At 40.1% G+C, this 288,358-nt stretch overlaps 1 protein-coding gene across 1 annotated transcript; it reads right to left on the minus strand.

The window, feature by feature from the left end:
• Positions 1-15,833: 15,833 nt before the first annotated feature.
• Positions 15,834-163,122, minus strand: LOC136876089 (esterase E4). The gene is made up of 10 exons (XM_067149744.2): positions 162,841-163,122; positions 78,000-78,143; positions 71,686-71,845; positions 67,116-67,301; positions 51,130-51,317; positions 46,369-46,546; positions 43,751-43,929; positions 41,148-41,298; positions 17,841-17,973; positions 15,834-16,075 (listed from the first exon to the last, which is right to left on the minus strand). The coding sequence occupies exons 1-10, from the start codon at positions 163,045-163,047 to the stop codon at positions 15,880-15,882; spliced, it is 1,722 nt and encodes a 573-aa protein (XP_067005845.2). The 5' UTR covers positions 163,048-163,122; the 3' UTR covers positions 15,834-15,879.
• Between the last annotated feature and the right edge of the window lie 125,236 nt (positions 163,123-288,358).

Genomic DNA, 288,358 nt, shown 5'->3' on the forward strand with positions numbered 1-288,358 from the left:
TGTCCCCTCAGTCGCCCTTGCTTAACGTTTACCTCGAATGAATTATGTTCAACATCAGCAAGTACTAATGCTAGAACACAAACGAAATGAGCTAACACTACAAAGTTCGAATTGCACATGTTGATGACAGAATTCTGAGAGAGGCTACCAGTCCAGCTCGGAGCGAGGCTGTACGGAGAATAAGACTTCGCTACGGTTGCGGTAGCGTGTTGGGGTCAGCAAATTTCGATAATTACTCAAGGACAGTTTGAAAGAGAGGCTAGGTCCTGATAACTTAAACATACACTTAAGAGTGTGTTTATCTAACAGTTACAGCCTACAGACTGCTGTGTCATCCAAGATCAAGGTGGAGGGTTACCAGTTAAAACCCAGCCAATTGATTTAGTGGTTGGCGTAATAGGTTTTAGTGCACATGATCATCGCGAATACAAGACCAAGGGGTGAACATTACACACACACAAAAAAAATCTATAGTGCGCACAGTGAAAGAACCCTCTCAAATCAAATAAAAAATATGACGGCCCAGCAATCTGTTGTTGCTCCTTCATTCATCTCGTAAGGCTAGTGATACCCATAATTTTTTGCACCAGCTCTAGCCCATAGTCTCAGATAGTGATGGGTCGAGCTAGCTCTTTTGAAGGAGCTAGCTCATTTGCTCCCGCTCCTATAGATCTATTTTCCAGAGTTGGTGTTTGGCGTTGGAGCTGATGGAAATTCTCATGTCCCTGATTTCAATGCTTCCAATAATTGAAGCCAGTTGTTGCAAATTCAGATGTCCCTCCAAAACGTTTACAAGGAGCACAAAAATAGAACGTTAGCTGCAGGAATAAAACCAGATATTCATGTTTCATAATGTCTCCATTCAAAAGCTTTCTTTCAAACAGTACTTTGGTCACAAATCGCTAATTGTATGGATACATTCGCGCAGGATTACAGAAATTGTCCTAATTCTGTTTCATTCCACTTTTAGCATAATAGTCTCTAGTAACATTATTCATACGGTAAACCAAAAATAAGGGTAACCGTTTGGTTCTCTTGCTAATAGATCGTCTTCACGATTTTCACTTACAGTTCCAACGGCAGACCAATGGAAACGCAACTAAAACTGGGCGTACACTCATCAAAGTTTTCTGTGCCGGTACCGTAAATCATTTTTATTTTCGTCATTGACCAAGCGAGTTGCCGTGCGGTTAGGGGTACGCAGCTGTGAGCTTGTATTCGGGAGATAGTGGGTTCGAATCCCACCTTCGGCAGCCCTGAAGATCATTTTCTGTGGTTTTCCATTTTCACACCAGGCAAATGCTGGGGCTGTACCTCAATTAAGGGCACGGCCGACTTCCTCCCCACTCCTAGCCCTTTCCTATCCCTTCGTCACCCTAAGACCTATCCGTGTCGGTGCGACGTAAAGCCAATTGTAAAAATAAATAGCCCTATATTTTCGTCATTGCATGAGGGGAAGTTATTTGAGTTAATGTTTGGATCATGTGGAAAAGCAAGTCTAACTTTGGTCTTTGAGAGAACAATTCACTTTCCTTCTTCTTCCCTTCTGCTGAAAATGAAATCCTACAACCTGTTTTCCAGTCAGTGACCGAGTCAGGGATGTAACGAATGAAGCATATATAGACTAATAGTACGATGGGGTCGCCACTCCCAAAGTGATTTATTAATGACTGATAGATACTATGACATGAGAATGGAGAGTATTGCTGGAATGAAAGATGACAGGGAAAACAGGAGTACCCGGAGAAAAGCCTGTCCCGCCTCCGCTTTGTCCAGCACAAATCTCACATGGAGTGACCGGGATTTGAACCACGGTATCCAGCGGTGAGAGGCCGACGCGCTGCCGTCTGAGCCACGGAGGCGCTTCTTCTCTGCTAATATGCGATAATTTACTTCACTTACCGTACCGTAATCGTTTTCGACCATTCATATTATGTAGGCTAGAAGGCTACCTAACACGAACACTACCGGTATTTAATAAAACTCTCACAAAATGAACAAAACTGGCCTTCACATCCACGCACTTCTCCGGAATTCTTGGTATTAGCGGCCTTCACACGCACAATCTTTCCCATACGCCTAGGGGCGTACGAGCTTTAATGAGGTAAAGAGGTGCAAGTAATCACGAGCGACCGGACTTCCCAAAACAAAATGGAAGCACATTCTTGAGCGAGTGAAAGCGCGTCAACATGCATGCGCGAGCAGGGGCGTACGCAGAAATTATTAACATTTCAGGACTTCTATAAAATAATGTTGTGTGCATATTGTAAAATTAGAAACATTCAATTAAAACTTTCGAAATTAACGCAGTTACCGGTATGTAATGAAATGTCGTATGGCTTTTAGTGCCGGGATATCCCAGGACGGGTTCGGCTCGCCAGGTGCAGGTCTTTCTATTTGACTCCCGTAGGCAACCTGCGCGTCGTGATGAGGATGAAATGATGATGAAGACAACACATACACCCAGTCCCCGTGCCATTGGAATTAACCAATTAAGGTTAAAATCCCCGACCCGGCCGGGAATCGAACCCGGGACACTTTTGTATTCATGTTGATAGTTACAATAGCAGGAGGCTCCTGTTTTTTTTTTTTTTTTTTTTGCCAGCTCATGGATTATATTTTCTAAGGTCAAATGTTATTCTTTGCGTATACGGTACGGTATACAACAGAGCTAACCTATGCGATCTTTCCTGGGCAGTCATATTCTGCACATAACCTTTTAAATACTTCAGGGATGAAAAAGCGTTCTGATGTAGCAGTGGTTACTAGAAATACAGCAAACAGTTTCTGTACTTGATGTATTGTTGGGAAAATATCGTCGTCGCAAAATGTTCCATGCGGAAATGAAGTCCATTGGTTCAGGATGATTTCTTTTAGGAGAAAAACTTCTTTTCCACATTTTGAGCTCACTGGAAAATGCTATTTTTACCCACGTTGATATCATAATGGCATGAACAGCAATATTTATTTCTTCATACGATGCCTTCTCAGTTGACTGAGGGATAATTATTTCCATGTTCTTCAGGATATACGAGGGCAGATCAGAAAATAAGTTGCACTTCCCAGTTATGGCCATTTATTATAACACCTATTCGGCCGTAGCCGTGTTGAAACACCGGATCCCGTGAGATCTCCGAAGTTAAGCGACATTGGGCATGGTCAGGAGCTGGATGGGTTGCCACGCGCTGTTGGTGGGGGGTAAGGGAATGAAGGAGCGGAAAGGAACTGGCCACCCCATCGCACGTAAACTCCGGCTCAGGAACACCTTTGCGGAGGTTCGGACCTGCCTTCGGGCAGAATAACCCTTACCTTACCTATACAACAGCAACACGACTATAACGACATTCACTGTAACGTCACTTTTCCACATAGTTTCCAAGAGACTCCAAACATTTCTGCGAACGCACAAACAACTTGTCGATGCCGGATGCATAGACATTTCCTCCAGCGTTCTGCAACCACTCGGAGACAGCGGCCTTCACCTCCTCATCGGTCTGGAAACGTCGACCACCGAGCTCCGTTTTGAGCTTACCGAACGGATGAAAGTCACATGGCGCTAGGTCGGGATTGTAGGGTGGATGTTACCAGACCTCCCACTTGAAACGCTGCAGCAGTTCTCTCGTTTGGCGGGCCGTGTGAGGTGTTGCGTTATCGTGCAACAAAATCACACCGGCGTTCAATTTCTCCCGGTGCTTCTCTTTAATCGCTTTACGCAACCGGTGCAACGTTTGACAATACGACGCCGCGTTGATCGTCGTTCCTTTCGGCATGAATTCCACGTGCAGCAAACCCGCCATGTCAAAGAACACTGTCGCCATAACCTTACCGGCTGAAGGTTGAACCTTGGCCTTCTTTTGTTGTGGTGATGAGGGGTGCACCCATTCCATTGATGTTCGCTTCGTTTCGCGGGTGAAGTGGTGAACCCACGTTTCGTCGCCTGTGACGATTCGCCGCAGAAACACGTTGCCGTCTGCGACATAGGGTTGAAAAAATGCCAGGGAGGATTGAAAACGTTGTCCCTTGTGCTAATCGGTGAGAAGACGTGGGACCCATCTTTGACACCGCTTACGATATCCAAGATCCTCGTGAACAATGGCGAACACACTGCCATACGACATGTTCAGCTGCGTTGCGATTTCTCTCAGTCTAGTGCGCCGGTTCTGTCTAATGATCGCATTCACACTGTTGACCTTTGCACGGGTCCTGGACGTTGCGCGCCTGCTTTCGCGATGGCTGTCCGTGATATCCGTGCGTCCGGCTTCGAATTGCTGACACCACTTTACGATACCTTGCCGGGAAATGGCCCGCTCCCTATACACAGCACTAATTTCACGATGAATGCCCGTGCAATTCTTCCTTTTGGCCCATAGGAATCGGATTGTCGCACGCACCTCATATTTGGACTGAACGTCCAGTTGACGCGCCATTGCATTTGGCCGCTATTCACACAATACTAGACGAGACACCACAGCGATCTGCCTAACAGACGTGTGGGCAGTGTCTGTCCCTTTCTCCGCTGTGCCCACGTTTGCGAAACACAGCGCGCTGCTGCGGCGCGTTAATGCAACTAACCTTTTGATCCACCTACGTATTTGTGTTACAAAAATTGATGATGGGGAAGAAAACTGATATCCTGTAATACTCCTCCAGGTCATTAGTATCATAGTTAGCTCGATGTAGGGAGATCAGTCGTAAAACCACGAGCAGCATACACGGGAACAAATTTAAGGAAATCTCCCGAATGATGAATGGTTTTCACTGCCGCCGGCGTCATTTCTAAAACGCTAAAGTGCTTTAATATTGCCGTCATGCGAACGTTGATTTCTTTCCAAAGAAATGCGATCGTAATCTCTATGATCTTCTCTGTCACAAAAGAGTACAGTTTTTAAAATTGGATTTTTTCCGGCTTTCCTCTCTTTTGAGTTTGAGTATTCCTGCCTCTATTTGGTCAATAACACAACTATATTTGTCTGCAAAAGCAGAGAGAAAATTTTGAACAATAATACAGTACACTGACAGAACATATTGAACACACATTGATTAAAGTGTTTGTGTTTCGTCTGAGGTATTACATTACTCTGTGTTTCATGTTGTATGTTTTGGTTATTACATATCACAGGCTTTGCATTGCTCTGGGTTTTGTGATGTACATTTTGGTTATTGAATATTCCTTTCTCTTTCTTTCTTTCTTTCTTAATCCATTTCTCTCCAGGGTTGCTTTTTCCCCTTAGACTCAGTGAGAGATCCCACCTCTACTGCATGAAGGGCAGTGTCTTGGAGCGTGAGACTTTGGGCCCGGGGATACAACTGGGGAGAAGGACCAGTACCTTGCCCAGGCAGCCTCACCTGCTGTGCTGAACAGGGGCCTTGTGGGGAATGGGAAGATGGGAAGGGATAGACAAGGAAGAGGGATGGAAGCGGCTGTGGCCTTAAGTTAGGTATAATCCCAGCATTTGCCTAGAGGAGACGTGGGAAACCATGGAAAACCACTTCGAGGATGGCTGAGAATGACTCGAACCCCCTCTACTCAATTGACCTCCCGAAGCTGAGTGGACCGCATTCCAGCCCTTTTCAAATTTCGTGGGAGGGCCGGGAGTCGAACGCAGGCGTCCAGGGGTGGTAGCCAATCACACTAACCACTACACCACAAAAGCAGACTTACTCAATATTGCAGGCTTTCTTTGTGTTTTGAAGGTATTTTCACAAAAATAAGGTTGAATGGGGTAACAACACCAAATAAATCATAATTTCATTGTTACTCTGTAATGAGCCACCGGAGACGACGGGTCCCTTGTACCAATATACTCAGAAGGTATCCCTGTACAATTTCCAAAAGTTTGTCGGTGGAATTCGCCTTCACCCTGTATACATGCCTTCAGGTCTGATAATATGATCATTTGTCTTGAATGATCCTTTTCATGGAAACTATCTGTTATTTATTTATTTAATCATATGGTGATTATAACTACAAATTTATAAGTCTAGGTCCAAGTGTTTCAGCCACTCTACAGCACTTTCTGAAAGATGGAACAGGTCGCTGGGGCTTCCGGAGTAGGCATGAAGAGGGCAGCGCAGGATGACATGGTCCATGGTCTGCTCCTCTTCATTGCATTCACACATTGGAGAAACCATCCAACCCCACTTATAGCGTAAGAAATTGTAGCAAACGTGCCCAGTTCTCAGTCTGTTGAGGCGACACCATAGTTTTCTTGGGGGGTCGAATCCCTTCATTTTCAGGGTTGGATTTAGGTCATAAGCATTTGGTCCAGATGTTGAAATTGACCACTCATCCCGCCAGCTCTCGTTTAGATTAAATTATCCCTCAAGAGTCGGCCAGCGAGTATACTTGCTGGTCTCCTAGATCGAAGTTGTCGTGGCGATGGGTAACAAAATTGAACTGGTAATGAGGGAGATGACCAGATCATCTTTGCTTCTCTCAGCAGAGCTTTCTTTTTCCTCAGGTGGGGTGTTGGGATATGACTAAGTACAGGCAACCAGTGGCGAGGTGTTGACTTTACAGTACCAGTTATGCAGCGCATGGTATCATTCAACTTAGTATCCACTTTATGCAAATGTGCACTTTCCAGCTATACTGGGGCACAGTATTCCGCTGCAGAGCAGACAAGACTGATACCCGTTAATCGTAAGCTGTCAGCAGAGTCTCCCCAGGAACTGCCACAAAGCTTGTGTAGGATGTTATTCCTTGAAGCGATTTTGTGAGAGAGCTTGGTGAGATGTTCTTTGTAGCTCAGAGTTCTGTCCAGTGTGACTCCTAGATATTTCGGGAACGGGTTGTACTTTAGTTTTTCACCAAGGAATAAGACAGATGGCTCATAGTTTGCGAGTCGGTTGCTGAGATGAAAACATGAAACCTCGGTCTTGAAGCACTAGGGATCAAACGCCAAGACTTGAAGAAAGTTGCCATTTTGACCAAGTCTGCTGAAGGAATGCCTTCTCCATCCTCAAAATTTCTGCTTGGAGCTACCAATGCAATGTCGTCTGCACAGATGAACTTAGTAGCTGTGGTTGGTGGTAAGTCATGGGTGTATAGGTTGAAGAGAACTGGGGCCAATACTGATCCCTGTGGCAGACCGTTACTTAATTTTCTTTTGCGACTTTTAGAATCACCTAGGAATACTACAAACTCTCTCTCACAGAGCATGTTGGAAATTAGGCTTGCAATTTCCAAGCAGGGAATTACTCCCAGCACTTTAATAATTAGTCCATGTTGCCAGACAGTATCATATGCACTTGTCAGATCAATAAAGACAGCTGTTGATTTTAACTTCTTTTGGAAGCCTGCCTTGATGTGAGTGGTAAGAGACAAAACTTGATCAGTGCAGCTACGATTTCTTCTGAAACCAGCTTGCTCTGGGGGAATTACAGCGTCAATGAGTAGTGCTATCCTAGTGAGGAGGACTCACTCCAAGAGTTTATAAGTGCAACTGAGAAGCGCTATTGGGCGGTAGTTTTCAGGTCTCTGCTCCGACTTTCCAGGTTTAAGAAGGGCAATCACCTTTGACCGTTTGAACTGCTTCAGCAGGTTATTAGTCTGAAGGATGTAAGTAAAAAGAGAAGTGATCCATTTTATGCTATGTGGACCCATATTTTGAAGGAATTTGTTGAAGATATTATCAGGGCCAGCAGCCTTACCGGTTTTCAGCATTTTGATAGCAGCTTCAACTTCCTGAATAGAGAATGGTCTAGACAGTTCCTCATTCTTCTTTGTTCCATGTTTGAGCTCAGTGAGCTTACATTTCACAGTTTTCGTATGGCATTTATCTCTCTTGGCTCGGGTGACTTCAACCATTCTATTTGCAATGGCATCTGGGCTCAAGTTAGTGCACTGCTTTTTAGAATAATGTTTTCCAGTAAGTCGATTTAAGACTCTCCCAGCTTTTATGCTCGATTTTGCAAAGTCCATATCTTTCACTATTGCTTCCCACTTTTCTCTCCTATTCTTGTCTAATGACCGTAGAAACTGTGAACCTATTTCATGGCTGCCTGTTGTTTGATATTCTTCATACAGGGCCTCACTTTCTGGATTCCAACCGGGCACATAATATTTTCTGAAACCTCTCGGAATGTTCGATTTGGCAGCTGAAACGACTAAGCTGACGAAGTCATCATAGTTACTAGCAGTTGGTTCTAGATTTGTATCACACAGCTTCTGATCAAGATCTTCAAAGAATTTATCCCAGTTTGCACGACTAAAATTCCACCTGGGTAAAGGTACTGAGGTCACCAGTGGTATCTTCATACCTGCTTCCAACAGGACTGCTCGATGCTGGCTGTTTGGGAAACTCGACAGTATTGTACGTGTAATACTGAGAGGTTGATCAAAGCAATCCTTGGACACAAATGTCAGGTCGGGGTTGTAGTCTCTTCTCCAGCGAGCAGAATTGAAAGTGCCCTTGTCTTTCGCATCAAAAACAAGGTGCAAATCGGATATTTCAGCCCACTGAGTTAATGCCTCTCCATCTTCATCAACTGTGTCATATCGCCAGTTAGTATGATGGCTGTTAAAATCAACAGTGTAAATGCAGGGATGGCTGAAGGTTGGCAAAATGCTAGGAGGCCATCTAATACTAGGAGGCTTATACACGTTAACAACTGTTACGTTATTTACTATAGAGAAAATGAAATCCTTTACACTTGACTGAACAACCCGAACTCCTGTAAGACTGGATTTGGCATAGGTGGCAATTCCATACTGCTGATGGTGGTTAGCGTCGATAAGGGTATAGCCCAATATTCGTCCTCTTCTATCAAAGTCCTGTTCATCTGTTGTGTGCGTCTCCTGAATGTTGACGATATCAATGTCAAGGTTATTCAGCTGTTTTCTAAGATATTCACACTTGGCACGTCCGCAAGATTGTACCTATTGATTGCCCTGCACATGTCCCCCGGGTGGTGCTAAGAAAGCAACAACAACCTAAGGTGATTGAATTGAACGATATTATGTATCAAACTATCTGTTACCATATTTACATAAAAGTATTAATAGTCCAGAACGGGAGTTAACCCAAGAACGAATCAGATACATGCACACACATACCAGTATCTTTATACCATGATATTTTCCATTCTGTTCAAATTATTACACTATTCGATGTGTCATAAAAGAAATAGTTTATATAAATCTTTAAAATACCTCACACTATTCATTACTATTTCAAATACCTGGTCCCTGAACCATAGGAACTAACCAATGAAGCTTTGAATACCTGATCCAGTCGGTAATTGAACCCAGAGGCCCATTGGGCCAAAGGCCTGCATGCTAACCATTTAGCCATGGAAACGGACAGTGCCAAAGTAAAATGCAGGAAGTACGTATGTTGACTGCAAGTAGATTATAAAGAAGTGGGTGTAACGTGGTTAGTTGATCAGCAGACAAAGTATAGATGAGGGATAACACAGCACATGCGCATGGTGTCCCGATTCAAATTTCGAGTTAAGATTATGAGGCACGGATTGCATCGCTTTCTCAGAATGTCTCGAAAGCTTTGCCTCACATGACCAGTCACTAATTTCAGGCTCCCGATGGGAATCGATATCTATATCATATTGAAAATCTTTCGATTTCATATCTCATCCAAATCTTATTGATATTTTTAAAACTACTGGTGTTGATTTTAGTGAGCTATACTGGAACCAAGCAGCAGAGTTTAAAATAGAGGGAACCACAACTGAGAATATAGCTGTATGGAGAGACATTTAACAGGGCTGCATCCTGCCCCTCTCCTTTTTAATATCTACTCTGAAGCTTTGTTCAGAGAAGTTGCCAAGGATGTTTTAACATAGGTGTCAGGATCAATGGCAATGTCATTAATTAACCTTGGTCATTAATAACATCCCCACTTTGCTGAGATATGGTTGTGTTAGATGGTAGCCTTTTATTGGGAAATACAGCTAATGATAATGGAATCAGGCTTATAAATTTTGCATTCTCGAGAAATATGATAGTGGGAAGTACAACTTTTAATCACAAGGACATACATAAAACAACATGGAAGTCTCCAGATAGAAGTATTTTTAACCAAACTGACCACCCCCAAATAGATACAAGACACTTCTTTAACTTGATGGATGTTAGAAGTTATAGGAGGGCCAATATTTACTCTGACCACTACCTTGTGGTAGCAACAAGTAGAAGCCGAATAAGTAATGAAAGAAAGGTACATGGATCCAATGCAAAAAAATTCTACAGTACTTGGCTGAAGGAGCCCCAAACTGCTTTGAGATATGCTAACTTGCTCAATGAGGCCCTGACCGATTTGTCTAATAGTGAGAGTATTGATGAAATCCTGGAAAAAGCTTAAAGATGCGCTATTAAAAACTGCAAATGGAGTTTTAGGAAGGGAAGAGTAAGTTTGGCACAACAATTGGTTTGATAAAGTGTGTGCACGAGCAACATCCTTAAAAAATGAATAATACAAGAGAATGCAACAGAGGAACCACATCTGAAAAGCAGTGGAAGAGTATAGAATTTCCAGAAAAAAAGAAAAGAGATTGCACAAGAAGAAAAAGAGACAGTATGAAAAGAAAGAATTGAAAGAAAGGGAATGGTTGAAAGGGATGAATGATGCGAGAGCTTTCTATCAGAAGTTAAATAAAAATCGTAAGGATTTCCAGCCTTGAACAAATTTGTGTAGAGATAAAGATGGGATAATATTGGTCAGTGAGGAAGCAATACTAGAAAGATGGGCCCAATATTTTGATGAACTGTTGAATGTAAGTCCAGCTGATGACCAAGAAACCTTACCTCGTGTAAATTCAAGAAAATTAGAAATAGAAGTATCGATACCTTCTGCTGAAGAAGTTGAGCTTGCCATTAAAAGAATAACAAAGCCCTGGGAATGGATTTAATACAATCAGAGCTTGTGAAAAATGCTGAAAAATAATTTGTCAAACACTTTCACAAACTAGTGGCCAAGATATGGGTAGCTGAAACCATCCCTGATGAATGGAATGTCAGTATCATCTGCCCGATACATAAGAAAGCTGATATGATGTGTTCCAACTATAGAGGTATCTGCCTATTATCCATTGCTTATTAAAATATTTTCCAATATTCTCTTTAGCAGATTGGTGCCTTATGTGGAAAATGCAGTTGGTGACTATCAGTATGGATTTCGCAAGGAAGATCTACTATTGATCAGATCTTCACAATCTGCCAGATACTTGAAAAATGTAAAGAATTTGGAATTAATATGCACCATCTCTTTATTGACTTCAGATCAGCCTATGACAGCATTGACAGAAGTAATCTCTATGTAGCACATTGATCGCTCTTGTTAAAGCCACTACGGAAAATACTCGGAAGATCCAGAATATGTTATCAAGTGCTGTAACAACCAAGAACAAAGTTAGGCAAGGAGATTCATTAGAATGCCTTTTGTTCAATATAGCTTTGGAGAAAGTTGTTAGAGATGTATCAATACAAGGGGAAACATTTTATATAAGTCCGTTCAAATTTTGGCATATGCAGATGATATTGATTTAATTGCAAGAACACCAAGAGCATTGAGAGAAGCTTTCACAAGCCTTGTAAAATCAGCAAGAAAGATGAATTTACAGATTAATGAAGAAAAAAATTAGTACATGCCCATAACCAAGAAAGACTACCCTAGTGGATCTACAGTCATAGAAAATGGGTCATATAAGCTTGATGTTGTGTGTACAGTTACCTACCTTGGATCAGAAGTTAATTCCAAGAACAATGGTAGTTCTGAAATCCAAAAACGTATACTGTCTGGTAGTAAGTGCTATCATGGCTGCAGAAAACATCTGAAGTCTAAGCTGCTCTTCAGGAAAACTGAAGTCCTAATGTATTAAGATATGGTGCTGAGACCTGGACACACTCAAAATCTGATGAAAGACAGCTCAGTATACTTGAAAGAAGGATTTTGAGGCAAATTTTTGAGCCAGTGAGAGAAAACGGTGTTCTGAGAAGAAGATATAATCATGAATTGTATAATTTATATAACATGCCAAGCATTGTTAACTGCATAAAGATCAGAAGGTTGGAGCGGGCTGGACATGTGCTGCGTGCTAATGACAGAATGGTAAAGAAGATATTTTTAATGCAGTTCCAGAAGAAATCAGGAAAGTTGGAAGACCAAAGTTAAGGTGAGAAGAACAGGGTGAGAGACGATGTAAAGATAATTAGAATCAAGATTGGAGGAGCCCTGAACTTAACAGGAAAGAATGGGGTAAACTTCTTCAGAAGGCCAAGGCTCACAAAGGGCTGTCGCGTCAGTAATGATGATCATGATGAGATTCGACAAATACCTGTAGCTTTATACTTAATCCCACACAGAATCTGATGTGCACCATATTATTACCAACTTCTGGATGTTTTTTTCCACATAACTTGTCTTGATCGAGTAACTGATTGGTGAAACATTCCCTTGTTCCTTCGATGGAACCACTCAGCATGAATGCTTTCACTATTAAAATTCTTTCTTATGACAAATACAGCATACAATTATTTTGACTGCTCCACCATACGCTGACCACTTTCATAGAGTACCACCACACACTGGGCACAGGGAAGATGACAAACAAGGGTTTCCGAGGACAAAGAGCAAACCATGCAGGGGACGTGAATAAGTCATCCACAGTAGCATTTTAAATGCACTGTTTGATATATTCAGCTTTCTAAGAAACATTACAAGAAAAACAGAATCCGAGAACACCATGCATCAGCCAAAAGAATACAGATGTGGACAGGTGAGAGACTGTCTTGCTGGGCTTTTATGACATTACCTGGTGCAGGTCTGATGTTGGGTGAAATGAAAGATATCGTCGTTGCCGGGACAAAACCTCCTATGTGATAATATTTTTGGAGATATACTGACCCGCAGCACATACATTATTAAAACCGAGAATGCCTTGATAATATTCATACAATATTGCACCTTAGATGACAGAACCTTACCGGCCAAAGTTCTAAGCTAAAATATTTCACATAGGAGGTTTTGTCCCGGCAGCGACGATATGGTACACAGTTGTACTTACAAGTGGCTGACGATAAACTTCGGTATGAGAAGAAAGTCAATTGGCAATTTTCATGTGAAATATCTGCATGATTTACATCAGACATTAGAGGCAAGTCTCATAAATAATGTTTCTCCTTTTTAATTTATTTTCTGTATATTTATTCATTCCTAATTCTGGCTTTCATTTCCAGATTTACTTCCTTGCCTGAGGTCCTGAGTCAACATAAAGACATCATATTATCACAAGAAGATCATAGCTTTAATTTTTGTTGTTATATATATTTTAGTGCTATAATTATTCCAACAACATTGTCTTTGTATTATATATGTTCTAGTTATCACATAATCTGTTTAATTTTATTTGGCTGAAGATGGCCACTAAGTGTCTGAAACTAGTCCCAAGACTTACGTAAGTCTGCGTTTCTGCAGGGGACAAGGAAAGATAATGTGTTAGCGAGAAAATGTACTATTGAATACATAAATAAAAACTACCCAACACGAATTTATAAACATATGATATGATTTTTCCGACATGCGTGCGTTTTACGTTGTGTATGTACAGGTACAGTGAAAGATATAGGCTATCTACCATTTCTAAAGATGCGATGAGAGTATTAAAAGGCATGAAAAAGAGAAGAGAACAAATATCAAAACCTTTTCCACTGGAGCTTATTAAATAAAAACTGTATTAAAAGGTTTTAGTGCCTGACAACAAATATAAAAACATTTGCAGTGGGTCCACATAAAAGTATCAGCGCCTTATTGAAGATCATAAACTCAGCCATGTGCTAGAGAAATGACTGACAGTCATCTTGAATGCGACAACACTTTGATTGACTCTAGTCGAAACTTGACGATGGGAGTTTCAACATATGCGCCACCGCTGAAAGATGCAGATGCCTGTCCACTTCCTTGATTTATCTTCATAAATAAACGATTTCATATCTTTTTCAGTATCTATAACGAGGCTACCACAAGACAAATATGCACCACGCTAGTCAACTTCACACTAATATGTTCCTAATCCGTATGTAATCTACTACACGACAAATATTTGCTACCCTTCACTGCATCACTCAGCACAGAATACATTTCTAACTTCTGAATTGAATGTGAAATACAAGCATAAACAGGCTTTCTGGGTTATTCAACAATATCGATGAAAACCTGAGAGAAAATCTGAACTTTCCTGAGGCTAATGGCTTGCTTCCCGAAGCTATAATTTACTCTTTTAAGTTCCGGACTTCAAGGCCATTAACCGTTTTTGTGTAACTTTCCCTGACCTGCCTCCTGTGGCGAGGGCTCTAATCTGTGTTGAAAATCACTTTCCTTTCACAAGAGACGATAAAGAACAATTTCAGAGCTGGGAAGAATGTGATCGTACTGAGAGGTAATAATTATATTTTGTGACGTGATAAATGAGGTGTTATTAAATAGATTTCATGCGATGTGAATTGGGACTTTGAATTTACGATGTGCTATGCGAGAAATTGCCTTAATGAGGAATGTGCACTACGAGGTTACACCGTATTTTCTCGCGTTTGATTAAATTTCAGAAAGGCTATTCCTGAGTATTTATAGCAAAAATGTTATCATTACTCCAATGGTGATTGAAATATGATTTCATGATACGTATGAGGTTAAGTTAGGTTAGGTGACTCTGTTTGAATCAGAATACTGAAAAGTTTGCCACAGAAGCCACTGGAGTGATACTACTCCAATTCTTCAGAATGAAATTGAATATCCACGTTCATGTTGTCTCAGAATTAGAAAAATATCTTTCGAGTGAGCTGCAGTTTGGAAATCTGCAAAAACGCAAGTTTTGAACAAACAGATTGCCATTATGTACCAATTACAATGTGTGTGGGGTTTTCCCCAATTTTTACAAAAAAAATTTATATAATGACAATCTGCTATAGCGAGTTAATTTTCCCCTGTTACGAATTCTCACTACAACAGACTTCTACTGCATTAAAAACTAATTGACTTTATCTTCATAGATATGATGTTTGTGATATTATTTATTGTGAACTAACTAAACTGCTGTGGTTTAGTTAAGAGGGTGGGAGAAGAGATGGTACCGAGAAAGATGTTAGAAATGGAACTGAAGGGAAGGAGACCTTATGTTTCGATACATTTGGTAATTTTCACAATTTTGTACACTATGTAACTTCTGCCCTAATTGCCCTAAGTCTACCGCATTGGTACCATTATGTCTGGCATAAGATTCTCTATTCAGCATTATACACATCACAGGTCAGTCATGAATCAAATTAAGAAATTCTCACATTCTTGTCCGTACATAACTTCATCCCTAAGGATCGCTGGATAACCATTGTGGTATCTTCATCTTAGGCTCAGAGAGATATTTCCAAGGTCCGCCACATGAGGGGCCAGAGTGAATATTTAAGATGGTCAAATCACCCAATTATCAAACACTTCATTGCTGATTTTCAATGTTCACAGTCACTTATTCACAAATTGTACTCATATTTGTAGCTTTCTCTACCTGTGAACAAAATGGGACCAGAATCTTTTAAATCAGTCGACATGTTGAGTCGCTACGGTGCTCCGAAGTGTACAAGTGCACGTAATTGTGTGTTCAAAGCACAAGGCCCTACACATGCTATATTTATCATTGTAGCATTTAGCTGAGGCCTTGAATTACTTAACAATATCAAGATGTCAAGCATCTTTTCTAATATACCAAAAACAGCCTGTGATAAACAGACTGATTTTTGTAACGCTGTCTTTCCATGCAGGCCTGCAGAGTGAGACAGTCACGTCAAAATGTTGCATGTTGCATAGATGAAAAATAAATTTAACTGGTTTAAATGGGAGAAATTTTATTAAAAAAATAAATACTACAACTATTTTAGAGTTCATCCTTTTGAACAAATTGTAGATAATCAGGATGTATTGGCAGAGAATCCCAGAACTGAACTCGCTCTGTGAAGAGACCGTGCCCCATGTTAGATGACTTGGAGCTAATGTTGAGATACTCCATGATTGGAGATGTAACAGGCTTCCAGAGACCAGGGTAAACTGGACTGTCCTCTGGAGTTGGGTTCCTGAATGATAAAACAAAGAAATATGTAATTAAGCGATACAACCTTGGTACAAAAGTTACACAATGCTAGTCCGCTGAATGTAGCCTGGTTCACATAAAATGAATCATTAATTCAATTTCAGAAAAACTTAAGTAAGACACAACTGTGATATGATTGGTATCGACTTTTCCTTAATAATCAAAACACTTTCAGATGACCCATAAAATAAAATCACCATAAATAAATCCATTAAACAAGGCTGTATTTGTCACCTACTTCATCTGGTAGGGGCTGATGACCTTCGATGTTAGGCCCCTTAAAACAACAGGCATCATCATCATCATCATCATCATCACTTCATCTGGTCCTTAGAATAATGACCAGACCCAGCTTTGCACACAAGCAAAGGGAAGCAGTTGAAAAGAGCTGAAAGCTCTAAATACCTAGCAAGTGTAGTTAAAGAAAATGGAGGAAAGAGGATGGAAATCAATGGAAGAGGAAGGTGTGGAACAGAATGTACCACAGAGATGTACAAGACTTATTTTGTGCCAATTTCGATGTATGGATCAGAAACATGGGCGATAAAGGAGAGGATAAAAGTAGAATACAGGCAGTGAAAATGAAGTTTCAAAGGTATCAAGTAGGTTTCACAAGAACGGACAGAGTAAGAAATGAGAGAATATGGAAAATGGTAAATGAGGTACCCTACAGGAAAAAAGAGAACAATCAAGGCTGCAGTGGTATGGACATGTTAAGAGGATGGGAGAAGAGATGATACCAAGAAAGATGTTAGAAATGGAGTTGAAGGGAAGGAGACCTAGAGAAAGACTGAGGGACAGATGACTGAAAGGTGTAAAGAAGAGCATCGAGGCAAGAGGAGAGGCTTATATTCCAAGCAGTCCCGTGGTGGTGGTTTGTTCTTTTCAACTCAAATACAGGCTATGGCTGTCTTGCTGCATGCCTTCATCAGAACAAATTACCATTCATTATGTCCGGCTCCATGGCTTAATGGTTAGCACGCTTGCCTTTGGTCACAGGGGTCCTGGGTTCTATTCCTAGCAGGGTCGGGAATTTTAAACACCATTGGTTAATTTCTCTGGCATGGGGACTGGGGGTGTGTGTCGTCTTCATCATCATTTCATCATCATCATCATGACACGCAGGTCGCCTACGGGAGTCAAATCGAAAAACTTGCATCTGGCGAGCCAAACATGTACTCGAGACACTCCCAGCACTAAAAGCCATACACCACTTCATTTCATTTCACCATACATTATGTATACAGCAGAACTCAATAATGGATCAAGACAACCTCCTTGTGTGCTCAACTAAAAATTGGACTATACTTGCCAACACCTGAATAACTTGCAAAGACTGAATTGGGATGGTAGAAGATTAATGGGATGAATCCAAAAATCTACTATCATAAATAATAATAATAATAATAATAATAATAATAATAATAATAATAATAATAATAATAATAATAATAATAATAATAATAATAATAATAATAATAATAATAATAATAATATTTGCTTTATGTCCCTCCGACTACTTTAACGGGTTTTGGAGATGCCAAGGTGCCAGAATTTAGCCCCACAGGAGTTCCTTTACGTGCCAATAAATCTACCGGCACCGAGGCTGACTTATTTGAGCAACTGCAAATACCACTGGACTGACCCAGGATCAAACCTGCCAAGTTGGGGTCAGAAGGCCAGTGCCTCAACTGTGTGAGCCACTCAGCATGGCAATCTACTATCAGTTGATAATGACAACAACTTACCCAGTACGAGCAAAATTGGTCCAGAGAGTGGTGAGGATTTCTACCATTCTCAAATCATCCTCTGATCTGGTTATTCCAGGAAAGAATTTGTCCATTGGGAATAGGTACTGCAAGTCATCAGCATGACACACTCCTGAAAAGGAAGAAAATTTTCATGTTTTCTGTCAAACGAGGGGAGAATATCTATTAAGAGGGAAGGAATACTTTGGCACCATCAACCGTGGATTATTCCCAACTTCATAACCGAGGTCGACGAGAAAGACAGGCCACGGCGCGCATGTCACATGTTGAATGTTACATGACTATAATACCAATGTAAATGGTCCGTTATTGGACATTATAAATTTTCCAGCTAGCTCATTCTTGGTTGCCAGCGTTTCGCCCTCGTGTGCTAGGGTGGGCTCATCAGTTGGTACCTAGCACACCTACCAATACGCTGGCTAGTGCATACCGTGGAGGCCACTGCGTAGGCTAACTGGAGCCACCAGCAGTGCCAATGCACTAAGAGACTTTGTCTCATCACTAAAAATTGATGCCTGCTTGGCCATCAGATGATATAGATGTTGATTCCCATAGGGAATCTGAAATATTTGTCCTGAATGAGCAAATTTATAATACCAATGTAAATGGTCCGTTATTGGACATTATAAATTTTCCAGCTAGCTCATTCTTGGTTGCCAGCGTTTCGCCCTCGTGTGCTAGGGTGGGCTCATCAGTTGGTACCTAGCACACCTACCAATACGCTGGCTAGTGCATACCGTGGAGGCCACTGCGTAGGCTAACTGGAGCCACCAGCAGTGCCAATGCACTAAGAGACTTTGTCTCATCACTAAAAATTGATGCCTGCTTGGCCATCAGATGATATAGATGTTGATTCCCATAGGGAATTTATAATGTCCAATAACGGACCATTTACATTGGTATTATAAATTTGCTCATTCAGGACAAATATTTCAGATTCCCTATGGGAATCAACATCTATATCATCTGATGGCCAAGCAGGCATCAATTTTTAGTGATGAGACAAAGTCTCTTAGTGCATTGGCACTGCTGGTGGCTCCAGTTAGCCTACGCAGTGGCCTCCACGGTATGCACTAGCCAGCGTATTGGTAGGTGTGCTAGGTACCAACTGATGAGCCCACCCTAGCACACGAGGGCGAAACGCTGGCAACCAAGAATGAGCTAGCTGGAAAATTTATAATGTCCAATAACGGACCATTTACATTGGTATTATAAATTTGCTCATTCAGGACAAATATTTCAGATTCCCTATGGGAATCAACATCTATATCATGTTACATGACTGCCAGTCTGCTTAGAGAATCCACCCCCAGGACCACAATACTATAGTTTCTCACGTCAGTCACGTGACTTTCAATGTGCGGCGTGTGTGCCATGGCCTGTCTTTCTTGTCGGCCTCGTTCATAACACTCCCCTCATACTTTGATAAATCCACCCCCTAGTTATACTCTTCTACTTACAAAAAGACAGGAACATGAATAGAACCCATAAGATAAATACAATAATAGGTCAGCACTGATAGAGTGATAGAAGGAATACCTCAAGTGACACACATATAGTAATTAACCCAACTGTTAGATTCAAGACAGATGCGACACAGCCTTTAGAAGTCAACAAAGGAAAAAGCAATGCACAATCTCTGCATACCGTATTATCTTAATAAATAACACCTAGAAAATTCTTTAAATTGTAGGGTTTATTTATTTATTTATTTATTTATTTATTTATTTATTTATTTATTTATTATGGCTTCTTTCATGTGGTGAAGTTAGGGCACACGGCCCTCTCTTACACTTAACCACAATACAACAAATAATATTAAGGTTGCCTATTACTAAATTATACTAATTACACTACTTATACTATTTCCTAAATTAAGCTTAAGTTACACACCCGCACAATATGCAGCTTATTAGCTCGTTACTTCAGTCCTCTTTTCTATCTCACACAGACACTTGCACACACACTTACAATGTACACACTTATCAACTACCCTTACGTTTACATTATATAAAACTAACAGAAACAATTTTTAATTTTACAATTACCAATCACACGCACACAATACACACCAATACACACTTCAATCGGTAACTCTCAACAGGAAGTCTCGGCAAGATATTTTAAATTTGCGGAAGGAGTCAATGCCCCTGACACTTACTGGCAGGGAATTCCAAAGCCTGGAACCGGTTACAATGAAAGATTTATTAAAACAGAAGAGTGGTGAAGAGGAATAGCTAAAGTGGAGCCCGAGCGAGTGTTATGATTATGGAAGGAAGAGAGGAAGTGAAGTTTAGATGAAATATACTGGGGGGAGTTACTATGCAGGAGTTTGTGTATTAAGACAAGTATATGATATTCACGTCTCTTATCAGGTTTTAACCAGTGCAGTGCTTGATAATAAGGAGTAATATGCACATCATACCTTAGGTTAAAAATGAATCTAAGGCAACAATTCATAATACGCTGCAGTTTCCTAGTTTGTTCTTTAGTAGCGTCTACCAAGATAACATCACAGTAGTCAAGGATAGGAAGAATTAGTGTCTGTGTTAATCTTTGCCGCATGTTTAGTGGTATAATATCTTTATTTAATTTCAGTGGGTGTAGAATAGCAAACACCTTCTGACTTACGTTTTTGATATGTTCTGTCCAATTTAGAGTTTCAGTCATAGTCACCCCAAGATTTCTCACTGTTTTACTGTACAGAATTGTGCTATTATTTATTTGTAAAGGAGAAATGATCGAATCATTGATCTTGTGTAGGAGCTTCTGGGAACCGACAATGATAGCTTGCGATTTTGATGGATTTATGAGAAGTCTGTTTACGAGAGCATATTCACCAAGTTTTTTCATGTCATCATTTATGCATTTTACTGTGTTTGGTAATTCGCTTAAGCTGCAATGGTAATAAATTTGGAGATCATCAGCATATAGGTAATAATTACACGTTTTTAGAGAAGATGAAATGTCATTGATATACAATGTAAAAAGCAATGGTCCTAAAATACTACCTTGTGGAGTGCCAACTTTCCTTGTACGCCATTCTGAATTTCTTTCATGAGTTATCACACGCTGCCTCCGATCTTTCAAATATGACATAAAAAACTTCAGTACTAAAGGGTCAAACAAGTAAGATTCCATTTTCTTAATTAGTAGCTGTAAGTCTATTGTATCAAATGCACCACTGAAATCCAATAGCGTTAGTACTGTAAGTTGTCGTCGTTCCATAGCTAGTCTGATGTCTTCTGTCACTTTAAGGAGAGCCGTGGCAGTGCTGTACCCTTTCTTAAAGCCTGATTGTAATGGGTCAAGGAGAGAATAGTTATTTAAATATTTCAATACTTGCTCGTACACTAGTCTTTCCAAAGTCTTAGAAAGCGCTGGAAGAATAGAAACTGGGCGATAGTCAGAGGTCAGTTTAGGATCGTTTATCTTGGGCACTGGGATGACATTAGCTTGTTTCCAGAGTGCAGGGAAAGTTCCATTTCTAAGACAGTAATTGAATATATGTGTGATAATCGGGAGGATAGTGCCTATTATATTATGTATGAAATGTATAGGGATGTCATCTACTCCTACTGTTTTAGATTTAAGAGAGTACAGTACTTTTTTAATTTGGTTGCTAGTGACCTCTTGGAATGAAAATTTAGGACAGTTAAGTGGAGGGATGGCTGGTTGATTCATATTTAATTCTGCCTGATTGATTGGTTTAAACGCGATTCGTTCTTCAGAGAAATATGTAATAAGCTCGTCTAGGGGAACAGTTAGTTCACGTTGCTGTTGTTGGCCTTTTACAATATCAAGAGCGTAGTTCTTTCCAAGAATTCCTGGCATTCAGTTTACCTGAAAGACAGTTTAAGTACTTAAATTTCTGATTTCTTGCTTAATTCTGTTCCTAAGTACCCGATACTTTTCAAAATCTGATTCATTACGGGTACGTTTGTACCGTCGGAACCATGAATCACGGCGAGCCATCAAATTCTTAATTTCATCATTTAACCATGGGCACTTTCACTTTCACTTGTCGTTTGGGAGTTTGTTTGTCATATAGACTAGTAATGAGGGAATTTAGTTTGTCTATTTTCGCGTCAATATCGTCTAGTAGTAGAATATCATTCCAGGGTAGGTTGTAGGCGTCATACTTCAGTTGATCTAAATGAATATCTCTTATATTCCTACAAGTGGTGAACTTAGGTTTGTATTTGGGTATGCGAAGAGAATAGGATAAATAAACTAGGACCGGGCGAGTTGGCCGTGCGCATAGAGGTGCGTGGCTGTGAACTTGCATCCGGGAGATAGCAGGTTTGAATCCCACTATCGGCAGCCCTGAAGATGGTTTTCCGTGGTTTCCCATTTTCACACCAGGCAAATGCTGGGGCTGTACCTTAATTAAGGCCACGGCCGCTTCCTCCCAACTCCTAGGCCTTTCCTATCCCATCGTCGCCATAAGACCTATCTGTGTCGGTGCGACGTAAAACCCCTAGCAAAAAAAAAATAAATAAATAAATAAACTAGGTCGTGTGTTGAGATCGATGGAACAGGAATTTGGCCATGATTTAAGGCTTTCTGGGGATTGTTTGTTATGATTAGATCGATTAGTGAGTGTGAAGTGTGATTATTGCTATATATATGGTTGGTAGGATTTAATGGGAGAATCGTAAGGTTACAGGAAAAGAGTATATCAAGTAGTTTGTCCTTCTGAGCTGATTCTTTCAGTAAGTTTATATTTAAGTCTCCTAATAGTACGATATGTTCGTAAGTTGGTACTAGGTTGAATAAACACGCTTCCAACTCCATCATGTTCACTATATCTGGAGGTTTATAAACTACGGCGAAGAGGACTTTCGTCCCTTTAACGGTGATCTCCATGAACATGAACTCTGGTCCCGGTTGAGTAGCATTTTGTGATGTGCATATTACTCTACCTCTCAAGTCATTTCTGAAATAAAGGGCTACACCGCCACCGCCATCCCAGTGGACGAGTTCGTAATTATTAATATTTACCATGGCGGAAGTGATAGTAGGCCTTAGCCAAGTTTCACTAATACAAAAAACATGTACGTCATTGTTGTTAATAATTGTACGTATTTCATCTATGTGAGCAGAGAGAGAGAGAGAGAGAGAGAGAGAGAGAGAGAGTTCACATGGCAACATTGCAAACCATGTGGCATGGAGGAGAGAGCCTGTCTCAACAAGACACTTGTTGCAACAGGGGGTTTCGGACCGGAGCCAGACTCAGGTAGCGGGCATTGAGCTAACATCACAAGGGGATTATGTTGTTTAACTTAGATTGACAGAAACAATGGGTACTCACCGCTGCCTTCCGTTGAAAGAGACTGTTGACCGTTGCACACACACATTCACACTCACATTTCAAAAAAATATACACATAACTAACACTATTTGAGGCAAATTTGAAACTCATGGTAAACAAGAGCCCTGTTACATATTTTAAAACTAGCCCTATTATAACACATTCACTCTGTCATTGATTCTGTGCTCCGCAACGTTGCCTGATGAGAACGTTTAGGTCCCTAGGAGTGATCAGAGTGGTTTTCTTGCCGTCTGGTGTAATTACAGTCACACGTCCATCCTGTGTATACTTATTCCGCAGTCCAAATGCATCCAATTAATTAACACGTTGAGTGCCAGACCGATTTTCATAGGCTTGCCGTCTAGTGCCGTGAGCTAATAACATCGAGTTACTCCCTGGTGCCAAAACGTTCATAGGCTTAACCAAGCAAATGATCGCTTCTATGACGATGTATTTATGATATATTAGGTTAACTTATTATGTATCTTAGGTAAAATATTGCGACCCCATATGGGGTCGTATTGGTCATTATGAACTGTACACGTACACGCGCCCCCATATGGGGTCGTACTTATACAGTAGTTACTGTCCCGACGCTCGGTCATACTTACATTTTCCTTTGCGGGGACGCGTTATATGCTGTTGATTATGATAGATATGTTATCTTGTTCATACTGGAGCCGTTAAAAAGTTCGACCTCCGATTTAAGGTCAGGAAATGTTTGTAAATGACGATCTTCCGATTTTAGGTTAGGAAATTTTCGAATAGAATATAGTTATATAAAGTAGTGAAAATCATGTGAATTTGGTAAATTAGGATGTAACAGAATAATATTATAAGAAGAATTAGTAGTTACGGAATACTGAATTATACAATTTATTGGTATAACTTTCAATTTGACTAAGAGAAGCTGGCAGCGCTGGTTGTGCACATGGGAAACCAGTGACTATATCGTTGAAGACGGTCATAATTGATGCAGCAGCTGGCTTGGAAACCTGGAGTACAGTGGGGAAGTGTGTGCTGAAGACTGTAATTCATGAATGTGGTTGAACGTGCGAGATCGATATTTGCTGTATACTGGGTTCAAAATCACTGTAACTATATACTTCGTCTACATCATCATTGTCCGACTTGTTCGATATATCGTCCAGACAGTCTGCACTAAGTCTTTTACTGCTCGATTTACTCGTAACGACTTAAAAAAGAAAAGGAAACTCACAGCACTGCACACTTACATAAACAACCCGTGCGTGAGATAGACAATGACTTTGTCACCCTACAAAGCACTCTTGACGTACCCATATGGGGTCGCGCCAAAACAGGAATTGAGAAATGGAAGGTGGACTATGCACGTACTTTAAATAGACGACCAGCAGATGGCAGGAAGAGACTTTATACATCTTCGAAACACATACTTACTGCGCACCCAAATGGGTTCGCACAGTTCTTGATTTAGAACGAACGTACGACCCCATATGGGGACGTGAAGTTCAAAAACTTAGCTACTCTCACGTACCCATATGGGGTCGTATGGCACTCAACGTGTTAATGAAGAAAAGGTTCCACCTAATCGATACTCTCTCTTTTATTTAGAACTAGCAAGATACCCGTGCTTCGCTACGGTATTATACTGAAATTTATAATTGAATGTTTATTGTTTTAGATATGTAATCCGCCGAAATTCGTGATCCGACTCGTTTTCTGCGAGAGAATCCGCCAAAATTCGCGATCTGACTCGTTTTCTAATAGATTACGGCAAGTTTCCTCCCATTTTTCAATCTTTCTTTCCAGCAATCGATTTCGTACTTCCCGGGCTAGGTCCAGGTATTCCACCCAGTTAGTTGGGTCCCTAAATCTTTGCCATCTTTTCCTATAAGCATTTTTAATATGGATCAAATCCTTCAGGGGATCTGTCGTGGTGTCGTCTTGGGTGCCTTGGCGGTAGCCTACTGAACTCGCGGCCGGACTGCATTCTTAGTCATTAGCCGTCCAGGACCCGTTTCCAGCGTGGTCCGCACATGTGACGACGGTCCAGAACATGTTCTGGACCCCACATCAATATGCAAGACCGCTACTTGGCGGTAAATTACATCTGCTGCCATTGTCATTGTTGACAATGTGACCAGCACCATTGTCGCACGCAGGCAAGTGTGCGGGATTTCTGGCGATACGAATGACATACCTCCGTGTATTATTGACCTTATTATAGAGGTGAACAATTTGACGGTCAATATCATTCCTATCGTTTATTTCAAAGGTGTTTAAATTTTTATTTATATGCCAGGAGAATCTACTGTAATCTAAGAACGTTCTCTGAAGGAAAAGATGGCTGTTGAAAAAGAACCCAGGAAAGATTAAAAATGATCGGTTTATGATCAGAATAAGTGCATCGAAAGTCTACAGCCTGTTTCCTATCATTCGACAGGATCAGGGATGGAATGAATAAAGCCCCATCTAGCGGCGACAATATGAATTGTGCCGGCTGCCGAAGCTCCCCTCTGGGGCAATGATCGATGAGTGACAAATGAAATGAAATATTGGACAGTGTTGCTGGAATGAATGATGACAGTGAAAGCCGGAGTATCCGGAGAAAAGCCTGTCCCGCCTCCATTTTGTCCAGCACGAATGTCACATGGAGTAACCGGGATTTGAAACACGGAACCCAGCTGTGAGAGGCCGGCGCGCTGCCGCCTGAGCAGCGGAGGCTCCTTATAAGTACATTATGAACAGTAAAATCAATTGGTCTCACCGCCTTTTACACCCCACTGCCGTTAAGTTTATTTAACCCCACCCCCCAAAAAATTAAAAGAAGGTGTGTTTCTTTATGTTTAAAGGAGATTCCAAACACCAATGTTCACGTTTATTACCTTCAGTTTTGAGATATAAGTATCCCCTTAAAAATAATTCACTTTTTTAACTTCCTTTCACACTCCCCCCCCCCGCCACAAAGTGATATTAAGGCAAAAAATACTTGTTCCTTTAATAGTAAAGGATCTTATAAATACCAATTATCACCACTCTAACCTCTTTAGTTTTTGATTTATGTGTCCTCAAGAAAGGAATTAAGTTCCTTTTCACTCCCGCCCCCCCCAAGATTGTTCCCCCCCCCACGAAACGCGCTTTTCTTTGTTTTTAAAGGAGATCAAAATACCAATTTTCGCGTCTGTAACAACTTTAGTTTTGAGATATCAGTAGCCTAATTAAAAGAATTCAACACCATTTTCAGTCACTTTTACCCCCCCCTCCCACTACCTAAGTGGTATTTCCGAAAACTAAAAATACACATTTCTTTATTTTTATTAGAATTAAAAAATTACCATTTTTCACTTCTGTAACATGTTAAGTTTTTTGAGATATACTGTAGAAATTCTCATTTTAAAATTTCACCCCTTTTTAGTTCCCCTTAAGTGGAGTTTCCAAAGACAAATCACCTATGTTTCTTTACACTTACAGGAGATTCCAAATACCCACTTTTTACGTCTGTGACATTTTACGCTTCTCAGATATTCTGTAGATTTAGTCTTTCAAAAAATTCACCCCAATTTGCCACCCTGTTTAACCGCCATTAATTGAATTTTCCAAAAGCAAAAATATACATGTTTCTTTATTTTTAAAGGAGATCCCATTTACAAATTTTCAGTTCTGTAATATCTTAAGTTTCTGAGATATATGTATCCTCATTAAAGGCATTCAACCCATTATTCACCCTTTTACACCCCTCCTATTGGGATTTAGAGAAAACAAAGAAATACGTGTTCCTTTATTTTTAAGGGACATTCTAAACACCAATTTTTACATCTGTAAACGTTTAAAGTTTTAAGATGTAGACACACTCATTTTAAAAATTCACCCCCCTTTTCACCCCCCATTATTTGGATTTTCCAAAAACGAAAAAATAGCTGTTTCTTTATTTTTAAAGTAGATCCCAAATACCAATTTTCAAGTCTGTAATATATTCAGTTTCTAAGATATAAGTATTCTCTTTAAAGGCATTCAACCCATTTTTCACCCCTTTTCACTCCTCCTATTGGGATTTTCCGAAAACAAAAAAATACGTGTTCCTTTATTTTTAATGAAGATTCTAAATACCAATTTTTACATCTCTAAACTTTAAAACTTTTGAGATATAGATGCACTCATTTTAAAAATTCACCCCCCTTTCACCCTCGCATTAATTGGATTTTCCAAAAACAAAAAATATATGTGTTTCTTTATTTTTGACAGCGATTGAAAGTACCAATTTTGAGGTCTGTAATATCTTCAGTTTCTGAGATACAGGTAGCGGTATCCTGATTAAAGGCATTCAACCCATTTTTCACCCTTTTTCACCCCTCCTATTGGGATTGTCTGAAAACAAAAAAATACGTATTTCCTTATTTTTAAAGAAGATTCTAAATACCAATTTTCACATCTGTAAACTTTTAAAGTTTTGAGATATAGACACACTCATTTTAAAATTTCACCCCCCTTTTCACCCCCTTAGCGACGGAATATCCAAAAATCCTCTTTTAGCGAGCACCTACATTATAATATGAATATATCCCCAAAATTTCATTTCTTTATGTCCAGTAGTTTTGGCTTGGCGATGATGAATCAGTCAGTCAGTCAGTCAGTCAGGACAAGCTACTTTATATATATAGATTTAGAATTTAAATTAAATAAATGAGCAGAGAAACCCCTTATTCGAATACTTATTAAGATACATGGAGTTACTAGAAGGCCCACGCCCAGTGAACGCACTAAGCAATCACGAGGCCGATACGTCACGGACAGTAGCCACCTCCCCGCCCGAAACAGTAAATGACGACACGTCCTTGCTACCCCCCTCCCTCCTAACCAAGTTAGCTCACAAACCACAGTACACCGCTACAACACAAGGTCGAAGACAGCTGAAACAAACCTACTCCCGCAGCACGGGAAGTTTTTTTGCTAGTGGCTTTACGTCGCACCGACACAGATAGGTCTTATGGCGACAATGGGATAGGAAAGGCCTAGGAGTTGGAAGGAAGCGGCCGTGGCCTTAATTAAGGTACAGCCCCAGCATTTGCCTGGTGTGAACATGGGAAACCACGGAAAACCATCTTCAGGGCTGCCGATAGTGGGATTCGAACCTACTATCTCCCGGATGCAAGCTCACAGCCGCGCGCCTCTACGCGCATGGCCAACTCGCCCGATAGGCATGGGAAGTAAAGTAAACAAACAGGACAAGGGTAAGTTCATATTTCCATACCTTCTATCACTAATAACCTCCCTAGCCATTACGTTTCTAGACGACCAAAACTAATTAACGTAATCTTTTTATGCCGGTTACAGGTCGTTATACAGACGATCCAATTTTTAACAAGTCTTTTAAACACCATACAGCAGACTTCATTCATCAACAAGCCACACCTTTCCACCTAATTAGAGACAGGTGACGGGAAGAAAACCAAATGCTGTTTTAAGAAGACAAACATTTTACAAACAACTCAACAGGAGTATTTTACCAAAGATTCTATAAGTTTTCAGTAGCGAGTGCTTTTAATGAAAGAACTCACAAGATTTATAGTGAAGCTAAGTCTTTTTAGCCCAATAAGTGTTTTTTAATATTAAGTTTAGTGTCCTATTAACAACCGCCTTCAATGCACCCTCCCCTTTCAACCGCCCCCCCCCCCACCTACATGCGTTCTACTAACATCTGCTTTTTAATGTTTTTATGTTTAATGTGAATCACGATATCCAATTGTAAACAGCTGATGATGAATGCAATGCATTCGAAACATGTACTGTGATTATTTTTAATGTCTTTTTATATAGCCTAAGGCTAAATAAAAGAGAAAGTATCGATTAGGTGGAACCTTTTCTTCATTAATTAATTGGATTACATTATCGATACGGATAGTCTGTAAAAAGTCAAAATGCGTCGCGTGCCTTATTCAAAATCCCTTTTCTTGTTGCCATGAGGGATTCCGTGACCATGATGTTTGTGCCCTTCAGTAGTTGCTTCGCTCGCCAGACTTGGTCCCGCTGATGGTATCGCAGAAACTTCACAATTATTGGCCCGTTCCCAGTGGCCACTACGTTGGCAGTCGTCCTGTGCTGGCCACCCAATCTATGACATCTATCGACACTGTCCATGCCAATATCTACCTTGAGTCTGTTCTTAATGACGTCTATAACAGCCCCATAGGTGTCCTCTTCAGATGATTCCTTAACCCCGTGTATCAGTAGGCAATTTCGCCTACTGTACTGGGCTGCTTCATCAGCCATCTCCTCTTGTTTATCCATCCTTTGATGGATCTCCACAATGGCCTGCTTCATGTCAATCTCAGCACCCATGGAATCTCTGAAGTTCTTAAAGTCGGAGCTTAGACTGGTGAGCAGCTCCTGGGGGTTAGCGGCACTGCTGTATGCACTGCGGTCAGAAACCGTCATGGCTTCCTCCAAGCGAGCTTGAGATTCAGCCGTGCGGTTCTCGTACTCTGACAACCTCTTCTCGACGTCCTTGAGAGTCATTTTGACCGTTTTAAATCAAAACATGAACTTAGTGATGACAGCTGAACACACACAAGGAATCCCAGCTGCTAGTTATCTTGATAAGGCAGATAAGTGCGGAGCAAGTTTACACGTGACTCTAGCGTATTTCCCTGGTTATTACATTATAATTCCAAAGTCCCAGTCCATGTCCTATTAAATGCACACGATGCATCAGCGGCAACTGGCCTGGCTGAGGATTTGGTAGAGAACTTAATTTCACAGCCCTAGCATGTCGGCCTACAGCTTCAGGGAGCATCAGTCTCAAGCCAGTCTTTGATGTGGGCGTGTTTGTTTGGATCACGCAACAGTAGCTTGTGTGATGTGTTGATGCTTAATTTTACGATCATAAGTGCAGTGTGTAACAACATACATAAAGTAGGCCTACTGTACGTATGTAAACAGCTGACATGTTGGTGCTTAATTTATGTCCTAAATACACACTAAAGAAACCTGGATCACAGATTTACGTCACTCTTCAGTACGTTCGTAATATTCCCACCATAAGAACTTTAAATTAGCTTTCTCGGCCACATTGCGTGCACGATGCACCAGCGACAACTGGCCTGGATGAGGATTTGGTAGAGAACTTAATTTCACGGCCCTAGCGTGTCGGCCTACAGCTGCAGGAAGCGTCAGTCGCAAATGAAGAGGCGTTTTATTTAAAGTCATCATCAGCCAAATAGGGTCCATGCGACTCCCTTGCCAGTTCCTCTTTAACTCAACTCCGCAGCACACACAACCAGCCATAAAAAGGTGAGTCTCTTCATAAAGCTTTACTTTCTTGCCCCATTTCCACTATCCTAGTTTAACTTGTTTTTATCTTTCATACTACAGGCCTGGATTGGATCGAGAATATTTTAACTTCAACACACAGTTCCGGTCACAAGATCCACTCGCTCCAGCACAATACGACATAACATCGTATTTACGAAGATGGTTTTTATATGTATTATCTACTGACTTAGTATTGTTTTTATGCTCACAGAGTAGCATCATCCACTTCTTTCAATGTATTTAACATTACCGTGGGAAGTTTACCTACAATGCATTAATGCCTGTAACATCTTGCTTAGGACTAAACACCCACTCAGCGTTGCTTCGAGGGATTCTCACGCGGAGAGTCGGGAATGCATAGAACGTCTAAAAGTAACAAACGCTGATACCCAGAAAATAACCACCAAGAACGGCTTGTACGATACTAAGAAGATCCATCAGGAGTTACGAGAATGTGAATTCACCTCTTGGTGTTCACTGCCACCAAAAAGGACTCGGAGTACAACTTTACAAAGAGTACACACCAGCAAACTCTTGGGTGCAAGATCATACCGGACTGTCTAGTAACGAGTGGAGAGGGGCCATAAAGATGACTGCTAATGTTTCTGCGGTGCGCTCGGTGCCAGGCAGATCACTGGACAACAACCTCTGTCGGCGTTGCCACGGAGAGAAAGAAACTCTTGGTCATGTCCTGGGATTCTGCACACGCGGGGAGCTCCTAAGAAACATGCAACACTTTTATTGCCGAAAAACTGAGAAAGAAGGGATTCAATGTACAGGAGGAGGTACACGGACTGGCCATAAATGGTAGTTCGCAGAGAATTGACATCATAGCGTTTAAAGACAACAGCTCTCAAGGATTCATATTAGATCCGACTGTCAGGTTCGAGCACCATAGCGGTCAGCCAAAGGAGGTTAATCTAGAAAACATTAACAAATACAAACCCACTATCCCTTACTACAAATCTAAATGCCACCTTCAGGAAATCAAAATAATAGGGATAATGGTCGGAGCTCACAGTACCATACCTCGTCACTTCGTCGCCACATGGAAGCGCTTCCAACTCCCAATGAAGCTCATCCCCGAAATTGTGACCCTCGTCCTCCGAGGCTCCATCAATATCCTGAGACACCACCTCTACAGCTACAGCTCTGAAATGCCACACTAATTATACTGTTCCTTTATAATTTTCAGTTTTCTTTAATTAATGGATCTGTACAAAAATTTGATATGTTTTACCTTGTCCTTAGCGGCAGCCTGTAAATGTTCCTAAATAAATGGAAGTGTGTGTGTACATTTCTCTACATATGTTGGCTGCCAATGCTGTATAAAGCACCCAAATCTAAAAATTTTAAGACTGTCAAAGACTTCAAACTTATTTTCTGTGAAGCTTCTCAGCTTCAGTTTTTTATTTCATTTGTGACTAACAAGTTGTCAAACTTGTACTAATTACAAATTCAAACCTGGACATTTGTATTTTAACTTGTTATAGACCGTCAATGAGGGTGTTTTAACTTTAATGTCTATCTTTGTATAATGACCCTATTTGGCTGATGTCCATGGATGTTGAAACCAATACCATTTAATAAATGAGGTTGTAACTTTAATCAACAACATATCATGTATTGAAAAGGTGGATCTTGTACAATTTAACTTATTGTTTTGAGGTGTTTTATGTCACAAATATAAAGATGGCAAGATCATCTAATAAGCTGTATACTTAGACATGATGGGTTATTGAGGAAAATAATAGAGGGTTCAATACAGGGAAAAAATTTACAGACGACGATCAAGATTAGATGCTTGTTTAAAGGAGCCTAACATCGAAGGCCATCGGCCCATCAAGATTAGAGTACATGACGCAAATATTAGATGACATGAGATGTGACTCCTACTACAAACTGAAAAGGAAAGCAGAGAAACATGAAGAATGGAGAGCTGCTGCCAACCAACTTCATGGCTTATGAACAGAGAGAGAGAGGCATAGCCCTAGTGTAGGCACTCCACTCACTCCGCTTGCTGTACACGGAAGCTCCGCGGCCAGTGATACTCTATTTTTTGTTCGCGGGATTGCCGATAGAAGTGTCCTTTACGATCTGCCAGCGATCTCCGAATTGTTGCCAACTGTTAAGGAAATGTCCAGCGGACTGTTGCGAAATTTGTTTTAGGTTACAACCACTAAATTACTTTGACAGAGCTTGGCCTGGATTTACAATGATAGGTTACAGCTACTAAATTACTTTTTTTCCCTGCCGTGCGGCAGCTTGGCCTGGATTTGGAAAGATAGGTTACAGCTACTAAATTACATATTTTTCTTGGTTTGTTTCTTGCTGCGTTTTTATGCTGTGCGGGTTGGTAATGGAACCAGCGAGTTACGAATTATGGTAATGACGTCATGTTGGCCAATGGCCATACTAGTAGCTGGCCGGCTAAAGGTCGATGGCGCGTGAAAACTTTCGTTCTGTTATAAAATTAAACATACATTTTTGGGTAGGTAGGTTGGTCCCTGGCATTGGTAATTAACACATCTCTCTTCTAAAAGGATTTTAAGGATTTTAAGGTACAATTCATATATATATTTCTTCGCGAAGTTATGTGTTATATACTGGAGTGCCTAGGGTAGGGCACCACCCAGTTAAGGAGAAGAAGAAAGCTAGACAGTTTACATATGATGAAAAGTTAAAGTTTATTGAGAAAGCGGATGCTAATCCACACAAGAAACATGTGCAAATCGCCCAGATGTTGGATATTCCTACAATAACTTTCAACATAATTGTAAGCGACGTGTATAGTTCATGTCCCTAAAAAAGTTTTTTCCTTGATGTTCTGTTATGTTGGTATTCTTACAATGTATTATGTCACTATTTATTTCACTAATTATAATTAAAAACACTTGTTTCTTTGTTTTCATCATAATTATTTTTCGATCAAACCTAACCTTAAATTTTACAGTGTACAGTGAAACCTCGGAATGCAAGTTACTTGGTCTTCGAGTGTTTTGCAAGACAAGAAAAATTTTAAATAAATTGTTACTTGATAAGCGAGTGTGGTTCCACAATACGAGCGTCACGTGTGCCTACGTTTTCTCCTCCCCTGTTCGTTTGTTGAATAGATGAACGAGGTCGCCTATGAATCAGCAAGTCATTTTGAACTTCAAGAAGCTATACACCAAAGCACTATTTCAGCGTTGCTTTGAAGTAACTGAAGGAACAAAGTTTACCATCCGAGAGTTTAGGAGAAAGCATTTCTCCATCGTGAACTGCCTGAAGACCATCGATAAAGTCTGGGATGGAGTCACCAAGAGAAATCTCACTTCCGCTTGTGGAAAGCTGTGGCCTGACTGTGGTCTTGGACGTGACTTTGAGGGGATTGTTGGTGAAAAAGAGCCGCCGATTGTCAATGAAATTGTATCCTTAGGGAAGACTATGGGGTTTGAGGTGAATGACGTGAACATTCGAGAGCTGTTGGAAGAACATAGGCAGGAACTATCTACCAACAAACTGATGGACCTGCATTGCGAACAGCAGGAGGAGGTTATGGAGGAGATCTTGCGCGGGGAAGAGGAGGAGGGAAAGTCAATGGAATCTCTCACTTAAACTGAGATTCGGAATAGGTGTAAAATGTGGGAAACGGTGCAATATTTTGTAGAAAAACATCACCAGAATAAGGCTGTAGCAGTACGAGCGATGAATCACTTCAATGACAATGCAATGTCACATTTTTATGAAATCCTCAAATAGAGGCAAAAGCAACAGTCATTGGACATGTTCCTCATTGAAGTTGGACAAAAAGAAAACAATTCCAGTGAGCCAACAGATAGCAGTGATTCCGTTAGTAAAATTCGTGCTACACAGTAACTCTTCTCGTGTCATCTCTGCCTCCCTCACACCAACAATGATTCTATTGTAAGGTAAAGTGCAGTTTAATTTATTTTTAGTTATATTTTGTTTCATGAATGGTATGCGAATATATATTTTTGTGTTGTGGACGAATCATCCGCGTTTTAGTTATTTCTTATGGGAAAACTTGCTTTGATATACGAGCACTTTGGATTACAAGCATGTTGCCGGAACGAATTATGCTCGCAATCCAAGGTTCCACTGTAATTGTTATTCATCTTTTAGCACGTTCCCTCTTTAGGACGTTCTTGTTCTTCGATACCCACAAAAACATCCTAACCAGGTTTGGCTGTATGTCCTTCATCCACTTCTACAACAGACAAGGAATCAACTAACATGTCATCCACACCATCACCCTCACAGCACTAAAGGGATCAATCAGGATACTGAGACATCATCTACAGCACAGCACTATCGGCACTTGAAACCATATACATAATACACTGTTGAGTCAGCTAGCTGGTGATACTTGACCAACCAGGGCATACTGGTGCTTTGCTTAGATAATGTTAATGTTAACATGTTGGCTGCCAAAGCGGTACATTGTACCGCTGAGTGAGTGTCTCATGGGACCACAGCGGTACAAAGTACCGCTGACAGGTTTTGCTATATGATTTTCCCTGCTGGGCCGGTGGACCGCTGAGCTGTTGAATTCGCTATGCTAGCGTCCCACTATGGCCTCGGAGCAAATCCTGGCGTGCATGGTTTCCAAAATATAGTCTTTATTTTTTATTAATCCAACCTCCTTTTATTGGCAATATGTGAGTATTTGTCCAATCAGTTTAGCCATGCGCTTAGCTGTGCTGGGTTAGTTAACTGGCAAACTCAAGAGTTTGGAGATTGGGTTTGAATCCTACTGTTGGGAAACCTGGTTATGGTTTTCTGTGATTTTCCATTTTCACCCCAAGCTTATGCCTACCTAATCAATAGGCCACACTGATTCCTTCCAAATTTTTGCACCCATACCTGAGCTAATTTCTTTGCATATCACAATGAATATAGCATAAACATGAGCTTATTTGCATTTTCTAAATTGACAACATAGCAACATTTTACATTATAATCGAGCATTTGTCAAGGAGTAAATACGAAATCAATATATTTCAAATTTAATTTGGTGAAGAGTTTTCTTGTGTTGCAAAACGTAATAGATCAGTTTGACACACTACTTACCAGAATTCTCATACTGAAGAGCTAGCGTCATTATCTTCCGAGTTCGAGAAGAAAACGGTTTCATTTTTATAACTAACCTCTCCGTTCACTGGTAAAATAACTTAGAAATATCTCGCAAGTATTTCACACACACCCTACTGTAAAACAATGAGTGCCTTGCGATTGTAGTCCTAAGCGCTAATAAACAAATCGTGGCACGCTCTGTTATCTATAATGTGTACTATCAAGCAATGCAAGCTTCTAGTACCGCTAGACTGTACCGCTCTTGCCGTCTAGGCAAAACCATGCAGTGAACTTTCCTGTGGGGTCAAGGCAGTACCTCGGGGTGCTGGGAATATTTATTGTATTTCGTACGTACATTGAACACTTAAGTGAAATATCACTTCGATTTTTGCTTTACTGCTTATTTACTACATACATGAAAGAAAAAATGCTTTGGCCACCAGGACATTTCTGTCCTGGCAGTCAACATTTTAAACCAGTGTTTCTTGACAAGGTGAACAGATTTCGTGTCTTTTGTGTTTTACAATAAAAGTTCAAAGTGAGCAAATTTCTTAACCTAATATTTTCTGCATCACCAGACTTCACTCAACTGCATTTCAACTTATTTATTTTCATCTTGTGCTCCTTCCCCAAGACTCTGTCCATACCATTCAGCAATTCCTCCAGATCTTCTGCAAATTAAAAAAAAATATCATCAGCAAATCTCGGGGTTTTGATTTCCTCTTCTTGGATTGCGATTCCCTTTCCAAATTCTAATTCGATTTCCTTTACCGCCTGTTCTATATAAACATTGAAGAGGAGGGAGGGGACAAACGGCAGCCTTGCCTCACTCCTTTCTGGATTGCTGCTTCTTTTTTGAAGCCCTCCATTCTTACCACTGCAGACTAATATTTATACAGATTGAAGGTAATTCTTCTTTCTCGATATCTGATTCTGATCACATTCAGAATCTCAAATAGGTTGGTCCAATCAACATTATCAAATGTCTTTTCTAGATCTATGAACATCATTATACATAGGCTTGCCCTTAATTCGGTCCTCTAAGATCAGACGTAACATCAGGATTGCTTCACGTGTTCTACATTCCTTCTGAAGCCAAATTCATCTTCTCCAAATTCAGTTCCAACTTATCTTTCCATTCTTCTGTAAATAATGCACATTCAAATTTTGTGAGCATGAGGTTGTAATCTAATAGTGTGGTAGTTTTCACATTTGTCAGCATTGGCTTTCTTGGGAATAGGTACAACATTCTGGCAAAAATCGGATGTCACTTCTCCTGTATCACACATCTTACACACTAAATGGAATAAACTCCCCATGCTTGTTTCTCCTAAGGCAGTCGGTAATTCTGAGGGTATGTCATCAATTCCAGGTGCATTGTTTCTGTTTAGATCTCTCAAAGCTCTGTCAAAATCTGACCTCAAAATTGGATCTCCCACTTCATCAGTATCAACAGCCCCTTCTTGCTCCAGAACTATATCATCTCCTTCGTTACCTTGATACAACTGTTGGATATGTTACTTATTTCCCTAGAAGAAGTTTTCCATCTGACCTCTTAATATTCTTATACCTAGTTTTAATTTCTGCAAAGGTTTCCTTGCCCTTCAGCTTTTTCATTTAGTCCTTGTGCAACATATTCATTGAATCAATCCCTCACACTCTTTCCTTTCAGTTTGTCTACATTCCTTCCTTCCTTTCTTCAGTGGCATTTCATGACCAACAAGTTGTGGTCAGAATTCATGTCTGTTCCTGGGAAAGCCTTGAAATCCTACACCTGGTTTCTGAATCTCTGCCCAAACATAATGTCTATTTGATACCTTCCAGTGTCTCCAGGTCTCGTCACATATACAGCCGTTGTTCGTGGTGTCTGAAACAAGTATTAGCAAAGACCAAATTATGATCGGAGCAGAATTCAACCAGCCGACTTCCTCTTTCATTCCTTTGTCCCAGTCGGAAATCTCATACTGCAGTACCTCCTTGCCCTATCACAGCATTCCAGTCTCCCATCACAATTAGATTCCCATCACCTTTTACATATTGAATTAAATCTTCTGTCTGTTCAAGTATTCTTTTATTTTCTTCATTATCCGCTTAACTAGTAGGCATATAGACCTGCATTATTGTGGTGGCCATTGGCTTGGTGTCTATCTTGACGACAATAATCCTTTTACTATGCTAATCATAGAAGCTTACCCACTACCCTATTTTCTTATTCATTATTAAACCAATTTCTCCATTTCACCCCCGTTTGATTTTGTGTTCTTCAGGGCTGCCAAGAATGGGATTAGAACCCACATCTCCCGGATGCAAAGCTCACAGCGCGCGCCCCTAACCACACAGCCAACTCTCCTGGTACATCTAACTTTAGTCTATCCATTTCCCTTTTCAGATTCTCTAATCTACCACAATGATTCAAACTTTTAACATTCCACACTCCAACTTTCAGAATATCAGTATCCATCTTCCTGATAATTGCTTCCCCTTGTGAACTCCCCACCTAAAGATCCAAATTGGGTAAATATTTTACCTCTGGAATATTTTACCTGGCAGGAAGCCATCATCAATACATCATTCATTCATACAGAGAGAGCTGCATGAGCTTGGGAGTTAATTACAGCTGCAGTTTCCCATTGCTTTCAGCCATGTAGCAGTATCAACACAGCTAAGCCATGTTAAGTATTATTACAAGGCCATATCAGTCAATCATCTAGACTGCCATCCTTGCAAATTCTGAAAGGCTGCTAACTCCCTTTCAATGAACCATTTGTTAGTCTGGTCTCTCGACAGATACCCATAGGATAAGGTTGCACCCACAGCTCAACTATCTGTTTCACTGGGACGCACAAGCCTCCCCACCGTGGTAAGGTCAGATGGTTCACAGGGGAGAAGAAGTATTCTATGGTTTCATATTTTCAGACCAGACATACGCTGAGGCTGTCCCTTCATTCAAATCATGGACTCTACCATACTAGTCCTAGCTCTTTCCTACCCCAGCATCACAGAAAACCTGCCTGTGCTCATACAATGTTAATGAGCTGAGGGAAAAAATGGGCCAACTCTTCTGATGCAATATGCAAACTATCTCTGCTGTATAATCTTTACACTAAGTCCTGGCAGCCAATATACCACTGATGACTGTTCATCATCTAAACTTTAAACCAGCAGCGGCAATTAGAGGGGGGGCACCCCCACTTTGTGAAAAAACATTACATTTTTATTCCATTGTAGCCAGCTGAAACTAGGAATTCTTTTAAAAAACAATTTGTAAAAGCCCTGTTGTCTTATCAGCTAATTCTTTATTTTCTTGAATTAATACAAAATTATTAGCGGAAATACTCACAAAATATTGTTTGTCGAGGCTGACTGATTCGTAGAGCACCACAACAAGTAGTGGAGACTTTGCATGTGCTGTGAGGAAGGGTAGCAGGAGTATATTAATTTTGCCAAGATCATGGACTGAGGTATGATTCACCCGCTTGCCACGCGCATTCATCACTCTGGCAGTCTCTTTAGTGTCTGTTAATTTCTTAGTGTGTAGTCAAATACTAAATGATTTTTAATAGTATAATCACACCACACTTCTATTTAATTGTAAATATCGTTCCATTGGTGAAAGTTTTATTGTATAGTATTGGATCAAAATCTCAAAAAGGTACTATTACCGCACTTGAGTTGGTAGACTGTTAACCTTTACTTCTCTGTCGAAATTTGCTCAGAGAGCATACGAAATAATTACCATGATATAGATGTTGATTCCCTATGGGAATCTGATGGCCAAGCAGGCATCAATTTTTGGTAAGGAGACAAGGTCTCTCATAGTGCATTGGCCTCAAGTAGCCTACACAGTGGCATCCACAGTATGCACTAGCCATGCATCTTGGTGGGTGTGCTAAGTACCAACTGATGAGCCCAACTTAGCACATGGGGATGAAATGCTAGCAACCAGGATTGAGTTAGCTGGAAAATTTATAATGTCCAATAACGGACCATTTATATTGGTAAAATAATTACCACCTTGTAGCTTTCTTCTATGTCCTACAAACCCGGGTACTTTTTGTTGTCTGTACACCCCCCACCCTCTTCTAACTCCCAATTGCCGCTACTGCTTAACCACTTGACGTACTTTGACGGATCTCTCTGTCCTGGCTCTCGACTGCACTCCGGTACAAAGACGGATCTCTCCGTCCGCACGTAGTGTTTATTTCCGTACCCGCTCCAAGCCGGTTTCCTTTGTGAAAGTATTTGATATTAGTAAGGTAACCTCTTGACGGATGGAATCACTGTTTTATTCCATTGATGTATTCAATAAGCACGCCTGTGCAGTTATTCCGCGGAAAGAATAACCTGTATCTTAGCAACCTCATCGTAAGCGAAATCATGGCTGCCTCCATGTTGAGTGACGAAGCAATTACATGGGAAGTTTTAGAAGAGAATGACATTGATATAGAAATAAGCAACGAAGAATTTAGTAGATATGGGAAGTAGTGAAAGTAGTTCGTGTGATAGAAACTTTAGCACTGGTAGGAGTGAACAAAGTGCTGTTTTGCCGTCAAATATGTCTCTGAATTTTAGGCCTACAACTGATGCCGCACCAGCGGCTTCTAGTCATGTTTTACGCGATAGGGTATGGAACTGGGAGCACATAAGTAATACTCCAGAGTATCATTCATGCATCGCAACTGGTGAAATAGTGTTTTCCAAAGGCACCTAAGACAATGCCCGAACGAACTACAAGTTGTGAACGAATTTCTAACAGCAGACTTTTCGGGAACACGTAACCAATGAGGTAAATGCTTATGCAAGTAAATGCCCTGTATCGGCTTCCAAGGGTTTAAATAGGGTAATGTCATTTGGAAAGGAACACTGGTTTCCTGTATCTGTGGATGAAATGAAGGCCAGATTACCTTGAAGTGATAATGTATGATGGAAAAAAGACGTTCAGACCCAATCTTGTTGTTGGCTACAACTATGGAAAGGGTGGTGTTGATTCCCATGACCAGAGACTCGCATCATTCCCCCTTGATGAGGAAGTATGTAAAAGGATACACAAAATATACTTCTGAATTCCAACATCATTCATCCCCTCCTCAACCCTGAAATGAAGCGAGTAGTCTTTGCCACCTTCCGGATCAATTTGGCCGAACAGCTGTTGGCAAGTGTGACCTTGCCTGACTATCCAAAATAAGGCACCCAAGCCCTGGGGATACACCACTGAGACTTCAAGAGAGGCACTGGAGACACTTTCCGACCAAAATACCCCCAACAACGAAGAAGGTTATCCCATCACGGAGATGCAAAGTCTGTGTGACACGGGGTCTGAGGAAGGAATCTTCATTTGAATGCCACCGGTGCAAGGTGGCGATGCACGAATATGACTGTTTTATGATCTACCATATTCATAAAGACTTCACAAAATACATCTGACAGTAGTTTGGATATTTCCTCTCATTACGTTGCTGGAAAGCATGCTTTTTCAGTGTCGATGATAATATCATGTAATGTAATGAAAATAAATGGTACACCAAGGCATAAATAAGTTCAGTTAAATGGTATGTGAATGGGTTAAAAGCTTCTATCCTGAAGGAAACTGCCCGCTGAATTCTTACCATAATCTCTGGTTTTATCTCCAAAGACAGAAGAGTAGCTTGCTGTTCCTCTGTAGCTGAACAGGTAGTAGTAGACTGGAACAGTACTCGAGAATGCAATTCTTCTCATAGCTTGGTCAGCACAATGAAGAAACTCACAGTCGGTATAGAGCTGAAATGACAGAAAATTTAAGAGCATTTTACAATAGGCATCTGAAGAAGATGTGGTAGAAGAAGAAACAGGAAATTATTTTTCCTTTTCTTAAAGCAGTGGTCTTGTTATAATACTACACTAATGTCCAAAAGTTAAGCGTAAGTTACGAGTAAGCAGGGCAACAAGAAATAGACCACAAATTGCATGACATATACACCTACCAACTTACTTGTTCGCTCTGTAGAGGAAAGGAGTGTTCCCTTCTTTGACTGGCGGTGTAACCGCAAGGTAAACACAGCCAGTGCCTGCACCCCATATTCCCTCAGTCGTGTTTGCCCTGTTATAGTGTGCGGAGTGTAGCCTCATGGTAAACGTGACAACATAATGGCACAACACCGCCATTTGCACCCCGTTTTGCAGGGTAGAATACTCGGCCGCCTGAAGCAGGCCAGACACAAAACAAAGTTGTCGTATCCTTGAATGTGCCACAAAGTGTCATTTCCAGGCTTTGGAGACTATTTCGTGACACAGGAGATGTTAGTCGTAGGCCAGTACCAGGTCGACCAAGGGTAACCATCCCACAGCAGGACCGATATCTGGCCTTAACCGCCCGACAAAATTGGAGTGCACCAGCAAGACAATTGTCGGCGGAGCTTGCAACCGTCTCAGGGGTTGCCGTTTCCTAGCAAACTGTGTACCAGAGGCTCTGAACAGTTGCCCGACGTCCAGCGGTTTGCGTCCCGCTCACTCCAGCACAGAGACGGGCCTGTTTACTGTGGAGCTGTCAACGTCGAAACTGGACCATGAATGAATGGAGGCATGTGCTCTTCACAGATGAATCCCACTTCAGTTTGCAGAACGATTCCCGTCGCACATTAATCTGGAGAAAACTGGATAGCCGATACAACCACAGGAACATCGTGGAATGGGACCAGTATGGTGGTGATGGTGTCAAGATGTGAGGCGGCATCATGTTGAATGTGTGTAGCTTGGGAGCACGTTGTGTACAAATCAAATCAACAACAGCAATAATCGTTACATCCATACACAACTGTGAAGGGAAGGAGCCTCTACTCTAGTCAAAAGCCACATAGCATAATTCAATACAGGACGTTATGATTTACCTTCCAACACAAACAGCACAGATTTTATGTGTGCATGCTTTAGAAATCTACATTTTCTGCTCAAATCTCAACTGAGTTAACACAATCTCATATATTGCTTTTCAGCATTGACAAGTGTTTTTATGTTTCATATATATATGGTGACACAAAACTCACACTTGAGAACCTTACATCTTAAAGTGTAATCTATACCTACAATGCAGGCCATTGAATTTTAATACATTTTTCATCTCTATAGTCATCATTAAGTGTTCATAATATTGTCTATTTATCAAGACTTCAGGGACAGAACTAATTGGTTTAAAAATATTAAGGCAAGTTAACACTGGGCAAGAAGATTCTATCACAGTGTACAACTGAAAGTTCAGGAAACAAGGAAGTGCAACCCACAAGCCCAATATTCCATAAGACTAACAAATTGTGATCAATGCACTTGCTCTTTCTGTGTTACCATACATGTTTTACAAAGCTACCACCTAATTTTAGAAAAACTCACGCCTATGAACAATCCAAACTTTTATGAATGTGTTTTTTTATATATGTTATCATGAAAAAACAGTGAATACCAAGCTTTCAATTCAACAATTGCCCCCAATCATGAGAATAATTTGACATGTTATCGTCGTATGACATTCTTTGTTAGTTCTAGTAATGTTTTATGATTGCATGATATGTGATTGTGTGACCAGTTGAAGATGACCTAGAAAGGTCAAAACCGGTCCTGTAGCTTTAATTTAATAACGTAAGTATTGATTAGGTGGAAGTCTTCTTCTCATTGTATTTGTGTATAATATCAATACAGAGATGAAACTTGTAGATTTCGATAGCAGTTCTTTGATAGCTGTCATGGCTGAGAAGCGAAAGAAAGTGCTTTTTACTTTAAAACAAAAGCTTGAATTAATTGAAAAGTTTAAGAAAGGAGAATCAGTAAAGAAATTAACGAATGATGATGGGATTGGTGTTCAGACAGTTAGAAACATTAAAAAGCAGCAGTGTATATTTTTTTGTACATAAATTGTTTTACCAATAATTATCATTGAAAGTAATTTTTATATTGGCCTACTTTATTGATAAAAGTGGTTGTAGAATATGTTAATTGTTTGACATTATTGGATTTTCAAACAGTATTGTACGTTCTGTATTATTAAAAGTTTTGTTGTGCATTAAAATTCACAATATCGCATCATCCGCGTTTCAGTTATCTGTGCGAATATGTCCGGTGATTAGCCCGGATAATCGAGAGTTTGCTGTAATTCAAACAGGAATGTATTCACCATTTCAAACATAATGTAACTCACAAAAAAGACTACAGTAATATGAGAACATGAAACCAACCCTTAACTTACATCAACCACACCTTTCACAGCATTCTCGTCAATGGGACGATCTCCAAAGTAGAACTCTCGTGTGCGTCTGTTGACTTCCTGAACATTTGGTGAAGTCATGCCCCAGTACAGTGATATAGGAGCAACTCTGTCATACTCTTCATTAAAATCTCTCAGCAAGGAAGAGTAATTGTAAAGAACTGTGAAAAGAATAAATGTGTGAATAAACATAAATGAATCACTCACAAAATAGCTAGAATTAAAATTGCAGTGTAATACATGGTTTTAGGAGTCTATGAGTGGTGTAACAGTCAAGTATGAATAGTGAGGGAAGTGCAATGTCAATAAATATTAATAATGTGCGTATGTCTAACCCTTGGTCTTGTTTCTTGGTACAGGGTCAGAGATGAGGCGAGATGAATAACCCCATTTTTTTTAGGTTATCCTTTGATTTACCAACTCCACTTCTCAAATGATTCAGTGCCTTCCAGGTTGTCCATTCCAAATGATGATGATGAAGAAATGAATGAATGATAATAAATGAAATTAGGAAAGGAGGTGAAAAGAATTGCCTATGGCTTATGAATAGGTGAAAGTGAAGTGGAAGTGAAAATCTGAAACCACAGAAAAACAATCTCAGGACAGCCAATGGCTCAAACCCACGCATCTCTCCAATACAGAGCTTGGCATGTGCAGACACACCGTTCGGTAATAAATATTAATAATACTAAACATCATTATCATTGTATGGCATCGGCTACTGCATTGAAGACCACCTCAAGTGATGACCTCCAGCTGACCTGCCTACCAATAAAAATGTTTGACTGTACTGTTATCTAGCAATGAAAGTAGACTTGTAAAAGAATGATACTATGGCTGAGTAAATTTAATTCTCTCTGGTGACAGTGTGTGCCACCAGAGATCTTTACTATGCCAACAACTACGACATGGAGTGCCAAACATTTTTTACTACCTTTAACCTCTTCACTGGGAAGAAAATGAATTATTTAATCACACATAATACCTTGATGTGGATGAGAAAGTAACTAATCTTGCCCATTGTGTGTATATGTGAACATGGGGAATGAACTGTTTTGATGAAATTGTTTTTATTTCATGACTCACACCATACAAATAAGTCAGTCTTTTGTTAGATTTCTTTGAGGTACTGTATACTGCAATGAGACTAATTATGACATTAACACTTGGTTACACGTGCCAGTGGGGAATCGCTGCCAGATAGGAAATGTTGCGATTTCATTAGTTGTGACATGTGGAGCCATGGCACTTTCGGACATCGCGTGTGCACACAATTTGTGCAGGGTGAGAATGTAGTTAGTTCGTTGCAAGATCTCTCTAAGAGTGGATTAATTTTTTTCATTGTTTGGAGCAGGGATTCACCAGCTGCACGTGTAACAGTGCTAGCATTGTTGTATTCTCTACTTTGTTAAGTGTGCATTTATTGTTTCCATTGACAGACAGACTGTCATTTTGAACTTTTAGCACAGTGATTTTGTCCTGTTTTTAATTATAACACACTGCTGCAGTTTTAGACTAAGAGGTCCACAACCTCGCCATAATCACTTATTTCTTGTTACCATCATGTCTTATTTGTTTTCATTCTTTTCTTCATTAGTATTTAACCCTTTTTTAGCACCAATTATGTAAATAACTTTAACCTTTTTTCACTGCAGATGTCCTAAACGAGTTGATTATTACTTCATCTAATGATAGAAATATGTATATGTTGAATTTTTTAATTCCGTCATGTTCTCTTTGTTTTTTTCTTTCCTTCATTATGTTTTAACACATTTTTTAGCATCTATTATGTACACAACTTTAACCCTTTTTTCAACTTTATTTTTACCTCTCTGTGTATGAAGAATCCATTCCTGAAATTTTGCTGATGAGTTTTGATACACTCTCTATAGAACATAGCCAGCAAATGACAGTCAGTCTGGAATGAATCAGCAGAGAGTGAACGCATGCGGTTACAAGATGGTTGCGAGGAGTAAGTATGTCAGATGGCTACGCAGAGGTCAGTGTGGGTTGTTACAATTGAAGTGAACAGCTCTAGCAAGACACTGCTCTGAGAGAGGCCGTGAGGAGAGGAGGAATCTGATATGCCAGAAGACTGTGTGTTCGAGCACAAACTGTGTCAAGGTGAAATCCCATACATAAGTGAACTTGCAAACAACTGTAAGTAGCAGATAGTAAAACAGACTTCCTCTCTGAATAGAAAGAACCCTGATAATCCACCACAATACTTTCAAAGTACAAATGGTCCAAAAATTAGGAGATACCCCACCAAGCTTCCTCTATGATTAAGAAGTCCAATTGGGTATCGGTATGTTGACATGTTTCATTAACCCCCATGTTCCTAGCTGTTAGCTCACAGCTGCTGGTCTGCACTGTGTTAGGGTGCATCACACATTCGCTCAGTAAAGTGTATGATCGGTGCTGTAGTTAAGTAAAGGAATCCCACCTACACAATCCTCTCAATCAGCATTGTTACATGAATATGTAAACATGTTTGGCAGTAATATTTTTCAGGGGGAATGGCAAAATCTTTATTTTCATATTATGGAATACAGTGATTAAAGAAAACACATCTTATAAACAGAATGGTCAGTACTCACCAGCTGCCTTCAATGCACCATCGTCTGAAGTAATTCCATTCATCCAAGGGATGTGGAACTTCTCTCCCAGATTAATCATGAACTCCATTGGATCAGCAATAATGAATGCTTCCTCGCCGTCACCGACAGCTTTCTCAATCACAGGACGGAATGGAATATGTGGATCTACATCCCATTCCTATACAAGAGGACAGATGTATGATGTAAATAAGTGATGATAGTTACATCTTCATCTGCAGGGGTGAAAACAAGATGTTTTATGTTTTTAGGGCCAACGACCTAGATGTTAGGCCCCTTTAAACAAAAAACATCATCATCACATCTAAAGTTTTAAGTGTTAATAACAACTGACTAATAATTATTTATTATTTAGAAAATGATAATACAGAGATACTGAGAGATCACAAGATCGGAATATTGATTAAAAATTCAAATTCAGACTGCAAATCTGCTGGATGGCTTCATTGGATGTGAGATTTTCTATCAAATTGCCCTGTAAATCATTTAAATGCAATATGGTGAACTGTTTGTAACTGTAATCTATTAGTTTCATGGTCCGTATTGATAGTTCAAGTACAAGTATGAAGGATGAGTTCTCCACCTAATCAATATTTTATTTTGCATAGTGTCAATTATTTACATATAGAAACAGTACCGGTTTTGACCCATAAATAGGTCATCTTCAGCTGCTAGAGAACTTACTTAATAGTGACTGTACAGAATAAACACTACTAAAATTAAAATTAAACAAGAATGCCATTAAATAAACATGATACCACTATTCTAAAATTACTTAATGTTAACATATATACATATGGTACAGTTTTGGGGGTTAAGGGTGTTATTTTCAAATATTACATATATTGAGGCTGGAATCGGATACAGTTCTTAGAGTTGATCAAGAATCACTGGTATTCAGAAGTCAGGTTATCTGTGTTAAAGCCACTATTATGTCCAATGGTTTATGAGATCTTTGAAGTGCATTGTTGTGCCGAAAATATTCAGGGGTGTCGTGTTCCTTAGAATAAGTGGTTCAGCGACCAGAATACGGACACATAGCTTATACCCAGTCTATATCACTGCTGAAAAATATGTTAGTAAGTGCCACTATTCTAAAAAATACTTAAAATATATGTACATATGGTACAGTTATGGGGTTGAAGGGTTTTACACTGGCCCCACGATTACCACATATTACAAAAGTTCCGTTTGCTGAGGTTGAAATTGGATACAATTCTTAGGGTTTATGGAGAATCATTGACATACTGGTGTCAGGCTCAGATATCCAATGTTAAATGCCAGTACCATGTCCAACGGTTATACAAGGTGCATTGTTGGGCCGCAAATATGCGGGGACGTCATATTCATTAGAATAAGAGGTTTAATAACCTGTTTACAGATACATAGCTCTTACTCAGTCTATATCAATGATAAAAAACAAGCTAGTTTATATTAGACTTCCTTATTGAGGTTTACGTTGCTGTGCGTGACATACTGAAATCAGTGAAAGCTAGTTGTGGGTGCTCCTCTCTTCATACTTGCGTTCCCTCATGTAAATTTTTAGAAAATCTGAGAAAGCTTTCTCATAAACCATTGGACATAATAGTGGCTTTAACACAGATAACCTGACATCTGAATACCAGTGATTCTTGATCAACTCTAAGAACTGTATCCGATTCCAGCCTCAATATATGTAATATTTGAAAATAACACCCTTAACCCCAAAACTGTACCATATGTATATATGTTAACATTAAGTAATTTTAGAATAGTGGTATCATGTTTATTTAATGGCATTCTTGTTTAATTTTAATTTTAGTAGTGTTTATTCTGTACAGTCACTATTAAGTAAGTTCTCTAGCAGCTGAAGATGACCTATTTACTGGTCGAAACCGGTACTGTTTCTATGTAAATAATTGACACTATGTAAAATAAAGTATTGATTAGATGGAGAACTCATCCTTCATACTTGTGTTTGTAACTGTGTAACTTTTTTGATGATAATAATAAATATCATGAATAAAAATATATAAATAAAATTACTCAAAAACTTAATAAAATTAATAAGGATAATTAACCGAAATGTCCGTAGTATGGGCACCAGAGTTCACCAGAATGGATCCCTCGAATTTAGATAAGAGCATGATAAACTGTATATCCCAGGGCGTGTACATAATGCTGCGTACTGGTACATCTGCTGCAGGCCTTACCTAACCTCCTGAAAACGACTAATTAGGTAGGAACTGCACCTAGGTTCATCAATAACACTGATTCTAAAATAGCTAACTATATTCTTAACAAATTCTGTGCATGAGCACCTCATCAACATACAACATTATACATATAATACACACATAAAATATTGCTGGAAGACTCCATATTTACAACAATAATGAAAATCGTGGGAAAACGAAAGCGAGAACTAAGCTACCATTTGTAGATAGTCCGATGAACAATGTACATGTATGAAGATAAATACCCTTAACTGTCTCTATATCAATTCGACTTACCGATTCTCATAATCGGCAGTTATCACATCACACAGATACTGTACCTTGTACTACTGTGTTCACATATTTTTAACACTTGTTGTAAAGATATATACACACGTTTGTCGATCCTCAACATAAATTTATGGAAAGTCTGAGATAGCTTTCACCAACATATAATGCTAGGCCGCCACAAGTGCTACCATACTTAATGCGCAAGCACTCTCCACAATCAGTCACTTTCCACGAACAGAACAAGACTACGCTCCACGAACGTTTGAAGTCCAGTCCATTGCAGCCGTGTCACTCCAGTACCGTGTATCAGCACCACTTCCTTCCCGTACAGTGCGTCAGTTGTAGTTGTAGTTATCTTCCTTCTCGTTCCTTTACAATCACCTCTACAATCACCCGTACAATGTTTTTCATAATGTCTCTGGTTGCCGCCGTATGATCAACCTTTATAGACATCAACATCCCCCTCCTCTCAGATGATACCTCTGGATTGGTGCTTGCCAGCCAATCATGGGTGGTCCTTTTCTCAAGCCCAAGCCCTGAACTACTTCTTCCTCCCAAGACAATAACAAACTCTGGGGTATATTCCATGAGTCACCAAATTTTCCTAATACAACAACAAGCTCATCTCATCAGGCTGGGATATATACATGACGCATGAATTTCCCGACACAAGTACATCACAACAAACACTGGGGTAGCCATATGACTCATTCAAATTACCAGAGTTATTAAAGCAATGTTTTCCCACTCATGCAAAACAAATTACTCATACCTACATATGTGGATATCTTCCAGCTTACCAATATAAATGGCAAAATATACAAATGAAATAATAATAATAATAATAATAATAATAATAATAATAATAATAATAATAATAATAATAAAAATCAAATACTGACAATATATCTCTAACTTCTACATATAATTCTGGGGTGTGATATATGTACTATCACAACTGCTCGCGACAGTCACAGTTCGATGAAGTCCGCCATCTCCATTTGGTAAGTGAAGCCTCGCATTCTCCACTGACAAATGTAGGCTATGTGCTGGCATTGCGTTTCACCTTCCCCCTTCCTACCATCATATATCACGTCATTCATTTCATCTCATTAACTTCTCTGATGAGGTTGACGTCAGGACATTTCACTTTATACCTGACCCTGTAGAGGAACAGGACAGGTGTTGGGTGGACATACATTTTGCTGCTTGACTGTGCTTAAAAATCTGGGTTTTAATAATAATTGTTATTACAGTATTTACATACCCCACCAACTACTTTTACAGTTCTTCAAGATGCCAAAGTGCTGACAATTTAGTTCTACAAGATTTCTTTTATGTGTCAAGTAAATCTACCGAAGCTGGCATATTCAAGCACCTTCAGATATCATCGGACTATGTCTTGTTTAAACCCACCAGTTTGGACTCAGTAAGCACCTTCACGTATGAGCCACTTAGCCCAACAAGGCGAGATTAAAGCAAATAGATCTATTTTGCAAAAAATCATGACAAGTTGTTCCCCTTTGAAAGAGAGTGCATAAATTAATGCAAGAAGATCATGCCTCTACATATATGCAAAGCAACCACAGGACCTCAAAAAATGTCAGACTTCTCACCTCATCTTTCTGGTTAAACACTCAGACACCATGTTTTCCTGACATAAACAGTTCTATATTTAAAAGGCCCATGGAGGCTCCTAATTTTCACCTCTCACGACTCTACCCTTATCTGGAATTTAAATTACTATTACAATTAATTTTTCTAAACATATGTTTCGGCCTCAAAGGACCACAGTTAAAATTTGTCAGCCTTTCTGGATTTCCAATATTCCACCTTGATAGAGAATGTAGTTCTTCACTTCAATGACCACAATGCAATAAGTAAGATTCTATTAGAATAAAATTTATTGTAGCCACCTATTCAATACAACTCACCGTTTGTGGTGATTAAATTCTAAGTATACACTACACAGGTACATGTTTCGCCCTGTTTTTGCGCATCTTCAGCCTATCACCACAAACGGTGTATTGTATTGAATACGTGGCTACAATAAATTTTATTCTAATAGAATCTTACTTATTGTTTCTTCAATACAGAACAAACATGAGATTAGTTACTTGTGACCACACAATGCACTCCTTCCAGAAAATCCTTTATCCCATGTACCCACATTTTTTACTTGCTTTTTTTCTTGAACTAGTGTCTCAGAGGCAGCAATGGTGGATTCTGATTATCAGTCACCAGCAGGTGTACTTACCATGAACAATTTATCCTGTGTTATGATGTCTTCTACTTTCTGTTTCCTGAGACAGTCAATGAGATCAGCACTTTCAGTGGGACAGCCCAGTGCCTTAGCTAATGTGTGAGCATGGTGAACTGTCGACCCAGCTCTGGACCATGGGCATAATGCTGTACCACTCTGGGAGATGGCTTTATGGAACAGACCTGTGTAAGAAGTTAGTTCTGTATTACCTATGAAGAATACCTTCCCTTAAAACAGCTGTTATTCTAAGGCACAAGCTGAAATGTGACAATTTTGCCAAGTTAAAAAAAGTAGTCCAATTCTAACATGATGAATAGAGAGCACTGTGGTACTGACAAGTAATTTCATAGGAATGTTGTAATTACTTGAAATATGTATCCACAGATATTCAATTAGACATTAAAGAGGTTGATGGGCCTCTTGTGTGTTAGTTATTGTAGCAAAATAGGTTAATATACCAACCCAGAGAATAAGGATTTGAGTTTGAGTGAGAAAGCAGCAATTTTTTTTTCCCTTCCTAAGAACAGATTAGCTGGGGGTTTATAAATTACTCATCTTCATCCAATGAAATGTGAAAAAAAAAAATTCAAATGGCTAATTGTCACAGTTGAAAGTGATTATCATCATAGGTAATAAATTTCATATTGATCCATACTGAAGAGCAATACAGTGAAAAACAAAAGCTAAAGGTTTCCACCTGTTCAATACTATTTGTGTAACCTTAAAATAACAACAAACATATATACTGTATGTCACTTTTTTAAGATTACAACAAATAGTATTGAATAGGTGGAAACCTTTACCTTTCCTCTAATGATTATTATACATAGAAATTACTTGGTGAATTTGCAATATTTAAACACACAAAGAAGTTGCAGACATTCTTCATTTAAAAGAAAATCTTTCTCGTATTAACTTAGGCGGAAATGCTGAGCAGGGAAAAAAACCTCTAACATCCACAGTCCATGAAATCCTTCATTTCAATCTTTACAATATGTAGTGGAAAGGGTACAAGCAAGTGTACAAATAAAATTCATTAGGCTCCCTTTTCCTCAGTATCTGGCTTGTTCTCCATCCTCCATAAGGTCTCTTTTCTTCATTTAAAAAGCTTGATTCACACGTCATTTTCAAAATCAATATTACAGTAGGACCACAATTAATCTGGCAGAGGCCTCATAGTCTGGCACGCATCAGAAATAGCTTTTTCCCCGTGTTTTGAGGGATTTAGCACTTGGCACAGTTGACAGTACATTCGGATGACTTGGGGAGATTTCGGAACCGTTCGGCATTTCGTCAGTCACTACTGTCTGCCTCACTGTGCGAGTATGCTATCGGCAGCATCACCCAGTCGCCATCTTGGCTTCATTATTGTATCACTACAATTCTTCGTTCACCATTTTTTTTAAATAGTTATTTAATAAATTTATTGTACTGTGTCAAAGTTTGGCTGTGTGTACAATTGTCAAATATACTACAGCACAGTGAAAAGTTTGTATGTACAGTGAATATGTTTTCTAAACTGAACATCTCATGTGCTGAGTCTTCACAAGCCTTAAACACCTTCGTGAAATTTGCAGAAAGGAGCCAGCAATACAACATTTCTGATATTATGCATCTCCACATTATACTTTTTTTTTTTTAATAACCTCAATCCAAGAAACAGTTAAATATCCCTACAATGTTTCAGGGGGCTCAGAAGAAAATTCAAGCTATCCCATTAGTCCGACATGTTCCACATCCTCAACATCATCAGACACCTATGCTAGACCTATAAACAATGATTCAGTTTGAACTGTACCAAATTCTTTGTACAATTTTTATTTTATTAAAATTAACTTGTTCTTGTCTTTTTCAAAGCCATGATCCTTTTTAATTTTATAATAGGTGTACAACAATTATTTATATTGAACTTTCCTAAACTTTGAAACTTAAACTGTTTTAACTGTACAGTACAGTATTTGATTTTTAATTCAATTTTGTTCTTACAGTACTGCATACTTTTAATCTTTTTGTACTGCAATATCTTCCGTTGTGTTTAATAAATAACAATTACAGTATTTAATTTTTTTAACATGCTACACAGCGGCCTCCAGAGTGTGCACTAGCCATGCGCCTTAGTTGGTGCGCTATTTACCAACTGATGAGCCCAAATTAGCACACTGGGGTGAAACACTGACAACCAGGAATGAGTTAGTTAGGAAATTTATAATGTCCCATAACAGACGAACTATATTGCTATTATAAATTTACTCATTCGGGACAAATACAGGGTGTGCACAAATGATTCGAGCGGTTTTGTCAATTATTTCTAGCCATATTATTAGAGATATGGTGATGGTGTTTGATGTTGTAAGGCAAGTATCCCTCAAGTTTTGTCTGAATAGCCCTCCATACATTATGCTTCCCCCAAACCCCATGAGAGCGCAACAGTTGCAACATCCGACAGACATGATGCGTCTTCTACCGCAAAGATGGCGACTAACAATGAAAAAGCGTATGCTGTTCTGGAATTTCATTCCAGCCAATCTGTGACAACCGTGCGACGAAACTTTGTTCTAAAGTATCGGAAAGATCCACCCAGTGCCAACTCCATTCGCCGATGGTGTCTACAGTTCACAACCACGGGATGTCTGTGCAAGGGAAAATCAACAGGCTGGCCTAGCGAGCCTGAAGAAACGGTTGAGCGTGTGCGATGCAGTTTTGAATGTAGCCGGCAAAAGTCAACTCATCGAGCGAGCAGGGAAATTAACATGCCTCGTTCGACTGTTTGGAAAGTCGTAAGGAAAAGATTGCAGTTGCGCCCTTACCACTTGCATCTGCTCCAAGCATTGTCGCCGGCTGACAAAGTGAACTGTTTTGTGTTTTGTACAAGTTTTCAGGATCGTATGGAAGATGATGCATTTTGTGACAAACCTGTCTTCAGTGATAAGGCAGCATTTTTTCTGAGTGGTAAAGTTAACAGGCACAATATACGAATTTGGGGGACTGAAAATCCCAGTACCTGTGTGCAGTATGTTCGTGACTCTCCCAAGCTCAATGTTTTCTGTGCCATCTCGAAATTTAAAGTTAACAGTTCCTTCTTCTTCTTCACTGAAAAATCCATTACAGGACACATCTACCTGGATATGCTGGAGAATTGGCTCATGCCACAGTTGGACACCGATAGCATGAACTTCATCTACCAACAGAATGGTGCTCCACCTCATTTCAATGTTGATGTTAGTGATTTTCTGAAGAGCAGACTTCCAGAAAGATGGATCGGTTGTATTGGGAATGAAGATCACGCCCTCATGTCACGGCCTCCTCGCTTTCCTGACTTCACCCCTTGCGACTTCTTCGTGTGGGGTTATATGAAAGATGCAGTTTTTATGCCACCATTACCGGCTGATCTAACAGAAGTGTGGGCCCACATCATCAACACCTTTGGTCAAATCGACAGCAACATGCTACGTCGGGTGTGGGACAAACTTGACTATAGAGTTGGTGTGTGTATAGTCACTCATGGAGCACATATCGAGCACTTGTAGGCTCATAAAATAACATTGTGAGTTTTTCTGTCTGTCTATATAATTGTGTAATGTTACAACAAATAATAAAAAGCAGGAATTTTTTGAAATTGCTCAAATTTCAGGTTCCCTATGGGAATCAACATCTATATCATATTTAATTTTTTACGTTAAAACTGCAATTTTCATTTATATCCCCTTGTTTAAACCAAGTTTTTAAAAATTGGCATGCTGGATTATTGCGGTCCTACCGTATTACAAAATTCCACGATTAAAAATCAAATTTGTATAAGAACCAAAATAGCACTTTATCAGGCCTACTTCTTACCAATAACAGCCTTGAAACTTGCATCATGAATAGTAGAGATAAAAGCAGGCCTCAAACTGCAGAATAAAGGTCCTAAGGTCACTGCTCCAGAAAACGAGATGAGAGAAGATCCAAAATAAAATGATCCATTAAGAAATCCAAGTGAAACAGACTCTCAATGAAATCGGTACTACATCAAGGTTTGGACAGGTAAAGAGAAGGACCAAAACAGAGTAAATAGCAAGAGACCTAAAGACTGACCAGGGAAATGAAGAATTGTTCAAATAAAACAAACATGGAAAGAAGAGAAGTGGAATGGTGAAAAGTCCAAGAGGAGCAAATGCACTTGAAAATGAGTAAATGTTCCTGTTGTGTACCACCGTCAACTGGTCAGCTGTTCATATTTCAACATAACTTCAGCTGCCGTATTCTGATTAATAAATTCCACAAGAGTCTACTCTGATGCCAAACATCTGGAATGTGGGTTAGGATATTCTTATCTGAACTTAATTTAGGCAGAAACAAGCTTGTTGGGGGCTGAGCAGAAGAAGAAGACCAACAACAAACACCACCACCACCACCACCACCACCACCACCACCACCAATAATAATAATAATAATAATAATAATAATAATAATAATAATAATAATAATAATAATAATAATAATAATAATAATAATAATAATAATAATAATAACATACATACATACATTATAGACTGTCATGCCTTTCAGCGTTCAGTCTGCAAGCCTCTGAGAATTTACTAAACGTCGCCACAATCCTCGATTTGCAACTAGTGTTGTGGCCTCATTTAGTTCTATACCTCTTATCTTTAAATCGTTAGAAACGGAGTCTAACCATCGTCGTCTTGGTCTCCCTCTACTTCTCTTACCCTCCATAACAGAATCCATTATTCTCCTAGGTAACCTATCCTCCTCCATTCGCCTCACATGACCCCACCACCGAAGCCGGTTTATGCGTACAGATTTATCCATCGAGTTCATTCCTAAATTAGCCTTTATCTCCTCATTCCGAGTACCCTCCTGCCATTGTTCCCACCTGTTTGTACCAGCAATCATTCTCGCTACTTTCATGTCTGTTACTTCTAACTTATGAATAAGATATCCTGAGTCTACCCAGCTTTCGCTCCCGTAAAGCAAAGTTGGTCTGAAAACAGACCGATGTAAAGATAGTTTCATCTGGGAGCTGACTTCCTTCTTACAGAATACTGCTGATCGCAACTGCGAGCTCACTGCATTAGCTTTACTACACCTTGATTCAATCTCACTTACTATATTACCATCCTGGGAGAACACACAACCTAAATACTTGAAATTATCGACCTGTTCTAGCTTTGTATCACCAATCTGACATTCATTTCTGTTGAATTTTTTTAGTAGGTTATTATTTATCACTACAAATAATGTCTTGCAAAATACTCCATCATTCAGTTTCAAACTTTATTTCATCAAATCATTGTCATGCATTTACTCCCTAATACACAAAAAGATGATCAAGCAACACTTCCCATCTCCTTGCTGCTGAACAGAGTTATTGCCTACAGCATTTCCCCTCACCCATCTACATAGCAGCCAATACCGGAGCAAGGACACTGGCTTCAGACCAAACAATGACAATGGAGATAACACATGATTAGCAGCTTTGATCGATCAATCGATCAATCAATCAATCAATCAATCAATCAATCAATCAATCAATCAATCCTGATCTGCATTTAAGGCAGTCACCTAGGTGGCAGATTCCCCATCTGTTGTTTTCCTAGCCTTTTCTTAAATGATTTCAAAGAAATTGGAAATTTATTGAACATCTCCCTTGGTAAGTTATTTCAGTTCCTAACTCCTCTTCCTATAAATTAATATTTGCCCTAATTTGTCCTCTTGAATTCCAAATTTATCTTCATATTGTGGTTTTTCCTACTTTTAAAGACGCCACTCAAACTTATTCGTCTACTAATGTCATTCCACGCCATCTCTCCGCTGACAGCTTGGAACATACCACTTAATTGGAATAATAACAATAAGTTAAATTATAAATTTATAAGTATAAGTACGTATTGTATTGATTAGGTGGTCAAATTAATAAATTAATGTATTGTTATTATTCTAATCAAATATCATCAATACGGATCAAAAATGATATTTATCACGTGTAACATACCACTTAGTCGAGCAGCTCGTCTTCTTTCTCCCGATTCTTCCCAGCCCAAACTTTGCAACATTTTTGTAACGCTACTCTTTTGTCGGAAATCACCCAGAACAAATTGAGCTGCTTTTCTTTGGATTTTTTTCCAGTTCTTGAATCAGGTAATCCTAGTGAGGGTCCCATACACTGGAACCATACTCTAATTGGGGTCTTACCAGAGACTTATATGCCCTCTCCTTTACATCCTTACTACAACCCCTAAACACCCTCATAACCATGTGCAGAGATCTGTACCCTTTATTTACAATCCCATTTATGTGATTACCCCAATGAAATCTTTCCTTATATGAAGATCTCGATACTTACAATGATCCCCAAAAGGAACTTTCACCCCATCAATGCAGTAATTAAAACTGAGAGGACTTTTCCTATTTGTGAAACTCACAACCTGACTTTTAACCCCGTTTATCAACATACCATTGCCTGCTGTCCATCTCACAACATTATCGAGATGACGTTTCAGTTTATTACCCTATACAGAATAACATCATCTGCAAAAAGCCTTACCTCTGATTCCAGTTATTTACTCATATCATTTATATATATAAGAAAACATAAAGTCTCAATAATACTGCCCTGAGGAATTCCCCTCTTATATATTACAGGGTCAGATAAAGCTTCACCTACTCTAATTCTCTGAGATCTATTTTCTAAAAATATAGCAACCCATTCAATCACTCTTTTGTCTAGTCCAATTGCACTCATTTTTGCCTGTAGTCTCCCATGATCCACCCTATCAAATACTTTAGACAGGTCAATCGCAATACAGTCCATCTGACCTGAATCCAAGAGAACTGCCATATCTTGCTGGAATCCTACAAGATGAGCTTCAGTGGAATAATCTTTCTCTAAATGGCGGATAGTGTATAGTCACGAAATACTAGGCTCGTGGTTTGTGCGGCATTAGGAGGTGAATTTTAGCAGTTTGACAGTCGCAAGTGTGATACATTACTCGAACTAGTACAGTTATTCACGTCAGTGTGTTCGTGAAGTGTTCAGTGAAATCTGAAGCAAAATATCTACAAAAACAACCATGCCTCCCAAAGTTAAAGAGGTGCCAATGGAAGCCATTGTGAAGCAAGCAGTGCAGGAAGCGCTGAGCAGTAAGGAGACTCTCAACACGCTTCCCATAAGGGAATTAAAAAGAGAGCTGCAAATTAAAACAGACAGTTTAGAGCAGTACCAAAGAAGACAGTGCTTGCATGTATTTGGTGTGGAAGAAACTGCAGGAGAAAACACGGACACTATTGTCATTGATATTGCTCGTGAAATTGGGGTGGAACTCTCAGTGGACGAAATAGACAGATCGCATAGGGTTGGGAAAAGTCAAACTGGCCGTCCAAGACCCATAATTGTGAAGTTTGTTTCGTACCGGAAAAGAAATGCGATGTTTATAAACAAAAAGAAACTCAAGGGCACAAATAAAACAATTAGAGAGGACCTAACCCCAGAGAGACTGCGGCTTCTACAGGATGCTATAAGCAAGTTCAGTGTGCAGAACGTGTGGTCGAAGGATGGCATAATTTATGTTAAGCAGGGAACTCGTAAAATACCTGTGTCAAACCGCGAAGATCTCGATCGCATTCGCTAACCATGAGCCGACATTCTGTAAACTAAATACTGCTGTATAGAACTTTAATCAGAATTTCAACTGTAGCTATAGCCTACATTTTTATCATTAATTTCAATTTTTAGTTTCTTAATTTTATCTAGTGTAGTTTTTTCTTTTATATATACAGTTAAATTTTAAGTTGGCAGCAACAAGTAACCAGGAAACAAATGCCTCTAGTTTCAGCCTCTCCAACCCACAGTCCCAAGCAGGTCACTACCTGGGTTTCTCAGCCCCCACCCTAAGTACCGCTAATCACCTTCAAGACATTCTTTCGCCTTACCCTACCTCCTTACAAATAGCTCATGTAAACACTCAGAGCATTCTCCCACATTTCCCGGAATTCTCTGAAATATTCTCAACCTGCAACCTACATGCCGTACTATTCTCCGAGTCGTGGTTGCGTCAGTCTATCCCTTCATCTCTTGTTAGTATGAATGGTTATTCATTAGTTAGGAATGACAGGAGCGGTAAGCTCGGTGGAGGAGTCGGTATGTATATACGGGATGATGGGAAATATAAGGTGATATTAAAATCCCCCAGTGAGTTCTCCAATAGCCCTGAATTCTTGTTCGTTGAGCTCATAGTTCGTGGGACGAAGTGCTTGCTTGGTGTGGTGTATTGTCCACCGAAGACTGGTAACATTACAAATCTAGAGGAAGTCCTACATGATCTAACACCCAGGTATGAGCATTTGATTTTAATGGGAGACTATAATACAGACTTGACAAACAAATCTACCAAAACAAAACGATTGACTGAGATGTTTTCATCCATTAATTTGACAATACTACCCCTTAACCCTACACACCATGTTGCCAACTCACGTACGCTCCTCGATCTAATAATTACTAATAATACCAACCGAATCCTAATTCATGGACAAATGCCCGTTCCCGGTCTTTCCCGACATGACATGGTTTACGCTGCATATTCCTTGAAGTGTCCTAAATTCAAGCCGAAATTAATTACATATAGAGATTTTAAACACTTTAATGAAGACGCATTTTTTGACGATGCTCTTAACACATCATGGCACAATATTCAGTTCATAAATGACATTGACGGAAAAGTAAATCATTTTAACGAAATGCTTCTGACTCTGTATGACAGACATGCACCACTACGCACTATTAGGGTAAAGAGACCTTCAAACCCATGGCTGTCCCAAGAAATACGTGACCAGATGAAAATAAGAGACGCAGCCTATAATTATTACGTGAAATATCCTACATCTGACAATTTCGGAAAGTATAAAAAACTCCGAAACAGAACAACACAGTTAATTAGAAATGCTAAAATACGTCACTCTTATGATATTTTGAACACTCAAAATTCTAGTCAGATTTGGAAATCTCTTCGCGAAATGGGATTATGCAAAAACAAGACAAATGACAACAATTGTAATGTACCACTAGCTGACCTAAACTCATACTTTAGCTCACGATTCTCTCATACTGATGATCAGACCAAAGCAGCAGTAATTAACAGAATATCCTCAAAAACAAGACATAATGGCGAGCAGTTCTACTTTTCTCATGTTACCCCCAGTGACGTTAGGGAAGTCTTCAGTGAAATAAAGTCAGGGTCCACTGGTCATGATGGAATCAACCTGTCTCTTTTAAAAAGAATCATTGACATCATACTTCCAACGGTCACACATATCATTAATAACTCACTCATGACTGGAGCATTTCCTTCGAATTGGAAACATGCAATCATCCGACCTTTCCCTAAAAACAACAACCCCAACAGTCCCGAAGACTATCGTCCTGTAAGTATCCTTCCTATATTAGGAAAATTGTTGGAGAAAATAGTACATAAACAAATGACTGAATATCTTATCCAGTACAACTTACTTGACAAATATCAATCGGGATTCAGACAAAACCACAGTACTGTCACTGCATTAAAGTGACAAATGACATGCAACTAGCTATAGATAAAGGACAAATTACTATACTTGTTCTCTTGGACTTAAGCAAAGCCTTCGATTGTGTAGATAGAGACATATTACTCGCTAAACTTAAGGCGCTGAAATTTTCTTATAGCACTTTAACCTGGGTACACTCCTATCTTAGTGATCGCCAGCAGCGCGTATCAGTGAGAAACGATACATCTTCGTGGCAAACCACTAAGATGGGCGTGGCTCAGGGAGGAGTATTGTCACCACTTTTGTTCTCACTGTACATGAACGACTTATCTGAGACACTGACCAATTGTAAATATCACCTGTATGCAGATGATATACAGTTATATATTCACACAAAGCCTAATGACTTAAACAATTCAATCACTAAGTTAAACGAAGACCTAGCAAATGTTAATGACTGGACTAGCAGACATGGCCTGAAAGTGAACCCATCAAAATCACAGGCCATCATAATTGGCACGTATAAATCTCATGCTAAAATACAAAACACGTGTATACCCAGTGTTATGCTCAGTGGAATACCAGTAACATTTAGCGATCATGTAAAGAACATTGGAGTAGTATTCGATAAATATTTAAGTTGGTCGGAACACATCACAAAAATTTGTCAAAGAGTATTCTAGTCATTACATTCTGCAAAAAGGATGAGGGACTTCCTTCCAAGAAACACAAGAAAATTATTAGTACAGAGTCTAATATTTCCAATATTTGACTACGGAGATGTAGTTTATAATAGTATAAGCAAAACACTTTCATGTCGACTACAGCGAGCCTACAATGCTTGTGCTCGATTCGTATTAAATATCCCAATCCAAACTCATATTAGCCCTTTCCTCTCTCAGCTGTCGTGGCTAAGATTGACTGAACGACGTAAATACCATGCTGTTTCCCTTCTCCACAGTATTCTGCAAACAAACAAACCAGACTATCTTAGAACAGACTTTAAATACCTCTCCCCTTCCGATAGAGCTCCCTCAAGGTCATCTACACATTCCCTCTTGTCCATTCCCATTCACCACAGTAACTCGTACAACAACTCATTCATACCTGCTACCATACGTTCCTGGAACTCAATCCCAGCTGAAATTAGAGGCATAGGCAATCCAAAGTTATTTAAAAGGAAATGTTTAATGTGGTACACAAATATGTAAAAAGTAGATTTTACTAATGTAAGAATTTAATAATTAGCTCTTAATTATCAATAAGGATACAAAATTATAGAGGTTAAGTAAATTAATTTTAGTGATTTTTAGAAATATATGTAAAAATGATTTTATGTACATTATTCTGTAAATTGTATAAAGCTGTTGTATAATATGGTTTGGCATAATAGCAGGCTTCATAGCCTGAGCCCCGCCGTATAAGAAAGGCAATAAACTAAACTGAACTAAAACCGAACTGCCTTCTATCAAACCAGTTATTAATTTCATAAACATGTCTAATATAATTAGAAAGAATGCCTTCCCAAAGCTTACATGCAACACATGTCAAACTTACTGGCCTGTAATTTTCAGCTTTATGTCTATCAACCTTTCCTTTATACACAGGGGCTACTATAGCAACTCTCCATTCATTTGGTATAGCTCCTTCAAACAAACAATAATCAAATAAGTACTTCAGATATGGTACTATATCCCAACCTATTGCCTTTAGTATATCACCAGAAATCTTATAAATTCCAGCCATTTTTCTAGTTTTCAACTTTTGTACACTGACTGACAGAGCAAATGCAACACCAAGAAGGAGTGGTCAGAACTTTATGCCAATTGCAAGGTAGACTGACGTCACTGAGGTATGCTCATGATGTGAAATGCGCCGCTGTGCTGCGCACGTAGCGAACGATAAATGGGACACGGCGTTGGCGAATGGCCCACTTCGTACCATGATTTCTCAGCCGACAGTCATTGTAGAACGTGTTGTCGTGTGCCACAGGACACGTGTATAGCTAAGAATGCCAGGCCGCCGTCAACGGAGGCATTTCCAGCAGACAGACGACTTTACGAGGGGTATGGTGATCGGGCTGAGAAGGGCAGGTTGGTCGTTTCGTCAAATCGCAGCCGATACCCATAGGGATGTGTCCACGGTGCAGCGCCTGTGGCGAAGATGGTTGGCGCAGGGACATGTGGCACGTGCGAAGGGTCCAGGCGCAGCCCGAGTGACGTCAGCACGCGAGGATCGGCGCATCCGCCGCCAAGCGGTGGCAGCCCCGCACGCCACGTCAACCGCCATTCTTCAGCATGTGCAAGACACCCTGGCTGTTCCAATATCGACCAGAACAATTTCCCGTCGATTGGTTGAAGGAGGCCTGCACTCCCGGCGTCCGCTCAGAAGACTACCATTGACTCCACAGCATAGACGTGCACGCCTGGCATGGTGCCGGGCTAGAGCGACTTGGATGAGGGAATGGCGGAACGTCGTGTTCTCCGGTGAGTCACGCTTCTGTTCTGTCAGTGGTAGTCACCGCAGACGAGTGTGGCGTCGGCGTGGAGAAAGGTCAAATCCGGCAGTAACTGTGGAGAGCCCTACCGCTAGACAACGCGGCATCATGGTTTGGGGCGCTATTGCGTATGATTCCACGTCACCTCTAGTGCATATTCAAGACACGTTAAATGTCCACCGCTATGTGCAGCATGTGCTGCGGCCGGTGGCACTCCCGTACCTTCAGGGGCTGCCCAATGCTCTATTTCAGCAGGATAATGCCCGCCCACACACTGCTCGCATCTCCCAACAGGCTCTACGAGGTGTACAGATGCTTCCGTGGCCAGCGTACTCTCCGGATCTCTCACCAATCGAACACGTGTGGGATCTCATTGGACGCCGTTTGCAAACTCTGCCCCAGCCTCGTACGGACGACCAACTGTGGCAAATGGTTGACAGAGAATGGAGAACCATCCCTCAGGACAACATCCGCACTCTTATTGACTCTGTACCTCGACGTGTTTCTGCGTGCATCGCCGCTCGCGGTGGTCCTACATCCTACTGAGTCGATGCCGTGCGCATTGTGTAACCTGCATATCGGTTTGAAATAAACATCAATTATTCGTCCGTGCCGTCTCTGTTTTTTCCCCAACTTTCATCCCTTTCGAACCACTCCTTCTTAGTGTTGCATTTGCTCTGTCAGTCAGTGTATCTTATTGTAAATGTCATTATCATATGTAAATTTTAATACTTCTTTAGCATTAGACTCCTCCCCTCTCTGGACATTATCCTTGTAACCAACAATCTTTACATACTGCTGACTGAATACTTCTGCCTTTTGAAGATCCTCACATACACACTCCCCTTGTTCATTAATTATTCCTGGAATGTCCTTCTTGGAACCTGTTTCTGCCTTAAAATTTCGAATAGTCCTACTTTTAAGACCTTTACTTTCTAAAACATTTATTTTTAACTATGACAAAAACAGCTTCATGATCACTAATGCCATCTATACACATTAATGAGCCACCATCCTGAACTCAAATCAAATAAGAAGAAGACTGCCACATTAGCATGTCAACTAACTACCAACACCACAAAATCACAACATGAGTTCACACACACTTGGCTAACGACTTTCACTAGCAGGCTTCTAGAAACGTATGACACAACATGTTTTCTCGTATCTTCTCGCGTCTCCAATAACCTATGTACAAATGAATAGAACATTCTATAAAATTCTAGTGACAAAGATGTGTTGTTCTGGAATTTTACCCTGTGTTGCATAACATTACGTGGGATTTATACACGATATTTGCAGGTAATTATTTATAACAGGTAATAATAAATGAATTACTATTAATTATGTATTCTTACATTAAATAAAGACTTATTAATATACATACAGCAGACATATCGTGACATAACCTCACATGTTTTGTTACTCAAGACAGATCATACAACACACAAATAATAAATGATACGACCATGATTTATACCAAATTAAGTCTGTACTTAACTACATAGATAATAATAATGATAATAATAATAGATGTAAAAAACTTCGTAGCCACAGCTCACAAGTCATAGTAATAATATGGATAGTAATAATAATAATAATAATATTAATTTAAAAAAATAACACCTACTAATCGAGTTCAATATTTTCACTATCTACTCATGGGTTTAGCGAATTGTTTCCAAGTTATACTAGTCTATTACACACTTGCATCATATTGTACATTTCTGAAACATAGAAAATAAACAAAAGTTGTGTAGATTAGCTTGAGGCCTTCAAAATGTGGTGTTTCCATAGGATTATTAAAGTTTTGTGGATAGAAAAAAGTGGCAAATGAAATGTGGAAAAGGGGACTTTTACATCATGAAGGAAAAGTAAACCATGAGATTGCTTACAATGTACATAACATTTATCTATATATAATGTGTATGTTTCACAAAACTCAAGCTCTTAAACCAGACGGAGTTAAAAGGTGCGGTCTCTACCAAAATCTTTCAAATCGTCTCAGTAGTACAGGAAAAATCTTGCATTTCTTGACAAGTCAACGGAAATATATTTACTTTATGTAATCCATTTAATTACAAAGCTGCACCAAGATTTGGATCAACCTTGATGGATAGATTGTTGCTAGGTGACAGCAACTTACTCTGTATCACGATAGTTCGGTAAGAAAGGCTGCATATAGGAGGATGAGAACAGGCTGGCATGTTTTATGAAGTAACTTGCTGAGAGATTCATGTAACTAGGCAACTCATTGCTGAGGAATCTGTTATTTTGCACCAGATGGAAAAACAAGGAATGTCATTTATCCACTTGCGTTGCAATGAACATCATGCAAATAAGTCACCATTTATGTAAACATATAGAAATAGTTTGATCAAATTAATAGACATGGCAATCTAAAAAAGTGAACATACTTACAGTAATAATTTGTTTTGTAAGTGAAATTAATAGTAAATGTAATAAGAAATATATAAATAACAAAAACAATAAAAAATAATGAAGAAAAATGTTAACAAATTGCATAAAGTACAATTAATTTAAAAAATTTGCTATTTGTTTTACGTCGCACCGACACAGATAGGTCTTAGGGTGACAATGGAATAGGAAAGGCCTAGGAAGTGGAAGAAAGTGGCCGTGGCCAGTAGGGCTTGAACCCACTATCTCCCGATTACTGGATACTGGCCGCACTTAAACGATTGCAGCTATCGAGCTTGGTTAATTAAAAATTATTGAGATGTAGCAGTGCATGTTGGGTATCAACTAGTTACAATAATTCTATACAAATAAGTTCCTCTTTTGTCAGATGTATTTGAGTTTCTTTCTTCTGAATTGATTTAGCTTGCTACTTTAACTCCTCACTAATGATGTCTATAAACGTCAATGGTTTTATCAGCTGACGGACTGATACATCCTCAACAAGTGATTTTTTTTTTTGCTCGAGTACCGATACAAGTATCACGCTGCGAGTGCTGAAGTATAATGTTACGCAATTTAGAGCAACTTCAAACTGGAAACTCATTGGTTGATTAACTCTACCACTACCACTATTGTCACATCATACATCATACATGACCCCCTTCAGATCGAACTGGAGACCTTAGTTTTGTGAAATTCAAAAACCTGGCACACAAACTTTTTTAACAAAGGGGAAGGACAAATTGTCGTACAAAATTCCCTGTACTTGCAGCAAGGAATACATTGGCCAAATATGCTGGTCCATTGGAACTCGCATCAAGGAACACCAAAGAAATACCCATCTCAACCAGCCAGACAAGACAGCAATAGCTGAGCACACCTTATCGTCGAGTCACGATGACGTGTCCAAGATGTTCGAGCTCTTATCCACACTAAACACTACAGGTCTAGGATTATACGAGAAGCTGTGGAAATATGTAAAAATCCTAACAATTTCAACAGGGATACTGGCTATCAACTAAGTAATGCATGGTTGCCAGCCATTAAGGATTTACATAGGTAGTTCTCTTCCCTGTCCTTTCTATATTGTTATTTTGTTTTGGTTTTTCCAAATTTGTACGTTCGTCATCACCTGTTGGTTCATTCCAAGCTGTGTGTGATGTGTTAATGTCATACTTTCATACGTGTGTAACATCTCATTTGAGCTTGTGTTATCGTCAGCTCCCACTTGGAGAGCTGTGCCAGCATATAGCGAGCCACCTGATGACGAACGAACATACCACTACAATTCTCCAACGGCAAAATATTCTTAAATTCAAACCCTCATTATTGTAGAAGTTTTCCTTGTGGACAGTAGAGACTTTCTTCTGAAGATGCAGAGCAAAGTTCTCTGCGAAACATAAAGAGATTCTTTCACATTGTTTTTTGAAATGGCATAAGCCTAAAAGCTCATATCATATCTACAAGGATCAATCTATTTACTGAAATATATGTACTACGACATTTTCCAAACACACGGCCACTCAAAATGAATCTGGTATCTCACCTTTACTCATGGGTGACATCATATGGTAGTGTACACTAGCTCCTCCAGCACTTTCTCCAAATATTGTTACACTGTTAGGGTTACCCCCAAACACTGCAATATTCTCCTGAACCCAGCGAAGTGCAGCCACTTGATCCTTCAGGCCATTATTGCCAGGACAAACAGCATCTCCTGTACTCAAGAACCCTGTCAACAGAACATAGGCAAGAAAGTTACTGAAAGCACAGTATATTCAGAAAACTACAATTACGATATTAAAGAATAAAGCTATTGGAACTTTAGAAGAGACAAGGATTTATTTGATTATGTATGCTTCACTGTAAAATCATGTATACAGTAGAAAGACAGGAGCATACATACAAAAACATATCCACAATATCAAGTCATCCAATTATCTTAACATATCATCGTGCAGGTTAAAGAAAACTCACAAATGTCATAGTGTCTTATGTATATTCTTTTATAATAAATTATGCCAAGAATTCCATCAGCTACCATTAAATCTTTTCAAACAGTATCTTTATAAATAATTATTGGTAAATACATGGTACCGGTACTCCATTGCCAAGTATATTGAGTTGACTGGAGTGTCCACAACTAATTTTAAGCATTGTTTTATAGGTGTCAATCATGACATATGGCTGTGTATAATCTAACGTATTAGTTTAATTCAACAGGCTTGCCATAATGACACAGAATAACATACATCATATTTCAATGTGAATGCCACAGAATGTTTTATTACACCAATGAAGGTTTTGTCCTGTAATTTTTTTGTGAGTTTGTACTGTTCTCTCCTGTCAACGAAAACTTCTGCGATTGTACCTCATTCACCAATAAAGAGACGAGTCACTTGGATGCTCTGTAGATTGTACTTGTCTAGAAAATATGTTATGGCTGGCTCTACTCACCTCTCTTCTATTTATATAATGGGAATCAATCGAGGGATGTTCCACCATTCAACACCATTCGGTTTCGATTTCCCTGGTTCATTTCTCTTTATTGATCTCACCTAGTTGCACAGGTGACTCTTGAAATCAAACTGTTGGATCAATAATTTCTGCCACAGATTTTGATCTGTTGATTGTAATAATGTCAATACTTCCTTTTAAACTTCCCTTGAAGAGTGCAGACAATCATCTTGCAGATGCTGTTATGTCGCTTGATTCTCAGAACTTTCCTCTCGGATACTTACCCAGTACATGTGGAAGGATTTCGTACTCAATACAGCAGTGTCTGCAGTGACCTCCATCAGGTCAGTATTTTCATCATTTCAGTATGATGGCGACTTTGAATGTAATTATAGTTTCTGAGAGCACAGACATGTGGCTGGTTAGGACTTGTTAGTCTGTTATTTTTATTGAGCTGTTTTAGGAACACTTCCCAGGAAGCTCAATGGATTTGATAATATTATAATCACTTCGCAAGTACCACAGAAAATTCAGGACTACTGTAAACACTGGAGCGACTCTTAATTTATCTCATGACATGCAATCTTCTTCCTGTTTTTCTTCAGTGTTTGTCCTTTCTGATGGTGGGGTCCGCTACAGTCTCGTGACAAGCAATACTAATACAATTAATTTTAAGCAACTTAGCTACTCAGTCAATCATTCTTTTGTCTTTTCGAATAGCCCACATTTTCATCGTAGTCTCCCAGGATCTACCCTATCAAAAGCATGGATAGGTCAATTGCAAGACTGGCCATTTGATCTCCTGAATGTAAAATATCTGCTGTATCCTGCCGGAATCATCTATGTTGAGCCTCTTTGGAATAACTTCTCCTAAACCTGAACCACCTTTGATCAAACCAACCAGTTAGTAATTTTGCAAATGTGTCTAAAGTAATTAGAAAGAATGTTTTCTATGTATGACCTCATATGTTGATTATTTATTCCTTTCCACCACATAAACCCTACATTCTGTTTTGTACACATAAGAGTGCACAGATGTTACACCACCAATTCTTATTTTTCTTTTCCTTCTTCAATTTTCCTCCACATTTGTGGGGTCGCAGGTGTGAATGGTGTCGCACATGTGGATTTAGCCATGTTTTCGGGCGGATGCCCTTCTTGATGCCAAAGCTATATGGAGGAATGTAATTACTATTGCGTGTTTCTGTGGTGGTTGGTAGTGCAGTGTGTTGTCTGAATATGAAGAGGAAAGTGTTAGGACAAACACAAACGCCCAGTCCCAGGGCCAGAAGAATTAATCAAACGCGATTAAAATCCCCGACCCAGCCAGGAATCGAACCCGGGACCCTCTGAACCGAAGGCCTCAACGCTGACCATTCAGCCAATGAATGTTATACCACCAATTAATTCACTGAATTTTATTTTCCTTATTATAAAGTACACTATCCCTTTATCAAATAAGACCATGTGTAAGCATGATAACCAAACTACATTTTTTCATGCTTGCTAGGAACAGATATAAATACAGGCATAAACTACTTTTGTATTCTGCAGTTCTCCATTTGGTTATAATATTCCATTCACATGAACAAATATACTCATTCTGCTTATTTAATGTTACCACGTTTAAGACTCAAAGCAATTTCATGCTCTTCTGCTCCCAACACAGGTTTTCCCATCATTCGCTATAATGAAGGTTGCTTGTCACAAAGAACAAATGGTAGTAGATTCATTTACACTTCAATGGATAAAGAGAACTTCTTCCACATTGAAACACTTCCTGAACACTTCTGTATTTTAGACATTTGCAAACAGTATAAACTGCTCTCACAACATTAATCACCATACAGGTGTCCGGCTCCACGGCTAAATGGTTAGCGTGCTGGCCTTTGGTCACAGGGGTCCCGGGTTCGATTCCCGGCAGAGTCAGAAATTTTAATCATAATCGATTAATTTCCCTGACACGAGGACGGGGTGTATGTGCCGTCTTCATCACTTCATCCTCATCACGATGTGCAGGTCACCTACGGACGTCAAATCAAAAGCCCTGCACCTGGCGAGCTGAAGTCCTCGGACACCTCCCGGCACTAAAAGCCATACGCCATTTCATTTACCATACTACCACGTGGTTACAGACAGCGAGAACTGTTGAAACTAAACCAAAGTTACACATTGCAGGCAAGGAGTAGACCAGAGAACATACTAAAGAAAAACCTTAAATATTATTGTTGTATAAAATGACGAGTTAAAAAGTCGTATGTCTAATAATGAAAACCAGGGATTTCTGACAACAATTATTAAATCTAGGGACAATAAGCCAAATTCAGGGAATGTCACCAGAAAATGGGGACATCCGGTAGAGAATGATGAAGACTTCAAGGAATTTCTTCAGAAAACAAAATTCAATGGTGCAACATACATGTGGGGTTCAGGTAGTGGAAAGGAACAAACAGTACTTCAAGGATTTACATATCACAAATGGAATTAGAATAATATAAATGGATTTAGAATGGTTGGAGGAGATTGGATCTTTGGAACATCAAGTTTAAAGAATGTAAGTTAAATGTGAGCAAGAGCAAGGAAAGTTAGCAGGACAAATACACCTTGTACCCTCACCCCCCCACCCCCACCAGACAGAGGGAGAGAGAGAGATGTGTATGAATACCTTGAAATATCTGGGGAGTACAATATCAAATGATGGAAGTGCCAAGAATGAAGTGTTGAACAGGGTGCAGAAAGGATCCAACTTATTCCATCAAGTACAGAACATAATATGGGACAAGGGAGTTCCTCAGAGGTCTAAACAGACCCTGTTTAAGACTTATCTCCCACCCATCATGATGTACAGTCTGGAGAGTTGCATCATACATAAATGAGAAGTACTGTAAGTCAACTGCAAGCTTGTAAAATGAAGTTCCTTAGATCAGCTGTACAGAAGACAGGGAAGGACAGAATTAGGAATGATCAGATACGAAGAGACCTGCAGGTCAACCTGACCATGGAAGAAAGGCTGAGTGTTGCAAGGCTGAAGTGGCTAGAACACATTAAGTGGATGCAGGTGACTCAAACACCAAGGAAGTATTTTGAAAAGATCCTTCCGGGACGAAGACCAAGTGTACAACCTAGAAAAAGGTGCTTAGATCAGATAAGAGAAGACCTAGAAAAGAGAGGAGAAACATGGGATGCCCTAGAGAGAAAAGGAGCATACCAGAACCGTAATTAATGGAATCACATTGTTCTTAAACATCGTATCCAGCTGCTGGAAGGAATTCATGATGATGATGATGGCAGTGGTGGTGGTGGTGGAATCACTATAGCCCTACATACAGTATGTAGACTTGGAATGTTACATAACATAAAATTAAAATGCTCCCAGATGTACAGTACATAAATGAAATTAGAATGATCCCAGGATTTCCACTACATAAATGTTCTATTTACACAACATTAATAAACTGATTATTCCCAGAATTTTATTCTCATGTATAAGAGATTTTCTGGCCTCAGTATATTATGAAGATCATGGAAATAAAGATTAACTCAACTCATTCCTTACACTCTGAAAGCAGCTGCTTTTGTACCTTCTGTTTCCAATCATAGAAAAGCTGACAAGTATGTCTATGTCAGGTGATGTTAAAGAAACAAAAAATATACTTTACCCAAAGGTCCAAGACGAAAGTTGAGTGTTACAAGGACGATATTATGGTCCAGTAGGAACTGTGGTCCATAGAACTTGCTGATTCCTGCTCCAGTCATCCAGCCTCCTCCGTGAAACCAAACCATGACATCAAAATTTGGGTTATCACCACCACTGGGAAGCTAAAAGTTGTTAAGGAATATTAACTGTTGCATAACAAATATGTATTGAAAACATGCTACATCAAACTTAGAAATCAGTAAAAAACAAAAGAGCAAGCGAATTGAGGCTTGTTTTATGAATATGGTTTCTTTTATTTGATTTCACATTAATTTTGATAGAAAAGATATTTGTTTACATTGTAGTACAGCAAGTGAAAAAGCAGTTTTGCCCAATACAGGCTGTCTGAAAAATTTCATCCTACAAGCATACGCTGTGATACAGGGGATCAGAGCCATTAAAATTAATAGAGGAACCAACTGCACCGTTATGAGCTTTGGCTCAGGTGTCTCTTTTGAAATAAACACATAGTGTGAGATTTAAGTCCACTGAAAAACTCAGGGGGTTATTTCCGACTGAAAATGGAGCAATAAAGTTCATATCACCTTCTGCCCCGAAATGTATAGTTTCCGAGGTAGATGGCACTAATAACTTTCCCTCATAACTTGCTGTGTGTGTTTTGAGTGTTGCAGATAGTGTGATTTAAGCAACATAGAAGCACAATGGTCCGGTATTCATTCCAAGAACAATCCGAGATGGTGATCATGTATGGCCAAGCAGATGGAAACAATCGAGAGGCAGCAGAGGTGTACCGAGCCACATACCCTGACAGACAGCACCACCCATATCACACAACATTTGGAGCCATTTTTCGACATTTGTGCGAGCACGAGTCCTTTGTGAAAGAAGAACATGCAGGGCGACCACAGACTGCGTACACTAGATGTGGAGGAACATGTTCTTCATTATTTTGAGAACAAACCTGGTACAAACTCTAGGCAAGTGGCCTGCCAACATGGTGTACGTGAAAGGACGGTTATCTCTACCTTACATAAAAACCGCTATTATCCCTATCACCTTCAACGTGTGCAGGGATGATTACCTGCAGATTTTCCTCCATAGGAAAGATTCTGTTGCTGGTTTCTGCAAGAGACCATCATCATTACGAGATTTCTGTCTTCAATCCTCTTCACTGACAAAGCAACCTTTGGTAGAGATGGCATAATTAAAATTCTTAATCGTCATCTGTGGGCTACTGAAAATCCTCACGGAATGGTTCAAGCATTTCATCAGCAGCAGTTTCTCATCAGTGGTTGGGCAGGGATAATTGGCGGCTGCCTACTTGAAGCAGTTCTTATTCACAACACCTGAACAGAGAAACAAAAATCATTGCCTCCATTGCTGGAGAATTTGCCTTTGGCAATACGACAATGTGGCTGCAGCATGATGAAGCGAAAGCCCACTTGCGCATTACTGTTTGCTGATACCTCAACTACAACTTCCCCAGACGCTGGATAGGACCTGGAGGCCCACGTTGCATGGCCTGCTCTATCATCGGACTTAAATCCTGTGGATTTTTACTTGTGGAGGCATCTGAAAGGCACTGTGTACACTGAACCTGTTCCTGATGCTGAGACCCTTAAAAAGCATATCCGCATAGCCTGTGACACTATTCGGACACAGGCCAGAACATTGGAATGAGTGAGGCAATCCATAATGCGATGTGTGAACGTGTACATTGCATTCCATGGAGGCCACATTGAACATCTGATGTGACATGGATGGGATTCAGTCCATGTATTGTGTGCCAAGGCTCTTTGTTTGATGTTGTTCTTCAGTGCCTTCTGCTGCGGAAATTATGCATTTCTGGGCACAAGGTGATATGAACTTGTGTGCTCCATTTTCAGTCAGAAATCACCCCATGAAGTTTGTAGGTAGACTTAAAACTCACCCTGTATATATATTTTTAAAACCTTTAACTTGTAATTTTCATCCAGAGTGAACTGCAGGAAAGTAACTTAACAAAGAAGATATCCTTTGGGCTTTTACTATGTGAAAGGGGGACAATATAACAAATCTTCACGATCTGCAAGGAATTTGCTCCACATCTTCAGAAGAGACCCTCAACCAACAGCAACTGTCCTAACAATGTAAAAGGTTTGAAATCAACTGACCGTGTCTTTAATGATAGCGACTATGATGGCATGTGGCCTATGGAGAGGCCTAGTGCAGTTCTTTTTACTTTATGCCCATGGGCAACCTGCATCTCTGGGTAGATGATGATGTAAAGGAGAGGGCATACAAGTCTCTGGTAAGACTCCAAATAGAGTGTGGTTCCAGTGTATGGGACCCTTACCAGGATTATTTGAATCATGAACTGGAAGAAATCCAAAGAAAAGCAGCTTGATTTATTCTGGGTGATTTCCGACAAAAGAGTAATATTATAAAATGTTGCAAAGTTAGAGCTCGGAAGACTTGGGAGAAAGGAGATAATACATCTAATTTTTTATCTGATAAGCGGTATGTTCCAAGCTGTCAGTGGAGTGATGACGTGGAACGGCATTAGTAGACGAGTAAGTTTGAGTGGTGTCTTTAAAAGTAGGAAAGATCACAATATGAAGATAAAGTTGGAATTCAAGAGAGACAAATTCCTTTATAGAAAGGGGAGTTAGGGATTGGAATAACTTACCCAGGGGGATGTTCAGTAAATTTCCAATTTCTTTGAAATTATTTAAGAAAAGGCTAGGAAAACTACAGACAGGGAATCTGCCACCTGGCCAACTGCCCTAAATGCAGATCAGTATTGATTGATTGATTGATTGATTGACTGCTTGATTGATTGATTATCAACATCATCATCATCATCATCAACATGAGTTAGGGAGAAGGTGAAACCTGGTTTCAGCACATAGCTGGCCAACATCCTGATCACGAAAATCTTTCCAACAGCAGAACTTGAACCAGCTAACCACAGTGAAAGATCATAAAGACTTGACTCCTTAATGATAATGGCAACCAGGAGATGAAATGATACTCTTAATCATCAACCAGATGGCCCAATATTTATTTTTCACTTATATTCCTCCATCATCCCATTGCCTTTGATTAGTCTGATGATCTTATTTTGTCTATTCTTAATCTCACAGGTGTGAAAACATAAAACATCAGACTTGGAGCAAATACAGCAACATCATTACCTTCTCAGAATATAAGAGTGCATAGCGAGTCTATGTTGCCAGCCCCACGATGCAGGGGTAGCATGCCTGCCTCTTACCCAAAAGTCTTGGGTCCGATTCCCGGCCAGGCCAAGGATTTTTACCTAGATCTCAGGGCTGGTTCAAGGTCTACTCAGCCTATGTGAGAAGCCATCTGGTGGTGAGATGACGGACCCTGTCTAGAAAGTCAAAAATAACAGCCGAGAGGATATGCCATGCTGACCACATAACACTTCATAATCTGCAGGCCTTCGGGCTGAGCAGTGGCCGCTATTTTCTCATTTCTTCTACCACATTCATCCCTGATTCGTCTGATGTTCTCTCTGATACTTCTCAAGCACACACGGTGTGATAGAACATCTTAATTGGAGCTTAATGTTGTCATCAGCTCTCACTTGGGGGCACTGTACCACAATACAGCAAGCCACCTAGTGACAAACGAGCATACCACTACATTTCTCCAACGGTATAGCGTTCTTAAATTCAAACTCTCATTATTGTAGAAGACTTCCTCGTGAACACTCGAGATTTTCTTCCGAAGATGCAGAGCAATGTTCTCTGTGAAACGTAAAGAGTTTCACCTTATTTTCTTGATGCGGCATAAGCCCAAAAGCTCATATCTATCAGTAATGTTTCTTCAGAATTTAATATGATTATCTCAATAGAAAACACTAAAATAATGGCCTTTAAGGGAAGAGATCCCATCCCTAACAAAATATGTTTAAATAATGCAATACTAGAAAGAGTAAATATGTTCAATTACCTAGGGTACAACTTATCATACCAAACAGAAATATATATACCTGCAAAAATTACAAGTTCACAAAAACATCAGGAACAATCAATCACATCATGAAGCCATCACTTGTACAGATACACACTTGTTTGTGACTTTATAATACATTTGGTAGGCCAACCCTTAGCTGTGTATCTATAATAAAATGAATGTGTTATTAACAGGTTGCTTATAGATGGCAGCACTTTATTAGAACACTGGAACTAATGGCCATTTTGTCCACTTCACTGAGCAACCGGTGCCGTTTACTTTGCGGTTCGTAGTTTTGCTCAATAATTACCGATGTTTTCATTAATGCAGTGTGAATAGTAATCATCTGAATCAAATTAAATGAAGAACTTCCAGTACAAGGTGCTGCTGACTTTGATAGACTATGAAAACAGAAGTACATTTTAACTGAAGTAAATTAGAGTAACTCAAAATAAATTCAGCAGATACATAAAGGAAGAACTGTACTCCCGCTGCCAGATCAGGAGCTTGTCTACAGTGAGTAACGTAGAGAAGGACATGCTGGATTTACGACTATTTATTCCTCCAGTTTACCATTCTCTTTGCAAGATTCTTCCAATAATGTCAAATACACTGACCAGAAAAATTAATGGATCACTTGAATTTTCAAAAGAAAAAGCATGTTAAATTATGGAACATTTGCTTTATTATAAGGGGTGATCAAAAAGTTTCCATTCGATGGCCGTACAGTCCTGAATCAGGATGCCAATCGGGCAAAATCGCCGTAAGCACTGAGGCACGCATCTCACCAACGCACCAGATTGAAGATCTCCGTGTGGTAAAACACCGTGTTCTGCTGCATGAAGAAGTCCATAATTGCCTGCTGCATATCCTTGTCCAACAGGAAGCGTCGACCCTTCAAGGCCTTTTTGAGGGGACCAAAGGCATAATAATCGCATGGGGAGAGATCAGGTCCACCCTATCTCCTCATCCACCGCCCAATTGTTTTTGTCCATAATTGATAAAGCTGGCCTCCCAGATCGACAGGAGTCTTTTGTCAAAATGCGACCAGCATGGAACTTGGTGCACCATTCCACAACGGTGGTTTTCGACGGACATGCTGCCCCATACAGAGTCTTCATTCTCCAATGGATGTCCACTAGTGTTTGTCCTTTGGCAGCCAGGAACAGAATAACATTACATTGGTCCTGTTTGGACACATTTGGCAATAACATCGCCACAGTTCACGCGGCCGCATTTAACGCATGCACCTCGGCATGACACGATTGCCACACTTATCCCTTTGTCTACATCTCCGTGCTTATATACCCTCATCAGAGTCGCGCTGCATTGCAAGTCCGCTGCAGCAATGCCCTCAAATGGAAACCTTTTGGCAACACTTTTTTAACTGAAAATAATCAATGTAAATAATAAAACAAATGTTTCACAATGGAACATGCTTTTTCCTTTGAAAATTCAAGTGAACCGTTAATTTTGCCAGTCAGTGTAGCTGCTAGTCATACAGCTTATTAGAGTTCAAGTTCATCATGTGAGTAATGATGATATTATGTATGATTAACTGCTTTTTTTTTTTTCAGAAAATTATTACAATTATTTATAATTAGTGTGATATAGAATTGTTATAACTGTACAGCAAGTGAGTCATATGCAAGTCATTATTTAGAAGTATGTTGACAGAATGGCCATGTGAAATATTCTGACATTTTCAACATACAAGTGAAGCAGGTTTATTTGTCAATATTTAATTTCAGTCACACACTTCCTTCAGGTATTTATATCCTTGTGATATAGGTATGCCTACACCTTAGTCCTGTTTCCTGTTAAAGGGTTGGGGATAAGGCAAGATGACATTACATTGCAAGATTTTATGACCGGTTGCTCTTCATGTTGCCAACTTCAGTTGAGGAGCTGTGAGGATGAAATGAATGATGGTGAATGAAATTGGGTAACAAAGTGGAAGGAATCAACTGTGCCCTATGAATAGAAACTCTCCCAGAAGTGAAAATGGGAAGCCAAAGAAAATGGTTCACAGGACAGCCAACAGTAGAGTTCAAACCCACTCCTCTCCTGAGTGCAAAGCTTGGTTCCAAAGCCGTAGCACATTATGGTATAGGAAAAAGAGTATTTTGTGTTTATACACATTAGATGTAAAAAAGTGCATTACTGGTTTTTCTAGTTCATTGTTTCTAAAACAATGAATATCTCACTAAAAGTGTATGTGGACCTGCTCCACTTTATTCTGAGTGCCACATGTTGGAAGAATAAATGTAGATGTGTACAACAGGAGACCATGATGTTGGTGCTTTCTGACATACAAGCATGAACAGTTGAAGCAGGACAAAGGAGCAGTATTACCTGTGGTGTATAGACATTGAGGTACAAACAGTCTTCTTCTCCTGCCACATGCTCGTGTCTCAGGTAGATATTCCGTTGTGTACAGAAAGGTGAATCTTGGGTTGCATCTCTCACACCTTTCCAGCTTGGAGGAGGCTGTGGACTCTGAAAAGAATAGCATTCATTCATGAATTTCAATAAGGGAATATAAACGAGTGACTGATAGTTGTTGTCAGTATATGTAAGTTGTTAATGGTGCCTGCAGATTTCCTGACAATGTTGTTTATGCCATCACTCAGTAACACTCTGCTATACTGATTAATTTAACTACTACTACTAAGTAAGAGATTACTTTTGCAATACAATGTATTGATTTCCTGCAATTATCTTCCTCTCCCAATAAACAGTTTAAAAAATGATACTGTAGAATCTTGTATCAAAGTCCGTGAGCAAGGCCATGCGAGATAAGTTCCTGTCTTTGGTAGCACATATCACATAAGGTCAAGTGTGTGTGTGTGTGTGTGTCTCTCTCTCTCTCTCTCTCTCTCTCTCTCTCTCTCTCTCTCTGTGTGTGTGTGTGTGTGTGCAGCTTGCAAAGAAAAATTATTATAGCAATTGAAAACACGTTAACTTATTGCTTCATTAATATACGTTCATTAGCAATGATAAAGGCTCGGACTTCTATGACTCTGAAAATATGCATGCACATGTACCCTAAAAGATACCGAAATATGGCATTTTTATGTCACTGGAAATATGATGCAAGAAAAATTCAATATTGCTCAAAAATTGCTTAGAAGAGACTTTAATTCATCATTCTAAAAATTTAAAAAATGATGAATATTAACTCACATTGGCTACAGCAAACTGTTTGTCTTATACAAAAAATACAATAATCTTAATTTTTCTTGTGAAAACAAAGGATTCTGAGAAAAAAAAAGGAAAGATATCTGGAGCATGTTGTCTGCACAACTAATGCTTTCACCCTGACAACAACACAATTGGAACCACTTAACAGGGAATTTTAGGAAGGAGTGAAGAGGTTGTAGGTATGACTGACCAATAGCAAAGTGGCCACACTATTAACATTCTTTTGTATTTTGACAACTTACAACACACAAAACTTGTTACCTTAAAATTTCATTTAACAAGAAAATATTTTTAAGGATAGGAAGTCCAAAATAACCGATCACTTGGCATCATCATCATTACAAAACATTATGATCAATACTTAGATAATGGTTAAGACAATTATATTGTTAGCTTTTATACCATCCTTTGGTCAAGTATGACTTAACATTAAAATAGTGTATGTGTGTGTGTGTGTGTGTGTGTGTGTGTGTGTGTCTCTCTCTCTCTCTCTCTCCCCCCCCTCCTCCCCCACCCCACAACAAGTCACATTTCTCTAATGCAGGGCCTCTCAAACGCCCAAAATCTCACGCGTGCAAACTGAGGTGCAGAGGTCCTGTGCACAGTGCATCCGTCGCACTCGGCTCGGCTTGGACCAGCGCGTTGTCTCGGGGTGATTCTGCTAAGCTTGGCTCGGATTTGGAGCACTACGGAGCAAGCGACGAAGAGGGAGACAGGCGGAGCGAGCGAGACAGGAATGGGGAAAGAGAGAGACAGCACTATTGCTCCATATCGAGGAGTGGGGTCTACACTCTAGTCGACCAAGCGAAGTCGTCTTTTGCATCTTGCACCGTGCAATGCACTGGTGCATGCACCCTGAGAGGCCTTGCTCTAATGGTTGAGGTATGAAGTGAGATGAAACTTCGTAGTGTGTCGTGTCTGCTCAAAGCTTAACTTCTCCATCCGACGGACAAATCACCATGAACTGCGTCGTATGTCCTCACTATATATGGAGAGGTTTGGAATTGAATCCAGGCTTTTGTGTTGCAATCTAGTGATTAGAAATTGTATTACTCTGCTGGCCAACATTCTAATGGTGAAATGTTTTTCAAACAACGGGACTCAAACCAGCTAACCACGGTGACAGACCGTATAAACTTGATGCCTTAATGACCACAGCCATCAGACGTAATTTGAAAATAAAATATTAATTAATCTGACCAATAAAAAGAGATTTTATCATGTTCACAAAAGCTAGAAATGTCTTTAACTTAAGTTTATAAAAAACTAGACCAAGATTAAAATAGTAATTGATACACAAGATGCATTTGTTAAATATTTCAATACAAATTATCAAACCAAAGTTCTTGGTGAGCAGATATTTGTAAAAGAAAACAAAAGAGAGAGAGAGAGAGAGATCTTTTGAAATTAATAAGTATTGCATCAAAAGTCAGAGCCATTTCTAAACAGGTCATGAGGGCCCTCAAAGAGTGCACAAAGCGATTAACCAGGTGCTCAGTTTTGATGTAGACTGAGTGTACAGTTGCTCAAAAAGGAAAATGAGAACAAGTGCATGGTATTGTATATTCCTCACATTTAATATTCTATCAGACTTAATTTTAATTATTACCAATATATAATTTACCTCCCATGTAGATACAAACCCTGTGGATACCCCCAACAAATATTCTATCTATACGTTCAACTGTTTCTGTTAAAAGTGTACCTGTGAAGAACTTATTGAATACGAGGGGCTCATTTTCTTTTTTGCTTGACTGACTGTTCCTCAGGATCATTTGTCTTGTCAGAGGTGAATGTCTAATTTCTAAAGTGTTCATCCTTGTGATGGGAAACTTAACCCACATCCTTTCAGATGAACTGTCTCAATTATAAAGCCTCCAATAACTGTCATGTACATCATGAATTTTGGTTTCATCTGTGTCCTTCCAAATTAAGTTATTTTCTATTAAAAAAAGGCAAGTTCATGGGAAGAAATTAAAATAGTAGATGTAGGCTGTAATAATCACATATATATGGAAAGTTTAGTAAGGAATGTTACATCAGATCAGTCTCTAAATTAATGATCCAAACCAGAAGATCTAATACTTCCTGATACATTATTTTGTTAAGTCATTCTCATATATTTACAGACAGAAGTTATAATGTTATCAAAATGTAAAACAAAATTAGTCCTTTGATTATTATGTAACGTCCAGTGCAAGGTTAAGTATGCTCATTAACATGCTATAGTGCAGGTCATTTAGATATATCCCATTCTGAGGGGAGGAGGGTCAAGGTGAATTCCATGAGTGGGGCATTGGGAGGGAAACAAGTTTTATCTGTGTGCAGATAGGTCATACGGCTTACAGATGTATAACATACCATGGTGGACATATTGGATTATAAAATAACCCTAGAACTCAACATTATGTACCTGTTTGCAAAAATTTGAAGCATTTCTATTCTCTCACTATCAGATGATCAGTGGTAGTGTGTTAGCCTCTGAATCCAAGATCATGGGTTCAAACCTGGCAGAAGTAGCTGGACTTTTGAAGAGCAGGAAAAAGTCCATTCTTTACTCCATGTCGTACAACGATGGCATGTAAAAATCTCCGGTGATGCATTCAGTGTTAAAAAATGAATGAAAATCCACAGCCTGTTTTCAGTCATTCGACTAGGTCAGGAATTAAATGCATGATGTCCCACTCTAGCAGCAAGGATAGTAATTATGCCGGCTGCCAAAGTCCCTCGCACTCCTCTGGGGCAATGATTAATGACTGACAAATGAAATGATGATGATGATAATGCTTCTTGTTTAAAAGTGCCTAACATCTATGTCATTGGCCCCTAATGGTACAAAATGAGATGAAATGTAATGACAATTTATTTATAAGTCCAAAATCCTCCACTGACCAGAATTCAAAACGTGAGGACGAAGAATCAATGGATGGATATGAATTTAAAACAATCAGTGGATCCGACCCGCAATGCCCTACATTCCCCGAAACTAACGTTAAACAATAGTATAACTGACCAAAAGAATTCCTTCTAAAGCACAATAAATACTAAATAGATGATGCTTGTAGTCTAAAGGGGTCCAAAATTCAAGTCATTGCCCCCTCATAATAGTAGCTACTTATCACTAGGAAAATAGAACCACGGTATTTGACATGTTGCGGTACTAATCGAAAGTAGCATAGACTCGCGGTATTCCACACACTGAGATGATGATGATGCTTGGTGTTTTAAGGGGCCTAACATCGAAGGTCATCGGCCCATTCCACACATTATGGTACTACTCGCAGGTAATGTAATGCGCATATGTAACACAGACCAATGGTGTTTCTCACATTGCGGCGCCATTTACAGGCAACACAAACCTATGGTGTTCATCACATCAGTGTACTGACCACAGGGACTCGTACTATCCCGTGGTGTTCCTCACATAGTGTGTACTAATCATAGGCAAGGCAGAACCATGGTGTTGCTCACCCATGGTGTTGCTCATATAGTGGTACTAATGTATATGTATTTCGTATGGAACAAATGATCTACATTATTTAACCAAATACAGTATGTACGTAATAAATTAAAAATGAATATCAAGACTCTTCAGCCAGGAAAGCGTTGGACCTGACACTTTCATGAACTCTTCCCAAACACCTGTGAAGCTACGCTGTGGACACTCCCGAATGATGTGGTTCGTCGTCTGTTCTTGAGCTCCGCAATTGCAAGCAGGTGAATCTAGCCATCTCCATTTGTGCAGCGTTGCTTTGCACTTACCAGGACCAGTTCGTACATGGTTTAGTTGGCACCACGTGGCTCTTGGTAGATCAGTTCCTGGAACATGATGGGAAGGATCATCTAATTGGATTTGATGAGATGATGAGAAATCTCTCCACCCTTCCTTCCAGACTTTGCTGATGTTGAAAGGCCCGGGCTGCTTAATAATTTTATCATCCCAAATAGGCTTCCTGGATTTCAGATGCATGGTTGGTGGATTACTCAGTACTAAGTGAATTGGAAGGTGTTTAAAGTCAGGACAGATGTAAGTTTTCCAAGTTTGAGCAGCAGCTTGTTGTCTTCTCAGTTGTGGAGGAGGTATACTTGATCTTAATGTGCCTGTTATGATCCTTAATGTCTCATTGAGCTGAGTATCCACTCTGGGGACATGAGCACTTCTATACCATACTAGTGCACAGTATTCAGCAACAGAGTAGACCAGTGCAAGGCTTGCCACACGAAGAGTACTTGCATCAGCATCCCATGTTGTGCCGGCTAGTTTGCGAATGATGTTATTCCTGGTCCTAATCACAAGTACTGTAAAACCTATCCACTAGGCTATTTTGCCACTTCCAGCTATTTCTTGTGGGGTGGGAATTTTTACGAAGTCCATAGGAAGTCCACTTTTGCCCGTAGTGGCTAATTTCTTTATGGAGCATTTTGAGGAGGAGGCTATTGCTTTGGCGCCTGTCAAACCCATGATATGGTTGAGGTATGTTGATGATGCATTTGTGGTCTGGAGAGAAGGTCCTGAGAAACTTCATCTATTTCTAAACCACCTAAATCAGCAACATCCTTCAATTAAATTCACTATGGAGATGGAGTCAGACGGATGCCTTCCTTTCTTGGATGTTCTAGTAAGAAAGACACTGGACAGCTCCTTAGGACATATCGTCTGTCGTAAGCCTACCCACACAAATCGCTATCTTCGTGCAGATTCTCACCACCATCCAGCACAAAAACAAGGCATTCTCACGACACTCGCCAAGAGGGCGACACAAATTTGTGAGCCATCAAATATCCAGGTGGAGATGGACACGCTCAAAATCACATTCAAGGGTAATGGTTACAGGGTTTTGCAGATTCATAGAGCCCTGCATCCCAGAGAAACGACCAAGCAAAGCTCACAGAAGGAAGAAGTGAAGGGAACTGCCTACTTGCCTTACATTCGTAACACCACAGATCGAATTGCCAAGATCCTCCACAAACACAATATAAAAACCGTGTTTGGCACTGCCACTAAAATTGCTCGCAGTCTGAGTAAAACCAAGGACAAATTGTCCCCGTCTTTTACATCCTGGGGTATATGAAATTCCCTGTACTTGTGGTAAGGTATACATCGGCCAAACATGCCGGTCCATTGGTACCCATATCAAGGAACATGAACGTAATATTCGTCTCAACCAGCCAGACAAATCGGCAATAGGTGAGCACGCTCTGTCGTCGGGTCATGATGTCATGTTCCAAGATGCTCGAGCTTTTACCCACACGAGACACTACAGGTCCAGGATTATATGGGAAGCTGTGAAAATATGTAGAAATCCTAAAAAAATCCAACATTGACACTGGCTATTACTTAAGTAATACCTGGTTGCCAGCCATTAAGGATTTACGTAGGCAGTTCCCTTCCCTGTCCTTTCACTATTGCTATTACATCTCTGTGTTTTCCAAATTTGTATGTTCCTCATCGCCAGATGTTTCATTCCAGGCTTGTGTCAATGTCATATACCTGTCAATGCCATATGTTACGTACACATGCTATGTGATCCTCTTAGACTGATTTCTCATGGTTCTGTCAGCTTCTGCTTCGAACGCTAGCGCTGTGCCACGTCCGGGGAGCCATCTGGTGACGAATGAACGTACCTTTTCCACTTCTATTATAACGTCTACATTTCAAAAAGTCATTGTTTAAGAAGCCTTTGTCGTGGACAGTCGAGATTTTCTTCTGATGACGCTGCGAAACGTAAAGAATTTCACCTTATTTTCTTGACACGGCATAAGCCCAAAAGCCTATAGAGTATCTTGTATTTTCATTGCTAAGTCCGTAACAACTCTGAGCCATGAGAAAATAGGGTAACAGAATTTAATGGAAATTGGTATATAGAGTCGGAGAATAATAAACAACAGTCAAAGCTATAAAAAAATTGTATTCACCCTGGATGAAATTGTAGTTTAGGGGAAGGCGCCTAAAATTTAATTTTTAAATACCTATGTTATTGGTCCTACCGAAAAGTTCTACGTAACAAAAGTTACAGTGAATACAATTTCCTATCATTTATGTTTTATTTAGTTTTACCGTACCGACTATGATAAGAGTGGTATTTCAGAGTCGGAAGAAAACTAAATGTGAAGGCCTACAATATCGCAAGTGCATAACATTTATCAACAATAACATTACACTGACCATTGTTTGTTGTGGTGTTCTTTGTCTCTTATGCTGCCACTCAACTCCTATAGATGGGATTACTGCTGCGTACCGAGTATAACAGCCTGACAGAATACTGGCGGGAAATAGCTGGGGAGTTAGAAAACTTTCTTCTTTAGCATGCCATTCCTCTTAGGGGCAAAAGATCCACATGGGTCGACGCCCCGAACAAATAGCATTTTTTAAAAATGCCATTCCTCGGGTTCATACATTTTCTGATACTGCTGGTACGTAACATGGGTTCATCATAGTATTCCAGATATTTGATCCCTACTCTGATGCACTGTTTTGAATGAGCAGTGTGCACACTTAAGGCAGAGGCTCACTTAGTAGTAGTAATAGTAGTGGTGGCAGTAGTAGTAGTAGTAGTAGTAGTAGTAGTAGTAGTAGTAGTAGTACCTGGTCTAGAATTACAATTTAGGCCTATTCCAAACTATAACACCACAATTCACTTAATGAATCAAAAATTCAACCCTGAAAAGAGCCGTTTCTTAAGAAAAGCTTCCTCCTCTTCACTTTAATTAAATTCTACATTCGTTTTGTTCCTAACTAGCAGTAAAGAGGGGGTTTCTTCTCTGGCTTGGAGGAAAAATTTGCCTCCAAGTCAGATAGATTTTTCAGCTGCCAGTGTAGTGAATTTGGATTTTCCAACTCATCGGGTACTCCTAGGAAACAGATTGGTAAAAGGGCATAGTTTTTGCCCTGGGACACTGGGACCCCCACACGCCAAAAAATGACGAAGGGTGTTCACATATCACAGCTGTCTGCGGCTTGGTCATTCCAGCTCTGGAACTTTGGACTGTTAGATCGGCAGCGTAATACTGTTCGTTAAAAGTGACAAAATGTGTGGTTTTTCATTTGATTAAGTATTTCATATGAAAGCATTGTTTTTAATCATGCCATTCCTACTGACGTCATTAATTACCTACGTTCACTTCAGTTGGGAGTTCCACTAAGACAGTCTTTTTGAGGATGTTAGAAGGCAGGTGGAGAGTGAGTATCTGCCATTATAATGAAAACTCCCAATCTGATTGTGACTGATGGTAGGCAAGCAGGCCTACCATTACAACAAAAATTCCCTAGCCCAGTGTTCATATGAGAAAAGAAGTTTAGTGACTTCCCCATCGCGTTTCTAGGGTAACGTTAAGAACTATGCAATTTTACACAATCTTGCTCACAACATGTACACAGTGTACACTACCTAACCTAGAATTCTGCATATAATGTAGAATTGCGTAGCGAAGCACAGGTACAACAGCTAGTAGGCTATATACACAGTTCAAAAAAATTAGGTGAACATGTTTTTGAACGTATGCCATGTTCCATAAAACAATACCTCACACCCAGATATATTACCAACTAAACCTTTGTTCTTTACTGTTGAAGTATACAAAAAAACATCGATGGATTGCATTCATTTTCAGAACACAAACGGAAATGTCCAAATAGGAGCAAAAACAAAGTTGATCACAGTCCTCCAGGGTGGATGTTTATCACAGTTGGAGAGCTTCAGTATGGTGTATGTCCTCCACGAGCATTTATCACAGCTTGGTACCTATGTGGCATGCTCCGTATAAGTTGACGGAGGTCACGTTGCGGTATCAGGTCCCATTCCTTAATGGGGGCCTGTTCGAGGTCTTGGAGAGTAAGTGGTGGAACAGGACGCACACGAACACTTCTGTCAAGCCCATCCCACACAGGTTCAATGGTATTAAGGTCGGGGCTCACTGCTGGCCATTCCATCTCTTGAATGTCCAGTTCTCGCTAGACAGCTCAGGTGATGCGCACTACATGAACCCTGGCATTGTCGTGCATGAGTACAAATTCAGGGCCAACGCTGTATGCAACAACCAAAACATGCCGTAGCAGTATCTGCTTGATGTACACCGCAGTGGTAAGATTAACACAGAGGGCGAACGGCCATCAAAACTGATGCCACCCCACACCATCATTGAACCTTGCCCAAATTGGTCCCCTTCCTGGACAACATTTGGCACGTACTGCTCACCACGGCGTCTCCATACTTGTTGACATCCCATCACACTGTGTCAGAGGAAATCTGGGCTGTCTGTGAACAACACGGGTCTCCATTGGCAAAGTTGCCAGTTGACGTGGGTACGGGCAAACAGAAGGAGAGCTGCATGATGTTGCTGCATTAAATGGGGCACTCGAACAGGATGTCTGGATTGTAAGGACACTTCTCTTAACCTGTTCCTTACTGTTTGTTCAGACACCGTGACTCCAGTGACCCTACCGAGGACTTTTTGCAGTTCTCTGACAGTTGCTGAACGACGCTGCAATGTACAGAGGGTCAGATATCGGTCGTGCTGTGGGGTTGTCATGCGTCCACGACCTTGTCCAATCCTCCTTGTGAACTGGCCTGTCTCACTGTAGTGATTCCACAAGCGTTGAATAACTGACGGAGAGACATTGAGATCCCCAGCAACACGACGAAAAGTCCATCCTTCCTGGATCAAAGTGACGGCCCTTGCATTAAGATGTCTCATGGGATGTGGTGCTTGACGTACAACGTGCTCAAATGACTGCAGTAGTCTGTGTACCTTACAAAGACACACGGACGCACTGCTATTCATTTTGTTTTGGGAGGTCACTTGACAGCTTAATGCATGACTACGTCTACAGATGGAGCATAACTTTGATTTGACATACCCTACATAGCTAAGGTCTCAAAGTATGCGTATGACCATTGGAACCCCATCTACCAAATTAACGTTCACATACCAGACGTTACAAAACATGCTCCCCCCCCCCTATTTTTTATGAACTGTGTATATAGCCTAATGTCACTCTGCACGGAAATAATTAGGGTGGTTTTGTATAAAATCAGTCTGAAAAAATGTGGGGGTTTTTTGTTTTTTTACAGTTTGTGCGTAGAATTGCCACTTGGTTGCATCTAGCAGCAGTTTATTATAATGGCTGTAACAGAGCACAGCTGTAAATAATGCTCGCCCTTGCCATATCTCGCAATACCGTGACACGCTCCTCACAAGCGACCTCCACCAAGTTATTACGGTAATGAAAATTGGTACCAAAATAGCATATTTTAGTTCGAAAATGATACTCGATACTTTGTTGATGTGATTTGTAGTGCTCGTGAGATCGTATTATGCACAAATTTTGCTGAACATTCAACTTTTGTCACATATTATTACTCGACAAGAATGCATAATGTTAATAGCCTAAGTTGATTTAGTAGCAATCAGTCAATTCATTTTCGAACCATCTCCCTCTGCGCAAAGTTAATAATGGATTAAGATTACCAGTTGTGCGGTTTGATATTTTTAAAAAAATATATGAACATTTTTTATTTAATTTTGTTCTCATTTTTTTCCATAAATTATTATAATTGAGACAGAGCATAGTTTTGTAGTTACTGAAAAAATGAAACCAATTAAAGTACGAACATCTATGTGGTTAATGGTTAGCTCAGCCATTAAACCACGGAGGCTGTCAAATGAAACCGATTAACCATTATTTTAATAATAATCTTACAATAACGAATAAAACCTTTGTTTATATAACTTGAAAATATATTGTATTGCTTCTACCAACTGTAATTGAATTAATATTATTTATAGGTTTTATATTTTATTTGAGAGGGGCCCCGAATTTTTATTTTGGCACGCGGGCCCATATCACATTCGTTTCACTATGTAACAGCTTTACACCTCTATTTTCCTCTGTAAGACATTTAGGGGAGAAGATCGGTGCCTGCTAAGTCTCCTGAACTCAACCTCAATATCATTTCCTAAGCATACAGCAGCAATTCTGCATTGATTGATTGATTGATTGATTGATTGATTGATTGATGTCGTGTGGCCTCCGGAGAGGCCTGGTGAAGGTCTCTATTGTGACTCCCATGGGCGACCTGCATGTCTGGTGGTGGTGGTGGTGGTGGTGGCGAGATAAAAAGAGGATGAAACCCGGTGCTGGCACATAGCCTGCTCCTGTCTAATAACACTGAGGGGTCCAGTCAAGGCTGTACGTCCCCATCCTACGGACGAATCACAAACAGAGTCTGTATGAATAATGTGGACACATTTGGAAATTAACCCAGGCTTTTGGCAAGCAATCTAGTCGTTAGAAATTGTAAACCACCATTTCTCCTACCCTGCTGGCCAATATTCTGATGGTGATTTCTTTTTTTCCACCAATGTAACTCGAACCACCTAACAACGGCATCAGACCAAACAGACTTGACGCCTTAAGGCTCATGGCCGCCAGGCGGGTTAGGAATAATAATAATAATAATAATAATAATAATATACAATAAGAAGTCAGTATCCAGGAATAGTCAATTGAAACACGAACAAAACTAAAATCCTTCCAGTAGCTTTATATGCAACGGAGTGTTTGAATAGTCTCAGACAGAAGAAAAAGCGAAACAGAAAATGGAAACATAAGGATAATTATAGAATCTATTTCGGAGAATGGCATAACTATACAAATCGAGACCAGAACAAGATTTATATAAAGCTCAGAAAAATATGTCATGCTTTCAGAAAATGAAGATTAATATTCTTTGCTCACCGGTACAGAATGGACAAAGACAGATTAACAAAACACATTTTTGAACACTATGCAATGTGACTACTCCAGCCACTATTCTTATACCTTCATCTCTTTCACACAATATACATAACATTTGTTTGAGCACCAGTTGCTTTAAAAAAAAAAAAAAACTGTAGAGCATACCTCTTATCTCAATTATCTTAAGGCGTGAGGTGATAAACTCACACATCTGGCAATATACAGGGATATGGATCAGGACAATATTAGATTACGGTTGCATTTCCACAATTGAGGATTGTACTTGGAAATAGAATCACTTATTATAATTAAAATAAAACTGAGTTTATGACTATAATTTACATCACAATGAACAAGCATTGACATATTTTAATTTAACAAAAAAAATATATATATATTGTGAGATTTGCTGTTACAATCAAAGAGAAAATTTAATCTAAACAAAGAAAGCTATTGGCATGAACTTGAAGTGAAATATGATATCGCCGCTGATTTCATTCTTCTTCATGTTATTAATGCATAACATTGCTGATGCTTTAATTACCTGATGTCTGCTCACACTGCTGTTGAACTTAAAATTCCTGTAAAAACCAATGAGCTGAAGTCGGGAGCTGTCTGCTGTTACCTTCTTATGTAACTGGGAGTTGACCTACAGTCCCCGTAAGAGTGTAGTAAGCTCCAATGTAGTTACATTCACTTAATAGATTGTAATAAATTGGAAAATATTATGGAAACACCTTGTGAAGTCCATCCTCACAAGTAAATGATGTTTCACTGTCAGCATAGTACCAGTCTCTACTCAGATACAACCACCACTCGTAGACCCCTTCGATGATTCCAAAACCTCTTCAAACACACCTCTTAGCTCTGACCACCACTCTAAGACCACTGACCATCACTCTTCCTTCACTTCTTCAATCCATTTGATAGCTCACACCACCGGTGCATCGACTTTTATAACCTCGTGATGACCACTCTTCTCCCTACTCTCTGGTCATCCCTTCCACCTCAACATACCGTAGCTGGCGAATACAGACACTTGGTCAAAATCACGTGCCCACGCACTGATGTCATCAGTCATGAGTCGTATAAGCTTGCCCATGTGGACTACGGATGACTACCTTGCATGTGTCAGCGGGAAACCTACTTGCTCAATACATTCTTGGTTAAACATAGCCTCGATTGCAAAATACTATGCCAGCTCATCTGGCCAGAGTTACAAGCCACAGCATGACTATTTGAAACCAACAAATCTCACTTATTAATATACAGAATAATTACAAACAAAATTCATTTAACCTATGATTAAATACAATAATATGCGTGATACTAAATTATTACAGTCTAAATTATGAGAAACAGAATATAAAATCTAATGAATCAGGTTAATAATAATAATAATAATAATAATAATAATAATAATAATAATAATAATAATAATAATAATAATAATAATAATAAATACTGAATGGAATCTGTAACCCTGTAGTACGGTTACAGCAAATAAGAAAATATAAACAAACATTTTTCAAAGAAGTCGAAGAAGTTTTTGGAACTTCTTAACGTTAAAAAAGAACACACAAAAAAGAATTGAGGAAAGCAATATTTGATGATGAATTTCTGCGAAAGCCAAGAAGAAATCAGGCAGTGAATAGACGGAAGAAAGAAAACACCAAGAAAGGATGAAGAAGTTTTGGGAAGACAAGATAAAGAAAACTGTTTCACGTGGTCCTAAGATGGCCTAATCAACTGAATAATAATAATAATAATAATAATAATAATAATAATAATAATAATAATAATAATAATAATATAGTCTGTGGCCTCTGGAGAGGCCTAGTTAAGGTCTTTCGAGTTGACGCCCAATAGGCGACCAGCGCCTGTCTGCTAAAGGCTTAAGATGAATTCTAATGTTCAAGACGGCACAAACACTCAGCCTCTAAGCCAGAGGATTTAACAAATTATACTAAAAACCAGCATTTAGCCATGGAGCAGGAAATAATAATAAACTGTGAAAAACCAGCCAACCCCATCAAAACAAACAAACCAGTGAGCCAAAACCTGCCATCTTCTCCACCAAATCGCGATGAAATCAAACGCCACATAAAGAGACTGAAAAATAACAAGGCTCCTGGTGAAGACTCCATGATTGCAGAACTGTGGAAACATGCCCCGGAAGAAGCAATTGACATCCTACACCAAACCATTGTAGATATATGGGAAAAAGAACAACTACCAGAGGACTGGAAGCTAGCCTTGATCCATTCTTTACACAAGAAAGGAAATATAAGAGATGTGAACAATTACTGTGGAATTTCTCTTCTGCCAGTAGCCTACAAAATCCTGTCACTATCCATCCTTGAAAGACTAGAACAGCAAATTGAGCACAAACTCGGGGAATACCAAGCAGGTTTTCGGAAAGGCCGATCAAGTGCAGAACAAATACTTAACCTAAAAACCATAATAAGATACCATATGCTGAGAGGTCGAACCTATGTATCTACATTTGTAGACTTCAGGAAAGCATACGACTCCATCGACCGTGATGTGTTGCTTAATAGCCTTGCAGAAATGGGAGTCGATGAGAAACTGCTGGCGATAATAAGGGCAACACTAACTAATACCAAATACAAAGTAAAATTCCAAGGATGTCTCTCTGAACCCTTTGTGATCAAGACAGGCGTTCGACAGGGAGATGGGCTGTCACCTCTTTTGTTCAACTGCGTACTTGAGAAGGTAATACAGGAGTGGCGAAAGACGTTAAAAGAAAGAAACCTTTACAAACCCGTAAGGATTGGGACAAAGAAAAATGGAGTGGAAATAGACTGCTTAGCGTTCGCTGATGATATAGCCCTTATGGCAGAAAATTTCGTAAGTGCAACAGAACAGATCAATGTGTTGAAGGAAGTAGCAGAACAAACAGGTTTACAAATTTCCTTTCAAAAGACAGAAGTAATGTCGAATATCAAAGATGATACAGCACAACTAAACACCAAATATGGAATGATAAACCGTGTTAGTAAATTTAAATACCTTGGGGAATGGATTCAGCAAAATGGACTTGACAAAGAGGCCATAGCAGCAAGAATCAAGAAAATGGAAGTCACTTTCCAAACCACTCGCAACGTTTACAACAAAAAGTGCTTTTCCCTGAACACAAAAATTCGTCACTACAACACTGTCATCAAACCAGTATCACTGTATGCATCTGAATGCCTTATCCTGTCCGAGAAATGTTTGCTTGCGGATTTAGGAAAGAAAGAAAGATCTTACATACCATACTTGGTCCAAACTACAAAAATGGCATATACATTAGAAAATCCAGGCAAGAAATATACTCTAAGATAGAGAAGATCACGGACACAATGCGTAAAGGCAGAGTTCGCTTCTACGGTCATATACGACGGATGATCGACTCTCGATGGACGAAACGTATCTTCAGTATATTTGACGCAAAACCAAAAACGGCAATGCCACGGTACGTTAATGTCAAGAAAGATCTTAAAGAACTGGGCCTACAAGCAGAAGATGCACAAGACCGAAATCTTTTCAGAGCAGCCATCAAGACTTTTGGGACTTTCTGGGACGAAAAACGGGCAACTGGTGCTAAATGGACAGAAGAACGTCGTGCTAAACACAGTGAGCTAATGAAGACGATGTGGATCAAGCGAAAGACGAACAAATGCCAGAATGTAAAGTGAGGCTTATCGTGGTCCCTAGTTAGCCGATTAGCGAAATTGAATGAATAATAATAATAATAATAATAATAATAATAATAATAATAATAATAATAATAATAATAATAATAATTGTACCGGGTGGTACATCTCTACGCCGCACATTTGAATTTTCCGCCTTCAAGTACTCCTCTACAGGAGAAACAGTGAACTTAAAACTGGACCTACTTAAACCTTTCCTCTGAAGATGTCACTGTGTGAATTTCGACGTGTTTTTGTTTACTATTTTATCAAGAAGTTTGTACATTCTCTCACAGATGTCACTGCCTAAAAATTATGATCATGCACCCTGGTGCGAAGTAAAGGAACTTTCTTGAAGAAATTTTGTACTAATAAGTTTTTTTTTTACTAAATTTCGTTCTTTCATTTGTGGGTTGGCAATATTTATCTTTTCTTTCCGCCAGTTTTGAACTTAGCCAATCCAGAATTTCTGTAATTAATTTTTGACCAATCGTCTCTTACTTCTTCGATTTTGAGTGTACTTTCAAGACTGACCAATAAAGTAAGAGGGTGTGGCTTGATTATTCATGAAAGGTCTCGAACATTCCCCGAGGGTTTATATACTGCTGATTTTCTTACCTCTCGGTCACTTCATCAACATCTAACTAAGAGCGTGGACGTGACGCAGGAGGCGCGAAGCGCCTCTTTCATCTGAGAGCAGGTCTTCAATAAGGTAATGGCCATTTAACATCTTTATTTCTTGCTAGCTCAGCAGTTTAACCCGCGGGAATGGTCCGAAACCTTCACCATGTAACCCATCTCTATAAATATGTAAATTTCTACCAGCTTATGTAAAAACTTAAGTAAATTTGTGACTGTAATTCGGGGATAGAGAGTGATTTACCCTCTCGAGCTCTCCTTCATTTTGGTTTGAGGCGACTACGTTTTGGTAACAGAATTTCTTTTCTTCCGTAATGTTCAGATTTCTTTCTTATACGGGTCACCTCCATCATTTGGGAATAGCCCGTTTCATTGGCCTAGTGCCTTTTAGGTTTTAAGAAGTTTCATGTAGGAGTGCAAATTCACGCCTCCGTTCCTTTTGTATGTCGGGCCATTTACTTAACCTGTTCTTTTTCTGCTAAGGCCCAGTAGGTTGGGTACAAGATAACCCCGTATCATTTTGTAAGTTGTGCCTTGAGGGCAATTAATGGTAAAGCCTGGTATGGCCTTTAATAGGCTCAAAAAATTGAGAGCGGGTCAGCTCTTTTATGTATTGTAAACGTGCTTCTGGGAGGCCTGATCTTGTAATGAGGAGCAAGGGCTCCGCGTATTAGGGTATTTCTGCTCTTGAAACAAAATTTGGGTTTTGAGCTACCACTCAGAAATTGTAAAACTAAGGGCTTGAAGCCGAAAGGTGTTAGAGACTTAAAATCTGATTTTTTTTTCTGAATCTTGTTTTTAATTTGCTATGTAATTGTTATCTCATGAAGTGAGGATTTGTTAACTTGTTGCTGTTCAAAGAATATAACCTTCCATTTCTGTTTAAATTCTTTCTTGACAAAGTAGTTAGACCCATTCACCCCAGTACCTTCTTTCACCTCTGCTGATCCACCAACCATGCTAACAATAATAATACCGGGCGAGTTGGCCATGCGGTTAGGGGCGCGCAGATGTGAGCTTGCATCCGGGAGATAGTGGGTTCGAATCCCACTGTCGGCAGCCCTGAAGAAGGATTTCCGCGGTTTCACATTTTCACACCAGGCAAATGCTGGGGCTGTACCTTAATTAAGACCACGGCCGCTTCCTTCCCACTTCTAGCCCTTTCCTATCCCATCGTCCCCATAAGACCTATCTGCGTCGCTGCGACGTAAAGCAAATAGCAATAATTTCGTGTGGCTATTGCTAGCCTATTGAAGCCCTTGTGAGGCAGACCCTCCGACGAGGGTGGATGGCATCTGCCGTTCATAAGAAACTGCGTGTTATTGTGCTGGGGAATAGTGTATGTGGTGTATGAACTGCAGGGATATTAGGGACAACACCAGCACCAAGTCCCAGATCCGAAGGAATTAACAATTTAAGAATAAAATTCCTGACTATTCAGCCTAGGGGAAGACACAATAATAATAATAATAATAATAATAATGTTTGTCCGACCCTTGTCCCGTTTCTCTACGGGATCGGGTATGAGGCGAGATAAATCTGTATTGGCGGTTTTTTATGGCCGGATGCCCATCCTGACGTCAACTGCATCAGAGGAGTTAATGAGGTGAAATGTATGACATGATACATGATAGTAGGAAGGGAGAGGGAGAAACCCGGTGCGGGCACATAGCTTACTCTTGTCGAAGGGCACCAAGGTGTCTGCTAAAGGCTTAACATTCCCATCCGACGAACGAATCACCATCAATAGCGTCATATGCCATCACTCCATATGAGCACTGCAGAGAGGTTTATAATTTAATCCGGGCCTTTGGCACGCATTCTAGTAATTAGAAATTGTATACCACCACCTCCCCTACTCTGCCGGCCAACATTCTGATGGTGACATTTTTTCGACTAACGGGACTCGAACCGGCTAACTACGGTGTCAGACTGTTTAGACTTCAAAGAGTTAACGATCATGGCCACCAGACGGGCTACTACTACTACTACTACTAATACTACTAATAATAATAATAATAATAATAATAATAATAATAATAATCATGTACTGGCCCTGCAATGTCTGCAGGCTCCACGTGTAGGAACCTACGAACCCAAGAGACTTTCCCCAATGACCGTGAGTATCACCAGGATCAGGTTGCTTCCAGTATTTTTGACATCATGAAACGCTTGCCCTCATTCTTTAGCATCTCCTTGTTCACTCGGTTGTGATAGTGTTTCGTGCGGCATATTTTATTTTGAGATGCACTCAGGTGTATCGTGTGGCTTGTCAGGATGATCATGGTAAGCAGGTCGCTTTCGCCTACAGTGGCGGTCAGGTGATATGATAGCAATGCTGATCACCGACCAGGTTCATGAAAAAAACTGTCAATAGTCACAGAGTTTCGTCATAGTTTTGTGTTTTATTCATTTAACAAAGGCGAACATTTAGTGATCTCGTATTGTGATTCTTGGCAGAAAATCTATATCCCATTTTCTTATAACGATATTGGAGGGGGGGGGGGGGGGGGGAAGAAGAAGAAGCTGCGTGGATATCGAGATCTTCTGGTCACAGAATCGCACGATTCGAGTAAATGAACTGCACATATTTTTGGTAATAAACATTTGTTTAAGGCAGCATCGGAGGTTATTCAGAGATTTGGCACAATTTATTTTATTATCATAGAGCATTCAAATTATTATACTTTCAAGAAAATTATGTAGGGTCTCATATGCGCCCTTCTTAACAGGGGAGATGTAATAATTCTCTTCTCGCCTGTATGGCAAGCATACAGAAATTTCAGGCAACACTAGGCCCTGAGCAGTCTGATATTGCTTCCACTTAAGTATTTGTGCCACGCTGCTCCTACCTGACAGTATAATTTGAAGTTCCCTGTCTCGCGGATCCAGGGATAGTGACAACCGTGGACAGTGCCTGAATGCACTGAACTATCATATACATACACTGAAGAAAATGGAAATTGCAACACCCAGAAGGAGTGGTGCTACATTGCTGCAATTGAACATGCGGGACGAGTGTTCGGTTGTGATTCGATGATTACACTTTCAGGTCCCTCTGACCGCAAGTTTGGACAACAATCAATACACAATGTGCCCACCACGAGCTGCAATACATTAATGAATTCGTCGAGCCATGGAGTCAATAAGGCCCTGGATCGCTTCCTGAGGAATTGTGGCCCATGCTTGCTGCACTGCACGGGTCAGTTGTTCCAGAGTTGCGAGTGGCTGAGGACGGTTGGCCAGTTGTAGACACATCATGTCCCACACATGCTCAATAGGACTGAGGTCCGGGGATCTGGCGGGCCATTCTAAGGTTGTGATGTGGAGAGCTACTCTGGAGATGTGTGGAGTGTGAACCCGGGCATTGTCCTGCTGAAACATCCCATTAGCAATGTTCGCCATCATAGGGACAACCACTGGATTGAGTACCCTATCAACGTACTGTCGAGCAGTCATAGTGCCCTCAACAAGCACTAATTGTGATTTCACATTAAAGCCAATAGCTCCCCAGACCATAATGCTTGGTGTTGGCCCTGTGTGCCTCTCGACATTAAGATCTGGGCGGCCCCTCTCCCCGGTACGTCGGCACACACGATTCCGGCGATCACTGCGGGCAAAACAGAAGCACGATTCATCACTAAAGAAGATCCTATGCCATTCGTCGACCCACGTGGATCTTTCTCGACACCAGGCCAGCCTTACACGTCGCTGTTGTGGGATCAATGGAACACCTTCTGCAGGGACACCGGCTCGTAAGGCAGCTGCACGCAGGCGATTACCAACTGTTTGTTGTGTAACGTGGGGTGCCACAGCTGCTTGAATTTGCGCTGCTGTTGCATGGGGGTCCATCCGGGCCATCCGAATGATGCGGTGATCCTCTCTCACAGTTGTCCGTCACGCTGGGCCTGTGCCACGTCTACGAGTGTAGGTACCTTCATTTGACCACTGCTGCCATACACGTTGTACCGTAGATACGTGTCGGCCAACACGTGCAGCGACAGTTCTTAGCGATAATCCAGCCTCACACAGCCCAATTATCCGAGCCCTCTCAAACGGCGACAGTTGTTGATAGCGTGCTCTTCTCTGTCGTCGAGGCATGTTTGACGGGGAACACTTCACTGCACAGACTGCAAGTCAACTACGCTACACAAGAGTCCGTATACTGGAGTTGATTCCTCCGCGACCAATCACTTGGGGAGACCTGTAGCAACAATCCAATGGATCTGAAATTTTGATCGTTTACATACCTACACGGCATCGTTCCATATCTTGAAAATCAACATAAACGACGAATGCCTTCATGGTGTTGCAATTTCCATTTTCTTAAGTGTATAGCTACACATCATAATAGGCATTAGCACTGGATTATACAGTATACTGTATACCAATAACACAATAAATTGAACAACTTAATCAAGGCCAATGACCTAGATGTTAGGCTCTTTTAAACAACAACAATAAATTAATCAACATGCATACCTGCCTGGTTACTTTAAACTATCAGAACTGTCAGAATCACTGAATTAAAAACCAGAAAACTGCTGGATGTTCCCGCCACATTGATGATTATCGACTCATCGTCTCACCAGTTCTTTACGAAATTCGTCCTCCTGCAGTTTGTCCGTATGACGCACGCAGGGTATCCAATCTGCAACAGAGACTTGGTCTATCGCTTCGTGAATCGGGTATTTTAAATGTACCAAGCTCGATAGCTGCAGCCGCTTAAGTGCGGCCAGTATCCAGTATTCGCGGTATAGGGGGTTCGAACCCCGCTGTCGGCAACCCTGAAGATGGTTTTCCGTGGTTTCCTCTTTTCACACTAGGCAAATGCCGGGGCTATACCGTAATTAAGGCCAAGGCCACTTTCTTCCCACTCCTAGCACTTCCCTGTCCCATCGTCCCAATGTTAAACTAGTAGTATTTCTTGTAATATTTTCTTTCCATGGATTTGGTTGTAGGCCTACTCTTGTTGTTTTTGTTGCTGGGTAATTACCTATGTTTTTACATAATGCCGACAGTGACAGGACGAGAAAAATTGAAGGAAGAAAGATCGCAAGCGAGACTAATGTTTACGCGGGCTACGAAGCAGGTGAAACAAAATCTACAGGAAAATACAGGTAGACCTCGTTATACGCGATAGTTACGTTCCGCGAAATTGCCGCGCATACCGAATTCGCGTAAATCGAGTCATTTCATATGTAAAATTTAGGATTAGGTTTCCGTTTACACACATGTGAAGTTTAAAATAGGAGAGATTATTAGTATTTTTACAAAAAAAAAATATATATATATATATCCATTGTCATCTTTCTGAAACGCATTAAAATGCAAACTTTATAGACTTACAAATTTAACACAAACACACAATAATAAATTAAAATCTGCAGGGCAGTTCCAGATAGAGACATGTTTTGTTGGTTGTGATGCTCAATCCAATCCATTCTTTCCATCCCTTCCGAGCGAGTTTTCGTCACTCTAGTCACACTTAAGTTAGTAGAAGATTAAGCAGTTTTTCGAATTGATTCTGCATTGTCATGAATACTTCTCACAGTGGATTCACTAAGCCCCAAAGCACGCTGAATGCCAACAATACGCTCACCTTTCTCATAGCGATCGAAAACTTCTAACTTTGTTTCTTTGTTTCTTCTTTCCTTTGACACTTTCTTTCCTTTTCCTTACCCGGCATTTTAAATATGAGACCTCTCAAGTGAAACTTCACAGCTCTACTGACCGGAACTGACGATTCACGTCTCGACAAACACAACAGAAAATGCGCGTAGAGGTGCGCTTGCCCCGTTTAAATTTTGTGCGCGCGTATTGTACGTTACAGAGTTCGGCACGCATGTCTGTACCCGCCTTTATATCAGCTTCCACGCACTGTTAACAGATGACAGCACTAGTCTTAAAACCAAAATCGCGTATATGCTAAATCGCGGATAACGAATCCGCGTATAACGGGGTTTACCTGTATCGTACATAAAGTGGAATTGGAGTCATCGTTCAACATACTGGAAGATAAGGCAAATCGTCTCTTCAAACTGGATGACGAAATCTTCAAAACAAGGTATGAAAATGTTATTCAAGTTCATTCTGTAGCTGCAGACCAGGTCTACAAGATAAATAATGCCATAGTACAGTCACCTAACAAATTTCCTGTTACAATGCATCCAATTAGAGCACTTCAGAAATGATGAATCCAAAACCCCGTAGGCACTCCAGACGTTCAAAGACTAACATGGGCTGATTAGAGTCCGAACAAGGTTATTGCTTAGCTATGAACAAGACAAATTCAAGCACCCAATACTTTTACCTCATGACATCATAATCCATCGAATGGTAGGTATTTTAGAAGCACTGCCAAATGCAGCATGCTGGCTGCCAGATAATGATAGCCACACCAGGGAAAAGTTCCGGATTATTGGAATCAAGAGACTGGTACGATACATAGTGAGGAAATGTGCGATTTGCAGAAGATATCGAAGCAAACCGGTTCAACCCCCTTCTGCACCTTTACCGAAAGACCGTGCTAAATGCACAGCGACATTTGAAGTGACTGATATGGCAGGTCCCTTATACCTGCACTCGGGAGATAAATGGATAGTACTATTCACGTGCGCTGTCTACCGTGCAGCACACCTTGAGCTGGTTAGGTCCTTACCCACAGAATACTTTATGATGACCTTGAGAAAATGTATTGCCAGACGGGAGAGAGTATACACTGATAACGGCACCAACTTTGTAGGTGCAAGCAACAGCCTGAAACAACTGAATTGGAACGAAATGTTTGCTAGGTTCTGCGTACAAACAATCAAGTGGAACTTCAACCCTCCGGCCACGCCATTGTGGGGAGAGAGGTGGAATGGTGGAAGAGATTGATCCGCATGGTAAAAGAACTCCTACGAAGAGTCCTAGGCAGAAAAGTTTTAAGTTTTGAAGAGTTGGAAACCATACTGTGTGACTGTGAAGCCACATTGACCTTTATAGAAGACACGACAGAGACTCTGAAACCATTGACACCGGCTATAGTAATTGCCACGTAAGGAAATACCCCAGAAGGTAAATATCGCCGCCCGATGCTCTTCTTTTCTCTTTTTTGTAATGGCTGATCACTGCTGCCAACCTGCCTGGTTACATATTAAAATCATCAGACATAACCATAACAAACTAACCTCAATGTAAACACCGATAATGAATGTTTCTCTACCCTAGTAAATGATAAAAGATTAAATAAATCAAGATAATTATGAATATCTCCTCAATGAGGAATTAAGGAAATAAACACACTTTCTCACTTAAATTATCTGTCTTTATTTTGATATACAGTAGGTGTACTATAACCATATTCTTGAAAAGAGGGGCGTGTTAAACGATGCAATTTATTTAATAAGTCTTTGCAGTCTGATTTTCGAAAGTTCCAGACATCCAATGACTTCCCTTTCTTTTGCGCGAATATTTCCTTCTCTCTTCAATACCGGTAACCAGTAAGGAGAGAGATTATTGGGCATATTTTCAGCCTGCAGGCTGGTTATATCTTCAAGCTTATCAGGAAACATATAGGAATACTAATGTGCCAAGCTCCGTGAACGGAATTTAGGTCAGCTTTCAAGTTCACTGCGGATTTGAAAATAATAATGTTATAAGTTCTACTGTAAAATTTCGTCCCGCAAGAGTTATTTCATGTACCGATAGATCTAGACATGAGACTGACGTATTTGAGCATTTTCATCATTTCACACGAACTATGTTATTAAATGCATTATCCGAACATGCCACAATCCTACTTACCTGGTATTAGCCAAATAGATTTACAATCCCACAGAAAAAGAAAATATGCTTTAAATATTCTCGCAAATGTATCACTAGTGACTTTAACGGCGATGCGGTGGCAACACGCACTTCACGCTAGAGCAGTGATTGAACGTTGCCAACGTGCCAGATTAACGGTAAATGTAAGACGTCGTATCGGCAAGTAGGGTCCCTAAACTGTATGGTTACCGACACTGAAAAAGACCCAACAGCAAGAAAAGTAACCATAAATCAATATCTTAATATTACAGGGGAGAAAGGGTAAGGTTGCACCCTTAGGGTACGTCCTTACACGGAGAGGACTATATGTTTGTACAAGGTCTACCAAGACACGATGTCGTAGACTTGGATGAAATGGATGCCCGCAGCCTGAACAGAAGGCTGAGATATCTTCAGAAGCTCCGAGATGACTTCCGTCAGCGTTTCCGCAATGAATATTTCACCATGCTGGTCCACCAGAGGGCGCAGAAGCAGGGAACTCTGCAGATGGGAGGGATTGTGCCTATCGAGTCAGATGGGGTGAAGAAATTCAACTGGCTCCTCGTTCTGGTGTTAGAAACCTACCCAGGAGCGGATAGCAACGTAGGAGTGGCGAGAGTAAGGACTGCTCATGGTGAAAGGATTAGGCCGTTTCAACGCCTTTGTCCTTTGGAGGCGTGTGCAACAATGAAGCAGCTGCTTGTGGAACCTGATTCTCCATTGGATGTCCAGCCAAAAGACTTCAAGGTGTCCGAGGTTGGAAGGAAGATACAACAACAAGATCGGGGCTTCGTGTGAAAATACCTGACATATTGAACTTGTGAGGAAACTTTTGCATTACTTTAAAATTGCAAGGTGGAAGGATGTGTAGAACTTGTGCTTTTACAGGTTTCTAGGAAGCCCTGACTGTCACGGGCAGTAAAGGATGTATAAAGTCTGAGAAAAAAAGGACTGGTAAAATGGAAGCATGTGTGTGTAATTTTGTCTCATGTTAAGGAAAAGTGGAATCTGTAATTAAGTACAATACACGTGTGCAGAATCATAGTTTAATATCAGTGCGTTCTTCTAATGTGTATTCAATTTTCCATACTGCAATAATTACTGATGATGATGATGCTTGTGGTTTAAGGGGCCTAACATCGAGGTCATGGTACAAATGAGACGAAATGTTATGACAATTTAAAATCTAGAATCCTCCACTGACCAGATTCGAAAACGTGAAGGCGAAGAACGAATGGATGGATATGAAGTTAAAACAATCAGTGGATCCGACCCGCAATGCCACACATTCCCAGAAACTAGCGTTAAATAATAGTATTACTGACCAAGGGATTGCGTCTAAAGCACAATACTGAATCTATGATACTTTAGTCGAAACGGGTCCAAACTCCAGTTCATCGGCCCCTCGAAATGGTACTTATCGCTAGAAATAGAACCATGTATTTGTCATGTTGTGGTACTAATCAAAAGTAGCGTAGACTCGCGGTGTTCCACACATTATGGTACTACTCACAGGTAATGAATTTCGCACATTTAACACAGACCTATGGTGTTTCGCACACTGCGGCGCTATTTACAGGCAACGCGAACCTATGGCGTTTCTCACATAAGTGGACTAACCACAGGGACCCGCACTATCCCGCGGTGTTCCTCACAAAGTGGGTACTAAGCATAGGCGGGGCAGAACCATGGTGTTGCGCATATAGGTGTACGATGCACAGGTACTGTAGAAGCCGCCAACGTACTCTATTGCTACTAATTATAAACCTATTTGGTACCTAACATAGTGGTACTACGCGCAAGTAAAAGCGACCCATAGTGTTCCCCGCGTGGTGGTACAAATCACAAGTAGTTTCATGGTTCTAATATAATCATCCCTTGGTTGCCCCTTTTAATCGCCTCTTACGACAGGCAGGGGATACCGTGGGTGTATTCTTCGTCTGCGTCCCCCACCCACAGAGGGTTGTGTGTTTGGTCCGCGAGAGGTATTTTATTTCCCTCAAGTCCGCCGGCAAGCCGGTTAGGATTCCCTATCCGCGACCTGGGACGCGCCACGTGGGAGTATCACCTCTCTCCCTGCTACGCCAGCGTAGTAGGTTCGTGGCAATAATTACTAACTCTCTTACAATCATACTAACAGTGGTAAGGCGGTAATCGTGTACCACCTTGTGACCCTGTTGCTGAGCTGTGATGTCAAGTTCATATCATACGTATCATTCGGTCCTAGGTTGTGTTGCGGCATGCGGTATATTGTTACTACTAAGCTGTATAATGATATCATTCTTCCGTGTGTTTGCTGTAGGAGACTTGCCCAGTACGACGGAGTGATAGCTCGCATTGTCCATTACCATGACAGATGTAGACTGCAGATAAGGTAACGGCAGGTTTAAAAACTATTCTCACCGGGCGAGTTGGCCGTGCGGTTAGGGACGCGCAGCTATGAGCTTGTAGTTGGGAGATAGTGGGTTCGAACCCCACTGTCAGCAGCCCTGAAGGTGGTTTTACTTGGTTTCTCCTTTTCATACCAGGCAAATGCTGGATCTATACCTTAACGCTTCCTTCCCACTCCCAGCCTCTACCTATCCCGCCCTCGCCATAAGACCTATCTATGTCAGTGCGACGTAAAGCCGATTGAAAAAAATCAAAAACCTTCTCGGAACATTTCTCCGTTCATTCCAATCTAGTAGTCCGAATTTTTCAGTGTCGATTTTGCCCTGAACCCTGATCTACTCTCGATACAAAGCCAGTTGCAGCACAACCAACATGGCATATGAGGCGGTCATCTTTACCTACCTCAACGTCCCTCCATCGACTGCAAAATCATCGATCTTGTGTGGTTCTGGTTCACCCAGGTCTCATCTAAATACAGTAACACACATCATGAATCCTGTTCTCTCGCAGCAGCAATATCGCTATGTTGCATAACAAATTTCCTCCCGTGTGTGATACGAATCAGTCAAGAGGTGTTCCACCATTCAACACTTTGTGTGACTTTCGTGTCTTACAAATAGAACAAACCCATAGCACTAACGGCCAGGCACCACGGGGCTCGTACGCTGTCTTACGTTCAGTAAAAAACGTACATATGCATGCTGTATCCTTTGGAGACCTATGCTCAACGTGCTGCAAAGAGCACATAAAACCGGGAAAGCGTATTCTAAAACAAGGAACACGAAAAATTGAATTGCGATTTTCCGAAAATTGAAAAGCAAGAAACTACAGCATAGTTAAGCCTACATGGCACACGGAAGTGCAGGTTTGGAAATGGGTTTTTAAAAATGTTCTTTATTTACAAGCTGTTTCTGTCAAACTATAACTGATACAATGAATATTCCATCCGCCTGTATGGTGTAGTGGTTAGCGTGATTAGTTGCCACCCCCGGAGGACCGGATTCGATTCCCGGCTCTGCCACGAAATTTGAGAAGTACGAGGGCTGGAACTGGGTCCACTCAGCCTCGGGAGGTCAAATGAGTAGAGGGGAGTTCGATTCCCTCCTCAGCCATCCTCGAAGTGGTTTTCCGTGGTGTCCCACTTCTCCTCCAGGTAAATGCCGGGATGGTACCAAACTTAAGGTCAGGACCACTTCCTTCCCTCTCCAGTGTATCCCGTCCAGTCTTCCCATCCCCAGAAGACCCGTGTTCAACATAGCAGGTGAGGCCACCTGGGCGAGGTACTCGTCCTCCTCCCCAGTTGTATTCACCGACCCATAGCGGTAGAGGTATGATCTTTCGCTGAGTCCGAGAGAAAAACCGACCCTGGAGGGTAAACGAACTAAGAAAGAAAGAAAGAAAGAAAGATTAATATTCCGATACCGCTAGGTAATTCAAGACCTCAGCTAATAGACACAATTACTCATTTCGTGCGATGAAACCTCTCCCCACGACAGCCTCGTGCTTTGAGTACTCGAATACGCGTACTCAGCACAATTCAGAGTACCGCAGCGAGTGCAGCGTCAGCCCTGGCCTTAAATAGAAAATATTAAGCATTTACAGTACATTAATAACTCATGGGCAAAAACATGCATCATACATTTTCTTTCTTTCATATTGCAGTATAAAGTACATTATAATATTACTCAATCACGACGAATTATGTGTGCCGAAGAGGGGGTGTGTTAATTACTTATAAGAGCAACACTGTTTTTTAACATGGAATGAGCTATAGACAGTCAAAACTAATAAACAAGACCTTAACTGACTCGCTAGTCGGAAAAGGGTTGCCATACCTGACGTAGACTTAACTTTGATTGGTTTCATTTTTTTTAGTAACTACAGACCTAAGCTCTGTAACCGACAACGAATTTTCAGTTATGAGAATTTATTCGATTACAAAAAACAAAAACAAAAAAGAACAAAATTAAATAAAAAAGTATTAAAATAAAGTTTAAAAATATCAAACCGCACAATTGATAAACCTATTCTATTATGAACTTCGCGCAGAGAGAGAGAGAGAGAGAGAGAGAGAGCGCTCGTTCGAAAATGAGCTAGTTGCTCGATTGCTATTACATCGACATTATGCATTGCTGTCGAATAAATGAGTGACATATGTTCAGCAAAACTTGTGCATAAAACGGTTTAAGATGCACTACACGTTAACTTCTGTAACTAACATATGGTACTTCGGGTCAGGCTGAGTGGCTCAGACGGTTGAGGCGCTGGCCACCTGGACCCAACTTGGCAGGTTCGACCTGGCTCAGTTCGGTGGTATTTGAAGGTGCTCAAATACGTCAGCCTCGTGTCGATAGATTTACTGGCACGTCAAAGAACTACTGCGCTATTAAATTCCGGCTCTTCGGAGTCTACGAAAACCGTAAAAGTAGTTAGTGGTACGTAAAGCCAATAACATTATTATTATTATTATTATTATTATTATTATTATTATTATTATTGTTACCGTGTTTTGGTGGTAGGTAGAGGTGAAAGAAGGTGCGGGCGTGAATGAGTCTCAAACTACGGAATCAAAGTTAATGTAAAATTTAGCAAGGTTATATTTTCTTTTCAAAAACAAAGAAATAACAGGTATGGCAGGTACAAAGTAGCAAATCAAAGGGGAGTCACAATATTCACATAATTTGGGCTTCGAGCCCCGAAAACACAATGCTTGGGCAATCAGCCCAGTTTTACCTCCAAAACACAAGTTTCAACAGAGGGGCAGAAAACCCCATTCATACCTCGGAGCCCTTGCTCCAAATTACACCGATAAGCCTCCACGAGGCATACCACAATTGATTTTTAAAAGAGCCACACGCTCTCAAATTTAAGCCTTCTCCCAGGCCACACCAAACTCAACCTTCAAGTTGTCCTCAACGGACCTAAACACAGGGGTAAAATACCCAATCTACTGAGGTCTAGGAAATTAAAAAAAGGGTTAATTAAATGACCTCTAAGGTAACAATTTGAGAGGAGGCGAACTTGCACTCCTAATACACTTTGTCTTTAAGACCTATTTTGGCTCTTAGGCCACTGATGCAAGGGCTAATCCCATACTACAGAGGTGACTTAAAAAAGAAATATTTACATTACATTACGGAAGAATAGATTGAGAAAATAAGTTCACCTCAAGACAATGTGAGTGGGAGCTCGAGAGGGTTAGCACTCTCTATCCCAGTATGTCGCTTTACAAGAGAATAGAAGAAAAGAGAAGTTACATTTTAGGAAAAGGTTACATAGGGAAACGCTTAGAACCCGCCCCGAAAGTTAAACTGCTGAGCTAGCAAAGAAAGAATTTATTAATCGGCCATTACCTTATTGTTGACCGCTGCCGAGGAAAGAGGCGCTTCCCGCCTCCTGCTATGTACTTAATACACTGAAAGATGGAACAGAAGTGGCCCGGAGACCCTAAAATCAGCAGTTTAAATACTCTCGCAGAAAGTTCTAGGCGTTAGGGGAAAGAAAACACCCTCCCACAAAGATTTTATTGGGTAGGACCCCGCAACAGATTCAAGTTGGGGAAAGATACACCAGATTGGTCAGAAATTAATTGAAAAAATTCGTGATTGGATACATTCGAAACAAGGGGAAGAAAGGGGTAAATATTACCAACTTAAACAATGACAGAAAGAAATTTAACAAAGAACAAACTCCTGAAATTAAATTTTCTCCAACAAAATAGTTCTTTGACTCCGCACTAGGGTGCACTATTGTTGATCTTCAGTAGTGTCCTCTAGAAGAGAAAGTTCACACTTTCTAATACAAGCAAGACAAAAGTACGTCGAAAATGACACAGTTCACAAACTCAAAAATTTCCAGGTAGTGACATCTTCTGAGAAATTTGGAAATTAAGACCGTAGATAAAGTTCAGACTTCCTCCAGAAGAGGAGTTTCAACTGGCGCAACTTTTAAATAAACGGTGTGGAGGTGTACCGCCCGGTACAGACCTCCCCCCCAAAAGTTCCTCCACGGGGTAACACAGAAGAACATAAACTTTTGTTTGAAAATAAGTTCCAAGTTTTGATGTTGATATTAAGATAACTTGCAGCAGTATTTGAGAAATTTCTTAATTCGGTTCCAAAATTTTGTTGTTGGAGGTGAAGTGAAGTCTTTAGGTTTATAGAAGGTGAATATCTGAAGATAAGCTTTTACTACTTAAAAGTGAAGGAAAAATTTGCAATGTCCATCAGATATTGCTGTTGAATTCCCAAATGTAGTTATCTCTTATAGTAACTGTCCATGTAGTTGATGTTGATGAAGTTGGATGGCCGGACCGGCCGTTGCAGCTTGCGTCCAAAAGGAGGCCGCTCGGACCCCTTAAGTACCCTGAGATACCGCTCGCCCGCACTATGAGGGGAGCAGAGTGTTGAAACACGCCGCGCCCGCGGTGAACATATACCGGCTGCGGGCCAGTAGCAGGTCGTGCGCCGCACATCAGCCTTGGCCGGGAGGAGAGCTCCGGGTCGCCGTGCACATGTCGTCCTCGCTGGAGAGGAGGGGGCCCATCCCCCTCCCCAGTTGCTGCACGGCGCTGCGCGGCTGCGGGGGCACTGAAACATTAAAGCTAGGCGGCAGAATTGTGTTGGACCATCGTCTTTTTGAAGGCACAGGCATTATGGAGAGGTTGAGGGGCCAGCGGCGTGTAGATATCCATGGCATTTAATCTTATGAAGCCACAGTGTAAGGTGGAGCAGGAGACGGGAGCGTGGTAATGGCCGTGGCAAGAACAGGATGGCAGTTTAACGGGTCGGGGGAGGTTTACAAGAAATTCTTACATATAAAACAAAATATTATAGAAGGAGCAGAATGCCTTAAGCGTGGAACTCAAAAAAAAAAATATAACCATCATATTCCTATCAATCATATGAAGCAAGTTGACAGAAAATTTACACCGGTTTCACCTGTGACAGGTGAACCCTAAATATCCTCTCGGTGGCTGGATTGCTTACTAACAATGTAACCGGTGTGAGAAAATCGAGAATGATGCATGGCCCATGAAATCTGGGGGCAAGCTTGCCCGCGGGAACAAAATTTTTGACCATAACATGGTCACCTACCTTCAAAGGGGTGGGTCTCCGTCCACGATCATACCTTTCCCTAACTTTTTCATGAGACACTTTAAGATTGGCTTTAGCCTTCTTCCAAAGATCTTTAATGTTATCCGGATCTATTGTCTCGGGTAGAATGTCATTCAGAGACCAGAGGTTAGAGAGCGGCGAGTTGGGAACAAACTTGAACTTCAAAGAAGCTGGAGTAAACTTGTGAGATTCATGAACCGCCGAATTCAAAGCAAAAGCTATCCAATGCAGGGACGTGTCCCACCTGGAATGATCTTCATGATGATAGGCAATAAGTGCTGACCTGAGATTACGGTTAACCCTTTCAGCCAGAGATGGTTGAGGGTAATAAGCAGAAGTAGTTACATGAGAGATTGATAAGTCAAAACAGAATTTACGAAATAAATTAGATGTAAAAGCCTTAGCCTTATCAGATACAATATATTGACACGGACCAAAAGAAGCAAAAATAGAATTTAAGCAGGTAATGGTAGACTGAGCGGTAGCCAGCTTAGTCGGAAATAACCAAGAAAATCTGGTAAAACCGTCTACGCACACAAAGATGAACTTGTTAGCATTACCCTTTGACTGGGGGAAGGGTCCTACATAATCGATATACAGACGTTCCATAGGGCGCGACGCTTGATGCGAAGACAAAAGGCCTACCTTGGTGGACCTGGTGGGTTTACTGAGCAAACAAGATTTACAAGCTTTTACAAGTTCCCGGATTTCACCGTCCATACCTTTCCAGATGAACATTTCACGAATCTTCTCACGAGTTTTAAAGATACCCAGATGCCCTCCTAGTGGGGTCTCATGATAATACTTGAAGATCATAGGTACCAGAACAGCTGGAACGACAACTTTCATCATCTTGTCATGCCTCGAAGGGCAACATAAAACACCATTCCTCAGAACATAAGGGACAACATGTTCCCCAGAAGAAAGGGTTTCCATTATCGGAGCCAACGTCGGATCTTCACGTTGGTATTTCTCGATATCCCTAAAAAGCATGGGAGCATCTGTTAGGATGGCATTAACCTCAGATAGCATGGACTCGGGAGGTGATGAACTGTCGACCGGTTCGTGGGTCTCGACATCGTTATGAAACATACGGCTGAGTCCATCAGCAACAACATTTTCGGTGCCTCTGATATGTCTAACATCAAACTGGAAGGCGGAAATACGAATAGCCCAGCGGGCTATACGACCAGTACGACGCGGCCTACCTAAGACCCAGCTTAATGCTTGATTATCTGTCTCCAGGTCGAATTTGACGTGTTCCAGATAGAGACGGAACTTTTCTAAGGCGAATAAGACTGCCAAACCTTCGAGCTCATAGATGGAATACTTGGCTTCTTGAGCCGACAAGGTCCTAGAGGCATAGGCGATAGGTCGCCTCCCTAGTTCAGTCTCTTGAAGAAGGACTGCAGCTACTGCTGACGACGACGCGTCGGTTTGGACGATGAATTTCTTCGAGAAATCAGGCATAGCAAGGACAGGGGCATTACAAAGCGCTAATTTAAGATCTTCAAAAGCGGCTTGTTGAGAAGGTCCCCACTCGAATTTGATGCCTTTCCTACGAAGAAGGTTTAAGGGCGCCGCTCTATTAGCAAAGTTAGGAATGAACTTTCTGAAGAAATTCACCATACCAATGAACCTGGCGATACCTTTAATGTCCTTGGGAGGTTTAAAATCGCGGATGGCCTGTGTTCTAGAATGATCGACTGCTACACCATCGGGTGACACAATATGCCCTAGGAATGACATAGAGGGCTTAGCAAAGACAACCTTGGACAACTTAACAGTTAACCCAGCCTTACGAAGGCGATCGAGAACTTCTCGCAAATGATCTAGATGTTCTTCAAAGGTCTCTGAAAATACGACGACATCATCTAAGTAGTGATATAAGTACTCGAATTTGATGTCGGAGAAGACCCTATCTAGTAGCCTAGTGAGCACAGCTGCCCCCGTGGGGAGCCCGAAAGGCACGCGGTTGTATTCGTATAAATTCCAGTCCGTGGCAAACGCTGTAAGGTGTTTAGACTCTTCGGCAAGGGGAATTTGATTATAGGCCTGATTCAAGTCCAAGATAGTGAAAAACTTGGCCTTATGAAACCATGAAAAGCAAGAATGAAGGTCAGGAAGGGGCACAGATTGCAACACCACCTTCCGATTGAGAGCCCTGTAATCAATGACAGGCCTGAAGCCTCCTTGGGGTTTCGGGACTAGAAAAATAGGCGATGAATACGCCGACTTAGAGGGCCTAATAATACCATCCTTCAACATCTGATCGATAATTTCTTTCAGAGCCTTCATTTTAGGTGGAGATAGCCTATAAGGTGGAAAACGGACAGGAATCGAATCCGTGACCTCAATTTTGTATTCAATAAGGTCAGTAACACCAAGAGTATCAGAGAACACCTCTGGAAATGACTGACATAATTTACGAATACTATCAGCCTGCTCCTCAGGTAGATGTCTAAGGTCTAACAACATCTCATCCTGGGTAGGCGAAATAGATGAACATGACACAGAATTACACTTTAACAAGGGGATTTTACAATTGGACGCAAATTTGAATGTGCACGACTTACTCTGAAGATCGAGCACAAGACCAGTGTGAGAAATAAAGTCCGCTCCCAGTATGATGGGGCAAGACAGGTACTTAGCCACAAACAATTTAATTTTCCATGTAAATTTTAAAATACGAATTTTGACCAGTACGGAACCTAGAATTTCTAATGGAGATGAATTAGCCGAAACATATTGAATAGGAGATGAGACGTAGTCAGGTAGTTTACAAACAGCTTTCAATTTAGAATACCATTCAGCCGAAATAATCGAACAAACACTGCCTGAATCTAAGAGAGCTGTTATAGGCTCGTTATTTAACTCAATCTTAAGAAAAGGAACAGGTGCGGGGGTATCCGCCGCAATCCTAAGGCACTCTTTGGGGCATTCAAAAGATGTATTCGAAGACTTATCGTTCCCTGAATTCTCGACCTTTTTGCCAGGGGCTGAGCCTTGGGAAGCAGAATTAGTTGACTCAGCCGCAGCCACTAGTCACTTTTGATTGTTGTTGGAAGTTACACCAGAAGTTGAGCAGGAGGGGGTGCTATTCGAATTGGGACAATTCTTTGCGATATGTGAGAAAGCGCCACATTTAAAACAGCCTTGTGATGAACCAGCTCCATTATTTGCCCTACTAGTTTTGATCAGAGGACACTTATTGCGCAGATGGTCAGGCGACCCGCAAGCATAACATTTACGGGGGGTGACTGATCGGCGAGGTGGAGGCCGAGTATTACTAATAGAAGGCGGGGGTTCTTTCGCGACACGCAAAGAATCGGCGTATCTAACTCCTTCCGCTGAGACGGCCAATGCTTCAAGTTCCGAGAAAGTTTGCGGGCACGCCGCGAAACACAAATATGACCTATAGGGAGGTGAAATTCCCTCTACAATAGCCTGTACAATCTGATCTTCAGGAAAATGAAGGGCAAACACCCTAGTATAAAACTTAATGTCCTGTATGAAATCAGCCAAGTTTTCATCCAAGCGCTGTACACGATAATAGTACTTCTGAATAAGGGAGGACCTGGCCCTAGCAGGGATGAAGTTAGCTAGCAAATGGGCATGGAAATCCTCAATAGATGATTGCTCGGCAATGGCTCTTACGATTTTATCAGAGAGAATACCAATAGCATACGGATAGATAATTTGCAAGATTTGACATGGAGAAAGAGAAAAAACAAGGGCATGATCCTGGAATTCCACTAGAAATCTTAAAAATGAAATTACGTCACTGGTGGTATTAACGGAAAACTTAGATATACCTCTGAGCAACATTGCCAATGGATGAGGCAAGCTACTAAACCCGGGTGACATAGTAGGTAAAGGTTTCAATGGCAAGGAAGTTAATTCAGAACGGATGTTACTCAGCGATGCACGGCGTTCAGACTCGTTGTCCAATGGGGCAGGGATAGTTTGAGCAGCAACGGTTATTCTATTAACTTCTCCCTTGGGAGGCGCTTCCTCACTACCTGCATTTACTATGGTGGGTTGATCAGATTTGGGAGGAACTTCCCCAGTTAACAATTGAGTGACCTTACTAGATAATTCGGAAATATTTTCCAGGAGCGTACTAGCTTCCTTCCTCTGAACATCATTCAGTTTTAGAGACAACAGATCATTAACTCTATTTGAAAAATGATATAGCCTGCCTTGCACACGCTTAATTTGATTTGGAGACGGATCATTTTCATCAAAAAAACTAACGACCGATGCTAGCCCAGTAATATTCTCCGTGATCGTGGAAAGAGAGTCATCAATTTCTTTCTCTCCCAAATTGGGGATAGAAATGGGCAAATCAAGGGACTCTCTAAGTTTGTTAATGTCTATTGCAACCGTGCCTCCAGATTGCACATTTCTGATAGTTAATTCATAGATCAACTCCTCCTTACGCAAATAGTTAAGAAGGAGAACATCGCGAGGGCCGGGCATGATGACAGACCAATTTTGAAAAACTCAAAAAATTCCAGCAACTGGGAAAATAGTTAGAGTTCGGAACAAACAATATTTAGCCGTCAAAAGGGGCTAAATTGAGACCCATTCAACCACGCTCTGCTACCACTTGTTACCGTGTTTTGGTGGTAGGTAGAGGTGAAAGAAGGTGCGGGCGTGAATGAGTCTCAAACTACGGAATCAAAGTTAATGTAAAATTTAGCAAGGTTATATTTTCTTTTCAAAAACAAAGAAATAACAGGTATGGCAGGTACAAAGTAGCAAATCAAAGGGGAGTCACAATATTCACATAATTTGGGCTTCGAGCCCCGAAAACACAATGCTTGGGCAATCAGCCCAGTTTTACCTCCAAAACACAAGTTTCAACAGAGGGGCAGAAAACCCCATTCATACCTCGGAGCCCTTGCTCCAAATTACACCGATAAGCCTCCACGAGGCATACCACAATTGATTTTTAAAAGAGCCACACGCTCTCAAATTTAAGCCTTCTCCCAGGCCACACCAAACTCAACCTTCAAGTTGTCCTCAACGGACCTAAACACAGGGGTAAAATACCCAATCTACTGAGGTCTAGGAAATTAAAAAAAAAGGGTTAATTAAATGACCTCTAAGGTAACAATTTGAGAGGAGGCGAACTTGCACTCCTAATACACTTTGTCTTTAAGACCTATTTTGGCTCTTAGGCCACTGATGCAAGGGCTAATCCCATACTACAGAGGTGACTTAAAAAAGAAATATTTACATTACATTACGGAAGAATAGATTGAGAAAATAAGTTCACCTCAAAACAATGTGAGTGGGAGCTCGAGAGGGTTAGCACTCTCTATCCCAGTATGTCGCTTTACAAGAGAATAGAAGAAAAGAGAAGTTACATTTTAGGAAAAGGTTACATAGGGAAACGCTTAGAACCCGCCCCGAAAGTTAAACTGCTGAGCTAGCAAAGAAAGAATTTATTAATCGGCCATTACCTTATTGTTGACCGCTGCCGAGGAAAGAGGCGCTTCCCGCCTCCTGCTATGTACTTAATACACTGAAAGATGGAACAGAAGTGGCCCGGAGACCCTAAAATCAGCAGTTTAAATACTCTCGCAGAAAGTTCTAGGCGTTAGGGGAAAGAAAACACCCTCCCACAAAGATTTTATTGGGTAGGACCCCGCAACAGATTCAAGTTGGGGAAAGATACACCAGATTGGTCAGAAATTAATTGAAAAAATTCGTGATTGGATACATTCAAAACAAGGGGAAGAAAGGGGTAAATATTGCCAACTTAAACAATGACAGAAAGAAATTTAACAAAGAACAAACTCCTGAAATTAAATTTTCTCCAACAAAATAGTTCTTTGACTCCGCACTAGGGTGCACTATTGTTGATCTTCAGTAGTGTCCTCTAGAAGAGAAAGTTCACACTTCTTAATACAAGCAAGACAAAAGTACGTCGAAAATGACACAGTTCACAAACTCAAAAATTTCCAGGTAGTGACATCTTCTGAGAAATTTGGAAATTAAGACCGTAGATAAAGTTCAGACTTCCTCCAGAAGAGGAGTTTCAACTGGCGCAACTTTTAAATAAACGGTGTGGAGGTGTACCGCCCGGTACAATTATTATTATTATTATTTTGGTAACAATTTTCACTGTTGTAATTATTTGATGCTTGTTTTTTTGTGACGATCATACCGCGGTGTTGCGAGCGTGCAGAGTGACATTAGGCTAGGTCAGGGCCTCTCAGGGCGCATGCACTGTGTACGGTGCAAAAGACGACTTCGCTTGGTTTCCCAGAGTGCAGACCCCTACTCCTCGATTTGGAGCAATAGCGCTGTCTCTCTCTCTTTCCCCACGACTGTCTCGCTCGTTCCTCCTGTCTTCCTATTCCGCACTTGCTCCGTAGCGCTCCAAATCCGAGCCGAGTTGAGCCGAGATTAGCCGAGTAGTCCAGAGACGAAGCGTTGGTCCGAGCCGAGCCGAGTGGAACCGATGCACAGTGCACGGAGTTCTTGCGTCTCGATTTGCACGCGTGAGATTTTGGGCATTTGAGAGGTCCTGGGCTAGGTGGTCCACCAGCGCCTTTCGATCCAGTTTTATGCATCCCTTCACATTTACTACAGTTCTGAAAGACATCGGTCCCTCTCCCTAAACCGGGGTAATATAACGGGATGTGTGTTTACGGTCTGGAAGACAGCAGGAATCGTGAGCGCCACTATTCATTCATTATGGGTACCTCGATTGAACCCGTAAAACGAGCACAGATACGCAGAACACGAACTTTAAAACAGGAGGTGGACGCACAGACCAGAAGCACTGTACTGTACAGGCTGGGAAGTCGGCGCCGTAGGTCAAGTGTCGCAGTAGCTCACATGGCAAGCGGGCGGGGAGATATGTGATAGTGGTTTAATGCTCGAGGTAGGAGGTTCGAATACCATATAAGATTTTTCTAACAGCCAGTTGTCTGGGATGTGGTAAGGTTGCATACTTGATAGCTTCCAAGGACTGATTTGTTTATTTGACCCTGTAAAAGACCGTGTGTATCGTTGCATTGGCTATGGTGCTGGGTTGGACGAGGACTGGTCTGTGGCCAGTTAGCTACGTCGTACATGTTCCAAGCTTCGTAGACCACATATAGGGCAAAGTATGCCCCATTGGAACGATAACAACATGCGATGGCAGGTAAGTATGTAGCTGCGCGAACTCCCCTACTTCCCAGCAATTCACAACACAAAGTTTATTCACTGTCTCGAGGTGTATTCCAGCGACGAGTATGTGGATATGTTACTTGTCTACGGAAAAGCTAGACAGAATGCATACCAGACAACGCCTGTACCAAGAACACTATCCGGATAAATTATAACCGATGTGCATGACATTTCGGAGTGTGGAAAGACGCCAGCGGGATACTGCAAAAGTGTATTCGAGAGGTGTGTAAATAGTATCTTAAAGACAAGTTGATGTGAAGGGATTATACCGCCATCTTGACCCACGACGACTTGGCTATGAACATGGACATTCTTATGGTTTTCGATTTGGACAGTTATTAGTAAGCTGTGTACCTGATCTTGTTATATTTTGTTATGTTTGTTATATTTTATTATGAAAGTTTACGTTTGTTAAATAGTCTGTTGAAAGTGCAAGTGAAATTTTCTCAGTGTAGCTGTATCTTGTGCTAACTAACTAACTAACTAACTAACTAACTAACTAACTAACTAACTAAATAATAATAATAATAATAATAAATAAAAGACACGGCCTGTTCGATATCATCCCGTGACGCCTGCTGACAATGATGAGGTCGTATTTGACGCTATACGGCGTAACCCACATACAAGCACACGGGCCATTGCACAGGAGACGATAATCAGCCCAGCGTCTGTTATGCGGATATTACATACCCACCAGTTTCACCCGTACCATCTGCACTTACACCAGGAGCTCCATGGTCATGATTTCGATGCCCGGGTGGCATTCTGTCAATGGGTCCTACAGCATGTGGACACTGATCGTGCTTTTCTAACAACTCTCTTATTTACGGACGCAGCACGATTCCAAAACAATGGAACCGTTAATCGCCAAATATGCATTACTGGAGTATGGATAAGCCCCATTGGATGCGACAGACAGCTTTTCAGGTACACTGGTACACTGGGGCGTGAATGTTTGGTGTGGAATCATGGGTGACCACCTCATCGGTTCCCATTTTTTTTTTAGGGCCATCTGACCAGCCAACGCTATCTGCGGTTTCTCCAAAATGGACTACCACCATTTTTGGAACATGTGCCACTCCTTGACCGCTGCAAGGTGTAGTTTTAACATGACGGAGCTCCACCGCACGCGGCGGTGGTCGTCCGGAACCATCTCTATGCGACGTATCCTGATAAGTGGATAGGAAGGGGAGGATCTGTCCTCTGGCCCGCCGGATCGCCGGATCGTTTTTTCTTCTTTTTTGTTAGTGGGTTTACGTCGCACCGACACAGATAGGTCTTATGGCGACAATGGGACAGGAAAGGCCTAGGAATGGGAAGGAAGCGGCCGTGGCCTTAATTAAGGTACAGTCCCAGCATTTGCATGGTGTGAAAATGGGAAACCACGGAAAACCATATTCAGGGCTGCCGACAGTGGGGTTCGAACCCACTATCTCCCGGATGCGAGCTCACAGCTGCACGCTCTTAACCGCACGGCCAACTCGCCCAGTCTCCCGAACGTACGACCCTGTATTTTTTTTCTGTGGGGCCAATGTAAACAACTGGTATATACACAGGGACCGGCCAGTCCCTGTCACCTTAGACAGCTCATCACCGATGCATACCGATCCGTTTCACCAGAGATGTTGCAACGGGCCAGGCGGTCCTTACATCATCGCGCGCAGCTCTGTGTCTGCCACGGAGGTCGTCAGTTCGAGCAGGTGTTGCGTTCAACGACGTGGATAACTGAAACACTGTCACATGTTTCCTAGCCTCTATCAACCCAGCTCCATACCGCCGGCCCTTTTCAGGGCCAAATAAACAAATCAGTCTGTGAAAAATACCGGTATTAAGTATGCAGCCTTGCCACATCCCAGGCAACTGGCTTTAAAAAAAATACGTGCATGGGACTTGAACCTTCTAACCCTCGAGCACTGTCAACCATCACGCATCCTACCGCGCACTAGCCATGTGAGCTATTGCGACACTTACCAGCCTATACTGGCCACACACCATCATCTCCTCTTCCTCGTCCTACCTAGCACCATACCCAATGCAACGATACATACGATCTTTTACAGGGTCAAATGAATCAGTCCTTGGAAGCTAACACGTACGCAATCTTACCATATCCCAGGCAACTGGCTGTTAAAAAAATTCTTATGTGGGAATAGAACCTCCTACCTCGAGCATTGTCCACTATCACATATCTCCCCACCCGCTTACCATGTGAGCTACTGCGACACTTGACCTACGACGCCCACTTCTCAGCCTATACAGTACCATGCTCCCGGTCTGTGCGTCCACCACCAGTTTTAAAGTTCGTGTTCTGCGTATCTGTGCTCGTTTTACGGGTTCAATCGAGGTACCCATAATGAATTAATAGTGGCGCTCACGATTCCTGCTTTTTTCTGGCCCGTAAACACACATCCCGTTATATTACCCCGGTTTAGGGAGAGGGACCGATGTCTTTCAGAACTGTAGTAAGTGTGAAGGAATGCATAAAACTGGATCGCAAGGGGCTGGTGGAACACCCGCTATATAATTTCTTACTTTTTACGAGGAGTCTTCGGGGCCTCCCTCTTAAAAGCCCGGGCCCGCCTGCATTGCAGGCCCTAACGTTATGCCCCTCGGTGAAAGAATTGCGTGGATATATCCACCCGATCAAACGTTATGCGACGAAGTTAGTAGTGGCCCACTGGGAAAACCAATTACAAGACGCCGTTGCATCACAGCGCTGAACGCCAGTGACGCACAATGATTGTATCTAACGCGGAAGGAGGATATATAAGTTTGATGAAGGTTGGTTTTATGAATAATGTACCGAGATGTACACCTCAACTCCGCTCATTCAAAATAAGCGCCTTTATATACTCCTCGATCGACCAAAAGGTGAAACTGATACTACATGAACTTAGAACTTTAATCTGAAGATGTCACTACTGAAATATTAAGTAATTGTGTTATTGTGAAGTTTCCTAAACTGATTGAATTTCTCCTTGTTTTGTTTGGCTATACATCAAGAAGATTGGACATTTTTCCACAGATGACACTACCAAAAACTCTGATCATGCACTCTGGTGCAAGGTGAAAGTACTTATAACCTAAAGAAGTTTTGTATTCCTAGGTTTTCTGTAACTGAATCTATGTTCATTTATTTTTGGGTTGGCAACACTTCTATTTCTTTCCGCCAGTTTTGAATCTGGCCAATCAGGAAGTTTTGTAATTATCAACCAATCCCGTATTTCTTGTTCACTTTGAATTTGCCAATAAAAATTGAGAGGGTGTGGCTGGATTAGTCCTGAATTCTCTCGAACCTTCCCTGAGGGTATATAAACTGCGGCTTTTCTGGCTGCCTTGTCAACTGATCGCCGTCTTTCTAAGTGTGTGTGCTAAGGCAGAGGCGGGGCGCCTCTTTCTTCGGCCGGCAGAACATCTACAAGGTAATGGCCACATAAATTCTCCTTTCTGTAGCTACCTCCGCAGCTTTATCCGGGGGGAAGATTCAAATACTTAATTATGTAATAATACTTTTCTAAAATGTAATTTTTTCGGCTAATGTAAAACTTCATAAAGTCTTTAACTGTAAATCGGGGATAGAGAGTGAGTTACCTTCTCGAACTCCCCTTCATCTTGGTTTGAGGTGACTACGATTTCGCAACCTTTCTTTCCTGTAATGTATTACAGTTATTTCCATGCGCGCCACCCCAGTAGTTTGGAACTAGCCCCAGTTTCATCGGCCGAAAGCCCAGTAGATTTTAATATTTCATTATCTGGGATCGCAGTGTATGCCTCCGTTCTGGTTGTGTTCGGGCCGTTTATTTAACCTGTAGGCCCTGTAGGTCGGGTACTAAGATATCCCTGTATAAAACTATTTCTATTTGTAATTCGTGCCTTGTGAGGCAGAGAGTGTAACATTTTGATGTAATATTGCCTTGAGCGGGCTGTAAGAAACTGAGAGCCTGTTAGCTCTTTTCAAAGTTTTGTAATAGTAAAGAGTGCCTTTGGAAGGCTTGATATTGTATTTAGGGAGCAAGTGCTCTTGAATTACGGGATTTCTGCCCTTGACTAAATGGTTCCTTATTTTGAATTGAAATTTTGTAAAGTTGAGCTCGTAGCTCAGAAATTGTAAAACAAGGGGCTTGAAGCACAAAATTGTTAAAGTTCTGAATCTTGGATTTGTCCAAATATGATTTCAAGAGTTGCATTGTACCTGATTATTATTTCACTTAATGGAAATTTGTTTGTTTGTTGATATTGAAAGAAATATAGCCTAACCTTTGTTAAAATTTTAATTCAATTCTTGATATTGCCCGCACCTTTTTTCACCTCTCTGCGTTCCACAAATACCCCGGAACAAATAATATTTGCCTTCTTTTTTACCGAACATCTGTATAACCTAAAAACCTAGAGATTTGTAAAGCCTATTGCCTTATCTTTCTGAGAACATGTAAATGGAGTTCAATTTCTTTCACCGCAGGCAGTGTCAACGGTGGGGTTTGAACCCACTATCTCCCAAATGTAAGCTCACGCCTAGGCGACCCGAACCGCGCAGCAAACTCACTCGGTTTTTAAAAATTTATTATGCTACCTGAGGTTGAATGTGCCCCATTTTTCTTCTTCTTTTCCTACTTTTTTCCCACCGACCTGTGGAGGTGGCGGGTGCGAACTGCGTAGCACACGTGGATTTGGCTCTGTTTTACGGCCCGATGCCCTTCCTGACGCCAACCCTATGTGGAGGGATGTAATCACTATTGCGTGTTTCTGTGGTGCTTGGTAGTGTGGTATGTTGTCTGAATATCATGAGAGTGTTGGAACGGACACATATACCCAGTCCCCGAGCCAGAAGAATTAATCAGAAGCGATTAAAATCCCCGACCCGGCCGGGAATCGAACCCGGGACCCTCTGACCCGAAGACCAGTACGCTGACCATTCAGCCAACGAGTCGGACGAATGTGCCCCGTTCTAATATATTGAATTTGTGGTGGTCGGGAATCGAATCCTGGCCAACCAGATGGAGAAGGTGGTGGTCGTGATTACCGTTGCAAGATAAAATAAAACTGGCGACCATCCTCTTACACTGACGTGAGGGAAAATGGAAGAGGTCCGAATGAAGGTATCGGCATAAGACAGGGAAGGGCCAGAAAGGACATGAACATCAACTCCCTAGGTCTCGCAAACTTATTACCATCGGAGTCGGAAGAGAACAAGAGCTGACCAAGAGAGGTCGGATAGGATAGGGAAACAAAGTGAGGAGCCAGGCACAAGTAAGTGGCAGCAATGCCAAATTCGGCTAGAGGAACCATGATCAACAACCTACGCCCCGAATTTCAGTGCTCCTTGTCCCACTCTGTCACCTTTTACGACAGACGGGGGATACTGTAGATATATTCTACGTCCCTCACCAACAGGGGAACCAGATGGAGAAACTACTACGCCAATCCGAGACCACGGCGGCTGAATATAGATTAGAAGATTACTAATAACTCAGATTAGGAGAGAATTTACGCAATGTCTGAGACAGTTTATCATCTGTCCCCTGCTTATGCCTTACAATGTATAATTTTGATTACAGTATTTTATAGATGGCAAATTTTATCATTATTCCTTGACCTCAGCCAACAGTGCCTTGGCCCATCAAATTACAACATTGATATCGCTTCGCTAACTAGCAGTCATACTGTGCTAGGAGATAGACATAGCCGCGGCGTTCCTACTTTCTGAGATAACCCATCCTTCTTCACTACCTTTCCCCAGTATTATGGGTCGCTTGTCTTGATGTGAGCTTCTTCCACCGTTGTCGGTCCGCTGTGTCCTCTTTCAGACCTTTTTTCATCACCCCTTCTCAACTATACAGAGTGAAGCGAAATTCGCGCACTCGGGCGTCGCAGCGCGACACCTCACATGCCAGCAATAAAAAAAGTCTCACAAAAGTTCGTCCTGCGAGTATATCCGGCAGAAAAAGAACGTTGAAGAGTGGCAATTTGGCAACACTGTAACCACTTGTAGGGTAACTACTTCTGTCAGCACATGCTAGTTGTGCTGTACAGTTGGAGCAGTGGATAGAGTTTTGGGTTAGCATGCAGGAGGTCGAGGGTTCGAGCCTGGGTTGAGGCGCCTTTTTTATTTGCTAATTTCCATCGGACATTACATACTGTAATACAGTAAGACACCGTTTCTTAGGTCACATGTATCCTATGTTTACAAAATTTAGTAACGCTGAACACGTTGTAACGCATCTGGTAGATGAAGTGGTGCGAATAAATTCACGCCCACGACGTGGAAAGGGCGTCTTTCAAAGCTGACCAATGAAAACGAATGTTCGTGCATATCTAGGATCGTAGTATGTAAGTGCAAATGGTTTCTAGAGGACCCGCTGCAATCGCTGTTGACGATTAAGATGCCAGATACCATACCACCTGGACTACATTTACGAAATAAAAAAACATACGCCTCAAACCAGGATCTATCCCCTCGACCTTCTGCATGCTAACCCAAAACTCTATCCACTGCACCAACTGTACAGCACGACCAATATGTGCTGATTGAGGTAGTTACTCTGCATGTGGTTACAGTGTTGCCAGATTGCCACTTTTCAACGTCCTTTTTCTCCCGTATATACTCGCAGGACGAACTTTTGTGACAGACATTTTTTTATTGCTAGCATGTGAGGAGTCACGCAGCGACGCCCGAGTGAGCGAATTTCGCTTCACCCTGTATATCTCTGTCTATTTACTTATCCTCATCCTTCTTCTAGATCAGGGCCTCTCAGAGTACGGTATATGCACCGGTGCATTGCGCGGCGCAAGGTGAAAAGGACGACCTTGCTGGGTTGACCACAGTGCAACCCCACTCCTCGATTTGAGCAATAGCGCTGTCTCTCTCTTTCCCTACGCCTGTTTCGCTCACTCCGCCTGTCCCCACCATTCTTCACTTGCTCTACAGCGCTCCACCATCCGAGCAGAGTTGAGCCGAGCTTAGCCGAGTCGCCCCGAGACAAAAATCTGGTCCGAACCGAACCGAGTCGGACGATGCACTATACAGAGAACCTCTGCGCCTCGGTTTGCACACGTGAGATTTTGGACGCTTGAGAGGACCTGCTCTAGATCTCTTCCCTGTAACGAGTAACCCGCAAGCTTTCCTCCTCCTCCTCCTCTCTTCACATCAGATTACCGTGGCATCCTAAACTTTCTTCCCTTCTGTCACTCCAGCTTTCTTCCTTAGCCCCTCTCTTCATTCCTTAATCTATCAAAGAGGTACCCATGTATTCTACCTATAACCCTAATATTAAAAGATGCGTTCTGCAGCTAGCGCAGGGAGGGTCCGTTCACTGCCTGGCTGGATGGACGGAGGGGAGGAGAGGTATGGTTGCCATGGAAACGTGGGTTGGCCCACTGTGGTCGCCATGGAGACAAACCTGCTGTTGCTTCGAGTTACCAGAACTTTCACTTCTCAGCAACGACACAACAGTAGCCCCTCCCTCCTGCGCTAGCTGTCCGAACGCTTCTTTTAATAATAGTGTGTCAGGGGTAAAACTTCCCCGGCTATTTAAACTGCGCGCCTTCTCTAAGGCCATTTATGCCAACGGACTGAACTCCTAAACTTCCAAAGATTTTGTCGTTTACCGTTAGATGGCTAGACCATCGCTTTGTAATTACTTGACAGTAATGTTTATCTTGAAGTTTGTAAACCTGATTCTGAGGATTGTTTTCTTTTAATGTACCTAAGTTGTCAACACGTCAGCTGGTTCTTTCTCGATTGCAATCGACGTATCAAATACTTGGACATATGTTCTCTAGCCAATAAAATCGAGGGTATGTACAGGAATCCAGCCTATCAGTAAAGAGTTCTGGAAGCTTCCCCTTTATGGTACTATACAAACAGGGCACTTTACGGTCGTTTTTTCTGAATTGCTCTAATGCTTGGGAGTGAGAAGTGGCCTAGGGAGGCTGAGGCGAGGCCTGCATGAGGAAGATCCAGCGGTACAAGGTAATGGCAGAATTTATCTATACATGTGATAGCTCCTGCGGATAGTTTGAGGGGAAGGTTTAACGTATCCACAAAGACGCACACGAGATGCTGTCAGTTGGTACAATTATTTTATTCACATTTATTTACAAATTAAACACACACGTAACCTTACTCACTGCTGTCACAAACAAAACACTCCCATCACAAAGCCGCCATTTTGACAAATGAATACCGCTGCACGCGGAGTCTGTAACCTTAGAACACAAATAAAACAGCTGACTGCTTAAAAGCATGTCCACACCTTGCTACACAATAATTATCTTCCAACAACTCACTTAACAGTAACTAACGTCCAATAACTTCCAATCACTAAATAACTTCACAGTCAAGTTTGTCTCTTTATATATATCCTGGCCAGGCTTTCAGAAAGATACATTACAAGCAATGCCTTCGTGAAAATTCCAGAGTGCCCAATACATAGGAATAGTGTGCAGAATATTCTCAATCATTGCCGTCTACCTACAGTGTGTTTCACAAGTATGGATTAAAAATACAGGTATTTACATTAACTGACTCATATAAATATTTATGTACAACACATGTTTCATGACATAGCCTCACACACAATATAATCATATCGTAATAATACAAATACTAACTGGATGTAACACTTCACAGCCATACATACAATTAATAATAATAATAATAATAATAATAATAATAATCGTAAAATAAAGAATTCGAGCTCGACATTTGCCACCCATGGGTGAGAGAATATTGTTTTCAAAAATATCCGTTTATCGCATTTGCGTCAGGTTTCAACCTCTTCTTTTTATGTAAACTGGCGGTTTCAATGTAGAATTTCCGGCGAGTCTGAGAACTCCGGTTTTATTTTCTACTGGGAAGTATATGATGTAAGGGAACAAAGAGTGATGACCCTCTGTCACTTCCCATTCAACATTGCATTGGGTGAGGAAAGCTTTCAACCTATAAATTTCGTAAATCTTGTCTTGGCATTAACGTTTCTACTTTAGTCACCCCGCTGTAGTATAGGATTAGCCTCTGTATCTTCAGGCCGTAAGCCCATTTAGGGTTTTTCATTTGAATGGGTGCTCGCAAAAACGGGCTAACCAACATTTTGTCAGAACAGAGATAAATCAACTTTTGCAAATTATACCATAAAAATAATATTTGTTTCATTATTTTATCTTGATGTAGTACCTTTAAATTATCAATGCCGTATATTGGAACTGTATTAAAAATGAAGTGCTTGGAAAAATAGGAATATAAAAATGGAATAAAATTGATTACTGCGTTGACCTAGCTATAGTTAATAGTTTACCTTAGATTCGTAACCAAACTATATTTTATGATAATACAATACAGTGTTTTATACAGTAAACTAGACATAAAGATGCCGGCCCTCATGGTGTACGGGTAGCGTGCCTGCCTCTCGCCCGGAGGACCCGGCTTCGATTTCCGGCCAGGTCAGGGATTTTTCTCTCGACCAGAGGGTTGATTCGAGGTCCACTCAGCCTACGTGATTAGAACTGAGGAGCTATCTGACGGTGAGATGGCGGCCCCGGTCTCGAAAACCCAGAATAACGGCCGAGAGAATGCATCGTGCTGACCACACGCCCCTTGGTAATCTGCAGGCCTTCGGGCTGAGTAGCGGTCGCTGGGCAGGCCAGAGCCCTCCGAAGGGCATACGTGCCATGGTTTTTTTTTAGACAAAGATGCTTCACACTTATTTTGAAATATGACATAACTTTCCCACATGGGACAATCATCAGTCATATGGGTCATATTCTAATGCATTGGAAAATGATTCCTCAGTCACCTCTTGGCCATTGCCAGTTGTCAGTTCTCTGCAATACTGGTGATATATTGCAGGGACATATTCAAATAGCTCAAGCAAGTCCTTAAGCTTTGCTGGCTTTATTGCCTTCCATTCACCTGGCACAAAAACACAAGAAACACCCACAGTCTCTAGTATACATGGGGATAAGGTTTGCTAACCTACATATACAGCAACGCCATCTTTACGGCCTCCTCCGTAAACGTCTGTTAGCCCGATTTTGCAATAACAAAATTCGCCTAAATAAAATGGCATAAAATTCAAAGCGTTGTATCTCATCACACAGGATTGCCTCATGTTAGCCCAACTCACAGAAGATACTTTGAACCTTCCGCAATTGATGGCAGCACATAATTCATTTTTTTTCCAAATTTGTTGGTTAGCCCGTTTTTGCGAGCACCCATTCATTTATATAAGGAGTGCTGGTGTTTCGACTCCTTGCCTTTTGTTTATGACCTTTTCTTGGGCAATTACGTCCCTGTTTACTTATTTCAGAGTGTAAATATTCCCTTGTATTAGTTCCATTTGGGAACAGTGACTAATGTAACTGTTGAGCAAGAGATAAGCCAAATCGGGGCAACCGCGCATTAATACTTTAATGTGAGGCCAACCGATATGTTGTCTGGTGGAATTTTAGTGCGCCATAAGAAACTAATGCCTCTGCGAGGTTAGACTATGGTGTTTTTTGAGCTCCGACTCCTGAGTAGTGTAACTGCATGGAGCAAATTCGGCTCTTATAAAATATTTGGACCTGTCAAGAGCAATAATGCTTTTTTCTATGTAAATAAATAAAGAAATGATAATTATCTCAAGTTTTGTACCGGATTTTCGGACTTCTAAGTCCCTGTTACTGTTAGAGCTGACGAGCTCATTAATTATCTGTTCTATTTGCTTGTTTTTCATTCAGATTTTCTCTCTCTCTCTCTCTCTCTCTCTCTCTCTCTCTCTCAGTTTTAAACCAGAAAAAAGAATAGGAAAGAAATAAAATTCCCAAGCAAATTACTTTTATGAACTAAAGGGGACGGGGGGGGGGGGGGGATTACAGGGGCTATTTTTTGTTTGTACGGAATCAAAGGTACATTACGGTACATAAAAACCTCAGCATTGAAGTGAAAGGTAAATTGGAGCAGAAAATAAAAAAAATATTTTATGGGTTCAAGGGGTGAAGGATGCATTTAATTGCACTCAATCAATTTCCCCAGGTAACGCGGGGTACTATTGTTCTGTCGTATCGCTCCCAAAAAATCGTAAAAAATTAAATGCGGTCGTATAAAGGTGGTAATATTAAAATGCGCTTAAGAGTAAAGTACAGCTAAATAACAAAACCAAGCACAAATAAAACACAAGGCAATTTTTTTATCGTTACAAGTTACGCCATGACGTATCGCTGCACACCACAACACCAAAATATTCAGTAACAACTTCTGTATCGTACGAAAAACATACAACACACACAAATACTCTCACTCATCACAAGACGCGCTGATTTAAAGTCTAAAAACACACACGCAAAAAATAAATACAAATAAATAGATGACTTCACTACAGAAGTGAACTGCCGGTGGTTCATAGAGTGATGCTCCCTTCACACACACCGGTTTTGACCGGCCGGTCTGTTTCACTTTCACACTTACCGGTTGAAGCCGGACGTTCAGTCATACGATCTGTGTCGTATTATTGCCATGTGGCTTTTGTATAGACGTTACCGAAAAAAGAAAAAAGGAATAGGATTCGTTAGGTTCATCTAATAAATGAAAAGAGGGACGAATCAGGTCTCTATAGCTCAGTAAGTAACTACAGTTACCAGGCTACCGCCGAGGTATTGCTGGTGTACGAGTGGACCAGCTGACCCAGTCCATAGCGATGGACAGCAGCGACTGGGATCGGATTGAAAATGGACCTGATTATTGGATATCCTACATCTGTGACCATGGTCGCGTAAGAAGGATGGGGCCTTCCGACCTAAGGCGAGGCGTACCATGAAGGCTGACTTGCAAATACCATTTTAATTATGTAGTACTCGACGTAAATATTTAGAGGGGTTTTGTAAATAGCAGTCTTAGTTTGTTTGAATTTTCATTTCTAAGAGACAACTGCCAGTAATATAAGGGTCAAAATATAAAATTGGTTAATGAATTGCATCCATTTCATGTCATTTCATCTTGTTTTGTCGGGGTAGAATAACGTAAAGATGCGTATCATTTTGAAATAAATGTAAATAAAGGAAGATTGTTGTTCAAAATTGTGTTTCATTCAAAGAAAGTTTGATTAATAAACGCGCAGACAAGCCTCAAACGGAATTTCAGATCTAGTGTAAACCGAGTAATGTGCATGCTTTTGAAATGAATGACCTTATGCATGGAAATATGGGAAATTTCTCCGTATGACAGAGAATGAAATTGGTTATCATGTCCATGTTGTCAATTTTCGATATTAAGCTATATGAGAATCGGCAAGTGAATTTCAAAGCGTTAACTCAGATAATGTGTTCAGATGCCAGGTGTGCTGATAATTATTAAACTGATGGCATCAATAAATAGGTGACATCGTCGAAGGAGTCTTTAACACAGTAAGACGTCATCTTACTAAGTAGAGTGTTACAGGGTTACATACCGCATACCTATCTACGAAATGTCACTGTAATATTTGTCCCAAATGGAACATAATAATTGCTTTTACACAAATAAAGTCGAAAATCTGCGGTAAATTAAGAAATAGTACGAAATATTTTACTTGCAGAGAATGATATGGATACATACTTTACTACCTTACTACTATTTTTTTTTTCTGCTACGTCGCAGCGCTTCCGTATGTGTTTTGTTTGTCTAACACTTTCGTGTGTGATGTCTTTGCTCACTGAAGTTGTTTGCATTAATTAGGTGACGTTTTCTTCATGTTGCTCATTCGTTTTGTGCCCTACCTCATTCATTAAGTGATATATTTATTACTCCAGGGATCATGCTATTTTCCCTTCAACAATGCTATTTTCTTTCAACAAAATAGTACAGTAATATACACTGACTGACAGAGCAAATGCAACACCAAGAAGGAGTGGTTCGAAAGGGATGAAAGTTGGGGAAAAAACAGAGACGGCACGGACGAATAATTGATGTTTATTTCAAACCGATATGCAGGTTACACAATGCGCACGGCATCGACTCAGTAGGATGTAGGACCACCGCGAGCGGCGATGCACGCAGAAACACGTCGAGGTACAGAGTCAATAAGAGTGCGGATGGTGTCCTGAGGGATGGTTCTCCATTCTCTGTCAACCATTTGCCACAGTTGGTCGTCCGTACGAGGCTGGGGCAGAGTTTGCAAACGGCGTCCAATGAGATCCCACACGTGTTCGATTGGTGAGAGATCCGGAGAGTACGCTGGCCACGGAAGCATCTGTACACCTCGTAGAGACTGTTGGGAGATGCGAGCAGTGTGTGGGCGGGCATTATCCTGCTGAAACAGAGCATTGGGCAGTCCCTGAAGGTACGGGAGTGCCACCGGCCGCAGCACATGCTGCACGTAGCGGTGGGCATTTAACGTGCCTTGAATACGCACTAGAGGTGACGTGGAATCATACGCAATAGCGCCCCAAACCATGATGCCGCGTTGTCTAGCGGTAGGGCGCTCCACAGTTACTGCCAGATTTGACCTTTCTCCACGCCGACGCCACACTCGTCTGCGGTGACTATCACTGACAGAACAGAAGCGTGACTCATCGGAGAACACGACGTTCCGCCATTCCCTCATCCAAGTCGCTCTAGCCCGGCACCATGCCAGGCGTGCACGTCTATGCTGTGGAGTCAATGGTAGTCGTCTGAGCGGACGCCGGGAGTGCAGGCCTCCTTCAACCAATCGACGGGAAATTGTTCTGGTCGATATTGGAACAGCCAGGGTGTCTTGCACATGCTGAAGAATGGCGGTTGACGTGGCGTGCGGGGCTGCCACCGCTTGGCGGCGGATGCGCCGATCCTCGCGTGCTGACGTCACTCGGGCTGCGCCTGGACCCCTCGCAATTGCCACATGTCCCTGCGCCAACCATCTTCGCCACAGGCGCTGCACCGTGGACACATCCCTATGGGTATCGGCTGCGATTTGACGAAGCGACCAACCTGCCCTTCTCAGCCCGATCACCATACCCCTCGTAACGTCGTCTGTCTGCTGGAAATGCCTCCGTTGACGGCGGCCTGGCATTCTTAGCTATACACGTATCCTGTGGCACACGACAACACGTTCTACAATGACTGTCGGCTGAGAAATCACGGTACGAAGTGGGCCATTCGCCAACGCCGTGTCCCATTTATCGTTCGCTACGTGCGCAGCACAGCGGCGCATTTCACATCATGAGCATACCTCAGTGACGTCAGTCTACCCTGCAATTGGCATAAAGTTCTGACCACTCCTTCTTGGTGTTGCATTTGCTCTGTCAGTCAGTGTATTTATTGGCCCAGGGATCATGCTATTTTACTGTTTGAACTGCCCGTACTAGCCATGTGGACAAATATAGTGAGAATTCACATATATAGTACTCCCATTCGTCGGTGCTAGCCCTGGACCGCAAGAAAGAAACAAAAGACGGCACGAGCAGCGGAATACAACATAAAGGAGTCCTGTCTGCAGCCCGTAAGTACGTAACATATTTCCCTAGTAACGACGGTATTTCTTAATTTACCGCAGATTTTTCAATTCATTTGTGTAAAAAGAATGATTATGTTCCAATTGGGACAAATATTACAGTGACATTTCCTAGATAGGTATGCGCTGCATAACCCGTTACAGATAGATGAGGATAGAGTCTTCATTCAAAACTACAATAATTGTGAGGAATAAGATTATAATACCTACTGAATGTAGCGGAGTGTATAGAAATCTTCGATATGAATAAATTAATGTATTGAGAGGCCTTGGGAAAATTATAGTGAAATTGAGAATTGAATTCTTCAAGTTATAGACATGGCTTGGATGGCCATGATCATTGATATGCGTAGGATAGCATCGTCGAATGTATTGAGAGTAGGGAGCATGTGTGATCTCCTAGTGAGTAATATCGTCAGGACTAAAGTAGTGTTTGGCGAGGTAATAATTAAAATTCCAAGGATTGTTATAAATGTAGGCCTATGCGTAGTAATTGTCCACATCTCATTTAATATGATGGGGAGAGTAGCGAACGTGATCCCGCCGAAAGATAAGCAGCGCCAGGGAGTGTTTTCGGTGTTTGAGACCCGGGAAGGGTACATTCCAGGTTCATATTAGTGTGAATCATCGTCGGCATGCATGACAGGCGAGAAGTGTTTGATGGCCGAGTGTCAATGTTATGTATTTTGGTCTGTATGTGAGACTGACATTATGTTTTCAGGTATTGTGAGTGCATTATGTATGATTTGATGATTTAATTTGTGTTGTAAATAACTTGTGTCCGTGGTGAATTGAAATCCACGTGAAGGATTCTATATGTGATTTTAAGATAAGATGTTGTGCATACTAAGTAACTTAATGCGAATTATTTAACCAAACATTCGAGTTTAGTTATTAGTAATCCCCTAAATATTCACGTAGAGGTCGGTTAGGAGTTCACCACGATGTTTTTTGGATATGAAATCAGCTACTCATGTGTCCGGCAAGAAATAAAATACAAGTTCACTTCGATTAAAATCAACACCACGTATGCTAAAGCCGAAAATTTAGAGGTAACTTTCATGTTGATTGCAGTACAGAATTCTGGACGTTTACAAACGCAGCGAGATTGAGAGTTATTGCATTCAGGATGTTTTAATCTGCATTTTAAATTATGTTCTTTGCCTTACTATTGTTTGCAGATATTTTAAATAAATTAGGAATTTGTTTTCACCAACTGTTGCCCATTATTCTAGTATATACTGTTCGTCTGTTGAAGTATATGTTCCACAAAATCTGTATTAGCGGTAAAATCTAGACTTTGCTTAGAGAGTCAGGACCGGACACGCGTGAGTGAAAAGTTGGGGCATCACCAGAATTTGGTGGCTATATGGGGACAGCATATTCAACTCATCGATCGCGTATGCCTGGTAGAAGTTTAGTAGTCGACAGTTTTTGATCAGTGTGTACTTTGTCTTAAACGAAACAAGAGAAAATATGTTAACATGTCCTTGGAACTACTTCTCCGGCAGCGCGATAGGCGTGCGACTACGCGTGAGCGAGAGATTGTCATATCAGTTTGAATAAAGATCATTGTATAATTACACTAACAACAAGCGAAGTTACATAGCGTGGCTCTGTTAGCGTTATCTGTAGCTTCTGATTTTAATGTGCTATAGTGCATGTTTTCAAATGTTTGTTTTAATGCAGTGAACATGAGTGGAAGAAAGAAAACCAAATCTTATAATTTTCACAACGAATGAGATGTTGAGTTTTTCTTTGTTACGGCGAAAGAAAATGCTATTTAATTTGTGGCACTTTTCTGTCCTTGCCTAAAAAAAAGATAACTTGGAACGTTATCACAGTGCTATTTATTCCTAGCAGGGACTGGAAAAATTAGCATTTATTTTTTTAAAATCAAAATTAGCATCTATTATTCTGAAAATGAGCGTTTATATTTTAAACATCGAAATAAGCAACTGTTGCATTCTTTTATGTTTTATTTTATTCTAAAATGAAATGATTTAAGGACATGAAACAACACTGCTCAAATGGACCAGCGCCAGAAGTAGAATGTTCGCGTTACCTCGTCACGTGTTTTTCCTCTTAACAAGTTTTACAATGCTGTCCTTTTCTCATGAAATTCTACAATTACATTTGTAAAATACTGTCAATGAATCTGTGGCATGTAATCCTTCATTTGAATGATACCCAGCACTCTCGTGGGCATTAATAGCCGTGCGCACCCAAACTTTTACACAACGAAGTTCAGACAGGAACGACGGTAATAATCGATACAAAAAAAGTCGTATGAAAAAAGAACTGAAGAAAAAACACAAATCTCGTGTCTTGTAGATATAGTTTCTCGGTGATAATCGATAACCTGCGAACCATGTTGTAACTGTTCCCTCTCGTCAAGACAACACTTGGGGAGATGAAAGTTATTATCTTGGGACACATGAATATTAAATAAACTATTTGTGGCTTGCCCGCAAATTGCCACGCAAATAGAAACATTTAACATTCCATGGTTCCCCATTTCTCTATGTAATGTTTGGGCGCCATGGTTACAGTTTTAAATAAAACTGTAAACCAAAATTTATATTTACTAGCATAGAGACTTATACTTAAATCACAGGGGTAGGATTTTTAAATAATTAACCATTAAGTATCGCTTAAGAAAGAAAATTAACACAATATAGAATACAAATGAATTTAATACACAGAAAAAATGAGATGAATCGGAAAAGTTTCCTTAAAGCGTGGAGGAATTTAGAATTTAATTTACTGAATTTACTTATTGCTTGCTTTATCTAATTGAAGCTCACCAATTCCAACTTCCGTTGAAGTCATCTGGTTTCCGTGGTTACTCGTTCTCTTCTTCTCGATGTAGACTTTGCTCCATGGACATCCTTCCTTCCTTCTCTGATATTGTACGGACTATCGGGACTAGCACTCCCTACTTGCCCTATTCTGGCCCTATTCTTGTAAAAACTGATCAGCGTTGATCGTATGAGGAGAAAATTCAGAGATATGAATTTTTCCATATTAGTAGAAATCTCAATCCAACTGAGCTATACTATTTATACGGTACAGACTTGTACCAAAATTACGTAGACTTTAACTAAACATAGTTCTTCGTCCACAATATTTACTGAATATAACACAAGCCGTAAGCTTGATTCGTCTCACGCAGATCCGATAACATAACCGAAGCGACAACACATTGTACAAAAGTAACTATGTCGCGGAGCGACCACACACTGTTTCAAAAATCAAATCACGTCGTTCAAAGTAGATGTTCACAGTAGAAGTAGTAGTGATGGAGTACTCGTAGTTAGGTTGTAAGGTTTTAAGGTTGTGAGGTCATAAGGTTGTCAGGTCTCGTTCTCGTGTTGAGAATCAGTATATATCCGGGCTCACCCCCACTCTTGGTAACAGTTCAATCTCAAAACTCATATACAACGAAGTATCTGATTCGATAGATCGAAGCATCAACTCCCCTGCTCTTCTTCCTGGACAAGTCCAGAAGGCGTGGCGATGATATAGCTGACCAGCTTGCAAGCCTCGCGCACGGGTCGCTGTTTACTAGCCTTGGTCATAAAATAAACCCATGACTCACGCAAAATCCCAGGCTTCAAGAATAACCCTCCGTATACACGAACATGAGATGAAATGAAAACAACTATGTCTCAACATATTGACCGTATTTACAACATAATGAATTCTTATCCTACATAATATAATAATTTAAATAATAAAACGATGTTATCATATACACAATATGATTCCAAAATGCCTTGATTACAAATGATTGACGTTGAATAAATATGTTATTATAAATAATTGCCGATGGCGGATAAACTTGATATCAAATGATATCGCGTAAAATGATATTAAATTAGTAGGACTGGAGAAGCCTGGACGGTTACAATGTGACCTTCCCGTGGTGGGGCGGCTTGCATATCCCAATGAAGCAGATAGCCGAGCCGAAGGTGCAACCATATCGAATGGATATCTGTTGAGAGACCAGACTAACAAATGGTTCATTGAACTTTCGAAAGTTGCAAGGACGGCAGTCTAGATGATTGACCGATATGCCCCTTTAATAATAATCAATGTGGCTTAGCTGTGCTGATACTGCTACATGTCTGAAAGAAACGGGAAACTACAGCAGCAACTAACTCCCGAAGACATGCAGCGCTCTGTATCAATGATGTACTGATGATGGCTTCTTCCCGGGTAAAATATTCCGGAGGTAAAATAGTCCCCCATTCGTATATCCGGGTGGGGACTACACGAGGGCAATCATCAGGAAAATGGATACGAACATTCTGCGAGTCGGAACGTAGAATGTTAGAAGTTTGAATCGTTATGGTAGGTTAGAGAATCTGAAGAGGGAGATGGATAGACAAAAATTAGACGTAGTTGGTTAAGGTGAAGTATGTTGCAGGAAGAGGATTTTTTGTCAGGCGACTACAGAATTGTCAACAAAGTCAAACAGGGGAAATACAGGAGTTGATTTAATAATGAATAAGAAAATAGGGCAGTAGGTAAATTACTACGACCAACATCGTGAAAGGATTATTGTTGTCAAGATAGACACCTTGCCAATGCCCACCACAATAGTGCAGGTCTATATGCCAACTAGTTCAGCGGATGATGAAAGAAATCGAAGGAACGTATGAAGAGACAGAAGATTTAATATAATATGTAAAAGGTGACGAAAATCTAATTGTGATGGGAGACTGGAATGCAGTGGTAGGCCAAATAAGGTAAGGTAATAAAGTAGGAGAATATGGATTGGGACAAATGAATCAAAGAGGAGGTAAGGTAAGGGTTATTCTGCCCGAAGGCAGGTCCGAACCTCCGCAGAGGTGTTCCTGAGCCGGAGTTTACGTGCGGTAGGGTGGCCAGTTCCTTTCCCCTCCTCCATTCCCTTACCCCCCATCAACAGCGCGTGGCAACCCATCCAACTCCTGACCACGCCCAATGTTGCTGAACTTCGGAGATCTCACGGGATCCGGTGTTTCAACACGACTACGGCCGTTGGCTAAAGAGGAGGTCGGTTGGTTGAATTCTGCACTGATCATAATTTAGTCCTTGCTAATACTTGGTTCAAACACCACAAACGACGGCTGTATACGTGGACTAGACCTGGAGACACTGGAAGGTATCAAATAGACTTCATTATGATTAGGCAGAGATTCAGAAACCAGGTGTTGGACTGCAAAACTTTCCCAGGAGCAGACGTGAACTCTGACCACAACTTGTTGGTCATGAAATGCCATCTGAAGCTGAAGAAGTTGAAGAAAGGAAAGAATGTAAAAAGATGGGATATAGACAAGTTGAAAGAAAAGAGTGTGAGGGCTTGTTTCAAGGAACATGTTGCACAAGGACTAAATGAAAAGGCTGAAGGAAACATAATAGAGGAAGAGTGGATAGTCATGAAAAATGAAGTCACTAAACCTCACGGCAACTACCTTTGACATGTAGTGGCGGGCAATTTGAAATTCCACGTGCTCTTGTTTGTAAACAAAGCCACATGCTTTTCGACAGCTGACAGCAGCCATCTTTAATCAACAGAGCACCGTACTGCCATCTTTACAACACTAAACCTCACGGCTACTACCTTAGGCACGTGGTTGCAGGCAATTTGAAATTACACGTGCTTTTTGACAGCTGTCAGCGACCATATTTAAACAACAAAACTTTAGTGCTGGCAGGCGCTAAATCCACATGCCTGCAACCTTAGGCACGTGATGGCGGGTCATTTGAAAAATTCCAAGTGCTTTTTGCCAGCTGTCAGTCGCTATCTTTAACTACATGCACATGGCTTACTGCTATCTTGACGGAAGTAAACTTTATAGCGCGGAATTTAAAATGATCTTAACGCGACTTAGCCACGCCACAAGCTTAAACAAGAGAGCATCGTGCTGCCATCATGTCGAGGCTAAATCCTCATGGATGTCACCTTAGACACCAGAATTTGAAATTCCACGTGCTCTTTAAAGCCACGTGCTTATGAAGAAAGCAAGCTTAGAGGCTACTGTACAAGATGGCGGTTATACACAGGCTGTTATGACCTCCTCCTCCTCCTCCTCCTCCTCCTCCTCCTCCTCCTCCTCCTCCTCCTCCTCCTCCTCTGTGAAGGCATAGCTTTATGTCTCAATCAAACAAGTTTAAACATGCATTCTACTGCGCAAAAGGACTCCTCCTTACAGTTACTGAGATTAGCTTTATCCCTCCTCTTACAGACAGATGCTTTCCTCAATTAAACGTTACATTAAAAACAAATATACTTACGTTATGTAGCGTTATCCTCGTCGCATAATTTTTCGATTGAGGAGAAAGCAGTAGGAGAGGAGGAGGTGGTAAGGAGAAGTAATACTTTTTTCAGCATGCAAAAATATTGTAGGATAAGAAAATGCTGTATCTGATAAGACAAAACAGGTTCAATCTAGTTACAGAATGCAACTGTAAAAATATAGAATTGACATGCTGTATGTCTTTATCTGACAAGACAAAACGTGTTGACTATTAAACAGAAAACTTATCGCTACTGTGCTTCGTCAAGACAACTTACAATTAGCACACACTAGAATTTATTGTAGAACAAGACGAAACATGTTAGCTATCGGTCTTCAGAACAGAAAAACTTATGACGCAAAACATTACAAGATTAATCTCTCTGTTGCTACAATCGCACTCTTATGCAATCAGCGCGCACACATAGAATTGCAAATGTTGTATATCTCCATCAGACATACTTCTTAATCACTGCAGATAAAACGATTTTATTAGTATGCAGGGGATACTTTGTCCTAAGGAGATAAATTTTGCGGGATTCGAACACATGCAACAGAAAAAAATCTGTATAGATTTTCTAACTCTGATTTAGTTACAATAGATTCAAACCCCGTTCTCTTATCACAAACACGGAAAGTAAAATTAAACAGAACGACGCCTAGTGCTATAAGAAATGCATTGGTTACATTTAAGCCCCTAGCAGTGGAACAAGTTATCGCATACACATGTAACATGAAACAGGAAGAAACAAAACTTGAGGCTGCAGAAATGTGGTCTTGGAGAAAAAATATAAAACCAAGTTGGATGGATAAAAAAATGACCTTGTTTTAAAGAACGTAAAAGAGGATAGATGTTTATTAAATACCATAAAGAAGAGGGAAATACAGTTCCTTGGACATGTACTGAGACATAACTTCTCCAAACCCACTGAAGGTAAAGTATTGGGAAAGAGACCCAGGATGTCGTTTATCAGGAACTCCGTCAGTGAACTGGCATGTGTTTCATATAGCAACATGAAGAGGCTAACAGAAGATCGTCAGATGTGGCTACAGCGATGATGATGATTACTTAAATGTAATGTGGCATCGTATTAATTTATACATATTTAGTTTATCTTCCACTTACTTTGAAATCATTATGTACCGAGAGAGTTGGCCGTGCGGTTAGGGTCGAATAGCTGTGAGCATGCATTCGGGAGATGGTGGGTTCGAAACCCACCGTCGGCAGCCCTGAAGAGGGTTTTCCGTGGTTCCCCATTCTTCACACCAGGCAAATGCTGGGGCTGTATCTTAATTAAGGCCACGGCCGCTTCCTTCGCATTCCCAGTCCCCGCGCATCCTTGCGTCGCCATAACGCTTTAGTGTGTTAGTGCGATGTTAAACCACTTGGGGAAAAACCCGTGTACCTGGGTATATTGTTTTTAATGTAGACGCTATATAAAAGTGCCCATTAACATCAGCGGCAAACAAATTTTCTCCTACATACGACGAAAATGTTCCTCTTTAATTTTGGGAGACCGTAAATCTCTTGTTATCAGCAAAGAGAAGAATGCCGACCTTTGTATCATAGCAGTGAACTGTATATGCGTTCGTGAGGTCAATGAAGAACACAACTTAATGCTCTTGTCTTTCTTCTAGACAACATACAGTGGCTCAAAAAAGTATTGGTCTGCCAATAGCCGTGGTATGAACGGAAGAGTATAGTACAAATAATGGTACATATAATGGAATTACACGTACAGTGACAGTCATAATTTTTCGGACAGAATAGTCTATACATGTAATAGCCCTGTTATTAAAGAAAGAACAGGTAATAAATTCGAAATTATTAAACTCTGATTTTAATGCACTTCGTAGGTACTGTAATTATCCAATTGCGGTTTGTAGATGAGTTTACAAAGTAATGATACCTTTTACATATTCGAGATACAAAAATTTGCTGGTCAATATTTTTTGGACAGGAGATGTTTAGCTACTTGAGGCATGCTTTGCACTTGTTATGCGCTGTGCAGGCAGGTCCCAGTCAGTACCCTCTTCGTGCACAAAGCAGACGCAACGATTCATGAGTGAAATGGGACGCAGAGGAAAGATCAGTACATTTCATCAAAGGCAATTAAAAATATTCCATAATGAAAAAGGGAAAACATGTCGACAAATCGCAGATTTTCTGAACACGAAGAAAAGTACTGTTAACGATATTATCTGCTGATACAAATTTCAAGACAGAATTGAAAATTTGCCACAGTCAGGTCATCCAAGGGTCCTTACTAGGAGAGAAGAGAGGGCAGTATACTGAGAGTCAACTCAAGACCTTAGCGGTTCCTTTGATGTTAGTCAGACTTCTGGTAGGTGAAAAGGCTTCCGCAGCGCCAAATAGTTCCCTAGGTTTGTTGCTTGTTCCTGAAGTCAGGAGCTTCCTTCAGTTTGGTTAGATATTCTGGTGAACTGACTTGACGAATTAAACATTTTTGCCCTGTATAAATATGGAAAATATATCACAGATTGTATGTCATTCGGGCTCGTTACCAACTCTTATATTTCATACATAGATAGCTATGAATAGTTACCGTTCTAAGTGGTGTATGTAGCAAAATAATAATTATTTAACATGAGATTGATATCTTATTGCACTGTGCACTTAGTAAGCTTTGTTCGAGTTCATTTCATTGCTGATAAGTTCGCATACTATTTGCGACGTTGAAGATGGATCCAAGAAAACAGTTGACAATACTGGCTGCAATGCAACAGTATGTTCAGTATTCATAATGGCTGCCAGCTGTGAACAAGACGTGTGTGATGCAGTGACGCTTGAGTCCCCTGTGAAATACTTTAAGGCAAATAAAAGTGGAGAAAAATTAAGCAGGAAATCTAAACAAATTGTTTTAAATGTATACAGTAGCCTACGAGATGAGAATCCGCTCTGGACTGTGGAAGACATGGTGAAAAAGACCGCGCAGCTGACTGGTGTTTCTGTGTACAGTGTTTACGCCGCTCGCGCGGAATTTAAACTCCACGGAAAATCCAAGTCTCCAGCGAAAGGTCGACCGGCGTCCAAAGGGAAGAAAGTTCGTGTCACAATATTCTGATTTTGTTTTAAGTGGCGTTCGGAGAAAAGTGCACAGTTTTTTTTTTTTTTTTTTTTTTTTTTTAAGAACGAAATTCCGACTGTTAAGAAAGTGACAACTGCAGTAAATAGGGATGCCGAGTTACCTAATTTCAGTGAGAGTACAATTCGGAGGTTGATGACGGATTTAAGATTTGTCTTTAAGAGGCGGAATAGAGCTTCAGCTTTACTGGAACGAGCGGATTTAATTCAGTGGCGTCACAAGTACCTAAGGTCAATAAAGGATTATCGTAAACAGAAGCGCACGGTTTATTACCTTGACGAAACTTGGTGTAACGCTGGACATACACCATCTAAGGTATGGCAGGACAGTACTATTAAAAGCAAACGCCAGGCTTTCATTCGTGGTGTAAGTACCGGGTTGAAAGCCCCAAGTGGAAAAGGGGGTCGTGTGATCATAGTACATTGTGGGAACGAAAACGGTTTCGTTGATGGTGCGGGACTTGTATTTAGAGCCAGAAAGTCCACTGGCGATTATCACCAGGAAATGGACGGTCCCAGGTTCGAAGCTTGGTTTAAGGAATTACTGCCGAAACTTCAGCCGAATAGTGTGATTGTGATGGACAATGCCAGTTATCACTGTCAAGCGTGAAAGGATCCCTACATTGTCTTCCAAGAAAATTGACATGCAGAAGTTCCTAAGGGAGAAGGGAGTGTACTTCGAGGATAGCTGGATAAAAGCAGAACTCATGGGTTTAATTCAAACTGTGAAACATAAGTATGAAGGTCACCGTATTGACAGCATTGCTGAACTGGCTTACCTCGTTTACCTCCATATCACTGTGAACTGAACCCGATAGAGCTAACATGGAGGCAGGTCAAGGGTTACGTTGCTCTGAACACCACCACTTTTAAACCTGATGATGTCGAAAGGTTACTACAGGAAGGAATCGCCGAAGTTACACCCGAAAAGTGGGCGAACTGCGTTCGTCACATTATGGGAGAAGATACGAAATTGTGGAACCTGGACTTCCTAATGGATGCAGAGGAAGATAGGTTTGTGATCAGCGTTGATAGTGACAATGAATCATCGAGCGGTAGTATCAGCGGAATAGAAGAAATGGATGGAGATTAGCTACGTCACTCGTAAGTTATACTGTTTTCAATACAAATCATATATTGTCTTAAGGGAATTCTTGTTTTCTTGTGGTGCTATATCGTATGCTCTCCTGTGGCTGTTTATATATGTTGTGAGTGTTTCTGATGACACGTTTCCCTAAAGTCGCTGAATTTTAGTTTTAAGAAAGTGTCTCAGTATGTAAACAAGCAATCAAGGTGAAGGAAAAAAAAAATGTCACTCAAATAAGCTGCATGCCACATGTGTTTGGCTGCTCGTCAGTAGGCTCAGTTCGAACTATGCACTCACCGTAAATAAAACAGAAAGGGCCTTAACACGGCATAATAATAATAATAATAATAATAATAATAATAATAATAATAATTTTTACTTTACTTTATATTCGTAACCGCCTTCTACCTGCAGAAATGTTGTCATGAGGGGATCGTGAGTTCGTTTTTACCTTCCGAATGACGAGACTGCAATATTTACAACATTCCTGGAAACATTGTATTTTGCAAGCCCACTCACAGGTGGGTTTTTCAGCTTGTTGAACTGTGAGAAACTGCCACTGACAGTCGTTTCACGAGAGTGGAATCGTATACTTACAGTATGTTGTAAGTCCCCATGTGCCTCACACAAATTGCATTATGAAATAAATATAAACCTTGCTTCTCTTGCCTCGGTATTCGTCAGTAATCTGTAGGTTTTACATGGTCAATAAAGGAATAAATTGGTATGGTACGTTATCAAAATACAGCTTTGTGAAAGGAAGTGATTTCTTTTGATGCTTTTCTATTTGAGAATGAAGTACTTGTGAGATAGACGCACGACGTTAATAATAAGCTGATGTGGCGGTGACGGCGACGGGAAGGGAAGGGGGAAGGGACGTGCTCACGTGCGGAAGGATACTTTTCCTAAGCTCTTAACCTGAATTTTAGTAAGAAAAGTGAAAAGAAATCCACGTCTTACTACAACCACTATTTCTGCTGCAGCTGAGAACGAGTTTGGAAAGAAGATCAGTGCAAGTACAATCAGGAGGGTGTTAAATAGAGGTGATTATCACGGGCGAACTGCAACAAAATAAATAGGATCAAACGACAAAGATTTGCTAAGGAGCATCTTAGCAAAGATATGAACTGGTGGAAGACTGTAATTTTCTGTGATGAATCGAAATACAACGTTTCTGGCTCAGATGGGCGCATCATAGTTTGGAGACAGCCCAATAAAGAGTTTGAAGAAATAAATATGAAGGCAACGGTAAAACATGGAGGGGGACATATTATGGTGTGGGGCTGTATGTCGGCTCAAGGAGTAGGTGAGCTGAATTTTATAGACGGAAACACGGACCACCGCCAGTACCTTCAGATTTTAAAAAAACAACCTGAAGAAAAGTGCAGAAAATACGGGAGTTGGGGACTGCTTTAAATTTTATCAGGACAACAACCCGAAACATACGGCCAATAATGTACGGCTATGGTTGTTGTACAACTGTCCTAAAGTTGTGAATCCTCCCCCACAAAGTCCTGACAATATCCCCATAGAGAATTTATGGGATATACTGTAAAACAACATCCGAAAACTTCCCATAAATTCCAAAGCTGATATGAAGAGACGACTGCAAGAGGAGTGGGAAAAATTGTCCCATTCTACCACAAGAAAACTCGTGGAGAGCATGCCGAGACGCCTAACTGAAGCGCTTCGCAGGAAGGGAAGAATCACGAAGTATTAATATTCCTATATGGACTCCATCCTTCAAATTTTTGTTGTACTTGCGCATTTTTGTCCGAATATTTACGAACAGGCAATTTTGTATTATTGTAATTACATTCATAAGTTTCAAATGTTTTGTGTATCATGAAATGAAGTGCATGTTTATTTTTGGTATCTGTATGTGTAACTATTCATTCTGAACTAAGCAAAATTAAACTATATATGTTTTTATTAATCTATTTTTCTTAATTTGAAAGGAACTCTGTCTGTCCGAAAAATTATGACGGTCACTGTATGTAGATATGTACGACAGTAGAGTACATCAATAGGTTGAATATGGAGCCAAGGAGATTCACGCTGTTTGCAAACGGAGCAGTAAAACGACGGCGTGCGACATTACACGCCAAAGAAGTATTGGTCTGGTAAACAATATCATCGTGACATTATACTGTCTGCCGCAACTCGGGCTCATTATGTCTGTGATGACACGTTGGAAGGTAATATTCAGCATTGTTTCCGCGTTCAGCTAGCAATGGGAAGGAAAATTAAAGAAACAACCGTGGAAGAAAGGAAGACTGCAGTGCGACTATTTCGAAAAGGTAAATCTTTCAAGGACATAAGTGAAACTATTGGAAGTGCTGTTACAACAGTTAAAAATATTGTGTACAGGTACAAAAGAGCAAAGACAATACAAAATAGACCAATAAATGGCAGCCCCTCGAAGTTATCAGTACAAGACAAACGGCAAATTGTGCGTGAAGTGGCCCAAAATCCTTAACTACGTGCGCCGAAGATAGCAACTGCATTACAATAAGATGTAGAGGTGCAAGCGTCATCTGAAACCATCCGAAATGTGCTACGCGAAAGAGGATATGTGTGCAGAATAGCCCGTAGAAAGCCGTACAGCAGTAAGGCCAACAGAAGAAGAGATTTGCGTACGCTAAAGAACACAAAAATTACAGCTATTAGGATTGGAAGACAGTCGCTTTTACCGATGAGAGTAAATTTACCCTCTTCAGGTCAGACAGACGAGTGGTAGTGTGGAGGAAAACGAATTCTGAACTTGAAGAGAAGAATCTGACAGCTACTGTGAAACATGGAGGTGGGCTCCCTGATGGTGTGGGGTTGCATGAGTGCGAATGGTGAAGGTGAATTAGCCTTTATTGAAATGACTATGGATCACAAAGCATACATGAACGTCCTCAAGACACATCTTCCATCAAGTGTACAAAAAATGGGACTCCCAGCAAAGTATACTTTTACGCAAGATAACGACCCCAAACACACAGCCATGAACACGAAGCTATGGCTGTTATATAATACTCCGCATTGGATGGAAACTCCACCACAATCTTCCGATATCAACCCCATCGAGAATTTGTGGCACTATTTGGAGCAAAACATGAGAAAGCATGCAATATCAAACAAAGCTGACCTGAATGAAGCCTTACTCACCGAATGGAATAACATACCAAAGGAAACTACGGAAACCTTGGTACGATCGATGCCAAATAGGTTAGATGAGATTATAAAGAGGAAAGGAGGACCTACCAAGTACTGAAACGTTCACGAAGGATCAGGAAACTGCGTTATGTTAATTCAGACCAATACTTTTTTGGTGGCAAGTGAAAGTCACTTTTTAGTTATGTTTTTTAGTAATATCGACATAGAAATTATGTTATTTTACAATGCACATGTTACATAAGATGATGATAAATATATGTCAATGTTTACCATCATTCCATTCGATTCCTCGTCCTCACTTGTAGTATATATCCACAGACCAATACTTTTTTGAGCCACTGTAGCGTATTACATGGCATCTACGTTTAAAGAACAATTAACTCAAGTGCTAGCCTATAAACAGAAGGTCCTCGGTGCTTTTTGAATAAACAAACATCAAGGTGAGATAAATAAGGTAGTCTGGGATTTATTGTCTAGCAAAACAATAATGCATTTCCTGCATTCGTAATTAGTTTAGATTCTAGACTCTAATCGTCCTAGCTCATCTGGTGGCCATGATCGTTAAGGCGTTGAAGTCTAAACGGTCTGACACCCTGGTTAGCCGGTTCGAATCCCGTTTGTCAAAAAATCACCACCAGAATGTTGCCCGGCAGGGCAGGAGAGGTGATAGTGTACAATTTCTAATCACTAGATTGCGTGCGAAAAAACTAGATTAAATTCCAACCCCCCGCAGTGCTCATATGCAGTGAGGGCATATTATGATGCTGTTGATGGTGATTCGTCCGTCGGATGTGGGACGTTAAGCCTTGAGCAGACCCCTTAATACTATTCGACAGGAGTAGGTTGTGTGCCGGCACCGAGTTTCACCCTCTTCCTTTGTACTATTATATACCGTACCACGTCATTCATTTCATCTCAATTCCTCTGATGAGGTTGACGTCAGGAAGGGCATCCGGTCATAAAAACCCGCCACGACAGATTAATCTCACCGTATACCCAACCCCGCAGGGAAACGCGACAAGGGTTGGACAAACAAACACTTTAATCGTCCGTCCAGGCTACTTGAACGTGCTTGTACCAACTCCTCTCTTTCATTATTTTCCTACCCTACCTTCTGATCTATTCCGAAATCGCTAGTATTGGTGTCTCATTTTGCAAACTTACTTTTCTTAAGCCGATGTTTTCTTTTCCTCAAGGACAGAACTATCCCTTTTCCCCTTCAATAAAAGGCGGCAATTGTGTGGCTAACAACCCTAGCGGAATGCCCAAGCTCTACATTCAGGAGGCGCGTGAGTTCGTACTCTATCGTCGGCTATCCTGAGAACGGTTTTCTGTGGTTTCCCATTTTCACTTCGAGGCAAGTGATAGGACACTTCCTATTCACAGGTCACAGCCGATTCCTTCCATTTAATTCAGTATCATTCAATTCATCTTCATTACCTTTTTAACCGATGCTGGCACCAGGAAGGGCATCCAGCCGTAAAAAACATGACTATATTCCGCACGGCTTTACTTCTAAGTTGACGTTTCGCAAAACAAATGAGCATCGCCCTACCTCTGTTGCCAGCGCACTACTGCCGCGAGAACAGCTGATGCAATACGACCGCGGTAAACAGTCCTCGTAAAATGTAATACCTTACTCAGAAAAACTTATGAATCGGGATTGAAAACAAATTCACAAAAAACTACACTTACAACATCCGACACTAAAAGGAGAATACATTATTAAGAATAAAAGAGAATGAGGAAATACCACATCGCTCACCGCTAATGGCTGACACAGGAAAAAGGTTATGGCCTACAACGGGAACACTCCACTGATCTCAGTCACTTTCTTGCCACTTGTCTTTCCCGAACTATACTGGGACATGCTAAACACGCACGAACTAACTACACCAACGAACACACGGACGTAAATAACACTACAGGTATTTTTATACACTGAACTATTAAACTTGTGAAAATGAAAACCTACAACCTGTTTTACAGTCATTGACCGGGTCAGGGGCGGAATGAATGAAGCAGATATAGGCTATTAGTATGATGGGGTCGCCACTCCCAAAGTGATTTATTAATGGATGTAGTAATGAAATCTATTAAAAGGAAAGAACATGGAGATATCAAAGCCTTCACATTTGCAGATGATGTTGCGATCTGGAGTGACTCAGAAGAGGAATTGGGAGAGAGAATGCAAAGCTGGAATGAGGAGTTTAAGAAATATGGTTTAAACATCAGCAAGACCAAGACGGTGGTGATGAAAGTGTATGGGGAAGGAGCAGAACCAATAGTCATGTTAAATGAAGCCCAACTGCACAGCGTTCCAGTTTTCAAATACTTGGGTAGCGTTATATCAAATGACAACCTAGCAAAACATGAGGAACAATCGAATCAATAAGGCAACATAATTTTACCACCAGGTAAGACACCTGCTGTGGGATGAGCAAATACCCACGAAAACAAAAAAGACATTGTACAAGTCCTATTATACACCAATTCTTACATACAGTCTCGAAACCACAACACTGACCAATAGAGATAATTCCAAACTTCAGGCAGCTGAAATGAAATTCCTACGCACTATGATCCAGAAAACCAGGAAAGACAAAATTAGGAATGAGAAAATTAGAGAAGAAGTAGGAATAGATGATTCTCTCCTCAATAAGATTCAGATATCAAGACTGAAGTGGTTTGGTTACATGAAGAGGATGCCAGTAAACAGAACTGCAAGGAAGGAATTTGACAGAAAAGTAGAAGGAAGACGACCCGTGGGAAGGCCAGGAAGGAAATGGACAGATCTAGTTAAGAACGATGTACTGCTGAGAGGTCATGATTGGGACAAGTTGGTGGAGGAAGAATGGTACAAGGACAAGATGAGATGGAGGAGGCTCATATACCACACCCAGGAAACTGGAGATGGTTTAGGATGATGATGAGATGCTATGAAATGAGAATGGAGAGTGTTGCTGGAATGAAAGATGACAGGGAAAACCGGAGTACCCGGAGAAAAACATGTCCCGCCTCCGCTTTGTCCAGCACAAATCCCACATGGAGTGACCGGGATTTGAACCACGGTATCCAGCGGTGAGAGGCCGACGCGCTGGCATCTGATCCACGGAGGCTTATTAAACCTGTATTGTACTAATTTATGCTATGCTAAACTATAAACTACGCTATACTGTACTATACTAGAGAGATAGACTAATATGAAAAATGTTAATTACGGTAAAAAAATGGAAAAGATCGCGAATGGTACCGAATACCACACAGTACAATCTGGGCGAAATACGTTAACCACGTGGTGAATGTAAACATTAGAGTTGGCAACTAGGTTTCGAGATCGCACTCTGCCAATATAAGTCGATATGAATGGCAGATTGGGATTGGTTGGATATCTATGTTTCAGCGCATATCCACCACACAGAGCCAAAATCGGCCAAATCGTCAATTTAGAAGTAAAGCAGTGTGAAGTATACAATCTCATATCATCCCCGACTAGGGGATACATACAGAGATACGAAGACTTCCTTCTAGACCAGTGTTTCTCAACTTTTTTTTACAGTTGGATCCCCCAAGGCAGCCCGCTTGATCCGTAAGGTGTCAAGTCTCTATGGTCTGACACCGTGGTTCGAGTTCCGTTGGGCGGCAGAGATATTATTTCTAATCACTACATTACATGTCAAAAACCTGGACTCAATTCCAAACCTCTCCACAGTGTTCGTATGGAGTCGGATGGAGATCGTTGAGTAAACTAAAACCAACCAAAACCCATGGAGCAACAACCCCGAAGGGCCATGGCTTACCAAACAACCGAAGGCCTGCTGATTACGAGGTGTCGTGTGGTCAGCACGACGGATCATCTCGGCCGTTATTCTTGCCTTTCTAGACGGGGCCGTCATCTCCCTGACCTGGCTGGGAATCGAATTCTGGACCTCCGGGTAAGAAACGGGCACGCTACCCCTACCACGGGGACGGCCTCGCGTAGGTCCCTTGGTGTTATTCGACAGGATTAAGCACTGTGCCGACTCCGCGTTTCACCATTTCACTATCTCATCCTTATCATCATCATCATCATCATCATCATCATCATCATAGTCATCTCACAACCAGACGTGGAGGCCCATGGGTGAGTTCAACATGTCCTCGGACACTCTCGGTACTAAAAGCCACACGCTAAGTAAAATAAATAATGTCCCTAAGGTATCCAGTATTTGGGGAGTATCCCCATAATAATAATAATAATAATAATAATAATAATAATAATAATAATAATAATAATAATAATAACGACGTAAAGCAAGTTGTATAAATAAATAAATAAATAAATAAATGCATAAATAAATAATAGGCTAATTTATTATTCAATCTTAACATACAGGTTTATTAAATCTAGTCATGAAGATATTAACGCAATGAATATCGACAAATGAAACGTGAAATTCGGTCGCTTAAAAGTATAGAGTGGTAATATTTATTGTAACATAAAACTACCGGTTCATAAAAGTGAGTCCAGAGCATTGCTTGTTAAAAACTGAGGTAAGAAAATGAAACTGTACCTCGTAATAAAAAAATTGATTTAATGGGATATCAGAGCCTGTTTTGAAGATGCCTATTAATCTACGATAGTTAAAAAGTACTACCATCGTACGTTACCAAAAATTGGCAATATAAAGCAATGTTTGAATGAATTTGCATCACTATCTAATCTTATCTACTTGTATTATTAGCAATATAATAGGCAAAAATAAATGTACCCCTTCAGTTCTTTCCAAAGTATCCCCAGGTGTACGTGTATCCCCGGTTGAGAAACATAGTTCGGGACGACATTAAAGTTTTTCTCCCGATGTATGTACAGGATGATCCATATGTCTTGTTACCCCCCCCCCCCCCCCGCCCATAACTTTACACGGCTTTATAATAATATAGTATATCAGGTAGTATGGATTCAACGTCAACCAGGCTTATGTTTATTTTCGTGGCACAAAATGATGAGGCGCCATCTCCTGTGTGATATTTTATGAAGCAAACCTTTGCTGATAGTATCAAATGTAGCCCTAACAGCATCCTTCAATTGTTCTGTTGTTTGGTATCGTTCTTGTAATATCTTAGCTTTTAATAATGCCCCAGAGGGCAATGTCACAAGACGAGAGTTCAGGGCTTCTGGGAGGCCAATCCAGAGGCGCCGGAAGATGTACCGATCCGCGTCCTATCCACTTATTGGGAAACACTTCATTTAAATATTCCTTGACAGCGATGGCATTGTGTAGCGGTGCTCCATCCTGCCAGGAATATCCCGGGAGATTCAGTCTTTGGAGCTCTGGAACAAAACATTTCTGTAAGATGGCGAGATAGGAGTGTTGATTGACTACGCCATCAAAGAAATAGGGGCCTATCAAGTGTTTAGCGGACATAGCGACCCAGAGCATCATATGTGGGGGTTGGGGTGGGATATGTTCCAGCTCTTCATAATAATTAGGATTTTCCTTGGACCAGATGTAAACATTCCTCGCACGTGCACTTCGATAAATTGCACATTCATCGGAGAAGAAAAGTTCAGCCAACAGTCTTTGCGCAAGCTGCTTGTCGTCTACGCATGTCATCATCACTGGGCTCGTTGATGGCTGGTTTAAAGGGTTTCAGTCCAAGATCCTTCTTCATGTGTCGCAACGTAACATTGTTGTTTTCGAGATTCCAAGCTCAGAAGACAGTTTGCGGAGTGACTTGTTTGGTGACCGAAGCACAGATGCCTCCACTCCTGCACATGTGGTATGTCGTTTGGTTGGTGCTCCAGGCCTCGGTTTGTCTTTGATACAACTCAATAAAAACAGTTTCTTTTCCCAACGTAGTATTGTCACTTCAGGAGGAACGGTCTTGTGGAATCGTCTCGTGAAATCTCGTTGCATACCTTCCATGGTCTTGCCAGTATGTGGACGTTCATGAGCCCAAATACTGTCAAGACGCTCTTCCACACTACAGGAGCTGGTGCCAGCCATCTCAGCGAAAGAAGAACTGAATTACGGATAACGAGATATTATTTCAGGGGGGGGGGGGGATACACTCCACTCAACCGCACACAATTTGGCCGCCAGCTAAATCAAAGCATCCGCCACATCAACGATCCACCAATCAGGGTAAACCTGAGCAGTAGTGGCCATGAAACGAAAGGATACGTATTATCTGGCTTGAAATCCGATTTCTAGATCGACGCGTAACACAAACAAATAGCGCATGAAATTGTTTCTAGGAGGTGACGGAGCAGTTGTCTTCCCGACAAACCCGTTAGTAACATACCTCACCGCTACGTGGAGGTTATGGGACTTGCTCTAACAGAGGGATGTACTAACTTAGTTTAGAGGCGCTGTATATACGGGCGATACGGTATAAATTACAGAGGCTCGAACCCACCAAATGCTTGTTACCCATTTTTTTCATCGCTAACTAGATGTAGACTTTTCGGAATACACTAACAATATTAACAGGGAATAGTTATCGTAATTCCCTTATTTCATTTTTCTGTATACATACGATAGTATTTGGTCCATTAATAGTTTAGATAAGCATGGCGAGAAGGCGCATTTTTATTTGTTATAACCTACTTGCGCTTAAGACATATTTTATGGTTTAATGTAGGGTGATCAGATAAGCATGAAAATACGGGACACTTCTACTGTTGTTGATTATTAGACCCTATTTAAGATTAGATTTACCGGGCGAGTTGGCCGTGCTGTTGGAGGCGCGCAACTGTGAGCTCGCATCCGGGAGATAGTGGGTTCGAATCCCACCGTCGGCAGCCATGAAGATGGTTTTCCGTGGTTTCCCATTTTCACACCAGGCAAATGCTGGGGCTGTACCTTAATGGAGGCCACGACCGCTTCCTTCCCATTCCTAAGCCGTTCCTGTCCCATCGACGCCATAAGGCCTATCTGTGTCGGTGCGACGTAAAACAAATAGCAAAGAAAAAGATTAGATTTATTTAGAGAAAACAAGTTATTATTATTATTATTATTATTATTATTATTATTATTATTATTATTATTATTATTATGTTTTTGTGGAACAGGGAGGTGAAAGGAGGTGCGGGCATGAATGGGTGGATATATAAAAGAGTGAAGATTAATTTAAAACTTTAAAATTTGTGATTATGTTTCTTCCTCCATTTTTTCTTTTTCTTTTCAAACTTTACATTTTACGAAGCAAATAACAAAATCGGGTACAAGATCTAGCTCGTGAGCTTGAGTTACAATACTAGAATAATCAGAAAACAACAATTTAACAACATGAGCATGAAGCTCCCTAGTTACACATTTTAACAAGAGCAATGCACCCTCTCAAGCAGAAAATGTTGTTAGAACAAGAATGATAAATATTAGAAAGTTATTTAAATAAGCTGAAAACTTTATGAGAAAATGTCCCGTTCTTAAGAAAGGCCAGGCGAGGCGCGACTTGTCCTGATTTATTGCTTTGTTAGTTGAACCTTCCTCTACCACGGTAAGTGCAGACTGAACAAATTTTTTCGGTTTGTACACACGTTAAGTGGATATTGTCCTATTGTTACCTATCAGAAACAGATGCTCTCCAAGTAGTACAGGAGTGGTGTAAACTCGAGCTACTTAAAGCAATGACAAGGGAGGAGATCTTCAAGTAATTTACATTTTTGCCCGGGTTTCAGATGGACTTGCCAGAGTGAAACATGAACAGGTCCGGATTGCCACTGCTGCATTGTTTTATTGCTCAAGATCTGGCAGTTATTTGAATTATTGCTGATGTTTTTATGAAAATATGCACAGCAATATACATTAATTTCAGTAATAAATTACATGTGTTCTATATTTTAGTTGGGGGGGGGGTTGAGATAAAATCGTCGGTGAGGGAAGAAATTCATCCCCCCCCCCCCCCGCGAATTCGCACCCTGACCACCACAGAAACAGGCGATAGTGAGTACATCCCTCCAGATAGGGTTGGCGTCAGGAAGAGTATCCGGTCGTAAAACACGCACGAATCAACATGTGCGGCACAGTTCACACTCGTGACCCCCCTGGAGTGTGTAATAATAATAATAAGACTAGATTGTGTGGTGGTGTTTACTGTTTTAAGGGGAAGTACAACTGCGGAACCATCCTCTATTAATACTGAACAGAAAGAAAATGGAAAAGGCCCGACACTTCGAAGAATGACGGTATCGGCAAAAGAAACGGAAGGGTCACAAAGGGCGTGAAAATGAAAGACTCCCTAGGCCTCGGAAACCTAACACCGTCTAGGTCAGAAGAGAACAAGAATTGACTAAGAGAGGTCGGACCGGAAAGATGAAAGCGAGGAGCCTGGCTGAAGTGAAGTGGAAGCAATTCCAGGCCAAGCTTGGGGAACAATGGTCGCCAACCCCTGCTCCCAAGTTCAGAGCCACCCTTTTAGGCACCTCTTATGGCAGGCAGGGGATACCGTGGGTATATTCTACCGCCACAGGGGGAGTTCTGGAAAGGCATCCATCTGTATAACTGGACTAAGTCCATACAAATTGCCAACCCCATGTCATTGGAAGAAGGCCAAGACAAATTATTATTATTATTATTATTATTATTATTATTATTATTATTATTATTATTATTCCGGTGTTTATCGTAGACCGCAGAGGTGAAAGAAGGTGCCGGGATGAATGGGTCTAATTACAATGTCAAGAAAAGAATTTAAAACTTAAACCGAAGATTATATTTTCTTAAATTCAACCTTAGCAAATTTTCATAACAATGAAACGTCAGGTACAATGACAAATTTTAGACAAGACAAGAAAATTCAAAATTTAGTGACAGTTTAAAAATCTGGGCTTCAAGCCCCTCGCTTTACAATTCTTGAGCTCCTACCTCAAATTTACAAAAGAGCACAAATTTATTCAAGGGCAGAAATCCCTCAATACATGGAGCACTTGCTCCCAACTTACAATATCAAACCTCCCAGAGGCGCTTTTACAACACTTGAAAAGAGCTGACGTGCACTCAGTTTTCCAAGCCTATTCAAGGCAATATCAGAAAATCACAATCTTTCGCCATCAAGGCACAACTTACAAATTTGAAACAGGGGTATCTATTACCCAACCTATTGGGCCTTTGCGGAAAAGAACAGGTTAAGAAAATGGCCCGAAACACAAATTGAATGGAGGCTTGTACTTGCACTCCTAGATATGAATTCTTAAAACCTAGAGGGCACTAGGCCGATGAAACAGGGGCTATTCCCAAACTACTGAGGTAGCACGCAAGGAAATCACTTTAATACAGTGCAGAAAACAAAACGTGGCACCTCAAACCAAGATGAAGGGGAGCTCGAGAGGGTACAGCACTCTCTATCCCCGATTTACAGTTGGAGATTTTATGAAGTAATTACATTAGCCGGCAGAAAGTAACTTTTTTAGGAAAGAAGGTTACATGGTTAACGATTTCGGACCTTCACCTGGGGTTAAACTGCGGAGCTAGCAAGAAAGAAAGATGTTATGCGGCCATTACCTTATAGAAGTTCTAGCAGCTGACGAAGAGGCCTCCCGCCTCCTGCTTGACACACACATTCAGTAAGATGACGATCAATTGGCCAAGATACGTGAAAATCCGCAGTTTATAAACCCTCGGGGAAAGTTCGAGATCATTCATGAATAATCAAGACACATCCACACAATTTTATTGGTAGATTTCAAAAGTAACACTCAGGATCGAAGAAGAAGACTGTGATTGGTAGAAAATTTATTGCAGAAATTAGGGATTGGCTAGATTCAAAACTGGCGGAAAGAAAAGATGAATATTGCCAACCCAAAAATAAATGAACATCAATTAGTTAAAAAACTTATGAATACAAAACTTATTTAAATAAAAAGTTCTTTCACTTCGCACCAGGGTGCATGATCATAGTTTCTCAGCAGTGACATCTATTGAAGAATGTCCAAACTTCTTGATGAATGGCAAACAAAATAAGTAGAAATTCACACAGTACAGGAAACTTCACAATAACAAAATTACATCAGATTTCTGTGGTGACATCTTCTGAGTAAATTTATAAGTTGGTCTAGTTTCAATTTCACTGTTTCACCAGTAGAGGAGTTCTTTTAGGCGCTAAATTTAAATGCGCGGCGTTGGGGTGTACCTCCCGGTACCATTATTATTATTATTATTATTATTATTATTATTATTATTATTATTATTATTATTATTATTTTGTTTTTCGTCGCACTGACACAGATAGTTTACGTCTTCATGGGATAGGACAGGGCCTGGACTGGGAAGGAAGCGACCGTAGGTATTAGCCTGGTGTGAAAATGAGAAACCACGGAAAACCATTTTCAGTGTGCTGGCAATGGCGTTCGACCTACTACTTTCCGAATGGAAGCCAGATGCTACACAACCCGAACCGCGCAATCAATTCGATGGCAGTAGTAGTAGTAGTAGTAGTAGTAGAAGTAGTAGTAGTAGTAGGAGTAGTAGTAGTCTAGTATCCGACTCTGCTCGGGCACTTTCTTTTAATGTTTAATTTTAGGATTTTATTAACTGTTTGAAGTGATTTTTGTAGATTTCTTTATTGTGACGTTGACTGGTAATTTACGAACTCTTTTGTAAATTTTGAGTTATTGTTATGTGTTTAATTTTCAGTTTTAGGTTGAGATTGTAATTTCGCGGTAAAATTAGTCCTTGTAGCAGCCCACATTGTCAAAGAAGTCGCTGATCCTTTCATACAAATAATAAGTTATAACAGTATGTACTTATGCCCCGCGCAATTTTCACTGGGACTGTCACCAATCAGGCTAGGGACCCCGGAAACTGTGAACTCAATACAAATATCTGTCATTTTGGACATATTCCTGTTCACCCCTTCTCAACCCCCATGCCTTGATAAAGGAGGATAGGAATACGCCACCATTTTTAAGTACCTTTCCACATCTCCTAAAATACTGGAGCGATTTCAACCAAACTTGCTACACTTAGGACCTACTGTCTGGAGACAAACACTGTGAGGGTAAGTCACTCTTAGGGCTGGAAGTGGGAAGGGTTGGCACATAAAAAAGAATAGTGTCTAATCCAGAGTTTTAGGGGTCGTTGAGATAATCACTGACACTCTGGTTGCTGTTTAAGAACGTTTAATTCAATTTCTTTGTGTGATGTACTTTTAAGTGTTTTGTTGACATAATATTACATTCTATTACCACAGCAGATCATGTGCTTTATTTCATTAACTGGAAACTTTGCAAATACATCCGTGAGGATAGTAACGAACAACACCATACTTTGTACATTGCGGGCGGAGCCAGCGGGAAACTGCTAGTTATATTAAAGAGTCAGACAGTAAAGTTTTATCAGGCGTCTCCAAAAACCGTTAATGTAGTTAGTGGGATATAAAACAATGAAATAGTTTTTATAACGCCACGATCGGTATTTATGGATTTCCTATAATCAAGGCCGGACTTCTTGTTGAAAGCGACTAGGCACGGATCCTCGCGGTGCGCCTCCCCCTTTTTCCAGTCTCATTTAAAAAGTGAAAACTTGGTTGAAAATGTGGCTAACTCAAACCTCGCCCATCGTTTTAACTTTACCCATGTTTACTTATTGCTTAAAAAAGGAAAAAAATAAATTAAAATTTAATGGCGTAGGGCTTTTAGTGCCGGGAGTGTCCGAGGACAAGTTCGACTCGCCACATGCAGGTCTTTTTATTTGACTCCCATAGGCGACCTGCGCGTCTTGATGAGGATTAAATGATGAAGACGACACATACACCCAGCCCCCCCCCCGTGCCAGCGAAATTAACCAATTATGGTTAAAATTCCCGACCCTGCCGGGAATCGAACCCGGGACCCCTGTGACCAAAGGCCAGCACGCTAACCATTTAGCCTTGGACCCGGACTTAAAGAAGAAAATAAAACAATGATGGTAGTCCAGCCAAGTAAAATTTACTTTTTCTTTTTTTTCGTTTAATAGCAGTGCTCTAGTGCTACTTATAAAAGAGCGCAATGGTATACCAAATAAGTATATGAGTACAAATTACCTTTTCCTTTTATTTTTTTACGACGCGCCAGGTCTTATGGTGATGATGGGATAGGAAAGCTCTGGGAGCGGGAAGGAAGCGGCCGCGGCCTTAACTAAGGTACATCCTGGTGTGAAAATGTGAAACTACGGAAAATCATCTTCAGGGCTGCCGACAGTGGGGTTCGAACCCACTATCTCCCGGATGCAACCACAGCTGCGCGCTCCTAAGCGCATGGCCAACTGGGCCGGTGGGTACAAATTAGTACAAATTAATTTACTTACAAATACAATCACTAAATTGAGTTGAGAGAAGAATAAATATACAGTTTGGCTTTTGAATGCAGTATTTCATCAATGGTTTTTTCTATTTTTGTAGCGAAATCATCAATAACCTTTTCAAAATCAACCTTCTTCGCAATTTCTGATTTTATGGTAATCAGTCCAGTGGCTGACCATCTCTCTGTTCCCATGGTTGATCTTAAAGGAAATGACTTAAGATTAGCTTTTTTAATGGAACAACGGTATAGCGAAAAATGTCACAAGAAAGTTAAACTAATGAAAGACAAGTAAATTTAATAACAAGCTGATGTTTTCACTATTACTTTTACGTTTTTTGAAGTGTATAAACAAATTCTAATTAAGATTGACCTTTTAAAATGCCCTATTATATGCTATATATTTATGACTGACGTTAAATAGATTTTATCTGGCGGAGTGTAGAGAATGAACGTTTCCCGTGCAGTTTGTAGCCGGTGTAGGGAGAGACATCCTTAGAGCGATTTATCTTCGGGTACACATTCATGTCTTTTCAGTTAGTCCGAGGTAACTGGAAAAAGGCCAGGAGGAGACATAGAAAGTCATATAATTTCAATATGACTGCACGACTGTCGCTCCCCCTCATCCGTCAACTAATATTATATTTCCGAAAATGACATTTTTAAATACCCGTTCTTCACACGGGATTTATATTTTAGGACGAAAAAGAAAATGTCTTTGAAGCTCTTAATAGGATGGTTCTTATTTGTTAGCGCTATCCGAGGAACACCATGATGAGGTGACTATGTATCGTTTCTTACTCCTGGGGTATTTGTATCACAAAACTTAATACTTCAGAAGAACGGGGTTGAATGGGATTCGTTTCGTTTACAATCTTATAAATAAAATTCTAGGGTGCCCGTTGTCTGTAATGCCATTTATTTTGCCAAATTTTGATACAGTTATCTGTTTCAGGTCAATTCAAGATCGGATCAGTAGTTTTTAGCTTTCGTATCTGTTTGTTTGTTCCCCCATCACGGGTAAACGGCTTAACAGATCTCGACCAAACTTCATATTTAGAGTCTACTTATCCAGGAGCAGGATTCAACATCCATATAATTTTCTAATCACTAAAATGACTGGGGGTTTAAAGGAAGACCAGAGGAGGGTTTTTTTTTCAGTTTTCTCTTACACTATTGATTGTAAGTAAAATCTGAAGACTATATGTGAAAAGCCCCTTCATTTTAAATGACTTTTGTAATGTACATAATTTCGCTTACCCTTTAAATGGCGGAGAAAATTACTATTTCCTACAGGCTTCATGCTCTGCAGCCAGTGACGGACACCCTCCCAGACCTACAGTTACTTGAAGGATCCATAATAGGAGACAATCAGAGGATGCATCATATTTCTCTCGGCTTTAAAATTACCCCCCCCCCCACACACACACACACGCACACACAAATGTATCTAAACAGGAGGTAACATGCGGTAGAACCTTTCCCTTTGGTGTCTGCCTGCATATTCCTAAAAGTGTAAAACTGCTGGACTTATTTAAACCAAACAACGTATTTGGATTCTACTCACTCAGGATTGTGTTATCAGGTGCATATGTCGTCATGGTAACCACATGGTGTTGGTATTTATAGGAAGGTTATTCTCAAACATTTTCGTTAACATTTAGGTCTATCAAAAGACTGTATACAACATACGTTTAGGAATATGTTATTTCCATTCCTTTATGTCATGTACTTATTTACCGTACGACGGATAATAACGCAGATGATTACGAAAGATGGGATTTTTAGTCCAAGTCCCGTGGGACATGTCGTGCATGTCACTTCAAGATGGGCAATGGGAAAAACTAAAGAGCCATTTTAATATTTTCGATAGGACAGATATTAACCCTTTTAGGACTGGGCATATTCAAGGTGGGAGAGCCTAAGAAGACCAGCTGTTTAGCACGTGGTATGGCGAAAAAGACCAAGGCGTTCGAGGAATATTTTTCACATCTCTTTTCAGAAACCTATAACTTAGTCTGTAATAAAGGTTTCTTCACGATTCTTTTTTCAAAATCTTGAGAAAATAACCCTTTTTCTTATGAGATGTAAACTGAGGCAGTTTGAACAAAATTAATATTTTAAAATAAACAATATTTTATATATATACACTAAAAATGATTTTTAAATGTTTAAATGAAATATCTGTAGCTTCTAAACTAAGAAAAAATATTTAGGGCAAATGTATTATTTACGTTCCATACTTCATTTTCCGTATGATCACAAATTGTATTGGAGTTCGGATTGAAATTAATTAACAAAATATTTTTATTGTCAACTTGATCTGTCTAAAAAAAAAAAAAAAACCAGCATAGCAGTAAGCACACATTGTTTCCCTACATTTTGTAGATACAAAGCCAGAACCTCTGAATAACACCGACACAATCCTACAATATAACACACTGAAACTGACCCAGTAATGTTTTAAAATGTTTCCAGTTGTTTTCCACACTTAGAAAAACTTATTTACAAATATGTTTCGCAATGCACACATCATGGCATCCTCCTTGCCATTTGGTACACACAATTATTCATCTGGTCCTATAAGGGCTAAAGATTAATAATAATAATAATAATAATAATAATAATAATAATAATAATAATAATCTTATGACGTGAGGCGGCAAGTAACCTAGTGCACTCTTCTCAGTTTTATAGTTTGTTTGCTTATTTACGGTATCTACTACTACTACTACTACTACTACTACTACTACTACTACTAAACGTTGTCATTCCTCCCCTGAAGGAGGAGGCGCGCCTCTTCGACGGTGACGCCATCTCTCAGGCCGGGAGATTTGTTACGGTGAAGGAGACGTGCGGAGAAGGTGAGAGGGTGAGCGGCCGTGGCCTATACTACGAACTGTCCCGGCATTCGTCTTAGTGCAGGAGAATGGAAAACCACAGAAAACCATTCTCAGGACAGCCGACGGGTGGGGCCAGGCGTGAAGTCCGGCACTGTGCCCCAGGCCCGTCTGCCGAATGCAGAGGCGTAGAACCACGGTAGAGCCGTGGCCAACTTTCCTCTGCTCGGTTGGCCGGTCAGAGTACAGAGCTGTTGGACCATGGGCAAGCCGTGGCCTCTTAAGGGACGAAACCCACTCTGCATCCACCGACGTTACGGTATCTCCTTTTCAAGTGGATAATTATTTTGATTGGTGTTTTCCGTTTCGAGTGATAAGCCATCGTCTTTGTGAATAATGAGTGTTTCTCGTAAACGTATGACAACTTACGAATTGTAGGCAGAACTCGACAAGAACTCTGACGATGACTTGTTAGATTTATCAGATTTCTGGAAAGGAAACATCGTAAATAAGGAAACACACAAACAAACGATAAAATCGAGAAGAGTGCACTATGTCACTTGCCGCCACACGTGGTTTATGTTGAAACGGCAACAGCAGACAGCTCGGCGATAAGTCAGCGCGGGCTGGCGAGCGCGAGGTGGCGCTCTGCATTAGATGTGTTGCACTGTACTTGCTGGTGTTTATTTCGTGCTTTGACTCTCATATTCAATCAAATTTTAATATAACAGTCCCCAAAGATTTTCATATAGGGTCATATTATTCATGTGTTAAAATATTTGGCCTACAGATATCCTTTTATTCCATTGACGAAATATCGCCAGCTGGTCTTTTTAGCCAGTGTGACCATTTACGATGTATCGTCAGTTGGTCCTATAAGGGTTAAGGGAGGTATCATCAATGTCAGAGCGCCACGCCAGTAGTTAGAGGTACAATATGCAACCTGAGAACCATGGAGAATTTCGCACAACTTCGGACCAGGAACTGCACCATACGATAAATTCGGAAATCGTCGTCATTCTCTGTCGACTAAGCAATGGCACACTACCTCACTCCTCATCTTGCCTAGTACGCCTCATTTTGGTGCTGCCTTTGGTTTTGGGGGTTTCCTTATAACCGCATAACCTTTGGTGGTGCTATTTGAGGATCCAACCAGCCTCTGGGCTGATGACCTAACAGACAGACTCTGTCGACTTTGTTCAGCTTCATATTTCACGTTACTGTCACGCGTTTTCGTACGAAAATATCATTTTAACATGTCGCCTTAAACGTGTGAATAGAGCCATGTTACTTCGTATAAATTCCTGGAGGTAACATGTAATCCACTGCAAATTCCCATGCGAAGGACGGGTACAAATGCTAGTAATAAAATAAAGCCATTGGCTTTACGTCCCACTAACTACTTTTACGGTTTTCAGAGACGCCGAGGGGTGCCGGAAATTAATCCCGCAGCAGTTCTTTTACCTGTCAATAAACCTACAGACACGAGGCTGACGTATTTGAACACCTTCCAATACCACCAGACTGAGCCAGGATCGAATCTGCGAATTTGGGGTTCAAAAGGCGACCGCCTCAACCGTCTGAGCCACTCAGCCCGGCGTTTCGTTCATAATATATATTGGTAAATGTTCTTACACGAGGTGCTAGACCGGAGAGAGGGCATCACCCTCTAGGCCCACCGTAGGCCTACTCTATCAGGATATGGAATGAAAGCTTTAAACAAATTAAAAAGCGAGGTTAGATGGATTGCTAACCCTCGAACAGGCTACATAAAAGTGCCCATGTGAAAAGAAATCTCGTACATCGACACCCGCCTTTCTCAGCGATTGTCCCTGTGACTTATTTACAGTCACGGCGAAGCAAACCTTAACAGGGAACTGGAAACGTTTATATTCAAACGGATAATCTGATGGAACAACTGAAATTCTTGGTATAAGCATGGCCTCATTCACAGCAGTGCCTGTTAAAATTGGGGCCTCATTGGCGTTCGGTTGCAAAGACTTTATCTGCAGCCGTGTTCCGTTGCAAAGCTTTGGTGGATTTCCGTTTCTGAGAAGAATCACTGGAGTACCGGCATTTTGGGTAGTTTATTAAGCAGTATCACAAAGCATCGGAATGAAATATCTTTATTTTTTCTAATTAGCTTATAAAGAAGACTTATGCGATATTGACAGCTTGAGAATTAGTGATATAGTTGTTTAGGGTAGTACAACCCGATTTCACCCCTTAATCACAAAACATCACAATGAAACATTTCTGTAAATGAAGATCCTCAGCCTTCTTTCCAGTCATTCGACCGGGTCGGGAATGATATGAAAGAAGCCCCCATCTAGCGGCGAGGATAAGAATTATGCCGGTTGCCGAAGCCTGTCGCACTCCTCTGGGGCAAATGAAACATTTCTACTTTTCCTAATTAACTTATAAGGAACCAACTTTCAGCCTTTGTGGAAGTGTGCGATTTAGTGGTATTGTGCCTTTATTACAGATAATCGGAATAAAACATATTTACTTTTCCTGGTTACCTTACAAGGAACACCTGTGCCCAACTGCAGCCCTCTAGCTTCGTCGGAAGTGTGAGTATATTAGTGATGGGTGGGTGAGAGTTCCAGGGATTTCGCTTTTATAGAGAGATTTAGGTACACTATTATCAGGAACAAACTTGTCAGAATACATCTTTAATTGCCTAGAAGCCACAAGGAAGACTCCCAATTTTCTTTTTCCTCAAAATATAAGTATTGACACCAAGCACTTCCAAATGTTTAAGGAAAATTGTTTTGAGAGCTCATTTTGATAGGGTCAAATGGATACACTTGTAAGTCTCTACTGTCGGTACAAGTGTTATGAACTAGCACAAAAATGAATTAAATAATAATAATAATAATAATAATAATAATAATAATAATAATAATAATCAACGAAATACAACGCATTATGTGCTGTGGAAATTGTACCTAAAGTTGTACCAGACCCCTGATTTTTAAAATGAGATTTATTGCGGTTTGCCTCCCTGTTGATAGCTAAGGGAGGCAGAGAGTTGTATTATTCACGTATTTTTTCCTAAATGATATTGAAGAATGAACAAGGTTTGGTTTTCTTCGAACAAATAGTTTCTTAGCATGTTTTAAGGCCAACTTTTTAAGACAAAAATCTCTACCAGTACCACCACTTTACGTGACTTTTCTTGTCGTACAGGATAGGACTATTCGGAAATAATAGCTGCAAAATACATGCTTACTTACCTTAAACCGTAACTCGCCCAATGGTGGAGCTGCGTAAGGAATTCCTTGAAAGGCAGCAATTTCCCGGCCTTTCCTAGATACTAGCCCATGTCCCCTCAGTCGCCCTTGCTTAATGTTTACCTCGAATGAATTATGTTCAACATCAGCAAGTACTAATGCTAGAACACAGACGAAATGAGTAAACACTATAACGTTCGAGTTGCACATGTTGACGGCCAAGTCTGAGAGAGAGGGCGAAGTCAGTCCAACTCGGAGCGAGGCTGAACGGAGAATGAGACGTCGCTACGGCTGCGGTAGTGTGTTCTGGTCAGCAAGATTTCGATAGTTACCCAAGGATATTTTAAAAGAGAGGCTACGTCCTGATAACCTAGACATACACGTAAGAGTATTATCATCTTGTCACAGCCTAGAGACTTCCTTGTCACCCAAAATCAAGGAGGAGGGTTTACGAGTTCAAACGCAGTCAGTTGATTTTAGTCGTCAGCGTACTAGGTTTTGATGTCCGTGACCAAGGGTGTACATTAAAGACAAGAAAGGGCCGATGACCTTAGATGTTAGTCCCCTTTAAAAAACAAGCAAAGACAAAAAATCTATACCACGCAAAGTGAAATAACCGTCTGAAATCAAAACGCTGGACCCCCCCCCCCCGCCCTTCCGCCACACAGGGAAACACGTTCTGTAATATAATCATGAATATGCTTTTGGCCGTAGAAAAAGAGTACAGTACCTATGCGAAACTTTTAGTGATACTTCGGCTCCCTAATGCTGAATCGGAAGACCTCGGTTATCTCCGAGATTCGTATTGGCAACCTCTGACACAAAAAATATGAATCGATTATGCATCGCCGTGAGACATCTGGCGGTATAACTGCAACATTACTGTTGTTATTTACACAGCAAAGTCAAAATATAGGTTAAACTTGAACATGAGTGAGGAAATTCAAAGTGCATCACAGGAACAACCTAGAACTCTTACACGGAAACGACGGTTTAGAAAATTCATATCGATCGATCATACTATCGATTCAATTCAGATTTCATTCTCATTCAGTTGGCAGTATTACCGGAACCAGGGTAGCTCCCTCCTTACTCCTCACCACCAACTAGTGCTCACCACCGTAAAACGAAGTATCGGTAAAAGTTTCGCGGACTGTACAGATTCTTTGGTTGTTCCTCTCCTAGTAGCCTCTTCCGACATACAGAGGTCACAGATACGGTAATTAATTCTTTGACTCCACCCACAATCGAGATAAAGAGTTCAGATAAATCGAAAGAAAAATGAGTGTATCCACAAAAGAATCGTAAGGCTCATGAAATGGGAGAAAATGAAATACAAACTAGACATCGTGAATATATTATTATTGTTCCGGGGTTTTGTGGATCGCAGAGGTGAAAGAAGGTGCCGAGATGAATGGGTCTAACTACGATGTCAAGAATATAATTTAAAACTTTAACAAAGGTTATATTTCTTTAGAATTTCAAAAATCAACAAATAACAACGTAACAGGTACAATAGGCAAGTTAGAAATAAAAGGAAAATATAATATAGTGAATTCTACAAGTCCTGGGCTTCAAGCCCCTCGCTTTACAATTCTTGAGATCTCAGCTCAAATTTACAAAAGAGCACAAATTTATACAAGGGCAGAAATCCCCTAATTCACGGAGCACTTGCTCCCAAAATACAATATCAAGCCTCCCAGAGGCACCTCTACAACACTTGAAAAAGAGCTAACGTGCTCTTAGTTTTCCAAGCCTAATCAAGGCAACATTGCATGAAAATCTAATAATCTCTGGACTTACAAGGCACTATTTACAAACAGGAATCTTATTATACAGAGGTATCTAGTACCCAACCTACAGGGCCTTAGTGAAAAAGAACAGGTTAAGTAAACGGCCCGAGTACAATTTGAATTGAATCGAAGGCTGAGCTCCAAAAAAAATTAAAAACTTATAGGGCACTTGGCCGACGAAACAGGGGCTAATCCCAAACTACTGAGGTAGCACGTATGGAAATAACTTTAATACATTGCAGAAAAGAAAGGTTACAAAACGTGGAACCTCAAACCAAGATGAAGGGGAGCCCGAGAGGGTAATTCACTCTCTATCCCCGATTTACAGTTAAAGATTTTATGAAGTTTTACATTAGCCGGCAGAAAGTTACATTTTTAGGAAAACTAGGTTACATAGTTAATGTTTCAGACCTTTCCCTCAGGTTAAACTGCGGAGCTAGCAAGAAAGTAAGATGTTATGTGGCCATTACCTTGCTGAAGAACTGCTGCCTGATGAAAGATGCCTCCCGCCTCCTGCTTTGACACACACACTCAATAAGATGACGATCAAGTGGCCAAGAGACGTGAAAATCCGCAGTTTATAAAACCTCGGGGAAATTTCGAGACCATTCAAAATTAAACTAGCTACACCCTCTCATTTTCATTGGATGATTTAAAAGTTGCACTCAAAATTGAAGAAGAAGAAGAATAAGAAGAAGACATTGAATGGTAAAAAATTAATTACAGAAATTCTTGATTGGTTGGATTCAAAACTGGCGGAAAGAAATTATAAATATTGCCAACCCACAAATAAATGAACTTCAATTAGTAAAAAAAAAACTTATGAATACAAAACTTCTTTAAATCAACAGTTCTTTCACTTCGCACCAGGTTGCATGATCATAGTTTTTAGTAGTGACATCTGTGGAAGAATGTCCAAATTTCTTGTCGAGTGGCAAACAAAACAAGTCGAAATACAGCCAGTTCAGGAAACTTCACAATAACAAAATTACATCAGATTTTAATGGTGACATCTACTGAGTAAATTTATAAGTTGCTCTAGTTTCAATTTCACTGTTTCACCAGTAGAGGAGTTCTTTTAGGCGCGGCGTTGGGGTGTACCTCCCGGTACAATAATAATAATAATAATAATAATAATAATAATAATAATAATAATAATAATAATATTATTATTATTATTATTATTATTATTATTATTATTAGCCACGGCCCCGCGGTGAAGGGGTAGCGAGCCTGCTTTTACCCGGAGGCCTCGAAAACCTAATAGCGTCGGGGTCGGAAAAGAAGACAGGCGATAGTGTGGATGTTATTCTACCGCCCCCACCCACAGGGGGAGGGCTTATTCGAGATTTACTCAGCCTACGTGATTTCAATTGAGGAGCTATCTGACGGTGAGATAGCGGTCCCGGTCTAGAAAGCCAAGAATATATTTTTATCTTATTTTTTTGCTAGTTGCTTTACGTCGCACCGACACGGATAGGTCTTATGGCGACGATTGGACAGGGAAGGGCTAGGAGTGGGAAGGAAGCGGCCGTGGCCTTAATTAAGGTACAGCCCCAACATTTGCCTGGTGTGAAAATGGGAAACCACGGAAAACCATTTTCAGAGCTGCCGACAGTGGGGTTCGAACCTACTATCTCCCGAATACTGGATACTGGCCGCACTTAAGCGACTGCAGCTATCGAGCTCGGTAAGTCAAGAAAAACGGCCGAGAGAATTCTTCGTGCTGACCACATGGCACCTCGTAATCTGCAGGCCTTCGGATTGAGCAGCGGTCGCTTTGTAGGCAGTGCCCCTCAGGCTTGTTGCGCCATACGGTTTGATTGATTTTAGCGCTGTGGTGTAGAGGGTAGCATGCTTGTCTCTTACTCCAAGGCTCTGGGTTCGATTTCCGGCTAGTTCAAAGATTTTAATACTGGACTGAGCAGTATAACTGGGTTCACTTGATACGAGATTTTTTCAAGCTCTCAGGAACAGGAAGAAAACGCACAGTGAGAAAATGACACTACTGGCTTAACTACTATTACTACTACTACTACTACTACTAAAATGTTATCATTTCTCCCCTGAAGGGGGAGGCAGGCCTCTTAGACGGTGACGCCGTCTCTCAGGCCGGGAGATTTCTTACGGTGAAGGAGATGCTCGAAGAAGGTGAAGGGGTTGGCGGCCGTGGCCTGTACTAGGAACTGTCCCGGCATTCGCCTTAGTGCAGGAGAATGGAAAACCACGGAAAACGATTCTCAGGACAACCGACGGTTGGGGCCAGCCGTGAGGTCCAGCCCTGTACCGTCTCCCGAATGCAGAGACTCAGAGCCACCGTAGAGCCGTGGCCACCCCTCCTCTGCTCGGTTGGCCGGTCAGAGTGCAGAGCTGTTGGACCACGGAGCAGCCGTGGCCAATAAAGGTTACCAAGGTGTCGGTAAATTGATACCGCTAGTTCCAGGCAGACCCCCAGCTAAAAAATATATCCATGTTAATAATATTTTTGACCACTTTTCGCACAGCCTAATGGGGTCACAGGTTCAAACTGCGTCGCACATGTGGACTTGGCCCTGTTTTATGACAGGATGCCCATCCTGACGCCAACCTTTTGTGGAGGGATGTATTCACTATTCTGTGGTGGATGGTTTTGTGACGTGTGCATAGAAAGCGAAGTGCCCGAGTCAGAGGAAATAGTCAGACACGGTTAAAATCCACGACACAATCGAACCTAGGACCCTCTAAACTGAAGGCATCAACGTTTAACTAATCGGCCATGAAGCCGAATAATAATAATAATAATAATAATAATAATAATAATAATAATAATAATAATAATAATAATAATAATAATAATAATAATAATAATAATAAACGTCCACATCTGTGGTGTAGTAGTTAGTGTGATTAGCTGCCACGCCCGGAGACCCGGGTTCGATTCCCGACTCTGCCACGAAATTTAAAAAGTTGCTATGAAGACTGGAATGGGGTCCATTCAGCCTCGGAAGGTCAACTGAGTAGAGATTTTCCCATTTCTTCTTCAGACAAATGCCAGGGTGGCAGTAGTAGTAGTAGTAGTAGTAGTAGTAGTAGTTGTTGTAGTAGAAGTATAAACTCGCTTTAATACGCACCGTTATTTGTATACAACACATAACACATCGCATTACCAACAGTATATTGCCTCTCCAGGCCAAAAAAAAAAGTTGTAAAATGTTTCGTTGAGAGAGCGAACGTGCTTCCCATAAGTATGCCCCAATAGACATACAGTATTTTCCTCCCCATTTGTAGACTTACGACTTGCAGGGAAGTCGTTAGACGAATCATAACACAATTTCCAGCATCCTCCACATAGAGACACCGTATGGAATCGCAGGTTTCCGTATGCACAAATTACTGGCATGGTTTAAAATCTAGTTTAAATATTGGTCAGCTTCAGTTAGAAAGACCAAATACAGTAGAGACAATACACGACACTGAGCGAGATATCGAGGGACAGCTATTGGAGCTCACTCTAGCGGATAGACCTGAACGGTACTGATTCTGTCATAAGAGCACGTGTATTTTTGTGTGAAGTTTTTGGTGTTATTTATTCGTTTTCAGTGAGTTGACATAATTAAATAGTAGCGTGTGTCATTCCTTGATATCTCCTCTCAACATGAGGGGAAAGGTATGTGCTGTGTTTGGCTGCAGTCATTACGAAGTAGAGAAAAATGCGCGGTCGTTCTTCAGGTTCCCTCGTGACAAGAACATGTAAGTAATATTGTGTTTGCATATACACTAACTGACAGAGCAAATGCAACACCAAGAAGGAGTGGTCAGAACTTTATGCCAATTGCAGGGTAGACTGACGTCACTGAGGTATGCTCATGATGTGAAATGCGCCGCTGTGCTGCGCACGTAGCGAACGATAAATGGGACACGGCGTTGGCGAATGGCCCACTCGTACCGTGATTTCTCAGCCGACAGTCATTGTAGAACGTGTTGTCGTGTGCCACAGGGCACGTGTATAGCTAAGAATGCCAGGCCGCCGTCAACGGAGGCATTTCCAGCAGACAGACGACTTTACGAGGGGTATGGTGATCGGGCTGAGAAGGGCAGGTTGGTCGCTTCGTCAAATCGCAGCCGATACCCATAGGGATGTGTCCACGGGGCAGCGCCTGTGGCGAAGATGGTTGGCGCAGGGACATGTGGCACGTGCGAGGGGTCCAGGCGCAGCCCGAGTGACGTCAGCACGCGAGGATCGGCGCATCCGCCGCCAAGCGGTGGCAGCCCCGCACGCCACGTCAACCGCCATTCTTCAGCATGTGCAAGACACCCTGGCTGTTCCAATATCGACCAGAACAATTTCCCGTCGATTGGTTGAAGGAGGCCTGCACTCCCGGCGTCCGCTCAGAAGACTACCATTGACTCCACAGCATAGACGTGCACGCCTGGCATGGTGCCGGGCTAGAGCGATTTGGATGAGGGAATGGCGGAACGTCGTGTTCTCCGATGAGTCACGCTTCTCTTCTGTCAGTGATAGTCACCGCAGACGAGTGTGGCGTCGGCGTGGAGAAAGGTCAAATCCGGCAGTAACTGTGGAGCGCCCTACCGCTAGACAACGCGGCATCATGGTTTGGGGCGCTATTGCGTATGATTCCACGTCACCTCTAGTGCGTATTCAAGGCACGTTAAATGCCCACCGCTACGTGCAGCATGTGCTGCGGCCGGTGGCACTCCCGTACCTTCAGGGGCTGGCCAATGCTCTGTTTCAGCAGGATAATGCCCGCCCACACACTGCTCGCATCTCCCAACAGACTCTACGAGGTGTACAGATGCTTCCGTGGCCAGCGTACTCTCCGGATCTCTCACCAATCGAACACGTGTGGGATCTCATTGGACGCCGTTTGCAAACTCTGCCCCAGCCTCGTACGGACGACCAACTGTGGCAAATGGTTGACAGAGAATGGAGAACCATCCCTCAGGACACCATCCGCACTCTTATTGACTCTGTACCTCGACGTGTTTCTGCGTGCATCGCCGCTTGCGGTGGTCCTACATCCTACTGAGTCGATGCCGTGCGCATTGTATAACCTGCATATCGGTTTGAAATAAACATCAATTATTCTTCCGTGCCGACTCTGTTTTTTCCCCAACTTTCATCCCTTTCGAACCACTCCTCCTTGGTGTTGCATTTGCTCTGTCAATCAGTGTATATTCTTCCAGTGACAGAGATTTTTATAGTACTTCATAATCTTCTGACCTGCTCGACCCATGTTTTAACGGGCTTAAAATATAATATGCATATTTTATTGTATAGTGCAGCAGTTAACCTTCAATACCGATGTGTTGTTGCAGGTGTGATCTGTGGGTTTTTAAATGTCACAAAAGCGATTTGGATAAAGTGTACAAGAAAGAAGGGACGTTACGCTTGTATAAGAATTATAAGATCTGTTCAGATCATTTCCAGGCCAGCGACTTTAAAAATCCTCGACTATACAGCCAAGGGTATGTTACATTTTTACTCTAATTGTACGTAAATATTCCTCAAAGCATCACTATCGACAACATTTTCAAACTTTTCTTTCTTTTATCCCTCTTCTCAGATTAAAGCCGGGATTTTATAGATTTTCTTTCTGTTAGTAGGCTTCATGTTAAGAGGAAAATTGTCCAGCTATTAAATGTTAATTCATTGCATCATATGTGTAAGGAATGTGCCGATATTTTTATTGACAAATGTCTTAATGTGATGATACATTGTTTTTAAATGAGGAAAAAAGACAAATCCAACCGTAAGATTTCAGGCAGGTATGCTAAAGCTAAAAAAGTAATGCATAAATGAAAGATCAAGCCATTTCACAGCAGTCCATTTCACACTTTGTTTATATGTCTAATTTCAGTCTTTGAATAATAACCTTTTAAATAATTCTTCATTCATTTATCCAGAATTGCTTTAGCAACTTCGAAGTTAATATCTCAATACCACTGTCTTTCTAGACGTAATTTATTTATCCATTTCCGTATATACATTTCCATTGATATTTGAATTTAGAGCGATTTGTTCAGGTCAAGTCACTAGGAACGCCACCGTCGAATTGTCTCCCATTTTAGCAAGGCGAAATCCGTAAGTGTCGTGTATTGTCTACTGTATTGGGAAAGACTTCGTCAAAAACTTCAAATGTGTTTAAAACATTAAAGACATCTTTAAATAGGTAGGAATTTAAAACAAACAGCCCTTACATATTCAAGGTGAGTGATTTGTTCTTGCCAAACTGCAAACATTTTGTTTGTAACAGTCATTCTTAGATTTTGTTTGCACAGGTTCCTAAACGACACATAGCACTGTATTTATTTAAGAAATACAGTAAAGTATACATATTTGGATGACAGGTGTTGAAAATAATGTTAAGTTTTCAGTGGAATAGTTCGCACACTGAAAAATGTACGTGTATAGGGGAAGTCCGTGTACAGTACGCGCACCTTTTAGTGATACATGCACACCCTAGTGCTGAATCGGTCGACCTCGGTTATTTTTGAGATTCATATTCGTATTGGCAACCTTTGAACACAATAGCAACAAACAAACAAAAAATCGTCGCTATGAGATCTATCTGTGTTGGCGCGACGTAAAGCCAAAAGTAAAAAAGAAACGCAACTATGAATCGCTTATGCATCGCTGTGCGACATCTGGCGTACACGTTACGTACTAGTATTGTTGTTGTTTACACAGCAAAGCCAAACTATAGAATTCATGCTAGGAACAAGATTCTCATCAAGACATGTTATATTGCGATTCCTTTTGTAATTACTGGAAATGTGTTAATTTTCCATCTTTATACAATATGCAAGCCTATATCTTGTATTTTTCATGCTTATAGATGTCCTCCATTGTAACTTTAGAAACTTTATCACCCTCCCCTGTTTTCATTTCTCCTTTGTTACAGTCGTCGCAAATCCATGTTATACTTTTATTTTTCACAAATGCATCACTTTCACTCTCATTAAGTTGTACACACTTGCCATGGTACAAAGTTCCACACTTACCACAAGTCACCTTCTGACCTCCTGTGATACAGTCTTCATAGATCTTGCAAGGGGCCATGTTAGAGGTTAGGTCTCCGTGTAGTTCTTTATAAATGTCTGTAGAGACGTTACCCACGTTACTTTCCAGGAATTACACTTTACACTGGCCACATTTTCCTTCATCGTCATCATTTCCCAACTCAAGTTTTCCGGGAGTGGTGTACAAGCGCTCGCCATCTCCTTCTGTTTTCAAACATCGTCTGTTCCAGAACATCCTCCCATTTGTGTCCTCTCTCCTCCACATCTGATCTTACAGTCTCTATCCAGCGTTTTCTTGGTCTTCCCTGTGGTCTTCTTCCTCTGAGATTAAGGTCAACCGAGCTCGATAGCTGCAGTCGCTTAAGTGCGGCCAGTATCCAGTAATCGGGAGATAGTGGGTTCGAGCCCCACTGTCGGCAGCTCTGAAGATGGTTTTCCGTGGTTTCCCATTTTCACACCAGGCAAATGCCGGGGCTGTACCTTAAATAAGGCCACGGCCGCTTCCTACCAATTCCTAGGCCATTCCTATCCCATCGTCGCCATAAGACATATCTGTGTCGCCGCGACGTAAAGCAAAATAGAAAAAAAAAAAAAAAAAAAAGGTCAAAATATTTTCTGGCAAGTCTTCCCCTGTCCATTCTCATTATGAGCCCATAGCACTTAAGTCTGCGTTTCTTTATGACACCTCTCCTTAATTTACACAAATTTACTATAGTATTTATGGTTGTGTCACCTTATTTTGTCCAATTTATGGAGCTTCAATCATACACACTTCAACACGACCGCCATTACATGCAATATTTTACAATTTGCTTAACGTCGCACCAACACAGATAGGTCTTATGCCGACCAGGAAAAGGCCAGGAGTAGGACGGAAGCATCGTGGCCTTGATTAAGGTACAGCACCGACATTTGCCTGGTGTGAAAATGGGAAACCACAGAAAACCATCTTAAGGACTACCAACAGTGGGGTTCCAACCCACTATCTTCCGAAAGCAAGTTGACAGTGTATTTTAACTGGGTAGTCGATAGTTAATTCCTCTGGATCGGGGACTGGATAGCCATCTTCATCTACACCACAACAGAACATACTACAAACCACCACAAAAGCACACGATAGTGTATACATCACTCTACCTAGGGCTGATGTCAGGAAGGGCATCTGTCAGTCCGTAAAATTGGGATGAATCCATACTAAACACTGAATTCAGTGAACTGGGATGATACCGCAAATTGTTATTATTATTATTATTATTATTATTATTATTATTATTATTATTATTATTATTCAAGTTTCTACATGTTGATATGTTATCTTGTTCAAGGTTTTCTTTTCTATATTCTAATTCTCTGCAAGTAGGGTTAAATTTGTTTAATGGCAGTGTATTGTGATTTCTTTTGTAATTACTGGAAACTAGCTGTTACCCACGGCTTCGCTCGCGAGGATTTGGTAAGTTGATAACTGTACCGGGTGGTACACCTCCACGCCGCTAATTCAAACTTTGCGCCAGTTGAAACTCCTCTACTGGAGGAAGTCTGAACTTTATCTACTGTGTTAATTCTCAAGTTTCACAGAAGATGTCCCTACTTGTAAATTTTGAAGTTTCTGAACTGGGTCGTTTTCGATGTATTTTTGTTTTGCCTGTAGTAAGAAGTGCGTACATTCTCTTCCAGATGGCACTACTGAAGGACTACAATTTTGCACCCTAGTGCAAAGTGAAAGAACTGTGTTTTTTGGAGAAATTTTGAATTCATAAGTTTGTTCTTTGTTAAATTTCTTTCAGTTATTGTTTAAGTTGGCAATATTAACTCTTTCTTTCCGCCAGTTTTGAATTTGACCAATAAGGAATTTCTATAATTAATTTTCCACCAATAATGTGTTTCTTCTTCATCTAGTGTAGGGGTTTTCATTGTTAGCCAATAAAATTCTTGTGGGAGGGTGTTCTCATTCCTGAAACGCCTCGAACTTTCCACGAGGGTATATAAACTGCTGATTTTCGGGTCCCCGGGCCACTTCAGTAACATCTATCAGTGTGTAAAGTACGTAGCAGGGGGCGGGAAGCGCCTCTTTCTTCGGGCAGCAGTTCAACCACCAGGTAATGGCCGTTTAATAACTTCTTTTCTTGCTAGCTCAGCAGTTTAACTCTCGGGGCAGGTCCGAAGCCTTTTTACCATGTAACTTTCCCTAAAATGTAAAGACACTTGGTACCAATTCTATCTTTTTAAACTACATATTAGGATAGAGAGTGCTTAACCCTCTCGAGCTCCCACTCATATTGCGTTGAGGTGAACTTATTTTCACAACCGTTTCTTCCTTAATGTAATGTAAATTGTCTCCTTCTATAAGTCACCTCTTTAGTATGGGATTAGCCCTTGCATTAGAGGCCTAGCGCCAAGTAGGTTTTAAATAATGTGTAGTAGGAGTGCAAGAACGCCTCCTCTCAAGTTGGTATTTTTAGAGGCCTTGTAATTGACCTGTTTCTTTACTTAATAGGCCTCAGTAGGTTGGGTATTTTTACCCCTGTTTTCATGTACTTGGAGGACAGCTTGAAAGTGGAGTTTGGTGTGGCCTTTGATAGGCTTGAACTTAAGAGCGGGTTGCTCTTTCTTAAAATTTGTTTCTGCGTGCCTCGAGGAGGTTTTACGGTGTAATTGGGAGCAAGAGCTCCAGGGCATGATTGGGGTCTTCTGCCCCGTTGTTGAATCTTGTATATAGTAAAGTTGAGCTCATTGCTCAAGAATTACGTGTCTGGCTCTCGGAGCCCAAATCCTGTAACACTGTAATTGTACATTTTTGCGTGGTTGCTTTGCTACTCTGTACCTGCCACTCTTGTTATTTCTTGATTTTGCAAAGAAAATATAACCTTGTTAAATTAACTTTAATTTCGTATTTTGAGACCTGTTCACCCCAGCACCTTCTTTCACCTCTGCACATCCACAATACTCCGTAACAATAACAATTAATTGTTCCTCGGTACTGCACTAATGCATTATCTGAAATTGCCTAAAGTATAAAAACTCACAGAAAAATGCATTTCATTTACCCCAGAACCTTTTTGTAAACCACGTTTGTGGTATTGCCTTTTGGGGCTACAATGACCAGGCTACTGGCAGAGCTAAATCTGGAATATGTGACATGGAACTATACATGTGGGAAACAGTCCTCTTTTAAGTCGAAGAAAAGGGGTTTTCTTTCTAAAGGAGATTCCAAATACCGATTTTCGCGTCTGTAACATCTTAGTTTTTGAGATATAAGTACCCTCATAAAGAAAATTCAATTCCTTCTTCACTTATTTTCGATCTCCAGCTTAAGTTTGTGATAGTACATATATCACACCCTCACACTACATGTAGAAGTGTGAGATATTATTGTCAGTATTCGATTTATTATTATTATTATTATTATTATTATTATTATTATTATTATTATTATTATTATTATTATCGTCAGTATATCATTTGTATATTTTGTCATTAATATTTGTAAGCTGGAAGGTCTCCACATATGTAGGTATGAGTAATTTGTTTTGAACGAGTGGGAAAATATTGCTATATTGGACTCTGGTAATTTGTATGACTCATGCGGGCATCCCAGTCTGATGAGATGAGCTTGTTGTTGTACTAGGAAAGTTCTATGACTAATGTGAAACACCCGAGAGTTTGTTTATGTCTTGGGACCAAGAACGAGTTCACGGCGTGGTCTTGACAAGAGGATCACTGATGATTGGCTGGCAAGAACCAATCCAGACGTATCATGTGAGAGGAAGGAGGTAGGACAAATGACACACTGTACGAGAAGGAAGTAGTGCGGACAGACTGTACGGGAAGGAAGTGGTGCTAACACACGGAAGTGAAACTGGATATACGGTATTCGAGTGACACGGCTACAATGGACTGGACTTCAAACGTTCGTGGAACGTAGTCTTGTGATGTTCGTGGAAAGTGGATGATCGACAAATTATGGAGTGCTTACGCATTAAGTAGGTATTGTAGTACTTGTGGCGGCCTGGCATCATATGTTGGTGAAAGCTATCTCAGACTTTCCATAATTAATGTTCAGGATCGACAAGCGAGTGTTGCTCAAATGTATACATCTTTACAACAAGTGTTAAAGTCTGTGAACACAGTATTACGAGGTACAGTATCTGTGTGAGGTTATAAGTGTCGATTATGAGAATCGGCAAGTCATGTTAATACAGAGACAGTGAAGGGTATTTATCTACATATATGTACATTGTTCATCGGACTCTCTACAAATGGTGGCTTAGTTCTCGCTTTCGTTTTCCCACTGTTTTCATTGTTGTTGTTGTTGTTGTTGTAAATATGAAGTCTTCCAGCAATCTTTTGTTTGTGTATTATAAGTGTATTTTGGTGTGTTGATGAGGTGCTCATGCACGGATTTTATTGAGAATATAGTTAGATATTTTAGAATCAGTGGAGTTATTGATGAACCTAGGTGCAGTTCCTACCTATTTAGTCGTTTTCAGCAGGCTAGGTAACGCCTGTATCAGATGTACCAGTACGCAGCATTATGTACACGCCCTGGGATATAAAAAATTATCACGCTCTATCTAAATTCGAGGGATCCATTCTGGTGAACTCTGGCGCCCATACTACGGACATTTCGATTAATTATTGTTATTCATTTAATTTATTTCAAGTATTTTATTAAGTTATTCAGACATTTTATTATTATTATTATTTATTAGTATTCACAAAAAAGTTGCAAGTTGATTTTCCGAAAACAAAAAGTACGTGTTTCTTTGTTTCTAAAGGGGATTATAAATACCCATTTTCACGTCTGTAACAGTTAAGTTATAAGATATACTGTAGATATACTCATTTTAAAAACTGCCCCACTCCTTGGCTGAGTGGATAGCGTTGATGCCTTCGGTTCACAGGGTTCCGGGTTCGATTCCGGGTAGAGTCGGGGATTTTAATCGCGTGCGATTAATTCATCTGGCTCGGGGACAGGTTGGTTGTGTTTGTCCCAACACTCTCCTCTTCATATTCACTCAACACGCCACATTACCAACCACAACAGGAACACGCAATAGTAATTACCTTCCAACACACGGGGTTGGCGTCAGAAAGAGCATCCAGCCGTAAAACAGGGTCAAATCCACTGTGCGTCACAGTTCGCACCCGCGATTCCACAGGTGTGGGAAAGGCGCTAGAAGAAGAAGATCTTTTAAAAAATTCACCCGCTTTTTTATTATTTCACCCCTTAAGTGGATTTTTAGTAAAAAGTGTGTAAATTAAATTTTAAGAGAGATTCCAAGTACCAGTTTTAACGTCTGTAACATCTTCAGCTTCTGAGATATATGTATCCTCACATAAAGAATTCAACTCCTTCCTCACTTCTGTTCACCCCCTCCCCTCGCCCCTTAAGTGGATTTTCTAAAAAAAAGATGTTCTTTTATTTTTAAAGGAGATTCCAAATATCAATTTTGAATCTCGCTGTAAGAATACTGGAGCTGATGTTGTCATGGTTACAGCAGTTCATTTCTTTACCCTATTCCTAGAGCAGGGTAGTGTGGTGCCAATATCTGTATAACGGTTGGTTTTAGGGCCTTAAAACATGGTTTTCGGGCCCGTAGGGCTTACCGAGTTTTGTTCTTTACGTCAAGGGGCTTAAAATGAGCTTTGTCTCGTCCTTGTACGACAAATTCGATGTTTCGCCTATATTAGCTTAGTATTTTTATAACTCCCCACGTCGCCCCCCCCCCACCTCGAATGTTTTGAAAACAAAATATAGTCTATAGCACTCAGGGATAATGTATCTTTCTATTAGTGAAAGAATTTTTAGAATCGATCCAGTAGTTTCAGAGATTACCCATTACAAACAAACAAACTTTACCTCTTTATATATTAGTAGGCCTATAGATAAGGAATCTGCTCCACGTACAACACCTTTTGGGCTATATCCACTAGACTTAACCTGCAAAACCGACCGTTCATTATATCTCGCTTATAATCCTTCTGTCGAAAAAATGCACACGAGATAACAAGTTTTAGAAATGGATTTCCATTAAGGATTGCAGATTTCCATTAATTTCGGATGTGCATATTTTGAGGACTACAAAATCATGGTTTTGGTTTCGGATAAACCTCAAGTAAATTTAGGTATTCAGAAATAATATTGGCCCTTAAACCTACTCAAGGATAGGTGGATTCTAAATATCAAGTTTGGTAGAAATACTGTATATTCAGTAGTTTTCAAGTTATAAGAACTCATACAATCAAACAGACAGACACCAAAGCTAATAAATATGCAGAAGGTCATTATTACACCTGAAACGGATAACTATATGGAAATTCCGCCAAAATAGTCAATGTACAGACAGACGGTCGTTACGATTATATTTATAAAGGTGACAGATAAGCATGGGCACGTTTGTAAGTGCAAACCTTCATTTCGAGATTTACTGCTCCTAAGCGGTAGATCGTACCAACAAACGGCTTGCACCCTCAGACGTCCCTTTTATCGCTCTACATGTTTGGTCTTAAAAATTTTTCTCGTATCTCCAATATTTATGGGTTCGATTGAATTACGATGTTTGGCATACATACATACATACATACATACATACATACATACATACATACATACATACATACATACATACATACATACATACATAATCATTATAGACTGTTATGCCTTTCAGCGTTCAGTCTGCAAGCCTCTGTGAATTTACTATACGTCGCCACAATCTTCGATTTGCAACTAGTGTTGTGGCCTCATTTAGTTCTATACCTCTTATCTTTAAATCGTTAGAAACTGAATCTAACCATCGTCGTCTTCGTCTACCTCTACTTCACTTACCCTCAGTAACAGAGTCCATTAATCTCCTAGGTAACCTATCCTCCTCCATTCGCCTCACATGACCCCACCACCGAAGCCGGTTTATGCGTACAGCTTCATCCATCGAGTTCATTCCTAAATTAGCCTTTATCTCCTCATTCCGAGTACCCTCCTGCCGTTGTTACCACCTGTTTGTACCAGCAATCATTATTGCTACTTTCATACATGTTACTCCTAACTTATGAATAAGATATCCTGAGTCCACCCAGCTTTCGGTCCCGTAAAGCAATGTTGGTCTTAAAATAGACCGATGTAAAGATAGTTTCGTCTGGGAGCTGACTTCCTTCTTACACTATTAGGACTTTCAGGAAACTATAGCTAAAAAATATGCAGATGGTCATTATTACCCTTTAAGCGGAAAGCTGTACGAAAATTTCGCCAAAATAGTCAATGCACAGACACACGGTCGTTACGATATGATTTATGTAGATAGATAAAGAATCTGCTCCACGTATAACACCTTTCAGGCTATGTCCGCTGGACTTAGCCTGAGAAACCGACCTTTCATTATATCTCCCTTATTACCGGTAATCCTCCTGTTGAAAAAATGCACATGTGAAAAACGGACCTTTAATGATATCTCCCTTATTAATCCTGCTATCGAAATGATGCACATGAGAAAAAAGATTTAGAAATTAATTTTCATTAAAGCAGGTAGATTTCCATTAAGTTTGGTTGTGTATATTTTGAGGGAGTACAAAATCACGGTTTCGTATAAACCCCCAGTCATTTCAGAGATTTAGGAATAATATTTGCCCTAAAACCTACCCAAGGACAGGTGGATTCTAAATATGAAGTTTGGTGGAAATATATCCAGTAATTTTAAAGTTATAGAAGGGCAGACAAACAAACACCACAGCTAAAATTATGCAGATGGTCATTATTACACCTGAAACGGATAAATGTACGGAAATTTCGCCAAAATAGTCAATGTACAGACACACGGTCGTTACGATTTTATTTATATATATATAGATCGCTCCAGACTGACTTGCTTTTATCTGTATATAGATGACGGGTAAGCATGAGCACGTTTAAAAGTACAGACCTCCACTTCAAGATTAGTTTAGTTTAGTTTAGTGATGTTTTATTTTACCTGGCAAGATTAAGGCCTTCAGGCCTTCTCTTCCATCTAACCAGGAACTGAAATATACATATGTTGCATTGTATTACAATAACTACGTCTAATACAAATTAAATTAATAATAATACAAGAATGGTGAGATTACATTAAGATGAAATGAATTAAGATTAAATTAATAAGTTAAGATTAAGTTAAGATTAAATTAAGATTAAATAAATCAGACATAAAAAGGGATAAATTCTTAAAACTAATATCATACATGTAAAAAAAAAAAAAAAAAAAAAAAAAGGCAGTACATAACATTTGATTTTAAAGACAAATCGGATAAAAATTTTAGACTCTCTACCAGGACATCCATAACAATAGAATGGTTGTAAGTAGCAGCATCAAGTTTACAGATGATCCTTACTGGTGCATAAAATGTCTCCAAAGTGCTTCCTTGAAAGTATGAATAGTGCTTAACCCCCTGATATTTTCGGGAAGGAGGTTCCACTCACGGCAGGCAATTACTGTGAATGATTTATCATAGATGGCAGTTCTGTGGGTAGGTAAAGCAAGGATGGAATTATTAGTGGATCTGGTGTTAAGACTGTGATAAGACTACTAAACGGTACATGATAGTAACAAACGGTTTGCACCATCAGACGCCTCTTTTATCGATCTACATGTTTGTTTCTAAACATTTCCTCGTATCTCCCATATTTAGGAGGTAAATTGAGTTAGAAAATGTGAATAGGGTGAAATTTGGGTACATTTTGAACACTTTACATTATTTTTTGCATACTTATGTATAAGCTAGAATCATGACATTTGGTCCACATATGGCCATGGATCGTGCCAATGTGCGCACCAAACTTGATCATCCTATCTTTCCTATAAGTGTGTCAAACAATTAAATATACTTGTAAAAATGACCAAATTTACAAACAATCCAGAAATAAGGCCAAATCTAACGTATAAGGGAGAGTGATACGACAAAAAGTCATAGGGCCAAAGTTGTAGATCACTCTAAATTGAAGCGAGATTGTGCCATCCGTTTTATCATACGACTTACCATTTAGCCAACAAATACCTCTAAAGGAATGTCTGCATAGTCATTAAAAACGCCTCCATATTTCGATATATTTGGGGGTAAAAAGTGAAAAATTTGAACATCTTGGAATTTCCCGTCAGTTGGAGGCTAAAAGCTATAATTTCGCCAAATTTCAATTTTCTACCTCGTCTGGCAGGTTGTGCCGCTATCTTGATTTGGGGGGACGGGGGATAAAAGTTAGGAAATTCCTGAAAATTTTTTTAGCCCACAAAAGGTATAGGTTGTGGGTTTGAATAAATTATATGACTATGTTCTTATGCTGAGCCCAAAATTCGAAGCCCCCCCCCAGCGTGCCCCTTCAAGGAATTTTGAGAATTTTCGATTTTTCTAGGGATCTTGGGGTCATCAGCTTCACCGATACCAAGTTTCAAACTTCTGAGATTTCCGCAAGTGCCTCATTAATTCACGTCTATTTTCATTTTTACACCTTTATATATATATATATATATCGCTCCAGACGGACTTGGTTTTATATATATAGATGTGTTAATTTTCCATCTTTATACAATATGCAAGCCTATATCTTGTATTTTTAATGCCCTTTTAAAAAGACATAATGTTTCTTTCCATGCTTTCCTAATTAAGAAATCTGTGAAACGGTATTTTATTCCTGCAACCTGTGTACTTACTTCATTACCTTGCCCATTTGTCTTGATCGCTTAAAAAATTCATGTAGATTCAAATATGACAGCCCAATAGCCACTTTATAGTCCTCTTTCTAGCTCGTTGGCATGCGCTCTTGTAGTTCGTTAAGTCTTAACGCAATGTCAGTACCTCTCGGCTGAGAATATTGAAGTACCGGTAACCCATAACAAGAATCACCCCACATAAAGATACTATCCTTTATTCGCCATTTATGATGTGACTAGGAACATCGACTGTGTTTCGTGAAACTTCAAGTAGGATACAAAATTACTTAAAAAGGCAAGGGGCCATGGTCTGTGAAAAAGAGATCACTGAACTTCAGAGAGAGCTGCCAGCAAAAACTTGTATGCAGCATGTAAGTTGTGTGGAGTGTGGACTTGGCTTGATCAATTGTAAATGGGAAGCTCCATTACGACACCTCACAACTGCAAACAGAATCTTTACATTTAAGATCCTCGTTTTATGAACATTTTAAATTATGAATCGAAATCCAGGAGTGTTTTACTCTTCTCAGTGTATTGATATTAACTCCTACAGTTTATAAAAGCTGTTCACAGCTGCACAGAATCCTTTGAAGACTGATAATCAATGCCAGGGCAAAGTGTAGGAATGCACCATTTTAAGGAATTTATGGCAGCTAATAACTTCATGTCAGAGGTTCATTTAACCTCATCCGAATGGACAGCTTGTTAAACCTGAATCTGAACTATGATATCTTTGTGGAGTTCCTCGTAATGGCAGCAAATAATGCACAAAGGAGGAAGAAACGCTAAGCCGTGCACTAGGAACCTGTCCCTTCAATTCCCTGTGTATTAATCAGGAACACCGATTCTCCGGCCGGATATTCTGCTATGGTAATGGAGTAAGACCGTACGGCCAGGGACTCAACGATAATGTGAGCCCCTAAGGGAGCCTACAACTCTGGGTGGATGAGCCCCTTTGGGTATGTTGATGGCTCCCTCAGTGTAGGAAATGACACTGGAAGCTATTACAAGTGTTTGGCCCAATGGCAAAATGAGCACAGGAGGAATCCGTTCCCCATGGTCATGGAAGCAGAAGAGGTCCAGAGGAACTGGCTGGCAAGGCGCACCTCATAGTACTTCGAGTCTGTAGCAGTTCGTTGCAGTCTCGGTGTCTGATCCTGCGTGTCTCATTCCATATGTGCTGCAAGGCATGGCTCCGAGATCACAGTGCGTGGGTCAATTCCTGTAAAGCTGAGATTTACCCTAAAAAAACCCATGCCAATGGTACTTTTGCAAATGTCACTTATTACTTCCAAAATCCAACAGTGATGGGATATGGATGATGGGGGCATGTTACGGGTGAAAATGGAAGCTCCTATTTCAAACCTTGGCAGCAGATGTGTGATGGACATCTTTCTGAGACTCTGTGACTATTCAGGAATTTGTTCTGCATCTGTGTTTGGGCAGGCCTGTTTAGGATTACCACTGCCCAACCCACATGGGGAAGGCCCTAAAAGAGGTGGGCTAAATATCAGAATGGCCAGCTGGGTGGCTGCACCAAACAGGTCATCCCTCATGTGGTTGAAAATCAAAAGCAGAAAAGACACACTCTGAAAATCAGAATGTGGAACATCAGAACTTTACCTGGCATGACAGACCTGAGAGAAAACAGCTCTTGTTAGACTCAACAAGGATGTTGCTGTTTTGAGTGAAATCAGACTGACCACTGAAGGCAAAAGTACTGAGTTTAGATCAGGATGTACCATCTTCTGGAAGGGAAAGAATGATGGGGAACATCGCATCCATGGTGTGGGATTCGCTGTGAAGACAAAGCTGGTTACTGTCAGTGGCAGCTGGTGATATCTGAAGCTGGGTGTTGCACCAACATTTTCATTGTCGCATTTTTACATGGGAAGCTTACAGAAACTACTATTGTTAATTAATGAACTGCATTCCTAATAAAAAACTGAGATATATCTAGCAATTCAAACACAGGAAATAAGAGGCAAATTATACAGTATACTACAGTTATTTTTACCTCACTTGAATTGAAAATTTGCCCTCCTGTTTTTCATTCATGCAAACTTGTCAGTCACCCGTTGATTGAAGTCTGCAATTTCCATCACCAGATCTCTTTCAATAAACGGTATCACCAAAGCTGACAATCCTTCATGGTTATAAATTATAAATTTCATTTTTGTTCTGTATTGAAGTGCAGTTATAAGAAGTAAATTGACAAGAGACTCCACATTTTAAATATATCAAGTAAATAATATTACTTCAGTCTTGGGACTAGTTTCAGCCACTTAGTGGCCATCTTTTGCCAAAATAAAATTAAAAATATTATGGTTTTTTTGTTGTTTTTTTTGCTAGTGGCTTTACCTCGCACCGACAAAGATAGGTCTTATGGTGACGATGAGATAGGAAAGGCCTAGGAGTTGGAAGGAAGAGGTCGTGGCCTTAATTAAGGTACAGCCCCAGCATTTGCCTGGTGTGAAAATGGGAAACCACGGAAACCATCTTCAGGGCTGCCGACGGTGGGATTCAAACCCACTATCTCCCAGATGCAAGTTCACAGCCGCGCACATCTAAACGCACGGCCAACTCGCCCGGTAAACAAATTATGTGATAACTAAAACATATGTATATAAGACAAAGACAATATTGCAGAAATAATTATAACATTAAAATACATATAAAACAAAAATTATGGTTGTGAACTTCTAGTCATAATATGATGTCTTTAAGTAGAGTTAGGACCTCAGGCAATGAAGTAAATCTGGAAATGATGGAATATTATTTACTTGATATATTGTATTGAAAAGGTCAATTTCTTATAATCTTTCCAGGGTCATAAAGCTTCTTAAGAACGTTTTCATTCTTCTCCAGGTATGATTATGATTGCCGATGAAATACCAATGTTGATGATATTGTGGGTGGTGCGGTGCGGCATACCCTAGTGGCGTGGAAAAGGAGAGGAGAGAAAACTGGAATGAAGTAATCTCTGCAAAGGGGTGCAATCTTCTGGAGACATTGGAACTTTTTCTCGATAGGGGGCTTGCTGGTCTCTTGCAACACCTAAGGACTGATACTGGCGAGAGTGCTACCTGATGCTATGTACAGACTTAGGCTCGTCCCTGCTGAAACCACATCAATCCGTGCTCTCCGGTTGGGAGTTGCCATAGGAAAGGAAATCCCCTGAGTTTGATTCGAAACCAGCAGCATTTATTGGTCCATTGAAAAGCATTGGTACATCAAATGACCACATGTGCTTGATTTTAACATATTGGGTTATTAAACCAAAAAAAAATAGAAGAAAAGACAACAAATGAAGGGTACAATTAAGGGTACATTGTGCAACACTGCAACAATACCACACACTCTTCTTGGTTATCGATCCCCAACTTACTCCCATTACAATCAGCAAAAGAATTATGACTTTCCATATTCCACCCTCAAGAGATACTTTCATGACTCTCACCTCCATCTATGCTCCAATCTTAGATGATGATGATGATCATGTAAAGGATCAGTTCTACAATCAGCTAAGCCTAAGCACAACCATCACTAACGTACCACACACACAGACAGCCGTCAACTGTAACACACATAATGAGTCTAACCTCTCTTGGGCAGTCTAGAATGAATATTCAACCACGACACAATTTTTCTTCATGTGTGCACTCAGTCAAATATTCTGCCTACCTCATAACCTAACTATGAATCATCAACAACACATCATCACGCCAATAAAAAGAGCTCGATCTCGATCTCTACTGGAACTATAACGTGTGTTAAACAATTTTATCTTCTATTTAACAGAACTACAAAAGCAAATGTGCTCTGGCATTTTAAGAACATTCTTCAAATTTTATTACGCATTTTAACTTGACATATTTGGTAACCCGAATCGTATTTTAATGTGTATTTGTCTTTGTCTATTTTACTTATCTTACAAGTATATCAGCTGATGATGTCCACCAAGAAGGACGAAACATGTCCCAACATTTTTTAATTGCTAATTAAACAAACAAAAATTTAGTATTGTAAAGGTGGAACCTTTGACTGTACCTTTAAAATAGTATACTAACGACAATACAGGCTTTGCAATGAAATTCATTTTATGCAATGCCTAGCTGCTTCATGACAATATGGATGCATCCTCGTTCCAAGCGCTCGTACATCCTTGATTACATAATTACCCAGGAGTGTGATGAAAAGGACACACTCATTACCAGAACAGCAAGAAATACTGAAAATTCTTGGACAGATCACAAACTTATTTGTCAACTCAGGATCTTCATATGCCCTAAAGTACCTAGACATTTCCAAAACTTCTCCAGAAGAAAGTTTAACACATTTAAACTTCAGGATAAATAATTTGCCACAGATTTTCAGAATATGACCAATGTCCAGCTGACAGTTAATCCGGTTAGCATAAATGTTGTACAGCAAGAATGGGCCACTTTGTGGAAGATAATCACAATGTCAGCTCATGAAGCCATTGGTTTTGTAAGGCAGAAGAGGCAAAATTGGTTTGGCAACAACAATGAGGAAATTTTGTGTCTCATCAATGCAAAATTGAAAACCTATCTATCCCATCTTCAAGATCCATTGTCCAACACGAAGAAAGCACATTTTCTAGAGCTCAAAAGAACATGTCAGACTCAGCTAAGAGAAATTAAAAATACCTGGTGACAACAGGAAGCTCAGGAACTTCAGAGACTATCTGATGCTAGCGACCTGAGGAAATGAGCTGTATGGTCCATCTCGCTCTTCATCAGGTACACTGCAAAGTGCTGACAACTCTACCATTCTTAATGAAAGCCATGAAATTCTGAAGTGTTGGAAGGAGCATTTCTACATCCTTCTAAATCATCCTTCCACTGCTGCTGAAGACTTTCTTTGTTATGTGCCTCAAAAACCTGAACAACCAAGGATGGCAGTTCCACCTACACACCAAGAATTCAGTGTAACTCTCAATCACGCATGGGCACCCATGCCCTAGCCCTCAGGGAAAGGAAAAAATCTACTATAGTCAGGTGTTTTTCTTTCAAGAAAGTGATTTAAAATTTGGTATTACGTAGAAGTGGTAGGGGATACCATGTGTGGTATTCTACTGTGCAATACAAGTCGCCATTCATCTTCCAAAATATTAAAAATACTACATACCCGAGGACTAGCCCCCCCCCGCCTACAAACTATCCTATGAGCGCCCTTGCAATCATGTGAACCTAGAAAGGCATCTGGCCCAGATATCATCTCTCTGGAATTAATTCAAGCTGGTGGTCAATCCCTCAAAATGCAGATTTTCACTCTCATACTCAAAATTTGGGAAGTCAGAGAAGTACCTGGTGAACTAAAAAATGCCATTATCATCACAATCCTCAAGAAAGGTGATCGCAGTGTTTGTGGCAACTATTGCGGTATATCATTACTAGCTATTCTATTGTAGGTAAAATTCTCTCAATAATTTTGCTTAACTGCCTCCAGATTATTTCCAAGAGGGTCCTCCCAGCGTCACAGTATGGGTTTTGAACTTCCCTAAGTACAAGTGATTTTCTGTACAACACAACTTCAGAAAGAATGCAGAGAGCAACAGAATCCTCTCTTCTTAGTCTTTAGTCACATGGAAAAGGCATTTGACTCAGTTCCAAGACCTGCTATGCGGGCGGTGCTAAAACACTGGCTGTTCTCAGTGTTTTGTGATCTAGTTCGGGCTCTGCATGATGGCATGAGCAGGCAGGTTTGCCATCAGAATAAGATCTCAGATGAATTTCCTATTACTCATAGTCTGAAACAAGGCTGTGTGCTTGCTCCAACACTAATTGCATTATATTTGGCTGCCATGCCATGTGAGTCACGAACAACCCAGCTGTGGAGGTCAGGTATGGTTTTGATGGAAAACTTTTCAGAGTAGCTAAACTGCTCACGGAGGCTCACCCAGATGACAAAGTCAACCAAAATGTTGTATGCAGATGATGCTGCAACACCTATACTCACACCTGAGGAACTGCAACATTCAGTTACCTGCTACAAGAGTACATGTGATTGTATTGGTCTTATCATTAACGTTCAAAAGACCAAGGTCCTGGTACAACCTTTCGACATTTCATCATCTCCATTTCAGATACTCCACTGGAGCAGGTAGAACATTTTTTGTACCTGGATAGTATTCTATCTCTGCACTGTAATTGTGGGCAAGATGTCGAGAAGAGAATTGGTGCTGCCCATGCAGCATTTGGGTGACTATCATAACAGGTGTTCACGAACCTGACCATGAACAAAAAAACTCATGATGTACCACGCTTTTCCCATCATAACATTGCTGTATTGTTGTGAAACTTGGACTCTTTACTGACGTGACTTGAAAAAGCTTGTGTGCTTGCACCAACAAAAACTTCGATCCATTCTTAGGATCAAAAGGGAAGACCATGTCACCAACATTGCTGTTCTTAAAAAAGCACATGCCAAAAGTATAAAATCATTCATCATTAGTCATCAGCTTAGATGGATTGGCCATATCCATCGGATGAGTGATGCCATATTTCCTTGCCAAATACTGAACAGTGAGCTTTGTTCTGGCACCAGAGCTCATGGAGCCCCTATGAGGCACTACAAGGACAAGCTTAACACTGACAGTAACACCATACATTTTTCTGACGTGTTGTGCGAATGAATGCCATCTATTCCTCTTAAGGAGGGGAGAGTTATCTACTCCACCACCTCTATTCCTTGTTCATTCCATCTGGTAACTTTAATGTAACTTTAAATAATAGGCTTTGAGTGACACGTCTTCGAAACGTGTGGTGTAACTAAAGCGATATTTATAGACGTGTTACTGTCAGGGTTAAGCACACTATGAAGATGACAGGTCTCAATCCATAAACCTGGAACACACTTCCTTAAGACCAATGAGTTTGGTGCCAGACCATCCCTGCTGCTGTCAATCTGTTTCAATGGAAACGACACAGATGTGAAGAGGCTAGGAGATAAGCAAGAAACCTCTGTGCAGTACAACCATGCCCTCCTCCAACAATTCTGTGCAACCTGTGTAGAAGCTTGTTTCATGCTAGGGTTGGTCTGTTCAATCATCGGAAGTACATCCACAGACAGAAGTGAATTTACTGGAAGAAAGTTACTCAGAAACGAGTTAAGCCAAAGAATCAGGGACACCAAAAAATTAAACATCTGCTCAACAAAGTATTGATAAACAAGGGCTAAAACTGTTTTGAGGAGATCCCTGTGATGGAAGAAATGGGTGCCAATCGTTTTACTGATATTGCTGCTGTTTGGAGGAGCTCCCATGCAGCTTATATTCTTGAACCTATGATCCGATATGAGACAATTCATTGTCTGTGCCCTTCTGCTCAAGGCCCAGGGAATGATGTATCGATCAGTGGATGCCCTCAGTACACTAGGGATTAAGAAGGAACATACACTGCTGTGCAAAACTTAAGGACAAGATACATAAAGCAGCATAACATTTCAACTACTTGGTGGAAATGAATGAAAGTGTGGTAACATGTTGCCAGAGGTTTCCCACATGTGCATAGAAGCCTGGCGTGAGGTCATCATGACTATAGCACCAAATGGAGTCTGGCCCCACAAAACGAGGCAGTTGAAGGTACGGGACAAAACAGTGCGAGTCAATCAGCAGGCTGTTATGATGCACTCTGGAGGTGTTATTCATTCCAACATGGCCCGGAGACAACATATGGATGACTTCACACAGGGAAGAATCATAGAGAAACTGGAAGAAGGATGAAGTGTGACGAGTGTAGCCCAGGAGTTTGGTATTGCTCACAGCATTGTTTTGCGGGCATGGAGAGCATTCCAAACCACAGGAAACCACAGGCACTGCTGCCTGAAGGAGAGGAGGGGGTCAACCATGGTCAACTACAGAAGCAGATGACTGCTACATTGTGCAACAGGCAAGAAGAGATTCACGTCAAACAGCGGGTGCAATTGCAACCACATTTAACAGGACTCCAAGGCACCCAATCTCACGCTCCACAGTGGCATGGCAACTGCGTGAGGGTGGTCTGTTTGCCCAACGACCATTACGTTGTGTTCCGTTGACACTCGCACATCGGCACCACCATTGGTGCCAAGAGCATCAGGTCTGGACCAACGAGGAGTGGGATCATGTGTTCTTCTCAGATGAGAGCAGAGTAAGTCTGAGTAGTGATTCTAGACGTACCCTCCTCTGGCTAGAGGTGGGAACATGTTATGCACCCAGGAACACTGTCGAACAGGACCATTTTGGTGGTCCAAGTGTTATGGTGTGGGGAGACATAATGTTGCATGGGTGTACCAACCTCCAAATCTTTGAACGGGGTACACTCACCGGTCAACATTATTTTGACAGTGTACTCCTTCCCCATGTGCGCCTTTCAGGGGTGCATTCGGCCTTGACTTCATTTTTATGGATGGCAATACACGACTGCATCGAACAACGCAGGTGGAGGAGCTCTTGGAATGAGAGGATATTCGGCGAGTGGACTGACCTGCCCGTACCCCTGACTTAAATCGTATTGAGCACATGTGGAACATGTTGGGCAGACGTATTGCAGCACGTCCACATGCACCAATGACCATCCAGCAGTTGACAAACGTGCTGGTGGAGGAGTGGAACGCCCTACCACAAGAACTCCTTACCAACGTTGTGGCCAGCATGGGAACATGTTGCAGGGCATGCATTGCTATCCATGGTGATCACACACCCTTTTAAGAACCATATCCCTTCTTTTGTGATATCCAGGGTATCATCATGAGTCACAGTGACTTTAGTGTAATTAACTGTCTCTATATGAAGGTGTCAATTTTGTTCATCTCATTGCATATTCCTTTCAGCTGCCTACAGTACCATACTGTAGTAGTTCTTCCTATGTATGGTTCAAGTTTCATTGAGCTATTTTACTTGGCATTGACACAACACGCAAATGTTACTTTCCTCCTTAAGTTTTGCACAGCAGTGTATAAACTGTCTGGTAGAATGCATTATTGCTGACTGTATTGCCACTGTTCAACATCACATTTATTCAAATGAGTAACAAGTCTGTTCTACTTTGTTATTAATTTAATGATGTCAAATATTTTTACATTTTCAAAATATTGTCATGGTAACTTATGCAGAATATTTGGGCAAGCAGCTTCATTTTAGAAATAAATGATTTCTCACTCTAAACTCTTTAAATTACTTATCTAGGCTTATAATGTATATAAAAAGACCTATACTGTATATAAAAAGTACACACTTTTTACAGAAAACTGATACAAAATGGCATTAAAACTATTACAAGAATTGATTTATACTGTTTTAAATTCCCAGTAAATCAAGAAAAACAGGTCTCAATCCATAAATCTGGAACACACTTGCTCAAGAACACTCAATATGGTGCCAGACCACCCCTGCTGCTATAAATCTGTTTGAAGATAAATGCCACAGACGTGAAGAGGCCAGGAGATAAGCAATAAAACTCCATGCAGTACAACCACGCCCTCCTCCAACAGTTCTGTGCAATCTGTGTAGAAGCTTGTTTCATGCAAGCATTGGTATCTTCAATCATCGGAAGTACACCCTCAGACAGAAGGTCAGCAGCCTAAAGGCTGGTTGGATCCTCAAATAGCTCCACTAAGAGTTATTCAGTTATAGTGAAACCGTAGAAACCAATGGCTGCACCAAAATTAAGTATACTAGGCAGGACGAGGTAGTTTGCGACTGCTTTCTTCCATGGGCCATAAAGTGCTATTACAGCACGACTGACCCTAAGAGTAACACTTTTCATAACACTTGGATGCACTAGTCGTGCTCCAAATGTCGTTACTCAGCACCATCCATACCTCAGCTTACGTACTGTCTCAGCCATGAATAAGACTGCGACTTCGGTGAAAGCTACATTTTGCTCTGGCCTGTGCCAAGAGACAGATGACAAAATATTACATCGGAAATAGCAGCAGGTGGATGCGAACATTGAACTTTCAATAAAGCACACTGCATGGCAATATGGGAATTTACAGTGATATTCTGCATGGTTTCATTTTTGGAGAGTACAGTATTTGAAGAAAGATTTCTTGTACTTTTAGCATTGTGGTGGCACTGCATTCTGGCTGGGAACATAGTTAATGCATCGAACTAACAGATAGCGCTAAAGGCCAGAAATCAAACTTTTTGACCCGAAGCGATCAAATTGTACATGGCATAGTTTCCCGAGCCACTTCACATATATTACCATGGGGATGTTGAAACTCACAATAATATCTTGTTTACCTCTCTTTGCCTACCTTTCATTATCGGATGTAAAACATGCTTGTAATTTTACATGACTGTGATATCAAGATCATAGCCATGAGACCTCCAATTTTACAAGGAATTTGAACCATAGGGAACTGACTTCTCAACCTAACCCTCGAATCGGTAGCAGACAATAGACCGACAGGTCTACTTTACCGGTAGGGGCATACACAGAAATTATTTTTGGGGAGGGTTATTAAATATTAATGTTTGAGGACTTCTATAAGATAATGTTGAGTGCATATTGTGAAATTAGAAACACTAAATTAAACTTTTAAAATAACACAATTATTCAAGACACATTTGTATTCATGTTGATGATTACAACAGCAGACATCTCCAGGGATTTTGGCCATCTCATGGATTATATTTTCTACAGCCTCAAGGTTGTTCTTTTTTTTTTTTTTTTTCTGTATATACAAAAGAGCTAACACATGTCATAGTCTGCAAATAACCTTTTAAATATTTCAGGGATGAAAAAGAGCATTCTGATGTAGCAGTGGTTACTGGTAAGATAGCAAACAGTTTCAATACTTGATGTATTGTTGGGAAAATATCATTGTCACAAAATGTTAAGTGTAGAAATGGTCCAATGATTCAGGATAATTGCTTTTAGAAGAAAATATATATTTATTAATGGAAGCATCAACACATTGTTGACAAATATGTAGTTCAAATTAGAAGTAAAACAATGAGATTCCCTGATGCTTCATTTACAAGATTGTCACAATTAATCACAAGTTCTAAACTTCAAAATTTCGGGGGGTAATCCCCCCGCCCTCTGCATATACCACTGTTTACCAGCAAATGCTGCAGGAAGTGAATTTGTCTGTTAGATGGCAGCATCCATCAGGCATGTTTTCTCCTTGGAATGTGGAATGCTTTGGTACTAAACACATCCATTCACGAGTGATATATTTTGAACAAATGAAGGTAGTAATTTGTATTAGCTTTGAATCATTTGTTGTTCTTGTTGCGACTAGCTTTTGTTATTTATTGTTGGGTTATTTACATATGATGGCTAAATTTTTGGGGTTAAATAATGATGATATTGTGATGGAATTACATGCATCTGTAAATTCAAGTGATGAATCTGATCTAAATCAGTGAGTGGTATTCAAACTTTTCTGGTTGACATGCCCCAAAATACAATTGATTTAACTTCGAACCCCCAAATACGAGAATATTGCAATTATACCAGAAATAACAAATGATTGTTGGTGAGTGGCATATAATATTAACTTTCGTCATCTTTCACAGCTTATCCCGGTTACTCAGGGTCCGTCCATGCACTGAGAGTTGTGACCTGGGATGTAAGGTTGCATATGTCCTTCCTGGCACCAAGGGATCCATCCCAGCAATACCAGGTATCAAACCACACCTCCGGGATGACAGGCAAGCAACTAAGCAGCTACACCATCCTGTTGCCCAATAATAACAGTAGTGTATTGTATACATATCGTCGTTGCTAGGCACAGGAAACCTCGTAACTTCTTCGGAGTAAAGTTTACAGTAGCAGCCCAAAACTGAGCAGTGAGCTATGGCCGGAGAACTGTTCTTGGCATTTTCAGAGCTTAATGATAGCCCAATTATTGAAGCATTGGAGTCTTCTCTTCCCTTCTCAGGCAACGCAGCAAGCCTTCACAAGGCAGATGGAGAAAGTTTTCTCGTAAGCAGAATTATGAGGTTTTCATTGCCTACCAATGCTATATATATATATATATAATTATTAATGCAACAATTACAATTCTACTATATACAATGTTACTGAAGACAAACTGAAGTAAATGAGTGGATTTCAAAACAAAAATTTATAAAAGAGCAATGTAGTACAAGTAGGCAATTTCACATACCTAGTCAAAATGACACATATTTTAGAATGAATAGTTCGGAAAGGTGACTGTGTAGTGGTAGACAAAAGCACTAAATCTAAACAAGATTTTATTGAAAATAAGCTGTCTTAACTCATTTCTGAATTGCTCCCCGAAAACAGTTAGAGGCTATGATAATTTTGCGTACATTAGAGGTAGGCGTACCACACTCTGAATACCACCGATCTAGATGATAGTTGTTTTGGTTGGAGAGACGGACGTAATGAACTAGGTCCAGGGGACCTAAACCTAAATGCAGGTTAAAGTGCTGTCACTGATTACGACGATAATGTGTATAACTATGTAAATAGAGTAGATAGTAGCAGTGAAAGCGACTCCAGTGATAATGTGAGTGATTATGAACTGCCTACTGCAGTAGAATGGATAAAACTTTTGCCAACTGAGGCAGGTCATGAATAGCCTATTGATTATCATGGTAGGTCTCCAGGTCCCAGGACTAATACTGTGAGAAATTCATGTCCCAGTTGAGCTATTATTTGTCTATTAGCACTTAAAATTTGCATGGATATCATCAAAATTACATTCTCTACAAAATGTACACGGTATTTTCAAAAGTTTAAGAAAAACTGATTTATTCATCTTTCAATATGCAGTAATAATGAAAAAACAAAGAACTGTGCAATAAGAGGGGCAGAATTTTTTAAAAATGCTTAAATTGAGGGTCAATGCAAACCACTTCTCAAAAAGTCTGTTCATTATAAAAGTTCTGGTGTGTTATATTATGCATATTTTGTGAATAATACATATGTCAGAGTGACATACATAGAGGTACTGCAAATGTGTGATGCACACCCACTGGTTAGAGATATATCAACTACTGGCTGAAGGGTTAAAAATCCCATGGGCATTAGCCAGGATATGAACCACAGCTGCATTGGTAAGAAGACAGTGATTATACCACTTGGTTATCGTGACACTCCTTCAGTACGTAAAAATTATATGTACAGTCAGTAAGTGATAGAGAGATTAGTTTTGCAATGCATATGTGAAACCAACCCTTGCCCTGTTTCACTCAGGTTCCTTCCTGACGTCAACATCAGGAGAAGAAGGATACGCTACGGCAGAAGAAAAAGTACGAACGCGTAAGTGGCAATATGAGGACGAGGGATCCGATCGACAGAGTGGACACTGCCCGGACAGTCGTTAATTTATCTAACCGTTGTTTAACAGAAGATGAAACTACTGTTCTTGCAAAAGGAGGCAATTTTGCTGTTACACCGGCGACCATCCCAATAGAAGATATTATTTCCAACATAGAATCAGGAATACGTCAGTTGCCGCCAGAGGTTTCCGAGGAAATACGTCACGACTGTTCCAAGATACTCTGCAAGGCCAAGTTACCAAAACGTAATCTTAGCAAGAAGGAGGGGCTTGCTCTAAAGGATTTAAAAGCCGACGAAAGTATTATCATATTAGCAGCTGACAAAGGTAATGCTACTGTTATCTTGAACACCATGGATTATGAACATAAGATCAAAGAACTTCTTGATCCATCGATCTACAAAAAACTTCCCCGTGACCCGACTATGAGTATCCTGCGCAAGACCAATACTCTGATTAAGAAATCTTCTATTTCACCAGAAGAACAGAAGAAGCTGAAGAAATCAGAAGCCTTGTGTCCAAGACTATATGGTCTTCCTAAGGTCCATAAGCCAGACGTCCCTCTTCGTCCCATCGTTAGTACCATTGGCTCTCCAACTTATGAAGTTGCAAAATATTTAAGCAATTTACTGAAACCTTACGTAGGGACTAAGGACTCACACATCAAAGACTCGGCCCATTTCATAAACAGATTGCGACACTTGCGAGTACAACCGGGGGATATACTTGTTAGTTTTGACGTCGTCTCGCTGTTCACTATGGTACCAATCAAGGATACTCTTGAACATATTCAACATCTCTTTGCAGAGGAGACAATAGTTTTATTTGAACATGTACTTACGACGACATTTTTCCAATGGAAACATGAATTTTATGAACAGACAGACGGTGTTGCCATGGGAAGCCCACTTAGCCCTGTTATTGCTAATTTTTATATGGAGTTCTTTGAAGAGGAAGCCCTGCAGACTGCTGTAAATAAACCCAGCTGTTGGTTCCGCTTTGTTGATGACACTTTTGTAATATGGGGACATGGAGAGGAGGCACTTGACGGTTTTCTTACACATCTGAACAGTATTCATCCTCGTATACAATTCACTGTGGAGAAGGAAAAGGATGGAGAATTAGCTTTCCTGGACGTGCTGGTGAAGAGGAAGAATGATGGATCCCTAGGGCATCAAGTATACCGAAAACCAACTCACACAGACCGATATTTAAATAAAAATTCGAATCACCATCCTGGGCAGAAGCGCGCCATGATGAAGACTTTGGTGGATCGCGCCCTTCGTGTCTGTGAACCAGAGTACATCGAGAAGGAACTACGGCATCTTGATCTAGCCTTACAAACCAATGGCTACACGGTACAAGAGGTCAGGAGAGCACTCCACCCCAGAAGACAGCCAGCGAATAGTAAGCGAGAAGAACCCAGGAAGAAAGGTATCGCTTATTTGCCGTATATACGGGACGTCACGGATCGTATTGGAAGGCTCCTTGAACGTCACGAAGTTAAAACCATTTTTCAGCCGACCCAACAACTACGAAACATGTTACGTTCTGCCAAAGATCCACGTGACCCTTTAACATCTACTGGGGTCTATAGGATACCTTGCAGCTGTGGAGCTGTTTATATTGGCACGACTGGCAGAAGTATCAATACTCGCCTGACGGAGCACAAAAGGAATTGTCGCTTGGGACAATACGACAAATCAGCAGTAGCGGAGCATGCACTGCTTGACGGAAATCATGAGATCCGTTACGAGGATACTGACATACTGGCCACAACATCCCACTTTCACGCCCGTCTCTACAGGGAAGCAATCGAAATACATAAACATCCAGATAACTTTAATAGAAAGGAGGAAGGACTGAAACTCAGCAAGGCCTGGTACACCCCTTTATATAACGTACGGCCGAAGTTTACTAAGATCAGGGACATTACAGTCAACCAACCAGAGGATCCATTGCTCGGCACGGCCCAATCGGAGGTCGTGCACTCCGAGATCCAATCAGACGATAGACTTCTCGGAGCGACCCAGTCAGAATCCATGCCCGGCGCGAACCAATCAGAGGTCGTGTGTTCAGATAGCCAACCAAACGTCAAGCTGCTCGGCGCGACCCAATCGGAGGTCGTGCTTTCAGATAGTCAATCAGATGTCGGTTTGCACAGCGCGAACCAATTGGAGGCCACACACTTACATTTAAATACAGCTGCTTTCCAAACAACTTTTGCAGTCGCCAGCGGGATACAGGAGAGCGTATCTACACGACGCCACAGAAGATGACTACCGCAGCAGTAGTCGAAACGTCTGGGAGAAGCGAGAGGAGTGGACCACGGCATAACAGCCCGGAAGAATTTTATTATATTGACACCGGCCGTGAAAGCCTTCATACTTTAATGACCCACCTCTACGGGGAGGATATTTATCGTTTAAGTCGTCAATTTGAAACGCTTCGCAAGAAGAAATCCCATCTGCTGTGCTCTCTTACATTTTTACTCCGCTGCCGCGACACATGTGTTATTCCACAATTTCTTCGACAGAAGAGACTTTTTTCAACTCCTTCGGCACACAGAATTTATAACAGGACTGAACAAGCCCTTCTTAGGGAACGTATTCATTTTACTCGTAAAGAACTGGCCCTCAATGATGAACGGCTTTTATCACTACATTTGACGACAGGCAACTCGATGCACTGGAGTGACTGGGACCGAATTGACAGGATTACTTACAACACCATGGAACATCAGGAGAAGAAGGATACGCTACGGCAGAAGAAAAAGTACGAACGCGTAAGTGGCAATATGAGGACGAGGGATCCGATCGACAGAGTGGACACTGCCCGGACAGTCGTTAATTTATCTAACCGTTGTTTAACAGAAGATGAAACTACTGTTCTTGCAAAAGGAGGCAATTTTGCTGTTACACCGGCGACCATCCCAATAGAAGATATTATTTCCAACATAGAATCAGGAATACGTCAGTTGCCGCCAGAGGTTTCCGAGGAAATACGTCACGACTGTTCCAAGATACTCTGCAAGGCCAAGTTACCAAAACGTAATCTTAGCAAGAAGGAGGGGCTTGCTCTAAAGGATTTAAAAGCCGACGAAAGTATTATCATATTAGCAGCTGACAAAGGTAATGCTACTGTTATCTTGAACACCATGGATTATGAACATAAGATCAAAGAACTTCTTGATCCATCGATCTACAAAAAACTTCCCCGTGACCCGACTATGAGTATCCTGCGCAAGACCAATACTCTGATTAAGAAATCTTCTATTTCACCAGAAGAACAGAAGAAGCTGAAGAAATCAGAAGCCTTGTGTCCAAGACTATATGGTCTTCCTAAGGTCCATAAGCCAGACGTCCCTCTTCGTCCCATCGTTAGTACCATTGGCTCTCCAACTTATGAAGTTGCAAAATATTTAAGCAATTTACTGAAACCTTACGTAGGGACTAAGGACTCACACATCAAAGACTCGGCCCATTTCATAAACAGATTGCGACACTTGCGAGTACAACCGGGGGATATACTTGTTAGTTTTGACGTCGTCTCGCTGTTCACTATGGTACCAATCAAGGATACTCTTGAACATATTCAACATCTCTTTGCAGAGGAGACAATAGTTTTATTTGAACATGTACTTACGACGACATTTTTCCAATGGAAACATGAATTTTATGAACAGACAGACGGTGTTGCCATGGGAAGCCCACTTAGCCCTGTTATTGCTAATTTTTATATGGAGTTCTTTGAAGAGGAAGCCCTGCAGACTGCTGTAAATAAACCCAGCTGTTGGTTCCGCTTTGTTGATGACACTTTTGTAATATGGGGACATGGAGAGGAGGCACTTGACGGTTTTCTTACACATCTGAACAGTATTCATCCTCGTATACAATTCACTGTGGAGAAGGAAAAGGATGGAGAATTAGCTTTCCTGGACGTGCTGGTGAAGAGGAAGAATGATGGATCCCTAGGGCATCAAGTATACCGAAAACCAACTCACACAGACCGATATTTAAATAAAAATTCGAATCACCATCCTGGGCAGAAGCGCGCCATGATGAAGACTTTGGTGGATCGCGCCCTTCGTGTCTGTGAACCAGAGTACATCGAGAAGGAACTACGGCATCTTGATCTAGCCTTACAAACCAATGGCTACACGGTACAAGAGGTCAGGAGAGCACTCCACCCCAGAAGACAGCCAGCGAATAGTAAGCGAGAAGAACCCAGGAAGAAAGGTATCGCTTATTTGCCGTATATACGGGACGTCACGGATCGTATTGGAAGGCTCCTTGAACGTCACGAAGTTAAAACCATTTTTCAGCCGACCCAACAACTACGAAACATGTTACGTTCTGCCAAAGATCCACGTGACCCTTTAACATCTACTGGGGTCTATAGGATACCTTGCAGCTGTGGAGCTGTTTATATTGGCACGACTGGCAGAAGTATCAATACTCGCCTGACGGAGCACAAAAGGAATTGTCGCTTGGGACAATACGACAAATCAGCAGTAGCGGAGCATGCACTGCTTGACGGAAATCATGAGATCCGTTACGAGGATACTGACATACTGGCCACAACATCCCACTTTCACGCCCGTCTCTACAGGGAAGCAATCGAAATACATAAACATCCAGATAACTTTAATAGAAAGGAGGAAGGACTGAAACTCAGCAAGGCCTGGTACACCCCTTTATATAACGTACGGCCGAAGTTTACTAAGATCAGGGACATTACAGTCAACCAACCAGAGGATCCATTGCTCGGCACGGCCCAATCGGAGGTCGTGCACTCCGAGATCCAATCAGACGATAGACTTCTCGGAGCGACCCAGTCAGAATCCATGCCCGGCGCGAACCAATCAGAGGTCGTGTGTTCAGATAGCCAACCAAACGTCAAGCTGCTCGGCGCGACCCAATCGGAGGTCGTGCTTTCAGATAGTCAATCAGATGTCGGTTTGCACAGCGCGAACCAATTGGAGGCCACACACTTACATTTAAATACAGCTGCTTTCCAAACAACTTTTGCAGTCGCCAGCGGGATACAGGAGAGCGTATCTACACGACGCCACAGAAGATGACTACCGCAGCAGTAGTCGAAACGTCTGGGAGAAGCGAGAGGAGTGGACCACGGCATAACAGCCCGGAAGAATTTTATTATATTGACACCGGCCGTGAAAGCCTTCATACTTTAATGACCCACCTCTACGGGGAGGATATTTATCGTTTAAGTCGTCAATTTGAAACGCTTCGCAAGAAGAAATCCCATCTGCTGTGCTCTCTTACATTTTTACTCCGCTGCCGCGACACATGTGTTATTCCACAATTTCTTCGACAGAAGAGACTTTTTTCAACTCCTTCGGCACACAGAATTTATAACAGGACTGAACAAGCCCTTCTTAGGGAACGTATTCATTTTACTCGTAAAGAACTGGCCCTCAATGATGAACGGCTTTTATCACTACATTTGACGACAGGCAACTCGATGCACTGGAGTGACTGGGACCGAATTGACAGGATTACTTACAACACCATGGAACATCAGGAGAAGAAGGATACGCTACGGCAGAAGAAAAAGTACGAACGCGTAAGTGGCAATATGAGGACGAGGGATCCGATCGACAGAGTGGACACTGCCCGGACAGTCGTTAATTTATCTAACCGTTGTTTAACAGAAGATGAAACTACTGTTCTTGCAAAAGGAGGCAATTTTGCTGTTACACCGGCGACCATCCCAATAGAAGATATTATTTCCAACATAGAATCAGGAATACGTCAGTTGCCGCCAGAGGTTTCCGAGGAAATACGTCACGACTGTTCCAAGATACTCTGCAAGGCCAAGTTACCAAAACGTAATCTTAGCAAGAAGGAGGGGCTTGCTCTAAAGGATTTAAAAGCCGACGAAAGTATTATCATATTAGCAGCTGACAAAGGTAATGCTACTGTTATCTTGAACACCATGGATTATGAACATAAGATCAAAGAACTTCTTGATCCATCGATCTACAAAAAACTTCCCCGTGACCCGACTATGAGTATCCTGCGCAAGACCAATACTCTGATTAAGAAATCTTCTATTTCACCAGAAGAACAGAAGAAGCTGAAGAAATCAGAAGCCTTGTGTCCAAGACTATATGGTCTTCCTAAGGTCCATAAGCCAGACGTCCCTCTTCGTCCCATCGTTAGTACCATTGGCTCTCCAACTTATGAAGTTGCAAAATATTTAAGCAATTTACTGAAACCTTACGTAGGGACTAAGGACTCACACATCAAAGACTCGGCCCATTTCATAAACAGATTGCGACACTTGCGAGTACAACCGGGGGATATACTTGTTAGTTTTGACGTCGTCTCGCTGTTCACTATGGTACCAATCAAGGATACTCTTGAACATATTCAACATCTCTTTGCAGAGGAGACAATAGTTTTATTTGAACATGTACTTACGACGACATTTTTCCAATGGAAACATGAATTTTATGAACAGACAGACGGTGTTGCCATGGGAAGCCCACTTAGCCCTGTTATTGCTAATTTTTATATGGAGTTCTTTGAAGAGGAAGCCCTGCAGACTGCTGTAAATAAACCCAGCTGTTGGTTCCGCTTTGTTGATGACACTTTTGTAATATGGGGACATGGAGAGGAGGCACTTGACGGTTTTCTTACACATCTGAACAGTATTCATCCTCGTATACAATTCACTGTGGAGAAGGAAAAGGATGGAGAATTAGCTTTCCTGGACGTGCTGGTGAAGAGGAAGAATGATGGATCCCTAGGGCATCAAGTATACCGAAAACCAACTCACACAGACCGATATTTAAATAAAAATTCGAATCACCATCCTGGGCAGAAGCGCGCCATGATGAAGACTTTGGTGGATCGCGCCCTTCGTGTCTGTGAACCAGAGTACATCGAGAAGGAACTACGGCATCTTGATCTAGCCTTACAAACCAATGGCTACACGGTACAAGAGGTCAGGAGAGCACTCCACCCCAGAAGACAGCCAGCGAATAGTAAGCGAGAAGAACCCAGGAAGAAAGGTATCGCTTATTTGCCGTATATACGGGACGTCACGGATCGTATTGGAAGGCTCCTTGAACGTCACGAAGTTAAAACCATTTTTCAGCCGACCCAACAACTACGAAACATGTTACGTTCTGCCAAAGATCCACGTGACCCTTTAACATCTACTGGGGTCTATAGGATACCTTGCAGCTGTGGAGCTGTTTATATTGGCACGACTGGCAGAAGTATCAATACTCGCCTGACGGAGCACAAAAGGAATTGTCGCTTGGGACAATACGACAAATCAGCAGTAGCGGAGCATGCACTGCTTGACGGAAATCATGAGATCCGTTACGAGGATACTGACATACTGGCCACAACATCCCACTTTCACGCCCGTCTCTACAGGGAAGCAATCGAAATACATAAACATCCAGATAACTTTAATAGAAAGGAGGAAGGACTGAAACTCAGCAAGGCCTGGTACACCCCTTTATATAACGTACGGCCGAAGTTTACTAAGATCAGGGACATTACAGTCAACCAACCAGAGGATCCATTGCTCGGCACGGCCCAATCGGAGGTCGTGCACTCCGAGATCCAATCAGACGATAGACTTCTCGGAGCGACCCAGTCAGAATCCATGCCCGGCGCGAACCAATCAGAGGTCGTGTGTTCAGATAGCCAACCAAACGTCAAGCTGCTCGGCGCGACCCAATCGGAGGTCGTGCTTTCAGATAGTCAATCAGATGTCGGTTTGCACAGCGCGAACCAATTGGAGGCCACACACTTACATTTAAATACAGCTGCTTTCCAAACAACTTTTGCAGTCGCCAGCGGGATACAGGAGAGCGTATCTACACGACGCCACAGAAGATGACTACCGCAGCAGTAGTCGAAACGTCTGGGAGAAGCGAGAGGAGTGGACCACGGCATAACAGCCCGGAAGAATTTTATTATATTGACACCGGCCGTGAAAGCCTTCATACTTTAATGACCCACCTCTACGGGGAGGATATTTATCGTTTAAGTCGTCAATTTGAAACGCTTCGCAAGAAGAAATCCCATCTGCTGTGCTCTCTTACATTTTTACTCCGCTGCCGCGACACATGTGTTATTCCACAATTTCTTCGACAGAAGAGACTTTTTTCAACTCCTTCGGCACACAGAATTTATAACAGGACTGAACAAGCCCTTCTTAGGGAACGTATTCATTTTACTCGTAAAGAACTGGCCCTCAATGATGAACGGCTTTTATCACTACATTTGACGACAGGCAACTCGATGCACTGGAGTGACTGGGACCGAATTGACAGGATTACTTACAACACCATGGAACATCAGGAGAAGAAGGATACGCTACGGCAGAAGAAAAAGTACGAACGCGTAAGTGGCAATATGAGGACGAGGGATCCGATCGACAGAGTGGACACTGCCCGGACAGTCGTTAATTTATCTAACCGTTGTTTAACAGAAGATGAAACTACTGTTCTTGCAAAAGGAGGCAATTTTGCTGTTACACCGGCGACCATCCCAATAGAAGATATTATTTCCAACATAGAATCAGGAATACGTCAGTTGCCGCCAGAGGTTTCCGAGGAAATACGTCACGACTGTTCCAAGATACTCTGCAAGGCCAAGTTACCAAAACGTAATCTTAGCAAGAAGGAGGGGCTTGCTCTAAAGGATTTAAAAGCCGACGAAAGTATTATCATATTAGCAGCTGACAAAGGTAATGCTACTGTTATCTTGAACACCATGGATTATGAACATAAGATCAAAGAACTTCTTGATCCATCGATCTACAAAAAACTTCCCCGTGACCCGACTATGAGTATCCTGCGCAAGACCAATACTCTGATTAAGAAATCTTCTATTTCACCAGAAGAACAGAAGAAGCTGAAGAAATCAGAAGCCTTGTGTCCAAGACTATATGGTCTTCCTAAGGTCCATAAGCCAGACGTCCCTCTTCGTCCCATCGTTAGTACCATTGGCTCTCCAACTTATGAAGTTGCAAAATATTTAAGCAATTTACTGAAACCTTACGTAGGGACTAAGGACTCACACATCAAAGACTCGGCCCATTTCATAAACAGATTGCGACACTTGCGAGTACAACCGGGGGATATACTTGTTAGTTTTGACGTCGTCTCGCTGTTCACTATGGTACCAATCAAGGATACTCTTGAACATATTCAACATCTCTTTGCAGAGGAGACAATAGTTTTATTTGAACATGTACTTACGACGACATTTTTCCAATGGAAACATGAATTTTATGAACAGACAGACGGTGTTGCCATGGGAAGCCCACTTAGCCCTGTTATTGCTAATTTTTATATGGAGTTCTTTGAAGAGGAAGCCCTGCAGACTGCTGTAAATAAACCCAGCTGTTGGTTCCGCTTTGTTGATGACACTTTTGTAATATGGGGACATGGAGAGGAGGCACTTGACGGTTTTCTTACACATCTGAACAGTATTCATCCTCGTATACAATTCACTGTGGAGAAGGAAAAGGATGGAGAATTAGCTTTCCTGGACGTGCTGGTGAAGAGGAAGAATGATGGATCCCTAGGGCATCAAGTATACCGAAAACCAACTCACACAGACCGATATTTAAATAAAAATTCGAATCACCATCCTGGGCAGAAGCGCGCCATGATGAAGACTTTGGTGGATCGCGCCCTTCGTGTCTGTGAACCAGAGTACATCGAGAAGGAACTACGGCATCTTGATCTAGCCTTACAAACCAATGGCTACACGGTACAAGAGGTCAGGAGAGCACTCCACCCCAGAAGACAGCCAGCGAATAGTAAGCGAGAAGAACCCAGGAAGAAAGGTATCGCTTATTTGCCGTATATACGGGACGTCACGGATCGTATTGGAAGGCTCCTTGAACGTCACGAAGTTAAAACCATTTTTCAGCCGACCCAACAACTACGAAACATGTTACGTTCTGCCAAAGATCCACGTGACCCTTTAACATCTACTGGGGTCTATAGGATACCTTGCAGCTGTGGAGCTGTTTATATTGGCACGACTGGCAGAAGTATCAATACTCGCCTGACGGAGCACAAAAGGAATTGTCGCTTGGGACAATACGACAAATCAGCAGTAGCGGAGCATGCACTGCTTGACGGAAATCATGAGATCCGTTACGAGGATACTGACATACTGGCCACAACATCCCACTTTCACGCCCGTCTCTACAGGGAAGCAATCGAAATACATAAACATCCAGATAACTTTAATAGAAAGGAGGAAGGACTGAAACTCAGCAAGGCCTGGTACACCCCTTTATATAACGTACGGCCGAAGTTTACTAAGATCAGGGACATTACAGTCAACCAACCAGAGGATCCATTGCTCGGCACGGCCCAATCGGAGGTCGTGCACTCCGAGATCCAATCAGACGATAGACTTCTCGGAGCGACCCAGTCAGAATCCATGCCCGGCGCGAACCAATCAGAGGTCGTGTGTTCAGATAGCCAACCAAACGTCAAGCTGCTCGGCGCGACCCAATCGGAGGTCGTGCTTTCAGATAGTCAATCAGATGTCGGTTTGCACAGCGCGAACCAATTGGAGGCCACACACTTACATTTAAATACAGCTGCTTTCCAAACAACTTTTGCAGTCGCCAGCGGGATACAGGAGAGCGTATCTACACGACGCCACAGAAGATGACTACCGCAGCAGTAGTCGAAACGTCTGGGAGAAGCGAGAGGAGTGGACCACGGCATAACAGCCCGGAAGAATTTTATTATATTGACACCGGCCGTGAAAGCCTTCATACTTTAATAAATTTTAGGTCTCTCTTGAAAAACTGTACCATTGTCACACCCCTTATTTGATTCCTTTAAACATATTTGAATTCATATGCAAATTACCTCACTTCAACAACAACAAGACTAAACACATTATATATGGTGGACCATAAGCCATTTCCAATATAATCAAAATTGGTTGGAAATTAACAGAGATATGGTATCATAAAACAGATTGGTGCACAGGTATACTAGCCTTTAAATGCCCTACGAGGCTCCTCCCGCATCCAGTGAAGGCTAGATTTTCAAATGCTTCCGCTTAGAAGGGTTAAGTATGCCATCGCCTGATATGTTTTTTCAACATGTTATTACGGAAATACATTTTGCCACAGTATTGACACACGATTTTTCTGTCCGCATGAGCAAATACCATGTGAGTTACAACATTAGCCTCATAAAAGTATGCTTTTCCACAGATTTTACATAAAAATGATCTGATTTTCATATGTTCTTTCAAAATATGACATCTAAGTGTATATTTACGGCTAAATTTTTTCCCACAGTCATGACAACAAAAGGGTTTACTATGAATTTTCATATGTTTGCAGTGTTGTGACTTTGTAAGTAGTACTACTCCACACTGCTCACAAACTAATTTGGTACTATGTAGCTTAATGTGTGCATTTGCGCAGGGTAATAAAGTAAATCTTCTATCACAAATTTTACAGCAATATGGAAAAAGATTAAAATGGGTTCCGATATGTTTCAAAATAGCGCATCTGTTATTCAAAGTTGTCTTACAAATCTGACAATTGTACCTCGAATCATTCAAAACAATGAATGGTTTAAAGAATGTCCTATAATTTATGCTATTAACAGGGTAAGTGTCTCCTGAAGTTAATTCAAATTTGACATTGATCATATTAATTTTGGGGTCCTCACCTGACGTTTCACAAATTCTTTCTGAATATTTTTCACACAACAATCTTGCTTCATCAATGGTTGTAGGTTTTATTTCAGTTTCCAATGGTTTCACATTAGGTCTCAATTCAGTTTCTATTGGTTTCACATGGGCTGTATTACTGGAGGTTGAATTATATATTATAGGACAGTCATTGTCATCAATAAAGGGAACATTACAAGTGTTTGCTTGTACGTCTTCTGTTGGCTTGCAACACTCTGTAAAAGTGTTGACGCAGTCACTACTGTCACTGTGGTGACAAGGACGACCACCACCATCGTAATAAACATCATCATGTAATTTACTGCAACTGTTTTCTGTGTCTCTATCTGAAACACTATTATGTGAAGCTGAATATTTCTTTCTCTCCTCCAGTACACTACATTTTATTTCTCCCTGGGACAATGACTTTCTTATGTGGGTATCTGTAGCTTCCTTGTCTTTGCCATGAACAGAGGGAGCATTGGAATTGGTTGCTTGTGCATCTTCCGTTGCTTTGCCCTGGGCTAGCAATGACCTGCTGCTTTTTTCTTGTTTTTCTAAAACGTTATCACAAGGTTTTGTATTGCATATTGAAACATCAGCTGAAGATAGCTTGTTAATACTGGCAACTGAATAGTCTAAGGTCACTGTAATTGGAGGTGTTACACTAAGTGTGTTCGTCTGTCTTGCATGGATATGCTGTTTAAATATATGATCTGTCAACGAATTCTTACAAGTGAAAATGCTACCACAATCATGACAACTGAAACTGTTGACACAGTCACTACTGTCATCATCATCATCATCATCATCATCATCATCATCATGTAATTTACCACAATATTTCACTGTGTCACTATCTGAAACAGTATTATTAGAAGTTGAAAATGTATCTCTTTCCTCCTGTACACTACATTTTATTCCTTCCTGGGATACAGACTTTCTTATGTGGGTATCTGTATAATCCTTGTCGTTGTCATCAACAGAGGGAACATTACATTTGCTACCTTGTGCATCTTCTGTTGATTTGCTAAGGGCCAGCAAAAATTTACTATTTTTTTCTTGTTTTTGTAAAACATTACCACATGTGTTTGCAATGTGTGCAGAAACAACATTGGATGAAAACAGCCTGTGAATACTGGAATCTAAACAGTCTAGGGTAACTGTAGTTGGAGGTGTTACACAAAATGTGTTCATCTGTCCTGCATGGATATATTGTTTAGAAATATGATCTGTCAATGAAATCTTACAAGAGAAAATGCTACCACAATCATGGCAACTGAAACTGTCGACACAGTTATTGCTGTCATCGTCATCATCACCACCACCACCAAAACCATCATCATCATTATAATCATCACCATCATTATGTAATTTACCACAACTGTTTACTGTGTCACTGTCTGAAACAATATTATTTGAAACTGAAAATTTCTGTTTCTCCTCCACTGTACAACTTTTTATTCCTTCCTGGGATACAGACTTTCTTACATGGGTATCTGTATCTTCCTTTTGCAGTGAAGCTCTCCCCTCCTTATCTAAATTTTTATGAACATATGGCAAACTTTGTAAAGTTATATTATCAACTTCACCCAGCTGGAAATTACTTGACCCTGTATTTACAGATGAAATTCGAGCTTGATTTAAGCTTTCTGATGAAATACTTTCTGAAAAATTTTCATTTATTTGTTGTTGGGAAACACAATTATCAATGCAAACTGATGGCAAAGCTTCCTGGTTCTTTCCACAAGACAGAGAGCTTCTCATGGAAATTCTCTCCTCCACTTGTCGTGTAACATCTAATGCCTCTACTCTTTGAATTTCACTCTCTGATACCAAACTTCTTACAGGAACTCCTGTTCCTGTACCAGCTGTGTCCAGTAACACATTTTCATGACTTTCACCATGCAATACAGAAAAGAAACGACTACTTCTATTTTTGTTTTTCTGTACTGCACTGCTATTTAGACCTTCCATTGAGGCTAGTTTGTCTGTGCCAGGTTTTGTTTGGATGACATCCTGAAATTTCTCCTGTATCAAGCATGGAAAAGATGTTTTCAGATGATCACTCATCTTCATACTAGGAGATGCAGAACTCCTTCCATCTATACCCTCACCACTATTACAATCCTGTAATACAAACCTATTTCTCCTAACAGTTTCATCTACACACTGTTTGTTAACAGTTGTATTTGATTCTTGTTGATGGTCTGATCTAACATTAATGTTTGAATTACTCGATGATTCGGCATTGATTTTCCTACAGTGATTCTGTACTGCATTGCTATCAACAGAGTCTAATGTGGCTTCTTTATCTATGATAGATTTTGTTTTGAAGAAATTCTGAAGTCTCCCCTGCTGCCCTAGAGAACTGTCATTCTAGTCTGAAGACACTGATTTCCAATGATCGCTCTTCTTCACACTATGAGATACTGCACTTCTACCCTCATCAATATCACAATCCTGTAATACTAGCATATTTCTCTTAACAATAGCATCTACCATTTCAGACAGACACAGTTTCTTAACAATAGTATCTGATTCTTGTTGATGATCTAATTTAACACTAATGTTTGACTTTTTGGATGGTTCAGCATTGAATTCCCTACTGGCATTCCAATAGGACTCCTCACTTCCCGCTGATGATGCAATAGTCGATGCCAAGGCTGTACGACTGTTTTCATCCAAACATACTGGGTTTTTTTTCAAAGAAAGGCAAATGTTCCAGTTTTATCCTTTTACTCCCTGAAGCACTGTCTGAGGTGTCTTGAGTTCTCTGATTGGTGAAGGAGCTTAAACTGCGTTGTGGGGGATGTGATGTCCCAATGTTGCTTTGATCCTTCCACAAGATGACTTGTTCATCTCTGCGCTAAAAATGTATAAAATTAGACAAAAAAATGGTGTTGAAAGCAAATTTATAATTTGGTGCCCAAAGGAGTTGCATATAATTTGTAAATAATTTATGTGGGTAACAAGAGGAGCCTTGTCTAGGAAATGTTGCCTTTCAACATCATCTTGTCGAGATTCCATACTTATGGTCTTCGTGTACCCAAACAGCCCAAAAAGGAGCACAACATAAAAGTATTATTAAACAATTACATACGAAGAGAAGTAGCAAACAGATATATTTACTTGGTAATTTATTCCAGTCTCTAACTCTTCATCTTAACGAGTATACTCCCCAATTTGTCCGCTTCAATTCCAACTTTATCTTCATGTTATGATCTTTCCTACTTACAAAAACTCCACTCAAGCTTATTCGTCTACTAATATCATTCCACACCATCTCTCCACCGACAGCTCAGAATGTTCCGCATAGTCGAGCAGCTCATGTCCTCATGCCCAAGTCTTCCCAGCCCAAAGTTAGCAACGTTTTTGTAACACTACTCGAGCAAAGGAAATCACCCAGAACAAATCGTGCTGCTTTCCTTTTCATGTTTTTCAGTTCTAGAATCAAGTATTCATATAGAAGATCCCATAGAGAATATTCTAACTGGCGTCTTACCACTGTCATACACTTTCTGCTTTACAACAACCCATAAGTACACTCATTATGAAGAGACCTGTAACCTTTATTTACAATACTGTTTATGTGATTAGCCTAATGCAGATCTTTCTTTAGATTAATACCTCTCACAGTGATCCCCTCTTACCCCATCAACCCAGTCTGCTGTCCATCTCACAACTTTATAAAAGTCTTTTTGCCATCACTCACAATCCTGTAACTTTTTTAAATACTCCATACAGCCCACCTGGTGACCCTAACAGTTAAGGCATATAGTCTACAGGGTCTGACACCGTAGTTAGCCGGTTCGAGTCCTGTTGGTGGAAAAATATTTCACCATCAGAATGCTGGCCTGCAGGGTAGGGGAGGTGGTGGTATACAATTTCTAATCACTAGATTGCATGGAAAAAACCTAGATTCGGTTCCAAACCTTTCTGCAGTGTTAATGAGGAGTGAGGGCATATGATTCTGTTGATGGTGATTCGTCCGTCAGATGGAGACTTAAAACCTTGAGCACACCCCTTGGTGTAGGCTACGTGCTGACACTGGGCTTCACCCTCTCCGTACCTCCTCATCATCATCCCACATCCAGGGGCGTCAAATGACAGCAGGGCGTGTGGAGTCTATTAAGTCAAGAAATGGTGTGAACTGAGCTAACAGTGGTATTGAAGAGATGTTTATTTTTTAATTAATTATTTGCTTTAAGTTGCGTCAACACAAATACAGTAGATCTTATTGCGACAATGGGATAGGAAAGGGCAAGAAGTGAGAAGGAAGCAGCTGTGGCCTTAATTAAGGTACAGTCCCAGCATTTTCCTGGTGTGAAAATGGGGAAACCACAGAAAACCATCTACAGGGCTGCAGAAAGTGGGGTTCGAACCCACTATCTCCCAAATGCAAACTAATAGCTGCATGCCCCTAACCACACGCTCAGTACTTCTAATAGTTTGTGCTGTAAAGACTAGATGGCAATATGGAGAGTCAAGGAGCAAGCTAAGCCACAACAATGTAGCTGGCAGAGTATGTTAAGTTTATGCAATACAGTTTGTTTGTCTTTTTATGCTGTAGTATCCCAGATGGTAGTCAAAGGAATACTTAGTTATCATATGTCAAAACAATGAATTTTCTTTCCTATTAATAAAGCTAATGAAATCAATGTAACTATAAAAGTATTTACTTAGCATATGGCCTTTGTATACAAAATAACTTACTTTGTTTCCTCACGGGTGGCAGCTGCAGAGTAGGCTTTGGCCTACAAGTGGCCACGGCTGGTCCGTGGTCTGACTGCTCTGAACTCTGACCAACCCACCAAACAGAGGACGGGTGGCTATGGCTCTACCATTTCTCTACACTTCTGTATTCGGGGGATGAGAAGGGCTGGTCCCCACCATCAGCTGTACTGAGAATGGTTTTCCATTCTTCTGTACTAAGGTGAATGCCGGGACAGTTCCTAGTATAGGCCATAGCTTTTATATTTGCTGTAATTTCACAGTGTTAGAATGTGTAAATGATAATTATCACATGTCGGTGTAAGCCAGTAGAAATTGGATGATATAATATGTAACTGTTGTAATCTGATACAGTAGATCTTATTGCGACAATGGGATAGGAAAGGGCAAGAAGTGAGAAGGAAGCAGCTGTGGCCTTAATTAAGGTACAGTCCCAGCATTTGCCTGGTGTGAAAATGGGAAACCACAGAAAACCATCTACAGGGCTGCAAATGGGCGGACTGGGCATTTGCCCAGGGCGCCAGTGTTTGAGGGGCGGCGGCCGGCGGATAGAGTAATTATGATGTAGATGTTGATTCCCATAGGGAACCTAAAATATTCGTCCCGAATGAGTAAATTTATAATACCAATATAATGGTCCGTTATTGGACATTATAAATCTTCCAGCTAACTCATTCCTGGTTGCCTGCGTTTCGCCCTCGTGTGCTAAGTTAGGCTCGTCAGTTGGGACTTAGCACACCACCCAAGACGCAACGCCACTGCATAGGCTATTTGAAGCCACCAGCAGTGCCAATGCACAATGAGAGCTATGTCTCATTTCCAAAAATAGATGCCTGCCTGGCCATCAAATGATGTAGATGTTGATTCCCATAGGGAACCTAAAATATTCGTCCCGAATGAGTAAATTTATAATACCAATATAATGGTCCGTTATTGGACATTATAAATCTTCCAGCTAACTCATTCCTGGTTGCCTGCGTTTCGCCCTCGTGTGCTAAGTTAGGCTCGTCAGTTGGGACTTAGCACACCACCCAAGACGCAAGGCTAGTGCATACCGTGGAGGCCACTGCATAGGTTATTTGAAGCCACCAGCAGTGCCAATGCACTATGAGAGCTATGTCTCATTTCCAAAAATAGATGCCTGCCTGGCCATCAAATGATGTAGATGTTGATTCCCATAGGGAACCTAAAATATACGTCCCGAATGAGTAAATTTATAATACCTCAAGGGCGAAACACAGGCAACCAGGAATGAGTTAGCTGGAAGATTTATAATGTCCAATAATGGACCATTATATTGGTATTATAAATTTACTCATTCGGGACGAATATTTTAGGTTCCCTATGGGAATCAACATCTACATCATTTGATGGCCAGGCAGGCATCTATTTTTGGAAATGAGACATAGCTCTCATTGTGCATTGGCACTGCTGGTGGCTTCAAATAGCCTATGCAGTGGCCTTGCGTCTTGGGTGGTGTGCTAAGTCCCAACTGACGAGCCTAACTTAGCACACGAGGGCGAAACGCAGGCAACCAGGAATGAGTTAGCTGGAAGATTTATAATGTCCAATAACGGACCATTATATTGATATTATAAATTTACTCATTCGGGACGAATATTTTAGGTTCCCTATGGGAATCAACATCTACATCATTTGATGGCCAGGCAGGCATCTATTTTTGGAAATGAGACATAGCTCTCATAGTGCATTGGCACTGCTGGTGGCTTCAAACAGCCTATGCAGTGGCCTCCACGGTATGCACTAGCCTTGCGTCTTGGGTGGTGTGCTAAGTCCCAACTGACGAGCCTAACTTAGCACACGAGGGCGAAACGCAGGCAACCAGGAATGAGTTAGCTGGAAGATTTATAATGTCCAATAACGGACCATTATATTGGTATTATAAATTTACTCATTTGGGACGAATATTTTAGGTTCCCTATGGGAATCAACATCTACATCATTTGATGGCCAGGCAGGCATCTATTTTTGGAAATGAGACATAGCTCTCATAGTGCATTGGCACTGTTGGTGGCTTCAAATAGCCTATGCAGTGGCCTCCACGGTATGCACTAGCCTTGCGTCTTGGGTGGTGTGCTAAGTCCCAACTGACGAGCCTAACTTAGCACACGAGGGCGAAACGCAGGCAACCAGGAATGAGTTAGCTGGAAGATTTATAATGTCCAATAACGGACCATTATATTGGTATTATAGAGTAATTATGGCCTGCGTGAATTACGTCTTAAATTCATTACACTCAAATTATTGTTTTACTTTCCACAAATTATTCCAATTATTGTATTAGCCTATATAAAACACTTTAAACTATTCTAACATTAAAACCCGAATTTAATCTATATATTTAAATTTTATGAAGGAAATTAAATAACTGCAAACAATAACAAACGTATTATTTAACTCGTGCGGGTGCTGGGTGGGCAATTGCAGTTGGTGGCTTGGCAACCCTGTTAGTCTAGACTGCTACTGCCCTGTCTGTCATTGGCTCGTGACGGGTCGTGTGCGTATTGTTGTTTACATCCACTCACCTGATAATCTCACCTAGCCAACTCATTGTCTCGTGTAATTCTTACATGGCCGGGCTGAGTGGCTCAGACGGTTGGGGTGCTGGCCTTCTGATCCCAACTTGGCAGGTTCGATCCTGGCTCAGTCCGGTGGTATTTGAAGGTGCTCAAATACGTCAGCCTTGTGTCGGTAGATTGACTAGCACGTAAAAGAACTCCTGCGGGACTAAATTCCGGCACCTCGGTGTTTCCGAAAACCGTAATAGTAGTTAGTGGGACGCAAAGCAAATTACATTATTATTTTTATTATTATTATTATTATTAATTCTTACATGCTTTACAGTATTTAACCATAAGTAAAAGTTAAGTGGTGCTGAATACAAAAAACACGCTGCTAAAAAGCAGAGTGACGAACTTGAACTACTTAAGAATGTGCCTAAAATGGGAAAGTTCTTCACTTTGACTCGTTCAACTCCAGCCTCGGAATCGGAATGCTTAGATGACTTAACAAAACCTTCGACTTCGTCATCGTCCTCATTTAACTTTACACAAGAAGACTTACAAGGCCTAGATATACAGACTGATCATCCCTGGGTTAATATGAAATTGAACAATGAGCCTGAAGTTGTCCAGCAGCCGTCTGGAACTATTTCACAATCACAACCTGAGGTAACCTTGCCTAATTCATTTTATATATATGGTCCTGCTACTTAGAATGTCAAGTTGAATACAGTTGTTGAGAATGTTATTAAACATTGTCCAAAACAAAATGTAATGGTGGATTTTTCGAAATCTCTGCGAACCTACAATGATGAAAAAAACATTGTCTCAAAACATGTTTAAGAGTAGGGGCCTACTCTTCCTAATGGAGACGTTGTTTTAAGAGATTGGTTATTGTATTCACAGTCAACTGGGAAGGTATTCTGTATTCAATGCTGTTTATTTCAACCAGACAATGCTAAAACACATTTTCTACCCGTTTTAATGACTGGAAGCACAGCTATGAACTACTAAAACATCATGAACATTCTCATGACCACAGGCGTAATGTTCTTACGTACATCACTAAACAAGAACAGTTAATGCAGGTTGATAAAATTCTGTTTACACAGTATGAAGAATAGGTTTACTACTGGCGAAGTATAATCTCAAGAATAGTTTCTGTTGCATGATTTTTGGCAGTTAGGGGTTTACCTTTCCAAGGAGACAATGTGGATTTTAGATCAACTTGAAATGGTTTATATCTAGAATGCCTCTAGTTAATCAGTGAAAAGTATCCTTTCCTTGCCCAGCACATCGGGAAATATGGTAACAAAGATCAAGGGCACACCTTATATTTGTCTTCTCAGATATTTAATGAATTTATTGAAGTTATGGGGAATTGTGTGCTTAAAAGTGTAGTTGATAAAGTAAAAGAAGCTAGATACTACTCTCTCATTGCAGATTCAATGCCTGATTGCTCTCACACTGACCAGTTGGCTATTGTTTTACGATATGTAGCTCAAACAGAGCCAAAGTCTGTAGAACGACTCATTAAGCTTCTGCCTGGAATATCACATACATCTGCCCGACTAGAAAAAGCTGTAGTTGACTTCCTTGAGAATTTCGAAATCACCATCAAAAATTGTAGGGGCCAAAGTTATGATAATGCTTCCAATATGTCAGGAGATTACTCAGGTCTTCGGGCCCAAATAAAGCAGCCAAGTCCCCTTGCTGAATACATACCGTGTGCAGCACATTCATTAAATCTTTTTGGTTAGGCTGCCGCAGAATGCTGCACTGCCACAGTAGTTTTTTTGGCTTCGTCCAGTAGTAGTATAATTACTTTTCTGTGTCAACGCACAGGTGGAATACTTTGAAGCAATTCTTGGCAAAAAACGGTACGCCAGTGGTAAAATATTTATCAGAAACCAGATGGTCTACAAGAGCAGACACTGTCAGAGAGAGCTTTGGTAAAAGGTTATGAAGAAACACGACAATCGTTGAGGCAGCTATCTGAAGACTCCAGTGTAAAACCTGCTTGTAGACTTGAGCCACAAATCCTTCAAACTAAATTTCAGAATTTCGAGACCACTTTTCTGTTAGTTGTGTGGAATGACATTTTGGAAAGAGTTGACAAGTGTTCTAAAAACTTTCAGTATTCAAATCTTAATCTTGAGGGAGGAGTGAAACAAATGAGAACTCTGGAAGGATTCATCACAACGAAAAGGGATGAGTTTGATATGCATGAGCAATCTGCTTTGAAAATAGATTGATGTGATGTTCCAAGCTACTCAAGAGTAAGAAACGGAAAATATTTGCAGATGAAACACGTGGGATTGAAGGAGACCTAGATGCAAGAACAAATTTCAAAACATAATTTCTTTAAAATAATGGACACACTTATTGGAAACTTAGCAAGAAGGAAAGAAGCATATGAAGTCGTAGCTTCCAGATTTCAAGTGTTACCTTGTAACTGTTTGATAAATAATAATATTAAAATAATAAATATCATAAATAAAAATATATAAATAACTGAATAAAGTTACTCAAAACTTAATAAACACTTAAAATAAATTAAATTAATAACAATTAATTAATTAATAACAATACTCAGAAAGTTTTAAATCACGGACAGCTTGCAGTGCCAGGTATTTCTACCCATGATCTAATATATGTCTGCTATTCATTAAAGATGCCAAAATATGAAACTAAATATATAACACGCAGGGATATAAAAAATCTGGACAAGAAAAGAATACGACACGAAGCATATTATCTGCCATGGAACGATATTTTACACATGAATGATATTGACGAAAAAATAAATAAACTATCTGAGCTGTTGTTAGAACTGTATGACAGATTTGCTCCAAAGAAAGAGATCCGGGTAACTCGATCACCTTCTCCGTGGTTGACTAGTGAGATTAAATCAGAAATGGCAAAGCGTGACTCATGGTACAGAAGGTTTAAACGAACGGGTAATGCTAATGACTTTGAAAACTACCGCGTTCTCCGCAACAGGGTTAAACAGTTAATCAGAAACAGTAAATATAAACACATATGTCAAGTAACCAAATGCAAGAACTCAACAGAAATATGGAAACAATTACGAATGATGGGTATAGGCCGAAAGTTATTAAAGCAGGCGCCGAATGTATCCCTTGATGACTTAAATTTACACTTCACGTCGGCCAAATCCACTGTAAGAGCAAATAATAATAATAATAATAATAATAATAATAATAATAATAATAATAATAATAATAATAATAATATTAATAATTTTCATAACTGTACAAGTAATAGTAATAATTTTTATAACAGTAGTAGTAATAATAACGTGCTGACCACACGACACCTCGTAATCTGCAGGCCTTCGGGCTGAGCAGCGGTCGTTTGGTAGGCCAAGGCCCTTCAAGGGCTGTAGTGCCATGGGGTTTGGTTTTTTTTAGTAATAATAATAATAATAATAATAATAATAATAATAATAATAATAATAATAATAATAATAATAATAATAATAATAATAATAATGTTCATTTTATGCCAATTCAAGATACATTTGTGTTTAAAGAGGTTGGTATAAATGACGTAAAACGAGTTATGTATTCTCTCAGATCAAATGCTGCTGGACACGATGGCATACCTCTGTCTTTCTACAAATATATCATTGGCGCCATTCTGCCTATCGTAACACACATTATTAACTACTGTTTAACCCAAGGAATTTTTCCTACGGCGTGGAAGGATGCCCTCGTCATCCCAATCCCAAAAAAGGATGGACCCAGTATTCCTTCAGATTACCGACCAGTTTCTATCCTACCACCTCTGTCCAAAGTGCTGGAACGCCTGGTACATGAGCAAATCCTTACGTACTTACATAAATATGCTTTACTCGACTCTTACCAATCAGGCTTTAAGAAAAAACATAGTACCATGACAGCTCTGCTGAAAGTGACAGATGACATTAGATATGCAATGGACAACAAACAAGTGACAATACTTACTCTTTTAGATTTCAGGTAGCGCATTTGATACTGTCGATCCTAGGTTGCTTCTTCCCAAATTACAGTCCTTAAACTTTAGCCAGAAAGTGCTGGAATTTTTCTATTCTTACATCACAAACCGCCGGCAGTGTGTGGTTGCAAATAATAATAAATCAACGTGGCGAACAAAAAATATTGGTGTTCCACAAGGGTCAGTCCTAGGCCCTCTCTTATTCATTTTATATATAAATGATATCACCAGATCAATTAAGCACTGCAAGTACCATCTTTATGCTGATGATCTGCAAATTTATTACCATACTAGAACTAATAATATACAACAAGCAATATGTAATGTAAACGCTGACCTTGAGCAAATTAATAGCTATGCAATTATAAACAACATTAAATTAAAATCCCATAAAACACAAGCCATTATCATCGGTACATCAAAGAATCTTCACATTTTAAAACAAAATTGCATTCCTCCCATAACTTTAAATAATACTGTTATACCTTATTGTGAATCAGTTTCTAACCTTGGTGTTATTATAACAGAAACTCTAAACTGGTCAGCGCAAGTTAAGAATATCTGCAAAAAGGTTTATTGTGGCTTGCACCCCTTAAAACGGTTCAGAAATGTATTCCCTCGATCACTAAAAATTCAACTTGTTCGGTCATTATTATTTCCCCTTTTTGACTACTGTGATGTAATTCTTACAGATATAACAAATGAATTAAGCTTGAAACTACAACACACTCAAAATGCTTGTCTTAGATATGCTATGGATTTACGGTATGACGCTCGAGTTTCTCCCTACTATAAACAATTATCTTGGTTACGACTAGACGACAGGCGTAAACTACATGCAAATACTCTTGTGTACCAGGTACTTTCGGAAGACATCCCTGCTTATCTCTCCAGCAATTTTCGTCACCTTGGTTCTATACATCTTCATGATACTCGCTCTGTGTCCCTCCTAGAAATACCTGTCCAGCGAACAACCACATACCATCGATCATTTACTATCACCGCTTCGGGATGGTGGAATGCTCTTCCCAAAGACATCAAGGATGCTGCATCAAAAAGTATATTTGAAACCTCCTACCAGCAGTTCCTCGTTAAGTGCTTCCAGCAAGGTACAGTACCTGTATGAGTGGAACGAGTGATTGTGTGTGAAAATGTTATGAGATTATTGCACAATAAATTAAATATTGGTTTAATATGATAATTTAAATTAAATTAAATTAAAAACATCCATATTGTATTTACGAAGTAGAAGTAGCCTAAAAATAGCTAGTAGTAAGTACAGTATTTAACTTAGATCTAGTCATGCAAGGATACATTCAGTTAAATTTCATTTAATATTTTTATTAAGCTTACTAGTATTTTTTACATTCGTATTTCATTCGTTGTGTATTGAATTTTTTTTTTCAAACCTGTATTATGTAGGCAGTTACTTTTTCTTTCTTTCTTCTTTGCGTGTATATATTCATATTTTTGTCTTAAAAATTAGTGTTATTTGTAGTTCTTGGTACTTTAAATTAATCAATGTCATTATTTGGAATAATAACAATATGTGTGTGGTTAAGTGTAAGAAAGGGCCAAGAGCCCTAACTTCGCCACAGAAAATAAAGGCTTTATCTATCTATCTATCTATCTGTAATTAATTGAAATGTCCGTAGTATGAGCGCCAGAGTTCACCAGATTGGATCTCTTGAATTTAGATAGAGCATGATAATTCTTTATATCCCAGGGTGTGTACATAAAAGCTGTGTACTGGTACATCTGCTACAGGCCTTACCTAACCTGAAAACGACTAAATAGGGAGGAACTGCACCTAGGTTCATCAATAACTCCACTGATTCTAAAATATCTAACTATATTCTCAATAAAATCCGTGCATGAGCACCTCATCAACACACCAAAATACACTTATACACAAACAAAATATTGCTGGAAAACTCCATATTTACAACAACAATAACAACAACAACAACAAAGGAAACAGTGGGAAAACGAAAGCGAGAACTAAGCCACCATTTGCGGTTCGTCCATTGAACAATGTACATATATGTAGATCCCTTCACTGTCACTGCATCAACATGACTTGCCGATTCTCATAATCGGCACTTATTATTTAACACAGATACTGTACCTCATAATACTGTGTCACTGAGTTTAAGACTTGTTTTAAAGATATATACATTTGAGCAACACACGATTGTCGTTCCTGACCACAAATCATGGGAAGTCTGAGATATAGCACCTCCCAGCTTTCAGCAACATGTAAAACCAGGCCGCCACAAAGTGATACAATACTCAATGTGTAAGCACAGACTACGTTCCACGAACGTTTGAATCTAGTCCAGTATAATGCAGCAGTGTCACTCCAGTACCGTATATCCAGTTTCACTCCCGTATCGTGTGTCCACACTACTTCATTCCACTAGAGTGTGTGTGTGGTTGACTTTCGCTGTGATGTCGAAGTATATAAAGACCTCAGCTCTCACATAATACGTCAAGATTGATCCTGGCCAGCCTATCATGGTAGATCCTCTTGTCAAGACCACGCCCTGGACTTCTTCTTGCTCCCAAGACAATAACAAACTCTGGGGTGTTTCACATGAGTCATAGAACTTTCTGAGTACAACAACAAGCTCATCTTATCAGACTGGGATATATACATGACTCATGAAAAGTTTCCAAGTTCAATGTAACAATGTTTTCCCAGCCGTTGTACAAAACAAATTACTCTACCTACCATATATGGAGACCTCCCAGCTTACAAATATTAATGACAAAATATACAATTGAAATGCAGATAATAATAATAATAATAATAATAATAATAATAATAATAATAATAATAATAATAATAATAATAATAATAAATCGAATATTGACAATAATATCTCTCACTTCTACATATAGTGCGAGGGTGTGATATATGTACTATCACAACCTCTACTACTGACTTGGTCATCCGAATCATCAGAAGTGAAGAACGCTGCTTTGAATCTTAGTTCACTGTACCCTGAAGACATCAGTCAGGATTTTGTAAATGAGTGTGTACTCTTTCAAATGTATGTTGAACTCGAGGGATTCCAAAACTTGCCTAAAGTGTATTCTTACATTAAGCAATTTGTCAAGTACTTTTCCCAACCTTAAAATTGCAATTAGGATGTTTTTGACCTTACCAATAACCAACTGTACTGCAGTTTTTCAGTTTTAAGCAGAGTAAAAAGTGCTAAGAGGGCAACTTTTCTTAATGAAAACTTAAGCTCATTAGTCCTTATGTGCACTGAAAAAGATTTAACTTTGAAAACCAACTTTGATGAAATTGTTCAAGAGTTTGCTAGGAAAAAAATCAAGGAAAAATCTTTTATGTACAGAAATATATAAGTAGCCTACAAACAGAACTTGTATTTTTAAATGTAATCAAAATAAATTGCAATAAATTAATAATAATTTATATGTGTCTTATTTCTAAAATTATTTACTTACACACAAGCTATCAAACTGAACCATTGGCTTTTTAAATTAAAAAAGCCTGATTTTTATTTGGCTTGTTAAATTTAATTATGAGAATAAAATTTATTTGCATTATGTTCTGTTTCAAAACTCATAATCTTTAAAACTGAAATCTTTAACTTGTAAACAATCATTATTTTAGAGGAACAGAAAAACGAGCTTAGGCGGGTGGGAGCGGCTAAATATGGTTTGCCCAGGGTGCTAACTACTTGAAATCGGGGCCTGATTGTGATGCTGCATCACATCCCCACACAGGATTTATTACAGCATATTATTATTATTGGTGTATTAAGGTATGAATATTTGAAACTGGAAGGTCTCCAAATTAGATATTAGGAATTTTTTTTGTACAGGCAGTTGGGATACACACAGCTATTTCCAGGTTTGGAAAAACATCCAAGGGAAACTTTAGTGAGTCATGAGGAGAGACCAGCCTGAAAAATGCAGTTGGGTAAATGAAACTAATTAGAAAATCTTACAGATAGACAACTGACAAAACTGCAACCTCTCATAACATTCAATGGCAAATTCTAAAACTGAAGATGCTACCATGTATACATTGCTCGTGGGCTGCAATAGTGGCACAACTCAAAAAATCAAGTTGTGAGATAATTGGGTTTGAAGTTTTGCCATGTACTGAAATGCAAAATTCGCACGGTTTGTTAATAGACTAAGTGTTGAGCGTTACTAAGTGGTTCCATAAGAGTTCAGTTAATGATGTCATAAAAGTTTACTCCCCCCCTGTTGTAGCCATGACCGATTTTTCGAGTTGTGCCACTATTGCTGAAAATTTTTAATACATAATGTTGGTCTAACCTGAAAGTTCATGGATTAAAATAATGAAAGAAGTGCACAAGTTAGAGGGAATGGTTTATTGATGATCTAAACAATTGTTAATACAATATTCTTAATGTTTCAATTGTAATCAGTAACCAAAAATATCAAGGAATTGTCCATATCCCCGAAATATTACGGTGTAAAAGGTTGAGCAACGATTTGGCATGTTTCGTGTGATTAAACTTTGTATAATTATCTAAAACGTTCATAGATTTTGGAAGAGTTTTGCTCAATTTGTTCACTGTATTCTTAATTTTTCACTACTAAATTTAAGCAGCACAACATAAAGAGAAAACAATACGAATGAAATTCACAATGTGTACATAAGTTTCAAAGTGAAACCCAATTTTACATTTCAAATGTCAGATTGTTGTAAAATGTTGAATAACATCTTGGTACAGCATTGCTGTTGATCAAACTTTGTAGATCATCAAACTACTTCTTAGATATTGGAAGAAGTTGGCTGTAATCCTAGTTCAATGTAGCTTTCACGGACAACTCCAAACTGTTTCTCAATCTTGAGGCTTTGACGTTCACAGTTTTAAAATCTGTTTCAGTGAAAGAAGTTTTGTAGAAAAAGCAATCCAACGATTGTTTTTCTACCTTCAGTGCATAAATGTTGCTGAAGAGAACCTTGTCATTGTTAGTGTTCACAACAAAATTATGACATGTCTTATCGGTAAGGTCCTTAACATCGACAAAGTCATGTCCCATTTCGTACAGTGTGAAAAATTTGCCTTTTTCCTTGCCATCCTAATTAATGTGGCGTATTGCGATGGAACGTAGATTGGACCTGATTTTAGTGCACGTTGAATACTTTTTTCTATTAGAGAGTGAACACAATCACCTTCATTTTGTGTGTGTCCGACAACCAAAAATTTGTGTGTTATCCTTTTAATCTGAAATTTTGCCACCGCATACAAGTAACACGCCGGCCCCATGGTGTAAGGGTAGCGTGCCTGCCTCTTACCCGGAGACCCCGGGTTCAATACCCGGCCAGGTCAGGGATTTTTACCTGGACCTGAGGACTGGTTCGAGGTCCACTCAGCCTACGTGATTAGAATTGAGGAGCTATCTGACGGTGAAATAGCGGCCCTGGTCTAGAAAGCCAAGAATAATGGCCGAGAGGATTTGTCGTGCTGACCACATGACACCTCGTAATCTGCAGGCCTTCGGGCTGAGCAGCAGTCGCTTGGTAGACCAAGGCCCTTCAAGGGCTGTAGTGCCATGGGGTTTGGTTTGGTTTTTATACAAGTAACAGGCAACTATGTATTTATTCTTTTGCTGTCTGCAGCAATTGTCTGAATACAGTGTTATTTCTAATTTGTCTGTTTTGCATGCTGCTGCTTTTTCTTCGAAATATTTTTACAAGCGTGTTCCAATTTCAATAGCACCTTTATGTCCGTCACCCCCATGCCACAGGTGGCAGGATACATCATCCAGCCCATTATTTTTTCAAGTTACAGATTGTGAAGTTGTAGGTGGACAATTTTGACTTATAATAAAATGATGAAACGTCTCCACGTGGAGTGGGCAGAGCAGGGTGTAAATCAAAACATGATACACGGAATGAAGAATTGATGCAGATCTTATCAGTTTCCTTTTTTTTTTCTGCTTAATTCCTTTTCTTGGATGGGGCGTCAAACTTAGTTTTGGCTTTGTTTTTATCATCTTCATTTAGATTCATGTAAGTTACACACTGTTGACACGGGTCCTTTTTAGGAGAGAAAAATGCCAAATTAAATTCACAATTGAATATTCTTGTGTACATTGTTAAATTTATGACAGGCGTTCCATCTTTCTCACACGCCCCTTTGTAATCTCTGTACAATTGTGCTATGGTTTTGCCACCTTCGATATACTCTTTAGAGGAAGTTGCATGTGTGTAATGGCTTTGTAACACAGGAATAGACAAAATATGAGCTCGAATACCTTCCTTTATTGTCTCTGGAACTTTTATGTGGTTTTCATGCTTCCCTCTTAAGTCATTGACTAAGAAACCATCTGCACTCTTGGACATTACTGTTTGAATACAATTGTTGGAAATATCAAGAGTTGCAGTAAAGAATGTTTTGCATACTCTCAGTCCTTCTTCATTCTTTACTATAGGTCTTTTCTGCTCTGATGGCAGGCGGCCTACATGCTGTCAGGGGAAGCGGGGAGCATGGGGCCGACCAATCCAGCACGACGTGAGAGGCTGTTAAGGGAAAGAGACAGAGGCCACTATTACAACGTTGCCAGGAGTACCTGCGCGTGTTAAAATTGTGTTGAAATCCACATAACTTTGAAATACAGTTTGAAATATAGTTCGAGTATGGCCTGTGGATGAGTTTTATTATTTTTATTTATTTATGTATTTATTTATTTTGAATATTTTATTACATCTTTGATGTAGTACGATACAAGTTAATTAATATGCATATAAAAAGTGCACTGACAACAGACCAAAAAATAAGTCGTTCAAAAGTACAGAGTTACACAACACATTTGTTCAGTGTCGGGTATTCACGCTTTACGTAATAACTGAGGAGAGTTCTTCTTATTACATCTTTATGGAATCCGTTGATTGCCTTTGTTATACAGTTCCTTTTGATTCGCTTGCGCGGTGATTGAAATGAGGTGGAATCGGATGACTGGGTACTATCTTTACCTTCCTTTACTATACGCTGAACGATTTGTGTACTAACTTGACAAGCTTCCGACACTCTCTGCTGCACTTTATACACACTCAATAAAGGGGCATTATTTTCTGGTTCATTTTGAAAATATTCATGAACTTTGCTGATCATTTTTCTACCCTGGCTCCTTATCTCCTTCCACTTCGCCATTGTAAGATGTATAGTGCAGTTATTACATGCAACAACAACAACAATATAGAGCAATGCAAACAGAAACAAGCTAACGTCACATCACGTGCCACGAACACAGTAATCGAAGAATGCAGTAAAGGACACGGCAAGAATTACTCAATTATCCTAAACTTCTCGCACTAACCTCCTTGTTCATACTTAGAGATGTATAAGACTTACCGGTATTCTTCAACAATTTTGACTCGTTTCTCTTCCACTGCTCGGGGGCTGCTTTTCGTTTACGAGATTTTGGCTTCTGGTTATCTTCTTCATTTCTTCCCTCGTCAGTGGAAAGAATGTCTGTTGATGACGACTGAGAACAAGAATAATCCAGATCTGCATCAGAATCATTCATGTTTTCTAGAGTCGACTTGTTGTTGGTTGACACCGATGTGGCAGCTTCATTCTGACACTCTCCTCCTTCGCTAGTTTCTGTGGTCTCTGAAATTAGTACCATTGTAATTATAAAAAGGAATCAATTTGTTTTTTCAAAAATAGAGATAAAATAGTGTGATAATAATGTTTCAGTTTTTAATTCTCACCTATTTCTACAGTTGTCGCTACTGGTATGGTGTTCTGGAGAATTTCGACTTGTTGTGGCACAGGAAGTTACACAGAAACTATCTCCTTTATTATCCTTCTGCATGCTGAACAGAAAGAAATTGCAAGTTGCACATGGAAACGTACTCAAAATTAAGGAAGAAACTATTAATACCACATGATACTGATACTTACTGTATGCCAAGCTTGCCAAGTATCCATTCTCCTCAGCTGTTCATGTCAATTATACCTATCAGCGAATACAACACACAGAAATTGGGATTATTTAATTGCTGTAACAACGGCACAATTACAGATTTACCACAGAAAAGAATGAAATGGTTCCGCAACACTGGCACAACGTACATAGTGTCGCTATTGATGAACAAAATGTGCTCCGTAATGGCACAACTCCAGTTGCTAAATGAGAAGGGTCAGTATTGCAGCCAGTTTAAAGAACAGAGCAGAGCATGCAACAGATACACTTCTGCCATCTGTTGGTGGAATATTGTACTATAACATATGCCGCTGTTGCTACTAGAAGGAAGATCAGCCTGCAATGCTGGAAAGCATATTAACTCACAATCTGTATTTTTTGAGTTGTGCCAATATTGCAGCCCACAAGCGACATGTCCTACCTGCTTAAGAAACATTTCTCGTAACTTGATCTGAGTATTTCGACAAAGCTCGGTGAAATCCCAAAAAGAATCCAGCTTTTCAAGACAATTAGCACATGCATTCTTTGGAAGAGGATCAGAAGCAGAAATCTGTAAAAACAAAGGGTGCCAATATAAAATCAACTGAATGAACATGAAAATCTTCATTGTAAAATATTTAAAACAACAGGAAATTTTTATTACCCGCTTCTTACATGTCATGTTGTACTCTATTTCCGTCCATAATTCATTTTTTTTAAAAAGCAAGCCTTTATTATCCCCTGTCTGCATGCCATACTATACTCTCATCTGTCCACAGCTAAATAAAAAATACAGACTTCATTAATATTCTCTACTTGCATGCCACACTATTGTCTCATCCATTCACAGCTTAATCATGCTTGTACTTTTACACGACTGTTGATATAACGGCCATCCCCACAGGATTTCCAGTTTTACATAGAATACAAACCACAGGAACATTACTCTTCATTTCATCTCAAATGCACTGGCCAGGATTCAAACTGTGGCCATATCAGTAAGAAGTCTGTGACTATAACCCTTAATTATTAAGCCACATCCCTCACCCCAAACTTTAATCAACCCAATTCCCACATAATATTTTCCACAACATGAAAAGCTCATCAAACATGTTTATGCCAAAGTGCCCATCTGTGTTATCGCAAAATCTATATTAATCAAAGTCCACGAACTTAAAAGCAGATAAGTACAGGGCATTCAGAACCTAGCCCCACACACGCTTTCCCGGGCTCCACCTCCGCTGGCTGCGCCTTGCATTTGAATCGTCCAGTTGCAAAACCCGTTATGTGCAGACAAACAAATTTTTCCGGAAGCGCAAAAAACTGTCATGTGTTATGCAACACAGATAGGGGGTTGAAATTTTGTGATGAAACAGTAAGCGTTCATCTTCGTCATACCGCAAAATATCTACAAAATTTAACTTACAGAACCCATGTTTTTTTGCAAAAAACATTTGAACATACCGAGTTTTGCAACAGTTTTGTGGAGATAAAATATATGTGCAGCAGTATATGGAATAGAGTGTGCAGATTTATGGTGAAAGTGTTTTAGTATCTACGTTTGAAAGTAATACACTATGAAAATAGCATAAATGGAAATAATTTAGGTTAGGATATGTTTTGATATCTAATCCCCGCTCTTTGATTTAATGATTACATCAAGAAATCATCCCTCATTCAAAACGTTTTATAAGTTATTTAACATTTTGTACAGTTATATTAACAATCCATTATTGTCCTCAACAAAATTTCACTGTTTAAATTTTGCCGCTGGTCAAACAGTGCATTATAAAACGTGAGGTCATCGTTCCTTATCCACTCTTTACCATAATGTTTGGTCATCAATGTGTGCAGGTCGTTGAGCTTTTCTTTCTTAAGAGGAACCCCTTCCTCCACTGGTAGTAGCACAATAGCAGAAAAGGTTTTCCCATGGTTCAATATGCTTTTTGCTTCCACCACAATCACTGTTATAGTTTACTTCACTTGTTATCACACAGTTGCCTGATTTTGTTCGTGTAAGTATGATCCTCTTACAGGGTTCTGCGACATAACGAGCTTTGCTGCAAAACACACGCTGGACATAACAACTTTTGCAGCAGTTCCGTTATTTTGTCACCTTTAAACTTATGGATTAAATGGCCTTTGCTCACATATTATATTACTGGATTGTGTATTTTGATGAGCTGTATACAATGGCGGTGATAACTCATTTTGAGAAAAAAATGAATATAACGGGTTTTGCAACTGGAGGACTCGTTTAGCCATTGACCGACAAAACCAAACTGTGAGACACAATCTGTAAATTGTGGTTGAGAGGGGTTATACAAACCTGTCAGACGTGTGATAGCAATGAGGTAATACACTAAAAAGCGCCGCCCTCTGTCCTCCGCTAACCAAATCTTCCCTCAGTTGATCTAGCCCTCTTTTTCTTGGCCTTCCAACTGGTCTTCTGCATGTTCGTCTTCTTTCCATATAAGCAAATGGTATTCTCGTGCTATTCATTCTTTTAACATGCCCAAACAATTTAAGCCCAGATGAGCTTAGTCTTTCCTCTACAGATTCAGTTAATTCTAGGTTTGTTCAGATCTCTTGGTTCCTTATATGATCAAGTTGCGTCTTTTGGAAAGCAGTTCTAAGAAACTTCATCTCACAACTTGGAGCTTGATTATCGTCGTTGAAAAAATACCTTGTATGTCACAGTGCTCTTCCTATCCATTATTTTCCTTAACACGTTCACTGCCACTGATGCTTTAAAGCGTCAAGGTGATTATATGCTGCAATGCCGCTGCTGCTTTAAAGCGTCCAGAGCCCTATGTTTCTAAAGCTACATAGAAATGCATCGGCTTGGCGTTTGATGCACATGGTTATGTCAGCACTGTAGGAAGGTTACCTATAGAATAATTGGCCACACGTGGTTCCATTGTTGAGCAATTAGGTGACAATCAGTATTGCTTCGAAATGGAAAAAAAAAGAGGTCAGAGCCCAGTCCATCTCATCCTAAGACGAAGAAGTATGAAATACAATTTTATACTAATGAAGATTTAATTAAAATGTTAGAGGTTAGTGAAAATGACAACAGTGTGCTGAATAAAGACAACAGTGTTCGTGAGAATGTGCAATCAACAAACTGGATTTCGTCACAATTTGGAACAAACGGATGTTTATTTACAATAATGTGCTCTCTGATCCATCACGTTGTGCACTGTTATACAAATAATTAGTACAAAAGACGCTTTAAAGCGTCAGATGGTACTCTCATCTGAAACACGGCCTGAAGTGCCACTGACGCTTTAATCACATACATACATACATTATCATTAAAGACTGCTATGCCTTCCAGTGTTCAGTCTGCAAGCCTCTGTGAATTTACTAAATGTTGCCACAATCCTCTACTTGCAACTAGTGCTGTGGCCTCATTTAGTTCTATACCTCTTACCTTTATATCGTCAGAAACTGAGTCTAACCATCGTCGTCTTGGTCTACCTCTACTTCTCTTACCCTCCATAACAGAGGCCATTATTGTCCTAGGTAACCTATCCTCCTCCATTTGCCTCAAATGACACCACCACCGAAGCCGGTTTATGCGTACAGCTTCATCCATCGTGTTCATTCCTAAATTAGCCTTTATCTCTTCATTCCAAGTACCCTCCTGGCATTGTTCCCACCTGTTTGTACCAGCAATCATTCATCATTCTTGCTACTTTCATGTCTGTTACTTCTAACTTATGAATAAGATATCCTGAGTCCACCCAGCTTTCGCTCCCGTAAAGCAAAGTTGGGCTGAAAACAGACCGATGTAAAGATAGTTTCATCTGGGAGCTGACTTCCTTCTTACAGAATACTGTTGATTGCAACTGTGAGCTCACTGTATGAGCTTTACTACATCTTGATTCAATCTCACAATATTATCATCCTGGGAGAACACACAACCTAAATACTTGAAATTATCGACCTGTTCTAGCTTTGTATCACCAATCTGACATTCAATTCTGTTAAATTTCTTACCTACTGACATCAATTTAGTCTTCAAAAGGCTAATTTTCATACCATACTCGTTGCACCTATTTTCAAGTTCCAAGATATTAGACTGCAGGCTTTCGCCACAATCCCCCATTAAGACCAAGTCGTCAGCATAGACCAGACTGCTTACTACATTTCCACCTAACTGAATCCCTCCCTGCCATTTTATACCTTTCAGCAGATGATCCATGCAAACTACAAACAGCAAAGGTGAAAGATTACAGTCTTGTCTAACCCCTGTATGTACCCTGAACCAAGAACTCATTCTACCATCAATTCTCACTGAAGCCCAATTGTCAACATAAATGCCTTTGATTGATTTTAATAATCTACCTTTAATTCCATAGTCCTCCAGTATGGCGAACATCTTTTCCCTCGGTACCCTGTCATATGCGTTTTCTAGATCTACGAAACATAAACACAACTGCCTATACCTCTCGTAGCATTTTTCAATTACCTGGCGCATACTGAAAATCTGATCCTGAAGCCTCTCTGTGGTCTGTAACCACACTGGTTTTCATTGAACTTCCTATCAACGATTGATCGCACCCTCCCTTCCAAGATGCCAGTGAATACTTTGCATGGAACACTAATCAATAAGATACCTCGATAGTTGTTGCAATTCTTCCTGTTCCCTTGCTTGTAGATAGGTGCAATTACTGCTTCTGTCCAATCTGAAGGTACCTTACCAACACTCCATGCTAATCTTATTACTCTATGAAGGCACTTCATCCCTGCCTTCCCACTATACTTCACCATTTCAGGTCTAATTTCATCTATTCCTGCTGCTTTATGACAATGGAGTTTATTTACCATCCTTTCCACTTCCTCAAGCGTCAAAAAATAAATATTGTTTTAAATGTGTAATATTTACTTTTTTAACTCGATGGACACGTATTTGATGAAATTTAGTGCCATTTATTAGGATTGACTGATACTGCCAAACAGCTCCTGAGAAAGATATTTTAGAAAATGGTGGCATCGAAGGTGTTAAGACTTGACATGCCTCCCAGCCACTTATAGATAAGCAATCTATCAGAACAATGTTTGTGTTCATTTTCCTAACAAAAGTACAAAGAAAAATGAGCCTTAAGTAATGTAGGAGTGTATAAACACATCATGCAAACATACATTCCTACAGTGCGGTATGGTAATGTTCATTTTCCTTTACACACATGCAATGGAAAATAAACACAACAAAAATTGTTCTGATAGACTGCATATCCATATGTGGCTGGGAGGCGTGACCAGTCTTAAGGATAATAATGGATAGGAAGAACATTGTGACATACAAGGTTTTGTTTCTTCAACGATGTTATGTTCTTTGATGTTAGTGTGCATGTTTCCAAGGAATATGTAAGAATGAGAATGAGATATGACTTGTATAGGGTGATGTTTGTTTCTTGAGGATCCTTCCTATCCCATAGTAAATTCTGCACAAGACTGTTGAAATTGGACCCTTTGGTTACTCTGTTCAGTTTACGTCAATTTTACTGTCGTTATTTGGAGGCTTACCAGCTGTAATGCGGTTGTTAAAGAAGTGAAGAGAAACAGGCTCAGTTTCTGATAGGAAGAAGTGGTGTCCTAAACAACCTCTCATCGGGGAATAGCGAGGATGGAAAAAAAAAAAAATCAATCTGCAGCTGTCCCAATAACAATATGGCATGTCAATTGATTCTGCATTTAAAGACCTTAAAATGATCAAGCTTCACCCACTTTCAATGTATACTGTGGGAGCAGGTAAGAATAAACTTTCAATACAATAGTTTTCAGTCATGAAGCTACAGCCGCTGGTTTCCGCTTATGTGCTGCCTCAGCGAAGGCTAAGTCCAGCAGAGCATGCATGACAGTAGGTTCTGAACACCCTGTAGAAATAAGGAAAATTATACAAAGAAAGGATAACCAAATTTTAATTATACAAATGAAATGAAACCTACAACCTGTTTTCCAGTCAGTGACCGGGTAAGGGATGGATTGAATGAAGCCTCCATCTTGCGGCCAAAGATCTTAATATTACTTACTTACTATAATGGTTTAGAGAATAAGCAAATAATAAGAATAGGTAGATCATTGATAGTTCCAAAGTGTTCGAGGTGTGGTGTCGGCCACCTTCTTGATGTTGGTTGAATGGGAGACTCATGAAATACTAACTTATTATTATTCCTTATTATTCGTTTATTCTCTAAACCATTACAGCGTGCAAATTAGGTCGCTAGTCAACAATAAACCGTCTTTTAAAATAGCATGAACCAAGGGCTTGACTACAATACAACTCGCAGCTGTTTCAATACCACAAGCTGTTGATATGCCTTTTGTAAAGAAGGCTTCAACTTAGAAAAATACGACCACGATTAAGAAACATCAAGAGGTTTTATAACATCCTTTGAGTATAAATAATATATGTTATCGGACGTCAAACATTGTAATTAGCATCCAGACAACTTTCACTTAAATCTTTATCCTGTAACTGTACATAGTGTCTTAACATGGTGTTTATTTCATTTCAGGTGTTAAGGTATTGTACATAGTGTCTTAACGTAGTATATCAAATGTTAATGTATTCATTAGACGTTAAACATAGTTTCATAAGACAGAGAGTGCCTAACCACATGATAATTATTTTAATAGGTGCCAACACCAGATATCTTACGAATTATTTCAAAGACTCTTTCAAGAACTCCACAAAATCTTGTTTACCTGTTAGTAAAGGACCGTCACATTGTATTTTCAACTCATACTACTATTTTAGTTACATGATGGTTTAATATGAATGTATCAGGATCCCGAAGACAATTAATTTTGAGGCTGAGAGATAGGCTGACGATGCCCAGAACAAGGGTGAAACCTGTCCCAATTAGAGTGTCATGCTTAAGTTATAAACATTCTCATGAATAGGTTGACCACTTCAATAAACTTAATTGCTTCAAATTTATATTCAATTTTCAATACGGACCAACCATGAAGTCTATTACAGACAGGTCTTACGGCAACAACGGGATAGAAAACTGCTAGAAGTGGGAAGAAAGCAACTGTGGTCTTCTTTAAGGTACAGCACTGGTGTGAAAATGGGAACTACAGAAAAACATCTTCAGGGCTGCTGACAGTGGGGTTTGAACCTACTATCTCCCAAATGCAAACTGATAGCTACGTGACCCAAACCACGCAGCCACTTGCTTGGTTGTGATCTTTGTTTTCACTGTATATTTGTTTATATTAATTATGTTAGTCATAAACAAGTTATAAGTACAACAATAATCTGGAATAAACATACTAATGTCATAATTATTACCATTATAGGCTTGTTGCATAATGTACTATTATAGCCTACACTGTACTGTAACAGAGCATAGTGCTGCCCTCTTTAGTTTGAAATGTGGTGGCGGCAAATTCCACGTGCTCTTGTTTGGAAACAAAGCCATGTGCAGCTGTCATCCGCCATCTTTAATCCAGAGAGCACCGTGCTGCCCTCTTTATCGTAGTAGATGTAAATTCGTCACCTGTCATCCGCAGTGCTGCCATCTTTAGCTAGACACCTTTGAAATGTGGTGGTGGATAATTTAAAAAGAGAAATTCTACAGCAGCCCTCTCTCGACGCTAATTGCATAAGATGGCGGCTATACGTGACTCCTTAAGGGTGCTTACGCAAGATGGCTGCTATACACAGGTTCTTATGAGACGCCCTTGGGATGCTTGCGCAAGATGGCAGTTATACATGGCTCCTTATGAGATGCCTTAGGGATGCTTGCTCAAGATAGCGACTGCTCTTATGGGACGGCTTAAGTGTCCTTGCACAAGATGGCTTGAGACGCCCTAAGGATGCTTGCGCAAGATGGCGGACACAAGATGGCGGCTATACACAACTCGTTATGAGACGTTTTAAGGGTGCTTGCGCAAGATGGTTGCTACTCTTATGAAGAAAGCTAGCTTAGAGGCTAACGTGTCGTGCTAGTTCGATTCATTAAATTTAGGGCTTAAATGCAAAACGGACAAAATTTTTCTGCCTAATACCTAGGTTCGCAGTATGAGGAACAAGAAAACCATAGTCTAATGATGGGATCAACGGTTCGGTTCCTACTTAGGCCCTTTGGCATTTGCTCTGTTTTAGCTTGTATTGAAGCGAGTCTTCGTAACATGATCAGGTCTAGCTATGGTAGAGAGTATAACGTACTGTGCTGGTTCGATTCATTAAATTTGGAGGCTTAAATGCAAAATGTTAAATATCTCGAAAACGGTGCATCGTAGAGCAAAACGGACAAAATTTTTCCACCTAATACGTAGGTTCGTAGTATCAGGAACAAGAAAAAACATAGTCTAATGATGAGATCAACGGTTCGATTCCTACTTAAGCCCTTTGGCATTGGCAGCTATCTATTTCTACAAGATGGTGGCTGCTCTTATGAGACACAAGATAGCTTGAGACGTCCTAGGGATGCTTACGCAAGATGGCGGATACAAAATTGTGACTATACATAGCTCCTTATGAGACAGCCTAGGGGTGCTCGCACAAGATGGCAGCTACTCTTATGAAGAAAGCTAGCTTAGAGGCTACTGCGCAAGATAACAGCTGCTGTTATGCATGTGGTGGAGGGCAATTTGAAATTCTATGTGCTTAATCAACAGAACACCCTGCTGCCCTCTTTAGCTGAAATGTGGTGGTGGATAATTTGAAAAATTCTTTTGACAGCTATCATCTTTAAGCAATGGCGACTATACATAGGCTGTTAAGTCCTTATCATTCTCCTCCTCCTCCTCCTTCTCTACCTCCTCCTCCGCCTCTTATGTCAAGGCATAGCTTTATATCGAACAAGTTTAAACCTGCATCGCGAAGGCAAGCGTGTGCAGCGATAACATTATTGTGCATGTTTAGACTTTCGAAACATAAGAAGAGTAGAATCAAACGCTGTACTCCATACAACATGTGATCAGAACATTGATTGATGCGTTCAGAAAACAAAATAAGTGATCAAGACTAGAATCGAACACTGTACTCAATACATCATGTGTTTAGAATATGTCAGGGGATACCCTTGTTCTAAGAAGATCAGATTGAAACATAACAAGACTAGAATAGAACACTGTAATCGATGTTGTTAACTTCAACATGTGATCAGAACATTGATTGATGTGTTCAGAACACGAAATAAGTGATCATGACTAGACTCGAACACTGTACTCGATACAACATGTGATCAGAACATTGATCGATGTGTTCAGAACACAAAATAAGTGATCAAGACTAGAATCGAACACTGTACTCAATACAACATGTGTTTAGAACATATTAGGGGGTACCCTTGTTCTAAGAAGATCAGAATGAAACATAACAAGACTAGAATCGAACACTGTAATCGATGTTGTTAACCTCAACATATGATCAGAACATTGTTTGATGTGTTCAGAGCAAAAGTACAATTTTGATGATTTGCTTAGTGTAAAATCAAAAACTATGGAAACACACTGTGCACATATCGCGTAGCTAACTCGCTCAGTAAGCAATATTGCAAAACTACAACTTCAATGATTTGCATAGTGTAAAAATCAAAAACACACTGTACCCATACTGCGCAGCTAACTCGCTCGGTAAACGATATAGCCAAAGTATAACTTCAAATTATTTACCTTCCATCATTCGTCTTGTGTGAAAATCAGTCGAACAAGTTATCGCATAAACATGGCTGAAAAAAAATCGTGATAGGGTATGGAACCCAGGGGTTACATCTTATCAGAAGGGCAAAAAGGATGAAAGGACTCTTCCTCCTCCTTACCGCACATTCCTTGTAGGGCTAATTGGCTAAAGGGCTAATGGGCTAAAGGGCTAATGGGCAAAAGGGCTAATGGGCTAAAGGGCTAATGGGCTAAAGGGCTAAAGGAGCAACAACCTCATCGATCGCTATCAGCAAGAACGCTTGTACTTTGTTAAGTGTAGAAAATTAATCTTTATTGGTAAATGGTTTTATGTTCAGAACAAGGAATGGAACCTAGGGGTTACGTCTTACCTAATAAAATCCCTGAGGTGCGATGAGTTACGTTTTTCTAACTAGTTTTTGGAACACTGAACTTTTAAAGATGACAAGAGTGAGGTTAACAATGTTCCGTTGTTGGAGGGCAGCACGGTGCTCAAAGATGGCTGCTGTCAAAAAGCATTTTTCAAATTATCCACCACCACATTTCAAAGGTAAGTAGCTAAAGAGGGCAGCACTGCGCTCTATAGATTAAAGATGGCGGATGACAGCTGCACGTGGATTTGTTTATCTCACGCTAGTGAGGTTAAGTTGGTAGCACTAAGGTTTAGACCCGTCAAGATGGCAGCACTGCCGATGACAGGTGATAAAAGAGGGCAGCACAGTGCTTTGTGGTTTAAAGATGGCGGATGTCAGCTGTCAAAAAGCACGTGGCTTTGTTTACCACGCGCTAGTTAGGTTAAGTTGGCACTACTGAGGTTTAGACCCGTCAAGATGGCAGTACTGAGGTTAGCAATGCGTTGTTGTCTGTCAAAAAGCACGTGGCTGTTAAAAAACACGTGGGTTTGTTTACCTCATGCTAGTTAGGTTAAGTTGGCACTAGTGAGGTTTAGGCCCGTCAAGATGGCAGCAGTGAGGTTAGCGATGCGTTGTTGTCGATGACAGCTGTCAGAAAGCACGTGACTTTGTTTACAAATTCAAATCTCCCGCCAAAATTCAAATTTCCTGCCAGAATTCAAATTTCCCGCGCCGCGGGCGGAGGAGGAGGCCGCAGAACTGTCCCATTATACTACTCCTATCTCTCACCAGTTCCTATATACATAGGAAATTTAGACCTTTATTTACCAATTTCGATTAAAATAATAATTTATCCAAATCAGCTCTGCAGTTGTAGAACAGGGTTGGTCCACTGCAGCAAAGGTGTCACTTTTGGGAAATTGCCCTAATCTAGTGTAATTTTGTAATATATAGGCTTATCAGTTGTGCGGTTTGAATTTTCAAACTTTATTTGGACAGTTTTTGATTTGATTTTGTTCGTAAATTTTTTGGTCTTGTAATCGAATAAATGCTTATAACTGAGACCTCTGTATTGGCTACAGAGTATTGTTACCGGTACTGAAAAATGAAACCAATTGAAGTAGTATAAGTCCAGGATCCGCGGGCTGCATGACGTCAAGGGTGACGGCAGTGGGAGGATGAGATGACCCCTTTGTTTGTATATCTTGACGACATATTGCATTACTTCTGCATGCTGTACTTAAATGTACGTATATTAGTTATTTATAGGTTTTACTTTTTTTTTTCCATTTGCTTTACGTCGCACCGACACAGATAGGCCTTATGGCGATGGTAGGAGAGGAAAGGCCTAAGAATAGGAACGAAGAGGCCATGGCCTTAATTAAGGTACAGCCCCAGCATTTGCCTGGTGTGTGAAAATGGGAAACCATGGAAAACCATCTTCAGGGCTGCTGACAGTGGGATTCAAACCCACTATCTCCTGGATGCGAGCTCACAGCTGCGCGCTCCTAAGCACACGGCCAACTCGCCCAGTACATTTATTTGAGGGGGCCCGAATTTGTATTTTGTAATATACGTTATGCTCCTGCAGATTTCCAATTATTCAAAAATATCTGGATTTAAACCTAAATAATCATGTTCAATAATCAATCATTTTCTGTCAGTATTTTGTAATTTGACATGATACAAACGATATGAAAATCGCTAAATTGTTTAATATTTCAATGGAATTTGATGAATTTTTGGGTGTTGGTATGATGGGGAAACAGATTATTAGTTGGTCTATTAACTTAGTGTAGAGAGATTGCATTTGAAAATGAGTTGACTGATTGTTACTACACAAACTTCTTATTGGCATTATACATTGTTGTCAAATAAATATGTGACAGAAGTTAAATGTTCAGAAAATTTGTGCATAATACGATCTCTGGTGTACTGCACAACAAGAAAGTATCATTTTCAAACTAAAATGTGGTATTTTGGAATCCATTTTCATTGCTATAGGTAATTATTTTTTTAATAATTTGGTGCAGGTCTTTTGTGAGGGGTGTGTTGTGAGACGGTAAGCTGTGCTGTGTAGCACACAACACAATTTTAATAGCCGGCCCTTTCGTCCCACTAATATGAAAGCTGTCGGTAATAATATTGTAAATACCGCTACAATGTTGAAACACAGCCTCCTTTGTTCTGCATATGGGCATCAAGATGACTTTGGGCTGCAACTTAGTCAAGCAGGTGAATCAATACCACCTAAAGACAACCACGTGGTGTTGAGTGAATCGAGAAGGCTGTTAATTTCCCATAATATCAGTACTTCCGGAGAAGTCTGTGAAAGTAAAAATAATTTTTATTCATATTTTGAGAGTTTTATTAAGAGTTTTTCGTGTTACTTACACAACATGGATGGTCGAAAATGATTGCGCTAAGTGGCGCAAATTATCGCTGATTAGCAGAAGAGAAGAGGAGGAAAAGTGAATTGTCCTCTCAACACGAAAATTAGACTTGTTTTTCTCCATAGGGTCCACACTATATCTCAAACAACTGCCTCTCATACAGTCAACAAAAAATGATGGTACTGGCACAGAAAACCTTGATGAGTGTATGCCCAGTTTTTGTTGTGTTCCCATTGGTTTATTGTTGGAACTGTCATGGGCGCCCATAGGATAGTTTGTAGGGGGGGGGGCCTAGACTTGAGGGTATGTAGTATTTTTAATATTTTGGAAGATGAATGGCGACTTGTATTCCACGGTAGAGTACCACACACGGTATCCCCTACCACTTCTACATAATACCGATTTTTAAATCATTTTCTTGAAAGAAAAACAACTGACTATATTATATTTTTTCCTTTCCCTGAGAGCTGGGGGGGGGGGGGGGGCGCGTCCCCACCTTGCCCCCGGGTATGGGTGCCCATGGGAAATGTAAGTGAAAATCGTGAAGATGATGTAGTACCAAGAGAAGAAATTTAAAAACCAAACGGTGACCTTTTTTTGGCTTATGAATAATGTTACTAGAGACTATTATGCCAAAAGTGGAGTGAAACAGAATCAGGTCATTTTCTGTATTTCTGTGTGGATGTATCCTGACAATTAGTAATTCCTGTCTAAAGTGTTGTTTGAAAGAAAGCTTTTAAATGGAGACATTATGAAACATGAATATATAGTTTATTCCTGTAGCCGATGATCTGTTTTTGTGTTCCATATAAACGTTTTGGAGGGACATCCCAATTTGCGACAACTGGCATCAATTGTTGGAAGCATGGAAGTCAGCGGGTAACGGACCATGAGAATTCACACTCTCATCGTGATTGTGTGCTAATGTTTAAAAGACAGGGTAGCGAATTTTGCAGCCTTGACAGCCGTCTGCTTTCTCAGTTGGAATAAGAAGTAAAATATTGGAGGTGTGTACTCCAGAAAGTAAATGCTGTAGTCAAGAAACTGTCCTCGCGTGTGTTAGCATCATTTCGGAGTGAAGATGAAGTATTCAGATTTTTTTTTTGCTAGTTGCTTTACATCGCACTGACACAAGATAGGTTTTATGGCGACGATGGGATAGGAAAGGGCAAGGAGTGGGAAGGAAGCGGCCATGGCTTTAATTAAGGTACAGCCCCAGCATTTGCCTGGTGTGAAAATGGGAAACCACGGAAAACCCTCTTCAGGGCTGCCGACAGTGGGATTTGAACCCACCATCTCCCGGATGCAAGCTCTCAGCTGCACGCCCCTAACCACTCGGCCAACTCGCCCGGTAGTATTCAGATCTGTTAGGAATGGAAACTTCTTAATGTGTTCAAGAATTTATAGCTGAATTTGAGCCATTCTTGAAAGGTCACATAGCCCAATATGGAAATCCTGGCAAAGCGAAGACTTGCTATTCATCATTTAGGACAGTTGAGGAACTCATTCCAATTATGGTAAAAACTGTAATCAATGAAATAGTAAGACCAGTAGAGGAATCCAAATATTATTCAATTATTGTAGATTCCACATCTAACATTACATACAATGACCAATTGAGCTTTATTCTCAGAAATGTAAATGAAGTTGGGTCACCAGAGAATGACTTTTAAAGTTCATGAAAATCGTGGACATACCAGAAGAGATCTGGAAATTGCTGTAATTACTTTTCTCTCATCCCATGGTCTAGACATAAGCAACTGCAGAAGCCAAACCTACAACAATGCGGCCAATATGTATGGCACATATTCCAGCCTGCAAGCAAGAATCAAAGAGGCCAGTCTATTAGCATTTTTCATATTGCGTTCAACCCATTTCCTCAATTTAGTGAGATCAAGTGCTGCAATTTGCTGCAGATTGGTTATTTTCTGTTTTGAATTACTGAAAAAGCTGTATAATTTTTTTCTCAGAAGCTACCCATCATCATTGGAATGTTTTAGAGCCCTTTTTTACCAGGAAACTTTTCTTTCAAAACACTTTCAGGAATAAGGTGTCCACTCGTGAAGATGCGTTTAAGAGTTTAAGCAGTAATTTTGAAGCCATTGTTAAAGCTATAAAATGTATAAAAGAAGATAAAAATGAGAAGTCATTCACTCAAGAAAAAGCAAAAAGAATTTTGAAAACACTTAACTCTCCTTAAGTACTTATGGCTGCAGTGTGGGGTGTTATTCTGGAAAGATTAAATGCTGTCAGTGCACAATTGAAGTCTAAGGAAATGGATGTTGTACAGAGGTCAACAGGGTTTCCCGAATTAAATGACATTGTCATCTAATAATATCTATAGAAGTGTTGGTGAGAAGAATATTCAAAATATTCAACAATGGTAGAAACAGAGGAAATTAGACCCAAATGAATTAAGTAATGCAAGAGATTCATCGTTAAGAGTCTAAATCTGAAACTGAATCAAGAAATGATGATGATAATCTAAATTGTATCCTGCAGAGTGGTTATATAGAAATAGTAGAAAAAGTGTCAAAAGATATAAAACACGAATACATGTAACTGTATACAGTGAATTTTGAGAAAGATTCTCATTTTGATCAAACTATGCAGGAATTGAACCTGGTAAAATTTACAAATCAGCTGACAAACTGCAACAGACTTACCCATCAGATATCGAAGAAGCATTTGGAACAGAATGTAACCATCTGAAATCCTTTCTCTTAAATGAAGGAAAAAAATAACCTATCATGGCCACTTCAAAACAAACTTCAGGTAGCAAAACACCTCCAAGAATTATATCTGAATGTGTATACAGATTTGAAGATCTACTTATCTCCTCATGCTACTAACTGCTCAGCTCAAAGGTCGTTCTCAGCACTTATGAGAGTTGGAAACTATTCACATTTATCTCAAACCCAGAAACGCTTGTTGCATCTTTCAGTGTTTGCCGTTGAAAGTCATTTAACTGTGAAGATGTTAATAAATTTGCTAATGAAAAAAGACTGAAGTAACTATCCTGCTAATTAATTAGTCCTGTATTTGTATTATTGTTAATTGAGTAAGTAGTTTTGTCAGCTGTATAATGGCTTTCTTATTATTGCAGACGGAGTGGCCATGCATGTTAACACACTACGGCTATAGAACCAAGCTCTACATACCATCAGCTGTCCTGAGAATGGTTTTCAGTGGTTCTCCATTTTTTACTTCCAGACAAAGGCTGGGAAAGTTTCTATTCATAGGCCACACCTGATTCCTTCCACTTCCCTTCATTTCATCTTCATTAACTCCTCAACTGAGGTTGACGTCAGAAAGGCTGTAAAAATAAAATAAAAAAGCCATATAAATTCATCTCACCTTATCCTGACCCCGTATCAGGAAAAGGGACTAAAGGGTAGACAATTATTAATATTGGTGTTTGATATTTTTTGTTGGTGGCATTCTACTGTGTATTACTTTATTCATTATATAAAAATAATACAAATTGCAATTTTGGCTTATCAAGTTTAAGGAGGTGGCAACATTATTTAGATTCACAAGTGTTATAGTAGTTAAATTCAGCCCTGGGTAGTACAAAAAGTCAAAACATACAATTGCAATTCTGGCTTTCCGCTCTGGGGCATGCTTGTCATATAGTTCTGTTACTTTGCTATTTTAAAGAAAGTGACTTTGTCGTCTTGATGTCATGCCAGGGTTTTTGTCAGCATCTTTGAAGAGCCTCTCTTTATTTATAATTTTCAATGATTGGTAAGTAATAAATTTCTGGGAGGGTTATGGTGGCAGGAGGTTTGTAGGATATGTATATTGCATCATGTGCAGAGATATCAGCTACACAGGTTTTACCAACATTGAGAACTCTGCCTAAGTTGCCAGTAACTACAAGTTCCAATAGTGTGTGTGAATGAGACGTGTGGTGAGTTGGAGAGAGAGGAAAGATGTCCACGTTATATGCTTGAAACAATGTTTTAAGTTGCATGGTTTTGGAAGAGGTTGCTTCAATTAAGTCCATATGAAAGTCTCCCATAATTATTGTGTGAAGGTAGTCTGACAGTAGACTACTTAAGTCAACTTCAAATTCTTCCACATTGTCTGTGTTCGGAGGTTTGTAAGCCACTGCTACAAGAGCTTTTACAACTTTGCTGTTATATGAATAAATATGTATTCCAGTTTCCTCTCGTACTTAACAACCTGGGTTTGAGGCTGGGTTAGAAATAGCCACAAACCCCTCCATCGTGCTTATGAATGTGATCATTTCTCAGAAGCGAGTAGCCTTCAAGATTGATAAACTTAACCATAATAGGTATTTTATTTGATCCAGTATTGACTTGTTTAAATCTATTAAAGAAACTATTTAAAATAGTATTTTCAGTAGTTTCAGGAACAATATTGCGTTTTATTCCTTGATTTGACTTCACTGATGAAAGGAATGCATATTTTTTCTGAAACATGCATGATAGAATAAATATTTTTCAATCATTAAAAGTGTATTGACAAGGTGGACTCAACATAAACTATTTTAAATAGTTTCTTTAATAGATTTAGCCTTCAACATGACATAAAGAGGATGGGCTCTTAGCTGTTGATCATGACTCAAACACTAGTAGCACATGGAAGACAATTGGAGGAAAGTTTTCTGAAATCTTCTCCATTTGGATGGCTCCTAATAAGCTTTGTCTGTTTATATGACAGACATGTGGGTCTCCAGGATGTTGCGAGACAAAATTCTTAAAAATAATAGTGGTACTGGTCAGGATTGGTGCTAGAGGTTGGGGGCAGTGAGAGCATTGGGAGGAAGGGAGAGGGTAACTCAATATCACGCTGTCGTATTTCTGCTTTTAAATCATTTACAACTTCCATGTTCAAGTCCATAGTAGCCTTAAACTGTTCAGCCACAACGTTTGTAACACTCATGGTTATTGCCTCCACAATAGCCAAGAGAATCTCCTTGGACTGAAAGGGCTGCCCTTACCTGCTGGACAATAGAGTTTGTCAACGTCGCCTCATTCAACACTCCAACTCCTACCTCAATCCTAGCTCCCGTAATGGCTGTTCTTGGCTTTTCCCATCACACAGATAACACTTTTTAGATAAAAATATGAAGCACTTCTAGACCAGAGATCACTTGACAAGAAGCACACACTTTAATGAAGGGGACTGCTTTGTTTTAAGGAAATACACACTTGAAGTTCACCTACACAAATACTTTTTTCTGGAAGCACACTCACACTAGCACTAACAGTTATCCGCCATGTCGTCACTTGAATTATTCCAAAATGAAACATTCACAACAGAATAGCAATACGAATACCTTTTTGCATTCTGTACAATTTTGAAAACTGACTCTAAAGTAAGCTTGAAACCACCTCTGGTCACAATTCTTGTAAATGCAGCTGCATCAGTTCTGCTATATGTATGATCACTGATAGGATTGTCACAACATATGATAAGCAAGGAACTATATTCACAGCACCTTGTTGATTTAAGAAGTTTTTTTTTTTTTTTTTTTTTTTTTTTTTTTTTTTTTTTTTTTTTTTTTTGCTATTTGTTTACATTGCACCGACACAAATAGGTCTTATGGCGACGATGGGATAGGAAAGGCCTAGGAATGGGAAGGAAGCTTTTTTGTTTTGCTATTTGCTTTACGTCGCACCGACACAGATATGTCTTACGGCGATGATTGGGTAGGAAAGGCCTAGGAAATGGAAGGAAGCGGCCATGGCCTTAATTAAGGTACAGTCCTAGCATTTGCCTGGTGTGAAAATGGGAAACCACGGAAAACCATCTTCAGGGCTGCTGATAGTGGGGTTCGAACCCACTATCTCCCAGATGCAAGCTCACAGCTGCACACTCCTAACCGCACGGCCAATTTGCCCGATCTTATCTTAATAAACCCTGCTAAAAAATAAAAAAAGTTTTGCAAATAACAAGATGGTACATCCAAAGATTCAAGATATAATTCACACTGCTCACTGGAATTGTTAACTTCTGGCAATATTATTTTTTTGTGAGACCAGAATTCTGACAAAGAATAGCTCACAAGATTCCAAGTCAATGGCATTGCCTCTTGAACTTGCAGTGATACCAGTGGCGCTGACTTTGTGGGGGCAAGGCGTTTTCTGCTCCCACCCCCATCCCTCAGAAATGGTCTTAGGGGAAGAGAGTGTCCTTTTGCCCCCCACCCCCCTAACATTCGCCTCCTAGATGTTAAGTCCCTTTTCACTGAAACGTGGAGTTCAGCATGGATACAAGGAGGCTGCTAATGCGTTAGATCTGGAGAACGTGGCAGATGGTTTTATATCAAGAAATGAGATTAGAAAGTGGACATTCCATTTTGTAATGGAAACTGTTAAGGTACATCTGCTGGTAGAGCTTTCCACATTTCATATCATGAAATGAACAATACACAGTAATAGGACATTAATTCAGAAAACCTATTTGTGAAGCATGTTCTACCATATCTGTTTACTTGTGATTATTTTCTATAACTCTGTACATTAGGCATTCCACCAAAATATATATTTTTCATCAAATTCTATTTTTTGTTTATTTGTGAATATTATTGCAAACTCCATACGTAAGATTCATTCAGAAAATGTACTTGAAAAATAAGTTCTATTATTGTTCTGTTTTACTGTTTGATTGTGAATATTGTTAATATATAGGAGTATTTGCATTTATAGCTGTTCATCATGTCTTCAGCATTAGAATATTCATTGTAGGTAGGGCCCCCATCCTCGCCTATGCTGCGTCAACTCGAAAGACCTGCCCCTGCTTGTAGTCGAAGAGACCTCAAAATCGACGTTTCATCTAACCTAGTTCCTGCTCTTTTCATATATTTTCACGAATCCCCAGCTGGTGGTCATCTTGGTGTTTTCAAAACTAGAGAGATAAGCATTTCATTTGGAAATCCATGGACAGTGAAATCCGTACTCTTATTAAATCTTGCAAAACATGTAACATTAGTAAACCTGCTCCTAATACTCGTCTAGATCTGTTGTCATCTGAGAGAGCTTCTCGTCCTATGGAGAGATTATTCATAGATTACATTGGTCCCTTCCAGAGGTCACAGACCGGCCAACTTTTCATACTTGTGTGTGTTGACGCCTTCTCGTGTTTTACATGTCTATTTCCAACTTGTACGGCTAATGCTAATACTACCATATCTTGTTTGAAACAGATCTTTGCTTCCTTTGGACCTTGCTTTTTTAAAATTTTTAGTGAGTGACAATACCAGAGCTTTTACCCCTGTTCAGTTCTGTAATTTTGTTTTGATTTATCAATTTCTCATCTAAGCACTACCCTGTATTATTCGTGGCCAAATTACGCCGAAAGAGTTACCGGTAATCGAAATAGATCTGCTCTTATTGCCTATCACTCTGTTGACCACTCTAAGTGGGAATCATCGCTCAATTGGTTGTCGTTTGCATTTAATACTGCTGCCGTCCGGCTCCATGGCTAAATGGTTAGCGTGCTGGCCTTTGGTCACAAGGGTCCCGAGTTTGATTCCCGGCAGGGTCGGAAATTTCAACCATCATTGATTAATTTCGCTGGCACGGGGGCTGGGTGTATGTGTCGTCTTCATCATAATTTCATCATCACGAAGCGCAGGTTGCCTACGGGAGTCAAATCAAAAGACCTGCACCTGGCGAGCCGAACATGTCCTCAGACACTCCTGGCACTAAAAGCCATATGCATTTAATTTTTTCTTCTGCTGTCCATGAGAGTCATAAGCAAATGCCTGCTTCATTAATGCTAGTTTTTACTCCTAATTCTCCACTTTCGAATCTATGGTCCATTAACAATCTCCTTCCTGACGTCGCCAACCCAAAAACGATCTGTGTTACTTGGCATTGTGCACGTAAAATTTTGAAGGTTAATACTGTTAAGTTCAACATAACTACAATTACGGACAAAGATCGCACAATCTGTTTGTGGGTGACCAGGTTTTTGTGAAAACTCATCCTGTCAGTAGCGCTGCGGACCATGTTATTAGTAAGTTAGCCCCCAGATTTTGAAATTTCTTACCCCAGTATTATTGGTAAGTGATCCTGAAAGGAAGAGGATTAGTAGAGTGCATTTATCACAAATAAAGGTACCTTGGTTTTGGTTATATGTGCATTCCTTATATCGTCCCTTAAGAAACAATACCGCATATCTGAATGCTCTTCCTATCCATTATGTTCCTTAAGATCGGTCAAGCCTACCAGCCACATATGGATATGCAGTCGATGAGAACAATTTCAGTAATGTTAATTTCCCTATACCGTCGTTTAAAGGAAAAATGAACCTTACCGTACTGTATGTTGGCATGTTGTATTTGTGGACTCCTGCAGTAAAATGTATTTAAGGTTCATTTTCCTCTATACATCTGCATAGAAAAATGAGCACAACAAAAATTGCTCCGATGGACTGCATATCCATATGTCGCTGAGAGGCGTGACCAGTCTTAAGGAACATAATGGATACGAAGAGCATTGTCAGATACGCGGTATTGTTTCTTAAGGGACGATGTGTGACCATTTATATTTTAGCTGTAAGAAATGTCTAATATTTAATGGCTGGCCAGCCGATACACATGTTATCCCTGTGTTTTAGCTATGAGCTATGTCAGTAACCCCACCAACCTTGACCCAATGTTTGCCAAGCCAGGCTCTGCCTGTCACAAGTCAGGACAAAGGGCGAGTGATAGAGGAGTAACACCTCTTTAAAAAACCTTGGTCCAGCTGACCCGGCTGGTAGTCCCATCTAAGGGTCCCTTGCCAGGGTTACGGCGAAGACCTCAACGCAGTGAAGGCGGAGAAGAGGGACTTCGGAATGGTGGAATTGGCGGAAGGGGCAACCCTCCTATTCTAGGTAAATAAAATAGGAACTGCTGCCTTAGAAGTGGGAACTTCAAAGGCTAAGGGAAGAAACCCCAACAGAAAATCAGCCTGGTGCCTCAGGCTTAAGAAGGCACTCGGAAGCAGTGGGTTAATCACTCGCTCTTCTTAAATAATCTGATTATAGAAACTGAAGCGAAATTACAAAACCGGACAGATAATCTGACGACGACCTTTGGCACGAAGAGGAGAATGAAAATTGGTTTCTGGAATGTGAGGACCTTGAGGGAGAAAAGCAGACTAAAACAAGTGACACGGGAAATGAAGAACTACGGGCTGGACATTCTGGGATTGAGTGAGGTGAGGTGGCCAGGATTTGGCGAGATACAGACAACAGATGGAATTACATTTCTATATTCTGGTGGTGAGGACGAAGAGCACAGGGATGGAGTGGGGTTGCTGCTCAGTAGAAATGCAATGAGAAGTCTTATGGAGTGGAAGCCAATTTCCAGTAGGCTATTGACTGCTAGATTCAAGACCAAGATCAGGAATGTGACCATTATCCAATGCTATGCAACTACAGAACAATCGGAGTTGGAAAGAAAGGAAGAATTCTACCAAATGCTGTGAGATGCCACAATGAAAAAAAGTAAGAAGGCTATTCTCATAGTTATGGGAGACTTCAATGAGAAGGTTGGCTCAAAAAATGAAGGATTGGAACATATCATTGGTATACACGGTCTTGGCGAGATGAATGCAAATGGGGAAAAGTTTACGGAATATTGCGCCAGCCAAGACTTGGTGATAGGTGGCACGGTGTTCCCGCATAGGCGGTGTCGTAAGGTCACGTGGGTGTCTCCTGATCAAGTCACGGAAAACCAAATTGATCACATTGCGGTGAGCAGGAGGTTCAGAAGGAGTTTGGAAGATGTTAGGAACAAGAGAGGAGCAGACATTGGCAGTGACCATCATCTTGTTGTCGCCAACTTCCGTATAAAGATCGTGGCAGTCCACCAGAAGTTCAACACTCGGCACAAGAAGTCTGATGTTGGTAAGCTAAAGAATCAGCAGACGTTGGAACAATTTCAACTGGAACTTAGCAACAGATTCCAGGTGTTGGATTCCGAGATAGAGAAGGATGTGGAGACTGTATGGAGCGAGGTGAAGAACATCTTTGCGGAAACAAGTGAGAAGCAGCTCGGGTACAAAAACTACCTGCGGAAGTAATGGATATCTGATCAGATCTGGGACAAGATAAATTATAGGGAGGAGATAAAGGCCAAACTAAATATATGCAAAACTAGACAGCAGAAGGCTCAAACACAAGCTGAGTATTCAGTAGCAGATAAGGAAGTAAAGAGGAGTGTGTGAAAGGATCACAGGAAGTGGATTGATGAGCAGCCAGAGAAAGCAGAACAGGCAGCAAAAAGGGGTGATATAAAGGAGCTTTATGGTATCACAGAGATGCTTTCGAAGAAAGGTTTTAATAAAACTAGGCCTGTGAAGAGCAAGACAGGCGAGATCCTCACTATGTGCGAACAGCAGCTGAGTAGATGGAGGGAACACTTTGCGGAGGTTTTTAGTAGAGATGTGGGACTGGAAAATGAGCAGAAAGGAGAAGAAGGTGAGGAAGAAGCAGAAGGTGATCCAGGCATCGGCCTTGACTCTCCAACCCAGGGTGAGATACGGACAGCATTGAAGCAAATGAAAAATGGGAAGGCACCAGGTCTGGGCAACATTCCAGTGGAAATACGTAAAGCAGACCTAGATACTACAATCAAACTGCTGCACCCACTGCTGGAGAAGATATGGAAAGAGGAAAAAATACCGACCAACTGGAAGAAGGGGCTGATAGTCAAGTTACCGAAGAAAGAGGACACAACAAACTGCAACAACTGGAGGGGTATCATCTTGCTCTCCATTCCAAGCAAAGTGCTGTCGCGAGTCATCTTGAATCGCATAAAGGATTTAGTAGAAAGAAGACTTCGAAAGGAACAGGCGGGATTTTGAAAACATCGCAGCTGTGTGGATCTCATCAATACACTTCGGATCATCATAGAACAGAGTGCGGAATGGCGGAGTATCCTCTACCTTGCATTTGTGGACTTTGAGAAAGCCCTTTGATTCTGTAAATCAAAGAATTATGTGGAAGACCCGCAAGGAATACAGAATTCCATCAAAGATTATCAACATCGTGAAAGAGATGTACAAGGGGTATGAGTGTCAGGTTCTTCATGAAGGGAAACTAACAGAAAAGATAAACGTCAAGTCTGGAGTGAGACAGGGGTGTGTTCTTTCTCCCACTCTGTTCTTGCTGGTCCTAGACAGTGTGATGAAGAAGGTAATAGGAGGACGGAAGAGGGGTGTTCAATGGGAGATGAAAGACAGGCTTGAAGATCTTGACTTCGCAGACGACATTTTGCCTTATGGCACAGTGGTACCGAGACATAGAAGATAAACTGAGTAGGTTGCAGAAGGAAGCGGAATGTGCAGGTCTCATGATCAAAACAAACAAGACCAAAGAGATGAGGATTAATTCGGATGTCATGACCAGCTTGACAGTAAATGGAAAGGAAATTGAGCGAGTAGAATCCTTCCTCTACCTTGGAAGTATAGTTACAACGGATGGGGGAGCAGAGGAAGATGTTCGAAGCCGTATCCAGAAGGCAAATGGTGCGTTTGTCCAGCTCTATCCCGTGTGGAAGAATAGAAACATCTCCAGGAAGACTAAGCTTCGCCTCTTCAACAGCAATGTAAAGTCGATTCTTCTATATGGCTGTGAAACATGGAAAGTTACAAAACAGATCAATAACCAGCTACAGGTGTTCATAAGAGATGTCTGCGTCGCATAACAAATGTGAGGTGGCCAGACATAATCTCTAATGAAGATCTTTGGACCATGACCAATCAGCAGCCGATTGACATCCAGATCAAGAAGAGGAAATGGCACTGGATCGGCCACACATTAAGGAAGCCGGATGGAGCTGTTGAGAGGGCGGTGCTGGACTAGAACCCTCAAGGCACCAGAAAGCGAGGTCGGCCTAAGAAGACCTGGAAAAGGACGATCGAAAAGGAAATCACAGAGGTTGACAAGACCTGGAGCAAAGTGAAGAGAATGGCCAGGAACCGTACTGTGTGGAGAAATTTCGCCAAGGCCCTATGCTCCAGAGGGAGCAACAGGAAATAAGTAAGTAAGTATGTCAGTAAGTTTAGGAATAGGAATTGTCATTTGTGATTATATTAGGTATTCTCCTTAGGTATTTGTCACTTTTAAATGAAATGAATTTTGTATGATGATTAGGTTATATAAGATTTTGTTTTTGTGGTCACAATTTCGGTAATTCTAACTGTAACCTTTCAAGCCAGGGGGTAAACTCCTATAGGTTTTCATTTTTATCTTTTCTCCTTTTCTTAAGATTAATGAATAGTGCTCACCCTAGGTTCCTGGTATCCCAAATCCCAAGTGTGGGAGGGACTCTCCTGATGGAGATTTATTTGAGCCACTAGTTTGGTAATGCTAATTTAAATACTAGAGTAAAATAATAAAAAAAACACCCTTGACTTCTTCAGTTCTTCATCAAAACACTTCAGTATGGTTGGACGCTGGCCTTGCCTTTTCTGCTGCGTATCTGTTTGTGTTGCATTTGCTGCAAAAACTCTGGTCCATCTGGTGGGTAAATTGCTGTGCCTGTTTGGATGGCACACTAAACTACTTGGTCGAAACGGTCCGAAACTGGGACCGAGTTGTTGCAATGCTCCAGCTTGCGGCAGTTATGCCATACTGCGCAATACATCACTGTCTGTTTACAGTAGTTCACTAGATGAGTGAGCTGGGCTGAAGGTTACCAAATTGCCATGGTTAGACTGAAAGTATATGGGAGTTTGTTGGCAGCTGACCGATGTTAGCAGATACGTAAGTCAGCGAAACCAGAGGTCAAGATGGAATACTTCAATGCATAATGGACGTTCCAGTTGAGAACGGCATCAAGATGGTAGTGTTGTGTCGTGTGCTCCTTGCTCCCCAAAATTTGAATTTTTTTTTTTATTTTTTTTTTATTGAGCCCTGGCTCAATTTTAAGTGGGGGGAGGATGTGGCTGGATTTGGGACAGCAGCGGGGAAATGATCCAAGACTCCTCAATTTTATTTTAAAAATTATTTGTGTAAGATATGAAAGAATTAGGTTTTTGGACTTAGTTGTGAAAATGTCTTTTTTTTTTAGCTGTGTTTTTTAAATTAGGCATCTAAATTATGAATCAGGGTGTACATACACATGCCGTTTTTAGAAGCATATTTCCAGTTGCTTCCTGTTACGCAAAGGAATTTTCTGAATCATCAAGAATGTTGAGATCTTATTGGTCAGAATAACAAAGTTCATTATTGGTGAATGTGAAAGTTGGGAGTAAAATTCTACTGCCTGATTGGTCACCTCAGGAGTTGCACCATTTTCGGCTTCTCGCTCCTTTGTGGGAGCGAAGCTGGTATCCGTGTCTTTCACTTCTGACCAGCCTAAACCTAAAGGGCGGATGTGCTCCTGCTTCCGTCCCGTGATGGGATGCCGGCCTCGGGGTAAGAACTATTTCTTCTCGGTTTTCGGAAATTAATTTAATTTAAATGTAAATTTTTCTTTTGCGTAGGAGTTTACCCTCGTAACTCACATTCGCCATTAATCATCGAAATGACTTAGCTCTTCAGCTAAGCATTCACATTTTAATTTTGGAGGCAATTCCCTTGTCCTTTGTTAAAAGAAAACTTGTAATTAACATGTATTCACTTTTCCTTTTGTTAAAAGAAAACCTTGTAATTAACATGTAATAACTTTTCCTCAGGTTCTCTCTGGTAGATCAGTTTAGCTTAAATCAAAACAGTTAAAGCTATGCTCCTTTTTAGAAGTGTTTTTAGAATGGAAGCAACTTAATTAGCCTCTGTGTTAAGTTTCAATTTTTTCTTAAGTTAGTAACAAGGGATTAGCTCTTTTGTAAACCAAACAATATTCCTTCTATTTTCCTTTTTAAGTGTAATTTGAAATTGTCATCATATGTAGTGCATACCTGTGGATGCAGTCCAAATTTACATCCATTTGTAAACAAGTTTGTTAATTTCCGATATTGTTGTTTTGTTTTAATTTTGATTTGTCCCTTTTAAACTTGGTTTGTTAGTTTATTAAATGAAGAGTTTGAGGGTGATTACCGCACCAACATTACGGCACCAACATTTCCAACTACTATTATCTGAAAAGGAACCAGGCCATATGAAAATTCTTCAAAATTTATAAGCAAATAAATGAAAATCAATTTTTATTAACTTCAAGAACCAACGACCATTACCATTGCTCAACTTTCCATACGTTTTTAATAATACGCCATCTGACAACTAAATGGAATGTGTTTTCTGATTTTTATCTTTATTGTAATATCTTTTAATATGTCATAATCCTCAAATAATTATCATGTTTTAGACTCCAATATTATCACAAATATTGTCAAGTAACAGCATACTACATTTTATATTGTAATAGTTGTTTAACAATCTACAATACATTTTAAACGACATAGTTTTTAACAGCACTCATAAATAATTTCCAATCAGGTACCTGATCTATCCTAAGGTGAAAAATATGGCTGATGATGCCTACTATTGATAGCCAAAACATGTACTATCTAATATATCAATTTCATGTTAACAATTTTGATAAGGACAATGTCCTAATTTTTAAAATTGTATTGTATTGGATAGGTGGATGAATATAAATTAATATTGTTGAACGTACCAGCAAACAATCAGCTGTTGATGGTGCTCTGTCCTTTAGTAGTGATAAAGTAGTTATTATATAGCTTAGTAAAGAAATTTGGTCTGTAAGTGATTCAGTTAGTGGAATAAACAATTTGTGCTGGTGTTTTTCAGTAGTATTCATGATAAGGTTTTTTTTTTTTTTTAATGTTGAGTAGTTCTGTTGGTGCTCAGTAGATTGGGTTTACTTTGTTTGGTATCTGGGTTTGGAGAAATAGGATTATACTCCCCTTTTTTTTTTTTTTTTTTTTCAAAATATCTATAGTTTTGTTTATAGGATACCTATAAAGACAGGTTATTATAGAGAACTGTACTTTTAGAACTTTCTAAATTTACATTCGTATAGGTTCTACATATGATACTGTGTATAGCACTTTAAGATTCATTGCATCTATCATGAAAGAAACAATTTCTTTAAATACACAAAACAATACTGGTAGCATTGAAAATTTTATTTCAAGAAAACAAAAACACTTCAAGGGAATATAAGGTATCTATTTTGCTGACAAGATAGGTAATGGTCTTTGCATTGTTGGTGTTAACTCCTGCCATTCATTTCAGATATTCTGCTGTTGACATATGGTTGAATAAATCAGCTGATCCATATATTTCGATATTTGTAGTTCAAGTTTCCGGTATAGTTTCAAGAAAACTTCACGAGTCACTGTTTTAGATGTCTTCTCTTGTACCTTTGATGTATCAGCAATTAAGAGCAGTTTCAATTTCTGTAAGTGGGTGGCATAATGACGACGACGACGACGACGACGACAACAACAACAACAACAACGACGACGACGATGATGATGATGATGATGATGATGATGATGATGATGATGATGATAATAATAATAATAATAATAATAATAATAATAATAATAATAATAATAATAATAATAATAATAATAATAATAATATCTAAGTACTGGTATCAAGTATTTAGTTTTAACTTCAGTTCTATTGTTAAAGATAACATGTTCCAATTAGGATATGGCTATGTGCAGTTTATAATTAATTGTAGTGGAGTTATAATATAGTAACTTGCTTGCTGTGTTGTTATGTAATCCTTGTGTAGTAGGAGAAAAAATATCTCTAGGAATTTAGTTCCGTTACGTGCCACCCCTCTCGTAGCCCCCTTCGGTATTTCCTGCAAGGAACTACTGAGTCAGCTATTTGCCAACTGATGAGCCCAACTTAGCACACGGGGGCGAAAGGCTGGCAATCAGGAATGAGTTAGCCGGAAAATTTATAATGTCCAATAACGGACCAACTGTATTGGTATTATAAATTTGTTCATTCGGAACAAATATTTCAGGTTCCCTATGGGAATCAACATCTTTATCACATACCACATAGTCGAGCATCTCGTCTCCTTACTCCTAAGTTTTCCCAGCCCAAAATTTGCAACATTTTCCCAATTTACCATCATACCATTGTCTGCTGTCCATCTCACAACATTGTTTAGGTCCCCCTGCTGTTGCTCACAAACCTGCAACTCATTTACTACTCTATACAGTATAACATCATTCACAAATAGCCTTATCTGCGATTCCAGTTCTGTGCTCATATCATTAATATATGTAAGAAAACATAAGGGTCCAATAATACTGCTTGCGAGATAACCCCCCCCCCCCTCTTAATCATTACAGGACCAGATAACACTTCACCTACTCTGAGTTCTATTTTCTAGAAATGTAGCCACTCATTCAACCACCTTTTTGTCTAGTCCAACAGCCTCTCCCATGATCTACCCTGTCAAAAGCCTTTGACAGGTCAATAGCGATACAGTCCATTTGACCTTCTGAATCTAAAATATCTGATATATCTTGCTGGAATCCTACAAGTTGAGCTTCACTGGAATAACCTTTCCTAAACCCGAACTGCCTTGTATCAAACCACAAACGTGTCTTTAATATAATAGGAAGTAATGCTTTCCCAGAGCTTATAAACAACACATATCATGCAGACTGGCATGTAATTATCTGCTTTATGTTTATCCCCCTTTCTCTTGTACAATGAGGACACTATAGCAACTCTCTATTCATTTGGTATCGCTCCTTCATGCAAACAGTAATCATATAAGTATTTCAGATATGGCACTATATCCCAGCCTTTAATATATGCCCATAAATTTAATCAATTCCAGCTGCCTTTCTAGCTTTCAACTTTTTTATCTTCCCATTGTTTCTGTCTATAGTAGTGGACTATCCCGTCCCTGTGTTTAGAAGTACTGGACTTAGGTTGGGCCATCAGCAGGGTTGAGGTCAACAAGCTTTACTCTTATTTATGCTGTCATTATTATTTCCATATTCCAATGTCTGCATGGTATTTACTTAATACAAGGGAAACACATTAAAATTTCATAATGTTTTTTTTTTTTTTTACAAAACTTCCCTCAGTCGAAGGTTGCCACAATGGACAAAGCATAACGAACAAATGAAATTATGATTTTGATTTACAATAATTTTGTTGATTACATTATTCTCATAATGTTTTTAAACTATAAGAGTTATAACACGTAGCAATGATTTCTCAGTAATGAAATTGAACCTCTTAAAGCTAACAAAGACATAGTTATTAGTTCCATAATATCTAAATTAAACTGCTTGCAAAAATTCACAATGAATCAATTAATAGTCCCTCGAGCCCATATCATTAATCCTATCACTTTAGTGTCCTTCAGTCCAAATTTATCTTTATAATAAATTCCCGTTGGTTCATAGATAAGCTTCTTTTCTCTATCAACGTCTTCTGGCTGGTCTGTGGAGATTTCAAAACGAATGAACTGCACTTTCTGATTCCTCTTATTCTGTGAACATTATAACTTGGCATTTCAGATCTCATCACTCTAATGAAATGAAATGGTGTATAGCTTTTAGTGGCGGGAGTGTCCGAGGACAATCACTCTAATGCCAATCAGTCATTTTAATACCACATTTGCTTTGTGTAGTAGTTACAGTTAGTACAAACATTTGGAAAGCAATTTCAAGAATATGATTAACAAAGGGGGGGGGGGGACGTAGGAATTTTTATTTTTATTTCTTTTCAGTTATTAGGAATTATAAGTTGCCAGTTAATTTTGACTGAGCTGTATGTGGAAACACTTCAGACACATGGCCACACTGCAAGATTCTTGGTTTGAGTTCAAGCATAACTGCTGTCTTTTCCCTACACAGTTTTTTTTGTACCAAAGGAAGCATCGCAGCCCCAAAGTCGTAAAGTATCAAAAAATGAGAGAGTAATGCCAACTTTGTGACATCTTGAGACCCCACAAAGGTAGTTTAAACCAATATATGGAGTGACCACCAGTGGGCACATGTCCATCGAAATAAATTTTCTTCCAGGGACCATCAAGGTGGGCATTTCCACAATTATAACAATATAAATAAATCTATAAAAAATAATCACAATCCAAAGAAGCAAAAAACAACAAGAGCACTAAAATGTGATTTTAGGGACTTGGTCCCACGCAGTAACCCTCGATTTTCATGGCGGCGCTAGATGTGCTAAGTATGCCATCGCTTTATATGTTCTTTCAACATGTTATTACGGAAATACCTTTTGCCGCAGTATTGACACACGATTTTTCTGTTCGAATGGGCAAATATCATGTGAGTTGTAACATTGCTCTCATAAAAATATGCTTTTCCACAGATTTTGCATGCGTACGATCTGATTTTCATGTGCTCTTTCCAAATATGATTCCTCACTTTAACTTCAGAGCCAAATCTTTCCCCACAGTCATGACACAAAAAGGGTTTGTTATGGGCATTCATATGACTATTGTAGCTCATAGATGAACTGCACATTGCTCCACACTGTTCACAAATTACTTTGATAAAATGGGTTTTTATATGTGTATTTGCAGAGTCTTGTATAGTATATCTTTTATCACAAATCTTACAGCAATATGGCAAAAGATTAAAATGCTTTGCTATATGTCTAACAACAGTTGCTCTGCTATTCAAATTTGCCTTACAAATCTGACAATTGTATCTTGAATCATTCAGAACAATGAATGGCTTGAAGATTTTCCTATAGCTACAACTACTATCAATGTAAAAGTCTCCTAAAGTTAATTCAAATTTTATATTAATCATATTAATTTTGGGGTTCTTGCCTGATGTTTCACAAATTCTTTGTGAATATTTTTCACACATCAATCTTGCTTCCTCAATGGTTGTAGGTTTTAATTCAGTTTCTAATGGTTTCAAATTAGGTCTCGATTCAGTTTCCAATGGTTTCACACAGCTTGTATTATTGGAAGTTGAATCATATGCTTCAACAAAATTATTGCCATCAACAGAACGAACCTTGCAATTGCTATTTTGTGCTTCTTCTATTGGTTTGTCCTGGGTCTGCACAGTGTTACTATTTGTTTCCAGTTTTTGTAGAAAATTATCAGAAATATTTGCACTGTGTACTGAAACATTCGAAGGTGATAGTTTGCTAATACTGGAATCTGAACACTTTAAGGTGACTTTAGTTGGAGCTGTTGCATGGAGAGTGTTTGTCTGTTCTACATGCATATGTTGTTTAAAAATATGATCTGTCAATGAATTCTTACAAGAGAAACTGTTACCACAATCATGACAAGTGAAACTGTAGACACAATCATTACTGTCACCGTCATCATCATTATCATTGTCATCATCGTGCAATTTACCACGACTGTTTACTGTGTCACTACATGAAACAGTATTATTGGAAGCTGAAATTTTATCTTTCTCCTCCAGTATACTACATTTTATTCCTTCCTGAGTTACAACCTTTATTAAGTGCGTATCTTTATCTTGTGTTGTAGCTCTCCCTAATTTTTCTAAATTTTCATGAGCACACAGCAAACTTTGTAACATGTTACTCTCATCTTTCTTCACCTGGATATGACCTGTCACTGTATTTACTGAGAAAACTCCAACTTGATGTATGTTCTTTGAAGAACTTCTTTTGGAATAATTTTCATTCATCATTTGTTGCAATGCTTCCTGGTTCTTTCTACAAGACAGAGAAATTCTCGGGGAAATATTCTCCATTTTTTGTTGTACAATACATATTTCTGTACCATTCAATAACAGTCCTCTCTGAATTTCACTATCTGATACAGAACTTCCCACAGGGAAATATCTACCTTCTGTTTCTGTACTAGCCAATGAACTATCTGTTCTGTCCAATAACATGTTATCATGAATTTCATGGCTATCTTTGCTTTCATTTTCCTGTACTGCATTGCTATTTACAAAGTCTAATGTGGTTTCCTTGTCTATGATAGGATTTGTTTTGAGGACATTCTGAAGTCTCCTCTGCTGCCCTAGAGAACTGTCATTCAAGTCTGAAGAATCTGCTTTCCAATGATCGCTCTTCTCCATACCAAGAGATACTGCACACCTACCTGCACCAATACCACAATCCTGTAATACTAGCATATTTCTCTTAACAATAGCATCTACCATTTCAGACAGACATAGTTTCTTAACAATTGTATCTGATTCTTGTTGATGATCTAATCTAACACTAACATTTGAATTTTTGGATGATTCAGCACTGCTTTCCCTATTGGCATTCTAATACCACTCCTGACTTCCCACTGATGATGTAACAGTCGAAGGCAAGTCTGTACGACTGTTCTCATCCAAATACACCAGTTCTTCTTTAAAGAAAGGCACATGTTCCAATTTTTTGTCTTTATTCCCAGAAGCACTGTCCAAGGGGTCTTGAGTTTTCTGATGGGTGCTGGATTTTAAACTGCAACTGTGGGGATGCCATGTCCCAGTACCATCTTGATGATCAATGGTTTGTTCCCTCAAGGTGACTTGTTTCCCTCTATCCTAAAAATGTATACAATAAAACAGTAATACTATTAAATTTTAAGCAAAGAAATAAGCCTCAATATCAACACATAAAAATATGCTTACACCTGCAGTAAAGAGATTGCCAAAGATTAAAGAATGGAAACTGATATATGAAGAAATCAAGAAGGATTTTCACAATTTGATAGTGACTACACTGCCAAAATATGAGACGGGTAGTGTTGATGAAGAGCGGAATGAAATCATCGATTATCATTTAGAACAACAATAGTTAAATGTGCTAGAGAGGTGTATGGTAAAATGAAAGGTAAAGTCAGGGAAAAATAAAACGTTGGTGGAATGATAGAGTAAAGCATGCAATTAAAGACAGAAATACGGCATGAAAAACAAAGATGTTGAAAAACATAAACTCCAAGTAAAAAGAGTAGTGAAAGAAGAAAAGGAGAAGAGATGGGAACTGTTCACCCAACGAACTGAGAAAGATAGTAAAGGAAATCAGAAAATATTATACGGGTTAATGAAAAGTAAAACATCAAATAGGGAAGAAATTACAGCTATTGAAACAGAGGACGGGATCATTATCAGAGACATGGTAGCAATCAGAAAAGAGATGAAGAGTTATTTTGAAAAAATACTGAATGGGGAGTGTGAACAAGAACAAGTCACTAAAGTCACTAATGAATTACAGAAGGAACAACCTCCAATTACTTGGAAAGAGACAGAAAATGCCTTGAAGAAAATGAAAAGTGGAAAATCAGTAGGAGCAGATGAACGAGCAGCAGACATGAGTAAGGCAGCTGGAATCCCTGGAATACAGTGGCTACATCAAACACTGGGATTTATATGGAAAGAGAACACATTGCCAGATGACTGGAAAAAAGGAATTATGATACCATTGTTTAAAAAAGGAAGTAGATGGAAGTGCACCAATTATAGATGCTTCATCCTTTTGTAACATTGCTTTAAGATAATGGAGAAGATTATAGAACAGAGACTGAGAAAAATAATGCAAGATCAATTTGAAGAGGAACAACATGGATTTAGAAGAAATAGAGGAACCACACACCTAATTTTTTCACTCAAGCAGCTAATGGAAATATTTTTGGGAAAAAGGGAAGGACTTGATAATAGTGTTTTTGGATTTGGAAAAACCATATGACAAGGTGGAGAGACGAAAAATATGGGAATGTTTAGAAAAACATAACATCCCAGAAGTAGTGTGCAAGTAGGAGATGGAAGATCTCAATGGTTAAAAAAAGAAGATGTGTCCAACAAGGGAGTTCTCTTTTCCCATTGCTCTTCATTTCACTCCAGATACTATTATAAAGGAACTCAAAGAAATAAATAAGGAAGATCTTAATGCATTTGCTTTTGCTGATGATGTTGCTGTTTGGGGAGAAGCTGAGAGAGATGTTCAGAGGAGACTGGACTTTTGGAACACCAAGTTTAAAGAATATAAATTAACTGTGAGCAAGAGCAAAACAGTGGTAGTGAAAGTTAGCAAGACAAATACACTTGCAACTGAGAGAGAGAGAGAGAGAGAGAAAAGAAGAAGATTGAATGTATGGATACCTTTAAATATCTGGGGAGTACAATATCAAATGATGGAAGTGCCAAGAATGAAGTGCTGAACAGGGTGCGAAAAGGATCCAACTTCTTCCAGAGGGCTAAACAGACCCTGTTTAAGACTTATCTCCTGCCCATCATGACGTATAGTCTGGAGGGTTGCATCATACATAAATGAGAAGTACTGTAAGTCAACTGCAAGCTTGTGAAATGAAGTTCCTTAGATCAGCTGTACAGAAAACAAGGAAGGACAGAATTAGGAATGATCAGATATGAAAACACCTGCAGGTCTCCTGACCATGGACGAAAGGCTGAGTGTTACATGGCTGAAGTGGCTAGAAGACGTTAAGCGGATGCAGGTGACTCAAACACCAAGGAAGTATCTTGAAAAGATCGTTCCAAGACAAAGACTAGTTGGACGCGCTAGAGAAAGGTGGTTAGATCAGATAAGAGAAGACCTAGAGAAGAGAGGAGAAACATGGAATGCCCTAGAGAGAAAAGAAGCATACCGGTACCAGAACCATAATAAATGGAGACATATAATTCTTAAACATCCTATCCGGCTTGCTGGAAGGAATTCATGATGATAATGATGATTCTGATGATGAAAAATATGCTTAAAAACAGAGTGAATCTGTGATTCTTTATTAATAATAAAAACTGTTACCTAGGAACTCTAGACATTTTTAAACAATCTTTAACATATGCTCAATGATAAAATTGAAAATGAATATTTAAAAACAATATTATCCCTTTGAGGGTCAGGTTTTTGAAGCACTGATATAGTGCACAATTTAGGTTTTTGCATGCTCGTAAATAAACCCAACTATAAATAAATGTAGAGGCACATAATAAAGTTTTTAATGGCTGTAATACATGAAAAAAGTGAAAAATCACAAAATCACTCAAACTTCATGATTAATAATGTTTTTTGCATGGTATTTCACAAAATGTGGTGGTGGAAACAGATGTTGTGACAGCCTTTGTGCTAATATATGGTCTTTTGGTTCTCCTTTTGGGCTGATTTTTCATCTTGATGTAGGGAACTGTTATCATTGGAATGAAAGAACTGTAGAATTGATTCATAATGGTTACATAGCATGAGCCAAGAAAATATAGGAGTGTGGATGAAAGGATCAGTAGACCGGTATTCTTACACTGTTATGGTATGTTTGTGTACATGACCCTCAGATTAATTCCTAAAAATCAATGCTCTATATAAGACTTATGTGTCGGTGCTACGTAAAGCAAAAAAAAAAAAATCTACGCAGTCCTTTCACAGTTCCATCAGTCTGTTTTTTTTTTTGTACTTGGGCTGAGAGAGGAGTTCCCGGATAATTATTTTCCATGAACTGTGCACAATACAAGTTTTGTGCCTCTCAGCAGATGATGCTTGTAATTCTTCTTAGTCACTATCACTTATTCCTTCATCTTCGATTATGATATTTTCAGGAAGGAGGTCGTCATAAACTTCTTCATCCATATAGGAAACATCAGAATCCTCACTTACATCATTCACCAGCTACTAGTATATTCCAAAAAGCCGTAGACATTTACATCCAAAAACCAAGTTTACAGAACTTCCGACGAGGATACAAACAAATGCAAGCTTGAGTAACGTAGCCAATATATGCCAGATAGTGTACTTTTTTTTATCATTGCTCCAGAACATAAAGAAGCAAAGATATGACACTCAGAAGTTCAACAAGCAATGTATTGCATCTTGCAAACTATCAATCTCATGGTCCATACCAATATATTATGTATTGTTGCAGGGCAACATGCAAGTCAGTTGGACAACCTCCAAAGCAGGTCATTATCCTTATCTTATTCCTCCAACGGCAAATTTGTTCTATGCATATTCATTTTCTATACAGTGTCAGCAGTTCAAAATAAATTTTAAATTTTAAGTTGCCCTGTCTTCGACTTCTGTTATACTAGTCTCACATTTAAACCACAGATGAATTGTAAGCAGAAGAAAGTGTATTGTTTGGTTATTAACATAGATTATAATATGACTAGGAGATGTTAGAAGGAGTTGCATTACAGGTTATAAGTAGATTTGTACACATATGATAGTGCATATTATAATGTTATAGATAATAGTCTAAGATGGTTTGCCTCAATTATAAAAACTTTGTTGTTTAATTTCTACAATTCCTGCTTCTAGTACTTCTGTGGAATGATCTTTTTCTATGTTGAAAAGAGTAAAGATCTACACAAGGAACACTGAAAAGGTGGAAAGCATGTCAAATTTAGCCTTCATCTCCACTGAAAATGAATTGTTTATACATTTCCAGAAAGAAGTCGGGTGTCAACTCAAAACACCTGTATCGGTTTTTATTATTATTGTTGTTGTTGTTGTACCGGGGGTACACCTTCTCCGTCCCTTCTCTAGAAGGAGAAGGCCATCTGTGCTAGGAATCTCTAACTAAAGTAATTCAAGATACTTGGAACTTTAACCAGTAGATGTCTCTACCATCGGCCTATGTGATCCCTCTGAAGGGAATTTCAATTTTTTGAAGGTGGCGAATGTAAGTTATGTAAATTGTTTTTTTATTGTATCAATGTTTTCAACACTCCTACGGCTTCCTTCTTTCTTAAGTTATTAACCAATTGGGAATTTTGTGTATATTTCTCTAGCCAATTAAAATTGGGGGTGTGTATAGAAATTCTGCCTATCTCAAAAGAGTTCTGGAATCATCGCTTCTGAGATGCTATAAAAACTTTAGGGCCATATTGTCATCTTCATCGCTCTGGTCTAGTGTGTGTACGGCATAATTAGGAGGCAGGGGCTGCCTGCCGTCGTTCGGAAGGCCCAACTACTCAAGGTAATGGCAGAAATTGCTTAACAATGTGATAGCTCCAGGCAGATAACTTGAGGGGAAGATTTCAAACTTCTTTTCTTAATGTAAAGTTTTTAAATAATTGTCTAAATGTAAGTTTTTGGCAATTCTGAGGACTCTGTTCTAATCCCTTCTGGGAAATATGTAAATTAAGGGAATAAAGAGTGTTCACCCTCTGTTAATTCCCATTCAACTTGGCATGGGGTGACTATAAGATTTTCTAAACCTTTAAATTCTTCACACTGCTTTGGAACTTAATATTCCACATCTAGTCACCCCTCTGTAGTACAGGCTTAGCATCTGCAACTTTGGGCCATAAGGCCATTTAGGATTTTAAGTGGTTTTTTTTAAAGGAGTGCAAGTGCTTTGTCTCCTAGCCTTTTGTTCATGGCCGATCGTCTTAAACCTTTTGAATTTACATTAAGGCCATTTAGTAAGGGCATTCACTGCCCCAGTTTAAAGTATAATTATTGATAAACAAGTGTATAACAGACTGTTGAGCAGAAGTGACTGCAAACACTGTTTTTGAAAGTTGAAAGAAATTATTTTGTAAGAAGCTTGTGCCTCTTAGAGGCTGGACTATAGTTACCTTTTGGAGCTAAGTCTCCTAGAATGTAAGTGAGTGGAGCAAATATGCTCTTGTAAAATAGTAGGTCTATACCTTCAGAGCTACAATGCTCTAGAGTTCGTGGTTTATAGCATTTAAAAATCAAAGATTTAGCATTTTGATTTTCTAATTTAGCATTTTGTAGCATCTATACTTCTCAAATTTAGCATTTTGTAGCAAATTGGTTAAAAATAGGCATAATCTGTGAAGTTGCACACACAAGAGTTGTGAGTAAAATCATATTTAATCACACATTGATCATCGTGCAGTTTTGAAAACACTGTGGAAAATAAGAAAAACATCAACATAAAACTGCAAGAAGTATTAACACACACATGAATATGCATATTTACAAACACAGTTTTGAAGTAAAAAGTACTATTCTGAATGTATTCATTTATCACAGTACAACAGACCTACAAGGAAGAGGAATTTCAATTATGACTAAAGTATAACATGCCAATTGATTGAATGGTGTCCTCCTTTATATGAGATCGTCTATCAGTTACAATCTTGTTATACTTGCTTAAAAAACCTCTCTACATCGACACTGTTCCTAGAGGCCCAAATGCACTGCAGTGCTGCCGAGGCAAAGAAAGGAAACTTTAATGTAAGTGCCATTAACATTTGAAGAGTGTCAGTGTTTTTCTTTTTCATTTTAATGTTCTGCAGCATCTGCTGGTGATATGCCTCACAGCCCTCGACAAACTGATCAACAGGGACATTTCTAAAAAACGGCAACTTATGCTTCAAAGACACGAGTGATTTGGATTCCAGAGCACTGTTTTGCCCTGCAACTGCAGGATTAAATAAATTGCACACTTAATGAAAAACACGTGAATATCACTGACGCTCATGTGCTTCGAGAGTTAAGTTATGCATTTAAGCATACACTCCTTAAATTGCACCTTAATTTCCTCTTCCTTCGTACTGTTTCTGCAACTCTCCAGCAGGTTACTTGTTTCCAATGGAAACCATCTGTCAGCACACCTCTTCAATTCTCCACAAATAGTGAGAAGATCATCCCACAACTTGTGAGCATACGGGTAAGACGATCCCTCCAGTACTGTGAGTGCTGCATTAATTTTCACAGATATCTGTGAAACAAACTTCATCTGAACTTTCAGCAAGGGAAGCATATCCTGATCTCTAAACATATCCAACACTGAATGACCACTGCTATTTAGGAAATTCTCATCAAGAGAGCTAAAGAATTCTACCAGGGGTGTGAAGTACTTGTCAAGATACCGGACTGAGCAAAACCAAGGGTTTCATCGGGTGATGACAGGAGCTGGGAACAATGCATTCAAATCAGGGAAATTGTCTTGCAAAAATTTAGATAGAAGTTCTTCAACTTCCTGCAGAGGAGAAAAACCATCTTAAGTTTTGAAACCAAATTGTTTAATGTGACAGTTCCTTGAGAATAATATTCCCCACAAGACGCAACTTATGTGCAAAGCACTGGAAGTGTAGATGGTCTCCAATCATCGTCTGAAATGCCTGGAAACATGTATCTGGCAGAGTCTGACACTAAACCCAGCACGTTTTCATAATCAATATTATATTCTTTGAGAGCATCAGTGATGGCTCAGCTGCATGTTGTCCCATTGGCAGCATCCAAAAATGAACAGCTTGTCAAATAAAATTGTTGTTCTGCAGTTGGCATGATTGTCCTGAATAGAACAGCAAAGAAACATCTGGTTTGGTTGTCCGACGTGTCATCTACGATTACTGCAATGAGCTTCACGTCCAATTCACCTCTGCCCTTGCTGGATCTCTGCAATGTGGAACATAATCTCTGAGGCAGATTTCCTGATCCTGGGACGTACCTAGGGGGCCAATAAAATTTTGTTAATAATAATAATAATAATAATAATAATAATAATAATAATAATAATAATAATAATAATAATAATAATAATGATTAATTTATTCAATTAGTTTTTAAATCCATGTTACATCCAATGATTCTACGCATTTGTATACACACTTCTTGCACACCATTTACGGTACCAGGACCGCCTCCATCTGGTCCATCATTGTTTGCAAGTCCTCCGTCCACAACTCGTTATCCAAGTTGCCTCGTCTGAAGTCGATTAGCACACTCTCACATGTTCTTTTTAGTACAATGGTCTGTAGGTAGGCCTGTAGCTGTTTGCTCACTTCCAATTTGTCCATGTGCTTCTTGAACAAGTTGGTAACTAGCCCGTCCCATGTTATTACCACAGGGACCATCGTCACCTTGGCCCCACTGTACATAAGTGAGAGTTCGTTGGCTAGCATCTCGTACTTTCTTCCTTTAGTGGTTTCGGTCTGTTTTAGGATATTTTTGTTTGTGATTCCAACTTCAATTAATAGGATTTCATTCTTTACAAGGTCATGTATCATCAGATCCGGTTTATTGTGTTCAATGCGAAGCTCAGTCTGTATGATGACGTCTGACTTTATTCTAATTCGCTGATTGGATATGACATTTTCAACTTTATAGTTCTTTATTTTCTTAGAATTATTCAACCCATACTTTTTGGTGAACATGAAATGCAAGCATCTGACAACATCATTGTGGCGTTTCTTGTAGTCCAAATTAAGCATTCGTCCACATTGTGTTGCCAGGTGGTCTAGTGTCTTATTGCCCTGGTTGCAGTGTGGGCACCTCTGGAATATACTCCCATGACTAAAGAAGATGTTTCTGTCTTGTATCTTACAAAACATTCCTTCTTCCTGTGGAGATATATTCCCCCTCATTAGCCATAACGATGACTGTTTTACGTCAACAAATTTCTCCTGTTGTTCACGGAACAATGTGGAATGCATTGACTTAGCCATGATTCGATCCATTCGCATCTGTTTTTGTTTCTGCTTAACTACTTTTACCGTGACATCGTTTCCTTCCTCAATTAGGTACTTCCGTTTCAAATGTTCTTCAATCAGTCCAAGATGGGTTGCATTTCTTCTTTCACTTTCTGCGATAAACTTCATTCTTGTATTTGTTGCCAAATATTTACATAGTTCTAGTAAAATCAATTCGGCCTTCTCAGAAATATTTTGTAGTCCTCTTCCTAACTCATGTCTTTTCAGGTACAGTCGTTCCATATTACCTGCTGTTCTGACGATATTATGCTCTCTCAAGATTCCTCTCACCTTCAGATCAATGTTGTTAAATTCTTCGTGCTCGTACGGGATCAGGCCAATATAATAGTTAATAGTTGATAACGCATACTCATTTATTGCTGCAAACAGGTTTCTCGCGTTCAACTTCGTTTGGCATACATTTGTTACCCGTGATTCGATCTTGTTGGCTATGATAACTTTATTCTCGGGTTTAATTACATTTCTCGAGTCTTCTAATATTCCTAGGTATTTGTATCCTTCCACGTCATTTACCTTCTCTCCAAAGATATGGTTCGAATTGATATTGTTCGCTGACTTTTGCTGATTGATTGTAAAGCCCATGTTGTTGAGACATTGATTCGTCCACTGGCTCAGCTCGTTCAATGTCTGCACATCTTTGGCGAACAATTTAATGTCATCGATGAAAATGAGGTGGTTGCACTCAATTCTTCCATGTTCATCTGCTTGGATCTTCTCGCAGTTCTTATTTAAAATTCTGCTTAACGATTCCATAGCAATTACGAACAACTTGGGTGATAGAGCATCTCCTTGTAATATTCCTCTATTTATTTTCACGTCACCGACCACTTTATTTCCACATATTAATGTTGTTCTCTGTTTGTCAAGTGTTCTATTGACAAATTTAATGATGTTTTCTGGCATATGTATCTTCCGTAGGCATTCAATTCAGTATTCATGTGACAACGAATCATATGCTTTCTGAATGTCCACCCAAGCAGTACACAATTTATTATTGTACTTTTCGTTTATGGTTTTGCTTATAAGTGCTTGTTCCTTAGCGCCTTGACATCGGTTGCGTGTTCCCATTTGATTACTTGAGATAATATTGTTCACGTCACAGAAATCATTGACTATTACCGTGAACACTTTGCTGATTAATTTGACGGCAGAAGTACAAAACAAAGAGCTTATATTTGTAACATTAGTCAATGAGATTAAAGAATGCGACAAAGTAAAATGGATCGAAAGATTGCAGCAGATGATTGATGCACGGTTTAGCAGGATGCCCCGAGGATGGTGGCCGAAAATAACCAAAGAGTTTCAACAACGCTTTGACCAAGGAGCTCGTCAAATTGATGTCAGGAATTTATACAATCGATTCAGACACAAGAGTCAGAATATTAATGCATGTGAAACGGATAACCTCAAAGAAAATAATGCAATACAAATGCCATCTATGGTGAAGAACACAGACTTGTTCCTCAAAGTGAAACGAACGTTATTGACAAATATTGATGAATACTGTAAGAAGAAAGAGGCAAAAACAAGAACTAAGAAAATATTTAGCCAGGAAATAAATCAAGAAATATTCGAAATGATGAATGTAATCATAAAATTGGAACGAGTAGAACAGCAAATAACCACGATCGCCGAAATGAATGATGTGTTGTATGCATGCCAACAGACGTATGAGATGGTGACAGCTAAAGAAAAGAAGGCATCTGTCTGGAAAAGCTCTATCGAAGCCAAGATCAACAAATTGAATAGAAAATTGGAAATAATTGATGCCCACCGCCCAAATGAAAGAGCAAGTAAAGAGTTGATTAGAATGTGTAGAGAAAATCGAATTCATTCAAACAAGAGTAGTGATATTCAGAAGATGCGTGATACGATTCTTGAGAAAATAGCTATTTACAAGAAGAAGATAGTGATAGCTGAAAATCGTATAGCATCTAGGAACACAAACCGAAAGTTTGAGTTTAATAGGAAGACCTTCTATCGTGACCTTGAAGGCGACAGATTTACAGTAAGTGAAGATATTAATCTTGAAGAAACCAAACGCTTTTGGACTACAATTTGGCAATATGATGAAAGACAAGATTATGAACAACTGATCCAAGAACTAAGTCCAGCGGAAGTGGAGGTAGATATGGATAGAGATAAGATAAAAGAGGTCATATCCAGGTGTATAAAGTACCTTGCGAACTGGAAAGCAACAGGACCTGATTTTGTATATAATTACTTTATTAAGAGGATGTATGCACTACATGAGAGGTTAGAACAACTAATCCACGAAATAATCCAAAACCCAGACTTGATCGATGAAGAGCTTTATGCTGGGATAACATATTTGATTCCGAAAGTTCCGAATGCAAACATAATAATAATAATAATAATAATAATAATAATAATAATAATAATAATAATAAAGTTTAAAGGTAAGGACAAATACTTCAAAACAACCATCCACGTGGTTCTTTTTTTGGGGAGGGGGGGGCGGGAGAGAAAATATAGGCTAGTTTATGAATATTTCACTGTAAGTTAGACTTTACCTGTCAAGATGGTGTAAATGTATTTTAAACGCATAAATAATGCCCAAAAATATATCTGAAATTGGCACTCACTTTTCAAGGTAGTCCCGGAGAGCAGGATGGTCCAGCTTGTGGATGGGGATATTAGTCTGCAGGCACATCTTCACAGTATCCTCAATGAACGTTTGTTTCTCACTTTTTGCTCTTTTTGCTTTGCTATCCATTTCTGCTATTGTGGCTTGACGCTTGACGCCACGCTGTTTATTTATTTATTTATTTATTTATTTATTTATTTATTTATTTATTTATTTATTTATTTATTTATTTATTTATTTATTTATTGACTTGTTTTACATGGCGTGGCTCAGGCTATGAGCCTGCTGTAATGCCAAACCATCTTATATGTGCTACACTGTACAAACTACAGAGTATTAAGATTTCTAATTACATATAATTAATTATAAAATTAAACTTAAATAATAGTTATAAACAAAAATTTCTGAGAGTCACTATTAAAAAACATTAAATACTAATTTCTTAAGTCTATGTACCATATGTAACATATTTTTTAAAATACATTTCTACTATGTATGTCTCTAATTATAGCCGGAAGGGAATTCCAAGAGCGTTGGTTGCAGGCATGAATGAGCTGCCGTAACCGGTCATGCGGTAAATTGGGAAGCTCAGCAGGGAAGAGGTTTCTGACCTTGTAGGTATACTGTTTGTAGATGACAAGTATTTAAGATCCATTCTCAGATAACTTGGTGTGTCTGTACGGAGAATGTTGTGTACAAGCGAAACAGAGTGAAGGTTTCTTCTCTCCACCAAATATAACCACGACAGCTGTTCAAGACAAGGTGATATATGACAATACCTGGGCATATTTAATACAAAACGGATGCATGTATTATAAGCCCGCTGAAGTTTAGCGTTAAGTGTGGTGTTTAGGTTGTTGTATATTACGTCACCATCATCAAAGATAGGTAGAATTAAGCTTTGCACAAGTTACTTTCTCGTATTTAGTAGAAGGGGATCCCATAAACGTTTAAGAGAGTGCAAAGAAAAGAATACTCGTTGGCATATTTTCGTCGTGTGCTCCGTCCAGTTTAAGTACTTATCAAAAATAAGGCCAAGGTTTTTTACAGGTTCGTTTATTTGTACTGGTGTTGCGTGGAATAGGATTGGGGGAATTTTAACACTTTTCAGTTTGGTATGATTCTTTTTGGATTATATTATGATTGCTTGCGATTTGAATGGATTGACTTTAAGAGAAATATTTTTAGTCCAGTATTTTATATTTTCCAGGTCATCGTTTAGTTTGTTAATGTCTACTTGGATGCCTTTCGGGTTTGTATGTATATAAAGTTGAATGTCATCTGCGTAGAAATGGTATTTACAACTTTTTATATGTTCTAGTAGGTCATTTAAGTACAGTGAGAATAGCAGTGGCGCTAGAACACTGCCCTGAACTACGCCAACTTCAGTTTGCTGCCAGTGTGATACTTTCGTACCTGCTGACACGCACTGCTGCCACCCAATTAAATAATTGTGCAGCCACGTCAATGCACTTGAAGAAAATTTTTGTGCTTGAAGCTTGGCTAATAATATTTCCCTGTCCACACAGTCAATGCTTTACTTAGGTCTAAAAGTACAAGGATAGTCATTTGTCAGTTGTCCATGCCTGCTTGAATGTCATTTGTAACTTTTAGTAGTGCTGTGGTTGTGCTGTGGTTAGGTCTAAATCCTGACTGGTATTTGTCGAGTAAATTGTGTTTGTAAGGTAATTTGTTATCTGCTTGTGAATGACCTTTTCTAATATTTTACTAAGACAAGGAAGTATGCAAATTCGTCGAAAGTCTTCGGGTTTTGTTGGATTATCGATTTTTCTTATCGGTCGTATTATGGCACTTTTCCATATATTGGGAAAGATTCCCGTCATGAGTGAGGTATTTATTATGTGTGTAATTGTTGGGAGAACAATTTCATTGAGTCTTTTAATTAATGTCAAATTTATTCCATCACATCCTGTAGCCTCTGACTTTATTTTATGAATTGCTTCTCTGGCGTCATTAAGAGTTACATGTGAAAAATAAAATTCTTCTCCATCGTGTTTTCTTTTCATATGTAGTCTGTCGATTGTTTCACTTTTAGTTCGTTCGTTAGCTGTTCACATGCTGGTTGGGAAAAAAATCGCTCCTTTAGTAGCACATGGTTTCTGCTCTTGCAGTGTTTATCCAAAACATCTTTCTTCTTCCATTCAAGTCTTTGATTGTAAAGTTGGCACATCAATGTATCTACATCACTTACATAAAAATGTTCCCATTTGTAACTCTCAGCACACTGTTTGATCGTCACTTCGCTCCTACCCGTGGCTGCCAGACAATAAACAGCTACCATACTTTAAAACAGAACTACTACTCAACACCTATGTCAAGAATAACCGGCTATGATCAAAGGTCAACACAGAGTGAATGAACGCGTGTACTTGAAAGTGTATTAAACTGTTTGATTGGTTGTTCTTTGCACTGCTCTTTGGCTGTTGAAAGATATTCCACACGCTGAAAGATTTAAGGTGCCGTAATAATTCATTCCCCTGAAATAAATAACATATATCTTATTTTAAGAAAAAATGGATCATTTTAAAATGATTTATGTTTATTTTGCATAAAACTGAGTGTTTTGCATCTATTTCACATAAATTGTATAATTTTGCATTTTAAACCAATTTTGCACTTTATCGCTAATTCAAAATTGCTAAAACCACTCATAGGGGTTATATAAGGTGAAGGAACGTACACTGACAAAGTTTCAACATATTTCGCATTTATCGCAAATGCTAAAAACCACAAACTCTACTCATCCCATATATATTAACTTGTTGATAATTCTATCCAATTCCTGTACCTGATTTTTAACTTTAAATCATTGTTGTTGTGGAAGCTGACAAGCTCATCATTATATTGTTGTTGTTCATTCAGATTATCTATCAAATTTTAAAATAAAAAATAAAAATGGAAAGAAATAAAATTTCAAAATTTAGTGTTTTAACTGATGCTCTAGTCATTTACCTGTCCACCCATTCACCCCAGCACCTTCTTACACCTCTGCGTTCCAAGGAATCCCCGGAACAATTATTATTATTATTATTATGGACATAATATAGGCTTTTGGGCTTAAGACATGTCAAGGAAATAAGGTGAAATTCTTTACCTTTTACAGAGAACTTTGCTCTGCATCTTTAGAAGAAAATCTCAACTATTCACGAGGAAAACTACTTCAAGAATGACGTTTGAATTTAGAGGTTAATGGCAGAAGTGGAAGTGGTACGTTCATTCGTCACCAGATGGCACACCGTACTCAGTACAGCGCTAGCATTCGAAGCGGACACCATCAGAATCAGCCTGAGAGGGGGTCACATAACAGGTGTACACACATTATGAAAGTATGACACTGACACAAGCCTAGAATGAAACATCTGGTGATGAGGAGGCTATGAATTTGGAAAACACTGAAACAAAATAACAGTAGTGAAGGGAACTACCTATGTAAATCCTTAATGGCTGGCAACCACGTACTACTTAATTGGTAGCCAGTATCATCATCATCATCTTCATTTTGCGTTTCCAGCTTCCTGGGTCGGGTTGTGAATCAAGGACCTCCATCACTGCCTCTCTCCCCACTAGGGTTGGGCACTATGTCCCTGTTTCGGCACAATGTGCCGGTGCACAGTTATGCTCCGCTGTTCCAGAACACCGAGTGTCAATTGTTCCGAAACATTCTCAAGCGAGTCAGAGACACTGACTCGCTCTCCCATCAGAAGCGCCACTATGCACTGCCCTTCGCCTACTAGCTGAACTGTGCAGCGGGCGCACGGGACGCGGGACTGTAACTGCGCAGTGTAGAGAGAACTTCGAGAGGCAAAATTACATGCTCCGCGCCAGTGGGAACTGGGAATGTGTCTGTACGGAACGTGCTGTGTGGTGTGTGCCTGTGTGTAGTTATGGCCATGGTCCAGCATAAAGCTGCTGGGCACGTGAACGAACAGTCGGAACACTGAAATTCGCGCCTACTAATCACGTTTAATGGCTGCTTTTAGGTTAAGATTTTTCCGGTCAATATAAAATACACATAACACTGTTACAATTGCAGTGCAGGTGTTTAAAAGTAACCAATTCAAGAACATTTTCACCAGTTGAATGTATTGACCTGTATTGTGAGTAATTAGCGAGTAAATAATATCTCGAAAATTTCCCTTAACACTTTATCGGGGATTGACGTTAAACATTAATTTGGACTTTAAGGAAACTTTTAAGCCCAAGAAATATATGGTTCGTCGCTTTGGAATTAAAAATATAACTGGATGAAAAAATTGTACTTTCGTGCTGTTAGGCCGGGCGCACATTGAGAAGCAGTTGGCCGCAGAGCAGGGAAGAGCACAGCAGAACAGCGCGAAGCTTACGAAACTGCGAAGTGGACGTGAGCGCACATTTCCACGCAAGGTCTCGTCGGTTTTCAGAAATAACATGTTTTCTTTAGACTTTGTGATATTGGGGCATCCAGTATACAGAGGCTCTTTTTTATATTTTTCTTCAAGCATTCGCGATTTTTCTCATTTTGTTAGTCATCTTCACAATTTCCCTTGTGCTGATGGCAACGCGGTTATCCAGCTTAAGACAATCGCAATAAAAACAACCACCTTCGCCAGTTTACAAGACTGAACAATATTTCTATGTTACCGATGTTCGGCGTTCATATGGACTAAGCAAAGAATTTAATTCATGATTATTTTTGTATTTTTTACGTCGCACTGACAGATAGATCTTATGGCAACGGTGGAATAGGAAAGGGCTAGGAATGGGAAGGAAGCGACCGTGGCCTTAAGGTACAGCCCCCAGCATTAGCCTGATGTGAAAATGGGAAACCACGGAAAACTATCTTCACGGTTGCCGACAATGGGGTTCGAACCCCCTATCTCCCGAATGCAAGCTCATAGCAAGGCGATCCTAACCGCACGACCAACTTGCATGGTAAATTCATTAATAGGATCACAGTGGGGAAGAGGAAAAAATATGTATTTACAAATGTACTGCTAGATTTTCATCTAATTATCACAAGACACAAGATACTAAAATCAATCAACATTGACAATCTGTTGTGAACGCGTTTGCATTTATATTTGACAAGACATGATAAATGATTTTCCGTATTTATCTCTTCACATAAATGTGATGATGGATGACGGCGACGGAGTCGGCGATGATGCTCTCCATAATCAGCATTAGATCTTGGTCTTAAATTCTGTATGTTGCGAGAACTTAGGTCACGGATTGTTTCATAGATATTTGAGGATTACATTTTTTTTGCTGTTTGTTTAACGTCGCACTAAAACATCGAAGGTTTTCGGCGACGGAAGGGTGGAAGATTGGGAAGGTAGCGGGCGTGGCCTTAATTAAGGTACAGCCCCAGCATTTGCCTAGTGTGAAAATGGGAAACCACGGAAAACCATCTTCAGGGCTGCCGACAGTGGGGTTCAAACCTACTATCTCCCGAATGCAAGCTCACAGATGCGCGACCCTAACCGCACGGCCACTTGCTCGGTGGATTACATTTTAGGCCTTTCTCTAAACTACCTTGTTACGCAGCGTGAATAAAATGATTTATAGCCTAGATTGTAGTGCCTTATTCCCCGTATTTACATACCGATTTTCATTAAATTCTCTTCAGCCACTTTCTCACGAACATACATACATACATACATACATACATACTGCATTGCAGTCCACATGATTCACATAGTACCTCCAAAACATGGTGAGATCGAATGGGTGTGGTAATTTTCTCCTCCATTTCTTAACTAACTGCGTGACACGTGCGCAGGAAACTGTGTTTCGAAGACTGCGCGTGGTAGGCGGGAGTAGATGCAGAACCGGCCTGCTCTGCTCTGACCTGCCCTGTCTGTCAACTTGCGATGGTGCAATGATTTGTGTGGATTACAAAAATCTGCTCTGCGCTGCACTGCACTGCTTTAGCTGCTTCGCCTGCGTCCCAATGTGCGCCTCGCCTTATGCTCTCTGCACTTCGAATTCCTTCCCTCTCAACTTCCATTTACTTTCTTCAATATCTCGAAAATTTCCCTCAACACTTTCTCGGGGATTGACGTTAAAAATTAATTTGGACTTTAAGGAAACTTTTAAGCCCAAGAAAAATATGGGTCATCGCTTTGGAATTAAAGATATAACTGGATGAAAAATATTGACACTCCAACACAGGGCGGCACACAGCCGGTATCGACAGGCAGACACAGCCAAGGCCAATTAATTATCTAATGTGGCCTTGGCACAGCACGTTCGGTTCAGGCACATTACAGCTGAAGCGGAGCATGTCCTGTTGCCTCTCGAAGTTCTCTCTAGGACGCAGTTACAGTCCTGTGTCCTGTGTCTCGGCACTCTGTACCGAAACACTCCGCCTCAAGCTCCTAATGTTGCGGAACAAGTGAATGTTCTGGTCTGCCCAACCCTACTCCCCACCACTCTTCTCCTTCTGGTTTTCCTCCCCTCTCCTCTATGCACTCCCACACTGAATCTGTCCATCTCTTTCAGGGTCTTCCTCATGGTCTCTTTACTGTTAACTTCTCTGAAAAAGCTTCTTTTGGCACTCTCTCTTCTCCCATTCTCATCATATACCCATACCACTTTATCTTTGTTGTTTCTATCCTGTCTAGAAAAATTGATCTATAGCCAACTTGAACAATATCTGGAAAAATATTCTCTGCGTGACCCCTTCCAATCTGGTTTCAAGAAAGGACATAGCACAGGGACGGCACTACTTAGAATTACAGACAACATTAGACGAGCTATAGATGAGCGGAAAGTGACTATACTTATTTTACTTGACTTCAGTAGTGCGTTTGACATAGTGAATATTGACAAATTATTAGCGACACTACAAAGATTTAATCTGAGTCCCTCTGCTATTCAGCTCTTTGCTTCGTACCTCTCGAATCGGCGACAACGTATTGTCATAAACGGCATCACCACAGACTGGAAGACGAAGCAAACAGGTGTCCCACAGGGATCCGTGCTTGGACCTCTTCTGTTTACTCTATATATCAATGATATATCTTCTCAGTTCAGTAACTGTAAGTATCATTTATATGCAGATGATCTACAAATATATTATCACTGTAAAGCTATTGATATTGAGTTTGGAATTCATCAGATGAATTCCATTTTAAATCTGATTAGCTCCTATTCTAATAAGAATTGTTTATTAATTAATCCTAAAAAGACACAAGCTATTATAATAGGGCAACAAAGGCAGTTAAATATCCTTAATAAGAAATTATTGCCTTCACTTTTGCTTTGTGGTGTAGCTATACCATTTCAGAAGTCAGTAAAAAATCTTGGAATTATCATAAGTGACACACTAGATTGGAGTGAGCACATAACAAGCATCTGTAGGAAAATTCACTCGTCACTTCACCCTCTCAAAACTCGCCAATCACTTCTTCCACTAAGCTTGAAAATTAAACTTATCCAGACCCTCATATTTCCCATACTTAATTATTGTGATATTGTAATAATAGATGCCATCATGGAACAGACACTAAAATTACAGAGGGCAATGAACTCATGCATTAGGTTTATGTTTTCAATTAAATTTTCAACTCATATCTCCCCCTATTATGAACTTCTCTCCTGGTTAAAAATCGATAAACTACGACATCTTCACGTTGCTACTCTCGTATTTCATCTGCTGAATGAATCTAAACCCCAGTATTTATCCTCAAAGTTTAATTTACTCTCCTCCTCTCATGAACACAATACAGGATCGACTACTTCACTCTCAATTACTGTGCATCGCTCATCTTCATTTAACCACTCCTTTCAAGTGTCTGGTGCAAGGCTTTGGAATTCCCTTCCAGTTAGTGTTAGGAATTGCACTTCCTTAGCTTCTTTCAAGCGGTCTTGCCGAGATTACCTATTAAATGTATAACCAGCTTGTATGAATGGCAGTATGAATGGAAGAATGAATGAGGTTAGGATTTATATTTTGTTATATTAACTTATTTCATTGTTCTGTTTTATAAAGTTTATTAGATATGTGGTTAAGTGTAAGAGAGGGCCGTGAGCCTTAACTTCGCCACAAAAGAAGGCATGAAATAAATAAATAAATAAATAAATAAATTTTCAAGATTCCTGTCCTTTTCCTTATCTCTTCATTTCTAATTCTATCCTTTCTGGTCTTGCTGTCAATACCTCTTAGGAATTTCATCTCCGCTGCCTGTATTTTACTCTCCCCTTGTTTTGTTGTAGTCCACGATCCAGCTGCAAATGTTAGTTTGGGTTCATAATACAGTGAATATAATACTTTCTTACATTTCTTCGGGACATCTTGGTTCCACAAAATACCCCTTACACTCTGGTAGAAGCTGTTTACTTGTTGTATTCTTTTCCTAATCTCCTTGGTTATCTTTCCATCTTCTGTGATCACACTTCCCAAATACTTGAAACTTTTAACCACTTCCAGAATTTTACCATTCAGTTTTATCTTTCCCCTTCCTTCCTTCCTTCCTTCCTTCCTTCCTTCCTTCCTTCCTTCCTTCCTTCCTTCCTTCCTTCTTTCTTTCCTTCCTTCCCCTTGTAACCACTATTGTTTTACTTTTCTCTGTGCTTATTTTCATCCCAAATTTTTCTATCTCTTGATTCCATTCATCTACTTGCTTTTTGCACTTCCGTTTCATCCTCACCCCATATCACTATATCATCTGCAAACAACATGGCTTTTGTTGCCTGTCTTCCCAATCTCTGTTTAATCATCATCTGGGTATCCTTCCAGCGGGCTGGGTAGGACTTTTGTGGACAACATGCCTCCATCGGTTCCTGTCATTATAGAGTTCCTCTCCTTTCACATCCTGCAGTGTTCCTTTCTCGATAAGGTCTGCATTTATTTGGTCCAGCCACCTTCTTCTGGGACGTCCAACAGGTCTCCTTTCAGGTAATGCCATTCCAAGTACTGTCTGGGGGTTCTAGTCTCTTCCATCCTATGCACATGCCTAAAACATTTCAACCGTGCAATACGTAGTCTTTCTTCCATCGTACAGGTCACTTGCATGTCATTTCTAATGCACTCATTTCTTATTCTGTCTCTTCTTGTTTTTTGCATAGCAGATCATAAAAATTTCATTTCACATGCTTGTAGTTTGCTGATGTCTCTTTTCAATAACACACAGGTCTCCAACACATATGTCATGATTGGCAGGAGGTAAGATTTGAACATTGTTGGTTTGGCTTTTATGGGAACTGCTTTGTCCCACACTAGATTTTGTACCTGATAGAAGAACGTGGAACCTTCTGTCACTCTGTTCTGGATTTCCAATTTAGCACTCTCCTGGTTCGATACAATACTTCCAAGATAGCTGAAGCTTTCTACACATTCAATTCTCTCTCCATGAAGACTGAGGTCACATTCGCTGGGTGTTCTACTCAATTTCATTGCCACTGTTTTCTTCTTACTCACAGTTAACTTATATTCCTTAAATTTGTTGACCCAGCAATCTAATTTCCTTTGGACTTCTTGCTCTGTTTCTCCCTAAATGGCAACATCATCTGCAATCACTAATGCATTCAAATCTCCAGGTTCTGCAACTTTAATTTATTTCATGATTACATCCATGAGTGCAAGGAAAAGTAGTGGAGATAGTGCACTGCCTTGTTGTACACCTCTGTTTGTTTGGAACCATTCAGATCTACCATTCCCTATTTGTACACTACTTTCACAGTTTTCATATAGCAATTGGATCTTATGAATTAGAGAACTCGGAGCCCTTAGTTTATGCAGACATTCCCATATTTTGCTCCTTGGAACACTTTCATAGGCTTTTTCTATATCTAGGAACACTGCTATCAGATCTTTCCCTTTTTCCAGTACTTTTCCATTAGTTGTCTAATGGCAAAAATTAGGTCTACTGTTCCTCTGTTGCCTCTGAAGCTGTGTTGTTCTTCTTCAAACTGATGTTCTATCCTTGTTCTTAATCTTTTCGCTATGATCTTTTCTAATATCTTGAGGCAGTGTAGTAGCATAGTAATTCCTCTGTAGTTTGTATACTTTCTTCTGCTTCCTTTCTTGAATACTGGTATGATCAATCATTTTTTCCATTCATCTGGTATCTTATTTTCTCTCCAGATTACTCCTAGTGTTCAATGTTTAATGTCCTTATGAATTTCATCCATGACTATGATGAATAGCCTGGAGTATAGTACACTTCCCTGTCAGAGACCAGTTTCAACTTTAAACCATTTTGTTTTTCCCTGTTGAAATTGTTAGGATTTCTACATATTTCCATAGTTCCCTGTATAATCCAGGACCTGTAGTGTCTAGTGTGGGAAAGAGCTCGAGCATCTTGGAACACGACATCATGACCCGAGGACAGGGCGTGCTCACCTATTGCTGAGTTGTCTGGCTGGTAGAGATGAATATTTTGTTCATGTTCCTTGATACGAGTACCAATGAACCGCATGTTTGACCAATGTATACCTTGCCGCAAGTACAGGGAATATTGTATACCCCAGGATATAAAAGTGAGGACAATTTGTCCTTGGTTTTACCTAGACTGTGAGCAATTTTAGTGACAGTACCAAACACGGTTTTAATATTGTGTTTGCGGAGGACCTTGACAAATCGATCAGCGGTGTTGTGAATATAAGGCAGGTAGACAGTTCCCTTCACTTCTTTCTTCTGTGAACTTTGCTTCGTCCTTTCTCCGGGATGCAGGGCTCTACGAATCTGCACATCGCTGTAACCATTACCCTTGAATGTGACATTGAGTCTGTTCATCTCCACTTGGATATTTGATGGCTCACAAATTCATATCGCCCCCTTGGTGAATGTTGTGAGAATGCCTTGTTTTTGTGCTGGATGGTTCCTTCTGTTCGATAATAATGATAATAATGATTATCATGGAGGAACTGCAAACAACATGTAAATAAAAAACATGATACTGTATAGGCTTTTGGGCTTATGCCGTGTCAAGAAAATAAGGTGATATTCTTAACGTTTCGCAGGGAACTGTGCTCTGCATCCTCAGAAGAAATCTCGACTGTCCACGAGAAAGGCTTCTTAAAATAGTTTTTGTCAAAGGTGAAAGGAGGAAAAGGAGGTCTAGGAAAAGTCCCCTTCAGCATTTATAGGTCGCAAGTGAATCGTCAGTTTGAAGAAGGAAACAAGCCCCCAAAAATCAAAATTCATTTTTTTTGCACCAAATGTGTGTTATCATACAGACATAATATAACATCACAGGAAAAAATGCTGAGGTTAGCTCCTTTCCAAATTAACACAACATAAATTAATTTGTAACGATAGTTTTAAGACATGACTAAGAATATTTATAGAGTTTATGTTATTTTGTTTCATATTTTGTTTCTAGTTTGTAATGGTAGTTTTAAGATAAGATTATGAATATTGCTCTCAGATGTACATTGTTAATGAAGTGTGGTTATGTGTAAGAGAGGACCATGAGTCCTAACTTCGCCACTACAAATAAAGGCAAATATAATTGTTACGGAGTTATCCGTGGAAGGCAGAGGTGAAAGAAGGTGCGGCCTGGAATGGGTCTAACTACAAGTCTTAAAGATGAATTTAAAATTTAAATAAAGGTTATATTTTCAACAGATAACAACGGTTAACAATTCTCACTAGGTGAAATAACAAAGAACAATCAGGTACAATGCAACTTTACAAATTCTGGGCTACGAGCCCCAAAGTCTGAGCTCTCAGCTCACAACCACAAATTACCAAAGGGCAGAAAACCCCTTCATTACCGGGAGCGATAGCTCCAAAGACACATATTGGGCCTCCTAGAGGCACATCTATCACATCAGAAAGAGCTATCCTGTTCTCAATTTCTCACGCCTGTTAAAGGCAACAACAAACATTCCTCTAAACTGCCTCTCAAGGCACAATTATAAGGACACAGGGGTATCTAGTACCCAAACTACGAGGCCTGAATAGCAAATTAAAGGTTAATTAAATGGCCCAAACACAAGGATGAATGGAGGCGAGTACTTGCACTCCTACACTAAAGTTTGTTAAAACCTATGTGGTGCTAGGCCGATAATACAGGGGCTAATCCCAATCTATGGAGGTGACTAGTCTGCGAAATAAATTTAACACATTAAGAAGGAAGAGAAAAACGGTTATGAAAACGTAGTCACCTCAAATTCCAAAAATGAAGGGGAGCTCGAGAGGGTAAAGCACTCTCTATCCCCAAATTACAGTTCCAGTTAAGTGGAGTATTTACAAAGATTGAAAAGGCTTACATATTTAAAGATATAGGTACCGAGCTCGATAGCTGCAGTCGCTTAAGTGCGGCCAGTATCCAGTATTCGGGAGATAGTAGGTTCGAACCCCACTGTCGGCAGCCCTGAAAATGGTTTTCCGTGGTTTCCCATTTTCACACCAGGCAAATGCCGGGGCTGTACCTTAATTAAGGCCACGGCCGCTTCCTTCCCATTCCTAGCACTTCCCTGTCCCATCGTCGCCATAAGACCTATCTGTGTCGGTGCGACGTAAAGCAACTAGGAAAAAAAAAATATATATATATATAGGTTACATATTAAAGGTTTCAAACCTTCCCCGGGAGTTAAACTGCTGAGCTAGCAAGAAATAAAGATGTTAAGAGGCCATTACCTTGTTGAAGAGCTGCTGCCTGAAGAACGAGGCGCTTCCCGCGCCCTGCTACATATTCACACACAGAGCAAGATGTTATAATAGTGGCCCGGAGACAAGAAAATCAGCAGTTTTTATACCCTCGTGGGAAAATTGAGACCTTTCAGGAATGAGTACACACACCCACTCAATTTTTATTGGTTGACAGCAAAAACTTATACACAAGGTGATGAAGAAACACCTTATTGGTGGGAAATTAATTACAAAAATTTAGGATTGGTTAAATTCAAAACAGGCGAAAAGGAAGCTTAATATTGCCAACCCTCAAATAAAAGAACAAAATTTAGTAAAGACAAAACTTATGAATACAAAATTTCTTCAAGAAAGTTCATTCCTTCACACTAGAGTGCATAATCATAGTTTTTTGGTAGAGACCTCTGTTAGAGAATGTCCACACTTCTTGATCAATGAAAAACAAAAGCAAATCAAAATCACACAATGACATCTTCTGATAAACAGTAGAGTTAATTCAGTTGTTAAAGTTCCGGGTTTCTCCAGTAGGGAGGTATTTTAAGGCGGAAAATTCAAATGTGCGGCGTAGAGGTGTACCAACCGGTACAATAATAATAATATTTTATTATTATTACAACTTCCCCCATGCGGAGCATGTGGAAACAACATATACTACACTTTCAATGCTCTGGGGTGGAACAGGCAAGCTCTACAGCTTCTAGTGCATTAGAGTAACCTCGTGTCTACTTGGGGTGCCTGACACCTTTCGAACAGTCACTCCACGCCTCAAGCATTGCCAAAGAACAGGAAGAGAAAGAACCCAAAGGCAAATATATCATTCAATTTTGTTTTGTAATGAGTCCACAAATTATAGCTTATTTCTTTTTTTTAATATAGCAAAATAAAATATATCGTCAGTTGGAAGTAAAGCAAGGGAGCAGTCTGTTCCCTCTGTTTGATAATAATAATTATCATGGAGGAACTGCAAACAACATGTAAACAGTTTTTGTCAAAGGTGAAAGGAGGAAAATGAGGTCTAGGAAAAGTCCCCTTCAGCATTTATAGGTCACATGTGAATCGGCAGTTTCAAGAAGGAAACAAGCCCCAAAAAGTCAAAATTCATCTTTTTGCACCAAATGTGTGTTATCATACAGACACTCATTCGTAAGTTATAAAAAGGAACCAAAAACCACTCGCATACGGGTGTAATTGGACCTGGAAATATTTGTCAGAATGAAGAAGCGAACATATCCCGGTTTTGTTTCCTTCTTCAAACTCATAACCGAGCTTGTCCACCATCATCGCTGTGGTCGCGCTCTATTAAAAGCTGATATTCATATCTGCTGTTCTGTTTGTTGTTTATATCTCATGTTATGCAGTCATCACAATTGTGTTTTGTGTTTAATCTATGAAGCTTGAGTTTATAATTCTCTTTTAATTGATTTCTTAACCTACCATGCATGTTATAAAGGCATGTTAGGTTGGTCATTCGTATGTAACGTAATGTTTCTTGTTGGAAGGCATTGTGACTGCTAGGCTTATTTTTCGACGTGTTTGATTCTAAGGTTAGTACTATAATGCCTTCATCCACATCTGAAAGTGACATTGAAACTACCCCCGTAAAGGAGAAAGGGATGCGTCGTCCCGAAACATGTAGTTATGAGGTGCAGAAAAACAAAATACATCATGGTGAAGAGTACATAAGTATTAGGACAGGTGTTACAGTGCCTGCTAAGTCAAATAATAGTGTTGTTTGCTCTTGTAAACATAAATGTACTGAATGGCTAAGTTTAGATGAAAAGAAACTTTGTTTGAAAACTTTACTGGATGCTCTTTCTAAGAATGAGCAAGACACTTACTTAATGAGGCTGATTGATCGAAAATCACCATCACGGAGGCAATCTAAACAAGAAGCACCACTCAAACGAGATAGCATTTTTGTTTATCATGTAATGAACGTATGACTGTAAGTAAGAATAAAGCAATCTTTTGATTAACTTAATTGCTAACTGCAGGCCAAGCTCCCATGGTGGATAGGGGCAAGCATGGACACTGCAGTAATGCAGTACCTGACAACATCCGTGCTTTTATCGATAAATACATTAAAGAATTTGCTGTTAAGGAATCACACTACAGTAATAAAACTATCAAGTATCTGAGTGCCGAACTTAAGATAAAAACTATGTGTGAACTCTTTTGTAAACAACATCCCAATCTTGCCAGTAAGGTAAAATATGACTTTTATAGAAAGTACTTCCACGAAATTTTGACTAAAGATTTGACGTCCCCAAATGTATGTATGTAGCACTTGTGAGGAGCTAACTACAAAGATTAAAAGTCCGCATCTTAACGACAATGCAAAGCGAGCTGCTCTCGCCAAAAAGATCATTCATGTTTGCCGGGCTAAGAAGTTCTATAATTATTAAAAATATGGACCCTGAAATTAAAGAACATCATGTTTTCAGTGATGCCTGTTGAGGCCAAAATTGCAAAAACACTTTAGTGCGTTTTTTTCTCGCACCGGTTGCTATGGGGCGATTTAGAAAGATTTATCAGTACCCCCCAGTCCGAGGCAATCATTTTTTCAATGTGATTGTAATTTTGGGACTGCTGAAAAGAAAAAAAGACGAATGGACAGAATTTACTCACCAAAACAATACACTGATTTAATTCAATTCTCTAAGAAGTCACGATTCAATGTTACTCAAATCTCCGCGGAAAGTATCCTAGACTTCAAGAACTGTTGGCCTAAGCTCTACAAAAAAACAACAAAGTGCCTGCAGAGGTCCCCATTTTCGATTTCCAAATACAGACAGTTAGAATACTCTTACCGAAAGGTTATCTAACTACATCTGAATTCATTGATGGTTTGGTAAAAAGTACTTTCTTGCTGCAAAAGCCAAACACAGGAGTACCCCAGATTCCAACAGAAAAAGCCCACAATGAAAAGATTTCAATACAAGATAAGAAGATCCAGGGTGTAGGCAAGACATTAACCTACATTCCAGATGAGTACAAACCATTTTATGAAGTGCTGATGAGACCAGCTACTACTAATGCAGATGACAGAGAACAGAGGACAGTAATGATTTTCAGCATACATTCTGTACAGTTCATAATGCTTTCAAATTTTGTGAGTAGTAAAAACTCTACTCTCTCCTTCGTCATTCACCTTAGTTATTTTGAATTTTATGAACTATGGCAGATCGATCTGTATTTATTGTTATATTATTTGTGTGTATGATCTTTCCCAGTCTTTTAATAAATTATATACCAAGCTTGATCGCTGCAGTCGCTTAAGTGCGGCCAGTATCCAGTATTCGGGAGATAGTGGGTTCGAACCCCACTGTCAGCGGCCCTGAAGATGGTTTTCCATGGTTTCCCATTTTCACACCAGGCAAATGCCGGGGCTGTACCTTAATAAAGGCCACGGCCATTTCCTTCTCACTCCTAGCCCTATCCTGTCCCATTGTCGCCGTAAGTCCTATCTGTGTCGATGCGACGTAAAGCAAATAGAAAAAAAATTATATTTTGCCCCTTCCCTTTTATGGCTTCAGGGAAAAGGGAAGTTTTCTTCTGCCCTGGTGTAATTCCTTCTGTTCAGGTTGGTAGGCCTACTTATTCCCTTCACGCCCATGCCGTCACCCTCCAAACCCCCACCCCCGCGCGACTGGCTTCTCCAATCTGTGAGGGGGCATGGCACGTAGTATATACCAGGGTCAGTGCCTCTAGCAGTGTGGTTCCTTAGATTGCTGTGTATGAGTCACTTGGCTTGGCTGCTAGCGTGGGCTTGCCCCGCTCGCCCCTCGACCCCAGGCCATCTACGGGTGTGGAGGTAGGAAGTTCGCTTCTCGAGATTTCTTTTGGGCTAAGGGAGGGAGAATTTTTCTATCTTGAAAATGTACTGTCCTATTGTAATTGTTTTTGGGGAAGCCTGCGGGCATAGTTATTCAAAATGAATTAATTCCTTAGAAGTAATGCTAATGTATTAGATTACCGGTATTTGCTTCCAATCTAGTCTGTTATAGTAAAATTTTATAATGTTAGTTGGGAAGCTGAGCCCCTGTATGTCACGTTCTAACTTAAACTTTTAGGCAGATTGGGCATTGTGTATTATTCCACCCTTGTTGAAGTCGGGTCATATATGGCTAAATGCCTCTAAAATTCTTAAATGTTCAGGTTGCTTGAGAACTGTGTATAATCATTGTCTTAACATAATCTTTTAAGGAGATTGTCTGTAATATTGAAGGAAGTGCATGTTCAAGGTACACCTCACCCATATTCTGTGGATTGATGAAACTTTCAATTGTGTAGGGGCAGGTTCCCGCTCATAAGATTATGTATTCGAAAGGGACACACACCCTGATCATTGTAACCGAGTACGTTTAAGTAATACTTGTTAATGTTTGGGCTTCCTTGTATTAATAAATGTTTAGCATAACTGATGGCCTTGGTTCGCGCTAACCCTGTCCACCTTTCTTGTAGTCTGACTGGTTTATATATAAGTAATGCACAGTAGAGTTTTCCACCTATTCAATACTAAATTGTATTTACAATATTTACATTACATGGGACTAGTTTCAAACCTACTCAGGGTCATCATCAGCCATATTAAAACATACACAATATTTGGCGAAATCCTAAAACATGTTTTCTAGCAGTAAGAGTCTTATGAAAATATGATTTTACAATAAGAAGTGTGGCTGAAATGTTGCAAATGAAAATGAAATATTACGTGTGATGTAGGTGAGTAATAATTAATACAAGTACATTATACATGCTAAGAATTCTGGAACAAAAGTACAAATAAGGTGCTCTGTGTTGTTAAAATTTATAGACTCATGGAATTCAGTAGGTCCTGGTGATGCATAACGGTTGTGGACCGAGTGGTATGGCAATAAGAATGAACACGATGTAAACTGACACATATAAAAATATACAATTATGTACAATGTCTGAGTAACAAAATGTGTAGTTGATACTCTCTATAATACTCTCTCAGCTTAAATGGAGAATTTGGCAATTGTATTAAGTAACCAAGCCGTGTTGATGGGCTGCATGGTTGATTGTTGTGCAGTATGTGAAGTTTTTGGAATTCTTGAATAGGTGGAAAACTCTACTGTGCATTATTTATATGTTATCTCAGTTCAATACGGACCAACACTATGAAGTTCATAACCCTTAATGACTGGTTTATGGCTCCGATCTTTAGCCCGCACCTTCTTTGCCTTCCACCATCTATTAACTTTATATGATGTATTAGTGATGTTTTGAGAAAAAAGAAATACTTCTGGTTGATTAATAATCAATTTGTATGCCTAATTTACAAACATATTGAAGAAGGGAACAAATTTGCTGTGTTTAATATCGTACTATTTCTTCACACACAGTCCAATTGACCTGTCCAAGGTACTGGAATAGTGGGTTAACATTCGGACACACTTATAAAAGTTTAGCTGAGGCAAAGTAATAAATAAGAAAAGTATGAAGTTTTGTCATCTGTCTCAATAACTAGTTTTTGCACTCATTCTCTTCTGCAAACTGCCGATTCAATTCTATACTTATACTTTGTCTTAATGTATCCAAACAGTCAAAAAAGGCACATGATTCAATTATACTGACATGACTAATGAGGGAAGCTTTCGAACCTCCCAAGGACAAATCATCGAGTAACCTTCCAGGACGAACAAGCAAAAAACCAAAGTATTACGTGTACAAAATACGACAGCACTCGTCATCGTCGGAACTACTGCTTGTTTACCTCTGGTGCTGTGTCGCCATGAACAATATTGTGTTAAATTTATGACTACTCAGTTAGCCAGTCAATCACTAGTTGGTGATACAGTACTTCCTTTTCCTATTATGTCGCTAGCCCCTGAAATTTAAATGAATTTGATGATGATGACGGTGCTTGTTGCCTAACATCTAGGTCATCGGCCCCTAACGGTACGAAATGAGATGAAACGTAATGACAGTTTAAAAGTCCAAAACTCATCCACTGACCAGAATTCAGAACGTGATGATGAAGAATGTATATGAATTTAAAATAATCAGCGGATCCAATTTACAATATTGAAAGTTAAAAACAATTTCATAATTACACCACTGACTAGAATTTAAAAAGAAAAAGAGGTGATGAACAATAATTATGAACTTAAAACAATCAATATATTTGACCCACAATGCCCCACCTTCCCAGAAACTATATTAAAACAATAGTATATACTGACCAAGGGGCTGCTTCCAAAGCACAATCCTGAGTCAATGATGCTTGTTGTCTAGAGGGGTCCAAAATCCATGTCAATGGCCCCTCATAATGGTATTTATTGCTAGGAAAGTAAAAACCACGGTATTTCTCATGAAGCAGTACTAATCATGAGTAACGTAGACTCACAGTGTTCCACACATTGTGGTACTCACAGGTAATGTAATACACACAGGTAATGTAGACCTCTGGTGTTTCTCACATTATGGCACCACCCATAGGCAATGCAAACCCAGTGTTCCTCACGTAGGTGTAGTAATCACAGGGACTTGTACTATCCCGTGGTATTCCTCACATACTGGGTACTAATCACAGGCAATGCAGACCCATGGTGTCCTCATATAGTGGTACTAATTGCAGGCAATGCCCAGACCTATGGTGTTTCTCACAATGGTACTAATCACAGGCAACGTAAGCTCATGGTGTTCTGTATATAGTGGTACTAATCACAGGTACTGTAAAACCAATACTGATTCCCCCTTTGTAGCTACAAATCACAAACCTACTGTGTACCTGATATAGTGGTACTACTCGCAAGTAAAGGTAACCGTGGTGTTTCTCGCGTGATGGTACAAATTACAAGTAGTCTCATGGTTCTAATTCAATCATCCCTTGGTCACCCCTCATGACAGGCAGGGGATACCATGGGTGTATTCTTTGTCTGCGTCCCCCACCCACAGGGGGTTGTGTGTTGGTCTGCGAGAACTATTTTATTTTGCTCA

This window comes from Anabrus simplex, chromosome 6, assembly GCF_040414725.1.
Source record: "Anabrus simplex isolate iqAnaSimp1 chromosome 6, ASM4041472v1, whole genome shotgun sequence".
In the NCBI taxonomy this organism is placed as follows: domain Eukaryota; kingdom Metazoa; phylum Arthropoda; class Insecta; order Orthoptera; family Tettigoniidae; genus Anabrus; species Anabrus simplex.

What these genes read in the sequence shown, in the direction of transcription:
- LOC136876089 (XM_067149744.2), bottom strand. Translation starts at nt 163,047, where the DNA reads ATGTGCAACTCGAACGTTATAGTGTTTACTCATTTCGTCTGTGTTCTA. An exon ending in GATGTCACCCATGAGTAAAG is followed by an intron (nt 51,318 to 67,115) that starts GTGAGATACCAG and finishes CTTCTTACACAG; the next exon opens with GTCTGTTCCATAAAGCCATC. An exon ending in TGGTGCATTGAAGGCAGCTG is followed by an intron (nt 43,930 to 46,368) that starts GTGAGTACTGAC and finishes TTCTTTTCACAG; the next exon opens with TTCTTTACAATTACTCTTCC.